Source organism: Poromitra crassiceps, assembly GCF_964638095.1.
Source record: "Poromitra crassiceps genome assembly, chromosome: 14".
NCBI classification, from domain to species: Eukaryota; Metazoa; Chordata; class Actinopteri; order Beryciformes; family Melamphaidae; genus Poromitra; species Poromitra crassiceps.
In genome coordinates this window covers 44,685,700-44,974,057 of record NC_139633.1, presented here as the reverse complement: position 1 = coordinate 44,974,057, position 288,358 = coordinate 44,685,700, and the positions used below count along the sequence as shown (strand labels likewise).

General features: G+C 45.3%; 2 protein-coding genes across 2 annotated transcripts; one reads left to right on the top strand and one right to left on the bottom strand.

Moving 5' to 3' along the window:
• Positions 1-53,346: 53,346 nt before the first annotated feature.
• LOC310789218 (E3 ubiquitin-protein ligase TRIM50-like) lies at positions 53,347-191,985 on the bottom strand (the record flags this gene model as incomplete). Its single annotated transcript, XM_083650806.1, has 9 exons — positions 53,347-53,769; positions 54,335-54,516; positions 67,959-68,089; positions 71,102-71,124; positions 91,928-92,158; positions 97,075-97,170; positions 139,585-139,755; positions 187,688-187,814; positions 191,876-191,985. 9 exons carry the CDS (start codon positions 191,983-191,985, stop codon positions 53,347-53,349), a joined length of 1,494 nt encoding a protein of 497 aa, XP_083506932.1.
• A 44,462-nt stretch (positions 191,986-236,447) lies between these two features.
• On the top strand, positions 236,448-238,606 carry LOC310788953 (uncharacterized protein). Its single transcript, XM_083650558.1, has 5 exons — positions 236,448-236,544; positions 236,726-236,847; positions 237,237-237,465; positions 237,818-237,964; positions 238,102-238,606. The coding sequence occupies exons 1-5, from the start codon at positions 236,487-236,489 to the stop codon at positions 238,353-238,355; spliced, it is 810 nt and encodes a 269-aa protein (XP_083506684.1). The 5' UTR covers positions 236,448-236,486; the 3' UTR covers positions 238,356-238,606.
• Positions 238,607-288,358: the final 49,752 nt, after the last annotated feature.

Genomic DNA, 288,358 nt, shown 5'->3' with positions numbered 1-288,358 from the left:
GACGCGCGCGGACACATAAACACACATAAGAGCAGTTTTGACAGCTATACACTATAATGAACACAGCACAGCATGACTACAGTATGAATAGGAGCAGTTAGTTACAGTAACATTTTGACAGCTTGGCACAAGTGATTCCAGATGACCTTACACAATAACATACATTATACAACAGTTAGTTCTGGCCGAGCAATTTGAGTGGACAAGAGGGATCCTAGCCGTGCTGAAATTTCATGATAACATCACGGGCTGAAATTTCATGATAACATCATGGGCACTTCACTGTGTGTATATCACTCCGCTTCACAGATGTTCGAAACATTTCCTTGATTAGGCTGCATTCAAACAGCGCTTGGACCCAGGGACAGCGATAAGGATTTAACCTTAATTATGAACGGTAAACTGAAATTGTCTGTGCTGACCTCAAAGTAGGGGCACGGTGGTGCAGTGGTAGCGCTGTCGCCTCACAGCTAGAAGGTCCTGGGTTCGATTCCCGCCTGGTACGCTGTGGTTTCTGTCTTCAGTGCCTACTGCCCAGGTGGGCTATCTCATCAAAAAGGCCTTTCTGTGTGGAGTTTGCATGTTCTCCCTCGGGTTCCTCCATATAACCCCCCACTAAAAACATGCAGAAGATTGTCGTCTGACCAGCATCGGTTGGAAGAGGTTGGAAGAAGTTGGTTCCCGGGCGCTTCACTGCAGCTGCCCACCACTCCTGGCCTGATCATGGAGGAGGACGAGCCAGGATGGGTCAAATGCGGAGGACAAATTTCACGCCGCCTCCAAAGCATGTGCGTGTATTGCCGTGCTGCCGTGTACATACCAATACATACGTACCAAAGGGTGTTTGTGACAAATAAAGACGGGGTTTGTCCGTCCGGTTTAATCTTAATCTAAAACCTTAATCTTACATTAGCTTAGCTAGCTTGCTATCGAGAAACTGCAGGCAGCAAGTTTAGCCTATCTGTTGTTGCTTGCTTGGCAACTCTTGGTAGTGCAACTACTGATCTCCTCATATTTTATATGAGGTGGATTCATCCAGATCGACTACCGACCTCCAGGTGCATATGAGCAAAGCCAGCAATAGAAAAACAGGGAAGGGTGATGTGATGATGTCACAATGCCCAAAAATGGCCTGCGAAGGCCTAAAAACAAAATATCGCTGTAGTACCTGCCGTGGGCGTTTTTTTCCTGGAGTATCTATACAACCAATATCTGTCATTGGGCCAAATTTCAGGTCTCTGCAATGTAACAACTAACGGGAATTTGCATCGCTGATGAGGAAAAAGAAAAATAATAATAATGAAAAATTAAAATCTGAGCAAAAACAATAGGGGTTAGGGTTCTTAGCTGTTTGGGAGGGAAGCACAGTGGTATTGTCAATGGAGATGGAGAGATCTGCGAGAGGGCAGTCTTTCCCTGGGAGGAAGAGTAGCTCTGTTTTTACCAAGATTGAGCTTGAGGTGGTGGGCAGACATCCAATGTCACCAATGTCTTTGAGGCATGCAGAGATGCGCGCCTCGGTTTGGGTGTCGGAGGGGGGGAAGGAAAGGAAAAGCTGGGTGTCATCAGCATAGCAGTCATAAGAAAAGCCATGAGATGAGATCACATGGGCAAGAGATCTGATATAGAGAGGGAAAAGTAAGGGGCCTCAGCAGAGCCAACTCTGATGTGAAGCAGTCCTGTTGCACCTTCTGAAGGAGTGAGTTTTCTGCTTCCTGGTACTCCTTGACAGGGACGGTTCCATCAGCCGCCCCATTCAGATCGCGAGCTTCCGCAAGGTCTCCAAGAGTTTTGAGTTTACTCAGGTCCAATCCCTGTGGGCCTTGACTTGTGGTCTTGAAGTTACAGGTGATTGGTTTGCTGAGCTCATCACTGTCGATCTGTCTTGAGGGCGGTTTCTCCGGCCACTGGTCTGGTGTGCTGTGGAGAAAGGATGGGCCCTGGTGGAGCACGACCTCCTGATCCTGATGAGATATGGTGCCAGCCTTTGGGTTGTGCCATGGCAGCACCTCCCTCTGCCACAGCCTTTCAACTTGGTTGTAGGGATCTCCCGGTGGAGACAGGCTAGACGTGAACAAACATTGCTGGGCGGAGAAGCGGTGCAGAATCCCTTGTGTTGGGCCCTGCAATGTCCATCCCAGGCGGGTCTTAATGGCTGCTGGGCCTCCTGGAGGGCCAAGGCGGACTGGTTCCACAGGTGTTATTAGGTGTGGATTGTCTCAGCCGATAAGCAGCACTGGGCAAACTTGGTCCAGATTCTGCAGCGGTAACCCCCGGAGGTGTCTGAACTTCCGTCGCAGAGTGCCGACAGGGTGCATGTGTTCCGCCAAACCCAGTCTCTTGGCAGTGAAGGCGCCCTGGATCTGGTAGACTTTCTTTGGCTGGGAGGCTGGGGAGAGCGTGAATGATACAGCCGCCCCGTGAAGAATGTGGAGCTCCTGCCTCACCGTGCGGAGGGGAAGGTCCTCTGGCTGACCCTCGAGGCCCAACTGCCGGGCTGCAGCGTGCAGAATGATCGTCCACTCCGACCCGTCATCCAGAATGGCGTAGCATTCAAGGGTCCGGTCTCCATTCTGTAGCAGAACTTTGCTGATCTTTAGTAGCACTTTACGCCTTTCCAGTGGTCGGTCAATGAAGTAAAGTACTTCCTCAGCGGTGCGTGCAAAACTGCTGTCCATGGAAGGTGCTCTCTCTTTGCTCTCCACTGCTTTGCTAGAAGCTCTATCGTTCACCTCATGTAGGACAAGCAGGTGTCGATTGTTGCACGTTTGGCAACACATCTTGAGGTTGAAATCTGAGGCGCGATGGGCCCGGCCACAGCGCCAACATGCATTATTGTCTTTAATCCAGCTGTGCTTCTGAGTCGTTGTCAGCTGCTTAAAGTTCGAGCAGGCATTCAGTGAGTGCAGGCTGTTGTCACAATAGGGGCAGTATTTTTTCACCTTTACCTTCGTGACGGGCGGTTGTTCCTCAGTTCCTAGGAAGATTGTTGTGGGCTTCCCAGAAGGCTTGGGATCCTTCCTCGGCTCTCTCTTTGGGACAGCAGACTCCTTCCATGAGCTGAATTGAGCTGTGTCGACTTGAACCTGCATCTCATATTCTAACCAGTCCGACAGGTCAAGAAGTGTGGGGATGAGGATGCGTTGAGGATGGATAAAACGTCGGAAACCGGACCTTAAAGTGTAACTAACCTCCAAAACACTTTTTTTCAGCTTTTAACCAATATATATGACTTTGGGGGTGATGTGTGAAGAATTCTGGTCAAAATTTCCACATTTGACACCAAACTGTTGCCATTTGACCATTTGTATCATTTTCAGCAGCATATCTGGCATAAGCGCCCTCTAAGGGTCGAACACTGCTTTTTTTTTTCTCAAATGAATGGGAGATTAGGAACACATTGACGTCACAGTGTTCCCAAAGACTATGGGATTTCAAGATAATTACTCCCCTACCCCCCCTGTACCCTTTCGGCTCCTCAGAACTCCAAGCCTATTTCTATTGAAGTTTGCTCTTAAAATACTGAACCAAACGTCGTCAAAGTTGGCACATGTCTTAATTATAGTTAGTTTCCCGCTGAATGTGTCATTACTTTATTGATATCTTACCTGGATAAGCTCGAATGATGATGTTTATATTATCAGTCCGAGTTGCAAGCACTGTCTCCAGCCCAGGCAGGCGGGAGAGAGTCGTACTGTAACATGGACGAGCCCCAAGCTCCGCGGGCGCGCGCAGCAGGCCAGCAGCAGCTGGGCTCTCTGTGCTCTGAGAGCAGTCTGATATTTCCGCAAACAAATATGGTCGCAGTTTAGCGCACATGTAAAATATAACGCTATACTACGACGTGACAACGTGACAAAGCTTCTCTAAACACATCGGCTACTATATTTCCCTGCATCCCTCCTACTGAGATTATATCGGTATTGATTTTGGACAGACTGAATGCGCGGAGGAGGAGGAGGAGAGATCTGCAGCTATGCCCTGAGTAGTTCAAGTTCAGTTCAAGTATATTTATTGTCATTGTTAAATTGCTCCAACAACGAGATATAGACAAGCATCTCCCTGAGACGTACAGTGCAACACCAGGTAAAGTGCATCGGCCCAAATAATAAATACATACAATAAATAATACATTATTCTATAAAGGCATCAGAGTTAGTGACTGTTCAGAAGTGCATGTAAACAGTGAGTCCAGAGTGTGTGTGAAACAGTCAGAGTTCATTGTTCGGGGGGGGGGGGGGGGGGGGGGGGGGGCTGTGTTGTGTTTCGAGGGGTAGTGTTCAGCAGGCTGACAGCTTGTGGGAAAAAGCTGTTAAGCATCCTGGAAGTTTTAGAGCGGATGGATCTGTATCTCCTACCTGAGGGCAGGAGGACGAACAGATGATGAGCCGGGTGAGATGAGTCCTTGATGATGCTGTGGGCACGGCGCAGGCAGCGAGAGGAGTAGAGGGAGTGGATGTCCGGGAGCGAAGTCCCAATGATTTTGCCCGCTGTTTTGATGACACGCTGGAGAGCGTGCTGGTCTGCTTTGGTGCAGCTGGAGAACCACACTGACAGACAGTATGTCAGCACGCTCTCGACGGCACATCGATAGAAATTTACTAGGAGCCTCTGTGGGAGGTTTTCACGCTGAGAGACACTCGCCTCGCTCCGACTACTGTGCCCGTCTGTGAAAAGCGTCCTGTCCAGTCGCACCTTCGCAAACAGATGCGGGATTCCCTCAATCCTGTACCCAATCTCAGACTGTATTCTCTAAATCGCACACCAGCTATTTCTGTCTGTGTTTGTTTGTTGCTCCGTGAGGTTACGAGCGCCCCATGCATGCAGCAGGCTGTTTCGCCAGCCTGGGTCTGGCAGGAGGGACGAGGCGCAGCCTGCCCTGCACTGCGCTGAGAGGAAAACTTTTGCACAACTTTTAACAAGAATCACGAAAAGCCCCCAAACTAAAATGAAAAAGGGACTATATGGCAACTTGGACGAGGGAATGACGTAGAGAAATCTCGCATTGTGTTACCCCAGAACGGGGGGTTTGTTGTATTGTGCGGTGTGCTGCTGTAACGAGCCCACGTCACTTTGCTCTCGTAACGTAGTTTTGACACACTGCCATAGAGATACATGCAGAAAAATAATTAAATTTCTAGTTCGCCACTGAATTACCAAATTGATATATTTTTCAACCATTTTCAGATTTTCTGTTTCCATACAGACCAACAGCGTTGGCTAGTTGTTGATATTTATAAAGATATGGCCCCTCTCAAATAAATTATTTTTGAGGCAGTAGGCAAACTGTAATGGCGTCGATTTCCGAAAAAGAATCTTGACTTCAACACAGCCAAAGAGTCCAGTATAGACAAGAGCATATGTCATTTCTTGTTTTTTTCCATAGGTATTTTCAAATCACTGTTCTAATACATATCTAGGGGGTTAGTCCCCCTTTAAGTCATGTGGTAACTTTCCGAGCAGTCTGGAGACATGTGACCCACACTCTAGCTCCACATTACCCTTCCTGCCCAGCTGCTCGAGCATACTCACGAGTGAGCGCACCTTTAAGGCGAACATCCGGAACGCCTTCACATCTCCGCTGGCCACATTGAGACTGTCCATTAGCTCTGCAATCCTCTGTAGGGCTACATCATGCGCGTAGCCACGGGTGCGCTAGGGTGTGCAAATGCCACCCAGACAGGCCACTGGCGCACCCAAAAAAATGGGGTAAAAAAAGTGTTTTGTTTTCTCTGCAAAACACATGTCAACGCTGTCATGCACTGTGTCCAACTGTCCGCCTGCAAGTAAATCCATAGAGAAAATAAGTAGCAAAGAGCGTTCCCATCTGCAACGAAAATCACTTCCTTGTTTGCCTGAGACGCATGTGTACCCATGCGTCTCAGGCAAACAAGGAAGTGATTTTCGTTGCAGAGAGGTAACCCTCTTGGAACCACTCTTGCTGGTTCCTCTCGCTATGGATTTACTTTGAAAATGACAGTTTCGCGTACTTTGGATTATTATTTGATGATCGCATGGTGAGTACACAAGTCACAACATGTATGTGATTGTTTCTAGCGCTGTTGTGTGTGCTTTTGGGGGAATGAACGGCGGTAGCATATTAGAGACTGCCACACTACTGTACTATCTAACTAGCGTTAACAGTACTAGCAGCCCCCATGTATCACTGTGAAACGCACTTTCTAATGCACGCCACGCACAGTGAAGATGTTGGCGGCGTGTCCCTTCGCATTTAACGTTAGCCAGGAGACTTTTCAGTCATGCATCTGCATGCGTCTCAGATTTCTAATAATATACGGGTCCACACGAACATGCCAACCAAATTTGCGTTCTTTCCCGACTAGAACACTCATTGGAGTGTAGGTGAGACTTTTTTGAGATACTAAACAAAGTGGTTTTACATGTTGCCAAAAAATACAATTTAATTGACTGCTTCTACCTGCTAATAATGAGTGCGAAAAGGAGCAAACAACACACAAATATTCCTCTAAATCTGGTTTGAAAAGACCCCAAAAAAAATTGGCGGCGGACTCGCGGCCGCCACCAAATGGTCCGCCCCCTGGCACACCCTGGCTTTCTGTGGCACACCCAATGAGCCGAGTCTGGCTACGCTACTGGGCTACATGAGAAAGAAACAATCTCAAGATTCAAGATTTTTATTGTCACTCCATGGTACAAGTATCACGTGTGAAATTCTTGTGCTGTGGACTCCGTTTACAACATAGTACAAATATAACAGGGCATATGAGTGCAAAAACAACAAGAGACACAACAAGCAATAAGGCAGTATAAGACAAGTCAGAAACAGTGGCATATTCACTGCACATAGGTGCACATGTCATGTGCATACTTTAGACGTGCTTAAACATTTTAAATTCGACGTATTTGACATACAGGTGCAAATAGCATATACCTTATTAAACATACAATTAAACATTAGACATACATAATGGTAGCCGCTACAGTACGGTACAGTACGGCTACTACACTATTTGTGTATGTTAAGGAGTCTCGTGGCCTGTGGGAAGAAACTGTTCCTCAAGCGATTTGTGCGTGCTTTTGGAACCCTGTATCTCCTCCCTGAGGGTAACAGGGAGAACAGGCTGTTGTGGGGATGGTTTGTGTCTTTGATGATCTTCAGGGACCTCCTGAGGCACCGCTGGTTATACAGTTCATGCAGTTCTGGCAACTCACATCCTGTTACGTGCTGGGCCGCGTGTCTCACTCTCCGTAGCGCCCTGCGGCCCATGGTGGTACAGTTCCCGTACCAGGTGGTGAAGCAGCCAGTCAGCAGGCTTTCAATGGTGCCTCTGTAGAAGTCCCTAAGGATTTCTGGCCTTAGCCTGAAAGTCTTGGACGACCTGAAAGTAGCCACCGACAAAAAATCCTTCTGTATAGCTTTATTCATTGATCTCACCAAGGCGTTCGATACAGTGGACCATCAGATTTTAATTAACATCTTATTAACTCATTCATGGCCAGTTTAGGACTGCCAATATTTAGCACAGGCCAAAGATTTTCATAATTGTTGGTCATCTTTCAAGACCCACAGTAAATTATCTATTAGCACCAAAGTGATTTGCAATACCTCAAAATGAAGATGTACGTCTCTGGGTTCACCAGGGGAAAAAAAGTGAGCTTTTAGCATGTTCTGTACTCTACTTATAGCCATTTATATACACCCTGTTTTCACCAAAAAGGTCTCTCTGAGAAGATAAATTGCAGAAAATGGCATTTTTTGTAAATCACACAATCTCAGGCAGAACTCGCTCTCAATTATTTTATTTTGAACTGTATTGACATCAGACATGTAAATATTATTCGTTATGACACAAATGAAAAAAAATATATATATATATATACATGAAGTGCCTTTTTTTACATTCAACAATACAGTTTACTCAGTGTGAGTGTGATCATAGAATAGAATGCAGAGATCAGTGTAGTCTCTCACACACACACACACACACACACACACACACACACACACACACTCCTTACCGTGAGATCATCCGGGTCCTGTCGCATTGGAGTCAGTCCAGTCTTCCTCGCCCTCGACAGGAAAGTGGCCGTGCTGCTTCACTCTGTGTGAAAGCCATTTCTGTGGCGAGGCTGCTGTTCTCCTCCAACTCACACAGTTGTGACTCCGTCTCGTCTCTTTCGGGCTGGGACACAGGAACGGGGTCGAGGGACCAGGATCGATCATGTTGGTCACGGGTTTGACTACCGCGAACGATCGATGTCCGCTGCCCTGCAACAAGCCGATCAGCTCGTGCAGCGCGCCGAGGGGCTTTTCAATGGCGTTTCTCCTCTCTGCACAACTTCACAAGGAAGCGCGTTTCTCTGTTTTTCCTCCTGCTCATTTCAAAACAACAGCTGCGGTATGTGTTTGATAACGTGCTGTCGGCTTGTCTTTGTGGCTAGGGACCTGATACCATGTCACAGGCTGGGGAAGTGTTTGAACTACGCGCTGCACTAATAAAAACAAAAACACGTCAAACACGTCTTTGGCGTGGATGGCTATTCCTGATAACACGTCAAAGACGTCTTTGGCGGTGAATGAGTTAAAAATCGGTGTTGGTCAAAAGGTAGTCGATTGGTTTTTAGATTATCTTTCAGATCGCACTCAGTGTGTGAGACTCGGCTCTGTCATCTCCGACTCCGTAGTCTTGGATAAAGGGGGCCCACAAGGCTCGGTCCTGGGGCCCCTCCTCTTTTTAATTTATGCGAATGGAATTTGTGACGGCCTAAAGCATTCTAAATATCATATGTATGCTGACGATACGGTTTTATATGCCTCCGCTCCTTCTCTAGAGACTGCAGTAAATTACCTCCAAGCCGATTTCTCCATCCTCCAGCATGCCTTAATTGACTCTAAGCTTCTCCTAAATGCGAGCAAAACCAAAGCCATGCTGTTCGCACATGGTAACACTGTGCCCTCCTCGCCTCCTCTATGTACACTTGATGGTGCACCCATTGAGTTCATTGAGTCTTATAAATACTTGGGCTTCTGGTTTGATAATCACCTTAACTTTAAATTGCATATTTCCACTTTGTCTAAGAAGCTTAAATTTACTCTCAGTTTCTTGTACAGGCTTAAAGCCTGTTTCTCCTTGTCTGCCCGTAAACGCCTGGTGGAAAGCCTTTTTATGTCTCAGCTAGACTATGGCGATGTTGTTTACAGTCTTTCTAGCCCTACTTCCTTGTCTAAACTGGACCCCCTCTACCATGCTGCTCTGAGATATATTACAAACTCAGGTTACAGGACACATCATTGCACCTTGTACGACCTGGTTGGATGGTCCTCCCTTGCCCTGCGCAGAATGCGACATTGGTACATGTTCATATACAAGGCCATCCTGGGCAAACTACCCTCATATATCTGCTCTACGTTTGTAGCGATAAACAACTCCCATAATTTAAGATCAAATAGCTGGTTGAAATTCAAAGTGCCAATTATGCAAACAGAATCTGGAAAAAAGAGTCTCTCTTACTTTTGTCCCTGGTCGTGGAACGACCTGCAGTCCCATTTAAAACTGGTCTCTTCCATTCCTCTGTCCAGTTTTAAACATGCTTTATCTGAAGTTCTTACCGCAAGCTGCTCCTGCAGTAATGTCTAGTTTACTTTGCCCTTTTTGACCTGTTATTCTTGTTTTTAGGCCATATGTTTTTACGTTCTTGATCTTGTGTTATTTATTACCCTTGGATGTGGTATTTTATGATGTATTTGGTTGTCCCTGCTTTTTGAAATGTTTCAGCTTTAGAGCCCTGTTATTATGTTTCCTTTTATTTACTGTAATTTATGTTGATTGTAACCTGGCTTGTAATTGCTGCCTTCTTGGCCAGATCACATTCGGAAAAGAGATCTTGTATCTCAAATGTCTTATCTGGTTAAATAAAGGTTAAATAAAATAAAAAAAGACCAAATTTCTTCAGGAGCACACGGTCAAAGTTAAGGCAATTTAATAAGTGCCTCTGTAGGGCTAATTGGTGTGGCTGCCCATACTGCTGGGTTAGGGCGTACATTGTGTCGGTGAAGGGGTAATGTGAGTTTGAGTAGGAGTCTGCCATTAATAAGGCTTCCTCTAGCTTGAGGTGATCCACCAATATCTGAAACTTGAACCTCTCGGTCGCGTTGGCTGAGAGGATATTGTCCAGGGCGATCTTTAGCCGTGAAAACTCCCTGGGGTTCGGGTGAATCAGATCAGGGATGGTGGGCGTAGGGCCTCTGTATGACCGCTCCTGACCACCTACTGGGCTCTGACTCCTGCGTGGACTCCCGTGTGCTTGACGGTGTGGTGAAGAGTGACTCCTGCGCCTGGAGTGATGGCGCTGTGAGGAGTAGCCATGTCTTGGTGGGGAATAATAACGCTCAGCTGGTCATGGACTGTGTGGTCTCGGAGTGCTGTAGTAGTCGGTAGAGTGTGCTGGCCGTCTCTCAGTCATGCGGCGATACTCGGGGGAGCGGGCTGGCCACTCAGGAGAGTAGTAGCGCTTCGGAGAGGGGGCGTGGTCACTCATCGAAGACCGACTGTGGACTCCATCATGACGGGCTGAGGGTCTCTGGTGCCTGTGGTGATGCTCAGGGGAGCGGGCGTACTGGCGCTCAGAGTGGTAACGCGTCGGAGAGGGGGTGCGCCTGTGCGAGTGGGCTTTCAGGTGGTCTGCAGAGGGACCGTGCTCCTTATGTGTAGCAGATCATGCTGACTCCGTTGATGTTCCCTTGTAGTCCGTTCAAACCGGTGTGAGGGGCTCTGAGGAGGAGTGTTTTGGTGGGAGTCAGGACCCTCCCATTCAGCTGCTCTTGTCTGCTGCTGGGCTGTTGGCTGTATTGCAGGTGCATGAGTAGTATGCAGTTGCTGGACGACGCTTCCCAGGTGCTGTATCTGCTCGCGAAGCTGCCGAGTCTCCTTAGTGGTGTGGCGACTAAGCTGCTCTAGCCTGTGCTCACTCTGGTGTGACTGGCGTTGTAGGTCCACATTCCGCCGCCACAGGTCCTCATTATGCAGCCGTAGGTCCTGCTTTGATGCCAGTAGTGCTTCCTGCTCCTGCCGGTATGCTCTGTTCTCCTGGTACAGCCTGTCCGTACTCCCTTGCTCTTCGTCTTGGATCTCCCATCCATCTTGGATCTCCATCCGTGGTGGGCTACCATGCTCCTGATTGACGGATGCTGATGAGAGCCTGCCAGGGCTGGCCTGGCGAATCTCCTCCGTCTCCGATCTTGGTGATGTTGGAGCGTGTGTTAACGTGGGCATTGATCTCCTCCTGAAGTCTCTAGTGAGGTCATACTCCCGAAGACGTACGGGGAGGGTTGTCTGTCTCCTCACCCGCACTGTAGGCTCCTCCCTGAGTTACATCGTTGACTGCAGTAGGCTTGGATCCGGCTTGAAGGACCATATAAAAACGGTGTGCTTAAGAAGGCTGCACTCGTTGTACTAATAGCTGACTGGTTGTTGTAAGACCCAAGTCCACTGCAGGGTGTCCAATCAGAACTGATCCGGATGCCGATTATTCCTCAGAGGACTTTATTAATGAATGCCACAGTTACACGCTCTTTCAGCTGTTACAGTCTGTGTGTGGTTCTGGAAAACAATAAACAACAGAATTGAATGTGTGTCACAATTATTTGTAAATGTATGTCCTAACGGACAACTATCAATGAAGATGCTGATTGGTTTCTACTGGGAAACTCAAATACAAAGGATTTCCCACAGCATATCCTTCCCTGAGGCGAATTTGGGCTTAAATGTTCCACAATCAACAAACCTTTCAAATACAAGTTATAATAATAGGTTTACAATATGTAGAGCATGTATAAAAGCAGGCCATACACAAATCTGGGATATTTCACATGTACATGTAAATTTGCTCTCACATTACGCTATTAGAAAAGGAGACATTTATGTTTATCATGTAAAGATGAAATATATATCAGATGGAATTAACGCTACTTAATAATACAGTATATGTGTCAGTCGTATATGTAACAGTAGGCCAATGATATAACTAATGATATTAAACATTCTACTTGGGCTATGAGATAAAGGCTGGACTAGTCTAACATTATCTAACTGTAACTCCACATACATCCAGCTTCACTTCAGTTGAAAATAAGAATGTCAAATGGCCCTGCCGCCATCTAGCAGAAATAGGAGGTAACTACAATAATAACAATCCTGGCCTGTGTCAGACCCATTTCACTGCGCATGCGCGAAAGCACGCATGGGAGAAAGGGCCGCTCCGCTGTGCATCAACATAATGGCGATAGCCCATCGATACCACATCAGACAGAGATATATTACTTGTAACAGTAAGACCATGAACGGTAAATGTTTAAGCCTAATTATAAACAGAATCAACCAAGATTACAAGATACATGATACATTGTACAATTATAGCAAGACATTGACGAACAACAAGTTAGTCTGCCACTTGTTGCAGGATAGTAACATGACATATCGGACTTCAATCAAATACCCATTCCCCCCTCCCAGTCTATTTCCACAGTCCGCCCGTTTCAATGTTTGGACTTACAATTAGCTGCACGCACACGAGGACTGATGAACGTTGCTGAAGTAATCCAGAGTTGGAAAAAGTCAGGGAAAAGTTTATATCCATGGGCATGTTGCATGTCACAACATGTCTGGGGAGGGCAGATGCAGACGTCATTTGTGATGTCATGTCGATAGTCCAAGTGGCGCCAGGCACTTAACGAGGGGGGAATAAAGGGTGAGTCCACTCAAATTATGTCCTTTTTTACAGCCGATGTGGGGAGAGCCGAGACTAGCACCATGCTTCCTCTGACAAAATGCAAAGTTGCCAGCCGCTTCTTTTCACTTGACAGGAGGAGCTTCACCAGCAGGACGTAGTGCGTGGGAGGATCACGTTATTCCCACCAGTTCCCTTCCACCCCGACTAGGCGCCCTGACCGATCAGAGGAGGCGCTAGTGCAGCGAACAGGACACGTACCCCCAATCCGGCTTCCCACCCGCATACACCAGCCAATCGTGCCTGTATGGATGCCCGACCAAGCCGCAGGTAACACGGGGGTGCGAACCTGCAACCCTTGTGTTGGTAGGCAGGGAATCTACCGCTATACTACCCGGACGCGCCGGTCAAAATGTCAACTTATGTAAAACAATACAGACCAAGCAATTAAACACAGCCTTCCTTAAAAGAGAACTTCACCGAAAAACAATGCCGATTTATTTTGACTTTGATTTACTGTGATCTCACACAGAGTTTGACAGTTATTGACAGTTGATTTGAGTCAAGTTGTGGACCAGTGATGTCATTTGTGCCATTTGTGTATGAATCACTGGTCCACAACTCAACTCAAATCAACTGTCAATAACTGTAAAACTAAATGAATGCAAAATGGTTTACAGTTTTGGATGTGTGAGATTATGTACAAAATAAATCATTGTTGATGATAGGTTCCGCCTGGGACAGTATGAAATCCATTACTGGGCTCAAGGTAGGTAGACAGAAGAACATCCAGCTAAATGGTTTTCAGTCTGATGCTGATCTGGCTCAGAGTTTTAATGACTTCTATGGTCGATTTGAGACTCGTGATTTTAGTGAGAAACACTCTGTGATGAGAGACAGTCTCCTTCTGGCCCCCCCTTTGAACTAGAGAGCTGCGCGGGCCTGAAATCTCGGCCCGAGCCCTCCCCGGCCCGTGACATGCAGGCCCGTGCCCGACCCGGCCCGGATGAGTCATGAAATTAATTGGCCCGAGCCCGTTGCGAGGCCCGACATCAATATCACGATATGACGACACATCTCTCTCTCCCTCTCTGTGCATGCTGCCGCGCCGCTGAACTCGTTAGTCCAAAACGTTGCTAGACTGTGTTGCCTATGAAGACAAACACTGCAGCTTTCTCTCTGTCTCTCTCTCCCCCTCTCACACATGCTACCGTGGCCTATCAAAATCCACACGTCTCGAGAAAGAGAACGTTAGATTGTTTAATTGCCAACAGCAACAATGCCCACAAACTGAAACATTATGTCACTCAAGCATATCGAAATTAAAACAGCAGACTTACCGTTTATAGCTGCATTGAATAACGTCACATTAGTGTCCTCACAATGTATGGTAGATGGGTTCATTTTGAACAGGTTGAAATGAGCTTTCCCTACTGCAGTGGGGACTGTTTAACTCTCCCCTCGCAAACTTTGTTTTATGTCCATCGATCTTATTTCTCTCTCACGACACGGACACGGACACACGCGGCTTGTTTTGTTGTTGTTTTTTACGCTGACGGAGTGGCAGACTAACGTCACGGTGAGGGTGTGTGTGTGTCTGTGTGTGTGTGGCTGTGGCTAGGCGAGTGTCTGTGCAGTGTGCGCTCCTCCTCTTTGTGTGACTGCTCTGCTGTGTAAAATCAAGCGAGTAATACAACGTTATTTTATTTAATTATTGAAAAACGGCCCGACCCCGGCCCGGCCCGGACCTATTAATTAAAAAAAAAGAAAAAACGAGCCCGGCCTTGGCCCGTATTGGCAGGCCCGAGGGGCCCGCGAGGGTACCCTCGGGTTTGCAGCTCTCTACTTTGAACCCCTTCTTCGACGAGCACAATGTAACAAGATGTCTCAAAGGGTGCAAACCTAAAAAAAAGCCCTGGCCCAGATAACTTAAGCGGGCATATTTTAAAGGTATGTGCTGAGCAATTAGGTCCCATTTTCAGCCATATTTTTAATCTGTCACTCCGCCAGCAGAGGGTGCCGTCCCTTTGGAAACAATCGATTGTGGTCCCTGTTGCCAAGTGCACCAATCCAAAATCACTTAATGACTTCCGGCCAGTGGCCCTAACCTCCATGGTCATGAAACAGTTTGAGAGGCTAGTGAAGGATGAGCTAGTAACAAAAACTGACTCTCTGCTCGATCCACTTCAGTTTGCCTATCGTGCTAATAGGCGTGCAGGATGCTACAGCCACCTTACTGAACCTCATATTCAAGCACCGAGAGGGCAGTAAGAATCACGTTAGACTGCTCTTTGCTGATTTCTCATCAGCATTTAACACCATCCAGCCGCACATTCTGGTCGAGAAATTAACCATCTTTTTCGGTCTGGATAAGTGTCTTGTTGGTTGGATTCTGGATTTCCTAACGAATAGATCTCAGCAGGTGAGGGTCAACGGGATACTGTCAACAACAGACTTCAGACTGTCAATCAGTGACCAAACATTTTTGTTCAGCAAGCAGCAATGCATGGAGGCTCACTATTCTTCATCGGACGGGTGTTCAGGCGTCCAAGCATGGCTTCCGCACCATGATCATCGCGTCCCCAGGCTTCTCCAGGCAAGCAGGCAGCACCAGGCCGTCCCATTCCACTTCGCCTGTGGTCAATTGTACTACAGGCGCGGATCCTCTGCTATCACCGGGCAGTTAAGTCTTTACTTAAACCGTAAATAAACGGGAGTTTGTGCGAGTTGAAAGATGTCATGTCGCTGCCTGATGACGTCATCACCGCACATTGTACATTTAATTCACAATTGACTTCATGTTGTTGCGATAATGTGATATGCGGTAAAAAATCACGCAATGGGTTATTCAAAACACCCTTGGCTCATGGAGCATGTCTGAGCAGCATTTTAGAAAGAGTGTTTACTGTATAACCTTCAGACCTAAGTCAGACGGCCCAGGGAATGTTGACGTTTTTTCCGTGTCAAGCTACCCAGTCTTAACACACCACTTCCTGTTCATAACGAATTTCAAAGTAAAATGCCTTTGGCGTTTGTTTTAACCATAAATAATACCAAAGCTAAAATAATTAATACAGTGTCATGCTAGTCATGTAACAAGAGGCTGCCAATCCCATCGTTATATGTTGGCCAACATATATCACTGCGAGTTGCAACTAGCAGTCTATGGTGCATTTGCAAGGCGGTGAAACCATTGTATTTCTTTTATTTGTTTATTAACCAATTTCTTTATATCTCATGCATTAAGCATTACATTTCAGCTCTATAGGGTTGCCGCCAGAATGAACCGTTTGCCCCATGGATCTTTCGGTGTGTCCAGAGTGCCCGAGATGCTATGGCACTTAAGCATCAGTGCTTCTCCAGGCCGGGTCCCGTCAATCACCGTGAATCTGCCCAGACTTCCCCATGGTCTGGCCTCAGCTGCGCCAGCAGGGCTATGAGCAGTCCGTAGTAGCAAACGGGCGTTTGTTGGGGGAAAAAGATGGTCGTTATCTGATGACATCATCACCGGCCATCACCGTATCTTTTTCATTCAAATAGCTACTAATAAGGCTTGCATTCCCATGAATTATTGGCTTGTTATTTTTGAAATAATTGTCCCTGAAAGGGCTGAAAGTGTTGAAGCTATTATCAATTCTGTCTGCCTCTCCAGCTAGCTATCCTGTCCATGTGTCATTGTTTATTTTCAGCTCATCAATCTCATCATGTGATGACTGCTGACCCATACAGCATTGCTGGCTAAGCCCAAAATCATCATTGTTCTCATCACCAGTCATGGTTTGGCTAAGCTGGAAATCTTAAAAAAAAAGCTTCTGATTTAAGCTGTATCCAGTCAGTTTGTTGATGTTGACTATGCCAAAATCAAGTCATTGTGTTGTCTAACTGAAAATCAAATTCATTGTGACCAATCAGCTGAATTCAAAGTCGTTGTTGATTATCCACTGCCATTCCTTTAAACCATTGCTGGCTATGCTCATGCAGGTCATTTGACCTTTTATCCACTGCCGTTCAAAGCCCTGCTAATGCAGGTCGTTGCTGATCTGGGTCAACTCAGTACTGACCTTAAATACAGGTCTTTGCTGACCTTCTATCTATTGCTGTCCAAAGCCCCAACAGCTGTCTAAAAAATGGACCGGGGGTCGAACCCTGGACCTTTTGTTGTGAGGCGGCACGGCTCACCACTTATCCACCGTGCTGTCCGTGTTGTGCATTTTATTTCTGCCTACTTGTTCAGGTATATTTTCCTTGCTTTATGAAGGTTCATTGCACTGGGTAATCTTGGCTGTCTCTCCTGCTAGTGATCCAGTCAAGGCATCATATCATTGTTTCAGCTCATCAACTCATCATCTGATCAATGCGGTCACTCCAGTCCGGACCATACAGCATTGCTGGCTAAGCTCAAAAATCATTGTCATCATTGTAATGTCATGGTTTGGCTAAATCCGACAGTCATAGTTGGTGGGCTAAGATGGAAATCATATAGCCATTGTTGGTGGCTAAACTGGGAATCAAATTATTCGTCACTGTTTAAGCTGAAATCATAGTCATTGTTGTTGACTATTCCGAAATCAAGTATCATGGTTTGGCTAAATCCGACAGTCTAGTTGGTGGGCTAAGATGGAAATCATATAGCCATTGTTGGTGGCTAAACTGGGAATCAAATTATTCGTCACTGTTTAAGCTGAAATCATAGTCATTGTTGTTGACTAATCCGAAATCAAGTATCCTCGTTCTAAGCTAAAAATCAAACATTGCAATCAAGATGAATTCAAAACCACTGTGACAGAATCCTTCAGAAGGAGGCGTCGGGATACACTCCCTGGGACCCTCATTCCTATGGGTTATTTCTTGTTTATTTTTATTTTCAGTCGCATTTTTGTTTTTATTTTTGTGAATCATCTATTATAATTGTTCCATATCTTAGATCTTATGGTAGGCGGCTTTACATTATGGCTCCCCTACCCAGGTTAGACCCGGGTGCCAGCCAGGTGTGTTCATCATGGTCATTGCTTGAGGAACTGCCAAACTCGATGAAGAGGGTGTTTGGTGCAAATCGCAAACCTGTGTCAATTTTAAAGTAATTGAGAGCACTGTCCTGATCTTTTTGTCTTAAGATCAAACTGATCCTGATCCTTCGCCCATTTATTGCAAGCCGATGCTGTCGGTCCCCTTGCCATAGCCATTGTTGGCTAAAACCCATCCATTGCAAGCAGGTCCTGCCCCCTCCCTTGCCATTGCTGGCTATCTCAAGTTTTAAATTCTCCAGTCATTGCCAACCATTGCTGGCTAAGCCCAAATATATCGGATTATTGCCATTAATCATTGCTCACTAAAGCTCATAAATCATGTCGATATAATGATTTATATACTATGTATTTTGATTTTGATATATATATATATATATATATATATATATATATATATATATAATTTTTGTTTCTCTCTTTGCCCTGCCTTCCAGCACCCTAGCCATTGTCAGGGTTGTTTTGTTCAGTTTGAACATAACTATTATTCGGCTGGGTCATTATTATTATCATTATTTAATTTGATCATTATTATTATTATTACTAGGAACTGTTTCAATTCTTTATTTTTCTATATGCCTTTGTTAAGTTTCGTAATTTTCATTTACCGGTATTTTATAATATATATATATATATATATATATATATATTTTTATGCAATTCTAGATTTCTTTGTCATGGTTCATAGATGGCAGTATATATCTGCGTAAGTCTCAGGTTCATGTTTAAATTAGTTTTTCTTTTTGGGGGGGTTTATTTCTCTTATCTGTATGGAATATCAGTTCATATCCCATATCTAACTGGCCTTCATCTACCAGTGTATATCTGACCTGTTCAAGCAGATTCACTATTGACCCAAGTCCTCTCCATTCATTGAATTACTATAATCAATGTCCCACAGAAACGGGAGGTCCTCCAAAATGTCGTTTTACCCCTTGACCGTCAATCGGTAAGTCATTCTTGCATATCTTTGGTGGTGTTCACGCTCAATCCCTTGGCAATGTCATGCCCCATTACCCCATTCACCCTGTTCGCTATTGTGCTACCGGATGGCTGAGGTCAATCGCGGGATAAGTCACAATATGAATATAAAGTACTGTCAGATGGCTGAGGTCAAGCCCGGGATAAGTCACAATATGAATACAAAGTGCTTTCGGTTGGCAGGTCAAGCCCGTTATAAGTCACAGTATGAATGTAAAGTGCTTTCGGTTGGCTGTTGGTCAAGCCCGTTATAAGTCACAGTATGAATATACAGTGCTTTCGGTTGGCAGGTCAAGCCCGTTATAAGTCACATTATGAATGTAAATGTAAAGTGCAACCGGAGGCCGAAGTCGAGCCCAGAATAAGTCTCAGTATGAATGTAAAGTGCTTTCGGTTGGCTGTCGGTCAAGCCCGTTATAAGTCACAGCGTGAACGAATTGAAGTGCATTCGGATGGCTGTTGGTCAAGCCGGGATAAGTCACAGATACATGTATGCAGGTATGCATGATTGCATGTATGTATTCCCTTTATGTATCCCCATTGCCAAATATCATGTTTCAATTAATCTAACCTGGGCCTAATTTAGGCTTAATGTTCTTTTCATGTATTTGTTTGAATTTGGCGAGCTCCATGATCCCCTCCAGGCATCTCATTTGTCCCATTTTCTTATATTCCTTTTGGGGTTCTCTATCCTATAAATCACTGACGACGTCCTCCTCTTGTCTCAGAGGAGCGTCATCATTCCATGGAGTCATTCGCCAAATCTAAGTGTTGTTTTATCATTAAAGTTTATCGTACTTTCCTTCTAGTCTCTCATGATTGAAATAATGTCTTAGACTGTTTTCAATAATGAAGACTACTTCACTAGTCAATGATTGTTTATCCATCCCATTCACTAATCCATGGTTCCTTTCCATTCATCTCTCTCTCCCCTGCAGCAACGCCCTCAGGTTACATCAGCCATTCATAAATATGCACGCCCTCTTTATCCCTGTCCAATCAATGTCTCCCACGCTTTCCCTCTCTTCGGCTGTTGCCAATCACCTAAATGAAGTTCTATTTAAGACTCTTGCAAGTTGTAACTCACCCTGTTTGTTCACCCATATAGCTGATGTTCCTGCGTAGCTGCTGCTTCGCCCCTCCTCCTCCCCTGAACACCACCAATGTCATGACTCCAGTAGAACTCCCTATGGGGGTTCTCTATCCTATAAATCACTGACGTCCTCCTCTTGTCTCAGAGGAGCGTCATCATTCCATGGAGTCATTCGCCAAATCTAAGTGTTGTTTTATCATTAAAGTTTATCGTACTTTCCTTCTAGTCTCTCATGATTGAAATAACAGGAGTGATTACAATAACTATAACATGTGTGATTAGCAACAGAGGAATGTTTGTGACAAGTGGAATGTAAAAATGTCACATTAGATTAAGAAGGATCCGCACACCAAGCAAGCTCTTCCTCAAGACACTTTAAGCAGAAAGTGCCTGAGGAAGAGCTTTGGCTCGAAAAGTCATGTAAAGCAAAATAAAAAGTCTGTAAACGGGAGCTACCTTTGTGTGCAGATCCTTCTTTTCAACTTGACATGGTATTTTTGATCCAGCACCCATCCCAGTGGGTTTTTGGATGCAAGTGTATTTTTTACTAGGTTACATTAGATTGGGCGCATAGAAACAAATATAATTTCAAAGTATAAAAATAAGAAACAATCAGCAGATATATCTGTGTGACATTTTAGGCTAGCCAGGACTGCATGGATATAAGGCTCTAAGTTAATAAATGGCCTGCATTTATATAGCACTTTTATCCGAAGCGCTTTACAGTCAGTAGGTACATTCACCCATTCACACACCGATGGCGGCAGGTTATCACGCAGGGTGCTGGCACACCAACGGGAGCAATTTGGGGTTCAGTGTCTTGCCCAAGGACACTTCGACATGCAGACTGGAGGAGCCGGGAATCGAACCACCGACCTCTTTTATCCAAAGCGATTAGTGGACGACCCGCTCTACCTCCTGAGCTACAGCTGCCCCAACTCACCTAATAAGCAACTCACCTTCAGGATTTGGGCCTTGGGGTAAAGAAACCTCCAGCACGCCAAGGTCTTGTCTCTTTACAAGAAATGCAATCACCTCCTCGTCAACTTCAGTCTTCGAATCATCATAGACTTTTAAGTCCAAGGTTGGAATGTCAAATTTCTTGGCAACTGTGAAGACAAAATAAGATTGCACAAGTGTATTGATGAATCGGTTGTGTATTTATAGAGAAACAAACAGAACAAGACTGAAATCAAGACATCATCTTTAACTGGACATTGTAACCCCAAAACCTTATTTTCAGTGGCTAAAATATGTTTTTTTGCTGGCCCCATCCACAGCAGTGGATTGGCTTCCATGCTAGGAATACTCTCTGCTTCCCTGGCATACTTAATTTAAGTATTTCATACAGCCCCAAATCAAATTATCCAAACTATCACAATGTTTTATTATTATTCCTCAATGTTCCTAATGTAGCTGAAGACATTCATGGGTTCACTCTATATCAGGGGTTCCGTTAGCCGGCATTTTGACTGGGCCAGTAAATATTCTATAAGTGTGCAAAGATCGGCGCGGCCTGGGGTCCTTCAGGCTAGAGCGAGGTGCTCGCCGCAGGTGAATGACGTGCAGCGCACAGGCCTTCTTGAGGCGTCCTCTCTGCCCATGGTAGGATTGCCTTTTACCCGGGAGGGTCTGGTGAGACGTAGGAGGAGCCCGGCCTGGAGTCACCCACACAGGGCCTAGACCCTCCATGCACCGAAGGGCCTTACAATACTGCGGTGTAGCACTAACTCTATTGCAGCGGATTGGGCGTGATCAACCCTTCCACAGGCAACATTGCAGACAGAGTAGGAAGGCTGATACGTGAGTGGCTGCTTCTGGGACACGGGTCGGGGTCTTAATCGGCCTTGGCTGGGTCTACTGGGTGAGGGTGTATGATGTTGAGAGACCCGAAACACCTTACAACCCCAGCTAACATCACTGATGACGCGTCCCAGCATATGCTGTAGCATGTATTTTAAATCTATAAGGCCGGAGTTGTTTAACGATACCAGCCAGAAAAAATCCTAGCGGGGGGGCAAGGTGGCTCAGTGGTAGAGCTGCCGCCTCACAGCTAGAAGGTCCTGGGTTCGATTCTGACCTGGGACGCTGTGAGCACTGAAGGAATGCATGTACTCGAGTGCCCACCGCCCGGGTGGGGTCGTCAAAAGGGGCTTTCTGTGTGAGTTTGCATATTCTCCCCATGCCCCCTGGGGGTTTCCTTCAGATAGGAACTCCTGACCAAAACATGCAATATCCTGGTTGCTAATGTGGTTCCTCCTCTGGTCGTTAAGGGCGCCTGTTCGGAGGGAGGGGAACTGGTTGGAATAGCGTGAACCTCCCACATGCTATGTCCTACCGGTGAAGCTTCCCCTGTCAGGTGAAAAGAAGCGGCTGGCTAACTGCCCATGTCTTGGAGGAAGCATGGAGCCAGTTTTGGCTCTCCCCAGATCGGCAGAGGGTGGAGTAGCAACCAGGATAAATAAATTAAATTAGCACTAATGGGGGATAAAAATGCGGGGGGGGGGGGGGGGGGTATTAAAAAAAAAATCCTAGCGGAATCCCTGCTCTATATCCTAAAGAAGATTGTATTACTGTACAGCTTCTGATAGACATGCAGGGAAAAGCCTCTTTCAGTTGTCCAAAGCATAAACTGACACCCAGTATGTTGTTTTGTTGCATAGGGAATTTGAAATGTTTTTCACTCACCACACTCCAAAAAGGATTTGAAGGTCAGTTGTCCCTCAAAACAAATGTACTTGTGGCGTTCTAGGAACTTCACTCGTACAGCTTGCATCCTTGATGGCAAATAAATTAATGAATAATAATTTCAATTGCATTATCACAAATATACACAGAAATTTAGTCATTTTAACAGCTACTAGTTAAGATATACAGTACAACTTGTGCATTATGAGGAGTGTTACAATTAGTATTACAAAAGCACTATCTCTAGTTCCACCTCCAATGCGTGTTGCTGTTGGGTGCGTTTCCATTCACATACCTATGGTGGAGCAACGCCAGCACACGTCTTTTACACAACTCTCTCTCTCTCTCTCTGTGTGTGTTGCTATTGAAATGTTAGAATGGGAACCAGTTTCATTTGAGTTCGCCACTGCCTCGCACACTAAAAATACGTTTGTTGTGCTACTGGTGAACGAGCGACAGTGAAAAGTTTCAGGGCGGAAACAAGCGCTTGTGAACTTGGTTCCGCAAGCATCAATACACACGCAAATCTGGGCATTAGTAAAATGTTAGTCAACCCAGTGCAGTGCAACGTTCAGAGTAAAAACACGTGTTGAACCGACCAGTGTGTCAAATTAACTTTTGCTGGTAAAACGGTCACCATACAGTCCTCTGTTTAGAGTAAACCACACGTGTCACAATGAAGGGCAAAACTGCACCGGAAGTCGCCTACCCAAGTCACTCTGTTCAGAGCAAAACACACGTGTGTCTCAAAGTCGGCTAACATAATAGCAAATACTGCTGATAATTTAATACTCGTGTTGCACCGACCCACCTGGCGTTAATAATTTACTGTCGATAAAACACACTAAAAAGTGTTTTAATTCAGTTATTATGCTCCAAAAGGATTAAATATGACTATTTGAGAGGAAAATAATAATTACTCTGGGAAAAATACTCTCCAGTTTTTCCTGTGTATGAAGAGAGTGAGGTGAGAATGACCAGTTTTATCTCTGTACCTGCAGTTTTTTTTTTGCCTGCAAAACATGAGAAAATGTTGCAAGCTGCTGAAAAATAGTAAAAACAAAAAATGTTAAGCCTTAAGTCCAAAAAGTCTGGAGGAAGTCGTTAAAAAATGCTTTTTGTAAGAAGTGTGTGGGGGCCCAAAAATAACACTTTTTGCAGTTGATAATGGTTCTTAATGGGAAAATGACCATGTTTTTCGTCCTAGCATGTTATGAGTGCAATTTGTATTTTCCCGTGGCCAGAAATGACTGGCATACTCAAGTGTGCAAATCCTTGATATAAGCCCCACCCCCCCACCCCCCAGCCAAGTTTCATAGCGTTTATGGCAGTTTATAACACATTTATAACAATGCGAACAAACCTACCTAGCCAAAAATGGCCTAACCCAGTAATGGGGGGAAATTTGCTTTGAATATGGAATTTGTGCTGTCTTGTAACCGTGATGCCTAAGTAGGTAAATCTCTCAGGTGAAATCTTGAATGGGAAGTGTTGTAGCCCATTAGGGACCGTTCGTTATTTAGGGAAGGGGCCACTGGAGGAAAATAGGGGAGGGTAATCTTGTTTTGAATTTAGTTTGAGGGAGGGTACATTCTCTTTAATTTGAGTCCAGGGGAGGGGTATACAATTTTTATTAGATAAAAATATATAAACTTTTTGTTTGTGTGTAATGTTTGCTTTTCGGACTTCAACAACTACTGAGTTGCTTAATTTACACCCCTCCTGTCCAAACTGTTTGGTATGTCCCGGTGCATTGTTTCTCTTTGGCGGTCTGATCTGTCGATCTTTGTGCTTGGCCTATCCAGACAGTAGGCGTGTACAGTATCTGGCCAATCAGTGGGCTCTGTTTGCCTCGACGGAGGGCTGGGGTCTTGTACGCACTGCTGGGGTAACCTATACGTTCATATCAGCGAGGCTGCGACAGGCTGGTGTGCTGTTGCTGCTTTCTTTCGGGAGCGCGAGTGGCTGACTCATTGTGATACTAATAGTTTGATTTGATTGTATAACTTAGTGTAAGACCACCATCCTGCGGGAGCCCTTACACGTAATTATTGTTGCTGCGTGCTATCATGACGTGGTGATATGTAACAAGTGTCAACCAACCTGTGCTGTGATGCTATGAGCTGTTTTAATTAAAACATATATATATATTTTTGTCGATAATAAAGATTCCTATTTTAATATTAAGCTGCTTCTTGGTGTGTGTGCCTTAACGGCGTTGGAGCCTGTGGCTGTGGTCTCTAGGTGCCACAATATGGAAGTAGGCTACATTTCCAGCACGAAAAGTCGAGCAAACAAACAGACATGGCATCACAAAATATATATGGGCTCTATCGTTACGCCAGATAAGTCTAGGAAGTCACAGTAGAACCGAGTTACGGCTCATTCATCTCCTAAATTACGTAAAGTCTACAAGGGATATTTATACCACCAGGATGACATATATGTTTCACATAGGGTTGTGTTTTGATTTCGAGATTTTATTTTGTCCAATATTGAAATGTTCGACAATTGCATGTTGTGTTAACATTATTTCTATCTACCTTTCTATCTATTTAGGCTAATTTGGATGCTATTTGTTATCGAAATGTACCTCAATGGATGCTGGGAGATTTTACATGTGTGGCTTTGTGCCTGTCTGCTGAGGGAGTGAGAGAGAGAAAGAGAGGGGGGACAGAGAGTGGAGAGTCCGCCACATAGAACCGGCTAACTTTTTTCCATCAGTCATTCACTGCTATTTAAACACAAATATTGATATACACAGACTGAAGATTGTTTCACAAGCGAAAATAGCATTATGTAGCGACCAGAGGAGGCGGTCGCTCTGATTGGTGACAGTTCTGCTCTTAAGAAGCGCAAAGGATTATGGGAGTTCATGTTCTTGTGGGAAGCTTCTTACTGTACAGTTAAAAACGTGGTTTAGTGATGTTGTGCATATGTTTTGATTGCATTATGTGGTATTATGGCAATGTTTGTGTGGCCAGGATATGTTTAGTTTTACTATCAATGTAGCCACCACGACTGAGACTGTTAGTGTGTTTGATCACCTCTGGCCGGAGTTTCTGGAAATGTTAGGTTAAAAGTAAGATATCTGTGTCAGTCTGCATTCTTCCACGCAAACTTGGCACAATATTGTTTGGGGAGGGTTAATTATAATTTTCAAATCGCTTCGGGAGGGTCAAGGAAAAATATATTTTGATCAGGGAAGGGGCACAGCTTTTTATTTCAGAGCACACCAAATTCCTCCAGTGACCCCCTTTCTAAATAACGAACGGTCCCTTAGGGTTTTTTAGCTCTTATCCCAGTTTATTCTGTATCCTGCAAAGGAACCTAATGGTTCACTACATCCATAATAGGATACTCTGCGGAGGGTGAGTAATAAACATTAAAATGTCATCAGCGTATAGAGAGATTTTATTTACACTTTTTTTGTGTTATAGCCCTGTATGAACTGTTCAAGAGGCTCTATGGCCAGAGCAAACAACAATGGCGATAGGACAAACCAGTCTCTGACCAAAAAGTGGAGGAAAGGGCATTTTTGTAAATTAAGTCATCTTCACGGCTCCTGACCCGAATAAATGCCTTTGATGGCGGATACTGGCAGTGTTACACTCAACTATGAACCCCATAATGATTTGGTTTCCCCTTCCGGTCAAACTCGCCCGTGGGCACAGCTTTTACCGTAACACCGGTGTGAGAAAGAGATTCACCCCACTTTTGAGAGAGGAGCCGGGGTGCGTGTTCATCTTGTGCGGGGGGGCGACTGTTTGTCTGTGTGGCCTACTGTATGTCAGGAGCAATCTACCAGCTGAAATGTACACGTTGTCAAGAGTTTAGGAATTGGATTACTAATTCCTGAGGACAAGTGATTTGTGGATGTGTTGTCAGTGCCTGCAGCGTGGTGAAAAGAAAGTCTTTCACGTTTGAGTGAGAGGCTGCACCCCCCCTCCCCACCCCCACATCAATAAAAGCTGCAGGATCACGCTTTGAGCAGTGCCATGGAGCTGTGTTATGGACCTTTTCTGACGGGAGATTGTTGCTTTTCCCTGCTTCCTGGTTTTGTTAGACAATCGTGGTCATTCCTGTACACCTTTAAATGTGCTGTAATGTTTCACAAGGTAAGTAAGAGAGCCATCTATCACATGACGGTGAAAACACTTATTGCCGTCCAGAGACGTCAATGGCGGGGAAGCATTGTCTGTTAAAAGATGTCAGTAGATGGCAATGGCAGGGAATGAGTTAAGGGGCACCAGCGTGGATATGGCCACGTGCCAGCCTATAACTTGTTTATGGCTAATAGACAAATCCAAACCAATCAAGATCAGTCTAAATTCTAGTTCCTCATTGCGCGAGATGCTGGCGGATTTTTTTTTTCTTTTTTTTTTTTCCTGCTCTCCCCAAAATTTCAATAAACGTTTATGGCATATTATTACAATACAACAATACTGGTGTTGACAGTAATAGAAGGTGCCAAATCATTCAAAACAATAAGCATTTTGCTTTTAGGAGTATTGTGCCAGCGTGCAGCGCTGTTTTAAAACGTGTCAACGTGTGTCGTTGCCTGGGAAACGCACATCCCATAATACAACTGTTCGCATCGCATCCCATAATAGTATGATGATACTTGGGATGCCATTGCGAATATAGATCTGAACAGGTTAGCTAAAACTTCAGCGTCGCCAGCCCACGGCCCCCACCGTTGCGGTCGGGGTACGTTTCGAAATCCCTCCAGGCCTGAAAGATTTTCTAGGGGAAACTGGTATATATATGTGTGTGTGTGTGTGTGTGTGTGTGTGTGTGTGTGTGTGTGTGTGTGTGTGTGTGTGTGTGTGTGTGTGTGTGTGTGTGTGGAAAACAATAAAACAAAAAAATGGTAGGCAGATGTGGTTGGGGTGGCTTTTGGTGTTTTGCTGTAAAAGTGGCTCTCCTATTGACTTTGTCCTGCCAGTGCGGCTCTCATCGAAGAAATAGTGAGGATCACTGAATAATGAATAATAATTGTATTTTGTACAAGTAGAAGGCTAAAGTCCGAACACTGAGCTTCACAGCCATTCACAGATAGTGTGTCTATATGCAGGAATAATCATTGGAGGTTTATAGAATATGTAACAAAAGTTTTATTCAACCACAACATACATTTTGATATCAAAATAATCAAACAATCAATCATCACACCTAACTGAACCCTACTCGTCTAAGTGCGATGCTGCCCAGTCTGATTTGAACGACTTTTTTGACCCTCTTGAAACACCCAAACTTAGTGACGCTGCCAGAGAGGACTGACTCACATTGGAAGAAATAACTTCCACTATTAAATCATTCCCATCAGGTAAAGCAGCTGGGCCGGATGGATTTGGTGCCAAATTTTACAAGAAGTTCTGTGACATTCTTGCCCCACTCCTCCTCAGAATGATAGCTAGCTCTAAGAAGGACAAAGTCTTGCCTAGAACACTGTATGAAGCTAACATCTCCCTTATTTTAAAAAAGGGGAAGGAGGAAGTAGATCCAGCCAGCTACAGACCCATAGCACTCCAGAATTTTGATAGAAAGGTAGTCACTAAAATGCTGGCTACCCGACTATATAGACATTTGTCATCCATCATTCATCCTGACCAGACAGGGTTCATCCTGAATAGGTTCTCTTTCTTCAATGTCGGACGCCTCCTCAACACCATATACACAGATCACAGTAAGACCAGTGGTGCAGCGATTATATCACTCAATGCACAGCAGGTTCAATCAGGTTGAGTGGCCTTATATGTTCGAGTCACTGCACAGATTCTGGTTTGGCGATTCATTCATATCTTGGGTAAAGCTTATAAGCTAGTCCGACATCACAAACGGCGATAAGTCAACTAGGTTTCCATTACTTTGCTTGGTCCAGCAAGGTTGCCCTCTCTCGCCGGCCCTCTTCGCCATTGCGCTCGAGTCCCTTGCCTTAAAAATACGTGGTCACCCAGATATTGCAAGCCTAAAGGTTGCAGGTGTCGAGACGCGTATCAGTTTGTATGCTGATGACGTGATATTATACCTACATAACTCAGAACAATCAATCCCCCCTCTCCTCGAATTAATCACCTCCTTCGGTAAGCTATCTGGATACACAATTAACTGGACAAAGTGTGACTTTATCCTCTCTCGAACATCTTCACTCCCGGTTTCCTGGAAAATCTCCCATTCAAATTAGCGAGGGACTGCCTCACCTATCTTGGCTTGACCATACCCAGAGATCATAAACTAATTTTAAGTTGAATTTTGGTGACTTTGTTTTAAGACTTAAACAATGTATAGAAAACTGGAAAATCCAGCCTTTGTCCATGATTGGCCGTATAAACTCAGTTAAGATGGTTTCACTTCCAAGGTTCCTCTATCTGTCAAAACATAACAAAAATAATTCTATATAATAATTAAATAATTCTAATAATAATAATTCGATCCTACCTCTGGAATTATAGGAATCATAGAATCTCAAAAATGCACTTGCAAAAACCCAAATCTGAAGGAGGGCTGGGCTTACTAGTGTTTAGGCACTACTAGCTGCCAATGTTAGGGCTCTAATGTTTTGGTGGCAAGGGACTCCTGGCAATTTAACTCTTGGAGCCCCCCTGTAGCTGAAAATGGAGGTCAACTCCTCTCTGCCAGCCATGTTATTTTCTAAGCTAGAGAGACCTGGGAGTCTACAAAATCTAAGTTTTATTGTGAAAAACTCTGACATTTCTGTCCATACACCGATTTGTTTTAATCACTCTTTTTTGGCTCCTTGGTCGGACAGAAACTATCACGCCTGGAGTGAGAAAGGCTGGTTTCCATCAAAGACCTATACATAGATGGTCATTTTACATCCTTTGATCTACTGAAGAGGAAGTTTGAGTTGCCTGGCACGCACTGGCTCAGATACCTGCAGGTCAGAAATTATGTTCAGTCCTAGCCTTTGAGGCACTCCCAAATGAACATGCTTTTTTCTATGTTTTGCTAAGCCCTCCTCACTCCAGGCATCTCATCTCCAGATTTGTATGTCTGTTTGACAACTGCACCATGGCCTCTACGGAGATTATTAGGGAAGTGTGGCAGGGGGAACTTGGTATTGATTTATCTGACATCTTAAGGGAAAGGAGTCTGTCTGTGCTACAGCTCTGCTCAGTCTTCTAAAGCCACCTATTTCTGAAGAAAATGGTGAAAACGACATACCCAAACTAAAATGCTTACTTTGGCTGAACCGCTAGCGTTACAGACAACTGCCTGACCTTTTCTGAATGATAAGACTTTGAAGTTTCTGTTCCAAGTGTCAGAATGACTCTATGTGTTACTGACCCTGAGTAACACCAGCTCAAACACAGTGGTTGATTCTCACCTAGAATAAAAAACACTTTTAGAGTGTAAACAGTTACCTGTGGTTGTTGTATTTATGGCTAGAAACCCAATGGAGACATAGCCACAGGCCTTACCACATCCCAACTCAAAGAAGATGAAAAAATACCAAAACATGAGTATTTGGCACTGGTTTATGTAGGGAGATACCTATAGGCGGATTTCCAAAAAGCCATTATAAAAAGCCATTTGAAAAAGCCAAATAATCTGAAATGTTGTCTTTGTCTTTGTACAAAGACAGCTATAACTTCTGCTGTGTTGATCTGATCTGAAAAAGGAAGACATGGTTCGATGCGCAAGATTCAGCCGGTTAATTTGGTATGTAGCATCAACAGCATTGTTCAGAATTAACTACCTAATTAATCACATAAATGACAGATGAACAGCAAAAAATCTTAAACATAACGCCGGGGTTACGGTGCCATGCAAGAGCGGACACCAGTTGATACAACCTCTTCAATACGAACGCCCCCTGTACAGGGGGCTGCGTGAGATGAGTGCACTTCAGCTCACGCTATGAGGGGGAGGGGCCCCCGCGTACCACCAGAGGTACCTGTACCACAGGTTGAGAAGAGAACCACTGTCTATTTATGTAGAAAAAGTTAGCCTCCGCTGTAAATAATTAAGCCCCCCCTTGGCTCCCCCAGCCACAATTGTCTGGAGCTACTGGGCTCTATCGTTGCATCGGCCTATAAACTGCGCCCAGCGCAGCGCAGATTAGTGGCCGTGGATCGGCCCACTCGATATTTTGGTGTCGGCGCTACACGAGGCTTTAAGCATTATAACCACGCCTTTTAAGCGTTAAATTATGCACTACCTGCTCATTGGAGAAGTGCAGTAAACGCATCACAAGCTTCCCTTTTAAGCTCCAATTCCACAGAGCGATCCAGTCCGGTCAGAAAAGCCGACCGAAGTGCTCTGAGCTCCCCCCTCCCTGTTTCATTCCCGTCTGTCTCATATATAATATGTGACCTGCTCTGACCAAATCAGTCGCTTGTCGCGCTGGCTGTTTGTCTAGAAAACGCGATTTTATCAGATAATATTTATTTCTGCTGTTTTGGGGTTTCATCAGATTATAGTAAAATAAAGCCTTGGCTTTCATTCTGTGTAAAGATTATTGTGAAATTCGACCGCTAAATATACTTTTGAAGCTCTTGAAGTTAGAGTGACAAAAGTGAAACTGCGCTGACAGCCTGTTCTCACTCTGCTCCCTGCTGCACGTGCAGCGCTCCTCTGCTCCTCACGTTGCCAGTTAAACGGGTTTGGAAGTACTTGCAAATGGTAGGCTATATTATAGACTACTCTACGATTTAAAACGCTGTTTCTAAAGTTTGTCAGGGTTGTATTGTGGAGTTGTGTTATTGCTTTGTTATTTTAGACTAGTTTAGGCTGTTTATGTAACGTTTTAACCTCTTAAAAATCTGCCTCTTCGGGGGTTATCAATAACGAACATGGCAACCCGTCTCTGCCGTCTCTCTCTCTCCCCCCCTCTCTCTCTCTCTCTCTCTCTCTCCCTCTCTCTCTCGTTGCAGCTGCGCAATTTCTGCATCCAGTGACAGTCTGTCTGTCTGTCTGCCTGTCTGTCTGTCTGTCTGTCTGTCAGATTGATAGACTAATCAATCACTAGTCAGTAATCTGCATGATAATGTTGCTTGATTTTTAAATTCAATTCACAGATGGCAGACTGAGCTAATTTAGAATTAGGCTATTTGAATCATAGCCTAGGTTACTTTCAGTCTGTCTCTCTGTCTACTCCAGAGCAGAAACGGGTCTGCTATAGATTCTTTGTTGCTGTTATTTGTAATAATTATTACAACAATTACAATTATTACTACATTAATGTACTATTAGCCTGCATTAATGTAACCCTAATTAAAAGAAATAATGTGGGTGGGGCGTCAGATGATCTTGGGTGTTACAGAACAGTTGGTATTGATGATAATAATAATAATAATAATAATAATAATAATAATAATAATAATAATAATAATAATAATAATAATAATTTATATGACTTATATACCGCTTTTCTACGTAGCCTACTCAAATATGCTTATACATGAATATTTCCCAGGGGTTAAAGGCTGCATTACAGTAAAGTGATGCCATTTTCTGAATTTACCAGACTGTTCTAGCTGGTCTATTAGTTGCCTTTACATAGGCTACTTTGTCATGATATCCACTGAGGTGTACTGAGATGTCATGTGTACCTGTTCAACCAACAAAAGTATCTATCTATCTGTATATTCGAATAGAAGACCAGGGGCCAAATGTATAGTGTTAATTTGGGCGTAGAGCTTTTTGGGCTAAGACAGATTTCTACACATACAGTACATGCACAGAGTTTTATACATTTGGCCCCAGAAGTGGTTGTGGTTGATAGGGAAAGTCCCATCAAATCTGTCAAATTTATTTTCTAATCTAATATTAGAAAATACATTTGCCAGATTTGATATGATGGCTCATTTGAAATGCTGTAAATGAAATAAATGAATTAAAAAGATAAACTTAATTTGAGATCTTAAATTCAGAAAGTCCAGTTTCAAGGATTTTCTAAGTGGTTTCCAGGACCTTATCATGACCTACCCCAGATCATAACACACCACCATGCACATTTACAGCCCACTCCAACCGGAGGTGGTTTCCAGACTTTACAAGTAGTTTCCAGGACATTCCAGGTGGTTTCCAGGACTTTCAAGGTGGGTTCCATGACCTTCTCATGACCTTACCCGCATCATAACACACTGCCATACAAATTTACAGCCAAATTGAACTTGGGGAAGTGCTTTCCAGGACTTTCCAGGTAGTTTCCAGGACTTTCCAGGTGGTTTCCAGGACTTTCAAGGTGGTTTCCATAACCTTCTCATGACCTTCCACAGATCATGACACACTGCCATACAAATTTACAGCCAAATCCAACCTGGGGAGGTGGTTTCCAAGACTTTCCAGTGCTTTCCAGGTAGTTTCCAGGACTTTCCAGGTGATTTCCAGGACTTTCCAGGTGGTTTCCATGACCTTGGCATGACCTTCCCAGGATCATAACACAGTACCATACAAAATTTCAGCCCAATCCCACCTGGTGTGTGGGCATGCACATGCAGACAACTTCAAGAAAATATGTTTATGTCTCAGAATTAACGTCAAACTTTGAGGCCATTTTTCTCAAAAACATAGTTTGGAAACAGTCGCGACATAAAGGGGTGTATCTCCATCAATTGTTGGACTACAAAGATAATTTTGATATCCCCAGAAAGCTGAGATTCTCCTCTTTCCAACAGTGTATGCAACTCAAAATGTGTTTTGGGGTCAATGTGACTGATTTTGTCAGAGCAGGTCACATATTACATATTATTATGCTTATTAAACCAATCTAACTGCAGTTTAAATACTGCAAGCATGTAAATACGCTACACTATAGCAAGATCAACGCCAGTTTAAGTGGATACTTATCAATGAATCACAAAACGCAACTGTGTGCAGCAGTAACTGTGTTTAGTGAATGAAAAAACGGAGGAGATACAGACAGGCAAAATGGCCGACACAACAACTCAGACACATGGTTACAGACCAATAGCATAACAGAAAGGCAATGACGTTCACATCACATGGTTGCCATAACAACCAACCACAACATTCCTGGCGCTACCCTCTTTTCTCCAAAATAAACTCCCCCTCCCCAACCCTTTAGCAAAACACACACAACGCCCAGGGCAATGCAATACCGTCCCACCACCAAACATCGGTCCAATAATGCACAATGTCCAACACATGTACGTCACCCCCACAAAACATCTGCCTAATAAAGTTCAAACTCCTCCAGTCTCTTTGGCAACTGCCGGTGCCGCCCTGAGCGCCAAGGAGTAGCAGGGGCAGGGACAAGCGAGCCGTGGGACTCTTTCCCCGGCCGAGCAGGAGGCACCGCCCAACTCGCCAGGTCCATATCAGCATAAGACGGGCTCGGCATCGGAGGTGGCTCACATATGGCTGGTGGTATGTCAGGGCCATGTGGACGAGAGTCGTCCGGGTCCTCATCAGACGCAAGGCAATCGTTGAGCGGATCCGAGCCAGCAGGGGGACCCTCCACCTTGTAGCAGTCACTCAATCTGACCCTGTAGGAGGTGCGACGAAGTTGAGTACCTGTGAACTTCCGGATATTGCACCAGGCTCCCTCGACAGCAGTGACCAAGTATCTGTCACAAGCTCTTGACTTGTTCCGGTCCCCATAAAGGTACACAAGGTCACCAGGGTGGATTCCTAACCTCAAATGATCTCCTAGATAAACTCCAATCAGGCTTTCGCCCCCATCACAGCACAGAAACCGCGCTTACTAAAGTCATAAATGACATCAGAATGAACACAGACTCAGGCAAAAATTCGATTCTAGTGCTTCGTGATCTTAGCGCTGCATTTGACACTGTTGACCACTCAATTTTATTGGACAGACTGGAAAACTGGGTTGGGCTATCGGGTACGGTCCTCCAGTGGTTCAAGTCCTAACTTCAAGACAGGAAGTACTTCGTCTCCATTGGCAATTACACATCTGACCTAACTAGGATGACTTGTGGGGTGCCTCAAGGATCCATTATGGGGCCCGTTCTCTTCAACCTTTATATGCTCCCTCTAGGCCTAATTATGCAAAAAAACAAAGTAGCCTATCATAACTACGCAGACGACACTCAGTTGTATATAACTCTTTCCTCAGCTGACTATGCCCCCATAGAATCATTGTGCCAGTGCATTGATCAAATAAATAACTGGATGTGCCAGAATTTCCTACAGCTAAACAAAGACAAAACAGAGGTGATCGTCTTTGGCCCCAAAGAACAAAGGCTTAAAATCACTGTACACCTTGAGTCTCGATCCCTGAAGCCTAAGGATCAAGTCAAAAATCTTGGCGTTATTATTGATTCCGATCTCAACTTTAACTCCCACATTAAGTCAATCAGAAAATCAGCTTTTTATCATCTTAAAAATATAACAAGAATTAGGGGATACATGTCCAGACAGGATCTAGAAAAACTAATTCACGCCTTCATTTATAGTAGGTTAGACTACTGCAATAGCCTTTTTTCTGGTCTCTCCAAAAAAGAACTTAGGCAACTTCAACTCATTCAGAATGCTGCTGCTAGAGTTCTAACGAAGACTAAGAAAGCTGATCATATCACTCCAGTTCTTAAGTCCTTACACTGGTTGCCAGTGTGTCATAGAATAGATTTTAAAATACTGTTATTAGTCTATAAATCACTTAATGGCCTAGGCCCAAAATACATAGCTGAATTGCTCCCACGCTACGAACCGTCTAGAACAGTGGTTCTCAACTGGTGTAGCCTCAGGACCCACTATTTTCCTTGTCATGAAGTCGCGACCCAAATTTCAGATTATTTTTTAAACCACTCAAATTTATTGCACAAAAAATAGCACATTAATTTAATACACAATGCCTTCATGCACTGTTATAAACCTCAAATGAACAAAAAAGTGCAACAGAAGTGCAACTAGGGCTAAAAACCAATTTAAATAAGGCAGACTTGAGTTACAGGCCTATATGTTTTTAAATTTAAACAAGTCAAACTGGTCATGCTCAGAAAGTCTTATTTGAACTGTATGAAATATGAAATAAAAGGCAGACTTGAATTACATGCCTATATGTTTTTAAACAAGTTAATAATAATAATAATCATAATAATAATCATAATAATAATAATCATAATAATAATAATAATAAAACAAGTTAACCTGGTCATGCTAATCCAGTTTCAATAGTCTGAATTTAACTAATATGAAATAAAAAGGCAGACTTTTCTTGAATCACAGGCAGGCTATATGCTTTTTAGTTAAACTGGTCATAACTTTTTATTAAACTGGGGCCATGCTAATCCAGTTTCAATCATCTGAATTGAACTAAAATTAAATATGAAATGAAAAGGCAGACTTCTCGGCAAAAACAGTGAGTGGCAAAACGCATTTTTGTGTCACATATATCCATATATATCCATTTTTTCCAGTACATTTCAAGTAGATAAGGTATTAGGTTGAAGAATACACACAAGTTGATGAATTGGAATGTAACTAAACGAGTAGGCTATGTTGATAGTGCAGGGGAAGACACTCTCGTTCCAGATGCAATAAAGTGTAATTTAACGCTATTTGACAACAGTTTCGGCCATAGACTTTGTCAAGTATCATACAAACAGTGCAAGACAGCCATTATAAAGACAGGTGGGCTGATTGAATGTGCATGAATGCATGCTTAACTCATGATGAATTAAGCCATTAATTGATGCTTACCGCATCATCAACTAATGAAAGGTATGTTTGATGAACACACTGAGTCATATATGAATTACTATTAATTAAGTAGGCTATGCCTATATCATCATAGTTAATTCCTCATCAACACATACATCAATACACTGTGTTCAATAATACCGTAATTCATGTGTTAATTACCACTATCGACATCCAGCTCCCTGCAACCGGAACTTTAGCATTACCAGACCGCAATGCCGATAGCCCACAATCAGAACCAGCTGAGCGAGGCGGTGTGCAGGGTGTCAGGGACCGGCTGGATCTAACCTCTCCCAGCCATTACCTCGTTCATCATGGGCATTCCTTCCTCTTCGAAGCTTGGTCCACTGCAGGGACACAGAACATGTGGCCGGTGTTTTGTGCCTATCTTACCGGGTGTCTAAATGCACGACCCAGCAGGCCAGCCACCCCCTACCACTACCCAGGCTAAGAGCCTCTCTCCCGGCCCGACACCCAGGGCAGCCCCCCTGCCACCACCCTAGCCTGGGTAAACCCAGCCCCCACATGACCTGCTCTCAGACCTGTTGACTAGTGAGCAGGGTCTGTCTGAGAGCAGGTCAGTGGGGGCTGGGTTTACCCAGGCTACCACCACCCAACCCCTACCCGCCCTGCCCCTCACCTTGCCTGGGTCCCACACCTCCGGCCGAGACCCCTTCATAACCTCTTAGCCGGGTACAGCTATTTCAGCAGCTGTAGCTATCATTCCGATGTTGCTGCTCTGATATAGGCTATGCATGTAGTAGCCCACCTTGGTAGCTCCTACTAGCCCCGAACCAGACCAACTCCAACACATTCTCTGACGTTGTATCCACTGTGCATCTCCAAGAGACATCAAACACTGGATGTATGTCTTGTAGGCTCTATATGCCAAGAACCACATATATATGTATGAGTTAAGTGTTGTGCCTCACAAGTGCCTATATCATTATGTATGAATTAATAGTTATGTGCCACAGATAGTAAAGTCACGACATACTTATGTATTAATTAATTGTTATGTGCCACAGATAGTAAAGTCACGACATACTTATGTATTAATTAATTGTTATGTGCCACAGATAGTAAAGTCACGACATACTTAGGTATTAATTAATAGTTTTGTGCCACATATTGTAAAGTCACGACATAATATCCTCACAAATCATTAGCTAATGGTGCAGATGCTGATCATGAAATCACTTTTATACAGTATAGCAACACAATTGCATGCATTCCAGTCATGAGAACAATTCAAAATATATAGGTAATCAGTGAAGACAAATCATTGGAGTTATAAAAGCACATTTATTTATCAAGTTTGTGAACATGTCCCCAAATTCTGCCCTGGAGCAAGGACTCGCTCTCCGGTGCCCATTTTGTCTGTCAGCTGGGGGGAAACAGTCTGGCCTCTCCCCTCTCCTCCCCACGGCCCGCGTTGCTCGATCTCTCCAGCAAGTCCACCTCCAACTTCCAGCTTTCGTCCTTTTCCACTTGTGTTGCTCTTCACTTCCCGAACCAACGTGACTGTAGCGACAGGTCTCCACCATGCACGCACACACAAACAAGCTAGCTAAGCCACAAGCTAGCTAAATTGCTAAAGCTAAATTGCTACGGCTAGCTACCTGAAACTCTAACAAACCCGCTCGTTCCTCTTGCGATTGGTATCCGTGCACCACCACTGTGACCGACTCTTTAGGCTTTGCAGTTTGTACTCTTCGTAGAATAAGAACACGGAGGCTGCTGTTGATATGGCAAACGACCACCACGTTGTTACAACCAGCTAGATGCTCGACCACGAGAATAAGTGTCAAGGAAGACATGGCACACAAACAATTACTTCCGTTGCCTCAGCCTGCCATCAAAAATAAAAGCATGCAGAGCTCAGTACTGCGTAGCTGGTTAGAACATGAATTTCAACTTTTATTCTGAAAGTCTTGGCCGGAAACAATATGTTTTCTCGTGGCTACCTTGACAGTGGCCCAGTAATAGCACACTCACTCAGTGCGCTTTTAGCCTATTTCGGATTACCAGGGGCAAGTCCCAAAGATACATGCAGCGGATGCCAGATTGGGTAAACCCATGGGCAAGCCTCTTTTAGGCTACTGTCAATTTGAGTTTACCCATGAGCACCAATCAGCAATCACTCGATCAGCCTGAGCCACGAGAGGAACCTCCATAAAATAGCGTAGGCTACACTACTACACTAGTAACAAGTAATCAGAATGATAGCCTACTGATATCATAGACTACAGCACAGCTGCTGAAATCGCCGTAGCCGGCCGGCCGGGGCGCGCACTGAACCCAGTTCGCCCATACACACACCCGCTTCCCAGTCATACATATAGCGTCAGTGTCCCCGCCAGGCCACCACCACTGACAAACTACCGTAAACAGCAGAGGCGACGCCGCTGCACCCTGAACGCCTCTCTTTACAGCCAGCTATGCACCGGTCAAACAAAGAGAACTCTCTTTCCCCGAAATCGAGTATGTTTCCCCTGAGCTGTCGCTCGGACATAGCCTGGTAAACCAGCCCGTCACGTGAACTCACATTTCATTTCCAAATGAAATGTGAGTTCACGTGACGGGCTGGTTTACCAGGCTAGCTCGGACAAGGAGGAGCGTGGCTAGCGCATCCCGTCTTCGTTATGCAACGGTGGAAACTCAATCGATTTCCCGGTTGCAGGCGACTGGAAGTTGATAGTGGTAATTAACACATGAATTACGGTATTATTGAACACAGTGTGTTGATGTATGTGTTGATGAGGAATTAAAGGATGGGTTTTCCGTGGGGAATATGAATATATATTAAATCTCACGCCCCTAAGGTTTTCGAATCCGTTGAAATTTTTGAAATTGGTTATTCACTGCCATGCCTATCAAGCATCTATCACATTATTTCCATGTCGCTCTGACGCAAAACGCGTCAGAGCGACAATCCCCGCCTTGCGGAAGTCGTGCACCTATGAACTACAACTGTTGTTGGCCATGGTCCCGCCTCTAGAGGTCCTCCACGCCCCTTCAGGGGCCTTGACCAAAAACAAAAAGGCAGCCATCTTTTTCAACCGCCTAGCCTGCTGTAGCTAATATTAGCTTTCCATAGTTCCTTGCAAAGAGACCAATCTCGGGAACGGAAGCACGTACCGACACGGGACTGGCGGCATTGGAAAGCTCGTCAAATTTTACATCTAGTAGTAGGCGGGTTGAAGTAACGATATCAACGCTGAGCAATGTACCCGTTTTTACACATTTTTACAGAAAATAGTTACAACATCAGATGCGCGTAACTCCTACGAAAATGCCTTAAAATGCATGAATTTTTTTTTATGAAGACATCTCCCGACATATATACTTCGGTTTAAATTTGGTGCAATTTGGAGGCAATTTTATTTTCGATTTATTTCTTCTTCTCGATATGTTTTATTGTCGAAGCCTTCTTCTTCTTCTTTGAGTTTTATGGTGGTTGGCAAACATATATATGCATTACCGCCACCTACTGGAGTTTGATATCAGCCAAATGCCTGAGGGGTGGGCATGAAAACGAAGGCCAGGCCCAGTGCATTGTGGGAAATGTAGTATTTCGAGTCCCCGCACCCGCACCTCCCCCCCACCACCCCCCCCCCCACACACACACACACAGAGTGGATTTCGGTTGATATCTCTGTGAGTAAACCTCCAATTTCAAAAATTTCAACGGATTCGAAAACCTTAGGGGCGTTAGATTTAATATATATTCATATTCCCCACGGAAAACCCATCCTTTAACTATGATGATATAGGCATAGCCTACTTAATTAATAGTAATTCATATATGACTCAGTGTGTTCATCAAACATACCTTTCATTAGTTGATGATGCGGTAAGCATCAATTAATGGCTTTATCATCATGAGTTAAGCATGCATTCATGCACATGTTTGCACCAGTATTGTAAAGTGTTACCAACTTCTCTTGAATTACAGGCAGAGCATATGCTTCAGCTTGTTAAACAAGTAAAACTGGTCAGGCTAATCCAGTTTCAATAATCTGAATTTAACTCAAATGAAATATGAAAAAAAAAAAAAAAAAAAAATTGCCAATGTCCGCGACCCAATCAAAACGGCGTCGCGACCCACCAGTTGAGAAACGCTGGTCTAGAACTCTTAGGTCAACAGGGTCCAGCTTATTAACTGTCCCTAGGATCAAATCAAATCATGGGAAGGCTGCATTTACCCACTATGCTTCTGCTAGCTGGAATAAATTGCCTGAAGACCTCAGATCTGCCCCAACCTTACTTACTTTTAAAAATAGACTAAATACTTTTATGTTTACCATCGCTTTTAACTGCTGATGCAAACCCAATGAGTCCTCTATAAGTTTGTAGCTCTTTTTGCAACTGCTGCGCCTGTTGCTTAATGCACTTTTCATACTCTTTTTTTTAAGTTTTGTTGTGATGCTTTTAAATGTCCATTTTATTCTCTTCTTTTCTTTTATTTTCCTGTCAACCATTTTATGTGAAGCACTTTGAATTGCCTCTGTGTATGAAATGTGCTATACAAATAAACTTGACTTGACTTGACTTGGAGGTCGGGTGGCATAGCTGCGCGACCAGAGGGCACCTTTGACCTTACACTGTGTGGGTGATTAGCGACACGTTGTGAGTGCTGCCTCATTATGAGATCTTGGTCGTCAACTACCTGTGGGAAAATTGGTCACGCTGAATCAGCATCTCACGGGCAGACAACCCACGTGACCTCACGCGGCTGTTCAAGCGGGCCGTGGCGACGGAGAGCAGCAGGGGGGTCACAGCTCTGCAATTCGGCTCGAGACGAAGCATCTCACTTTGCAGCTCCTGAACAGCCTTTTCAGCAACTGGGTTCTTATTGACATTTTTGGCATTCCCCACCTCGACAGCCAGCCTATGTCTCGTGAGGGCCTCATCCCCCGCCAGTGCAGCAAACCCGGGGGCTGGATCAGTCCTGATCACTGCAAACGGGCCGTTGAGGGGGCACAGGCCCAGGCATAGACGAATCAAAGTGTCTCTGAGTGTCTCACGGCGCTCGTCCTCGATGAGAGAAGACAGTGTGAATGACGTAACACACTCACGAACAACCAGGACGCACTGGCTGTCCCGCCTGAACACATCAGCGGCAAAAGCGGCCCCAACCACTTCCGGCGGATCGCCCGTAGACTGGTCACTCATGAACACAGGAGCCTTCCTCAAAGCTGCACACTGATGGCAGCCATTGGTGACACGCTGAATGGCAGCATCCATGTCTAGCGCATAGAAGTAGCGCTGCACAACAGTCAGTGGCCTTGTGGTTTGAGTGTCCGCCCTGAGACTGGGAGGTTGTGAGTTTGATCCCCGGCCGAGTCATACCAAAGACTATAAAAATGGGACCCATTGCCTCCCTGCTTGGCACTCAGCATCAAAGGGTTGGAATTGGGGGGTTAGATCACCAAATGATTCCCAAGCGCGGCACTGCTGCTGCTCACCGCTCCCGCTCACCGCTCCCATAGGGGATGGGTGAAATGCGGAGAACAAATTTCGCACACTCGGGTGTGTGACAATCGTTGGGACTTTACCTTTACCTTTTTTTTTCTTCAACTGGGTGGCAGTAGGATGGTCAAGTTTGATATGAAGGGAGGTGAGCAGGCCATCAAGGGAGAACCTAGGTACCACAATGCAGTCCGTTGAGGCTGCGAGCGGGGTGTGGCGACGCACGACCAGGAGGCCGTCCCTGGTCACCGTGGTGATGTTCAGGTAACGCTTCACATCACGAATGTTAGTCAGTCTTTTGGACGGGCGAGTGCCTTGGCGGAGATGAGCACAGGTCCGCCTGAGATCAGAGCACTCTGACTGTAGAGCCAGCCACGCAGCCCTGTTAGTGAAGGGCAACTTCTGGGCCCCAGACATAACATCCTCAGCAGTAACCTGGCGTACAACTGAATCAGCGGTGGTGCGGATGAAGGTACAGACCTGGCAGGTCGGGTTGTCGCACTCTGGTGCGTTGTGGCTAGCAAAGTCAGATGGCAGGATAGCCGCCCCCGCCACATGACGGATTAGCACCTGGAACCGGCTGGCTGTAGACAAGAAGGAGGTGACACGAGGGCTTGCTGAAAATTCTCCCTTGCACAGCTTCTCAAAGGCCTGGACGCAGGGCTTGCTGTCCGTCAAAACACAAGCCCTCTGAGAAGATTGGACTATGTAGGGAGCAAAGTGTTTCACTGCCGCTGCTATAGACAATGCCTCGACCTCACAGGGCAGCCATGAGTTCTGGTTCTTGCGCAACTTCGTGCTAAAGTAGCTAGCCACCTTCACTGTGTCCTTGCAGGTGATGTACAGTGTTGCTCCCAAGCCAGGCTCTCTGACTGCACCATCGGTAACAATCCACAGCTGGTCCGCAGGCCATGGCAAGGTGACAGCATTAGTTGATGACAAGGCCTTCTGAGCACAACTGAAGGCACCTAGTAGCTCATCTGACCACTGGATCATGTCCTTCGACTCGCGCCCAGCAACCACATCGTCAATCGGGGCAAGCATGGTAGCACAGTTCTTGAGTACATGAGCTAGCACCTTGTACGCACCGATGAATGAGCGCAGACCAGTCACAGTTTTCGGAGGGGGACATGCAGCCAGAAGAGAACAGTGAGGGCTGGCCTGGATGGTTGCCTGACGCCAGACCCAGCCCAATATAGAGGTCTGCACAGGAGCTATGGTGGTCTTTGTGGCAGAGAGGTTCAAGCTGCAGCGCTGTAGGGCAGACAGAACCCTCCTCCAGACAGCTAGCAGCTCCTCCAGAGTGTCAGCTCCGCAGTACAGATCGTCTGCTACCTTGGCCACATGGCCCTGCTCAAGAAGATCTCCAAACACCCTGCATGTCATCTCCTCCAATGCAGTCTCGGACCCCGGCATGCCCATAGCACTCCGCACGTACACACGAACACCCTTGAAAGGCGTGACAACCCCACAGTATTTCCATGAGTCTTTGGACAGGGGTATCTGGTAAAATAATAATAATAATAATAATAATGATTGGATTTATATAGCGCCTTTCCAAGTGCTCAAAGCGCTTCACAGAATCATTATTCGTTCACACCATTCGTACCGGTGGTTCGAAAGCGTGGCAGCCACACATCGGCGCTCAACGGCCCCTCCGACCACCATCATTCATGTCTAAAAGGCTTTGGTGAGGTCCGTAGCGACGACATATTTCCACTGAGCTATCAAGCGCAGGGTGGAGTCGACATCGGGCATCAGGGAGGGTTGAGGCTTACTATACCGGCCATCCGCAAACGCCGTGACAAGGCGGAAGCCACCTGTGGGCTTTTTTATAAGGAATGAAGGATTGACGTATTCCACTGAGACGCCTACATCCTCAGGCTTCCTGAAGACGCCCATCCCCTCCAAGATGTCTAACTGTGCCTGGAGTTCCTGTAACTGACCTCTGGAGTACTGTGGGACCCTGCCCTTTCGCTGTGGGGGTTGGACAGGCCCCATATTGACCTTGGCTTGAAATGGGCCCATAGCGCCATTATAACCCTTAAACTGGGGGTCAAACACCTCATCAAACTCCGTGTGCAGGGCACGAAACTTGTCCTTGATGTCAGATGGCATTATGTTGTCAGGGTCCAAGGTCTGAGGGAAGGGCAGACTTACTTGTAGGGGCAGGCTTGGGCGGATCTGCCGACAGTGTGTCGCCAGTGTGTGAGGGGACACGTGGCACGGACACGACACAAATGATGACTCTTCTGGACCAGTTGCGGCCCATCCGTAAGATTAGGAACACGGATCTTTCCTGCCACGCCCCGTAGCAAGGCCGGAGCAGGCCATTGGTGGGCGCCTGCCTGGTCATCAACATGTGGCTCAACGGCCAGCTCACTGTCCACTTCACACAGTTCTGGTGGCAAATCCAGCTCAATGTATTCTCCCGGCCACACAATAGATTTAGTTGGTGCACGAAGCACATGTGCACGTCGCACTGCATGTCTGTCCATAGGTGTGCAGTAGGTGCCGTAGCGGTAGACGTCATCCCCCAAGCAGACCTGGTGTTTGGCTGGCCTGACGGAGACGTCATTCTTTTCCATAAACGGAATCCCAGCGAGAATGTCAGAATCGAGATCCTCCACGACAAGCCCTTCAAAGTAGAGCTTGTGACCATCTCTTTGAAAATATGTCTGTGTCTCCCCCAATACCTTCAACAGGGATGAGATACCTTTTCTTCTCCAGTGCTGCAGATGATGCACATAAATATAGCCTACATTATGTAAAGTCATTGCATAAATGTGATTTTATTGTAAAAGTGGATGTGAAGTAAGCCAAGTCTTGTTGGAGTGGAGTACAGCCATCTTGCGGCTGTCTCTCATCTAATTCACGTTATATCTGCGTGGGATATACTGTATATACCACCTAGGTTACATATATGTTTCACATAGGGTTGTGTTTGGATGTCTATGTTTTATTTTGGCCAATATTGAACTGTTCGAGAATTGCATGTTGTGTGAACAGAAACATTATTACTATCTACCACTTTAGGCAATTTAGGCTGATTTGGTTTATATTTCTTCTCAAAATGTATTACCATCAATGCATGCTGGGAGATTTGAGGGAGAAAGAGAGAGAGGGGGAGAGAACAGCTTTTTTCCATCGGTCTTTGTGCTGCGCGAGAGAGGGAGTGGGAGAGAGAGAGGAGGGGAGAGAACAGCCTCTGAATGACAGGGGCTCAAAACTACGATATAACCACTTTTTTCCATTGGTCTTTGTGCCTGTCTGATGCGCGAGAGAGAAGGAGTGAGAGAGAGAGAGAGGGGGAGAGAGTGTGAGATGGCAGAGGAGAGCTCCGCGCAATTACAATATAACCGGCGCACTGAATAAGGCCTGGTTTTGAAAAGCGCTAAGCACTAAATTAACGCCAGAGGGGAAGATATCGTTAGGCCGGTATTTAAGGCCGAAATGCCCATTCTGGCACTGCACCACGCCTCTTCGGCGTAAAGTGCATTTTGGGGCCTAAAACCATGTTGCTATCTTCCTGAGGCAGGCGCAAGGCGCGTTTTTTTGCGTTTAATGCCAGTTTTTGCACCTAAGGCCACTGAAAAGATAGGGCCCACTGAGTATCTTGCCCAAGGACACTTTGACATGCAGACTGGAGGAGGCGGGAAGCGAACCGCCAACCTCTTTTATCCAAAGCAATTAGTGGATAACCTGCTCTACCTCCTGAGCTACAGCCGCCCCAAGTCCTGGTGACTTCCCAGTAGACATCTGTTGAATTGTTACAACTCTTACATTTTAAGCTCATCCTCCATAAATTGCTTGAATTCATCATCCATCATCTTGTTGAATGCCCTAATACTATTCTAAAACAAACAGCAATACTCTTTGGAAAAATTTGACTTAAACAAGCTGCTATTTACCTGGTGTTGCTTTTCTACAGTAACATAATTTACCACCAGCTTTTGAATTTTCCTTTTTGTTTGTCTCTGTTTTTCCAAACTAAAGAAATAAGTGAGTTCCCCCCCCCCCCCTTCCTTCCTCAATCCAACGAGCTCTCGTACATATAAATGCTCCCTTTGCTTTTCCCAAAAACATAGTCTAATTGGGATTGTAAATAGTTTAATTTAGCATTCTTCCAAGGATAATTCATCTTTATGACATAACATTGATTTCACTAGTAATATCTCACTGTTTCTGATTTTTTGTTTAGAAGATCATTTACTAATTCTGATTGCAAACTTGTCTGACTTAAACTTTTTTTTTTTATACTTTTATTTTTACATCATTTTTGCAAAGACATGTAACAGGAGGTCAGGAGAGTTCACAACATACACAGCACATCACTTTGTATCAGAATCAGAATCAGAATCAGAAAGACTTTAATGATCCCCGGGGGGAAATTGGGACAAGTTACAGTAGCTCGCTCACACACATAGCATAAAATAAAATACACAGTAGTAAATGCGATAGTAAAATAAGCAGAATAATAATAAGAAAGAACACAATATAGCATGGGGTAAACAGTATTAAATGCGATAGAAGCAAAATAGTGGAGTACGTCTAAGTAAGCAAATACGTAGAGTAAGTATACCTTACGTGCCAATTGTCTTTATTGCACACTGAACTTATATATTATTCGAATATTATTCGGCTTGCCCTATACATTACACGTGGCTCAGCCAGGCACTTTTTTTCAGTTAGCCTATCGGCTGGCTCAGTCACAGGGAGACTGAGCGTCTCCTAGGTGCTCTTTTAAGAGAGGCATTAAATAGACCAATGGCCACAGGCAGGAATGATTTCCTGTGCCTCTCCGTGTTGCACCTAGGTGGAATCAGTCTCTCACTGAATGTACTCCTGTGTTTGACTAGCACGCCGTGGAGTGGGTGTGAGTCATTGCTCATAATGGAGCGTAGCCTGGATAATGTTCTCTTCTCTGACACCGCAGTCAGAGATCCCAGATCCAGCCCCACAATGTCCCTGGCCTTACGGATCAATTTGTTGAGTCTGTTGGCATCCGCTGCCTTCAGCCTGCTGCCCCAGCACACAATAGCATAAAGGAAGGCACTAGCCACTACCGACTCATAGAACATCCTCAGAAAGTAGACGGCTTTGCCCCTTCTTGTAGAGTGCATCAGAGTTCTTAGCCCAGTCTAGTTTATTGTCAATGTACACTCGAAGGTACTTGTAATCCTCCACTATGTCAACACTGACCCCGTGGATTGAAACAGGGGTCACCGGAGCCTTGACCCTCCTCAGGTCCACCACTAGCTCCTTTGTCTTTGACACGTTGAGCTGCAGGTGGTTCTGCTCACACCATGTGACAAAGTTGGCCACCACATCCCGATACTCATCGTCGTCGCCATCTTTGATACATCCCACTATCGCAGAGTCGTCAGAGAACTTCTGAACGACTCTTCTGAACTTCTGAACAATACATTTTGACAAAAAGAAAAAAGTAAATGTAAAACGGGGTACTAGCAAGAGTCATTTCACTTAACAGGCATGTCCGACGTCTGGCCCAGGGGCCGGCAGGACGTCCCTGGCAACCCTTGTCTTAGAACAGTCCACAGACAGGCTCCAGGCAGAAACAGTGGAGAAGAGGCTGATGTTCCACATCGTCCGTTCTGTCCCCCACTCAAGAGGGCCCAGACATCTCCGTTCTATGAGTTAGGAAAACTGTCCATTTGTACCAGAGTGATTCCCCTTTTTCTTTTTGTAACCTCAGACTAAAAGTTAGTTGCTCCATTCTGTGCAGTTGTTCTACAATGTTTATAAACATATCCACCGGGGGGCGGTGCTTCTGAAGCCAGCATTTCGTGAGGGCCTTCTTGCTAGCTGCCAGAAATATCTTCAGGAGATATAGATAATTTCTTTCGGTATCCTCAGAAACTAGTCCGAGGTATAAGGTGGGAAAAGAAAAGCAAACATCATAGCCCAACGTTTCAGAGATTATCCTCGACACCTCCTTCCAGAATAGCCCAATGTCAGGACAAGACCAAAATATGTGGGCATGGTCCACCATTATTGCCCCACATCTCCAACAGGGCAGTGGAGTCCCCATTTGTCTAGATTTCTGTTTTGGAGTGATAAAAAAGCGTATTATATTCTTCCAACAAAAGTCTCTCCATGTTAAAGAGTTTGTGGAAGTGATTTGAATTTCCCAGACATTGCTCCACATGATTTCTGTTATATCTGTTTGCATTTCCCTTTCCCACCTTTGCTTTATGTACTCTGTAGAGTGTTTATTCAGAGACCGAATACCATGATATAATTTACTTATGATACCCTTACTACTCGCTGAGTTATAAGCATCCATGAATACTCTGGTTATCATTGACACTTCCCCGGTGTTTGCATCTTTAATGTTAGTCCAGAAGTAACTGCGAAGCTGAATGTATCTAAAAAAGTCTGATTTGGGGTCTAAGTCATCTTTCTGGTACAGGTTTTGGAAACTATCTATTTCCCCGTTCACCACTATTCCACAGAGGGCTGTTATTCCATTTTGAGACCATATTTTGTATCTGGAGTCCATAGAGGCTGGTGCAAAACCCGGGTCGTACGCTGGCCAGCTGAGTAACTTAATCTCTCTTTGAATCCGAAATCTCTTGACCACTTGCCTCCACACTTTAAGTGAGAGGTTAACCCATGGGTTTGAAGCCAGTGTCAATTCCCCTATCATGTTAGGGTGGCCAAGTAATGATTGAATTTGAGTCTCTACTAGAGAGGTTTCAATGTTTTTCCATTTTGCCACATATGTGGGATTGCACCAGCCTACTAAGGGTCTCAGCTGGGCTGATAGATAGTAGTCCATCAAACATGGAAGGGCAAGCCCCCCCCTCTCCTTTGGTAATTGAAGCGTCGTATATTTCACCCTAGGTTTCTTATTGTTCCAAATAAAACGTGATATACAGTATGTCTGTTCCATTCCCTAAATTGTTTGGGGGAAATCTCCACTGGAAGAGCCAGAAATAAGTAGTAGACGTGATAGGATATTCATCTTCACCGTTCTAATTCTGTTACCAAGTTCAAGTGGGAGGTGGTCCCATCTGTTGAGGTCATCATATATTTTTTTATTAATATAATTATAGTTAATGTCGTTTAGTGATGATAGTTCTTTTGGTATATGTACACCTAAATATTTTATATGTGGGGAGTGCCAATTAAAATTATATCTATCTTTAAGTTCTTGTGTGGGGGTATAATTAAATAACAGGGCCTGTGTTTTATGCATGTTAATGACATACCCAGAGTATTGTCCGTATGCTTTCAGGATGTTCATCAGCAGTGGTACACTGGAGCCAGGTTCCCTGACTGTGATCAGACTTAAACTTTTAACCACTCCCATTTATTCAAAGACATTTCCAATTCAACAATTTCATCACTCAGTTGTCTGACATATTTGCAAAAATCTTATTTTCCAAAAGTTAAATGTCAAGATAGTGTTAAGGATAGACTAATTTCTACACAATGAGAAGGACAACGATATCACACAATGATCAGTTAGAGGTGATGCAGAGATTTCACATCCAGAAACATAATTTACCAGATTATTTGAGATTAACCAATAGTCTATTCTAGAGCACTGGCCATTATTTGATGCCTTACAGATCAAGAAAAATGTCACTTCATATCAAAAAGGTTGCCGACCCCTAGCTTAGCAGGTAGTGATGGCTTCTCTCTCTCTTTAATCATACACCAATCTACGATCTATCACCGATCTATCTATGTGTGGAATGCACCCTCCCAGCGGACTTCAGAAACTAGTATAAACAGAACTCCAATGAGTCCATTGTGTCCACACCTGTCCACATGCTTCCCCTCCGGAGTATAACCAAGGCTTAAACAGTTAGGGTTGTCCTACAACCCAGGTTTTACGAGTGAGAACGAGGATTCTCACATATGCTGAAGCCCGCCCAAGCGGCGCTGAACTGAATGCCTTTCTTTTTTCTCTAAAAAAGACCTTTAAAACCACCCAGACGCTCCTCAAGGCATCCTGGCAAAACTCAGCCGGTGATTGGCGCAGCCACCCATGCAATAGCACCCATGACGCCACGACACCTCTTGTGGAGTGGGCCTTAACACCCTCCAGGAGGACTTTCCCCGCGGCAGAGTAGGCCAATGCAATGACCTCCACTATCCAGCGCGACAAGCGCTCTTTGGACAATGCCTTGCCAATGGCACGGGCCTCAAAACAAACCAGGAGTTGCTTTGAGGTGCGCAGCGCGCGCGTCCTGTCCACATACAGTAGGTCAGGAGCGCCTGCACAGCGCCCAGCATCTGCAACTGCCGCTCTTCCGTCAGGTTCGAAGGAGGAGGGCAAAAGGCTACCAGGTCTATGACCATAGACCTGAAGCTAGCATTGATATTTTTAGGCTGATAAGGAGCATTAGGCCGCAGCGTGACCCTGCGCCTGTCATCAGAGAACACCATACAGGACTGTTGCACCGAAAGCGCAATCAAGTCTAAAAAAACAATTTCAGACGGACAAGCCCGTCTTTTTATTATCACAGGAACACTTCAACACATGCATGCGGCCACAAACACACACTCATGCTGACGGTGGCCGGTGAAATTTGTCCTCTGCATTTGACCCATCCAGGCTTGTCCTTTCCTCCAGGGGGCAGGCCAGGAGCAGTGGTCGCTTTTTCTTTCCAGCGCCCGGGGACCAACTTCAGATGTTGTCGTCACTGATCGGATGACGATCTTCTGCATGTTTTTAGTGGGGGGTTATGTACAGAGGAACCCCCTGGGGAGCACATGGAGAACATGCAAACTCCACACAGAAAGGCCCTTTCCACGAGATAGCCCACCTGGGCAGTAGGCACTGAAGATATGGGGGGGTCACAACTCCAGCACCCACAGCGTCCCAGGCGAGAATCGAACTCAGGACCTTCTAGCTGTGAGGCGACAGCGCTACCGACTGCGCCACCGTACCCTCGTCGCCAACCCTTTTACAAGAAGACAGGGCTAAGAGCAATGCAGTCTTCAGGGATAGGTGTTTCAAGTCGATGGTATCGACGGGTTCGAATGGAGGGGCAGAGAGCCCTTCCAGCACCGTAACCAAGTCCCATTTGGGGAAAATGCTTCGCGTTGGCGGGCGTAACCTGCGAATGCCTTCATGAATCGAGAGATCAGGAAGAGGCTCCCTACCGGCCTGCCATCAACTTCCATGCGGCAGGCGGCTATCGCAGCCACGTAAACCTTGAGGGACTGAGGGTCCCCTCAGGCCCGCATCGTGCAGGCTCTGGAGGAAACAGAGAATGGGTTCAGCACCACAGTACACTGGATCAACTTCCCTTTCCGTGCACCAGCGCGCAAAGGCTTGCCACTATAGGCGTACTGAGAGCGAGTAGAGGTCGCTCTAGCGCTTTGAATGGTTTGTATCACATTCAACGGCAAGCCTTGAGCTAGCAAGCGGTCCCGCTCAGGGACCAAGCTGCCAGTTTCCACTTGTGAGGGGAAGGGTGGAGTATCTCCCCCTCCGCCTGGGACACGAGGTCCGGTCTGCGTGGCAGTAACCACGGTGACCTCTGTGCCAGCAAGACCAGGTCCGCGAACCATATCTGCGACGGCCATATTGGCGCTACCAAATGGTAAATGGACTGCATTTATATAGCACTTTTATCCAAAGCAATTTACAATGTACCTGCATTCACCCATTCACACACAGAAGGCGGCAAGCTGCCACGCAGGGTGCTGGCACAGCCATCAGGAGTAATTTGGGGTTCAGTGTCTTGTCAAAGGACACTTCGACATGTGGACTGGAGGAGCCGGGGATTGAACCACCAACCTTCTGAATAGTGGACGACCTGCTCTACCTCCTGAGCTACAGCCTCCCCAACGTGAGCTACCAGCGTGAGCTGCAGGCCCTGTTCCCTCACCCTGTCCAGTACCTGCGGGATCAGGGGAATGGGGGGGAAAGCATAGAGGCCTTATTTTGGCCACTCGTGCGCCAAAGCGTCGTGCCCCAGAGGGGGGCTGTCCCCGTGGATGGAGAACCACAGGGGACAATGCACCGCGCGCCACAATGCGAAGAGATCGACACCACTTGCGTGTGGTGACACCAGTCTGACATGCGGACGTTGCCGCACAACAGATCCGCGTCTGAGTTCAACTGGCCCTGTATGTGGGCCGCCGACAGAGACAACAGATAGGCGTGTGCCCACTGATGTATTTCTGTCGCCAACGGTTGAGACCGGACACCGCCCTGGCGATTGATGTAAGCAACCATGGCGGTGTTGTCTGAGCGTATCAGTACATGGTGACCGTGTATCTGATTATGGAAGTGGCGTAGAGCTAGGCGAACCGCCTCCAACTCTAGCACGTTTATGTGGCGAAGCTCTCGGGCTTCCCACTGGCCGTTTGCTGCGAGTCCCTGGAACACTGCACCCCATTCCCAGAGGGAGGCGTTGGTCCGGATGACGCGCCTGAGCGGGACTGGGCCCAATCGAGTGCCCGACGCGGCCAAAGCCTGGCGGGCAATGTCCGTCAGCGCCAGTTCGCAACGGCTATGCTTCACCGGGTCCAGGCGGTGACTGAGGAACCAGATCTGGAAGGGGCGCATGTGTAGCAGCCCAAGGGGGATGACAGCAGCTGCCGCGGCCATGAGCCCCAGCATCACTGAGCAATGATGCACCGAGACCGCGCGTGCCCGACGCAGGGTCCCCGCTGTTTCCAAAATGCGTTTCTGCCTCACTGCAGTGAGGCGTGCCCGCATGGACAGAGAGTTCAGTCCCAGGTAGGTTGCAACCTGCCCAGGGACAAGAGAGCTCTTCTGCCAGTTTATTAAGAAGCCCAGGGCCTGTAGATGATCCATCACCACTTTGGTGTGCGCGATGACAAGTTCCCTCGAGTCTGCCACTATGAGCGCGTCGTCGAGGTAAACATATATGCGTATCCCCCTCGAGCGGAGGGGGGCTAACGGCATGTTCACGCACGCCCAGGAAGGAAAACCGTAGGAACTTCCTGTGTCTCTCTACTATGGGAATATAAAAGAAGGCGTCTTTCAGGTCGACGGAAGTAAATAAGTCCCCAGGCCTGATCGCATTGAAAAGGCGAGGCAGGGTACGCATTTCCTCAGTGTCTTGTTCAGAGGCCTGAGGTCTAATATGGGCCGCATGGATCCGTCTTTCTTTGGCACAGCGAAATACCTGTGGTAAAACCACGAGTGCCTCGCTGCCTCTGGCACGAGGCGTATCGCCCCCTTGGCCAGTAGGGAGGAGACTTCCTCCCGTAAAATGGCCGTTGAACCCTCGTCCGCTCGCGAAACGGGGATTCCGTTGAAACTGCGGGGAGGGGGGGGGGCGACCAAACTGCAACGTGTAGCCTTTCTTCAGGGTACGCAAAATCCACAGACTTGCTTCCGAACAGGAAGTTTGCTCGACAATGACGGCTTTCTGCCGAAAGATGGAGGTGATACCGGTGACACGTGTCCGTAAAGGAGGACACGTGGGCTGGTGTGGGTGGCTGTGCCAATCACCGGCTGAGGTTTGCCAGGACGCCTTGAGGAGCGCCTGGGTGGTTTTAAAGGTCTTTTTAGAGAAAAAGAAAGGCATTCAGTTCACCGCCGCTTGGGCGGGCTTCAGCATATGTGAGAATCCGAGTTTGAAACAAAGTAAAACACCAATGATTTTGAAACACTGATTGATGTTTGCAACATTCCTCCAAAATGGAGATACTGTTTTGGAATAAAATAAATTCTCCTCATTGTAGCGAGAGGAGGTGCTTTTGTCATTTCTCCTCCTTGTGGGGCTGGGGGAGGGCCATGGGGTGCTTGTTGTCTTCTCTGTGTGGCTGGGCGAGGGCCAGGGGGTGCTTGTTGTCTCCTCTGTCATGCCAGCAGACGTCCAGCAGAGGGTAGACTTTCCCCTGGAGCTCCAGGCTAAAGCTATAGATGAGCCCCAGTTCGTCAGGACTGTTTGCGTTATAGAAGGTCAGTGCCCCTCCCTCGTAGTCCAGGAAGATGCCCACGCGACGAGGCGGGGCCGAGACCGGCAGGACCACCCGGGGGGAGGCGAAGGCTTCATAGACCCGCCCCTCCCTCAGTCCGATCAGCCACACGCCACTCTCCGGGTTCTTGGCCAGCTTTGCCTTCCGATTGGTTGTTCCTTTGATCAGACCCAGTCGCCATTTTGGTTTATCACCAACCTCCACCTGGGCAGCCAGAACCACTGTTAGTCTCCAAGTACATGAAAGCCCTGACACACAGTGGTCAAAGTATTCTCATGAAACGGTCGTATGATATCTCACGGAAAGTATTTTTCATGCATAATCCTACGAAACACCTGGTTAGGCAAGAAAAAAAACTTGGTTAGGGTTAGGGTCATGGTTAAATAATAAAATGCTAATTTAAAATTGTTTATGTGGCTTACGCTGGGAATCTAACTGAGGAGAAGAGGAATCATTGGCATTGAAGGCAAACGGAAATGCCCGTCCGCATCCCCCACCACAACACCCTTACTGACCACCGTTTTATTCAGACACCTGTACCTATATCACGCCCTCCTGTTTATCCACCTTCATACATTATGTGGGTTATATACGAATTATAGTGCATTACTTTCCAGGTATAAGTACGAACAGTGAATGAGAATAGCCAGCAGGGGTAACAGCAACACAATGTAAACATTTTGCACTTTTTCCACATAGATCTTTGCTCCTTCTTGAACATCCATTGCATCTGACACCATTTTTAGCATCCAGCTGTAGCACTACTGACCTCCCAGTAGTGTTTCCCAGAAGAGAAGCCTCGGTTGGCCAGGATGCAGTAGCTGTAACTGAACCTCTCTGGGTTGTTGGGGAGCCTCCGGAGCAAGACCCCACATCCCACCACCGTGTCCCCATGGCGGAGCTCCAGCATCGGGTGGGCGGTCAGCGGGTCCAGCCTCAGCAGCTCTGGAGCTGGAGAAGGAAGAAACACAATCACCATGCCCAGAAGCCACCACCAGACAGTTATGCAAGGCAAGGCAAGGCACGTTTATTTGTAGCACATTTCATACACCTGGTAATGGGACAGTACTGGGAAACTACCACCAGACACCAGTTAAGTACTGGGTTAGTACCAGGCTAGTCTTAGGGCTGGGCGATATGACTAAAATCTCATATCCCAATAGGTCATTACATATTCCGATAACGATATACATCAATTCCAAGATGGCGCTGCACTGGTGGCTGCCTGTTTCAGCAGCTCTGGTCAATGCTTAGTGTTTTTAGTCTATTGTATTCTTATTGCGTGTCTTTGCTTTTTCTTGTATAATAAGGTGTAGGAGCAGAGTATTCACGCAGAATGGATACTCTACTTTTGAAAGGACGTCTCGTTCTATTACTGGCACTTTTAACGTTCGTTGTGCCGGGTCACCATGCCAACGAGAGCGGAGGTAGGATTGTTTACCTCCGTGATCAGCTGCTTGCACTCTCCAAGCCGACACTGCTGCCCGGAGTGGACCACCAAATCCCAGACGAATTGAAGATGAGGCGTCGGGGGTGCAGAGCCGGTGCCGTGCGGAGAGCAAGGAGGAGGAAATACAAGCCGGTCCTTCCTTCCATCTTAATGGGGAATGTGAGGTCCCTAGCGAATAAGTTTGACAAGCTTGGTGCGCTGACGAGAACGCAGCGGGCGTATAGAGAATGTAGCTTCACGGAGACATGGTTACATGACGATATTCCGGACGCAAATACCACCGTCCCCGGCTTCCAGATAGTGAGGGCTGACAGAGACCGTGGGAAGAGCGGTAAGAAGAAGGGTGGGGGGATTGCAGTATTTGTGAATAACAAATGGTGGAACCCAGGACATGTTACTGTGAAGGAGTGTTTCTGCAGCCCGGACATTGAACTGCTAGCCGTGAGTTTCTGTCCTTATTATTTGCCGAGGGAGATCACATGCGCCATCTGTATAACTGTTTAGATTCCACCATCAGCTGCTGCCGACGCGGCTTGTGACGTCATCAGCTCAGTCACAGCCAAACTCTTAAATAAACACCCAAATGCAATTATAACGATTTCGGGAGATTTCAATCACACAAATCTCTCTAGTACACTACCTAACTTTAAGCAGTATGTTAATTGCCCCACCAGAGAAAATAAAACGCTGGATCTTTTATATGCAAATGTGAAGGATGTTTACAGCTCCACTGCACTTCCCTTCGGCAGATCAGATCACAACCTAGTTTTTCTCATCCCCACCTACAAGCCCATTGTTCAACAACACTCAGTAACCAAAAGGACTGTGGAGACGTGGTCACAAGAGACAGACTAGGCTCTACAGGGGTGCTTTGAGGCAACACAATGGGACGTGCTCTGTGAACCCCATGGAGAGGACATAAACTCCATGACTGACTGTGTTACAGAGTACATCAAATTCTGTGTTGGTAACATCATCCCCACTAAGACAGTGAAATGTTTCCCCAACAACAAACGCTGGATCACCAGCGACCTGAAGGAGCTCCTGAACAAAAAGAAGAGAGCATTCAGAGAGGGGGACAGGGAGTCACTGAGGAGCGTGCAGAAAGAACTGAAAGTGAGACTGAGAGAGGGCAGGGATGCATACAGGAAAAAACTGGAAAACAAGCTCGAGGAGAACAACACAAGGGAAGTGTGGGCCGGGATGAAAAAGATCACCGGCTTCAAGGCTAAGGGGGAACAGGCTGAGGGAAGCCTGGACAGAGCCAATGAGATGAACATCTTCTTCAATAGGTTCAGCACAGGATCCCCAGCTGCATCCCCCCCCGGTCCCCAGCCGCACTGACCCCCCACAGCTACCGCTTTTCACCTCCCCGGTGCCCAAAACCACAGCCCCCCCTCCCCCCACAATGGACTTCAGAAACTTAACACCTCCAACTGAGCCCCCCGCTTCCTCCACCAGCAGACAGGTCAAGAGGTAGTTGGAAAGGCTGAAACGGAACAAGGCTGCAGGTCCTGATGGTATCTGCCCCAGAGTACTGAAGACCTGCGCAGGACAGCTATGTGGGGTCCTACAGCACCTGTTCAACATCAGCCTGAGCCTAGAGAAGGTTCCGGTGCTGTGGAAGACCTCATGCCTTGTTCCGGTTCCTAAGAAGCCCTCTAAATTACTTTTGAACGGTGGCCTTGACATCACACATCATGAAGGTCCTGGAGAGACTGATGCTGGCTCATCTCAGACCCCAGGTGAACTCCTACCTAGACCCACTGCAGTCCGCGTACTGCCCCTGGGTTGGAGTCGACGATGCCATCATCTACCTGCTCCAGCGAGCCCACTCTCACCTTAACACAGCAGGCAGCACTGTGAGCATGATGTTCTTTGATTTCTCCAGTGCTTTCAACACCATCCAGCCTGCACGACTGCGTGAGAAGCTTCAAAGGATGCAGGTGGATGCCTCCACAACCTGGATTATCGACTACCTGACGGACAGACCACAGTTTGTGCGACTGAGGGGATGTGTGTCCGACCGGGTGGTCAGTAGCACAGGAGCGCCGCAGGGGACTGTTTTCTTCACCCTATACACCTCGGACTTCGAATACAACTCAGTATCCTGTCATCTGCAGAAATATTCAGATGACTCTGTAGTTGTGGGGTGTGTCAGGGATGGAGAGGAGGCAGAGTACAGGGAACTGGTGGGCCGCTTTGAGGACTGGTGCGGAGAAAACCACCTCCTCCTTAACGTGTCCAAAACCAGGGAGATGGTTGTGGACTTCAGGAGGACCAGCACGGAGCCGAACCCTATTTCCATCGGGGGTGAGGAGGTGGTGAGTGTGGACAGCTACAAATACCTGGGCGTTCACCTGGACAAAAAACTGGACTGGAGATGCAATACCGAGGCTGTCTACAAGAAGGGGCAGAGTAGCATAGGCTACCTCACCTGTGCGTAATGCTCTCTGCGTCACACAGCCTGCGCTTCATATCATCCTCACAACCAATTTATTATCCATCTGACTGATCATGATCTTCAATAACAGTCATAACAAATTATCAGGGTTCATTATCAGAGTCATGTTACTCTCACAGGCGGCAGCGGCACTAATAATGTTCCCTAAATGATCGATCACTGAGGGCATGGCTTCATGGTCTATGCTGGACAACGAGGATCGGCTGGGATTCACTAGAATGCCCCCCCTGGAGGAAGTGGTGGCGACTCATCTGGCCCCCACCGCCAGCAGGCTGACACTGCCTTCTAAGGCGTGCCAGTTAACGGCCAAGGTGGCAGAGAAGTCTTACATGGCAGCAGGTCATGGCCATCCTACAGGGTTACCAGGCCATCCTCCTGAGGGAGCTGCAGGGTAACCCATCGCCGGAGATGTACACCGAGCTCCGGATGGCCACGGACTACGCCCTCCGTATGGTGGACTGTGTGGCTCGGAACAGTGGTAAGGTCATGGCCTTCTCTGTTGTCACGCACCGCCACCTCTGGCTCAACCTCACGCAGTTGGCTGACCCGGAGAAGAGGAGGCTGCTTGGAGCCAGGATTTCTCCTGCGGGCCTTTTCGGGCCATCAGTGGAGAACATGGCCCAGCAGCTGGAGAGGCAGTAACATGACTCCACTGCGGTCAGGTCCCTCATGCTGCGACGGCAACGAGGGGACGGCCGCCGGATTCCAGGGGCAGAGCGTTCATGCAGCCGTCCTCCGGGGGACGGCGCTCCTCGAACCGCCCCACGCCAGCGGATGGGGGCCCCCCAGGGTCGTGCCCTCTCAATGGCTACACCCCACCCGGCCGCAGTGGGCCCGTCCTGCAGAGAGTTCCCCAAACTTTTGAGTAGCCAGATTTAAAAAGTAGCCGGATCATGTTCGCGGCATTTGTTCCAGTGGTCCTTTTCCTAATGAATAAACAAACCTCAAATATCTATCCATGAGTGTGACAATTTAAATAATACAAATAAACATTCTTATAAAGGCCCAATGCTCAATTTAATTATAAATAAAACAATATCCATATTGCAAAACACAAACAGGCAATGCATATTTTTAAGAACAAAGAAAATACTAATAACTATACGTTTCCCACAGGATTTGGAGAGATTGTGGTGGGTAGACTTTGCTTGGACCCTCTTGGGGGGTTCGGGGGGCCATGCCCCCTGTAAGAAAAATTTGTACATTTTAAACTAAAATGCATGAATCTGGTTAACTTTGAGAACCAATTTAAGAGGCTAGATCAGGGGTGGGCAATTATTGTTCATGGGGGGCCACATGAGAAACCCAGATTGTTGCCAGGGGCCAAACAAATATTGTCATGCCGTAACCCAGGAACTTTGATGATAGAGAGGACCACAAAAAAATGTCCTCGCCACCACAGGGCCAGATTTTGCTGAGGGTTGGGGGCCGACGGCGCTGGCGCAAAAATTTTTTGGGCATTTGAAGTCAGGTTTAGAGGAATAACTAATTTTAAATTAACCGTTGTGATGTCATTATTCAGTCTTAAACACCAATATTTGATCATTTTCTCATTCACTCCTATGTCACCACTTACTCTCCCTGCAGGGCTTGAAATTAGCTTTTTTGACCACCTGCCAATATGGCTGCTAGAAGTTACCAGCCAATTAGAATTTCCACTAGCCAAAATGTTTTTCTTGAAATAAACCAGAATATGAGTGGGTTAATTTAAGTATCAGTAAGTGGCCCAGGATTCTCAAAGCCTGTGTTGAGGGTCACACGAACAAAAATGCACTCTTGAAGCTAAATAAATCCAAAACCAACAAGTTAATTATAACGTTAATATTAACAGTCATTTCTTACACATGAGATTACTTTTAGCCTTTTAGTCATAAAGATTATTGAAAGATATTCCATATTCCAGACTGAAATGTTATAACAGAAGTGGAGTATTGGCCAGAATGACATGAACATTTGGACACTAATTCAGCGGGTATTGCCCTCTATTTTAAGTAACCGGTAGGCCAGAGGCCAGTAGGCGGAGAAATCGCCGGCTACCGGGGCTTGGGGAACTCCCTGCGTCCTGGGTCCCACCCACGGCCGACCAGGATGCGCGGCCCTTGCCCCCAGCAGCGTAAACCTGGCGCTGCGGGTGGGGCTGGTAAGCCGGCCGGCTCTCAGTCACCTTCTTTGGGGGATAGAGGGGGCTATGAGCCGGCCGTCGTTGGAGCTCAGCGCCCAACTTCGGCTCGGAGCTCAGCAGGGACCCGCTCAGTCCGCCCCTTGCTGGCGCTACGTGCCCGGCAGGGACGGCAGCTCGCCAAGGTCTGGGCTCAGGGCCAGCCTTTGGCTGGTAGCTTTGAGGACAAGCCTCGGTGCCCAGGGCCCAAGTTCGGTCGGGAGCTCTCCTTGGGTCTAATTCCATCATCAAGCCTCACCTTGGTCCATGGCCACGGCCTGGCCTCGGTTGGTAGCATCCAGGACAAGCCCACCATCAATAGCACCAATCAATGGTCGATCGGGAGCTCACCTGTGGACCACGCACCCGGACACATGGATATGGGCCCCTTCGGCGTAAGGGATTTTCCCCCGGCATGCCTAGCATCTGCGGAGCTGGCCATGTGGTGGGTGGGCGCAGCCTCTTACGCCCTGCTCCCCCCATTTTCTCCCCCCATCGGGACATCGGATCAGGTCCCGGTGCCCAATATACACATTACCAAAGGCGCGGTTTCCGCTCCTTCTTGCTACGAGAGACCATCATTGTCCGACAGGCTCAGCGCCTGGAAGCTCCTATGTTCTCCAACCCCATGGTTGTGGCTACGGTCTCCAGTTTGCCAGAACCTCCACCCACGTTTGACGGTCAAATGGTCACGTTTGACGGTCCCTGGACATACTCCGCAAGGAGGTTACTTCGCTGCTCGCCAAGGGGGCGATTCGCTCGGTCCCCAAGGCAGAGGAGCGCTCGGGGTTCTATCACAGGTACTTTGCCGTACCCAAGAAGGACGGTTCCATGCGTCCGATTCTGGACCGTCGGCGTTCCGAATGCTTTCTTTCCCCTGCCTTTTCAATGCATTGAGGCCGGGGGATTTCTTTACTTCATGTCCCCGTGGTTCAGAGGCACAGGAAATACCTGAGGTTCTCCTTCCTGGGAAAGGCTTACGAATTCTGTGTCCTGCCGTTCGGCATGTCCTTGAGCCCATGAACCTTCACTGTGTGCATGGAGACAGCCCTGGCTCCCCTCCGCGCAAGTGGGATCCGCGTCTTCCTCTAACTCGACAACGCTCTCATAGTGGCGGACTCGAGGGTCCGCGCCATGGAACACACCAAAATGGTGACAGATCATCTGCAGACCCTGGGGTTTTTGGTGAACTGGCAGAAGAGTTGCCTTGTCCCAGCGCAGGTGGCGACCTTCCTGGGGCTCGAGCTGGACTTTCGGGCCATGCTGGCTAGAGCGACAGGCGCGCACAGTGCGGACGGCAAAGATGTTAAGTCTGGGTCCCTCCGTGTCAGTGCACGGTCATGTCCCTCTGGGGATGTGTGCGGGCGCTTTTCGGTGAACGTGTTGGAGCTGGAGGCGATTCACCTGGCTCTGATTCACTTTTAGCGGCTCATACATGGGCGCCATGTTCTGATCCGCTCGGACAATACAGCTGCGATCGCCCACCTGAACAAACAGGGTGGTGTGCGGTCCGAGGCACTGAACCGGTTAGCGGTGGAGATTCACCTGTGGGCGTATCCCCGTTTCCTTTCACTGTCGGTGGTTCATGTGCCAGGCCGGCTGAATTTCGGGGCCGACGTGCTCTTTCAGGGCAACCCGCATCAGACAGAGTGGTGCCTCCACCCTCAAGTGGTGGAACAGATTTGGGCCAGGTTCGGCCGCGCCCACGTCGATCTCTTCGGATCGCGGCGCGCGACGCCCTGCCCACTGTGGTTCTCGATCCAAGAAAACAGCCCCCCGCTGGGACGGGCTCTATGCATTCACCCCGATCCCCCTGATTCGACAGGAACCAGGCTGCTATTTTGGTGCCCCCTTTTGGCCCAAGCAGATATGGTTTGCGAACCTGATCTCCTTGGCGCAGGGACCACCCTGGGCGTTGCCGTTGTGGGCGGATCTCCTATCCCAGGCGGAGGGGGAGGTACTCCACCCCTCCCCTAGCAGGTGGAAACTAGCAGCCTGGTTCCTGAATGGGACCATTTGCTAGCCCATGGCTTGCCCGAAAGTGTGGTGTGCACTATTCAGAGTGCTAGGGCTACTTCGACCCGCTCTCAGTACACGTACAAGTGGCGGGTCTTTTCGAGTTGGTGCGCGGACAAAGGTGTGGATCCAGTGAAATGTGGTGTGCGACCCGTTCTCTGTTTCCTTCAGAGCCTTCTTGATGCAGGCCAGTCCCTGTAAATCTTAAGGTGTACGTAGCCGCGATTTCTACTTGCCACATAGGATAGGCCCGTGGGGGGGGGGCTCCCTCTAGTCTCGCGCTTCATGAAGGTGGCGCGTAGGTTGCGCCCGCCGTCACGGTGTGTCTTTCCCAAATGGGACTTGGTCACGCTGCTGGACGGGCTCTCGGGCTGCTGCTGGCCTTGTCGTCAGGGAAGAGGGTTGGTGACCTGATTGCCCTCTCGGTATAGCAGTCCTGCATGTTGTTCGCGGATGATGGGCGCTGGGTCATGTTGCGACCTTACCCTGCGTATCAACCTAAGAATATTAATGCCAGCTTTAGGTCTATGGTCATAGATTTGTCAGCTTTCTGTCGCCCGCCTTTCAGTTCGGACGAGGAGCGACGTTTGCACATGCTGTGTCCCGTGAGGGCGCTCTCGGCCTACGTGGCCAGGACGCACTCGTTACGCACTTCAAACCAGTTGTTGGTCTGTTTCGGGCAGAGGGCCCAGGGCAGACTCCTTTCCAAGGATTGCTTATCGCACCGGATAGTGGAGGCGATTGCTTTGGCATACTTTGCCGCTGGTAAGGTACACCCGGAGGGTACCAAGGCGCATTCTACGCGAGGCATCGCGACGTCTTGCGCATTATGATTAGATTAGATTAGATTTAGATTAGATTTAGATTAGATTAGATTAGATTAGATTAGATTAGATTAGATTTATTTCGAACATGGTAAAAACAAAAAACAAAACAAAACAAAAAAATTAAATAAATATAGGTAACAAGTGCCAAACAATCATAGTCAATTGGAATTCACAGCATACAATAGACATCAAATTCACAATCAATTTACATTTGTTTATCATGCCCGAAAAGGAGTAGGAAGAAGTTAATACTTATCAAGTCCTACCCCTTGTTTTATATCTAAAGGCTTTTTATGACAGTATTATACTGTAATAACATGTTATACTTCTGTATTAATATATAAGAGATGTGTACATACTCACATTATTTCCATAATAATATCACACATACTTTAGAGTTGTTCCTAGTACATTTGTAGCACAGCATGTACACATGTTAAAACACTTGCGTGTTTATACGCTCACTCACACACACACTCACACGGACACCCACCCACCCCCCACCCCCTCACGCACTCCCACATACACATTTACAAACATTCACAATTGAATCGTACATAGTTACGTTATAGAATCCATTCTGTATCTATTTAATATCAAGTCTTTAAACCTCCGTTTGAATTGATTAAGTGATCTACATAACATTAATTCCTCACTACAGTTGTTCCACAGATTAACTCCTTTAACGCTGATACAGTGATTTTTTGTGTTTGTCCTGACTAGTTGTTTTTTGAACAAACAGGTTCCTCTTAAGTCATGATGACTTTCTCTCATTTGAAACAACTTTTGGATACTGTTAGGAAGTAATTGGTTTTTGGCTCTGTACATGATTTGTACCGTTCTGTAGGCAACCAGGTCTTTAAATTTTAGTGTTTTTAATTTGATGAAGTATGGATTTGTCGGTTCTCTATAAGTGGTTTTGTTTATAATTCTTATGGCTCTCTTTTGAAGGATGAAGATTGGAGTAGTGTTAGTTGTGTATGTATTTCCCCACACTTCCACACAGTAGGTGATGTATGGGAGTATAAAGGAACAGTAGAGTGTGAATAATGAATTTTGATTTAGCATATCTTTGACTTTGTATAATATTGCAATTGATTTTGATAGTTTAGCTTTTATATAATTTATGTGTGGTTTCCAGCACAGTTTATTATCTATTATAACACACAGAAATTTGATTTCAAATACTCTTTCAATTTCTACTTCGTTTATCATGAGTTTCTTGCTAGAGTTGATTGCACGATTGCCAAAGATTATGAATTTTGTTTTACTTAAGTTCAGTGTTAGTTTGTTGGAGTCAAACCATCTCTTTAGCTTAGTTAATTCAGTTTCCACAGTATCCAAAAGATGGTCAAGGTTCTTACCACAGCAAAGTAAATTAGTATCATCAGCAAATACAATTGTTTTTAGTAATTTAGACACTTCACAAATATTATTTATATATAAAATAAACAACAAAGGTCCCAAAACCGAGCCCTGGGGCACCCCACAGGTCACATTCAATACTTCAGAACTAGAGTTGAGAACTTGAACATATTGGTTCCGATTCTCCAGATAACTGCTTAGCCAAGCGTGTGCTACCCCTCTAATCCCATATTTATATAGTTTCCTCATTAATAAGATGTGGTCAACCGTGTCGAAAGCTTTTTTTAGGTCAAGGAAAACCCCTACTGCATATTCTTTATTTTCTATTGTTGTTGCTATTTCCTCCACAAACTCCGTGAGTGCGTATGCAGTTGTCCTATTGGTTCTGAACCCATATTGCTGATCACACAGTATGTTGTGTTTTGTAATGAATTCGTTTAGTCTAATGTAAAATATTTTTTCCAGTATTTTGGAGAATTGTGGCAGTAAGGAGACCGGTCTGTAATTTGAAGATATATGTCTATTTCCAGTTTTGTAAATTGGTATTACTTTTGCTTGGGAATACGCCAGATTGAAGAGACTGATTACAGATGTAAGTAAGAGGTTTCACCACACATTCAATGAGATTTTTAACAATGGCCATATCGAATCCATTTGAGTCGGTAGATTTTTTACTCTTGAATGATTTAACAATGTCAACAATTTCAAATTCATCCGTTCCCCTTATAAACATTGATTTTTTTTAATTTATGACTTTACTTTCCACATGATCACTACTACCGGTATCTGCCATCTCCTCCGCCAAACCAGGACCAACACCGACAAAAAAATAATTAAATTAATTTGCTATTAATTTCAAATCATTGATTGTTGTGTTATCCTTTGTCAGGAAGTGATTTGGGAATCCAGTTTTTCCAGACCCATTTTTAATTATATCATATAATATTTTCCATGTATTTTTAATATTGTTTTTATTATATTCTAGTAAATTATTATAATAATCAGTTTTACTAATTCTCATTATTCTTGTTAATTTATTTTTATATGTCTTGTAGGTGTATTCTGCTTCTTTGGTTCTTTTCTTTAAAAAATCTTTGTAGAGTGTTTGTTTCTTTCTGCAAGCATTTTGTATTCCTTTCGTTATCCACGGTTTATCCGCAACTTTCGGTTTACATTTTTTCTTTTGGAGAGGGCAATTCTTTTCATATAGGGTGATAATTGTGGATAGAAATGTCTCGTAGGCTTCGTTGACATCCTGCACATAAACATTCTTCCAGTTTTGTTTCATTAGGTCCTCTTTGAAAGATTTGATTGCACTTTGAGTTGTTCCTTGTAATATTGTATGCATTAATGTCTCTGTTGGTCCTGGTAAAGCCCTGAATGACTGCAAAGACCGGCAAATGGTCACTTGCATCATTAATAAGTATTCCACTTACTATTTTCCTATCTATAACATTTGTGAATATATTATCTATTAATGTAGCACTGTGGGTTGTAATTCTGGTTGGGCGTATTATTGAGGGATATAGGCTCAAACTGTAAATTTAATTAATGAACTCAGTAGTTGAATTATGATCAAGTGGATTTAGTAGGTCGATGTTGAAGTCCCCACATACAAATACCATTTTCTTGTTGGTTATGGGGTCAAACAGCCCAGTTACCTTGTCTCTGAATGTATCGATGCAAGATCCTGGCATTCTATATATACAGCTTATTATTATATTTTTTTCTCAATTTCGATTTCAACAGTGACACATTCCATGATATTATCTATGACCAAAGACATATTGCCAACAGATTTGCTTTTATAGTTGTTATCGATAAATAAGGCAACCCCCCCACCTTTTTTTGGGTTCTATTCATAAAAAATAGCTCATATCCCTCTATTCCGACCACAGCAGCTTGTTCATCATTTAGCCAAGTTTCAGAGATCGCTATTACAGTGAATTTCTTATCCAGATGTCTCAGACAATGTTTGATCTTTGTGAGATTTGAATTCAGGCTCCTACTATTGAAATGTATTATTGATATTGCTCCCTCTGTTTTTATATTGTTGGTAAATTGATCTTCGGTATAGTATTCACAGTGATTATTGGTACTGTTGTAGAAATTATTCTCAGGGTCAATGTCATTCTCCATGTTTTGTGGTTTATGTTCTGTGTATTCAAACGTTTTAAGTCCCAGTTTTTCATGATCCATTATCGTAGTTAATTGTTGATCACTATCTCCTGATGGAGATGATTGACTAGTGATGCTCATCATTTGTTGTCCATGACAGTCTCGCATATAGGCTCATTACGAGCTGGCCTGAGTTCAAGTTCAAATATAGTTTCAGTTGATGTTGATCTCCCAGGGGTTGTCAACCCCGATATTTATCCAGTTCGACAATATCCCTGATGACCATCACTTTCGCTTCCTCTGGTGTTCCCAGTAGCTTTATGAAGATTTTACAATTTGATGTCCACGTAGACTGGATCTTGTTTTGTTTCCTCAGGAGGCGTGCATTTCTGGCTATGTCCGCGTTTTTCTTCGTCAGATGTTCATTGACGTACACATTGGATCCCTTGAGTTTTCTCCCTTGCTTGAGCATTGCGATTTTCTGTTTTCTGTTCACAAATCGGATTACTATAGCTGGTGTCTCGCTTTTGTTTTATTGCGCTGTGTATCGGTGGAGGACATGTGCGCTGCAGCCTCATGGTCCACTCATCACATGTTTGTTAGGTACTACAGTCTTGACGTGTCCGGCTCGCTCTTTGCGCATGCGGTACTGTCAATGGCGAGAAGGTAGTGTCGTTGCCTCTCCAAATGCCACACGGTTGGGCATGAGCAATTCGCCATGCATCCGTTGTTCACCGATGCCTCTCGGGTCGGTCTGAGGGGTGCTCCCGGTAGCAAGGGCGGTTGAATTTGGCACTAGAGTAAGAGCTTGAGTTCGAAACAAAGTATAATGTTAGGGTTGTGCTACAACCCAGGTTTTACGAGTGAGAACGAGAGCTCTCACTACCCAGCTTTGATGCGTCAATGCGTTGTTGCACAGGTGGGCTGGAAGATGGAGTGGCGTCTTGGGGATCTGGGTGGACGTGACGTGTCACGGGGAAAGGAATGTGGGAGGCCGCTGCTGTATATACAGCACCGCCTCAGTCCCAAGATTACCACGCCACCTGTCGGAGGATGGTTGGTTATATAAAAAGGCAATTTTTGGAGCAAAATGATATTCTTCCAGTTGGCTGCAGTGCGCAGCGAGATGGCATGGAGTTCTCCTTCTCACTCATAAAACCTGGGTTGTAGCACAACCCTAACGTTTTACCTATACATCTATACAGTAAATGCCAGCTTTCTTGCTATAAATATGGTTTTACCTAACTGTATACAGTAAATGCAAGCTTTCTTGCTATAAATATGGTTTTACCTATAATGAGTCCATTTTGACAACTATAAAGGCTGGTATATTCGGCTCCACTTTAACAGAATTTGAGGCACCTAAGTCAGTCTATGTCCCGCTCTCAGTAAGTGAGTGACCTCTGTGCATATACTGTACTTCTATATTTCAAGGTTAAACTGATTAGTGTACAACCGTGAACTTTCCTGAATAACATGACCATGGCCAAAAAAAGGCTTTATAGGAGCATGACAGACATCCAAAAGAGGAATAAATCTGGAATTTATTTTATCTTTTTTTTCTCCATCCAACACTGAATCACACTTGCTGTGGGGCGACAGTGCTACCACTGCGCCACCGTGCCCCCCTATTCCCAATCATTTATACAACTCACCAGAGCCAACTTTGCCAACTTAGTGCTCACGTTGGCCCAACTCTGGCCCAACACTACGTCTTCAGCTGCAGACCGATGCCGACCATTGCCAATGTTGGGCCAACGGGTCATTGTTATCTGGGTCTTTGGTCAAATGTGTTTGCTTGCTCGAGACAGGTTATCCTATTAACCTTTATGGTCTGGTCATTGTTAGGGAAATGACTACCATACGCCACACAAATGCTGGTAAATGTTAGTCTGTGTCTCGTTAGTTAGTCTGCTTAACAGGTAACCAGCAGGCAGACATTCAGACAGACAGGCAGAGAGATAGACAGGCAGACAGATAGGCAGACAAATGTACCAGGAAAGACTTTGCGTTGTAGTCTCCTCCACACAGTGAGTTTGATGTCACTGTGGTTAAAACCTGGTTTGAAGTTCACAGAGCTGAAAATCCTCTCCTCCCTCTGCTGCAGCTCCTGGCTCTCTCTGAACCTTAGAGAGAGGGAGAGAGAGAGCCAGAGAGAGAAAGAGAGGACAAACACAGAACTAAACATCACTGAATGTGACAATATCTTGACACGCGCAAACACACACACACACACACACACACACACACACACACACACACACACATACACACACATGGATACATACTGGACATTTTGATAATTTGGACTGTATCTTAATATTGTATAATGTAATATTGTGTTATCACATTACTGTTTTGTGTATTGCTCTGTACTGTCACAAAGCTGATGGACAAATAATATAACATCACTCAATGTGACAAATAATTATCTTCACGCACACAACACATGTTCACTCACCCCCCCCACAGACTGGCCCCAGCAGCCAGGAGGTACCACATACCAGCTCTCCACAGACTGGCCCCAGCAGCCAGGAGGTACTGTACCACAGACCAGCCCTCCACAGACTGGCCCCAGCAGCCAGGAGGTACCACAGACCAGACGACCCAGCCATCCACAAGACAACACTGCCCCTCCAACCTTACACTCAGCCCCTTGCCCAGCCAGAGATGCATGTTTTACTGTGTGTTCTGCTACGTCTTTTACTTGTAAAGTCTTCTTCTCATCTTGACATTCGGATAAAAATCAAACATGTTTAATATTATTGTCAGTGTTTAGTCTTGGCTCATGCAAACAGTGTAGTTCAGTGACGTGAAAATTGCCAACAACGCTCTCTCCAGCACCAACTCAGAACACAAATAAATGCAGTTATACCATGTTGCGCTCCCAAGTGGAGCTGAACTCCCATAGTCTCCCAGTTCGTGCTTATCCTTGTTCTCAGTTGACGCTACTGCACCGGTCAAGATGCTGTACGCATCTGTACTATGTACTGTACTATGCTTTTCAAAATAAAATCACTTCCGTGTTCATGGGAGATAACAAAATAAAAGCGATATAACAAATACATTACAAACGAGCCTACACATGTGAACTGCACTATGGATTGGGATCATTACAATGCGGTTTGTTTACAATCTGTTAAAAATGAGAGGGTGTCAGACTTTAAATCTTTCAAAGTAGTTTCAAAGTCTTCTAGTCTATGGTAGGTGATCTTTTTTACAATCTTATAGCCTGTGACAAAAAACTCAGTGACTTGTGACTCGTTTTTAGATGTGAGCTGATGTAAGAGGGCGTCAAACTGTCTTTACAAAGTATTTTCAAAGTTTTCTTATACATGATAGGCATCAGGCTACCAATATTATATGTGACGCCTGCGGTCGGGAGGTACCGTAATTCGGCCGTGGCAGTTCTGTACAGCAGAGGATCAAAGTTATTTTTTGAAAAAATGTGGCTTTGCTTTTTTTACAATAGTACAAAATATATTATTTGAACTATCCATTCCATATAAAATGAAGACGTTTTGGGATCGTTAAATGCGTTAATCTTGTTAAATAAAAGACGACTAGTTTCATCTGCGGAGATTGGGAAACAAAAGGATTTGCATACCAATGTTGATTGGCTGCTCGTGTGGTGTCGGTCGGCCTTTGTTTGGTATCCGCCAATAAGCCCTTTTGTTTACATTCCTGGCAGTGAATTCACATGGAATGCCCCAGCTAACGTTACACTAACACCGTGTGCGTGTGATGGATTGGATTATAAGAAGATTCTTTAAACGTTATCTGCGAGTGCGGTCCGGCGCAGAACGCAGCACAACATACAACATTATGGGACTTACTTTTAGCCTAATGGCTGCAGCAGTGTGGGAGCTCTGGAAACATCCTCCTGGATTTTCCTCCTCGGTGAGTTTGTATTTTATCATGAGCCCTAACGTTACGTTTTGTTTCTGTTTTAGGACTGTGCGAACATATAGTTATGGATAGATGTGTGTTTTAGCCATAGACTGTATAATATAAATGTTTTAGCACGTTTTGACGTGTGGAGTAGTCGAAGAGTACACAAAGAAGCAAACAAAGAAGCAAGTGTTAGCTCAGCGCTGCCGCCATTTTGGCCCGAAAATCGTCTCCTTTTGCGTGGTGTCATCGTCATGGGTGTCTCCAAAATGGCGGGTTTCTTGTGTGCGATTGTCCCTCTTCAGCGCTTCTTATCAATAAGTTCTTTGGCGGGACATAAACCATAGATTACTCGCCTATTTTCAGATCAACTGTAACAATCAATGAGGGGAAACACGGGAAACACACACACCTCTTGTTGAGAACAAAGGAAAACTTTAGCGTGCTAGCGAGGCCTGCTAGCCACGGTGTGTGTGTGTGTGTGTGTGTGTGTGTGTGTGTGTTTTATTTTTGTTCAGCAGCTCCTGTCTCTTATCAAATCTTTATTCATATTATATAAATGAAACCTTTATTGCCCCTCAGAGAATTTTCTCTGCACAAGGAGCCCAAAAAGAACATAATAGGCACACATGTAATAATAATTACAATAATCCAGATGAGAAGTGATAAAAGCATGGATACCTCAAAATTAGACCGCGCGTACCCCATTTGATAAGATTTTTGCTTTCAGATGTAGCCTACTGTTTAGATCACCTAAACAGTAGGCTATTACATTCTATCATTGTCTTACTTGTGGCCTGTGTCCCAGTGTGTCAGAGTGACAGTGATCAGCTGTGGGGAGTGGTTAATGTAAATAAGGAGCCAATGTTCACTCCCCTTGGCTGGCTGTCCCAGGTGTGAAAAACTTCTCAAACTTTGAGAGCCGATTTCTCAGTTCCTGCTTCCCAGAGTGTGAACAATCAAATATGCATATCTCCTTCAATTTTTTTCAGATTACAATGTGTGACACATCATTTGAAAGCTTACAGTCTGCCATTTCAGAATCTGTAAAAATCAGAAAAATGCCCTCGGCCTAATTGAGGGTCAAAACGCCATATGGTGTCACATATGTGACATCGGACCCTTTTTGTTTAAATGTCTATGTCTATATACTGTATCTGTCCCTATTCAAATAAACATTAAATTAATTAATAAATGAATGAATGAATAAATAAATAAATAAATATAGGAGAATAGAGATATGTTACCTTGGAGCAATCAAGCCATACTTCTGGAGAGAGAGAGAGAGAGAGGGAGGGAGAGAGAAGGGGGGTATGATTACTTCATGGTTAGTTAACATCTGGCCTACCATGACTAATTAATTGAGGCAAAACTAGATCAGACTAATTTAAATTAGACTAAAATAAACCAAAAAACTAACAGATCAGCAACTTCCTAAACTAAAGCACATCAAGGTTTGGTTTACTGGAATAACTAGTCAGTTACTATGTAAATCATGGTTTATGTACAGTAGCTTGATATTTTTAAGTTTATTGGTAAAGTTGTATTTAATTTACATGGATATTGGATTAATAGAACATTGTTAGAAATGTATTTAAGAATGTTTTATCGCAATATTATTCCAGTGGCATCTATTATATGTACACAATTATACTCTGTATAATGATGACATCTCTTTAATGTTCTTACAATGTTACAACACACCATTGGAGTGAATTAACAGTGTGGTTAGAATTACTGTACTTCCTCTAATAGTGGTCGGTGGTCAATTAAAAGCCGATAATGGGTGTGGCCAACAAACAACGGTGGATACTGGTAAACTCAAGGGGCATCTGGCACAAAAAGTACAGTTCTCTTTCAATCTCTCCTTCGGTATCTCACTCTATGGGAAGCGCCCTCGGTGTGACCAATCATGGAAGCTCCAATAACACCATGTCTGCCAACTGGTAGACCAATCATCTTTCAGATGACCGGGACGGACCGTCCCCTAAGGGGCCGTAGGATCCCCTTTCCCTCATTCTCGCTTTCTTCCACGTGAAAATCATACCTGCTCCTTCAGCGCTTCCTTATCTGGATATTCATTTAACTGCTCACAGACAAGCCTTCAGGGTAGTCACCGAGCGTACATTTTCTGGATTGGATTAAGGCGCTGGGTTTATTTCCTACACCACAGAAAAAGCCATCGGGTAGGTCTTTGCCGACTAACCGACCGACCAACTAACATTACACAGTTAGCAACGTGTCAAGCGTGCTAACTGCTACTGCTTCTCCCCTAGCTGTCACAAGCTACACCCCCCGGCCTTCCGAACCGCCCACTGCTGGTCAGACCAATCAGAGGACATCCTGAGGGACTGCTTCGACCAAGTAGCATGGGAAGAGTTCAGGGCTGCAGGGGACCTGGACGATTATGCAGAAACGGTAACAGGCTTCATAAAAAAATGCACAGAGGATATAATCCCAACAAAAATAATCAAACTAATGCCAAACCAGAAACCCTGGATCAACAGTGATGTCCGGGCTGCACTTCACCCCAGGACCACCGCCTTCAACTCTGGAACACCAGAGGAATACAAGCAGACGAGATATGCCCTCCGAACCACTATAAAAAGAGCACGGAGAGAATATGGCTCCAAACTGGACTCTAACAACCCCAGGCATCTATGGAGAGGACTCCATGCTGCCACTGACTTCAAGGGGGAGAAACAGCAATCCCCCCACACATCACCCTCCCTGCCGGACGAACTCAACGCGTTCTACGCTAGGTTTGACCCCTCTGCCAGAGGGGAATTTGCATACCACCCCAACAGGAGCACAGCGGATGCAGTAGCACACGTGCTCCACATCGCCCTCTCCCACCTGGAGGGGAAGGACACCTATGCGAGAATGCTGTTCGTGGACTACAGCTCAGCATTCAACACCATAGTACCCTCCAGGCTGGTAAGCAAGCTCAAGGATCTGGGACTAAACACAGCAATGTGTGACTGCATCCTGGATTTCCTGACAGATCGCCGCCAGGTGGTGAGAGTGGGCAACCTCACCTCCTCCCCACTGACCATCAGCATAGGAGGGCCCCAGGGGTGCGTCTCCAGCCCCTTCTGGTACGACCTCTACACCCACGACTGCGTGGCGACTCAATCTTCGAACACCATCGTGAAGTTTGCAGACGACACAGCAGTCGTGGGGCTGATCTCCAGGAGCGACGAGACGGCCTACAGAGAGGAGGTGGGGGCCCTGGAACAATGGTGCCAGGACAACCACCTCTCTCTGAACGTCTCCAAGACCAAGGAGATCATTGTAGACTACAGGAGGGAGGGGGGGGGGGCGCACCCCCCCCAATCACCATCAACGGCACAGTGGTGGAAAGGGTGGACAGCTTCAAGTACCTGGGAGTCAACATCCACCAGGACCTGACATGGGCCGGTCACACCGCCACTGTTGTCAAAAAGGCCCAACAGCGACTACACGGACTCAGGCGCCTGAAGAAATTTGGGCTAAGGCCAGAAATCCTTAGGGACTTCTACAGAGGCACCATTGAAAGCCTGCTGACTGGCTGCTTCACCACCTAGTACGGGAACTGTACCACCATGGACCGCAGGGCGCTACAGTGTGAGGTGCGCGGCCCAGCACGTAACAGGATGTGAGCTGCCAGAACTGCAGGAACTGTATAACCAGTGGTGCCTCAGGAGGTCTGAAGATCATCAAAGACACACACCATCCCCACAACAGCATGTTCTCCCTGTTACCCTCAGGGAGGAGATACAGGGTCCCAAAAGCACGCACAAATCGCTTGAGGGACAGTTTCTTCCTGCAGGCCACGAGACTCCTTAACATACACAAATAGTGTCGTAGCTGTACTGTACCGTACTGTAGCTGCTACCATTATGTATGTCTAATGTTTAATTGTATGTTTAATTAGGTATATGCTATTTGCACCTGTGCAAACAGAACGTCGAATTTAAAATGTTTAAGTACGTCTAAAGTATGCACATGACATGTGCACCTAGGTGCAGTGAATATGCCACTTTTTTTTTCTTTTTCTTTTCTTAAATGTTTAAGTACGTCTAAAGTATGCACATGACATGTGCACCTATGTGCAGTGAATATGCCACTGTCTCTGACTTGTCTTATCACTCTACTGCCGTAGTGCTTGTTGTGTCTCTTGTTGTTTTTGCACTCATATGCCCTGTTATATTTATGTTGTAAACGGAGTCCACAGCACAAAAATTTCACACGTGATACTTGTACTACGGAGTGGCAATACAAATCTTGAATCTTGAATCTTGAAGCTAGCGGGTCGGCTTAAACTAACGTTACAGTTAGCATTGTGTCAAGTGTGCTAACTGCTAGCTTAAACTAACGTTACACAGTTGGCATTGAGTCAAGCGTGCTAACTACTATAGCTGCTTCCCCGATAGCAGTCACCAGCTAGTGGGGCCGACCCCAGTAGCTGTAAGGATTGTTCCGCATGATCACCCAAAAGGCTCACAGTGGCGCCTCAAGTAGCGGTGGCCTCGAAAACCACTCCGAGAGAGGAGGCGGCTTCCGGGCTCCCTATATGAGCTATTGATGCCCCGAACTAAGATGATTTTCTTGAGTCAGAGGAGGAATCCAATGACGAAGGCGAGGAGGGAGCTCAGTAATCAGTCTGACGATGATGACGCCCCCCCCCCCGACCCGCTCTCACGGCCGGACAGTGCTGCTAGTGGGGATACACAGCCACATGTCGCCCCACCTGACATTGTAATGCACGATGTGTGTAAGAGGGCAGCGACCAGGCTGAGGATTGCCTGGTCTACCCCGCCAGCAAACGAGAGCGAGTAGAAGGATATTTATGATGGAAAAATTTTGCCTTCTCACCGCTTCACTACAAAACAACTCTTGCCCGCTGTTCCGTCATGCATTAAGGAGGTCAAATGCTACTGGGATTAACCCCTGCATCATGGAGTGCCTGTCAAGGGTTACTCCAGCCTGGAAGTCGCTGATGGTGAAGCGCTGGGGCTGTCAGAGCCCCCGGTGGTGGAGAATGTTAGGATGATGTCATCATTCCTACTGTGATGTCATCATTCCTACTATGATGTTGTCGTTCCTACTATGATGTCATGGATCACTGATGATGTCGCAGACGGTGATGATGTCATGATTCATAGGTGTCTCAGTCATGCCTTTCGAATGGCCTCGCTGGTGATGTCATAACACAGGTGATGTCATGTTCGGGATCTATAAAGGTTAGTTTATGCAGGTCCTCAGCAGTTGTTCATAAACGAATCTCGCGACAACACTCTGCAACCGTTCCCAACTTCGAACCTTGCAGACCTAGCTATCAAGTTCCACAACTTCCCTACTTCTCGAGACTTCAGTTACCAAGTTTGCCTTGGCCATCAACTATCCGCGAATAGATCCACATGTCTAACACCTATCCTGACAGTATGAACAACTCAGCGGATACATCTCTGCCAATCAGGGAGGCCTTTCGAACAATAATTGAGCTGATTGCCCACCAGGAAGAAGCAATCCAGACTCTGGCTTCCAAGGCCGATGATCGGCACGCCCTCCTGGTTAGCACAATCCAGAATCTGGCTTCCATTGCCGAGGATCGGTACGCCCTCCTGGTTAACCGGCTAGATCGTCTCGACGGACTAAATCCCCCTGAGGGTGTCATTCCGCAGTCTTCCGCTCCTCCTGCCCCAGCTTCCGAGCGCACTGTCGTTCCGGAGGTTCCCAGACCGCGGCCGTTACTACTATCCCCGCTTCTCGGCCGCCGCCAGCTCCTAAGCGCATACTCTGAGGGGGAGTTCGCGTCATCCCAGAGCAGGGGCAGCCACATTTGAGTCCCAGCAGCCATCTGTACCGTGATCTGACCGGCAGGGTCGCATCACACCAGAGGAGAGGCAGCGCCGTTTGGACACCCGGAGCTGCCTGTACTGTGGTCGAGCCGGGCATTACCTCTCCTCCTGCCCCCGGCGTCCAGTAAGTGGGTCCACCACTCGCCGGCCTGTGAGATTCTCAGCGGGTCAAGGCTCTAAGAGTCCAGCCCCGAAACCCGTACGGTTGGGCAGCGTTCCCTGCAGGACCCAGGAGCGGCAGTGTGTCTCCAAGAGGGTTAAGGAGTTGGAGAGGACTGTCGATCGTCTCATTGAGAGGTTCGATCACTGCCTGCAGATCAGCCCCGTCCCCCCGCAGGGTCCCTCCGAGTCTGCTGGCCCTGAGGCACAACCTGTGGACCTTCCCCCCACGGAGTCTGAACCCGTACCTCAGCAGCAGCCAATTCCAGTTCTTGACCCACACGTAGGTTCCAGCTTGATGCTGGGAGGTCCCCGTAGTGTCGTCAGCCTTCGGTCAGGAGCAAAGAAGAAGCGTCCAAAGAAGGAGACGGTGGGTGTCCTGCCCAAACTACAGGTCGGGAGGGCAGGCCTCGCTGAGTCAGAGCCCCCTGTGGCTCTGCCTTCGGAGACGGCGGCATTGGTTGGGGCTCAGCCTTTAGATTGTGCGGAGACTTCTGGAGCTCCGCCCTCTGAGCTTGCGACACCCCCCCTGCAGTTCCTTTGGCTCCTTCTTCCAAGTTTGGAGCGTCCACTGAGACTCCACCTTCGGAGCCCGCAGAGTTTGAAGTGTTGCGTCAGAGGCACAGTTCTTGGTGGGGGCCACCGGACCGTGACATTGACCATTTTGATGGTCTCCAGTCTCCCATGTTTGGATCGTGCCCCGGGGGATGGCCGACTCCAGAGGATCCACCGGAGTCGGCAGACCGAGTCTGTCGGTCTATCTATGGCTTCGATATCCAGTATTAGGGAGGCGCTCCTCTTCTTCTTCTTCTTCTTCTTCTTCTTCTGTGGTGTTGCCTTTATGTTGCCTTACCACCTTCTTCTGGATTTATTCATCCACTGTTTCCCTACAAACAATTGCATTCCAAGCCCTCACCAAATATGTAATTGGGTGCCTGTGCCGGTCAGCTCACGGTTGCTTCCCCTGCGCCTGACCCGGGCAATACTTGAAGTGTGTACCCTTTCATACATGAGGTCTAACCACCTGCATCTAACCACCTGCTGAGGAGCCCCTCCACCAGAACCTGCAGATTTTCTGTTCGCCAGATGCCATCCTTGATGGCCTCATTGGACGCCAGGTGGCGTCCGTAGAGGGGAGGGTACTGTTAAGATGATGTCATCATTCCTACTGTGATGTCATCATTCCTACTATGATGTCGTCGTTGCTACTATGATGTCATGGATCACTGATGATGTCGCAGACGGTGATGATGTCATGATTCATAGGTGTCTCAGTCATGCCTTTCGAATGGCCTCGCTGGTGATGTCATAACACAGGTGATGTCATGTTCGGGATCTATAAAGGTTCGTTTCTGCAGGTCCTCAGCAGTTGTTCATAAACGAATCTTGCGACAACACTCTGCAACCGTTCCCAACTTCGAACCTTGCAGACCTTCCCTACTTCTCGAGACTTCAGTTACCAAGTTTGCCTTGGCCATCAACTATCCGCGAATAGATCCACATGTCTAACACCTATCCTGACAGAGAAGGCGGTGGCTCATCACATCAACCCCTTCCGGGCAACCTTGGCTAAGACGAGCCCAGTCCTCCCAGGCAAAGTGGATCACTTCACTGCTTCCATGTACCAGAAGGTATACAAGTCAGCCGCTCAGTCGGTCAAAAACTTAAATATTTTAAAGGACTACTGTTGCCAAAAAACTAATTCTGAAGGAATGGAAGTCTTCATCTTCACCTTTTCAATTGTGGTTGATGGACATGACTTCTGTTATACCGATGGAGAGACTTAGGTTCCTGAGGACCAACTCACTTAAGAAGTTTTCGGCTGTCTGGGATCCATTTCTGGCCTACCTTGAGGTTAGGGGCAACAGTTGACTTGCCTGGCTGGTATCTCATGGAACCATTGCGTGGGAGTCCATGCATGTTCCTTACAAGCACATAAACACTTTGGGGCCTATCGTCGCAATGGCGGTAATTTTGCGTCAATGCCCATTTTGCAGTGGAATAGCAAAGCCCTAATTGTGGACGTGTCGGGTCGCTGCGCTTCACGTCATCTCAGCGCACATCTCCGTATAGGCGTGTTTATGCCCAAAAGCATTGTGGAGGTGTGGTCATGCCCATAAAACCACAGCATCACGTCAGCAGCTTCCTCCTCACTGGGAGGGACTAGAGTGAGAGAAAGAGGGCGAGAGAGAAAAGATAGCCTAGATGGGGAGAGGGAGAGAGACAGAGAGATGTGAGCTTATCCCTTTTCGGGCTCTCTTCTCCTGCATCTCCGCTGCGGGGCTATACTGCATGCGTAATTATGCAGAGTACTGAGAGCCGCGATGAGTGATGCTGCTCTATTTCAAGTTGAATTTCGTTCCACCGTTTTCTATTTGTTTCTATTAATATATATACATCGAATCCCAACAATTTAGTCTGTCGTTTTCCCCTTAGCGCACATAAAGACACATCCTTCCGTCACTGTCTGCTTGATGGCGAGAGGGACTTAAGCTGTAGGCTACTCATGACAGAGACATCAAATTTTCAACAGTTAACTTTTGCAATAGCTATAGTGGTTTGCGCTAAGACCAGCTATTTGCTGGCGTTAAAATTGAGAGCACCCAAGGCCCCTTTCTCTAAGACATTGTACGGCAACGATTGCGCCGTACGATGATAGGGCCCTTTGTGTTAGTCACACCACGTTGTAATATCGAATGTCTAAATAATGTATCCATTGCTCTGATTTAGTTGTTGTCTTCTTTTCTGGTATCTGAGCCTGTTCTGTATTGGAAAAAAAAAAATTAAATGAAAAATTGGAAAAAAAAACTCAAATATTGGAGCGGTGCCTCGCCTCTTTATTTCTCGGCGCTCGCTGGACCCTGCCGACGCCTGGTTGGTACCTGTCGTCGGCTCGGATGAGGTGTTCCAGCCCCGCGGCCCCTGCTCGCCCCGTCCCCGCTGGCGCGGGGTGAATCTGCGAAGCCTACAGCCTCTGTGTCGGGCTCCCCAGGCAGCTGACATCTCGGACCCGCCGGCTCCTCCCAGGCTTGGCCTGGTAAACGCTAGATCGCTAGCAAACAAAAGTTTCATCTTAAAGTATTTCTTCACATCCCGGGGATTGGATTTCCTCTGCTTATTAAGCCCTCCACCGCTGCGCAGTTCTCTGCTGTTTTCAGTCAGAACTCTGTCATTCCTGAGTCGGAGGGCGATGATATAGAGGCTCTTAGCTCATCGTTTCTTCACACCTGTCAAACTGTTATAGATACCGTGGCCCCACCAGGCAGACCAAAGCTAAATCTGAACCCTGGCTGAACGACATGACCCGACAGCCACGTGGAGAAAGGACAAACTACATGTATCTTTTCAAATGTTAAGGGACTGCTGGCGTCATTATCAGTCAACTGTAAGGCTAGAAGAAAATATTTCTCAGATATTGTTTTGTCAAACTGTCACAAGCCCCGTGTGTTGTTTAAAACCATCAACGCTGTCCTAAATGCACCACAGATTGCCTGTATTGATGCCTCCCCTGCTGTCTGCGAAAACTTTCTTCACTTCTTCATCGATAAAGTCACTGCCACAGGGGCTCTTATTTCACCTCCTGCTCATGACCCCTCAGTCACTGTCCCCTGCTCTGCTGTCTTTGACATGTTTGTGCCTGTGACTCTGTTCTTTTTGCAGGAGATTGTTGATCATTTGAAGCCCTCAGGCTCGCCAAATGATGCTGTCCCTCCTCGACTTTTTAAATAAGTTTTCCTCGCTGTTGGACCAAAAAAGTCTGGTCTGGATCCCGCAGTGTTGACAAATTTCAAGCCTATTTCTAAACTGCCGTTTTTATCAAAAATCCTTGAGAAGATTGTTTACTGTCAGCTAATGGCCTTTTTAAAAGAACAAAATATCCTTGAGGTCTTCCAATCCGGGTTTAAAACCCTGCACAGCACTGAATCAGCACTTTTAAGAGTTTTTAACGACATCTTTCTAGCTACTGATTCTGGTGACTGTGTTATTCTGGTGCTTTTATATTTAACTGCTGCTTTTGACACGGTGGACCATGAAACCTTGATTGCCCATTTGGAGCAATGGGCGGCACTGGGCATCAAGGGCATAGCCCTGGAATGGTCCTACTTGACCGATCTTTCTGTGTTAGCCTTGGGGGTTCTGTGTCCTCCACTGCTCCTCTCTCGTATGGGGTCCCACAGGGCTCAATTCTTGGGGGGTCATCCCTATGTTCCCCGGGTTCTATATTCCCCGGGTTCTATATTCCCCGTTTTTCAGCAAAAGGGTTCTTTGTTCCCCAGGTTCTATGTTCCCCGTTTTTCAGAAAAAGGACTCTATGTTCCCCGCTTTCAGAAAAAGGGCTCTATGTTCCCCGCTTTTCACTAAGAGGGTTCTATGTTCCCCGCTTTTCACTAAGAGGGTTCTATGTTCCCCGCTTTTCACTAAGAGGGTTCTATGTTCCCCTCTATGTTCCCCGCTATGTTCCCGGGTCCGATCAATTTCAATATATTAGTTAAAATTTTAACTCTATCCATCTATATTGGGGGTTTTTACGTTTCGATAATCCACCCAGGTTGTGAACCTTGAAGGTCCTAGATATCGTTTTGAAAAACTGTCCATCAGAGTCAGGCTTAAGATTATAATTAGCATTATCATTAGCCTATTATGATGATGATGATGATGATGATTATTATTAGCCTATTATTATCATTATTATTATCATCAGCATATTATTGTTGTTGTTGTTGTTGTTGTTGTAGTTGTTACTAGGCTACTACAATTATTAATATTTGGCTATTATAGGCCTATAGCCTACTTCATTATGAGACTATAAAACAAGAAAACCAACACCATTTTATGACTTGAAACATTTATTTGTGAGGAGAGTAGCCTACATTTCTAACATTCAGAAAATAGCTGTCTGGTGAGCGTCGGAGTTTTGGAGCGGACGCGCGCAGCAGAGGTGGCTGCGAGCAGACGGGGAGAGGAGAAATAAGGAGGGAGGAGAGCGTCTGCTGTCCGCGGTTCAGAGACAGAGACTGATAACTTTTGGTTACTGTGTGCATGCGTCCCTGAGACATGTAAGTTGAAGTATTTAAGTTAATTTGTGTTGCACTCATTAAAACGTGTATAGTTTATATTAGGCTAGTTCATTTGGAGATTTGGGTAATAGACTCTGCTGCAAATACACGTGGCTGCTAATTGGATAATAATAAGGGGAAGCCGATCGTCACCGAAGGCATTTCGGGGGAAACATCGGACCCGGGAACATAGCGGGGAACATAGAGGGGAACATAGAACCCTCTTAGTGAAAAGCGGGGAACATAGAACCCTCTTAGTGAAAAGCGGGGAACATAGAACCTGGGGAACATAGAACCCTCTTAGTGAAAAGCGGGGAACATAGAACCTGGGGAACATAGAACCCTCTTAGTGAAAAACAGGGAATATAGAACCCGGGGAACATAGAGCCCGGGGAACATAGACATGATCCCATTCTTGGCACTGTTCTTTATTTATTACCTCTTGGTTCCATTCTTAAGAAGCATGATATCTCATTCCACTGTTATGCAGATGACAGTCAGATGTCCCTCTTAAAAAGTCTGAATCCTATTCTGTCCAACCTTTGGTCAAGTGACTTGAATTTTTATGAAAGAAAGACAGAAGTGATGGTTTTTGGTGGCACCTCTGTGACCCCACTGGTACATCTGGCTTCTCTGGTACAGTATCTCAAGCCTACCATCAAAACTCTGGGGGTTAAAGTTGATGCAGACCTTAAGCTTGACAGTCAGATCAAGGCTGTGGTTAAATCAAGGTTTTACTTCGTTTCAAACTCAAGCTCTCACTCTAGTGCCTAGTTCGCTGCACACGCAGCCCTATGGAAGACTGTCATTTTGCTCCGAAAAATTACTTTACATTAAAACCGACCACCCACCCGTAGGTGGCGTGGTGCCCCCCTGGGGCTGACGTGGCCACCACGTGACTACGTCACGTCCTGTCAGCCCAGGGGACGCCACTCTTCGCTTCTTCCAGCCAGTGAGAGGATGTGTCTTCTAAAGCTCCGTTGTTAGCTCAAAGTTAGCACTCTAACATAGCTCTAGAAAATAGGCTCGTTCCATCTAAACTGCCCACCTTGAGAGGTTTACGTGGACGAGGTAAAGCAGGCTTCAGGGACCCGAACCTGTTCTCTTCACCAGCGGCGTTGGATCAAGTCATCTAAAGCTAAGAGTGTCTTCTTACAGTTAACACCTGTTTTATAGCTACCGCCGTGTAGCTGTGTGAAACATTCCCCGGCTGGGGTAGCGTTTATCGGCTTGAGGGCTGACTAAGGTCCGCGCTCAAAACTGTTTAGGCTAGGTTGCATATGTGCGAATAGCTTGTTACTGTATAGCACTAGAACAATAGGCTAATTAGCAGGCTGCGTCCCCAGACAGGGTAACGCACCCAGTATTGTGGCAGATAGCTAGCGTGCACACGTGCAGTTAGTGTCTGTGTGCTAAGTACTTTAGGCGCCAGCTACCTCTGTGTAGGGCGTGCACGTTACTCCGGCTGGAGTAACGTTAAGCGAGAGTAGTAGCTAGAAGCCATGCTCTTCAGTTAGCTAGATAGCTAGCTTGCTCCCGTGCAGCCAGTATCTAGCGTTGTGTAGCACTCCAGATATCTTACCGTTGCAGGCTACTGATAGTTAGCTTACACGGTAACCCCGTTAATTCCTGTTAGCAGACGGAGGGGGGAACAGCTAGGTGCTGTGTTAGCTTGAGGCTACGCTGGCCGGTTACGACCGGCACAATGAAATGAATGTGTGCACTGCCTATGGGCATGAGCACGCTGCACAGGCGTTGCTGGGACCTACATACTGCTTGTAGTGTAGCTATTACTGGCGTCGGCCCCGAAGGGGGCACTCTGAGATATTAGCTGAGCGAATACGCTAGCTAGGTGAGCTCGCTCCACACGATTGTGTTGGCTGCTTCTCTCAGTACTTACGCCATCTTAGCCAGCTTGCTTGTCTGCTAAGTGTTGCTTGCCTCATGCAAATAGCATCTACTAGATTGTAACTCCCTCTGAGGAGTTTCTTCTGAGATTGACTAGCTTTGCGGGCCGCTGGCTTCAGCTTGCGGTCACGCTCGCTTTCCCGTGTTACTCAGGGTAGAGACTCGCTGCACTGGCTTGTGCGCAGGCTTGTGTTAGCGCACGCTTGTCTCTCAGTGCTTACGCTAGCTTAGCTAGTGGCTTGTTCACGCCTGTTCTCTCGGGTTAACTGGTTGTGGGTATTGTTGCCTTCCCTTCGGGCTGGGCTATTGCCGCTTACGTTACCGTTGCACGCGCATGTTCGCTAGCCTCCGGGTTGCTTACTGTCTAGCCTGTGCTTCTTGCTAGTTTGCTAGCTTGCTTAAACGGTACTCCCGCTAACAGGGTGCGGCCTGCGGGACCTTGCTATTTAGTGATTAGCTTCCTGCTTTCTCTTGCTACCGAGCAGGGAAAGTCAGCGAGGGGATGGGCCGTGTGTAAGACTACATTGGCCGAGTATGAACCGGCACGATAAGTGCGTGTTCAGCCTTGGGCATGAGCACGCTGCATAGGCGCTTTGAACCCTCGGTCTTGCAGCTGCTGGGCTATCTTCACGAGTGAGCCCTCCAAGGGAGCAGTTCGTGGGCCGATGCCCAGGGCTGCAGCTAAAGCTCTTGAGAGCGGACCAAGGTCCGCTCCCAAAAGAGTGTGAAAGCTAGCTTGCATACGTGCAGATACCATTAGTACTGTTTAGCACAGAATGATAGTATTGTTGCAGATAGCAGGTGTGCACCCGTGCAGTTAGTATCTGTGTGCTAAGTACATTGGGCACAAGCTACCTCCGCTGCAATAGACGTACCGCCCCTTGCTGGCGCTACGCGTCCAGCAGGGGTTACAGCTCGCCAAGGTCTGGGCTCAGTGCCAGCCTTTGGCTTGTAGCTCTAAGGACAAGCCCACCGCCCTTGGTGCCCAGGGCCCGGGGTGGTTGGGAGCTCTCCATGGGTCGCATTCCCTTTGTTGGGGCGTCCCCTGCAAGTGCAGGGAGCCTGACAGGGGGCACAGCGCACCTTGGTCCATGGCCACGGCCTGGCCTCGGTTGGCAGTGCTCAGGTCAAGCTCACCGGTTGGCTCACCAAGGCTGGGCTCAGTTCCAGCCTGCGGCTTGTAGCTTTAGGCCCACCGTCCTCGGTGCCCAAGGCCCGAGTTCGGTCGGGAGCTCCCCCAGGGTCTCATACCCGTCATCAAGGCTCGCCGTTGGTCCATGGCTACGGCCTGGCCTCGGCTAGAGGCTCCTAGGACAAGCCCACCATCAATGGCGCCGTGGGCCCATTGCTGGTCGGGAGCTCTCCTGGGGACCGCACTGCCGGACAAGTCCGCGTGCGGCCGGACTCGAAAGAGAACGTTACCTCCGCAGTCCCCCCCCCAGCCTGCGAAAGTCGCACGGGGGGGGGGGGGGGGTTACTTCGATACAATGCACCCACGGGGCGCGTCAGTAGGCGGAGCTTGCGTAAGAAATTCTCCCCCAGCATGCACAGCTTCTACGGAACTGACCATGCGGCAGGGGGGCGTAGCCTCTCACGTCCTGCCCCCCCATCAGGGTACCGGATCAGTCCTGGTGCCCAACAATATACTCAGGACGGGTTCCGCTCCTTGGCCACAAGAGACCATCTTTGTAAGCCAACAGGCTCGATGCCTGGGAGCATCTATGTTCCCCGTCCCCATTAAATGGCGCACCCTCCAGAAGGGATACGCTCTACAGTTGCTAGGCCCCCACCCACGTTCGACGGGACCCCCGATATGGCCGTGGAGGGGGAGTCCATGGACATACTCCACAAGGAGGTTATTCGTTCCTCGCCAAACGGCGATTCGCTCGGTTCCCAAGGCAGAGGTGCGCTTGGGTTCTACCACAGGTAATTTGTCGTGCCCAAGAAGGACGGCTCCATGCGTCCAGAATTGGACCTTCGGCGTCTCAACGAGGCGCTGAGGAAGTTCCCGTTCCGAATGCTCTCTTTCCCCGCCTGTTCAACGCGTTGAGACAGGGGGATTTCTTTACTTCCGTGGATCTGAAAGATGCATTCTTCCATGTCCACGTGGTCAGGATACACAGGAAATACCTGAGGTTCTCCTTCCTGGGGAAGGCTTACGAGTTCTGTGTCTTGCCATCCGGCATGTCTTAAGCCCGCGAACCTTCATGGTGGGCGTGGAGACAGCCTTGGCTCCCCTCCGCGCGAGGGGGATCCGCGTCTTCCTATATCTCGACGACGCTCTCATAGAGATGGCCGACTCGAGGGTCTGTGCCACGGAACATACCAAGGTGGTGACCGATCACCGGCAAACCTTAGGGTTTTTGGTGAACTGGCAGAAGAGTTGCCTCGTCCCAGCGCAGGCGGCGACCTTCCTGGGGCTCGAGCTAGACTCCCTGCGAGCCTTTCGCCAGAGCGACAGGCTCGCACGGTGCGGACAGCAAGCCAAGGACGTTAGGTCTGTGCCCTCGGTGTCAGTGCATCAGTGCACAGTGATGTTGGGCCTGATGGCATCAGCACTGCATGTGCTCCCACTGGGGAGGCTACACATGCGCCTGTAGTCCAAATCTGGTTCCTCAGGCTTCGCCTGGACCCGGCCGGGGACCGTCATCGCAGGGTTCCTCTGACAGGTCAGGCCCGGCAGGCGCTGGCCATATGGGCGGACCCCCGTTACCTCTCGAGAGGTACTCGGTTGGGCCCTGTCCTGCTCAGGATGGTGATTCGCACCGACGCCTCCTTCTGGGGGTCGGGTGCGATTTGCGGGCATTTTTCGGCGAACGGCCGGTGGGAGGCCCAGGAGCTTCGCCACATAAACGTGCTGGAGCTGAAGGCGATTCGCCTGGCTCTGCTTCAGGACAAGCCCACCATCAATGGCGCCATGGGCCCATTGTTGGTTGGGAGCTCTCCTGGGGACCGCACTGCCGGACAAGTCCGCGTGCGGCCAGACTCGAAAGAGAACGTTGCCTCCGCAGTCCCCCCAGCCTGAGGAGGTAACACTTCCAGCGGCTCACACATGGGCACCATGTGCTGATTCGCTCGGACAATATGGCCCACCTGAACAAACAGGGCGGTGTGCGGTCGGGGCCGCTGAACCATAGCGGGGATTCACCTGTGGGCGTATCCCCGTCTCCTTTCAGTGTCAGCGGTCTATCTGCCGGGATGGCTGAATTACGGGGCCGACCTGCTGTCTCGAGGCAATCCCCGTTATACGGAGTGGTGCCTCCACCCTCGGGTGATGGAACAGGTTTGGGCCAGGTTTGGTCGCGCCCGCGTCGATCTCTTCGCATCGCGGCGCGCGACACACTGCCCACTGTGGTTCTCGATTCAGGAGGACAGCCCCCGTTAGGTCACGACGCGCTAGCGCACGCGTGGCCGAGGGAGGGGCTCTATGCATTTCCCCCGACCCCCCTGATCCGTCAGGTGTTGGACAGGGTGAGGGAACAGCGCCTCCGGCTCGTTTTAGTCCATTTTGGCCCAGGCAGGCATGGTTTGCGGACCTGGTCTTCCTGGCGCAAGATCCGCCCTGGGCGTTGCCGCTACGGGCCGATCTCCTATCCCGGGCAGAGGGGGAGGTGTTCCACCCCTCCCCAGGCGGGTGGAAGCTAGCAGTCTGGCTCCTGAACGGGACCAGTTGCTAGCCCAGGGCTTGCCCGATAATGTGGTATGCACTATGCAGAGTGCTAGGGCTGCTTCGACCCGCACTCAGTACACGTACAAGTGGCCGGTCTTTTCGCGTTGGTGCGCGAGTAAGGGCGTGGATCCAGTGAACTGCTGTGTGCGACCAGTTCTCTGTTTCCTTCAGAGCCTACTTGACGCGGGTCAGTCCCCGCAGTCGCTTAAGGTGTACGTAGCTGCGATTTCTGCTTGCCACATGGGAATTGAAGGGAGCCCCGTGGGGGCGTGCCCTTTGGTCTCGCTCTTCATGAAGGGGTAAACTGCGCCCGCCGTCGCGATGCGTTTTTCCCAAATCGGACCTGGTTACACGATTAAAAAAAAAAAAACACGATTTCAGACGGACAAGCCCGTCTTTATTGTCACACGATTACAATCAACACATGCACGGAGGGCCACAACACACACATGCTGACGGTGGCCGGTGAAATTTGTCCTCTGCATTTAACCCATGGCTTTGTCCTTTCCTCCGGGGGGCAGGCCAGGAGCAGTTACGGTGCTGGACGGGCTAACGGGTCATCCGTTTGAGCCCTTGGACTCCGCCGATTTAAAGGTTCTGTCTTTAAAGACCGCGCTGCTGCTGGCCTTGTCGTCAGGAAAGTTAGTTGGTGACCTGATTGCCCTCTCGGTGCAGCAGGCCTGTGTATGGTTTTTGGGAATGATGGGCGCAGGGTTACGTTGCGACCTAACCCGGCTTACCAACCTAAGAACATTAATGCCAGCTTTAGGTCTATGGTCATAGACTTATCAGCATTCTGTCCCCCGCCGTTCAGTTCGGGTGAGGAGAGACGCTTGCACATGCTGTGCCCAGTAAGGGCGCTCTCGGCCTATGTGGCCAGGACGCATTCATTACGCACTCCAAACCAGTTGTTGGTCTGCTTTGAGCAGAAGGCCCAGCGTGGGCCCCTTTCCGAGGATCGCTTATCACACTGGATAGTGGAGGCGATCGCTTTGGCATACTCTGCCGTGGGTAAGATACCCCCGGAGGGTATCAAGGCGCATTCTACGTGGGGTGTTGCGACATCCTCTGCGTTGTTGCGTGGTGTTTCGGTGCAGGACATGTGTGCCGCGGCCTCATGGTCCTCTCATCACACGTTTGTTAGGTACTACAGTCTCGACGTGTCCGGTTCACGGTTCGCGCACGCGGTACTGTCGGTGGCAAGGAAGTAGTATCGTTGCCACTCTAATATGTCAGACGGTCAGGCATGAACGTTGCCATACGGCCATGGTTCACCAATGCCTTTCGGGTCGCCCTGTGGGGTGCTCCCGGCAGCAAGGGCGGTTGAATTTGGCACTAGAGTGAGAGCTTGAGTTCGAAACGAAGTAAAACGTTAGGGTTGTACTACAACCCGGGTTTTACGAGTGAGAACGAGACGCTAGATACTGGCTGCACGGGAGCAAGCTAGCTATCTAGCTAACTGAAGAGCATGGCTTCTAGCTACTACTCTCGCTTAACGTTACTCCAGCCGGAGTAACGTGCACGCCCTACACAGAGGTAGCTGGCGCCTAAAGTACTTAGCACACAGACACTAACTGCACGTGTGCACGCTAGCTATCTGCCACAATACTGGGTGCGTTACCCTGTCTGGGGACGCAGCCTGCTAATTAGCCTATTGTTCTAGTGCTATACAGTAACAAGCTATTCGCACATATGCAACCTAGCCTAAACAGTTTTGAGCGCGGACCTTAGTCAGCCCTCAAGCCGATAAACGCTACCCCAGCCGGGGAATGTTTCACACAGCTACACGGCGGTAGCTATAAAACAGGTGTTAACTGTAAGAAGACACTCTTAGCTTTAGATGACTTGATCCAACGCCGCTGGTGAAGAGAACAGGTTCGGGTCCCTGAAGCCTGCTTTACCTCGTCCACGTAAACCTCTCAAGGTGGGCAGTTTAGATGGAACGAGCCTATTTTCTAGAGCTATGTTAGAGTGCTAACTTTGAGCTAACAACGGAGCTTTAGAAGACACATCCTCTCACTGGCTGGAAGAAGCGAAGAGTGGCGTCCCCTGGGCTGACAGGACGTGACGTAGTCACGTGGTGGCCACGTCAGCCCCAGGGGGGCACCACGCCACCTACGGGTGGGTGGTCGGTTTTAATGTAAAGTAATTTTTCGGAGCAAAATGACAGTCTTCCATAGGGCTGCGTGTGCAGCGAACTAGGCACTAGAGTAAGAGCTCTCGTTCTCACTCGTAAAACCCGGGTTGTAGTACAACCCTAACGTTTTTTCAGTTGAGACAGCTGGTCAAAATTAAGCCAATTCTTCAGAGGCAGTACTTTGAAGCAGGAATCTATGCAGGAATCTATGCCTTTGTTACCACGCAGCTGGATGACTTTAATGCACTTTATATGGAGGTTAGTGGGTCCTCCGTTTGCTCGTCTGCAGCTGGTACAGAACGCTGCTGCACCTCTTTTAACTGACACACGTAAGCATGATCACATTTCACCCATTTTAGCCTCACTCCACTGGCTGCCTGTACATTTTAGGATTAATTTTAAAATTATTTTATTTGCTTTTAAAGCCCTAAACAGTCTTGGATAAGGACGTTGTGGGCCCTACAACCTGGAGGGAGCTACTGTATGTGTCATCACCAGGGCCAGCACGTGCCTTTATGCCGCTCTAGGCGAGAACAAATTATGCCGCCCCCTATTTGCAACACCATACCAGCATCAAAGTATGCATCAAACAATATGCGATGATGTCATCGCTGTGTGACATATAATAATAATATTTACGGTAGCTCCATGAAACCGGCTGGCCTGATTGGCCCTGGATCAGGCCCCTTGACACCTGACGGAACCTTTGTAACAGCCGTACCATGGAAAGGTGACTTCAGCATTCCTGAGGGACTGGAGGGCAAGGCCCCTAGACCCGTGCAAGGCCACACCCTATGGTAGGGCATCCATCGCTAAGGCCCAGGGATGCAAGCCCCAGCATTCAGGCGGCCGCCCCATATGGGCACACCGTTGTCATTGTTTGGGTCGGGCAGCTTGCCCTCTCGGACGTGTTCATTGTCGCGGCAGTCTGCTCAGACCCCCCACATGGCGCCCTGTCGGCTTGATGGAGTGGGGGATTATTGGTCTGCCAGTCTGCATTATCGTCAGCAGCGCACAATTACTTTGCACTAAGAGCTTTGAAAAGCACCTCTTAGCTGCGCTCCAGGCGCTAAAACACTCACTGCGCTTGATCGCACCATAATCTCCGCGCTGTGCAGCGCAGAAACGTCATTACGCACAGACGTGCTACCCCAGGACATCAAATTCTGCTGCTAAAATTGGGGAACCAGCAGATTATGCGGTGAGGCAATCAACTATAATTCACTGAGAAACGTTTATCACATCGCAAGGAGGGGTTATGGTAAATGAATTGAGAAAACTTGTACATTGTAGCCTACTTGCAATAGGCTATCCCATAACCCGGAGGGTCGTTGGCACCACAGCCGATCTTTCACAAGCTCTCTCCATCTCTCTTTGTCCTCGGCACGACTCACGAGTGAGTCCACTCTATTATGAATGGAGAGAATTACAGCATATTGCATGCCTCGCGCAAATGGCGATCGCGAGACGGGAATCTGATCGATTTTGATTGATGTAATGCTCAGCAATGCCTGGCCACACCTGTGAATAATTCTGGTAGTTAAGACTACCCAAATCCCGTTTGCGCAGGCCTTTTGGGGGCGCAGATGATTTGGCACGGCTCTAATTTGCGCCTGCGGCAGGTGAAGTGAACGTTTCCGTATCCCCGCCGAGAATTGCATCCCCACCATATTTCGGGGCTGTTTTAACTTAGAAAACAGGGAGGTCACGTCTACCCAGACATTTACAGTATATCACTTTTAAACAGTTAAATTTCTTTACAAATCATTACAATATGCTCCCATGAGGTGGGGATGTGTTTAGCTGCTGCCGGGCGGGGGTGCAAAACTCGGCATAACACATGGACACCTGCGCAAGGCAGACTGCTATCTTCCCTGCCTCAAGGCACGCGCAAACAGGTGCGCAAATAGGGGATATCGGCTGTACCAAGATAGGGCCCAACAGCTTTTAGCCATGTTTAATTCAAGGAAAATGACGCTGGTGTATGGAAGTGAATGGAGAGCTTTCCCCAATGATGGGGGTGGTCTATTTCATGCAGTGTCTCTATAGACCCTTTTACTGTTTGTAAACAGTGATGACGTATTTGGTGGGTGGAGCCGAACTCATTGCAGAAAGTTACAAATAGCGGTTCAACTGTCATAGAAATATGAAAGATCCTGATGCCTCCTCCACGTATTTTAAAGCTTTGCCAGCAACAGACAGGTTACCTTACACAAATAAGCTAACTCTTTCAATGGGGTGAGGTTTCTTGACCCGTACTCACTGTCAGGATGGGTCTAGGATCCAAACATCGCCAAAGTGTCGGACATCGTCATATTCGTAGTGGGCATGTCGAGCGCATGTCTATACGCATATGGCACAAGACGTCTTTTTCCTGTATTCCTGGGGTCTCTCTTGTTTTGGCTTGAGTTCCGCGGAGGTTTGCATACTGTGATGCGTGCACAACTAACCCTGTGACGTCCACCGTAAAAGGGTCTATAGAGCACCACAGGAATGAGTCTGGAAGTATACTTCCTGGTTCGCCAGAGGAAAAGTGAATGGGGTTTTAGAATGGGGATTTCACTTAAATGCATAAAATAAGGTCTGTGATTATCAAAAGTTTCTGGGAGCGCGAATTTGGGTTCAGCAGGATAATCTTCACAAACGTTAATAACTTTTATTACTTTTGGAAAGTAAATGTGTTTGTTTATGCGATTTTAATAATTGAATGAGTTCAATTGTTCAATTTTACTTTAATTTACAAAAACTCTGGGGGTGTGAGTTATTTGCATAGTTAATTCACGTGAGAGGCTCGTGCACGTGCGCTCAAATTCACATTGATTGGGATGTATATGAAGGAAAGGTGCACAGAACATGGTGTGACCTTTGATACATGTGGCGGTTTCTGTGCATACGTACTTTTCTAATTTTGTGAGTAAGCCAAATATCAGTATGAAAGCTGGGCAGTTTTTGATACATGAGGCCCCAGGTGCCTCTATATATTGTAACTGTAGTTTGTAGTAACATACAAGTGACACAAGATGGCAGTATACTATAAGATAGCTTGGCCGTCGGAAGTCTCTGGAGCATGCCGTTGTCGATTATCGTAATGATCGGTAATGCATTGCCCAATAGAAGCAAATAAAAAAACAAGAGGCTTCATAATGAAATATGAGCAAATATATTTATCAAACAGGAAAGTGGAAATAAAGGCATGTCTTTAATATAAGCCTGCTTCCAAAAAAGCCCTGGTACCCTGTTCAGTTCATGTAAATAAAGCCCCTGGCCAATATTAGGGGAAATATGGCAAGTGGAGATACCATGATGAAGTCGAGGTGGCCCTCGTTGCTGAGGTCATGCAGGGTGCTGTGAGCGTCCTGTAGGCGGGTGAGGTTCTGGTTCAGATGGTCGGTCTGGTTCTGGAGGGAGGAGATGAGGGCGGCGGCCGAACTCTCCACCCGCTGCATAAACCCTGCCTCCTCCAGCTCCAGGCAGCGCCGCAGATCACCAAATTCCTTACGCACCACCCACTTCAGCACGTCTGACTCGTTCTGATTAGACAGAGAGCAGCCTTGGTCTGAATCTGGCCAGCAACAGCATGAGGCTCACCCTGTCGCCCCCTACTCGCCGGATTCAAATGTCTGATTGACTGAGCCTCCCAACGGAGATGCCAGACTGCTGGACCAGTCCAACTTTGGTTCAGAAACTTTGAGATTCAACCCATCGGTGGTTTGCAGAAACCTAACATGCCAACATTTTATTCTGAAGACTGGGCTGCAAATACATTCATGAGATGGGATTTCTCCATGTAATAATATCAAATAATAATAATGGTAATAATTGTTGTTGTTAATAATAAGGCTAGGGGCCCTATCTTCGCAACGGCGGTAATTTTGCGTTTAGCGCCCGTTTTGCACTGGAATAGCGGCGCGCAAAGCCCTAATTGTGGGCGTGTTGGGCCGCTGCGCTTCACGTCATCTCGGCGCAAAGCTCCATAGGCGTGTTTATGCCCATAACAGGATTCACAAGGTGAGATCACTCCCCTTAAAAGCCACAGCTACGGCAACCATTTTAGGGCATCCTCCTCTGTCAGAGTATTGGCTATCATTCCTCAGTCTAAGCGTTGTCAGTTCTTGTGTCTCCTAGTAAACCATATCAAGTGTGCTCTGAAACACCTTCAGCCCTCACACGAAAACGCTGTCATTCTTCCTGCATTACTGTTTCACTCCTCACACGTCAGTCATCGCACAATACGGCGTCACTCGTCAGTCATCAGTCCTCAGTCATCAGTCCTCGCTCGTCAGTCATCAGTCCTCACTCGTCAGTCATCACTCGTCAGTCCTCACTCGTCAGTCATCACTCCTCACGTCTCACATGAAAACGTTGTCATTCCTCCTGCAACGTGCCTCACTTATCACTCAAACTAGCTGTCAGTCATCACTCCTCACGCCTCACACGAAAATGCTATCATTTCTCCTGCAACGTGCCTCACTTATCACTCAAACTAGCTGTCAGTCATCACTCCTCACGTCTCACACGAAAACGCTATCATTACTCCTGCAACATGCCTCAGTATACCGCAATATGGTATGTATATATATATAATTATATATATATATATATATATATATATATATATATATATATATATATATATATATATATATATATATATATGGTCTATTCTATTGTCATCAAACATTAAACTAGATGTTCCTCTTAGTGTTACTATGTTAATTCTGTTGGGTCTCATAGATTACTACTTAAATCTATATTGTAAATTAAAAAACTTGCGCCTTTATTTTGAAGGCAAAATCACTCAACCGGAAGTGAAGTTGTAAAAAATTGTTGCTCAATTCACGGAGGCGTTCTTGCGGTTTCCCCATCACACACGGAACAACAACAAAAAACAATGAATGACAGCGCTTTCATGTGAGATGTGAGGAGTGATGACTAGAGTTGCCACCCGTCCCTTAAAATACGGAATTGTCCCTTATCTGACAGTGAAATCATGCGTCCCGTTTTGAACCGATACGGGACGGGGTTTGTTCCGTATTTTCATCCCACCCGCATTGTGTGATGAAAACCCACCCTACTCTGCATCTGGTTGGCTAATACTGCTGCCTTTGTTGGTAGATTGGTTAGTTATAGGCATCAGTCACGGTCAGGCTGAGCCTCTGCTCGCTGATTGGCTTTGATCGGGTCTGAGCATCAGAGAACAGGGATGGGGCGGGTCTTCGCACAATGCTGGTGGGAAATGGCTGCCCCAACTCCACCACTTCCAATGAAAACTCTTCCAAGTTTCTGAAATACAGATGTGAATGGGAAGAAACACTTGGTTTGACAGGATTAGCGAAGATGAAAGAGTGCGTTCGTAAATACGGTAGTCAGTGCGTAGTAATGCTTCCAGATCGCAAAACGGCACAAACCCGAACTGAGCCAGGAGTGACAGGAGGCTGGTGAACAGAGGTGAGTTTAACACGTTGTTGAGCGCAGCTTAGAGCGTCAGATTTGACTTAGCCAACTGCAAAGCATGTGTTTTCTGTGGTGGTGCATGGTGGCCCCTGCAGACGTCACGTTAGACAGCAGCATGTCTCAGTCAGGAGAACAACATTCACGTCATGTCAGGAGGACACACTGCAGTGTCCCACAAGCAACTCCCGAGGCTGATACAGTAGTAATCACAGCTTTTTAATTCCTTCTGGACATCATGTGCTGATTGATCAGAATCTGATCAATTAGATTTCCCATCCAGTTGTATTTAGGCTACTAGGAAATAAATAGATGTACTGTCTGCTATCAATCTTGGCTGCTGAGGTGCTTCTCTAGGCTACATTATTATGATGTGATTTGGGAGTTTTACAGTCAAATACATACACATTAATCTACATTAATCAATATAGTGCACATGAGAGGAAAGTAAACAACTCTCATAGTATGCTCAACCAATCTGGAAAAATGCATTCTTCAATAGGCTACTAATGCATTAACAGACAAAAAGTTAACTAAAAAAGTGTTCGCAGAGAAAGTAAATATTTTTAACCAAATATATTTTTCTCAAATATAGGCTAACCATTTAGTTAGGAGTTTATAGCTGAAAAGCTATCTATTAGTTCATTGTTAATTAAGCACTACAAGCTTCAAGTATCAATCTAAATGCTTTTTTGAAACAATCTAAGTTATGATTTACTACCACTGGCGCCCCACCCCGCCCTCGGCCCTGGTGGTCGTGGCCCCGAGGAGCGGCGGGCCCCTGCTGCGGGGGGTGTCCCTTATTTTTCTACATGAAAGGTGGCAACCCTAGTGATGACTGACAGCTAGTTTGAGTGATAACTGAGGCATGTTGCAGGAGAAATGATAGCGTTTTCGTGTGAGACGTGAGGAGTGATGACTGACAGCTAGTTTGAGTGATAAGTGAGGCACGTTGCAGGATGAATGACAATGTTTTCGTGTGAGACTTGAGGAGTGATGACTGCCGAGTGAGGACTGACGAGTGAGGACTGATGACTGACGAGTGAGGACTGATGACTGACGAGTGAGGACTGATGACTGACGAGTGATGACTGACGAGTGAGGACTGATGACTGACTGCTGACTGACGAGTGATGACTGGCGAGTGAGGACTGATGACTGACAAGTGATGACTGATGAGTGAGGACTGATGACTGAGGACTGATGAGTGACGCCGTATTGTGCGATGACTGACGTGTGAGCAGTGCCGCGTCTATGTGGCGACAGGCCGCAGTGCCGACAGGTCGCAATGCCGATAGCCCACAAGCAGAACCAGCTGAACGAGGCGGCGTGCAGCGTGTCGGTGGAGCTAACCTCTCCCAGCCCCCACGCCAAACCTAACCTGCCCCCATGCCTAAACCTAACCTCCCCCAGACCCTAACCCCAAACCTAACCTCTCCCACCCCCCACGCCTAAACCTAACCTCCCCCAGACCCTAACCCAAAACCTAACCTCTCCCACCCCCCACGTCTAAACCTAAGGTCGGCATTGCAGGTGGTCGGCATAGCGGGTGGACACCGTGTGAGGAGTGAAACAGTAATGCAGGAAGAATGACAGCGTTTTCGTGTGAGGACTGAAGGTGTTTCAGAGCACACTTGATATGGTTTACTAGGAGACACAAGAACTGAAAACGCTTAGACTGAGGAATGATAGCCGATACTCTGACGGAGGAGGAGGCCCTAAAATGGTTGCCGTACACAGCGTCACCGCCATCACGTCTGTGACAGCAGCTTCTCTCTTGCTCAGTGCAAGCAGAGTGACAGAGTGAGAGAGAGAGAGAGAAAAGAGAGTGGGAGAGAGTCAGAGAGAGAGAGAGGGGGGAGAGAACAAGAGAGGGAGATAATTGGAGGATGAACCAGTTCGGATTCGTAACGAAAATTGATGCTTTTGTAATTAGTAGCCTATTAATTAGTCGTTTCGTATAAAATAGACATTTAAAAATATTATTTTCTTTAATAGGGTAGGGATGTGTGAGATTTTAATTCTAGACTATTTCAATAGCCTATACCAGAATTGTACACTCGGGTTAAGCTATTGTTGGATGGTGCAATTGCAGGGAGAGAGGTTACTGTATAGCCTACTGGCCGGTCGATCCGCGCGACCGTGCACAGCACTGCCTCAGTGCCTCTCTACCCACCCTGTGCACCGACCCACCCGGCCTGCCTACCCAGCTCACACCTTCTCCGGGGAGACCCCCCTCCAGGACCCGGCACACTAGCCGAACACTTAAAAGCACCCCTCCCCACGCTCCACACAGACTCTCGCCCCGCCAGACCCTCGTTCCCCTGGTAATCCAATTCAAACCGCAAATGACTTTTTTGGCACAAAACCATGACAAACAAATTCTAATTTTTAAATCAAGGTGTGTTTTTTTCTCCAGTGTAGGTTAGTTGAAAATCGAACTGGCATTCTGAGGAGGGAAGTGTATCCACGCGCGAGCCCTGCATAATGTAGGCCTATCCAAGCGAGGATTTCCTGCACTGCTCGGAGAATACTGTGTGCGCTCAGGCGTACGCCTGGCGTAGAGTTTTTTTTTGCGCTAAGACCATTTGGTGGTGTTAAAATTGAGGGCACCCAAGGCCTTTTTTTCTAACACATTGCGCTGGAACGCCTATTTTGGCACAGGGAACACCCAAACCTCTGTTTACCCTCAGAACATAGCGACAGTATCTTCGCCAGAGCGCAAAATGACACTTGCAGGAGGAAGAGATAGGCTAGAGGCCCACGGGCCTGGAACATGCCTACACCTGTCTCTGCGCTTAGATCCCAGCGCAAAACTGGATGGTGGAGGCAGACGATAGCTTAAGGCGCAGGGAAAATAGCAATAAGATGTGCGCAAACGGCAGCGCAAACGATAGTGCCGTACGAAGATAGGGCCGTATGTGATACATATGAGATACATTAGGTCTGTGACTGTGAGGGATTCAGGTTCCAGACTGAAGTTTAAGTCACCTACAGTGATCCTGGATTTGTTGTAGGCCATTTTGCAGATCTGCTCCTCCAGTTTACGTCTGTGGGTCTGGAACTCAGTCATCAGACAGGAGATATCCTCCTGAAGACAGACAGGCAGGCAGACAGCTTGAGGCAGGGCCATGGGAAGTGAGGGTGCTGCAGCACCCTCTGCTGTTTTGTATTGGAATTGCAGTGTCAATAAAAAAAAAAAAATAAAAAAAAAATATATATATATATATATATATATATATATATATATATATATGATTAAAATGTGTTTTTTGGGTTTAGTTGAAGAATATGAGCAAAGCAAAGAGGGTGGAGACGTTATTTTTTATGTTTGGTTTATAATAATAAGATAAAATATAATAATAAGTTCAGTGTTTCTGCCTTGCTGTCTGTTGTAGTGTAAAACGACCTAAAGGGAGAGAAGGTGGTGACATCAAAGTGAGTGAGAAAAGGAGAAAATACTGAATAATCACATCACAATAGTATAATCCTAATGTTAATTTAAAATGAGATATTCCTCTAAGTATGGATAAAAAACATCCAAACATAAAAAAATAAAAAAAAATTATCTGTGGCACCCGCAACCGTTTTGGTGCCACCAAAACTCCCTTGCTTGCAGCACCCCGTGCTTAAAATGACTTCCAGCGGCCCTGGCTTGAGGAATGTTCAGAGTGCATTCATTATTCAGTAAGTGATGTATTTCGCCGGGATTCTGCGAGTATGGCTGCCTGCCTGTGGCTTGATCAGTAGCCCATTGTTGTAGTCCAGGACGAGTGATATAGAATGGAATTTTCACCATTCCTCATCCCGCTATAATGATTCAAACAGTGTCTCTAGCTCTCTGGCCCCGCCCACTTCCATTTGGTCAACTCCAGTCCGTTTGGTCGACTTTGTACCGAAACGCCCCCGGAGGGCCCCGCCCACTTCTATTTGGTCAATTGAGCTGTCTGGGACAAAGTTGTCCAAATGGACTGGAGTTGACCAAACGGAAGTGGGCGGAGCCAGTGGGAGTCAACCCCTCCCCCAATGGAAGCCTTTCTAGACATAGTTGTCCAAACGGACTGGAGTTGACCAAATGGAAGTGTGTGTGTGTGGGGGGGGGGGGGGGGCGCATCCAAACTGTTGTATGTTATTCATGCAACAAAAGGCAACATGGAGATTGACAGTTGAGTGCAGTAGACATGAAAGGGAGACCCCAAAGAAGCAATAAATGCTTATGGTAGGGGACCCTGGATATCAGACAGCAAAGAGACTGCCAACTGCTCTCTTGATGGCAGCAAGCTCCCTTAATTAACGACTTCCTTAATTAACGACCGGTGGATTGGGCTCTCTTCTGTGCCAGGCAAGAGTCAAGACTATGTCTCTCTGCATGAAGATGCGCAACGGGTACACACAAATGGCACACAAGTTTCAAGGGTTTTTAATCACACATTAAACAATTTCAAAATATTTGTGCTGTACTTTATTGAAGCCATACAATGAGCTAAAAATCATTTACTTTATTTTGTAGACCAAATGGACTACAGTAGGCCCAGAGATGGGCAGTATTTGAAATACTTGTATTTGAAATACGTATTTCAACTACTTTTTTGTATTTTGTAATTTGTATTTGGCTGGGCAGAGAAAAATGAGATGTAATTTGTATCAAGATACTTTCAGATCTTGTATTTTGTGTATTTCAAATACATAAAATACATTTTTCTTTTTATTCTCAAATTGACACATGTAAACATTGACACAGGTTTAAACTAAAGATGGAGAAATTAGTTGTACTAAAAACAACTAAGTGAACTAAACTGAAACCTGATATGAATAAACAGAGAAATTACTTGTACTAAAAAACAACTAACTGGACTGAACTGAAACCTGATTTGAATAGGAGAAATTAGTTGTACTAAAAACAACTAAGTGAACTAAACTGAACTGAAAGCTGATATGAAAAGATGGAGAAATAAGGTGTATTGAAAAACAACTAACTGAACTGAAACCTGATGTGAAAAGATGGAGAAATTAGTTGTACTAAAAACAACTAAGTGAACTAAACTGAAACCTGATATGAATAGATGGAGAAATAAGTTGAAAAAACAACTAACTGAACTAAACTGAAACCTGATATGATTCAGAATAGATAGAGAAATAAGTTGTACTGAAAAACAACTAACTGAACTAAACTGAAAGCTGATATGATTCAGAATAGATTGAGAAAGAAGTTGTATTGAAAAACTAACTAACTGAACTAAACTGAAACCTGATGTGAATAGCTGAAGAAATAAGTTGTACTGGAAAAAAAAAACTAACTGAACTATACTAAAACCTGATATGAATAGATTGAGAAATAAGTTGTACTGAAAAAAACCTAACTGAACTAAACTGAAACCTGATTTGAATAGGAGAAATTAGTTGTACTGAAAAACAACTAACTGTCATAAACCTGATTTGAATAGATGGAGAAATTAGTTATACTGAAAAACTATAACTGAACACCAAAGTACCCTAATGAAAATCAAAAATGTCTTTCTGTTGCTACAAGGATGTCTGAGCTTCGCTGTGCATAATGATGGCTGTGCAGATTTTGACACTAGAATGGTGTTACCACTGCTGATAGTGGAAAGTTGTATTCAGTGAGTGATTGTTCTTTACTAATTATGTTCTAGATAGCCAGGTTGTTTTGGATTTTGTTTATGAAGCAGAAGGAGGGGAAGTCATTTTAAGGATGTAAGGATTTGAACAAGAGTCCAATTTCATGGAAGGCCTTTTTTGTTTGAGATGCAGTTTCTCATCGTTCCTCTCACCGATTCACAATTTCACAACCTTAGACAGGATGTGCATCAGGGCATTCAATTCCTGATATGTAACCTTTTCTAGTTGTATAAATATGTTTGCACGTTAAATAAATACTGTGACGACAAGTTACTGACATGGTGGTGAATGTGAAGTTGTTTAAAGGGGACCTACTATGCCTTTTACCTATTTCAGTTATTTATATATTGTGTTATGATGTCAGATATCTATGGCTAAACATAGTCAAAGTTCCAAAACTTGAGGTTAACATGCAGAAATGCTGCCTTTAAGTCAAAAGCCCTCACAGAAGGTGATTAACAGCTGAGCTGAAGGAGAAATTAGTTCTACTGAAAAACAACTAAAACTAAAATGGAAGAACTGCAGTGTGTTAGGGAGTACACATACTGTGACAGAGGACTAAAGAGAGGATTTACTGTCTAAGGAAACCAGAAAATTTCACTTTTGAATAGCTGAAATCAGAGAATTAGGACATTTTCCGTAAAGAAATGTCTCTAAATGATTAATAGATCATCAAAATAGGCAATTAATTTAATATTTGGCAATTCATCTATGAATTGACTAATTGTTGCAGCTCTTTATAAGTTTTTATAAAATGTATTTTCATGTATTTTCAAAATACAAAATACGTATTTGTAATACATTTTCAGACAGGTATTTTGTATTTGTATTGTGATACATTTTTTGAGCAAGTATTTGTAATTTGTATCAAAATACTTTATGATGTATTTTCGCCCATCTCTGAGTAGGCCAAATGGAACCAAGACAGGTTGGATGTTAAATTTGACTACATTCTAAATATATGAATAGAAATAGTGTGTTTTCTCAAGTTTCAAGTCATTTCCTCCATTTTTGGTTGAATGGCGGCCATTTCTCTTTGGCACAACTGTGTATGTTCCAGCGCCCACCATCTTGAAACGGTAAAAGCGATTGCCACCAAACAAGACAGATCTACTCATATGTGGGCCATATACAACATATTCCAAGATTGGAGCGCTACCATGTTCAGAAAAAGTTTTGCTGACATTGGACTAACATTCTCAGGTCCTCTGACGGGTATAGGGGCTGAGAGGAACCCGGAGCAGAGCTTGATCAAAGGAACATTGCACCAAATCAACCACATGTACTCGCATGGCCGCCACCTATAACATACTAGAAGATCAGAGCGCTGGCACGTTCAGAAGGAAGCTTTGATTAGATTGGACATAGCATTTGACCTTCGACCTTACAGCAAGCCTGTCTCCACGCCCTCAAATATGGTCAATTTGACAAATTTGAAGGTTACAGCCTTGTGTGAGCTGTCCTATGGATTCCTGCGTCTCCCAAGGGACCTCCAGGCAGTGAGGGTCCCAGCCTGGGTTTTGCAGCCAAGTGTGCTTAATAGTGATTCGCTCTTTGGCTGCCATTTTGAAACCCTGACTGGGATCTGCACCAAATCAACCACATGTACTCGCATGGCCTCCACCTATAACATACTAGAAGATGAGAGCGCTCACATTCAGCGTTTCAAAATGGCGGCCAAATAGTGTTGTTTCACTGAAGTCTGAAGGCCCGAAAACACATTTTTAACCATAACATTGGCCGCGCTGGATACAATGGCCAAACCTTTTGCACACGTGTTCAGGGGAATGTTCTCAACTAGTCTGGGGGATGTGGTGTCATATCGTGCAGCGAAACCAAAATGGACGGCAAATAGCTTTGCTTTTTTAAGATAACACGGGCTCACAATGCCCAGACGACTTCATCTTTTGCACATGTGTTGAGAATACACCTGTACACTAGTGTGTACAATGTGGTGTCATTAAGTTAAGCGATTCCAAAATGGCTGGCAAAAAGCATTGTTTTATCTGCCTATAACCAGGCTAAGGGGGCGGGCGACGCCTTCCTTGGCCCCGCCCCATGGCGGGTGATGTTGGCCCTTGGCACAATACAATAATAACCTTAAATGGAAATGGGCGAGGCCAAGGGGCGTCACCCCCCACCCTTCTGAGACCAATTTAGATAGTAAGTAAACCAAATGGTATATATTTTGCAAAAGTCGACCTGATGGCATGGTCCAAAATGGTTAATTGCTCATATCTCGCCATTGAAAAGCCGCATATACTTGAGACCACTTGCGTTGGATTCCTTGTCCAATTTCACATATGAATAAGTGTCTAACTCAACTTTTTCCCAACTTCCACAATCCCTTGGCTATCCTCTCAGGCTATACAACCCTAACAGCTTCCATCAGTTTGAAGTCCTCGCTATCAATTAACTCCCCCGGTGGGCGTGGCGCTCCAATTTCGGTTCCAGCTTGTAGCCCCCCTATAGGAGAGTACACCCTGTGAAAATGGGACCGGGGGTCCCCTCCCCCTAGGCAGGGGGGAGGAGCGATCTTTTAAAAACGTTGAAAAAACAATCGCTTATAACTCCTAGAACTTATAAACTCGCTTAGAAACTCCGTTTCGACCACTTCTGGTGCCCGGATCGACGCGGGAGTGGTCTCGTTGGATTTCTCGTCAAATTCTACACTAAATAGAGTGGTTACACATATACCCAAAAACACAAAAAAATTACAACTTTTTTTATTATGTCATAATAATCATCATAAAAAAAGGTATTCTGAACATAGTAGCGCTCCGCCCTTTTAATATGTTGTAGATGGGCACCATATGAGTAGATTTGTGTTGTTTGGTGCCAATCGCTTTTACCGTTTCAGAATGAAACAGTAAGACTTGGCCTTAGGGACAGGCCTGGATTTGCCTCTAGTTATCCAATTTCCACATTTTTCACTTGCTCCAGGCAGCCAACCTCAGCCACTCACCCAGCCTAGGGTGCCTCTCTCCTGGCCGCAGATACCCATGCCAGCCACCCCCTACCACCACCCATCCATTACCCAGGACAAGAGCCTCTCTCTGCCCAGACTTCGGTGCACCCCTGGCGGGCTGCAGTGATGTGTGATGTCATCATCAGTGATGTCATCAGTCCCCGCTGGTGGTGATGTCATCAGTGATGTCACTGGTGATGATGTCATGAGTCCCCAGACTGATGGGGGCCTGGGGGAGTCATCCCCAAGAAACCACTGCCATTTGGTCAACCGCAAACTGCCGGTCGTTCCATTTGGTCAACGGGGCATTTGGTGAAGTATGTTCAATTTGGTCAACTATCCCCGACGGAGGGCGGGGGACGACCCCCTCTTGCCCCGCCCACTTCCATTTGGTCAATTGAGCTGTCTGGGACAAAGTTGTCCAAACGGACTGGAGTTGACCAAACGGAAGTGAGCGGAGCCAGTGGGAGTCAACCCCCCCCCAATGGAAGCCTTTCTAGACATAGTTGTCCAAACGGACTGGAGTTGACCAAATTGAAGTGGGGGAAGTGGGGGAGGGGTAATCTTGTGATAGACGAGAGAGGCTAAAAGCTCTGGAACTTTGTGTGCTTTATGTTGGGGGATGGTAAACCTGCAATAGACCAGAGAGGCGGGGGATGTCGCCCTTGGCCCCACCCACATGCCCTGAGGGCTACTCCCTCAGGGCCATCACGTGACATCACGTCATCAGTGATGTCACTGGTGATGATGTCATGAGTCCCCAGACGGATGGGGGCCTGGGGGGCTCATCCCCAGGAAACCACTGCCATTTGGTCAACCGCAAACTGCCGGTCGTTCCATTTGGTCAACGGTCCATTTGGTGAAGTATGTTCAATTTGGTCAACTATGTTCCAATTAGCCTCATCAGTGATGTCATCAGTCCCCACTGGTGGTGATGTCATCAGTGATGTCACTGGTGATTATGTCATGAGTCCCCAGAAGGATGGGGGCCTTGGGGGCTAATCCCCAGGAAACCACTACCATTTGGTCACCCGCAAACTGCCGGTCATTCCATTTGGTCAACGGTCCATTTGGTGAAGTGTGTTCATTTGGCCAACCGCAAAGTTGACCAAACGGACCGAGGTTGACCGAATGGAAGGGGCGGGGCCGGGGCGGGTCACCGGGGGTCTCGTGGGGCGTGTGGGGACAAAGTTGACCAAACGGACCGAGGTTGACCAAATGGAAGGGGCGGGGCCAGGGGGGGGTCACCGGGGGTCTCGGGGGGCGTTTAGGCACAAAGTTGACCGGCCGGACCGAGGTCGACCAAACGGAAAAGGGGGCGGCACGGGGGGCCGGCGGCGACCGCTTGAGTGACGCGCCCTACGGTCTACTGTGCGGTTGACCAAAGGGAAGCGGGCCGGCGCTCGCCGTCGCCGCCTGGGGGACGAAGCCGGTACTCGGTTGACCAAATGGAAGCGGCCCCGATCCACCCTTGTTTCCCTACCTATCCACGAGGACAGCGGACGAGACTGCGGGACGTGTTTCCCCGACCCGGTTCTCTTCGCTATGGAACGGCGGGACCTGCTGCGAAAGCTAAGAGTATTTTTTCTCGTGGTTTGACTGCTAGCCGTAGCAGTTTGTGAGCTAGTCGGCTGCGTGGCTTGACTAGCTGGGTTGTTACGCTAGCCCTAGCTAGCTTGATTGCTGTCTCCCCAGCTGGGGAGTGTCACTGCTATTACCTAGTTTGCTAGCTTAGGCGAGGTTCACCTTTTATTATTAGCCTAGCTTCCCCTTGTTAGCAAGGTGTGTTGTTGCCGTAAATGTGCAGCCCTCATCATGACGACGTGCCACCACTGGGCCGCTGTCATCCGTGGGGAACTGCCTCCCAGCAGCCTGCCTGCCACGCCCCGGGCTTTCCCTCACGCCCCGGAGCATGCTGCCTCCCTCCCAGCGGGGCGTGGAGGCCGTCTCGCAAGGCTCATCGGAGTCCCGCCCACTACAGTGGGGCGACTCCCCGGTGCCAAAAGATGTGAATGAGGGCAGCCTGCAGTACGATCCGATTTATGATCAGGAAGACCTCGTCGTGCAGGTCCAGGTGAGTGACGACGAGGGGCAGGAGAGCATGTTTGTGAGTTTGAGAATCCGAAGTTCGAAACGAAGTAAAACGTAGGGGTTGTTCTACAACCCAGGTTTTACGAGTGAGAAAGAGGATTCTCACACACCCAGCCTTGCTGCCTTCATTATGGAGCAGCATGGTTGCTGGATGCTTGAGAGTGATTTGTATTGGCTATTGGCGCGGACATGACAGCAGTCACGGGGGAGGAGCAGGTGGCCGCATCATAGCCAGTGCCAAGACGCCTTCAGGCGTAATGGGTGGTTTTATAGTGGTCAATTATTTGAGAAAATTGACATTTATCCAGTAGGTTTGCTGCGAGAAGCAGTTTTACTGTTTTTACTTGCTGTATAATTTGACCCTCTATAAGTAAATTAATTTTAGGATTGTGTGATCATCTATAATTAGAACGGCAAATTGTGCATTGTTTTTTTTGTTTTGTTTTTGTATACCCCCCCCGATTTTTATCCCCATTAGTGCTAATTTTAATTTATTAAAATTGTGCACATTATTTTTTTATATAAGTATCGCTTCTGTCGGGTGGAAACCTTGTATCTCCAAATTTGGCAATTTTCTTTTTATTCCATAAATGGATTTAGGGGGTACAAAAAAATAACGTGTGAAAGTTTTAGGTACTTTGGACCAGTGAAAGATGTTATATTTAGGGATGTCCCGATCACCTTTTTTTGCCCCCAAGTCCGAGTCAGAGTCATATGATTTTGAGTATCTGCCGATACCGAGTCCCGATCCGATATTTCTGCAATGCATTGCAGAAATAGTTGGGACAACAAGTTGGGACAACTTGGATGCTTTTTCCCCCCGTTCTTCTAAGTCAGTGGTTCCCAACCTTTTTACACCAAGTACCACCTGAGAAAGTAGTTGGCTCTCCAAGTACCACCATATGACCGACGTTAAAATACAGTCTATTCAGCTATGCACAGTTCACGCAGGAGGCAAATTTATTCTAACCTGCAGCCTATGTGCAACCTGCAGCAGCTGCACTTGTGCTGGGTTGACTGCTGTCTTCACCTCCTTGTGCTTCATCGTTGCTGCTCTCCTCTACTACAGCTCTTTTACGATTCCCTCCCGTTTTGATCCACTTTAGCATCCCTCCTCGTCTTTGTTCACCACTTGTGTAACCATGCGGGGCGGGCAGGTAATTGTGCATGCGCAACAGGTATAGTGTCCGTCAGAAACAAATATTTGTTTCTAAATCTCAAGACAACAAAATAAACCTCAATTTCAATGATCACAAGTTTATTTTCATTCGTAGTATTATTTTGATAGATAAACATGTTTTACAATTGATTTTAAAGTTGGGTTTATTTCATAATTTAAACATTGGGATTCCAGGGATCAAGTACCACCAGCAGGGGGGGCGCAAGTACCACCTACCTTGAGAAACACTGCCAATAATATTAATAATTATTATTATTATTTAACTTTCACATGTTTGAAAACTACTACTAATGACCACCATGGATTTTGCACAAAAACTATATATATATTTTTTTTTTTTTCCCACAGAGCCTTCCAAGTACCACCAGCAGGGGGCGCAAGTACCACCTACGGTACGCGTACCGTAGGTTGGGAACCACTGTTCTAAGTGTTTAAGTGTTTTTATTTTAACCAACCAATATGACATCTTTGTACGGCTCTTTTATCACAACCACAACTCAGTTAGTGCAGCATTGGTTTTAAACCAAGTAAACAAAATAAAATATCTTTACAGCTTATGGTAAAGGGGGTACTTTGATTCAGAAATCAGGGAAAGGGGGTACTGAAGCCAGAAATGTTTGGGACCCACTGACTTCTCTGGCTATCTCTGGGCTGGTATTCATTTGCATGCGGCGTTTCACTGGCTGTCTGCTATTGTTTCGAGTTTCGGCCAATGAGCCACATCAATAGAATTAAGCATGCTAGCTAGATGGGGGCGGGGTGCAGCTCTGTTTACAAGTGAGACAACATCACTGAGGACAGTCTGCGTGGATTAAAATGATTGAAACTTTATCTGTGAGACGAGTGCAGTCCGGCCACTTCATCTGACAACATGGAGGAACGACAGATTTTATTCACAAGACAGACGGAATGCAGACAACAAAAAGACATGTTCATTATGGTAACTTTACTGATGCAGGCAGGCAGTGCAGAACACTTCTGGCTTTTCTTCCTAGTCCGACTCCTAGGTGAGTTTAATCATGATCCCTAACTAACGTTACGTCTTGTTTCTGTTTTAGCCACTGTGCGACCATCTAGTTATGGTTGGACATGTGTTTTTGTATGTTTTATCGCGTTCTGATGTGTCGCTAGTCGAACACTAAACAAAGAGTATGGAAGGAAAGAAGCGACAATTGACAATAGAACCGTGGCCATTTTGGCGCCGCAGACAACAGGACAATAGCACAGAGGTTTGTTGCGCCCCAAAATGGCCGATCTCTTGTGCGCTGTTGCAATAGATTAGTTGTCGCTTCTTATCAATGCTCACTCCCCACTACTAAAGTTAAAACTGTGTGTGTTGCTGCGCAAGAGGGCTCGTGTTTACGATGAATATGACAAATTGCAATGATAAAATAAATGACAGATTGTTTATTTGGATGACTGAAATGTGAGAATTGCCATATTTGTTTTGTGACGTTTTTATCATTGTTTTTATACATAAAAATCGGGACAACCCTAGTTATATTACTGGTTATTAATGTTGTTATTACTATTATACTGTATATTAAAATGTGAATGTTTTTTCTTCCTTGTGAAAAATAGCTTTTTTGGAGATACAAGGTTTCTGCACGACAGCAGCGGTATGTTTATTTGTCTCTATCCAATTGTATATAATCATAGGTGTAGTGCTGTGGGAATGTGGGGGAGCGGGGCGCTCCCACACTTCTCCAAGGAGTGTTTGTGTGTGTGTGTGTGTGTGTGTGTGTGTGTGTGACAGCAAACAGAGCAGGCTGTCGTCACTCGGCAGCAGAGGTTAGTTAGATAGCTATTTCATGTTCTCATAATTATATTAACAACCATAATGAACCGCGATGTGACAGAAAATGTGTTATTTACAGAGCGCATGCACCTTGCCCCGTTTGCTCCCATTATAGCCTGTTTGAGGATGCTACTCCGAGCTCAAAATCTTCTGTGGGCATCCGAATGAAACCAAACATATTTGGGTGAGTAAAACATCATATTTTAAGCTGGCAATGAGGACCGTGGTGTAAAAAAACGAAATTCTCCTTTAAGTGACAGGCTATGTAAGAGCAGCGTTTATAGGAAGCTAGCGTTAGCGTTACCTGTATCGTTCCAATTGTGTTCGGATGGTGACTTGCGTTACACACGGCTGTAGTAATGCAATAAAGCAGCAATAAAGTCCCCATGGTTTGTTTCTATCTCTACCGTCCACAGACGTGAAGGGAGCGAGACGGAGGATACGTCAGCAGCACAGGAGATGTGTGGATAGTTAGGAGAGACAGGTGAAACTTTCTGACAGCTCCTCACAGTAAAGTCTGTTCACCTCATTTTTTCTTTTGTTTATTATTACATGCATTAACGGCAGCATACAAACAACAACTCTGGGTTTTTTATTGCTGTCATCACTATCGCTATTCTGTAATGGAACAGAAACGACAATAAGGCTGTTACTATAGTTGTCAGCTGCAGGACAATATGTCAACAATATGGCGCTGTCCGGGGTTAGCGAATAAGGTCTATAGAGGACACAATAAGCTAGGGCATGTGTGTGTGGGGGGGTTTCCATCCTTATATAGGTGCGCTCCCCCACTTCTCCAGATAGCACTACACCTCTGTACATAATGTTCAGCTCGCTAGACAGAACCTGGTTGAGTTCTGTACATATGGGCGCCACATAATAAAGAGTTGAATCATCTGCATACATTGCCAACTTAGCCTTATTAATTGCATGTGGCATAACATTTGTAAAAATAGAGAACAGGACAACTCCCTTGCCGGACCTCGCAGTTCAGGGCCCTACTGCTCGATTGAGTGCCATTAAAATATACTCTCTGTGACCTGGCCGACAAGTAGATCTTGACCCAGTGAATAGCACAGGATTTTAAACCATAACACACAAGTTTATAGCTGCTAGTAGTAGCAGCATTGACGACGATAACGTAAAACAGAATGGGGGATGAGAGGAAATGGCGTCGAACCATGATGCAGAGTCAGAGAGCAAAATTGAAATAGAAGATTTGAGAGGGCTGGAGAATAAAAGAAAGAGTGTTTCTAGTGTATCGAGTGACAGTCGTAGTCAGATAGTAAAGAAAGTGAGGCAAGAGAAGTCGGGTTCCTTTTCTTGTGGGAAAGAGAGCGGTAATGAAGGACAACAGAGTTTTTTGTAACCCACACGACGTGGGAAAGTTTGTGAAAAAGAAAGTGGGAGCAGTCAAATCTGTGAGGGTAACTAGGAGTGGCATGGTAATTATTGATTGTGTGCTGAAGGCTCAGGGATTGAATGTTATTGATATAATTATGAATATTGTAAGGTGGAGTGTTTTGTTCTTGGAAGGGAGCCGATGAAAAAGGGAGTAGTAAGTGCATTGCCACTTGATGTAGATGAGGAGTTGTTTGAGGAGGAAGTTGAAGGTGTGTTTGAGGTAGTGCTGCACGATTAATCTAATCGCAATCGCAATCGCGATGTCAGCACGTGCGATTACATAACCGCAAAAGTGTGCGATTATTATAATTTTTTCACTCTTTTTGAGTGTGTGTGTGTGTGTGTGTGTGTCCTCTAATGTTACACGCGACGCAGCAAACACACGTTTCTCTACCATCACACTGTGGGCATCAACACTAGCAGGAGGCTTCTCCCATGCACTCCCGCAAATAAGTAATTTTATGCGCAGCAAAGTTACATCTTACCGAGAGGGAGAGAGAGAACATCCATGATCGCTAACAGCTAGCTATGCTAATAACTAGCTTGCCGTTCAGAAACGCATGTAAACAGCTGAGTGTTTAGTGAGAACGTCAGTAAAATAAGGAGAGAGCTGCAGGTGCTTATGCAGAACTAGTGCACGATTAAGTGCACAGTGGGTAATGACCCGCTGTGATGAAGAATATAGCGATTAACAAGGTTGATAGCAAAACACTGTCGCAGCTGCCATCAGCAGCACCTCCAGGCTTCAACTAGCGTTAGCCTGTCACATGACGCCTTCATGGTCCCTCGATAAAGTCTGCAGAAATATGCACGTTCCCTCACCTCTCTCTCAAGAAGCGTCACGTGAGTGTGGCGTTTACGGCCATCTGTCGCTACAAAATAAATAAACGGGGTGTATCATTGTATTACTCGACAGACATGTAACTAACTTTGCCAGTCTGAGCCATCTTCTATGTGCTGTAACACAGTGCAGTTTCTATTTTTCTGGTGTTTCTTTTTTACATGATTGGGACAGGCAAATGTCTCAAAATGTTTTATTTTTTTGTAAAGATAATTTTATTTCAAATTGTTTTATTTATTTAGTTTTAATATATTTTAAATTGTAACATATTTCATGTATTTTAGTCTGTGATACGTGAAACCGTGGTATTTTTGTCCAAGGTTATCATACCGTCAAAAACTCATGCCGGCACATCCCTAGATACCTCTTGTTTATTATATCGCAATCGCAATCACAATCGCAATCGCAATATTGTCCACCCTAATCGCTAATCGCACCTTTCCCCCAAATCGTGCAGCACTAGTTTGAGGCAAGAAGGTTAACAAGATATAGAGAAGGTAAGAAGGAGAAAAGCATGTCTGTGTGTTTGACCTTCAAAGCAGAGGTCCCTGATAGAGTGTTCTTAGATTGCGTGAGCTACAGGGTGAGGCCATTTGATAGGGTGCTTCTCAGGTGCTATTGTTGTCAACAATATGGCCATGTAGCTGCAGTATGCAGAGGGGATAGAAGATGCCGTCGGTGTGGGAAAGAGGATTGCAAAATTGAGGATTGTAAAGAGCAGGTTAAATGCCCGCATTGTGAGGGGTTGCATCACGCAGGATCAGCACAGTGTCCAAAAAGATTAGAGAGGTAGAAGTGAGTAAGGTAAGAGAAAAGAGACGAATATCTATGCTGACAGTGTTGTGAATAACGGCGTTATTAGTAACGGCGTTACTAACGGCGTTACTTTTCTCCAGTAACGGGTAATCTAACTAATTACTATTTCAAACGTTACAACGCCGTTACCGTTACCGACAGTGAAATGTGACACGTTACTATGCACTGATATGATATCTAGCTGTGTTATCTGAGCTGGCTCACTCAGCCAGGGAGCAGCAGGAGTTTTTTTCTTTGGTGAGGGGGAGGGGAGGGGTGACAGACGCGGCATAAGTAATGATGATTGGCTAAAGGTAGAGTCAATTTCATGGTAAGCCAATCAGTGCCAGAGTTCCGGTAGGTGGGTGTTGTTACATGCCTCAACACGCCACAAACAAACAGCCTCACGAGAGAGCTAAATGCAGCAATGTTGAGTCTGTGGATGTAAAACTGGCGTTTTCAGCATGGAAGTATAGGCAATACTTTAACCTCATTGATGTAAAAGGCAAGAACGTACGTGAAGTGCACATTATGTCCCAGCGCAAAGTCCACGTCCACGTCCGTTTCGAGTAATCTCACGAAACATCTCTCAACGGCACACGCTACTACAAATCTAGTGGCCAAAAACAAAGATGCTAGCGGTGTAGTTAACGTGAGCTCCAACAAGGAAGGACACGGAGACGGAGCTACGCCGTCCAAGCAACAAAAGCTGGATTTTTCTGCCCCGCAAAAACTTGTGACACAGACTGAACTGAATGCTCTGATAGGCAGGTATGTTTTTGAGAACATGCTCCCATTATCAACTGTTGACTTAGACTCCTTCAGAGCCCTCATCACTAAAATACCGGCGACAGGAAAGGCCGTTCCACTATGTAGACAGACATTTTCTAAATACATAGAAGCCGAGTACGTTAAAATGAATGCCGAGCTCAAAAAGAGTTTTGAAGCGTTAGAATATGTCTCTACTACTGCTGACATATGGACTGCACATAACATAAGCTATCTTGGTGTTACTGCACATTGGATAGATCCACCTAGCATGGAACGAAGGAAAGCAGCCCTGGCATGCAGACGTTTCAAGGGCCGTCATACTTATGATAGTATTGCAACTCAGCTTGACAACATCCACTCATCCTATGGCATATCCCACAAAATAACATCAACAGTCACAGACAATGGCTCCAATTTCGTCAAGGCCTTCAAAAGGTACCAGCCAGTGGAGGAGGATGACTCTGGGGATGATGACGAGGATGAGGTGACTTTTACGGACATTAATGATATTTTGCAAAACAGTGGTGAGGATGATGATGATGGCGTTGTGATTACTTTGCCGCCGCATCAGAGATGTGCATCGCACACATTAAACCTGATTTCGTGTACTGATGTTGACGAGTGGTTACTGTCAAGACCAGAAGCAAAAGCGATATACAGAAGTGATACAGCAAAATGCACAGCCTTATGGAACAAGGCTAGCCGCTCAAAAATGCTGCAGAGACCGTGGATGATGTCATCGCAAGGACGTTTCTAGTCCCTTGCACTACGAGATGGAATTCATTTTATGATGGCCTTGTCCGAATCTGTGAACTCCCTATCATCGAGCTGAACACCATCTCCTCCAGGTTTGGATTAAAAGCCTTAACAGAACGGGAGCATCAGTTCATCAGGGAGTATTGCATGGTGATGAAGCCTCTAACCTTAGGGTTAGACATCCTTCAGGGAGAGGACCACTGTTTCCACGGCACACTCATCCAACACTGGAGACACTAATACACAAGACCCTGGAACAGAAGAGTGGCCTGGAAATCCTTGTTGACCTTCCAGAGGCCATTGTCATGGTAAGAAATAAATACAGATACATAATGAGGAAAAAATATAGTAAAATTAAATATTTTTAAATATACTCATAATGTGTAGGCCTAATGATGTGCGTGTGTGTGTAGAGATGGTCAGTATTATATGTTCTTTGCATTATGCATCATTTCAGGCAGTCAAAAGCGAGGATGCCGTCTTGGCTGCTGTGACTCTGCCCAGGTTTAAACTACGCTGGCTGCGGACACAGGACAGGAAGGACAAGGCCAAGGCATGTCTGCTGTCAGAATGCAGGAAAGGTATCCAAGATGATGACCAGCAAACAGGTACCAGCACACCAACACCCCGCCTCAGCAGCACTGACTCAGCTATAGAGGATTAATTATTTTCCTTTGAGGATGAGGATGACACCTCTTCTACTGCTGAAAGTCAAATCACGGACTATTTCACATCAGGAGCACAAGGGATGGACAGTCTAAATGGATTTTTCACTGATAAAGAACATTTCACTCAAATACAATGCAGCCACTCCATCCAGTGCCCCTGTAGAGAGACTGTTTAGCCTGGGGAAGCTCGTCTTCACTCCAAAGAAGAACAGGCTGTCTGACCAGAAGTTTGAAAAGCTGCTGCTTTTAAGATACAATCACTGGTTTAATGGCTAGGATGAGTGTCAGGAAGGACACACACTGACTCACTCACTCTCTCCACATATTCTCTCTCTCTCTCTCTCTCTCTCTCTCTCTCTCTCTCTCTCTCCACACACACTCTTTTCTCTCTCACAGAGAGCTGGTGTTCTAAAGCTGCCTACAGATGATAAACAATTTTCTGTTCTGACAGCGCAAGGTAGAGCGATGTGGTGAGCAGAGCGCAATCCACGAGGTTACCTCTGATATGTGATTTATGATTGGTTGCGCTCATGAAAGGTCAGCAAAAAATAAGCAAGCATTGAGATATGTTGACCAGCACCAGCTGACAAAATCGAGCTGTTGCCGCCTAGTTGAGAGGCACCGCTCTCCTCCATAGGAAAACAACAGGACAGCAGGCGCTGATCGTGTGTAGGCAGCTTAAGTCAACAGAAGTTGAAGTTAACAGTGTTCAGAGTATATGGTATATAAGTTCTATTTTAAAAGCACTTAATTGTTAAACTGTTTACTTTTGTTTTGAAGAAAATACTTGAAGTAGGCCTACAGTATGTACCAGTTGTCGGTAGCTGTGTCATAGTTTGACTTATTTAATTTACAGCACAAAGAGTTTAAAGCACTTTATTGTTTAACTGTTATGGAGAATATTTTGTTCAAAAATACTTGGAAGTACAGTATGTACCAATTGTCTGGAAGTTGTATGACATATTTTTTTTATTTTACACTACAATGAGTTGGTTGCACTTCATATTGTTGAAACTTTTAGTAGTGAAGAAAATACTTGAAGTAGGGCCTACAGTATGTACCAGTATCTTGAGATTCAATAAACCTGCTCAAAAATCGGAATTCTCTGACATATTTGAACTTTTTTAGAAGAAGTAATGGAATAGTTACTTTCCTTGGTAATTAATTACTTTTATGAAGGAGTAATTCCACTACTAATTCAATTACTTTTTGGGGAAAGTAACTAGTAACTATAACTAATTATTTTTTTAAAGTAACGTTAACAACACTGTATGCTGAGGCAGTTAAAAGTATGGAGAAGAAACATGAGGTGGTGAAAGTGCAAAAGGAACCAGACAAGAAAGCCTTTTTGGCTTTCATTTTGATGGTGATAAGCTGCAGTGCTCTGGAGATCGAAAGCAAGTCAGAGAGGATTAAGATGGTGGTGGATGCTAGTTGAGTATGTGTGCCTGTTATGACTTAGAGATACATTTTCATACAGAGATAAGGGGTCCTTAGTGTCAAGAATATTCCACATAAACATACGAAGTGAGTAGAGTAGTCTATTTTTTACAAATGACCAAGCCAAGGAGCTGTGCATGGCTGACACATTTGTTTTATGATCACAACGAAGTGCAATCCTAGTTGCTTTATTTTGTACCATCTGCAGTCTCCTTAACTTGTTCATTGCAGCATTAGACCACACCACTGGACAATAATCAAGATACGACAAAATGATATAACTATATAACTATTATTCATCAAAAACCTGCAAATTAAAATATGCACGACACTGTCCTGTAAATGATCTCCCGACGCAATTAACTGTAGCCCCGGGTTAAATCCCCAGAGTTATAATGGGCATATGTTGAGAATATTGTCACTTTATAGTTTGGTAACACTGTCAAACAGCTCCACAAGTGGTGTGACAAACTAACTTGCTAGTATTGCTTATTAGTATCGTCTTTAACTGCTTCTGATTCTGATTCTAGAGGTAATCACGTTTCTCTAAAATGCTATTGGCTAATGGGGCGGCTGGGCAGGACTGTGTGTGGTGCCCCGTCTATGTGCCGACAGCCCGCCCCGCAGTGCCAACCCATTCTCACTCCGAGCGCGTAGCATATTGACGCTTTGTCCCGTCCCTTGTGCGTTGCTTGTTACTAACATGGTACCCTTGAGCGACCCATGAAACGACTTGGGCTTTCCGACTAAACTCAATGTAAACCCATGGAAGTCATCTTTGACGCTTATGGCAACTGCTCCCCCATTAGGAGCTAACCTCTCCCAGACCCTAACCCTAAACCGAACCTCTCCCACCCCCATGCCTAAACCTAACGTCGGCATTGCGGGCTGTCGGCACTGCGTGTGGTTGGCATAGGGGGTGGACGCCCTGAGGGTTGGGGTCTCCTCTGAGAGAGCCTGGTGACGAGAGGTTAGGTTTTGACAGTATGGTGACAGGAGTTTGTGTGTCAGTGTGTGCGCTGCTGTGCACTGATATAGCGCGTGTTTTACTAATACATCTAGTTTGAAAGAGCGAGTGGGCAATAGCTGTGTGACTGAACGGTGAGGCAGGCGAGGGAAAGAGAATTTCCGTGTTCGTCCTTTGGCGTGATGACGTATAATATCCCCGTCGACAGTGTAGTCTCATTTAGCTGTTTGCTAGCTAGCCACCCTTTTAACGGCACGTAAAAGCTTCAAAACTCATAAAAGTGGTCCTCATGTGTGAAGATGGCCTGCATTTATTGATTATATGAAGATTATCCTGCTAAACACAGGTCCATGTTTGAATAAGCTTGTGTTAACCACAGACCTTATTTAAAGCATCGCGCTAAAAACCCATTCAAAAATCCCATAGGCGGAAACAGTGAAGAATCCGGAAGTGATAGCATCCATGTTTTCCGGACTCATTCCTGCGGTTCCTGCGGTACAATAGCTAAAACTATTGTACTATAGTTTTAGCAATACAGTAGGTGGCAGTAATACACCATTTAAGGATGCCAACCGCCATAAAACCCAACAGAAGAAGAATAAAACGTAAAACAGCAGCCAGCAACCGGCCACAGGGTCCATTCCAAAATTAGCAAGCGGGTGGGTTTACTATGGAGTACACGTTACCGAGGAGAGGACATCAATTGTTTCAGATTTATTTTCAACACGGTTTTTAAGGTTAACTTTGAATCAAACATTAGCGTTAATCAGCCCATTGGGTTGCCCATGTAACTCAGTCCTCAACTCTCCACCGTGGCTGCCGTGCATCACCCAGGTGGGTGCTATACACATCGTTCCATCCCCCTCCTTCCCCTGATATGTGAAGCGCTTTGAGTGTCTAGAAAGGTGCTATATAAGTCCAATCAATTATTATTATTATTTATTAATTTGCATCGCCAGAATTCACCACAAAATGGAATAGTTACTAAAAACATTCGCCGCCGTCAAATGATGATCAATGCGTTGTGCACCCCGGTCTGTCCTGCTGAAGTGTGCACACTTGTGTGATGCTTGAGAGATTGTTTTTGCATGTGTGTGTGTGTGTGTGTGTGTGTGTGTGTGTGTGTGTGTGTGATAACTGACTCTGCTCTGCTGTTTGCTTGCTGCATTGCTTAGTTTCAGAGCTGTACATTTCATGGGCTACTTCTGCAGTGTCTTTAGAGCAGTGGTTCCCAACCTTTTTACACCAAGTACCACCTGAGAAAGTAGTTGGCTCTCCAAGTACCACCATATGACCGACGTTAAAATACAGTCTATTCAGCTATGCACAGTTCACGCAGGAGGCAAATTTATTCTAACCTGCAGCCTATGTGCAACCTGCAGCAGCTGGGTTGACTGCTGTCTTCACCTCCTTGTGCTTCATCGTTGCTGCTCTCCTCTACTACAGCTCTTTTACGATTCCCTCCCGTTTTGATCCACTTTAGCATCCCTCCTCGTCTTTGTTCACCACTTGTGTAACCATGCGGGGCGGGCAGGTAATTGTGCATGCGCAACAGGTATAGTGTCCGTCAGAAACAAATATTTGTTTCTAAATCTCAAGACAACAAAATAAACCTCAATTTCAATGATCACAAGTTTATTTTCATTCGTAGTATTATTTTGATAGATAAACATGTTTTACAATTGATTTTAAAGTTGGGTTTATTTCATAATTTAAACATTGGGATTCCAGGGATCAAGTACCACCAGCAGGGGGGGGCGCAAGTACCACCTACCTTGAGAAACACTGCCAATAATATTAATAATTATTATTATTATTTAACTTTCACATGTTTGAAAACTACTACTAATGACCACCATGGATTTTGCACAAAAACTTTTTTTTTTTTTTTTTTTTTTTCCCACAGAGCCTTCCAAGTACCACCAGCAGGGGGCGCAAGTACCACCTACGGTACGCGTACCGTAGGTTGGGAACCACTGCTTTAGAGGACACAATAAGCTAAGTCGTGTGCAGTGTTGGGCAAGTTACTTTCAAAATGTAATATACTACATATTACTAGTTACTTTCATTTGGAAGTAATACGTTACTTTACAATATTTCTTTCTGTGTAGAGTAACTCATTACTTATTACACTACTTTTGCATTACTTTGACCAAAACAACAGCAGCAGTAGAATGACATCGCCGCCCCGGAACATCCCGAAAAATAATTTCAACCACCTTGAAGTCAGTGTAAACAATCCAAAATTCTAAATGTTATTATTTTCCTTTGTTATTGTCATCTATAGTGGTTATTTGCATAAAAACACATAGTTTGATTGGAAATTATTGTATCTTTTTTAAATATGTGCTTTAATTTAATAAAATGTAACTCAATTTGTAACTTGAGTTACTTGACAAAGTAACTGGTATAATATTACTGAAATCCTATAAGTAATATTGCCTATTGTTAAACACCAAGAAAACGGTTTGCATGATGTTCACCAAACGTCCTCATGCAGCAACCCGCTCGAATGTTTTCTTCAATGATGTAGAACTGGAATTAGTATCAGAATTCAAATACCTAGGTGTGATATTAGACCCCACACTGACCTTTAAGAACCAGGTCAAAAAGGTAGCTAACTCGGTAAAATTCAACCTGCTCAACTTCAAACACATTAGACACAGCATGTCTGTAGGTTCTGCCAGGACATTCTTACATGCTATGATATTTTCTCACCTGGACTATACTGTGTGACCAGCTGGTCTCTCACATGCACATCCACACTCAAACCACTTGAGTCACTCTATAAGAGAGCACTAAAAGTATTTGATTAAAAAAACTGTTCCTACCACTATTGTAACATCCTGGTCAAACACAACTTACTAAGTTTCAATAACTTTATTTCCTTTAAATATGCATGCACTGTTTTCAAGGTACTAAATGGCCTTGCCCCTCCCCCGCTAAATGAGTACATCAATCAGAGACCTGTATCTGGATCCACAACCAGAACCACCAGAGCCTCAATTAGAGGGGATTGTGTTATCCCATACAGGCGCACCACCTTTGGCCAGACAGTTATGTCTGTCAAGGGTGGCAAACTGTGGAACACAATTCCGTCGGCCATAAGGGAATGCCCAACACTAGGCATGTTTAAGGGTCAAGTGAAGAGATGGCTGAAGTCCACTCAACTATGTACTCATCACTAGGGAATATAACAGTATGTTTATACTGTATGGATATGTGTGTTGTATCTCTGTATTTTTTTTATTCTCTTATATCTGTTTGAGTAAGTCTTCTTTGTAGATTTTACTTTTTAGCTGGATGTTGATCCCAAACTCAGGTTTTAGTAACATACTGTCAGAGCCAGATTAACACCCCCAGGGGCCCCGGGGCACTGAAGCTCCCAGGGGCCCCCCTACCCATCGTCCGGTTGTTTGGATGTTTTTTCGCCATATTTAGAGGAATATCTCATTTTAAATTAACATTAGTATTATACTGTTCTGGCATTATTCAGTTTCTGAGATTCTGTTTCTCACTCACTCATAGGCGATTCGAGGCTTTGCAAACAGGTAGCACCAGCAGGATAAAAATATTAGTCTGACTGGGTGGTTTCTAGGGGGGGCTGTGCCCCCCCTGGACAAAGAAATTTTGTACATTTTAAAGTAAAATGCATGAATCTGATGCACTCTGAGAGCAAAAGGAAGAGGCTAATCTTCACATTAATATCCTCTTCACTGTGCTGTGGCTTTACAATGATGAAAAAATAATTGACATTACATTTCCAATACAAAACAGCAGAGGGTGCCACAGCACCACAAGCACCCCCACTTCCCGCGCCCCTGGTCACCACTTGCCCACACAGGCATCCAATGAGACTAAATCATCAGACTTAATCTTCTTGGAAACACATTTTATTTTGTCCTGATTGGTCTTAGATTTGTGTCATAGTTATGTGGAGCCCAACATGAGCCCGACCAAAAAAAAAGAAAAAGAAAAAAAAAGAAAAAAAATGTTTGGAGGGCCCCTTCACCCCGAGGGCCCCGGGGCACCTGCCCGGTTGCCCTATCGTTAATCCGGCCTTGAATACTGTATATTCCTGTATATTTTGTACTTTGCACTTTGTACTTAGCTATGTAGAGCTCTAATCTCAGGTTCGCACTTTGCACTTTGCATTGTGTTTACATTTTAAATATATTTTTGTTGCACTATGTTACTTTTTACCCCTACCAGGACTCTAAGCCTGTATCATCTGGCAGGGGGACTAACAATGGAAATCAGTCCTGTGACTGCAATTGTCGTGCATTTACATTTTTTTAAATGTTCATTAATGTACACCTGTCCCCTATCGAACAAATAAATGAAATGAATTGAATTGAATTGAATTGAATTGAATAAGTTATATTACTGAGTTACTGCTAAAAGTAATACATTACATGTAATATGTTACTTTTGTAATGAGTGTTACCCCCAACACTGGTCGTGTGTGTCAGTGTGTGTGGGGGAGGGGGTGTTGTTGGGACCTGCGCGTGTGTGTGTTCCTCATATAGGTGCACTCCCCCACCTCCAGATAGTAGCACGTGCAAATGAGCAGGGAGACGCAGATAATCAATTAACGTTATGAATTGCGAATGCGCAAATATAAGCGCAAACCGTTTGACAATTGGTGCAAAGAATTAACTTGTTTGCTCTGCTGTCACACAACCAGCAGAGTTGTTTTTCCACGTGAGGTAGGCTCTGGCTGACCCAAACACATCGTCTGCTGCACATTGCACTCCCATGTCGTATCTGCCAGAACAAGTGATTGCCTGTAATCGCGCAGGTTATATAATGTTACATCCTAACATTACAGCTGCTCTTATCTGGTTACAATCATAACGTGCAGTGCATCACTTTATGACCGTGGTAACAGCAAAGGCATGTTGTTGTTGTTTACAGTTGTAGCATAATCAGGCATTAACCTTACATTTACATGATTATAGGAAAGTATTGTTTCCGATATGTTTATGTGTTTGGTATGTCTAATATCCTTGTTTAGGCCTGGATTTGGAAACTAGACTATAATAAACATTATTTACGGATGGCTTTTTAAAACAAAGAAAATATTTCGAAATTAGCCTTAACGGTATTTTCTACCTGCTCTGAGCCCCGTATTACCGTAAATGCTCTTAATATTGACCGGGGCCTTTATTTACTGAGCCGCAGAGTAGGGATGCAACAATTATACATGTTGATGTACAATTATAGTCTGAGAAAAAACACGATTATCACGGTTTCACGATTATTATTATAGACGTATAAAAATCACATGTGCTTTATTTAAAGTGATAATATAAATAAACGTCTGTTAAGTCACAATCTTTCTGATAGTGAGTTAACACAATGGTGATTGAGCCTATGGCCCATTGATGGAAGCCTTTGGAAGCCTTATATTAGAGGCATTTATTTCTTAAAATAAAACTCTCATGGTTATAATCCCTTTATTTCCTGATATTATCGATGGTGTACCAGAATTTTTTATTTTTTTATTTTGCCTTTATTTATACAGGGAAGAATGTCTGAATGTCTCTGGTCCCTAGATCTTTGTTACATCGAAGTAGGGTCACGAGCCAAAAAAGGTTGGGAACCCCTGCTTTAGGGGGTCTTTAAGAAAAAAGAAAATGTGAATAAATAATTTTCTTGAAATTAAAGTTCTCAAATTTGTTCTTGATTTTTTCCTTAACTTTAAGACAGACCTTCACCCATCTTAAAAACCTACAGTGAAAAGGTAAGTTTCTACACATATTTCCTGTACAGCTTCATTTGCTGCCGGGCCAAGTTGGCCTCTGTCTCATGTCTGTTGAAAATAAGATAACACATTTTAGTTACCAACAGCAACCAATGTTTAAATCTTTGATCTAGTAGGTTATTCCCATAATTGTTTTGTAGATGGAAGCACTTTGGGTGGTCTCTTAGCCTCGTCTCCTAGTTGGTAGTAAGCCTAAAGTTTATTAACCAGGATTATTTCAGGCTCTATATACTTACTATATTATAAGTAAATACTAGTTGAAAACATGTATCAATACACAGCACAATATATGATGTTAATATCCCTTTTGCCATAATTCATTCATAGAGGCCCAATTTGGAGATTTATAAACTATCAATGAGTACGATAGAAAAATCTACAGCACCATGAGACAGGCCGCAACATTCACCAGCTACCTACTCTAGTTTCAGGGTGAGTGTAGCAAAGAGAAACCAATATAAAACATACTTGACCCTTTGCAAAGACAGCAGAGAGGGTGGGAGAAAACTGCAGGATGGTCAAGAACCTGACTTTGATCTTGGGGAGTCAGATGACGAGAGAGATGAGCAGTTTGTTATAATGTTCCACTGTTGTTCATACAGAAAGTGGGAGGCAGGCCTCCCCAGGGGGGCATCAAGCAATTTCAGGGAATTCTCAGTGAATGAAAGTGAAAAAATGTTACATTCATTATCAAAAAGCGATCACATGAATGTGAATGTGTGTGATTTTTTTTTTTTTTAACACAGTGACGGACAAGCCCGTCTTTTATTGTCACACAGTCACACACCAACACATGTATGCGGCCACAAACACACTGATGCTGACAGTGGCCGGTGAAATTTGTCCTCTGCATTTGACCCATCCTGGCTTGTCCTTTCCTCCGGGGGCAGGCCAGGAGCAGTGGTCGCTTTTTCTTTCCAGCGCCTGGGGACCAACTTCGGATGTTGTCGTCACTGGTCGGATGACGATCTTCTGCATGTTTTTAGTGGGGGGTTACGTAGAGGAACCCCCTGGGGAGCACGGGGAGAACATGCAAACTCCACACAGAAAGGCCCTTTCGACGAGATAACCCACCTGGGCAGTAGGCACTGAAGATATGGGGGGGACACAACTCGAGCACCCACAGCGTCCCAGGCGAGAATCGAACTCAGGACCTTCTAGCTGTGAGGCGACAGCGCTACCGACTGCGCCACCGTGCCCCCACAATTTGGTTAAAGAGATAGTTCAGTGATTTAGTAGTTTTAGGGAATTGCTACTTCCCCAGAAACACATAAATGCCTTCAGATATACCTTTTCTAAGTAATTGTTGTAGTCTGAAGTATGTCAAACAGCAATATCAGGTTATCTTGGCACAATTGTTGAATGTCCGTGGGATCAAATAATATAATCATGATCCCATAGGCATCCAGGAATTAAGTGAGGGGTGCACCTTCTTCCAAGTTTGTCCGGGGGGAGGCCCACAGTCTCAGACTTTGAAAAACCCTGGTTTATAAGATTGAAGTAGTTCCCTCCCTGTATTTCCATTGTGTATTTAAACAAATGTATAAACTGGCTTTGGTCTATAGTTTCTTAGTAACAATACCCTTCTAATTTAATGATGAAATCACCTCACAATGAAATATTCTGGCTATATTATACATTTCCTGAATCCTTTGAGTGCTGTGAGCATTCCTGTTTTTGTGTTTTGTGTCTCTGATGTTCCTTGATGCCACAGAGCTAAAAGAAAGTGTATAATTTAGGCAAACATTTTGGAAAATATCATTGATGGTTTGAAGAGCTCAAGTGACCTCTATATTTGCCTTAAATGAAAGCTAAGAAGGCCCCCTTTGAAATAGGACCAAAAACAATAGTATAAAACATCGAAAAATGTCCTGACCATGAGCCTAAACCAGGATATGCACTAGTGTCTAAAATGCAAATTACTTGGGTGGTTAACTAAAAATATCATCTACAGACATGTATCTTATCAAAAATGATAAACAAGTTTTGCCACCTTGAGTAGTACGGACAAGTGCAATTTTGAACTCTGGCCCATGGACTATAAGCACTTCCTAAAATGTCTTCTCATGTAATTTATGAAGCTCTATCTTGAGAACACATTGGTGCATCTGTCTTCTGATGGAACCTCACTATCCTGCTTCTCTAACCTCTAGAACAGCAGTCGGTCTCTTGTTGTTTTGTTATTTATTTTTTTATTTTTTTTCCCCGATTTTTTATCCCATTTTTATCCCCCGTTTAGTGCTCATTTGAATTACTCAATCCTGGTTGCTACTCCATCCTCTGCCGATCTGGGGAGAGCCGAGACTGATTCCATGCATCCTCCGAGACATGGGCAGTCAAGTCAGCCGCTTCTTTTCACCTGCCAGAGGAAGCTTCACCGGTAGGACATAGCACGTGGGAGGTTCACGCTATTCCAACCAGTTCCCCTCCCTCTGAACAGGCGCCCTTAACGATCAGAGGAGGAACCATATAAGCAACCAGGATGTTGCATGTTTTTGTGAAGGGGGTTCCTATATGAAGGAGACCCCCGGGAGGCACGGGGAGAACATGCAAACTCCACACAGAAAGGCCATTTTGCCGACCCCCACCCGGGTGGTGGGCACTCGAGGACATGCGGACGGGCACGCATTCCTTCAGTGTTCACATCGGCCCAGGTGGGAATCGAACCCACGACCTTCGAGCTGTGAGGCGATAGTGCTTACCACTGCACCACCGTACCTCCTCTTGTTGTTTTGTTGATGGAAACTGGGGTGAAACCTTGTGCCTAACCAAGGTCGTTATCGCACTCGTGGCGGTTTGGTGATAAGATGTAAACTTTGTTAAGTGGTGGCTAGCCAGCTAACAGATCCTTATCTGCACTGTCAACAGTATGAAACTGCTCTCTGTTTACTCGGCCTGCAGCCGCGTCTGATCCGAGTCAACTGATGTGGTCAACAAGTAGAGTGAGGCTGTAACACCAGCAGGATCCCTCTCCCTCTATACTAAGCATATGGCAGGTTTTCTTATGGAGGAGATGAACTGTTAGGAGTGAAGGCCATGGGCACAATTCACCAATGTGTTCTTAAAGACCCTGGAAACCTGGAAAGATTAAGAAATGACAAAAGGAAATTCTATGTTCTTAAAGACCACGGGCCCTATCCTTATACAGGCGATATCCCCTATTAGCACTTGCGCACCTGTTTGCTCGTGCCTTAAAGCAGGGAAGATTGCAGTCCGCTGTCCAGGTGTTATGCCACGTTTTGCACCCCTGCCAGGCAGCAGTAAAACGCATCCCCACCTCACAGGGACATATTGTAATGATTTATACAGAAATGTAACTGTTTAAAAGTGATATAATTGTCTGGTAGACGTGACCTCCATGATTTCTAAGTCAAAACAGCCCCGAAATATGTTGGGGATGCAATTCTCGGCGGCGATGCGGAAACGTTCATGGCACGTGTCGCAGGCGGAAACTAGAGCCATGCCAAAATCATCTGCGCCCCAAAATGCCTGCGCAAACGGCAAACGGGATTTGGGTGGTCTTAACTACCAGAATTATTCACGGGTGTGGCCAGGCAATGCTGGGCTCCTCCCCCCAGACCCTAATGGGGGAGCAGTTGACTAATGGGGGAGCAGTTAGGCTAATGGGGGAGCAGTTGCCATAAGCGTCAAAGATGACTTCCATGGGTTTACATTGAGTTTAGTCGGAAAGCCCAAGTCGTTTCATGAGTCGCTCAAGGGTACCATGTTAGTAACAAGCGACGCACAAGGGACGGGACAAAGCGTCAATATGCTACGTGCTCGGAGTGAGAACGTGTTGCGATTTTCTGTGCCAAATCATGTTCAATGGAAATGGTGGCCAGTCCATTCAGTCTATCTTGTTTCATTGTGCTCCGAAGGTAATTCTTTATTTCAACTTGGAAAAACTGCGTTCTCCCGAGGCAACTGAAACGGGGAGGGTGAGAAGCACTCGTAATGCTATAAAAGCATTTGGAAAAACGGATGCCATGTCATTTTCACAGATGAACTTCAGTGCATCTAGTGGTTTAGTTCCAGCTGATAGACGTCTGCTCAAGCCTCTCAACTCCGCAAAAAGTTCCTGTCCGTCAATATCTGTGGAGTCGCTCGCTGTGTGTCAGGGCTTTTTCCAGTTTTGTGCGTTTTTGGAGAACATTTTTATCCTTGATGGATGCAATATGTTTAACTGGCGCTTTTTTCCGCTTTGTTGTTGTGGCGTTGTTGGGGTGAGGGCGGGCCACCGCGGGAGCAGGTAGGCGGGTGCTGCAGGTGCATGAAGTCCAGTCATTGATGCAGCGCCACATTGACCCATTCCTCAGCAAATTACTATAAGGCAGAAAATGTCATCAACCAACCAGCAACCACGAACCACCACAGCTATGTTGTTTATTTTATTTTGGTTTTATTGTGTGGGTTTGTTTGTTTTTTCTGCCTCATCTTGCCGCTCCCACAAGATAGCGCCATAGGCGGTCGCCTATGTCGCCTATATGCACGAACCAGCCCTGCCTCCGGGTTATGAAGGTAAATAGCCTATGTCCATTGTCAACACGTTCTCACTCCGAGCACGTAGCATATTGACGCTTTGTCCCGTCCCTTGTCCTATGTTCCCCATTTTTGTGGGACCGGGGAACATAGAAAAAGGGTCCTATGTTCCCCGCTTTTCCCAAATAGGGTTCTATGTTCCCCGCTATGTTCCCTGGTCCGATGTGTCTCCCGAAATGCCAAAAACAGCCTACCTCATATGATCGCGCAATTTGCATTGCGCATGGCGTTAAACTACCGCAAACGCTAAATTAGCGCTTTTGGGAAGATAGGGCCCCACATCAACCGGGTCTCAGAGAGGGTCGGTGACATATCAGACTGAAAACAGATATTGCCTGAGATGAAAGAGGGTTGAAAGGCGGGCCATAGCGTGTCGATGATTTGATAGTTATGTGGAATGGAGTTGGCAATGTTCTACCCCCAAATCAAGCGTGTTCTAGCGCTACGCGGGTGGGCTCCACAGAGAACCAGGGAACAGGCTGTCTCCACATGTACTGCTGTTTGAAAACCGAGGCAAATGTGCCACCATAAGACGTTAACGTTATTCTGGGAATGCGAGTTTAAAGAACCAGTTACATCAGTGATACTCAACTTGCAGCCCGGGGGCCAGGTGCGGCCCACGATGGGGTGCAGAGTGGCCCCCCGACCATTTTCTAATTCACAATGAAAACTATTGTGAAATACAGTTTGACTGAGCTGCAGCTAAATTGTCAAATACCGCTGTCTGCTCACCACCCAGGCACGTATATGTACTTAACTAACTTAAACTAACTATCTGTGTGCACAAAATTGTCAGACTAAACTCCGGCTGACACCCCAAAACCCTACAATCAGCTACAGAAAAAATGTATTCATGTTTGTTTATTACCTGGCCCCTGGCCTCCTATAATTTTACGAAAGTGGCCCCCGGGCAAAGCAAGTTAAATATCCCTGAGTTACATGTTCTATGCATTCTACATTAAATTAAGACATTACTGTTTGTTTTATTTTGTATTTTACATATTTATTGGCCAAGTAAATATGAACAATTATGGGCTTAGAATAGTCTGCTCATGTAGGCACTAGGCGGCCATCTTGCCTGCAGAATTTTCTCTCTTTTTTCTTTCTTTTTTATATTTCCCCCTCTATTTTTTATCCCATTTTTATCCCCCATTAGTTTATTTATCCTGGTTGCGGCACGCATTCCTTCAGCGTTCACAGCGTCCCAGGTGAGAATCGAACCCAGGACCTTCTAGCTGTGAGGCGACAGCTCTACCACTGAGCCACCATGCCCCCCCGCAGAAGTTTCTCTTATGAAAAAATGAAGACGGGGGAATTAAATTTAGTTTCTTCCCCCAATGTAATTTTTTATATTTGCTTCAACTGAAATATTTTATGGTCACTCATGATTCAAAACGATAATATGCTTTGAGTTGCGACCTGGAAATGAGGAATACAGGGCATGTACAAGTCCTGTACAAGGTGGGATTACACGGAGGCCATGGTCTCTATTGCCCCTCCCTCTGGCCGTGATGCCCTGAGATCCCTAAGGCCACCTTGGCAGTGCCTTGCTACCAGCCTGCTACTGGCAGTTGCTTTAAAAGCGTCAGTGGTCTCAGTTTAATGTAACCTGCCCTATACAAAGGATGGCTCATTTTAACACACATTTCATAAAAATCGCTCTTCAGGATGTCAATAGAGCAATGGCCTTTGTGCCCTGGTATGTGGCATTGCGCCCTAAAAAATATGCGATGCCAAAGGCCAAATGGTCTTGCCCCTAAAACGATGAAATTCCCACCTTGGTACTGTAACTAGCTTATTTTCGGACACACAGTGCCTCATAACATTCTATCATAGTGGCAATGAGAAAATGAACGATCTATTGGTGCAACGTGCTCAGCCTGGTGTGTTTGCTGTCCGTCACATTAGAGATAGTGGGCCCTATCTTCCCAAAAGTGGTAATTTAGCGTTTGCGCTCGTTGGTGCGCAATGCAAATTGGGGGCGGGCACAAGCGCATGCCTGTTATAATTGTTCTGGGTATAGGCGTGCCACATGCCAAAGCAGGCGTTTCAGCGCTAAAATGTGGGGATAGATGGCATTATCCTATCGTGAGCAGTGCGCAATTACTTTGCGCTAAGAGCTTTGAAAAGGAGCTCTTACACGCTAAATACCTCACTGAGCAGGAGCACGGTTACATGCCGCCACTCAGAAATCTCGCCACTCCGACATTCCGCCACTAAGAAATATTGCCACTCAGAAATCTCATCACTCCGATTTTCATAAGGTCCGCCACTCCGAATTTGATTTGACTTCCAGTTCACGTTCAGGCAGCTGTGCAGGGTGCTGAACCGGGTGTCAGATAAAGTACTCGGGCGAGTCGGGCGGAGCCGCAGCCTGCAGCTTGCACTCTGTGATTTCTTGTGTCTATATAATATATCTGGTGTGTCTAAATATTAACCAAACCTGAACTATGAACCAAACCGTGAAAGCTTTCCCAAAATCTACTTTGAATTATGGAATTGATTAGAATAGTTTTTGTCAATAAATATTTTCGTTTGGACTTTTAAACTTCTGTAGGCTGTGTGCCAATTCTCTCTCTCTCTTTCTCTTTCAATCTCTCTCTCTCAGATGCTGCTAAATGTGTTGCCTCGAATCCTCGAAATGATTGTGGAGCCCAGCAAAATTAAAATAAAGACGTGTTGTTCAAAGATGTTTGGCACATTTTAAATTGCAAAATGCAATTTAAAATTTGCCTTTTTTAATTCATTTTCATATTCTTGCTTATTCATTTTCATATTATTTGTCCTTTGCATAATTATTTTTCGCCTTTACTTTACCATTAGACAACTGTTTTACTTAAAGCACAAGCAGAATTGTGCCACACTGTATACAGGTTAATTAAGTAGGCTACTAACTTGCACAATAAATAATTAAATAAATAATTTGCTATAGACTACACAATGTCAAAAATATGCGTGTTCAGGGATGCATGAAGCTGGGGCGGGACGAGAACAATGATGCGATGAAGGTTGGAGTAGTAGTACCGGCCAATCCACTTTCACCCCTGGGTGAAAGGAAAACACTCTTAATAAAACGTCTCCCACATTTACACCTTGTTTACTGCTATAGCGAAATTATATGAAGACAGTGACATATAATAATAAAACAATGAGTTGAAACGTTTATTTCAAGCTGCAGGAATACAGGAAACTCTGAGAAATATGGACTTGAAAATCTATTTCGGAGTGGGGGGGTTTCGGAGTGGGGGGGTTAAATCAATTTAAATTTCGGAGTGGGGGGGTTTCTGAGTGGGGGTGTGTCGGAACGGTGGTGTTTCGGAATGGAAGGCGGTCCCCGACACGCAGTTCAGGGATTCCGTTAGCTGGTAATTGCAGCTTTTAGCCGGTATTTGTTGACATGGGCCAGCAAATTAAAAGGTCGCCGCTCAAGCACCAGGTTGGAAATGCCAAATAAATAAATTCATTATACTGATTGAACCAAAGTGATGTGTGTCTATCTCTCCCTCCATTCAATTTCAGCACCACGGACAGCAGGGATTCCGCTAGGATTTTCACTGGCCCCAATGCAACCGGTATCGTTCCAAAATTCTTTATAGATTCCTTATAGGATATTTACCAACCCAGTCAAAATGTAGCTATTGAAAAAAGATCAATTGAATCTTTTTTTACATAGCCTACATAACATATTTTTAGCAAACGAAATTTTCATTTTAAAATCATTTTTGTTTACGTTTGTTTCAAAATAATTATATGCACTGCCGGTCTGAGGTGCAAAGTTAGTGAGGAGAGCCTCACCACTCGTTAATTAATTAATTAATTCGGTTCAGGTTTGAATTTACGTTCAGAAATAACATTTAAACAGCAATAAAACTTTTATCGATATAGCCTAAGGGCGCCTCGACCTCTTCTTCTCAGGAGTAGCAGGAGCTTGATGCTTTCTGTCGTCTTTCTGGCCTCGGCTGAAGTAGCCACTTGCACCATCATTAGCTATAGCTATGTTTAAAAAATAACTTGCCCAGCTATGTCTGCTTTTCCATTTTGATCTCGTGTCGGCCGTCCGCGGGAATCGGGATGCTGCTGCTGTGTGCATATGTTTTTTTTGGCTGCTGGCTCGTTGGCTTTGGAGAGACAATGCACATTTGATTTAAATCGGCAAGCAGGTAGAAATTGAAACTGATGCGAGCCAGCAAGCAACATGTTATGGTTTTTTGTTCAATTAAAATTGGTTGTAATTCCATTTTGTTTGATCATGATGTTGCAGATGGACTTTGGCTGAAAGAGGATATCTTTAGATTTTCAGACTAAATCCTTCATCAAAACTATTGGAGAATGGGCTCCTCAATATAGGCTATGGGTTTCTCATTGGCCCATGCTACACCCTTCCACCAATTTTCATGAAAATCAGTAAAACGCGAAACCATAGCATGCTTTACACCGTCGGTAAGAATATTTCGGGCACTGCCCCCTAGTCCGACACCTCACAAGTCCGAAAAATGATGCACTGGACAGACATCTCATTAGTCCGACAGCTCGTTAACCCGACAACGAAAATCTCACTAATCCGACAATAATGTGCTTTGACTGCAGCGCAAACAGCACATTTCTCTGCTGGTTTTCTCTCCTTCTTTCTCTCTCACCCCCCTCTCTCTCATGAACATAATGTAGTAAACCTGCTGTGGGAGGAGACGTTTGCCGGGTGCACACACACACACACAGAGAGAGGGGGAGAGAGAGCGAGTGTGTGTATTAAATCACAAACTGGCAGCGCCCTGTCTCTCCACGCGCGCATCCAACAGCCATGCAGTTTCCAAGTTTCTACAGTGAAATCATCAGGAATACAGGATTTTTTTCAGTGATCGATCATTTAGGGAACAATATTAGCGCCGCTGCCGCCTGTGAGAGTAACATGACTCTCTGATAATGAACTCTGATCATTTGTTATGACTGTTTTTGAAGATCATGACCAGTCAGATGGATAATAGATAGTAGTTGGATAGATAGTTGGGAGGATGCTATGAAGCGCAGGCTGTGTGATGCAGGCAGCATTACGCACAGGTGAGGTAGCCTATGTTACAGGCATTTTTCAGCAGCTAAGATTGCTATAGGAGCACAAACATTTATTTTAGATCTATCACCAACAACTCCTACAGTAGCTGCACTATCCGTCATGTGGTTTAAAACAGGTTGCAGCAGTAAATTATGTTATTATTAAATTTTTTATTATACAATTTTTGCAGCGCTCCGAAAGACACAATAGGCCTATAGGCTACGACGTAACGTTCTTTTCCTTCCAGCCTGTTCCAGTGTGTTTCCATAGTATATCGTACAGTGTGGGGATATGAATAATAATGCACATCGGGCTATAGCATAGGCTATAGCCTAGCAGTGCAGTACCATGCAGCAGCCTATTGGAATTGTTGAATGATCAAAAACATTAGGATATGTTCATAATAGAGGGAGGGAGGGGTGAGAGAGAAGAAGAGAAAACCAGCGGAGAAATTTGCCGTTTTGTAGGCTTCAGTCTAGACTGAATGAGAAGAGTGACTTGCGCTGCTGTCAGAGCACATTATCTAACGAGCTGTCGGATTAGTGAGATTTTCGTTGTCGGGTTAATGAGCTGTCAAACTTATGAGACAGCTGTCCAATGCGTCATTTTTCGGGCTCGTTATGGCCCCTATCGTTGCATCAGCCTATAAACTGCGCTGAGCGCCCAGCGCAGCGCAGATCAGTGGGTGTGGACCAGCCCACTCGATATCTTGGTGTTGGCGCTACACGCAGCCTTTAAGCATTACAACCACGCCTTTTAAGTGTAAAATTATGCAATATCTGCTCATTGGGTAAGTGCAGTAAACGAATCACATGCTTCACTTTTCAGCTCCAATTCCACGGAGCGATCCAGTCCGGCTTCAGAAAAGCTGAGGGCTCTGATCTCCCCCCCTCCCTTTTATCCCCTCTTGTCTGTCTCCATATATAGGCTATTATTCCATATTATTCTCAAACCAATCTAACTGCAGTTTAAATACTGCAAGCATGTAAATACGCTACACTATAGCAAGAGCAAAGTGAAAAGAATGTTCTAAACGCATCAGCTAGAAAAATATAGCATATCCGTATGATGAGATTAATTAGATTGGTGAAAGTTTGTCCAGAATGATATTGTTTTGCTACCTTTTCTTCTCCCCTGCTGCACAGGTAGGATGATGCACATAAATATAGCCTACATTATGTAAAGTCATTGCATAAATGTGTTTTTATTGTAAAACTAAAATGTGAAGTAGAGCCAATTTATTGGAGCGGACATCACAGTAGAACCGCGTTACACTGTCACTCATCTAAATCACGTTAAATCTACAAGGGATATATATAGCCCCAATATGACATATATGTTTCACATAGGGTGGTGTTTTTCGATGTTTTATTTGGTCCAATATTGAAATGTTCTACAATTGCAGGTTGTGTTACCATTACACATTATTTAGATCTACCTTTATATCTATTTCGGCTTATTTGGTTGCTATTTATTAGCGAAATGGATTAGCCCAATGCATGCTGGGAGATTTCACATGCCAGGCAGTGAACTTACAACTTATTTTTTCTATCGGACGTGTGTTGTGTCTGTCTGAGCGAGGGAGTCAGAGAGAGAGAGAGTCGTATTGTGCCTGTCAGACTGATGAGCAAGAGAGAGGGAGTGACACAGAGATGGGTGACAGAGGAGAGGCAGAGGAGCGCTCCGCGCAACTGGCGCACTGAATAGGCCTGGTTTTCAAAAGCGCAAAGCGCTAAATTAACGCCAGGTAGGAAGATATCATTAGGCCGGTATTTAAGGCCGAAACGCCCATTCTCGCCCATTCTGGGACTGCGCTACGCCCATGTGCCATGGCACCAAATATTTCAGTGGTAGGCTACCATCATCTGCCATCATTGTCTATCAGTGTTAGGATTTCCCCCGGCCATGCTGACCCATTGACCATGCGTCTATATGAGGAGACACCACCTGAATGGCTCTGGCAAAGGCAACATGTAGAAAGGCATGTGAATAAAATGTTTATCTGCAAAGCAGGATTTAGATTTAGAGATTTGTTTTTATCAAGCTTCACAACAGGGTAAGTAAGTAAGTAAGTAAGTAACCTTTATTTATATAGCGCTCTTCGTAGCACGAGTGCATCACAGAGGACCACATACAGTTTAAAACAAGTAATACAATTAAAACATCTCATATAATTAAAGCATATCTAAGAAAATGCAAAATTAAGCTAGCAGAAAAATAAAGACAGACATTGCAAGCAGAAGAATGAAATAAATCAAAACAAATCAAAACAGTCGGTAAAATCTATGTATGGCCGAAAGCTTTTCTGAACAGGAAAGTTTTTAATTGCTTTTTGAACACAAGTTCAGAGGAAGAGACTCTCAGGTCTAGAGGGAGAGTATTCCAGAGCCTTGGGGGCACCACCGCAAAGGCTCTATCACCCTTAGTTTTTAATCTGGTCCAGGGCACCGCCAGTAACTCCTGGTCGGACGACCTCAGAGACCGACTGGCCGAGTATGAATGGAGAAGCTCGGAGATGTAAACCGGGGTTTGTCCATGGAGGGCTCTATAGGTTAAGACCAGGACTTTAAACTGAATTCTGAAATTCACTGGGAGCCAGTGGAGAGAGGCTAGGATAGGGGTGATGTGGCAGGACTTTTTTGACCTGGTGAGCAATCTTGCAGCGGCATTTTGGACAAGTTGGAGCTGGTTTATGGATGATTGGTTAAGGCAGGTGAAAAGTGAGTTACAATAATCGAGTCTTGAGGAAATGAAAGCATGTACAGCTATTTCCAGTTCAGCAGGTGATACAATGGACCGTAATTTGACAATATTTCTGAGGTGGTAGAAGCAGGAGCGGGTTAGGGAATTTACATGTTTATCCAAATGCATAGATTGCTCAAAGAAAACACCTAAATTTCTCAGAGAGGGGCGGATATTTCCCTTGAGGGATCCCATGTGGCTCGCCACTCTGGAGGCAATGCTGTCGCTAGCGATGATCAGCACTTCTGTCTTGGCAGCATTTAGTTGTAGGAAATTGCTCGCCATCCATTGCTCAATGGCGGCCAGACACTCATGAAGGATACTGAGACTCTCTAAGTTATCGGGTTTAAAAGAGAAATGGAGCTGGATGTCGTCTGCATAAAAATGATAAGAAATACCCTTAAAAGAACTGATTAAAAGGCCTAGGGGAAGCATGTACAGGCCGAAAAGATCTGGCGCCAGCACGGATCCCTGTGGCACACCGCACGAAAGGGGGGAGGAGTCAGATTTAAAAGGGCCAACGGCTACTGAGAAACTTCTCTCTGTTAGGTAAGAGGCAAACCAACTTAGTGCGCTCCCTGAGATACCCACCCAGTCCCTGAGCCTATCCAGCAAGATGCTGTGGTCAACCGTGTCAAATGCTGCACTGAGATCAAGTAAAACCAGGACACCCTGTGTCACACACACAGGGTGTGTGTGACATGGGCAGACCATGTCTGTGACAGCCTGTCGCTGTCCATCGACGGTGGTGTTGAAATGTTCATCAATCGATGCATAGTCTCGCTAGCCAGCCTCTCTTCCTTTCTGTCAGAGAGTCTGGCGTCGCAGGTTTCCATTGTGGGATTGCGAAAAAAATGCTCTGTTTGGGTTAACCAATCAGCTTCGTCTTGGGCGGTGCTTAACGTTAGTGCCCTTGGAAAATAGTTTCGGGGTGGAACTTGTGTCGGCGGAACATTTAGACGGGAGGAGAGCGCACAGGCATAAAGACAGACTGTTAGACTGTTAGACAGCAAATGTTCTAAACATATTCTCTGGATATCTTTACAACCATCCACCGAAAGTGCCGAGCAGGCCTTCTTTATTGCACAATCCATATCTTCTTCAAAACTTGCCATTTTCAGCATGTAGCAACGAGTTAGCCCATAGATTTCTGCCGTTAGCTTTCTACGCTAGCTAGTTAGCGTTGTTCGGCGGCCGGGAGCATTACAGCGACACACATGCCATGGGAGCGGAAGCCGCTCTGATTGACATATGGTCGGAGCCAATGACAGAGCGTGACAGAGCTTGCAAGCGGGGGAGCGGATATCCTGCTGCCACCGAAACAGCCGCTCGAATGGGAGAGCAGCTTTAGAGCAGGGGCGGGCTGATCCCCGTGCCTGTTTCCGCGACGCCAGACTCTCTGACAGAAAGCAAGAGAGGCTGGCTAGCGAGACTAATCGATGCATAGAGCGCATTGCGCTGTCCTCGGTGCTGAAACATCTGAAGCTTCACTGTCCGCTTTCTTAGACATAGCCTACTGTATCACTTGGCTCAATACGTGACAAATTGTTTATGGATATAACATACCTTTCTAGACATGAGGAGTCTTTGTTTTTTTGCCGAAGGTGAGTAGAGCGGGCGGGGGGAGCGCGGGGGCGGTGGGGAGGAGTGCGGTGCGGAGGAGAGCCTGAAGAACAGAATTGGGCAGCCAAAAAACCTCGTGCCTATCAGACAATTCCTAAACGCCTCTGCAATTCTCAATTCTTAATGGATTTCTGTTTTCTGTTTAAATGGCCCTGTAATCTATGAATTGAGGCAGTAAATTCGGCTATGTCAACCATGCGTCTATCACTTAGATCAAATTCAAACTTAGAAATGCAAGTGTCGGGTCTTACAGTCTATGCCCGCTGGTTTACCATAAAGAAAAGTGCCACAGCAAGCTAAGAGAGAAGGTGTAGCCTACCCGATCGGACTGTTGACAGACTGCACGTCTCATCTCTGGCTTGTTGCAGGTAGGCAACTTCTTAATTTAGATTATCTTTCAAGTTATTTAATTTCACATTCTTGGATGCAAAGAGACATTTAATGTAGGCCCGCCAGTGTCTTTCTTTAGGCTTAATTAAACAGGAATACATCATATTTACATCATAAATATGATGGGTTCGTTTAAACTAAACGAACCCATCATAGGCTATATTGTTTTCATTGTACCTTTCCTGTGTTCTTGGACTTAGCCTGTTGCTTTCTCCTCAAAACTGCATAATAATGTCAATGGAATGAAAAGAAAAAATCTAGGCTACAATAGGCTATCATAACATGTTGGTGTTATAGACACGATCGCGATGGGATGTGCCAAAATGCGACATTTACACTTCAAGTTGTACTCTTTGATTGAATGGTGTTAAGACCATATTTGACACACATAATTAGCGAGCAGATGACAGAGATTATGTGGGGAGGCTGTAGCTCAGGAGGTAGAGCGGGTCGTCACTAATCGCTTCGATTAGTGGATCGATTCGATTCCCGGCTCCTCCAGGCTGCATGTCGAAGTGTCTTTGGGCAAGATACTGAACCACAAATTGCTCCTGATGGTGTGCCAGCACCGCGCGTGGCAGCTTGCCACCATCGGTGTATGAATGAATGGGTGAATGGCTGGTATTGTGTAGGCTCATTTTATACCCGGGAGTTGTAACGTTATAAAACACATTTCCTGGCATACGCAGGCAGTTGGACAACCTGGTAAGTTCTGAAAATATGTGTCTGTTATTCCAGCTATCATTATCGGTTGTTAGATTGTTGGTAATGTTATGCCGACATTAAAGAATGAAGCTAAGCCGGCTAATGCTAGCTTGACACCGTTAAAACCATTGATGTATTAAAATAACCGATAACGTAGCTGGAGTAACTAATAAAACATATTTTTTGAACTTACTACTTCAGACCCCAAACAACGTTACTTCCTCGTGCACCTTTCTCAAAACAATGTCCTTTTTATCGGGGGTGAGGAGGTGGTGAGGGTGGACATCTACAAATACCTGGGCGTCCACCTGGACAAGAGACTGGACTGGAGCTGCAACACCGAGGCTGTACACAAGAAGGGGCAGAGCAGACTATATTTATTGAGGAAGCTCGGTTCCTTCAAGGTGTGCAGCAGGATGATGCAGACCTTCTACCAGTCTGTTGTGGCAAGTGCCATCCTCTTCGCAGCCATCAGTTGGGGCAGCAGTATCAGAGCCAGAGACTCCAAGAAACTGAACAAACTGATAAGCTGGCTCTGTGCTGGGAACTACTCTGGAGCCCCTGGAGGTGGTGGTGGAGAGGAGGATGCTGGAGAAAGTGCTCAAAATAATGGACAATGTGACACACCCCCTACACGACCTACTGACTGGACAACAGAGTGTGTTCAGTCAGAGGCTCCGGCAGCTCCCCTGCACTAAAGAGCGTTACAGGAGGTATTTTGTGCCCACTGCAATTAGCATATATAATAAGTTGTGTACATGCAGGGAGGGCAGACTCCTCCTTTCACTCCCTCTCCCTCTCTACTCCACACACCTCCCATAGATACGCTGGTGAACCCTCATTTCATCATTGCTGTTGCTGTATGTCACTTTATAATTATAATGATGTTGCACAATGTCCATTTTGGCCACATATAACATGTGTGCTTGCTACAGCTGTAAATTACAGGTGCAATTTATTTCCTTATCTTATTTTATTTAACGTTATTGTAGATAGGATAACTTAAATGCTGTGCTTTCTTGACATGTTTCTGACATGGTATCTATGTCTGACATATTTTTGACATTGGCTTTTATATGATTAATAAAGTACTCTATCTATCTATCTATCTTATTGCGGTCCATGATGTGGTGTTTGAAACCAAGTAGGCTAATGCTAAATATTGTGTGCACTGTGAGTAGAGCAGAGTGCTCTTAATTGGTTAATACTCAATTGGTGTAAGCTGATTGGCTGCGCCAAAGATCAGAGCTAGAGCAGCCTGATTCTGGAATGTTCTGTCCAGGTGCCTTCCAAACTGAGTAGACGTGTGTTTGGCTCTCTCGCTGAATAAAGCATTGTGAATTGATCTGCTGCGATCTAGTGTTGGTTTGTTCCCTTGAAACTAAACCTACAACATTCTGTTAAGACACAACAATCGATATACAGTCTGGTAGACAGATAAAGCATTGTCTTCCCTCTGTTTTACCCAACGTTAGCCCGGTGTGTTAGCCAGGCTGCCTGGTCTCTTCTCTGTATATCCTTACAACAGCTAAGAGAGGAGCTTGTGAAGAACGAACATCCCCACAGTCAAAGCACGACCCTGAGATATCTATATAAAAACGTTTATTGCTTTAATACCAAAAATAAAACCTCCAGTGTCAGTATAAGCTAAAGCTAACGCGTTAGCTATTAGCTAATGGCTGGTGGTTGTGTACACTTGTGTAGGCCCCATGTTATGGTTAGACCCGGGAGTTAACATTATAAAACACATTTCCTGGCATATGCAGGTAGTTGGAAAACCGGTAAGTTCTGAAAATATGTGTCTATTATTGTGTTATTCCAGCTATCGTTATCGGTTGTATAGTAATATTAAGCTGACAAAAACTGGCAAAACAGCCGGTTAACACAAGCGGGTAATGCTAGCCTACTTCCATTAAAACCATTGTGTATTAAAATAACTGATAACGTAGCTGGAGTAACTAATAAAACACATATTTTCTGAACTTACTTCAGTCCCCAATCAACGTTACTTCCTCGCGCACCTTTCTCAAAACAATGTCCTTTTTATTGCGGTCCATCGATATACAGTCTGGTAGACAGATCAAGCAGTGTCTTCCTTTTGTTTTACCCATGGTTTTACCAAGCAGTGTCTTCTCTATGTAAAATAGATCTATAAGGTGAAGAGCCTGTCCAGCCAATGACGGCTTGAGACTGGCTGCCACAGCTGTCAGTCATCCCTTTTTATATGTCAAATAACTACCGTACTTAAATACAAACTGATCAGAAAAATGACCACTTGCACATGCATTAGCATGATAAGAACTATCTAAAATGATACAACCCACCTTTGGAAAAAAATTATCTGACGTGTACTGTAATTATTTCGGTTGTGATTTCCCCATCCACTAACATGGGGAGGCGGCCCTTGTGACCTATACTGGCACCTGCCGCCAGAGCGGCGATCTAACATGCAGCGGCTACACTAAACGGGACCGATCCTCAGTCCATATTATAATATGTCCATGCATGGTCAGGTCACCATGACACACAGGAGGTGAGGTGCACAGATCCATCTCCCCTGGCATGGAAACGCTGTGTTGGGTGGGCAGATGCACACAGGATACGCCCTGGAACAACTGTGTGACCTCCAACTCATCTGTGTGTAGTGGTCTGCTCAAACAAAAACCATCGAGGCAGTAACTGCGGGACTGAACAGCAAGAACAGAGAGGCCCTGCATGTAAAACTGAAGAAAACAATAGTGTTGACTTAACTGCCACCAATTGGAAAGTATGTTGCCAGCATTTGAAGCGGTAGCGACTCGCATTGGTTTGTTTGCAATATTTGAATGAGTTCAATTTACAGAAATGCTGAATGCATGCATGCATGAAAGCACAGACACATTTGGAGAGGGAAGCACTGAAAACAGGGACATTCACCATCGTTTTTGAAAAGAAGGTGACACAGTCTTCTATGAAATTGTGCTGGCAACCTCCATGTGTGTTATATGGACACATTTCACCTGTGCTTCATTTGGCATGGGGGTGAGTACAAGATGGAAAAAAGTTTCATTTTTGGGTGAACTATTCTTTTAAGCTCTGGTTAATTTCCAGTTAGGCTTCAGTGTCATGACCTCTGACCCTCCCAGGGCAGCTCATCTCACATCATCCTCACTTCCTGCTGTTTAGTCAGCAGGGATCCATTAGATCAGTGTTATATGCTGTGAAACGAGCGGGTCCAAATGAGACCTCGTCAGCCATTTAACACTTACCTTTAGTAGTTTAGCTAATGCTCAGCAGTGGGTAGACTAAACAAAAATGGTACTCGAGTAAAAGTACAGTTACTTTATAATGATATTTACTCAAGTAGAAGTAAAAGTACACAGGGTGATCTTACCTTCATGCGGCTGTAGACCGAGCTGACGGGGGTGATTCTGTGACCGCGGTGCGCTCCGATGCTGCCGCAGAGACCACAGATCACCGTCCGCTCGTCCTCGCAGTACAGGCTGAGCGGGTTGTGGTGCTGAGGGCAGGACTCTGGCTGGGCCCGCCCCGAAACACTCACGTCCTGACGGGAGGTAATCAGCAATGTCAATCATCATTCAACAATACACACAATTGTAGTCTTTAAATCACTTCTTAAAACATGTTTCTTCACTTGTTTTAATTAAAGGGTATGATGTTTTGATTGAAGAGAATGACATTTGCTTCCATTTAAAGTCCCTGGAAACCAAACATAAATATGTGTTTTGAGTTTGTCACACCACATGAAAATGTGTAATTAACCACCCAGTCAAATTTGAACTGAATTGAATGTCGCCAAGTATATACAATTAGAAGCAGCAATTCTTCTTAACCCTTTGATGCACAACATGGGTCAAAAGTGACCCAACCGAGTTTTTATGATCTGTATCTTTGCAATAACTTAATTTAATCTTTCAGTATTCCAGGTATTCCTCAATTAACTTGTTTTTGGTCATTAAACATTGTTATTTTATTCTTTCTCTTCATACTTTTTGAATAAAAAAGATTTTTGTATTAGTACCCTTCCAATGCACAACATGGGTCAAAAAGGACCCACATCTATTTTCTATGTTATTTCATGTAAGCCTGAGCGTTGCTTTGCTATATATCTGAAATAAATGTATTTTATCATTTACTATCACATATATTCAGTAAATATCATGTTTTTATTCAGCACAAATCATACTTTTTATGTTTCCTTTCTTACTCTATGAACAAGCACAGCTTTTGTATTCACACATCAACTTCACACACATGGGTCAGAAATGACCCACCTGCATTCACTGTGGCATTTGGTAGGAACCTTTTGAGTTTGAGCATGTTTGCAATTAGGAATGTATTTGGTGCGGACAACTACTCACCTGACACACATTTGTCTACTCAGCACGGCTGCCTTTGAACATCTGATAAGTAAGTAAGTTGTTTTACAATTGTTCTACCTAAGAAAATATTTGATGCCTTGTGAAAGGGTTGGCATAATTTAATTTTTGTACATTACTTGTCAGAAAGGGAAATGTTTCCAATACTATTAGCTAGCTGTTGACATATTATATTCTTGTTAGCTAAATTAATCTTATAGCTGGGTCACCAACATAAAACTCAAGATAGAAATGTAAATTGATGTGCATTTGAAAGTATTGTACATTTGATTTGCTTTATCCAGAGTATGGCTGCTCACAGATTTACAGCTGAGATGGTTCTAAGGATGCTGGATGAAGAACCAGATGAGGAGGCGATTGGAAATGATTCTGAGTCTGAAATATCTGAGGATGATGACCCGGACTATGTGCCACAGGATCAAGCTGGAGATGTGGGTGTGTCTTCAAATCCAGCTCTCCTAGATGAAGAAGACATAGACATAGGTGACTCATCTGATGAGTCCTTAGAAGAGGAAACGCAGACCCAGTCCAATAGACTGAGTAAAAAGGGGTCTTACTGGAATGAGAATCCCCCCACTTCCAGCAGAACAAGAAGCCATAACATTCTGAGGCTCAGAAGCTGCCCAGGACCTACACCCGGATCAAGAGCTGTTTCACCGAAAGATGCATGGGATATGTTCATCAGTGACAATATCATTGAGGAGGTTCTAAAATGCACCAACTTAGAGTGACGAAGAGCAGCCGCAGCTAAAGGGAAAAAGTGGAGAAGCGTCGAGAAAGAGGAATTCATGGCCTTTATTGGTGTAACCCTCCTTTCTGGGGGGGACAAGAGCTGGGATGTGGCCTTGCGGGAGCTGTTTCTGGATCCGCTGCAAAATCCAATGTACAAGGCCACCATGGGGCTCAGGAGATATGAGGATATCCGCCGCTTCATATGGTTTGACGACAAGAGGACCAGGGCGTTACGTCTGGAAACAGACCACATGGCGGCGTTTAGATACGTGTGGGACTGTTTCCTGGATAATTGCAGAATACGGTTCATCCCTAGTGACTGTGTCACCATAGATGAACAGCTGGTGCCATTCCGGGGCAGGTGCAAGTTCTTGCAGTATATGCCCAGCAAGCCTGCGAAGTACGGGATAAAAATCTTCTGGATGTGTGATGCAAGGGTCCCTTATGCAATAGATGGAATTCTCTACACAGGGAGACAGCCAGGAGAGGAGGTGCAGAGGAACCTTGGGGAGAACATTGTCCTATTTAATGACCCTGGCATGTTGACTATTATTTTGTTTAGGTTTTGTTTATTTTTGTAGTCAACTACATTCTATCTTTCGTGATTGTGCATAGACTGTATGTTCAGACTCAGAGTGCAGACAGTTCCCGACATTTTGCATTGTGCAAGGACGCAGGTTTAATACTGCCTTCATTTCACCACTGCTGTGAAATAAATCTTTTACTTGATTTCGAAATAGTCTTTAGTTTCTTGTGTTGTTATTTAGCCTTTCAGATGCTATTGCATGGTTAAAAAGTGCAGAAATAGGCATGGCGGTATATAACCTAATGTTTTACTACAAAAAAAAATATCAGCCCCCTCCCCATAACTGCACCCTCAGTGATGTCATCGTCCCGCCGGCCCATAGGCTACTCCCGAGTGGAGGCATAATGTTAGATTACGTGGACAGCTGTGGAGTGGGGGGAGAGAGAGAGAGAGAGAGAGAGAGAGAAAGAGAGAGAGAAGAGGAAACTAAAGTATCCTAAAGCAGTAGCCTACAATAAAATATTAGTTTTTACAGTTGGTTTAGGCTACATTTCAGCACCCCTGCCGATGGACAGCGACATCAGCCTGCCTGGGGAAGGATGTTATTGAGTGCGACTCAGACATTGGTGAGAAATAGCCTTTATTTAGATGTGGGCTGCTTTTATTTAGATGTCGGCTGCCACGGACTCTTTTTTTTTTTTTTTTTTTTTTACAGTGTGACTATTTTATTAGATAATATGTATTTCTGATTGAATAAAAACTAAATGAAATTGATTGTGACAGACAAAGCACTACTCGGGGCGATTGTTTGCACTCTGTGTTGTTCAGAATCGCCCAGCCGCTGCTCAGGGACTGGGCACAGCTGTCCCGCTTGCTTTCTCCCCCACTCCACTGTGGGAGATCTCCCACAGAGCAAAATAAATAGGCTACACCTTGAGAACGCACACTCTAGTCTAAAGCGCGTATCGGCCCGGAGCAGCAAACATAGCCTATAGCCTGGCTAATTTGGCGATATTAGCATTTGAACCTATTAGATAAACAAAGAAATACTCATCTGAAATAACAGTCAATATTTCACCACATTTAGTGACTCAAGCAATTAACAGAAAAAGTAACAAATGGCCTAATAAATGTGCCATGTGACAGACAGACAAACAAACAAAACACACCATGAATGGGATGCTCTAGTATGGCAAAATACGTTTTAACAGGCATATGGCTGTTATTTCTTAGCTGGAAGGCATTAAGTCAGTACACAGAGACGGCTCTCAGATGCAGTGCATCCAAGCCAAGCAGTTTATAAGGAGTGCGCAATTCGGAAGGAGTAGCCTATATGTGACGCCTGCGGTCGGGAGGTACCGTAATTCGGCCGTGGCAGTTCTGTACAGCAGAGGATCAAAGTTATTTTTTGAAAAAATGTGGTTTTGCTTTTTTTACAATAGTACAAAATATATTATTTGAACTATCCATTCCATATAAAATGAAGACGTTTTGGGATCGTTAAATGCGTTAATCTTGTTAAATAAAAGACGACTAGTTTCATCTGCGGAGATTGGGAAACAAAAGGATTTGCATACCAATGTTGATTGGCTGCTCGTGTGGTGTCGGTCGGCCTTTGTTTGGTATCCGCCAATAAGCCCTTTTGTTTACATTCCTGGCAGTGAATTCACATGGAATGCCCAAGCTAACGTTACACTAACACCGTGTGCGTGTGATGGATTGGATTATAAGAAGATTCTTTAAACGTTATCTGCGAGTGCGGTCCAGCGCAGAACGCAGCACAACACACAACATTATGGGACTTACTTTTAGCCTAATGGCTGCAGCAGTGTGGGAGCTCTGGAAACATCCTCCTGGATTTTCCTCCTCGGTGAGTTTGTATTTAATCATGAGCCCTAACGTTACGTTTTGTTTCTGTTTTAGGACTGTGCGAACATATAGTTATGGATAGATGTGTGTTTTAGCCATAGACTGTATAATATAAATGTTTTAGCACGTTTTGACGTGTGGAGTAGTCGAAGAGTACACAAAGAAGCAAACAAAGAAGCGAGTGTTAGCTCAGCGCTGCCGCCATTTTGGCCCGAAAATCGTCTCCTTTTGCGTGGTGTCATCGTCATGGGTGTCTCCAAAATGGCAGGTTTCTTGTGTGCGATTGTCCCTCTTCAGCGCTTCTTATCAATAAGTTCTTTGGCGGGACATGAACCATAGATTACTCGCCTATTTTCAGATCAACTGTAACAATCATGGGGAAACACGGGAAACACACACATCTCTTGTTGAGAACAAAGGAAAACTTTAGCGTGCTAGCGAGGCCTGCTAGCCACGGTGTGTGTGTGTGTGTGTGTTTTATTTTTGTTCAGCAGCTCCTGTCTCTTATCAAATCTTTATTCATATTATATCCTATTATTATTATTATATAAATGAAACCTTTATTGCCCCTCAGGGAATTTTCTCTGCACAAGGAGCCCAAAAAGAACATAATAGGCACACATGTAATAATAATTACAATAATCCGGATGAGAAGTGATAAAAGCATGGATACCTCAAAATTAGACCGCGCGTACCCCATTTGATAAGATTTTTGCTTTCAGATGTAGCCTACTGTTTAGATCACCTAAACAGTAGGCTATTACATTCTATCATTGTCTTACTTGTGGCCTGTGTCCCAGTGTGTCAGAGTGACAGTGATCAGCTGTGGGGAGTGGTTAATGTAAATAAGGAGCCAATGTTCACTCCCCTTGGCTGGCTGTCCCAGGTGTGAAAAACTTCTCAAACTTTGAGAGCCGATTTCTCAGTTCCTGCTTCCCAGAGTGTGAACAATCAAATACGCATATCTCCTTCAATTTTTTTCAGATTACAATGTGTGACACATCATTTGAAAGCTTACAGTCTGCCATTTCAGAATCTGTAAAAATCAGAAAAATGCCCTCGGCCTAATTGAGGGTCAAAACGCCATATGGTGTCACATATAGGCTATGCACTGAGACGGCTGCGGGGAAGTTCAGTTCTGTTCCAGTTGCGTCTAAAAAACAGAGGGGGAGAGATGCGCAGTGAGCGCACTCACGCGCACATACACACACACGCAGAGGGGGAGAGAGAGAGAGAGAGAGAGGGAGAGAGAGTGTGTGTGTGTGTGTGTGTGTGTGTGTGTGTGTGTGTGTGTGTTTGTAGCTAGCCTATATCTTCATCATGGGAGCGGATCAGAATCCGACCGGCAAGGTCTGTGCCAGTGGCGCCGGAACGAGTTTGCAATAAGGGGGACACATTTTTTTGTTTTGTTTTTTTTTCTTTTTTGGCGCCCGAAGGGCGCCGTTTTATCGGCGCCCTTATGGGCGCCGACGAAAAATTGACGTTTCTATGGACGTTTGGATGATTTTTAGCCATATTTAGATGAATATCTCATTTTAAATTAATATTAGGATTATACTGTAGTGATGTAATTATTCAGTATTTTTCCTTTTCTCACTCACTTGGTGACCTGCTCTCCCTTTAGGTCATTTCATAATTACACTACAACAGAAACACTGAACTTATTATTATTATTATTATTATCACTTCGAAACACAGTGCAAAACTTGTCATCTCAACACAAAAATAAAATAACAATAACCGTATACGATTATAGCAGCAGCCAATGACAGTGAGTGCAGTACAGAGTCCAGGTCTGTCTGTCTCTCAGGTGTAATAATCCCACAATGATCACGGCTTTAACAAGTGTCACAGGCTGTGTAAACAGTGTAAAGTGGGCTCTCTGTAACTTGATCCCTGGGTCTGTCTGTCTCAGGTGTAATAATCCCACAATGATCACGGCTTTAACAAGCATCACAGGCTGTGTAAACAGTGTAAAGTGGCCTCTAAGCGTCAGGGGCAGTTGGCCCCTCAGATTTAAAAAAAAAAAAAAAAAAATTTTTTTTTTTTTTTAGGGGGACCAAATTTTAAGGGGGACAAAATGTCCCCATGTCCCCCTTGTTCCGGCGCCAGTGGTCTGTGCGCCCTGTCTCCATGCATGCGCGCATCCATCACTGTTGATCATGTGTTTTCAGGATCGACACGCATGATGCCTAATTAAACAGACCGCGACCCGCTGTAATACACACAATAGTAGGCATATAGGCTACGACGTTCATTCCAGCCTGTTCTGGAGTGCTGTTTCCATATTGTCATATCTAATAACGCACTCTGATCATAAATTATACCTCCATGTCATCAGGCCATAATAGCCATGCAGTGCTGGAACTATTGGATGATCAAAAACATAATTATGTTCATTAGGGAGAGGGGGGAGGAGAGGGAGGAGGAGGGAGGGGGTGAGAGAGAAAGGAGAGAAAACCAGCAGAACAATTTGCCCTTTTGTACATTCAGTCTCGACTGAATGAGAACTCATGCGCTGCAATCAGAGCGCATTATTTTCGGACTAACGAGCGGTCGGATTAGTGAGATTTTAGTTGTCGGGTTAACGAGCTATTGGACTAATGAGACGTCTGTCCAATGCCTCTTTTTTCGGACTCGTGAGGTATCGGACTAGTGCCATGGCACCGATTTCCCCAGGTAGCTGGTGCTATTGATGGGACACATATTAATATTAGAGCTCCTGCTGACACACCAACAGATTATTATAATAGAAAAGGCCATTATTCTATCATTTTGCAAGGAGTGGTGGACCACAAACTAAAGTTCTGGGACATAAATGTTGGCCGACCAGGTAGGATCCATGATGCCCGTGTTTTTGCCCTATCAGGATTGTACAGTATATGAGCGAGGTACCAGAGGCACACTCTTACCAAGAGTCACTGAACCGTTTGAACAGATTGATGTGCCACTTGTTATTTTGGGTGATGCAGCCTATCCCCTGCTGTCATGGGTTATGAAACCTTACCGTGAGGTTAGAGGAGTGACTCAAGAGCAAATAGATTTCAACCATCACCATAGTCAAGCTCGCATGACTGTAAAGTGTGCCTTTGGGCGCCTCAAAGGCCGATGGAGATGTCTGCTAAAGGTATGCGATGCCCACATCACCCTCGTCAGCCAAATCGTAACTGCATGTTGTGTCCTCCATAACTTCTGTGAAGTTCACAACGAACAGTACCTTCATGGAGACGATGTGATGGGAGAGGAAGATGAGGACAACGAAGTGGATGTGAGACAAAACCCACAGCAGGACAATGGAAGGGCACATGAGATTAGAGATGCACTTTGCAGATACTTTTCAAGAATGTAATGTCAATATTCCTATTTTTTTCATCATGAGTGTATAGGTGTTCTGAGGGTTAACCAACAAAACAAATGTTATACAATTGTTCACAAAAAATTTAAATACAAACTTTCTGTATTAAATGCTTTTATTTTTTTTACTGTATAACCAGCCAGTTATGAAAACTTAAACAATAGACTGGCTATTCTAAACACCTGTTTAGATGTGCTAATGTTCAAAGCAGCAGCAACAACGGTTTGAAAAAATAATTGGGTGGCACTGGTTACTTAGCAGCGATAGCCAACATGAATAGACAACGAAAAGAGCGCCACCCACAGAAACCAAATGTTACAGGTGTAGCAAAATCAGCAGAGAAGTGATCAGATCTGGGAGGTAGTAGGTACAGTGCAAAAACATAAATGATCCCTTAGCACCAAGTATGTTACCTCCTCCCTCCCCCCCTCCAGTGGTCGGGACTTGAGGAGCCTGGGGTCCACTGTATCCCCCCCTTTTCCCTCCCTCCCACCCAACCTCCCTCCCGCTGCTTGCCCCCCCCCCCATGTTTGTTTGAACATTATATATATATTTTTTTTTACAAAATCAAAACCAAGGATCTTGCACCGTATTTACATTAAACGATCACCCTGAGATACCTACAGTACAAGGAGAGGTGCCCATCACAAAAATAGTTGTGAAAGAATTGTAAACTGGTCTTACAAGTACAAAAATAAATATGTTGTTTTATAACTGTTTCAACATTTTCCTCTGAAAAATAAAGTGCAAAAGTATTTAGAAAAAGTGTCATCTCTTTACTTACAATCTGATTGAGTGATGTCATTAACCAGGAAATGTACTCGGATAGGTTCTCTACACAGCTCAGTAATCAGAAAAACATTTTAGAACAATATAGGTAAGAATCTGAACAACTTGGCTCTGTTTGAAATCATTCCCTATTACAGAAGTAGTGCACTAGCCTAGAAACTGTTTCACCTGAATTCTGTTGCTAGGGAACAGTTTGGACTCAAGTTTATTTCCTGTCAGTTATTGTTTGCTAACACAATAACTGACAGGAAATAAACTTGAGTCCAAAGTGTTCCCTAGCAACAGAATCCAGGTGAAACAGTTTCTAGGCTAGTACACTACTTCTGTAATAGGGAACAATTTCAAACAGTCCCCTTCTACAGGTTGAGGAATTCCTGAGCTGTGTTAACACTGTGCAAAACAGAGGAGACAGCAATGGACCGATCAGGCATCTGGGTTGGATGCCCTGCTGTGGCCGGTCTGTGGGCTGTGGAGCACGGGGGGGGTGGAGGGTAGAGCAGGTGCTGCTGGTGAGGGGCTTGCATCATTGGTGGTGGTCCAGGGGATGGATACTGCTGTGGTCCAGGTGGGTACTGCTGTGGAGGCACTGGCATCATTGGTGGTGGTCCAGGTGGAACGAGTGGAGGATTGAGGAATGTAGGAATGTGGTTGTGTGAGGAATGTTGCTGTGGATGCAAAACACTAACAAATGTTCCAATCAATTGCATGAACATTTGTTGGCTTGCCTGTTGTTGAGCCTGCATGGCATTAAATCTTCGGTCCTCAGCCTCCTGCTGCAGCCTCAGCATGTTCTCGAGGGCAGCAGTCTCTCGGGCTTGACGGGTGTCTTCTGCATCATTCATTTGCGCCAGCTGCCTTCTCTGTTCAGCCTGGTAATCATCAGCAAGAGAAGATTTGGCTTTCCGCTTCCTGGATTGAGACCCAGGAATGGGCAGTCGGGGTCTTGGATTTTGGCTTGTGCTTCCTGTAGGTGTTTGCTCTGTGTCAGTGGAGTCCTGTGTGGTCTCACTCTCCAGTGTTTCAGCATCCGCCCTGCCCGGTGGTTGGGCTGCAGCAGCATCCGTGCCTGTAAATTAAAGCAAGTAATTACTGACTGCAATATTGTCAAACAAACATGGTAGTAAGCAAACTAGTAGCCTTGGGTAGTTTGCAAGATAATTCCTGGAAGCATAATGTAGGCTAATATGCAATGCAATAGGAGAGAAATGTTATTGCTGTTTTTGTTTGAGTGCAACAGTGGCTGAACATGGTTTGCAACATAGTAATGCTCAGATAAAGTATTGCAGCTACTAGGCTATTTTGATAACAAATGATGATCATCATAACAAAATGTGATAGGCTATAACGTTACTTACCATTTCCATCATCTGTAACAACAGACTCTATGGAGCCATCAAGAGAAGAGCCAGGTGTAGCAGCCTCACTGTGACTGGACTCAACAATATCCACGGCTTGAACAACTGGTTTGGTGCCTAGAATGTCGTCCATTTGGTCGAACCAGGGGAATTTGTCCTTCTCGTCCCCGGAATTTCCACTTTTGGCAAGCTGGTCTCGTACCTCGATATACAGTTGTCGCAGTTTTTTGGCTTTTGAGCGACACTGATAAATAGAGCGTCAGAAGCCACTCTCACTCATTCGCTCACTCACTAGTTTGTACACCTCCGTATTTTTGTGAGTTGTGTCGAGCATTTGGCTAATGTGCTCATCTGCCCAAATTTCGATGAGGCATTTCACCTCCTCGTCGCTCCAGGTTTGTCCACGACTCATTTTTGATAACGTTAGCAGCTCAGCTAACGTTAGCAGCTTAGCTAACGTTACTAGCTTTCTCAACTTGTAAACAAGCGGCGAGTGAGTTCCTCTTTTCTATTTCCGGGTGGCAACCAGGCTCATTACCGCCACCTATTATTGGAGTGTAACCGCACAATATGAGCCAGTTATTCCGGTTGCTGAGTTGATTGCATTCTCACCGCAAGCGAACCGCTCCAGCGTTCGATTGGAAACAAGACGAGACCACCCTTTCTTGGCGATCTCGGCTCGCTTGTTTTGTCCCGCATCCGAGTGCGATTGCTGTGTTCACACCCTCCAAACGAACCGCACCAAGGGGGAAAATGCTCTCTGTTTCGGAACAACTGCTCCAAACGAGATAGGTGTGAATACACCCTTAGTCTGTTACTGAAGGGTGGAAGGGAACTGATGGGAATAGCGTGATCCTCCTACGTCCTACCTAACCTCGCGTCACCAGGCTCTTCTCGGCGAGAAAGAGCCTGGCCTCCGTTCACAATTGATTTTGTCACCCTGCCTGGTTCCGGCCTAGAGCCCGCCCTAGACAGGAAGTAACAGCGGATATAGCTCGTCAACTTTTATGTTAACTTGACAATTAGACACAACGTATCAGAAGAACGGCAAACAACAAAACAAAAGATGGACCTACCGAACAAAGTTTTTGAAGAAGTTCTTGTAGAAACATTGCGGATTCACAATCTCACATCTTTTAAGCCAATACAGAAGCTTTACATCAGAGAATTAATCGAGGAAAGAGACGTCAAGCTAAAGGCAACAAAGACGTTTTTTGGCGCACTTCCTTCCGGTGTTCATTCTGGTTCCGTGGTGTACGCCCCCATGACAAAAAGCGGGGTGAAGCTCCGGTGAAGCTCCCCCTGTCAGGTGAAAAGCAGCGGCTGGCAACTGCGCATGTGTCGGAGGAAGCATGTGTTGTGCTCAATAAACTTGCGGACCACAACGTAACTGTTAACATTTTATTCACATGCTGTTTAGTGTTTACAGGCTCCATCTTACATCAGGGACAGTAGGAGACTTTCCAGCAGCAGTCGTAAACCTGCCCGGCTGTTTTAAAGGCACAGCTACAACTGGTGTGACACATAAGCCTCTTCTAAACATGAAGTCTGGATCATGTCCGGCTAGCCAGAGCAGAATATTTTCCGGTTTTACCTTTCTAGACATGAGGGGTCTTTGTTTAGAAACAACTGGAAATGGTCCGTATTCTCTGCCGATGGTGAGTAGAGTTGGCGGGGGGCAGGGCTGGACTGCAATGTAATTCTACCGGTGCAATGGCCGGTGGGCCGCTGGCTAGTGGGCCGGTCAGGTTGGTGAAAAAGTATGTATTATGTATTTGATTGGGCCGGTAGCGGCCCATTCAGGCGGCAATAATGAATGATTCTGGAGTGAGACCGGCCCTCTAACCAATCAACGTTGGTCCACGTGGGTCTGGGCCGGCCGTCAGCGGCCCATTCAGTCAGGTCAAGTCAAGTCAAATTTATTTATATAGCACCTTTCACACACAAAGGCAATCCAAGGTGCTTTCAAAAAATCATTGAAAGACAAGCAGCAAAGCAATGCATTGCACACAAAGAGAAAAATAATAATAATAAGGTCAGGCGTCAATCATGAATGACTCTGGTCTCTGGAGTGAGACCGGCCCTCTAACCAATGAACGTTGGTCCACGTACAATTGGGCCAGCCCATTGCAACTGTCTGTCACTTCAATCACAAGCCACTTCTTAACATGCAGTGGAATCCGTATTATAACCTGCACCTAGCCGGTTGGCCTGCATGTTAAACAACAATTAGCCGGCCTACGCGCACTCCCGAGACTCCGTATCTTATCTACCTCGACCACCGGTATAAGATCCGCTTCCACGCAAGCGCTGGTCATGTTAAACAGTGGAACGATATGATCCGCATATGTCTGAGTGGGCGGGTGTGGCTCTTCGTGACTCACTTCACGTTCGCTAGTTTATTAATTAATGAATCGTTCGGGCAATCGCTTATATCAACGAGCAAACTCACGGTTTCCTCAAGTGCTGCAAAAACGGCTTGATTTGTTAAGTGGGCGCTAGAATGACCGTGCTTTCCGAGGTGAGGGCTGGCTTGACTGCAGAGAGGCAGCGGGGAAGGAAAGTGAAAAGTGGAGCAGAAACGCGCTCCTGAGAATACGAGGCAGCAGGATGACTGAAGCAAATGAAACAACTATCACAAAGAGCAGCCGACATTCTGACACTTTTTGCGCAATGCGTGCCGCTCTATCTGCCTGTTTGTCTCTCTGCCAGTGCCCGCATGTCTGTTTAGTGTGCGTGTGTGTGTGGCATGTCATTTTTAACGCTGTTCATAATGAGCAGAGCGTGTTTAGGCTATCGTATGGCTCCATCCCCAAATTAATTTTCATCGTCCCTGACGCTACTGTGCGCCCACACTGCGGAGTGGATAGGAGCTGACTGACTCTGACTGATAGGCTATCAAAGTTTTGTGGGGAGAAATACATTTCAAACTAGTCAGATATGACTTGAATGTCATAAAATAAATCACCCACAGTGATTGACGACAGTCCGACCACTATTTTGACTGCGCGGCTTTATGTAGCTTAACAAAGGCATTTTTGGCACATTGCCACCCCTCGTTGTCAATGGACTCCGTTAAAACATGTTTTTTGAAGTCTCCAGATTTGTCAGGCAGGCAGACTGTGCATCCACACTGTGGAGAGGATAGGAGCTGACTGACTGATAGGCTATCAAACTTTTGTGGGGAGAAATAAATTTAAAACAAGTCAGATATGACTTGATTTGTTTTTGTTTGGTTACAAATTCGCTAAAGCTGTTTCCTATCACATTTCTTGTTTTTGATAGATGCTACCGCGCCCCCCCCCACCCCCCCCACCGCCCACTGGCAGAAAAAACGGCTCATATCCAGTTGTTTCTTAACAAAGACCCCTCATGTTTAGAAAGGCAAAACCTGAAAATATCCTGTTCTCTCTAGCAGGACATGATCCAGATAACATGTTTAAAAGGCACTACACAGTGTTTGAAAAGTGGCGCTGCATTATGGCACCACGAAAAAGAAGAGACGCCTGAAAGAAGATGCTGCCAAATGTTTTAACATCGACGTCGTCGTCTGCGTCTCACTCGTTTGAGGTAAGTGTGGCAGCTATTTGAATTTGACCAAGCGATAGGATTCTGGCTTGTAGCCTTGATGCGGTACACGCCAAACTCTATTAGAAAATGTGGCAATTTAACACACTGCCTTCCTTGATATCGGCAATCGCACCTACCTGGTAGAAAACTACCTAAAGGCCTTCACAAATTCGTAGAGCCTGCTGGTAAATTTGGCGTACATATGATCGACCAAGCACTACTTAATTTCAACAAAATGACAACTTTTAGGATTGGTGCAGACTGCTAGGTAATCGATGAGTGAGCTAGCTAACGTAACGTTATTCATGGTGGTAGCCAGGTGGGTGAAACGGCAACAACGACATTATGATGTTCACGTTTTTATAACGTTTAGACTAATATCTAAACTGTGCTTATTAGAGTAACTTATAAACAATATTTAATTTCCAATGACTTGCTTGCTTGCTCCATCAAACACATGGCATGGAATGAGTTGAGTTGTAACAGACTATGGGGAAAGATAGCCTACATCAGACATACATATGGGAAATGTTTGTGTGGCTATATTATGTCCAAAGTAATCTACTCTATATTTTTGGTTTTGAGTATCTAAGTTTTAGTTAAGTTTAGTTTTATAGTTTCACCTATAACAATACTGATTCCTAGTGGTAGGGACGCCAACATGACAACAATCAATACACTTGTATTTGCGTTAAAAAAAAATCAGTGTTGTTATGTTTAGTACTGTACTTATGTCTATTTTAATAAGTAAACGTTGAGTTCTCACTGGGCACGTTTATTCATGCAATCATTACACCTAAAACCCCTAGACCGGGTCATAACATGTGGCTTTGTAAGTAAATCCCCAAGCCATGCGAGCGCGAGCGGGAAAAATTGGGCCGATTCGAAATTGTGGGCCTGTCTGAGCCACATGGCAGGTAGCTTTTTTGGTCCCAGTCCAGCCCTAGCGGGGGGAGCGCGGGGGCTTGTGGGGAGGAGTGGAGTGCGGTGCAGAGGAGAGCCTGAAGAACAGAATTGGGCAGTAATGCCCAAATGCACATGTCTCCATACGGTTACATGCCGCCATTCCGACGTGCTGCCACTCCGACGTTCCGCCACTCCGAAATATCGCCACTCAGAAATATTGCCACTCAGAAATCCCGCCACTCCGATTTTCATAAGGTCCGCCACTCCGAACTTGATTTGACTTCCAGTTCACGTTCAGGCAGCTGAACCTCGTTCAGATGGTTCAGACAGGCACCTGTTGGAATTAATCCAAGTTTCCTTAAAATCAAAGGTCAGCCTAGTAAGCTCCAATAATGTGTGGCCTCTGAGATGCTTGCTCAACTATACTAACGGAAGTTGGGCCCCAGACAGGAGTTTCAGTTCTAGGTGAAACTACACGTAATAATAGACTATTAAGGATGTGCACCTGTCTACAGGCTGGTTTCGTGTTCTTTGGATACTCTATGAAACAAACATGTTTTTCAGCTCGTCAAGTTGGAGTGCAGAAGAGCACGTGTAAATTTTAGAATACACCCCTAAGACCGTTAACAGTTGAAGGTGACACACCCAATGAGGGGGTGCATCTTGTAATCTGCCTCACAACACATGGGGTTCCTCTTTTAGACCCAGCCTCTCTTTGACAGTGTATATATATGAATGCTTCTTGAATAAACATCACTCTTTTTGACGGGATACACTGTTGTGTCGTGAATGAGTCCTGAGCTTCAATTGAACTTCAGTCCAAGACTTGGTGTCGTTTCTTCTCTTTCACTTTCACTCTCCACCAGAAATAACGAACACGGGAAATTGAGTCATCTTGATTTCAATCATCTTTATCATCCATTGATTGGACAAATAGCTAATTTCCAATACACCTCTCTCAGATGCTGCTAAATGGGTTGCCTCGAATCCTCGAAATGATTGTGGAGCCCAACAAAATTAAAATAAAGACGTGTTGTTCAAAGATGTTGTTGGTGCTCCCTCTAACCCCACAATGTGCAAGATAGTAATAGGCTATGTGTCTCTATAGGCAGGTGCACAATGCACACACCCTGCTTAGAGAGCAGCGCACACACATGCTGACACGCCCGCGGGAACATAGCCTAATTCTGTTCTCCCTCCATGCGCCCTACAGCTGTGTAAAATGTCATACGAAATAATTATAAATTCCAATAGGATAAGCTTGCCTGATTAACTGAAAACAATTAAACAATAACGAAAAAAATAATATCCTAACGAAAATAGAAGTCTAATCAAGTAAATAGCCTTCAGAAAGCATCAGTAAAAGCCATGTTCTAATACTGCTGCGCTGCTGAGACGCACAGTGTGCGACTGAAATGTCTGCACTTTTGTGCCATATTCCACAATATCCAAACTTCGGAATGGCGGATCCTTTAGAAAAAAGAGGAAGGGCCGACATTTCGAATAATGAAGGGAGGAATTTTCGTAATGGTGGGACCTATGAAAAAAAGGTGAAGGACCGCCAGTCCGAATAATGGAAGTTAACGTTCAGACTGGCAGGGTTTCGGAAAGGCAGACAGTTACCCTCCCATACACTGCATCCACAACATGAGATCTCTGCCAAACACTAGGGGTGGGCGGATCGATCCCAAAATATCGATACTCCCGATACCTGAGTCTCGTTTTGAAGATCGATCCTGACATCAAAAGATCGATACTTTACGATACTTTTCTTCGTCTTTTCTGCTAGCATAACCTCGCGTCACCAGGCTCTCAACGGGGAGAGAGTGCTCTGATTTGCTGTTGTCGTGTCATCACGTGTGCACTGGGCCAATACTAGCGCTTAAATGGCATGCAGGGCGGGTCTTGTCAGACAAACAGCTCAGCGGAGCAGAGCAGCGCGGCAGAGTGTGGAGGTTTAATCCGACCTGAACGCACACACAAGTTGACAGTGACACAACACATGATGGCGGAAAGAAAAAGAAGCATCGTGTGGGGGTATTTTACAAAAGTCGACACTAATGTTGCAAAGTGCGACGTGTGCGCAAAGCCTGTCCGCTACTGCGGCAACACCACAAACTTATACAAACACCTGCGAAACAACCATGAGAGAGAGAGCCGTGATCTCCAGAAAAGAAGGGAGGAGGAGGCGGAGGAGAGGAATGCCTCAGACAGACCCCCGACACGACAGCCTACACTGGCAGAGTCCTTTCAGAGAGGAAGACAATATCCAGGTATACACCGTATATGGGCTAGTAGTGAAATTAATATTATAGTCAAGTAAGGATCTTCAGCATTAGTTAATGTTACATTTTCAAACTGTAATAATAATGGTCATCATTTATAGCTATTAACTTATTAGTTATAGACTATTCAGCCATTCAAATTATATATTCAGTCCATTGAAACTTTATAGTTTATATATATATATATATATATAGATATATATATATAGATATATATAGCCTATATATATGGCCTATAAAGCTGAACTATGAAAATGTATTATATAATATTAAGTGTAACTATGAAAGTAGGCTATAGGAACTATGAAAATGTATGCATATAATATTAAGTGTAACTATGAAAGTAGGCTATAGGATTTTTATTTTTATCTCGTTTATAGGCTGGCTATAGACCTAATTATTTTGTTATTTCACCTAGGTGATTCCCCGAGAGCTCGGGAGATAACAAGAAGCCTGGCAGAAATGGTTGTTAAGGATATGCAACCTTTCTCTATGGTTGAAGATGTGGGTTTCAGGAGTTTCGTCAAGACCCTTGACCCACGCTACAACATTCCAAGTAGAAAAACATTAAAAGGGAAAATAGTACCGATATATGAAGAATGCCGCACAAAAGTCAACAAAGCTCTGGATGATGCAAGCAGTGTTGTCCTCACAACAGACATGTGGACGTCAAGAGCCACAGAGGCTTATTTAACTGTCACATGCCATGTTATTGATGAGAACTGGCAAATGCAAGGATATGTCCTAGAGACCAGCATGTTTGAGGGACCACACGACTCTGACAACATTTGCGCAGAATTGAAAAGGATCACGGATGAATGGGGCATTTCGGAGAAAGTGCATGCTGTAATCACAGATAATGGTGCTAATATAGTTGCTGCAGTACGCAAAGCAGGATGGGCACATTATCCATGTTTTGCACACACTTTAAATTTAGTGGTAAAAGATTCCATTAAGGCTCTCCCTAATCTGCTTGACATCCAGCAGAGATGCAGTGCTATAGTAGCATTCTTTCACCGCAGCACAAGAGCAACAGAGAAGCTAAAAGTCATCCAGGCACAGCAGCAAGCACAGCAGCAGGGACACAAACTGATCCAATCAGTGGAAACAAGGTGGAATTCTGTATTCTACATGATGGAGCGTCTGTTTGAGCAGAAGGAAGCTGTGACCACAGTCCTCTGTCTTCTTGGAAAGAGCCAAATGTGCTTAAGTGAGGAAGACTGGTCCATGATCAGTCTCTCCATTAATGCCCTGAGACCATTTGAAGAAGTCACAAGAGAGATATCAGCTGACAAACATGTTTCAGTGTCAAAGGTGATTCCCCTTGTGTCACTACTTATGAGAGCATCTGCATCCCACGAGCTCAATGGGAACACGCTAGCTGCTAAGCTGTCACACCAATGCCGTCATCGTTTCCAAAACGTTGAGAGGGTTTATGGTCTCAGTGTCAGCACCTTCCTGGACACAAGATTTAAAAACCTTGGGTTCCGTGACAAAGCAGCCATTGAAGCCATGAAAGTGCGACTCATCACTGAAATGCAGTCAGTGAACCAGACCTCAGCCACTTCAGTGTCAGCTCCTGTACCTGGATCAAGCTCTACCTCAAGTGCTGCCTCATGCTCTACCTCAGCAATGGCTCCTGCGACTACCTCAAGCTTCCCTGCAGATGCCGCTGCATCCCCATCCACAGCAAAAGGTGGGATATGGACAGAGTTTGACACTCAAGTGCTTGTATCGTGCCAACACTGATGTCTTGATTGAGATGCGCCGGTTCAAAGAAGAAAAGGTCATTCCACGGGCTCAAGACCCACTGCTTTGGTGGCAAAAGAATGAGCAAATGTTCCCCTCTCTAAGCAAGATTGCCAAGAAACACCTGGGAGTCATTGCATCATCTGTACCTTCAGAAAGGATTTTCTCAAAGGCAGGAGAGTTAGTAAGCCACAGAAGAAGTGCCATGAAAGCGAAAAATGTAAACATGTTATTGTTTCTGAACAAAAACCTCTAACTCATTGGTTCTCAATGGGGGCCAGGGGCAAAAAGGAGTCCCCTGGGAATATTTCTTTCAACATTGGAGGAGTAAAACAAAGAGAGAGGGGTGAAAACCATTGCTGTAACTGAAGGAAAGAAGATATTTGTGCTTTTGTAGTTATTTGCACTTTTTTTTACAAAAGTAATGAAAGCTTGAAAACATTCGTTCTTCTCCAGAACAAAGAAAGAAGATGTTTGTGTTTTTTTTTGTTATTTGCACATTGTTTTTTTTACAAAAGTAATGAAAGCTTGAAAACATTCGTTCTTCTCCAGAACAAAGAAAGAAGATGTTTGTGTTTTTTTTTGTTATTTGCACATTGTTTTTTTTACAAAAGAAATTAAAGCTTGAAAATATTCATTCTTCTCCAGAACAAAGAAAGAAGATGTTTGTGCCTTTTTTGTTATTTGCACATTGTTTTTTTTTTACAAAAGTAATGAAAGCTTGAAAATATTCATTCTTCTCTAGAACAAAGAAAGAAGTTTTTTTTGTTTTGTTATTTGCACATTGTTGTATTTTTTACAAAAGTAATGAAAGCTTGAAAATATTCATTCTTTTCCAGAACAAAGAAAGAAGATGTTTGTGCCTTTTTTTGTTATTTAGATATTGTTTTGTTTTTTTACAAAGTACTGAAAGCTTGAAAACATTCATTGTTCTCCAGAAATAATTGTGCACTTTTGTTTATTGAAAAAAACATTTCATGTTTGCACATTCAATTTATTATAATAAATATTTTTGTTATTGCCATGTCATGTTGTCATATTGTGATTAACTAATTAAGAGTGGGGGGAAAACATTCATTTATTTAGCACTTTTAAATGAATTCAGATTTAGCTTATTGATTATTCAAATATATATATCAATATTAAAAAAAATATCGGTATCGGTATCGATATCGGTAATTCTGGACCAGTATTACTTGGTATCGGATCGACACTACATTTTGCAGTATCGCCCACCCCTACCAAACACACTACTCCATAACGCACATGTCTCACTGTGAAGTTCCCGATGCATTCTGACGCATTCAGGCGATAGCGTGGGGTGGCAAAGTGCCAAAAAAAGTGAGCGCTTGCCTTTGTTACACCACCCAAAAGCCGCCAGTCAAAATAGTGGTCGCACTAACGTTAACCTGTGGATGATTTTACAAGTGGCATTCAAGTCATATCTGACTAGTTTTCAATTTATTTATCCCCACAAAAGTTATGTCTCGATTAGACTCAGCCCTCAGTCTTAATCCGTTTCACTCCTGTAAGACTGAGAATATTACTATTTAAATCTTTGCATAACGTTAGGTGGCGCTATTGGAAGCCTTGCATCGGAGAACCAATCATGAGTGTTGTGGGCGGGCCTGCTTTCTGGGGGCAGATCTCATGCAGAACCGGTGTCTCGCAAAACATCGTCGCATTTGCGGAGAAACATATTAATCACGTAGAAACAAACATAACCTGTTAACACATTGAATGCCAGCCATGTTTTCATTCCTGTAGGTAAGTTGTGCCAGGGGTGTTTTTGACGATTCTGGCTCATTTTAGAACAGCCGAGGATTCTTTTCTGTTAAGAATTCATGAACACCAATCATCTAAAAATAACTAATAGAATGTGTGCTTTCTCTGTCTAAAAGAGTTAGTTTGCAGAGTTAGCAGTTATGTAGATATTAGCCGTTGAGTACAGCATGGTTTCAGCGTCTGGAAATTTATTCAGAGATAAATGGCTTTTTGTGAAACAGTCACTTTAACCATTCATTTTTGGCATCAGTAAGACCGTCAGACATTCTAAACAATAGTTTTGAACAGTAATTTCCTCCATAACAACAGGAAACACCCCTCTCATTCAAACTCCTCCCTCCGTGTGTCTTCTCCTCCTTCCTCCTGGCTGTACAGCGGGCGTGTCAGAAGCGCTTTTGCTGCTGCCTGCCTGTGTGCCTGCCTGCCTGCTTGCCTGCGTGCGGACGCTCCTTGTGCGAGTCAAGATGGGCCGGGGAATGCGTGGGCGATGGGCAGATGTTGATTCTGGCCTTTCTGAGGTGTTTCAAAGTGTGTTTCACCTATGATCTATTTTGCAAATCGCTCTCCGCTCTCTGTGTGCTGCTGCCGGTGCGCGGCCGCTCTCAGGCAAGACAAGTCTTGAATGGATTACTGTAAAATCGCCACGGCATTTCCTTGAACGGCTTGGTCCCGCGGCAGTTTTTTCTTTGATTTCGGTCGTCTGGGGGAGCACTGTCAACACTTAGTGGGTCGGTAAAATAGATTATACACATTATCTTGCTCCAATAGTGATCTCGAAGATGTAAAAGTTGTTGATTGATGTCCCACCGTCAAAAAAAAAAAATGTTTATGTAAGACGAGTAAACTCGGCTCTGGCACTTAAGCGTTGGATTATGTAAGACGAATTATTTCGGCTATGGCACTTAAGGTGTTAATAGGACGTGTTTCATCCGGCCCCGGCGGCTAGAGGTCTTTCCCCCAGCGATAAACCCGACTCCCGAGGCTAACATTACAGAGCCTGCTGGCTGCTGATGACTTCACACAAGTTCACAGTATCAAGCGGACCACTTCCGGGTAGGAAAAACGATTGTAAAATAAACCACAGCTATAAATTTTGTTTGGAGCATATCAGCTTCATGCTCTGTGTTAGGACTATGATAAATGGCATTGCCGCTACCAAATAAAATTCTAATAATAAATGTAGGCGTGTCTGCTGCTGGCGGTTCTCGCCGGGCTCGGACAGACAGTTTCTGACAGTGAAATTCCCAGACGTTCACGAGCAGCGTCCGAACAACTTTCTCTCTATCTCTCCCAAAATGACCTCCTGGACCCTCTGCAGTCCGGTTTCAAGGCCTCTCACTCCACTGAGACAGCTCTTCTTGCTGTCACAGAGGCCCTTCACACTGCTAAGGCCTCATCCCTCTCTTCTGTTCTTGTCCTCCTTGACCTGTCTGCTGCCTTCGATACAGTCAACCACCAAATCCTTCTTTCCACTCTGTCCGACCTCGGCATTTCAGGCTCTGCACTCTCCTGGTTTGCTTCTTACCTCTCTAACCGCTCATACCAGGTCTCATGGAGAGGGTCCCTCTCCAGATCCTGTCCTCTTACCACCGGTGTCCCCCAGGGCTCAGTCCTGGGCCCCTTACTTTTCCTTCTCTATATCAGATCTCTTGCCTATGTGATCTCTTCTCATGGCTTTTCTTATCACTGCTATGCTGATGACACCCAGCTTTTCCTTTCTTTCCCCCCCTCTGACACTCAAATCGAGGCTCGCATCTCTGCATGCCTCAAAGACATTGGCGACTGGATGTCTGCCCACCACCTCAAGCTCAACCTTGGTAAGATCGAGCTACTCTTCCTCCCAGGAAAAGACTGCCCTCTTGCAGATCTCTCCATCTCCATTGACAACACCACTGTACTCCCCTCCCAAACAGCCAAGAACCTCGGGGTGATCCTTGACAACCAGCTGTCTTGCTCTGCCAACATAGCTGCTACAGCGCGCTCCTGTAGGTTCTCTCTCTACAACATCCGCAAAATCCGTCCCTTTCTCACAAGAGAAGCGACTCAACTCCTGGTCCAGTCTCTTGTCTCCTCCCGCCTGGACTACTGCAACGTGCTTCTGGCCGGCCTACCTGCCACCGACATCCGACCGCTTCAGCTCATTCAGAACGCTGCAGCTCGTCTGATATTCAACCAACCCAAATTCTCTCACGTCACTCCCCTCTTCCAGGAGCTCCACTGGCTTCCCATCTCGGCCCGCATCAAATTCAAGACACTGGTACTGGCCTACAGGGCAGTACACCAGACAGCTCCCCGGTACCTGCAATCCATGGTCAGGTTCCAAACCTCTCACCGCTCCCTTCGCTCCTCCACCAGTGCAGGTCGCCTCGCCCCTCCTTCGCTACGGGGGCTCAAAAGTCGCTCATCCCGATCTCGACTCTTCTCGTCCCTGGCACCTCAATGGTGGAACGAGCTTCCACCTTCGGTCAGGACTGCTGAATCACTGCCGATCTTTCGGAAAAGACTAAAGACACACCTTTTCAGGCTCCATCTGGGCCCTTCTTGATCTAACCTCGTCTCTCTCTTTCCTTATATTAAAAAAAAAAAAAAAAAAAAAAAAACTAACCAACCTTGTACCACTAACCTAAACTTGTACCACTGTTCCTTCAGAAGCTGTAGTTGTCATAGACTGTGCTCCATAGTTGATTGTTCTATTGCAGACAAAAAATGTGTTATTGTAAGTCGCTTTGGATAAAAGCGTCTGCCAAATGACGTAATGTAATGTAATGTAACGTTTGGTGGCGCAGCTCACCAAACGTCTGGGAGCCGAGACTATGTCTCGATATAGGCTGAGGCAACTATCACCCTCTTGCATTTTCACATAGCCTACACGACAGACAGGTCGGGAGGAAAATAAACCATTCAAGCCGTTTGCAGCACTTGAGGAAACCGTGAGTTTGCTCCTTTAATTCGTTGATATAAGCGATTGCCCGAACGATTAATTATTAATGAATAGGCTACGTGAACATTAGAGGGTACTGCAGTAGGTTATAGTAGTAGGCTAATGAAGAGGATAAACAAGACACACACATCCAAAAAACCCACTGGGTTGGGTGCTGGATCAAAATACCTGACAGTGAAAGAAGAAGTGATTTATTTCAGCATGTTTCGAGCCACACAGGCTTTAGCGGGTACTTTAGCCTATGCAGTAGGCTATCATCTCCTTGTTGCATTTTTAAACTGGCAGATGGGGGAGAAAGAAACGATTAAACTTTTACTTGTTTACTCACCTAATTTGGCTCTCTTCCAAATAATCCAGCCACGTAACTAACGCTACATCCATTCATGAAAATAATGATCACCGGGACATTAATGGTTTGTAAAGTGCCATTTAACCACCTGCCCACTCATGCCCCACATACATGATCCGGATCATGAGCTGCCAGTGTTAAACAACAGCCATTTTTCCAATAATGCGGATCTAATAATAAGGTCTCAGATGGTCATGATCCGCACTCGCGGGAGTGCGTGTAACCTGGGTAGTCAGACCAAGATCTGCATTATGTTACTGTCCCTTTAAATGAAGTTGTTGACACGTTCTGCACACTGAGTGATCACCTTTCTCTTGTTAGACGATCTTTGGTATGTTCTGCCTAGTGCGCAGAGAGCGCTACAGCGCTACAGAGTGGTCATCTTCGTTTAACATTCTTTCTTTACATCTCTTTTGTTAGAGAAGTCAGTGCTAACAGCTACGTTGGTGCTGGCTAACTGAACTGAACAGCCCGAAAAAAAGAGTTTAGAACTTGAAAAGAACTTGGAAAAGAACTTGAAAATCGATTTAATCTAAGTAACCTGAAGTTGACAAGGAGCTGCAACTTCGCCCAGGGATCATTAGGAACATAAACATTGGATATCCCGGTGAGTTGGGGTTGTAGCTCAATGTTCCTTAGCATGTTTAGGCCTTTAGTAGGCATGCAGATTAGAAAGTTGGACAGACTCTGTACTATACAAAAACAAGTCGGGATAACTTGAAAATGATGAGATGATTCATGAACATGTGAAAGTGTGCTATGAGTCTGTGCAATTGTCTGATGTACTGTGTGTGTTATGCTTGATGCCATTCAACTTGCAGCCTAGCTAGCTGCCACATGGTGTTGTTAATGTGTTCAGGCTAACATCACTTCTCATGCACTAGCTTCATGTCAAATATATACGGAGCCTGATAATATCTATATGTTGAACTGTATAATGATCTGCACTGAAGAATGTATATAATTATTTTTTTGAGATGTTTATATTGAATTCACATTTGTTCTACTGTGAGACTGAGTTTAATTGATACACTACAAGTTACAAGTTATTGGAAAAAGAGAAGACATTGTGGGAAAGATATTTTATTTAAATAGATTCAATGGACATTTGTGATGATGGACTGAATAGTAACTGTCCTGCACTTGTGTAGGCTGGTTTTTCTTGGAGAGCTATGTTGGAACTGTGAATCGCCATCTACCATCCCCATCCCCATCCCCTGTCCCACTGCCCCATCCACTATCCCATCCACCGCCAACCTCCACCCAAGTCACCTGTCTCGTTCGGCCTTGCGGTCATCGTCTTGGGACGTCTTCAGGGACAGTGATTATTGAGGACGGTTTGAGTGCACTCACTTTATTATTTTCCATTTTATTATTTTATTTTATTTACTTATGTTTGTTGTTTTCTGAGATCTCAGGGTTTATTTTGTTTGGTCCAGGAAAAAAGGAAAACGAACGAAAGGAAGAAAAAAGAGTTCAAAGCTCTGAAAAGGTCTTGTGAATACGAATTGTATTTTGCTCATTCTAATTTATTTTTCCTATTATTAACACGTTCACTGCCGTTGACGAGATATCTCATCTTAAAAAAAAAAACGGTTGACTGCCGTTGACGAGATATCTCGTCTTAACCCTAGAACACTAACGTCGGGTGATTTTCACCCGGACGGACAAATGAATTCACGTGATTTTCATTGTCTTGCTGCTGTCTGAAGTGGGCGGGTCCTTAGGTACCTTCAGGATGCTCACTGACGTCATTGAATGTAGGTTTGTTTCCCTGCTCCCATTCATGGTTTTTTCTACCGGCTATGTGTTCGGGTGATTTTCACCCGACGTTAGTGATAGAGGGTAAAATATCTTCGGGTTAGTTACAATGGTATTGTGGTGATTTTTTTTTTTTTTTACCACACAAGTCCCATGAATGGGTGGACCGAAGGAGAAGTTGGGAGCTCCTGTTTTTTGGGTTTTATTTTTATTTTTATAACGATTACCTCATTTTTCCCGAATTTGACATATTTTTTATAGTGTCCCCCATAATAAACTTTCTTGTGTTTTTTGTGATATTTCACATTTAAAAACAAAAGAAGAGTACCGTAAATTCCGGACTATAAGCCGCGGCTTTTTCCCCGTTTTTTGGCCCTGCGGCTTATATAACGGTGCGGGTTATCTATGGATTTTTTCAGAAAAAAAAAAAAAATACAAATAAAATCTCTCTTTTTTAGCACTCTTTCTAACTATAAATCCACTTCTGTTTTAATTTCCTCTCTTGCCCTCTTTTCACCACACCGCGGACACTGTGTGCACTGTAAAAATAAACAAAGGTGGTGTTGTGTTATGTTGTTTTGTTGAAATGTTACGGTAATACGGTAAATGGGAGCTTCCTCAAACAGCCATCTCTTTCCCGACAATCCCCTCTGTGCGTGAACCCTTACATATGGTAATTACGGTAAGCAAACGGCCACTCGGTGACCTCCAAAATCGATGGATTTTACAGGTTACACAGCTTCATCAGCACATTTTATGTGCATTGCTTTGCTGCTTGTTTTTTCGATTATTTTTTTGTAAAGCACCTTGAATTGCCTTTGTGTATGAAAGGTGCTATATAAATAAAATTTGACTTGACTTGACATCATTGGCGGAAATCAACCGGTTACTCCTACCGGTTCAAAGTTCATCAGCAGCCCGGAATCACAACAAGACGAGCAGTAGAAGCAACTCTCTCTCACTTACCATGGGGAAGGTACGCAGAAATTCACACGACGCAGCTTTCAAGTTGAAAGCAGTCAATCTCGCATTAAAAGAGGGAAATAGAGCAGCAGCGCGTAACCTGGGCATCAACGAGTCAATGGTGAGGCGTTGGAAGGTGCAGCAGGAGGAACTGTCTCAGTGCAAGAAGACCAAAAAGTCCTTCAAAGGTCATAAAAGCAGATGGCCCGAACTTGAAGATTCCCTTGAAGATTGGGTGTTGACCCAGAGAGCAGACGGCCGAGGCGTTTCCACGGTGCAGATCCGACTGAAGGCCAAAACAGTCGCCACCGAAATAAAAATTGAACATTTCATAGGTGGCCCATCTTGGTGCTTCCGATTCATGAGACGAAAGGGACTGTCCGCCCGGACTACTGTGTGCCAACAACTCCCTCCCGACTACCAGGAGAAAATCACAAACTTCGGCGAATTCACACAAAGGAAGATCACGGAATATTATAGGAGTGTGAAAACATCCACAATCACCAACGGGTTCCAAAAGGCTGGACTGCTGCTGGATGAAGAGGATGACGCCGCCACAGCTGGCGCTGAGGGCCGTCAGAGGCTTCAGAGGCTGTTCGATGCCGACACCGACAGTGACGAAGAGGAGTTCGTTGGTTTTGAGTGACAATGAAGGAGAGAGGAGAGTGGTTGACGAAGCCACCCTGAACCTGTTCGTTTCCGACACTGAAGATGAGGACTTTGGTGGTTTCAGTACGCAGGAAGAAGAGGAAGACGAGGATTAGTGACTTGACTTCTCTGGTTACAGCCGTTTGCTGCACCTTCACCTAAAAGATGAAGACAAGGATTAATGACTTTTCTGGTAGGCTCACTACTGTTGACTGATTGTTTTATTATTGTTTTACAGTTATTTTGTTTACAGCCGTGACTGCACCTTATCCTGTGTGATATAGCCTATTGTTGTGTGATTTTGTCTGGGGATTAGTGACCTGACTTTTGTTTTGTTTTGTTGAAATGTTAATAAATGGGAGCTTCCCCAAACAGCCATCTCTTTCCCGACAATCCCCTCTGTGCACGAACCCTTACATATGGTAATTAAACATCAAAACACCCGCGGCTTATAGTCCGGTGCGGCTTATATATGTAAAAAACAGTCAATTTTGCTGCTGCGGCTTATATACCGGTGCGCCTTATGGTCCGGAATTTACGGTACCTCAATTTGTCATGTATTGTTGTACTTTAAGATATTTTGATGAGAAGTATGTTTTATGGGGTATATTGCATCGGGTGAAAAACACCCGACGTTAGTGATGGTGTGACTTTAAATCACGTTAGTGTTCTAGGGTTAAATAAATTAATAATATATATATATAATCTATTTTACCGACCCACTAAGTGGCGACAGTGCTCTCCAGACGAGAGAAAGCCAAGCAAAAACAGCCGCGTGAGGAAGCCATTCTCATGAAAATGGATTGGCGAAAACGCTTTCGCTTTCGCGCAGGGAGCTGGCGGTGGGGGATTGCAAATTTGCATAATAGATTACGGGTGGAACACACTTTGAAACACGCAGCATAAATAAGACCAGAATCGCAAAAGCTTCATCAAAGCTCTCAACCGAAACCCCAAGAAACGAGCGAGCCCATCCAGACTCGCCCAAAGAGCGGCCGCCAGCACACAGGCAGCAGCAGCAGCAGCAACTCGCTTGTGACACGCCCGCTGCAGAGCCAGGGAGGCAGGAGGAGAACACACGGAGGGAGGAGTTTGAAGGAGAGGGGGGTTTCCTGCTGTTATGGAGGAAATTACTGTTCAAAACTATTGTTTAGATGTCTGACGTCTTACTGATGCCAAAAATGAATGGTTAAAGTGACTGTTCTATCGAATTTCACAAAAAGGCATTTATCTCAGCTTAAATTTTCAGACGCTGAAACCATGCTGTATTCAAGTGCTAATGCCTACATAAATACTAACTCTACAAACTAACTCTTTTAGACAGAGAAAGCACACATTCTATTAGTTCTTTTGAGATATTTTGTGTTCACAAAATCTTAGCAGAAAATAATCCTCGGCTGTTGAAAGATGAGCCAGAATCCTCAAAAAACCCATTGGCAGAAGCTACCTACAGTAAAAAAAAAACGGCTGGCAGTGAATGTGTTAATACACTTTCCCTATACCACATTATTGTATTCTATTTTGTGTTTTTATTTGGGGTGGTTTCTTTCTCATGTCTATTTAAGTGGCCAGACAAGGAATTTTCAACCAATCTCCTCAGAACCTAGATTAGAGGCCAACCCCTGGTTCTTAGATTGAGAGATTTGTCACTAGCATTAGTGACAGACCAGGGAGGGGTTACATGCGCATAAGGTGGCTAATTGTTTCTAAACATACAGGCCGACCGGCTAGCAGCTGGTTATAATCTGGATTTCACTGCATGTTTAGAAGGGGCTATACACACTAGTTCCACACCCCCACAGGGAACCCAGACGAACATACCAAACAACTTGAACGTGAACTGGGTAGACCGCCAGTCACAAGCATGTGGATTATTCTGCTACAGATTATGCTCTGAACATAATTTTTGAAGTCAACAGTTCGTGACAGTCCTTCAAGTATCCTGGTTTGACCTGGGCACAGACCGGACGAGCTTCTTGGTGAACTAGGGGTTCGGCCGGCTCAGACGGGCGCCCGGCTGGGGCCCATAGCTGACTGGCCAGTCCCTTCAGATCGGCTACGTAATGGTGGACAGACTCACCCACCTGCTGCTGACGTTGATGGAAAACAATTCGCCGGAGCATTACGTTCTGTGGAGCAGCAAAATGTCCAGACAGCAGTGTGACACAGTCCGCGTATGTAGGAGCAGGTCTGAGAGTCCGAAAAATCCGCTGTCCCTCGCTGCCCAGACTGTATCAGCAGGGCCCTCCTCCTTTCATCGTTGGCTTTAGCTAGCCCAACGGCTACTATGAACATTTCAAAGGATTCATGCAGAATCGGCGGCTCACCAGGCAGGGCGAGCAATGGGGAGAGAGGTGGGAGCCGAGAGTCCATTATCCTCGTCGTTCAATAAACTTGTGGACCATGACGTAACTGTTAACATTTTATTTACATGCTGTCACAGGCTCCATCTTACATCAATGACACTACAACATTTTCCGGCAGCTGTCGTAAAGCTGCCCGGCTGTCTTAAAGGGACAGCTACAACTGGTGTGACATATACACAACAGCATGGTTTATATACTTTGGTATTTTATTGTAAATGTTATTTCATCATCTCTGTAGAGATCAAATGCTTGTTTATTATTATATTTGTACTTCAGTACAAAGGTATTTTGTAATCTTGCTTGCAGTTCAGACTTTCTCCAGTGTTCATTTGAATACCTTTTCGGCTCTTCCCAGATCGACAGAGGGTGGGGCAGCGGCCGGGGCAGCATGGGGATAAATTGGCCAAGTATAATTTGGGAGAAAATGGGGAAATAATAATAATAAATCAAGCCTTAAGCAAATTAAACACCTAATAGTCCTTGAGGAAAATTTGTAGAGCACGTTCAGGTGAACATGTGGAAAAAAGTTGCTTGAAAATTGGAGAAACAGCCTGGGAGTTACAAACGGGTGTGAGTACAGCCTTTTTCGTGCTAGGCCACGGCCACTTTTTACATCTGCGGCACCCCCTTTGGGTCAAATCGTGAAATAGCATGTCAGAAAAGCCATTCCAGATGAGGCTGAGAAGTTGGCAGCCGATTATGCGAATGGACTTGATTTACCGCTGGTGACAAATGGTGACAAAACTTCTGATTTTGTCTAGGACATCCTCCTTGATATATCTGCCAGGTTTCGTGATCATTGGACAAACAGGTTACAGCCTTTTGTGTCTTAGGCCACACCCATTTCTGGCGTTTATGGTGCCCCCGTTTGGTCGAATTGCAGAAAATTTGACACACATGGTCTGGGATGGTCTCCGAAGATCTCCAGCAAGTTCCGTGAAGATTCCTTAATCGCTCATGAAGTTATGACAATTTAGCTGAGAGGCCACGCCCTCTCACAACTTTAACGATTAATATCTCCGGAAACAAAAGTAGATTTCCAAAATCCAAAAATCTGGATTGTAGAGCTTGCTCCATAGATGCTTCCTGGCGATGTTGGTGGAAATCGGTCAAACGGTCTAGGAGGAGATGTCAAAAATGTGTTTTCCAAACTTTTCCAAATATCTCAAAAACTTTCCAGACGGACCTTGAGGGTCCCTGAGGCAAATTTGTAGAGCAGGTTCACCTGAACATGTCCAAGAAAAAGTTTGAAAATCGGACAAACGGCGTGGAAGTTATGGCCTTTAATGTAAAACCTTCAATTATAGCGCCACCTTCAAGCCGATTCGAAAAATCTTTCTTGAGCAGAAACCAGCCAACAATATCTGTCATTGTGCCACATTTCAGGTCTCTACCATTTACCAACTCACGGGAATTTGCGTTGAGGCAGATGAACAATAACACGAATAATAAACAGGCACAAAAACAATAGGGTTTCAGCCCCTTCAGGGCTTGAACCCCTAATAATAATAATAATACGTTGCTGAACTGAATCGACAGTGGCATAGGACTAATGATGGAAAACATAAAGATTTCAATGAATCGACAGTGGCATACGACTAATGATGGAAAACATAAAGATTTCAATCACATCATACAGGCCAAAAGCAACACTGTTACAGCTGCAAAATGCAGGAGTTGCCTAGATATTAGGCTCGCTGGCCAGCCTCCTCTCCCTTCCATCCGAGGAGTCTGGCGCCGCAGGTCTCCATAGTGGGATTGCGATGGGCGGCACTTAGCAGCAGTGCCCTTGGAAAATAGTTTCCAACAATCCAATTTGCCGTTTTCAGCGAGTAGCAACGAGCTAGTGTGTAGGTTTCTGCCGTTAGCTTGCTAGCTAGTTAGCGTTGTTGTTTTCACTGTGGCGGCAGGGCACTATTTACAGCGACACACAGGGAGGAGGGAGCGGAAGCCGCTCTGATTGACATGGTCGGAGCCAATGACAGAGTTTGTAATAAGCCGGGAGCGGACATCCGGCTGCCACCGAAACAGTCGCTCCAATGGGAGAGCAACTGTAGAGCATGGGAGGGTTTATCCCTGTTGCCTGTTTCCGTGGCGTCAGACTCCTCGGACGGAAGGGAGAGGAGGCTGGCCAGCGAGACTACCTAGATATTAATTACATCCATAGGTGTAGTGCCGGTAGAACGCGGGGGAACGGCGTTCCCATACTTCTCCAAGCAGTGTTTTGTGTGTGTCACCGTGTGTGTGTATGGCGAGCCAATAAAACGAGTGAATCTGGACAAAGTTGTCATTCGTCTATATTTAAGGTGGGCTGAGTGGCTGTTCAACTGTAGTTCATATGTAGTTACATTGTAACGGACCTGTAAAATGGAGTGAGTCTGTTCAACTGTAGTTCATATGTAGTTACATGGTAACAGACCTGTAAAGTGGAGTGAGTCTATTCAACTGTAGTTAATATGTAGTTACATTGTAACGGACCTGTAAAGTGGAGTGAGTCTATTCAACTGTAGTTCATATAGTTACATGGTACCGGACCTGTAAAGTGGAGTGAGTCTATTCAACTGTAGTTCATATGTAGTTACATGGTAACGGACCTGTAAAGTGGAGTGAGTCTATTTAACTGAAGTTCATATGTAGTTACATGGCACCGGACCTGTAAAGAATCTCTGGGCTGGGACAGAGATTGCTAAAAGCCAGTGGTGGATTCGAACCACTGAACTTCAGATTGCAAAGCAGGTGGCTTAAACCACTCAGCCACGACGGCTTTCCAACTTTCTTAGTGGAGTTTGGGATAACTGTATGTCAGTCAGATGTGGTTGTCACTTCCTAGCTTTGTTATTATAAGCATAGACTTGGGGGAAAATGTTGATACTTTGTTAGTTGTAGCTTGAAAGACAGGCAATATTGATCAATCCCCCCCCCCCCCCCCCCCCCCAAATAGGGGGGAGTTCCCCCCTTATGCGGATTAGGGGATTTATAGACTTTGGGGGGGGGGGGGGTATAGACTTTGGGGAGAGATGATCTGGGGGTCTGGGGACTAAAGGGGTCTTTGAGGGGCTTCGACTGGGTCCCCAACAAATTGAGAAATTGGGAAATTGATGGGGAAATTACTCATTTCCAATAAGCTAACAATTAGAATGTAGAAGAATGGCTATTTTGATTATAGTTTCACTGTTACCTCTATATCTACAATACTTTTATTAGAATTTTCGTATGGGAATTCTGGACAAAATCATACCTACAACTAAATAAAGTATCAATATTTTCCCCCAAGTCTCTGTGTATAATAACAAAGCTATGAAGTGACAGCAACTACATCTGACTGACATACAGTTATCCTCTTAAACTCCACCATGAAATTTGGAAAGCCCTTGTGCCTGAGTGGTTAAAGCCGCCTGCTTTGCAATCAGAAGTTCAGTGGTTCGAATCCACCACTGGGTTTTAGCAATCTCTGTCCCAGCCGGGAGCTTCTTTACAGGTCCGGTACCATGTAACTACATATGACCTACAGTTGAAAAGACTCACTCCACTTTACAGGTCCGGTACCATGTAACTACATATGAACTACAGTTGAACAGACTCACTCCACTTTACAGGTCCGGTACCATGTAACTACATATGAACTACAGTTGAACGGTCTCACTCCACTTTAAAGGTCTGTTACAATGTAACTACATATGAACTACAGTTGAACAGACTCACTCCATTTTACAGGTCTGTTACAATGTAACTACATATGAACTACAGTTGAACAGACTCACTCCATTTTACAGGTCTGTTACAATGTAACTACATATGAACGTAATTTAGAACTATTGGTAATTACTGTGTAATTACATTTGGTGTTCATGTGTAATTACAAATAGTTCATATGTAACTAGGGTACCTGTAAAATAAAGGGTTACCCAATATCACAATTTGTCAACAGTACAGAAAACAACTATGCAACACAATCAATGACAGCTAAGATATTTTGATAGACTAGCACCATGTAGGAAGTAGTTAGAGAAGGAATAAGTAACTTAACTAACTTAATTAAAAGATGTTAGTTCAAGAAGGGCCCAGGTGTCACCTGAAAAGGTGAGTTTTTATTTTCCGCCGAAAGATTGGCAGTGATTCGGCCCTTCTGACCCAAGGGGGGAGCTCATTCCACCATTGCGGCGCCAGGAACGAGAAGAGTCTCGATCGGGACGAGTGACTTTTGAGCCCACGTAACGGTGGAGGAGCGAGGCGATCTGGACGGGTGGAGGAGCGGAGGGAGCGGTGCGAAGTTTGGAACTTGATTGGAGATACGAAGGGGCTGACATGTGGACTGCCCTGTAGGCAGATGAGTAAATAACTGTTGTAAAATTTTCATTTCGTTACATTTTTCTAATCAACTTGACCCTTTTCTGTCCTACAGGCTGTGCAGACTTGTAGCCTATCGTGTTGTGCTCGAATGGGCTCTGAGAGGATAATGCCTTGGACCTGGAAATAGGAGTCTTGCCTAGCTGCATTGTCACTGCCGTCAGAAGCAAGTACCCCTCTCCGTTGGATTCATTGAGGCAGAGGACATTTTCAACATCATTTGACATAAATCTGTACCCAAACATAGACTACAAGATTAAATAACTGTACCTTGCAAAGGACTAATGTTGCCATAACCCATTCTATACATCTATAGTACTTGATCAGACCCTTGCCACTATTATCATACTTTTTTTTTTACTGGCTGCCATTTCAAATCATATAATCCAATCACTAAAGTTTGATCCTAAACCCACAAAAACCCACAAAGAATGCAGTATATCAATGCCATTTTCTTGTTTATTACTAGCCTACATGTCTGCTGCTATTGGTACAGAGAACTGTACAATTTCAGTACTTCCACATATAAAAAATAATAGCACAAAGTGTTTGTTTATGTGTCTGTATTTCAAGTTACTATAGGCTCTACAAACATTGGTCAGAAAAATTAACATAAATTAAAAAAGATAGATAGAAGGCAATATGTGAATGATTCCCATGATAATCAAGTTGTCTGTAAGTGCAGATCCCGAAAATTTGCCAGCTAATAGGGGGGCATCTCTGTAAGAACGGCTGAACTGACTACTCCGTTGAACCAGTAAACTTGCAGTATCTGGTCTCGGGACCAGAGCTATGTTGTGAAGCATTCTTCGGCGAGGTGGTCTCTTCTCCTTACAAGGCTCGGTGTATTCCACTGTCGGATCATCCCTCATTGCCAGGACACGCTCCATGAGGTCTCGCCGGAAGGTCTGCGCTGTCCTTACATGGGCTTTGTCACCCATTCCTGTGACTGTCTGGAGAAGGGAAAACTCCAGCAGGGTGTCCCTAGAAAATAAATGAAAACAATTGGTTTGGAGTTGTAGTTCACCTTTTCGTTGACAAAGAATTTCACTATTTTTAGGTGAATGGGGTTGTTATGCCAATAAATACAGTAGAGCATAAATAAGGTATATAAAAAGATATATCAATATTGTCATTTCCTCTCACGTTTTTTTTTTTTTACCTTTATTTATACAGGGGGAGTCTCACTGAGATCAATGCTCTCTTTTTCAGGAGTGCCCTGTTCACATTCACACACACATTCATACCTGGAAGCTGACCAGTACAACCACAGTCTGAACTGCTGGCCACTGATCAGCTCCACTGGAGCGGTTGGGGATATAGGGCCTTGCTCAAGGGCACCTCAGTGGTGGTAATGAGGGAGGGGCAAGCGCTGCCTTTTCACTTTCCCCAACCAGATTTATCCTGCCGGTCCCGGGGATTGAACCGACGACCTTCCGGTCACAAGCTCGCTTCTCTAACCATTGGGCCACCACTGCCCGTTGGGTACGTTGTGATTGACTGGGTGTGTCTCCATCAAAAACAGCATCATGGCTGCTTCCAAAAACACCTTTCAGTAGTTATTTTGTCATTGCTCTTTTTTGACAAATAAAATAACTATGTAAATCTATGCTGGACAAATATATAGATATTTACAGGCCATCACATTTTTACCTTGCTTTGTTGTAGCCTGTGGTCTGCCAATATTTTCGTTATGGTCAATGATGGCCAGCTGTATACGTGCCCTCATTGAGTCATATCTGAAGTGCAGCCTCTTCGGAGCGTACTTCAGCACAACAGAGTGATACACCTCCAGATACCCTGTGTTGGTGAAATACAAACAACCAGAGTCTAAATTACATTTACATCTGATAGATTGAATAACAACTTTATTTGAAACATATTGAACTAGTTGAAAAATCTAACATTAGACATCGCTATCTGTGTTTTACGACAGCATCAGCCAATGTTATTGTGGTGTGGACTCCACAGGCAGCATTGGCGCAGTGCCAGTGTGCCACCTGTTGGCAACACAGGAAATAAATAGTAACTCAGATCCAAACAGTCCCAGGCCTCAGCAGCGGATTGGAACCCCCCCCCCCCCAAATATGTTGAAGTAGCGTTGAATTTGAAAGCTAAACAAATGTAAAAACTCTGTAAAAAGGACATACCAGTGTGCTTGAAGACTGCCATTTGCTTCAAATCTCGGTGGGGATTCTTGTCCATCACAATGTCTTTGAGGGCCTTGAAAGAAGGTGAATCAGCTTTGATCCACTTCTTCATCATCTGCTGTTCGGCTGTCAAGGCAGGGTGACGGCACACACCGTTGTCCTCCCATCTATGCACACCACAGATGTGATGCAGCACCGACGTTCAGCGACGGGCACATTCCTAAGCAAATGAGAAGGGACCCTCAGTGACATATTTTTCTGGGAGAATAAATATACAGTATATTACGGGACTGTGTTTACACTATCATACTGTAATATATACTATATGTATGCAGCAGATTAGGGCAGAATCTTTAGATTTTTTGAAATAACGTCAATCTTACCCCCTGATCACCTTTTGAAGACTCACAGGACCAATACAAGTGGTTGGTGACTGATTTCAGCCATGGCAGGAGTTATTTGCTGTCCTTATTAGATGCTGCCACAAGTTTCTTCTGCACCTTAGAGGAACCAAAAACAAAACAGACAAAAAAACAAAAAACAAAACAAAAACCATGAACTTGGATGATGATGTCTGTCTGTATCAGAGTCACTTATTTTTGCAAAGTATGTACTGATTGTAAGGAATTTTATTGTAAATTATTTTTCCTTTATCTAAATGACTAAGCATGTCTACAATGTCTGTGGGTTAGATAGTAAAATGTGTTGGTGTCATACAGTTACTTACCCTTGCTGACATGCCAGGGGTCAAATTCATGTTGGATTTGGGGGTAGTCCTCTCTCAAAAGTTTGTGGATGGATGGCGATCTGTCTGTGGTAATCACACCAACATCCACCCCACACTCCTGCAACTGGTTTATTTTATCTATTTATTTAATCAGGGACAGTACACATTAATCAACATCAATATCAATATCAATATAAATGTAAATGTAAATGTCCCAGGGTTAGCTTAAGAGCTAATTTGCACCTTTAGTCCCTGAGCAGGAGACAATCAAAAGGTACATTCCAAATAATCCATACAAAACACAAAATATCACAAATCATACAAACAATATTATACAAGTACAACTGGTGAAATCACATTGCATTATTAACATACAACCACCACAACTCCTGTTCAGGCCCCTCTGGAAACCCATCACCTCCATCGCTACGGAGCCTAGAGCATAACAAATGCCTTATCAGAAATTGTACATCCACAGGTTTTGAGAAATGGTGAAAGCCCCCTTCAAACAGATGGTGCATTTTATATTGGCATAGCTGAATTACCTCAACCAATTCAAAATGGACCATTTCCTTGGTAGCATCATCTTGGAAAGAGTACGTCGAGTATTTGGCACTGTAACCTTGGAAGAAAAACAGGGATGGTTCAAGTTTACCCAGAAAAATATAATTATGAACATTGACATTTTTCATTATATAAAATTATAATGTATATGTTTGGATAATAATGATAGTGATATAATATTTACCTGGGCTATCATCTCGCATCACCACAGAGTTCAGCCTTATTTCCGGATTGTGATGATTGAATGAGCCGGGCCATGATTTTCTCATGTTGATCTTGGTAAGCTAACTGTATGGCGGGTATGAGGTATGTCTTCTGTATGGAGTAAAACTGTGTTTTTTGTGGTAAGGGAACATTGAGTAGACCAGCCCAGGCTGCAATGTCTGTGTATGTTGCTCCGGTGAAAACTGTAGATGCACATACATGTATCTGCACATTGTTTCCTGCCATGCCTCTTCGGTCAGGACATGATTGAGTTCCCCATCGAAATGAAAGAGCAGCAAGTTGGATAACCAGGCAGTCAACTTGCTTGAGACAGTCACAGAGAGAGTCTTGGTGGATGGAGTGTATCACTATGCCACACCTCTTTTAAGGATACCAAACACACCTCCTTTGAAGGCTCCTCCCCAGGCCGTGATGGCTAGACTGCGTACTACTGAATCAAAGTTGGCCAATGATTCGAAGAAGGCAGCAGCATACAACACTGAGGTCTCTAAGCTGGAACAGGCAGGTCATGTGAAGGCTTACAGCAGAAGAAGTTGAAGCCTCTCCAGAGGCATGGTATATACCTCATCACATGGTAACTCATAATGCTAAGAATCGTCTTGTCTTTGATTGTTCATTTGAATACAAAGGCCAAAACCTGAATAAGACCTTACTACCTGGACCTACCTTGGGGCCTTCCCTTCTTGGAGTTTTACTCCGCTTTCGAGAGCACGCTGTCGCCATTAGTGGTGACATAAAGGCCATGTTTCATCAAGTTCGGCTCCTGAGCCAAGATAAGACTCTTTTGCGTTTTCTTTGGCGGGACATGATGAAAGACACTCCTCCATCTGTCTACGAATGGCAGGTCCTGCCTTTTGGGACTACCTGTAGCCCCTGCTGTGCTACCTTTGCCCTTCAAAGGCACACTGAAAATCATACTCAGCCAAGTGACCCAGTGCGCCATTCAGTGGAGAGAGGTTTCTATGTTGATAATTGCCTTCAAAGTTTCCCCACAGCTGCCATGGCCCGACAGACTCTCGATCAGCTGAGGTCCATTCTATCTTCTGGCGGCTTCAACATCCGTCAATGGGCCAGTAATGACCCAATCGTCATCAGTCACCTACCACCTGAAGCAAAATCTGAGAACAGTGAGTTCTGGCTCTCCAAAGACAGTATGCCCCCTACAGAATGTACCCTTGGGCTCCAGTGGAACTGTCAAACAGATTGCCTTGGCTACAGAGGTCAGGCAACAGCATCCTCCACCACAACCATGCGGTACATTTACCACGTCCTCGCCAGTCTTTATGACCCTGTGGGGTACCTCATCCCCTACACCACCAGAGCGAAGGTCTTGATTCAGCGGCTGTGGGACAAGCCAAGGGATTGGGATGATCCCCTACTACCCCCTGATCTACTCTGTGTATGGAACACCTGGAAGGACGAACTGTCAATTCTATCTACAGTAACTATGCCTCGATGCTACACGTCTACCAGCATTTCCCCCCCCTCTAAACAAGACCTCCACATATTCTGTGATGCATCAGAATCCGCTTATGGAGCAGTTGCATATCTTCGGTCAGAAAATGATGGGGAGCGAGTCCAAGTGTCCTTCCTGCTTGCCCGATCTCGCGTGGCACCAAAGAGACAGCAGTCAATTCCTAGACTCGAGCTTTGTGCTGCGTTAGTTGGTGCACGTCTCTGTGACCTCCTGAGAGCTGAACTAACACTTCCTATCAGAAATACAATCGTCTGGTCAGATTCAACCACTGTGCTTGCTTGGTTGCAGGCGGATTCATGTCGCTTTAAGGTCTTTGTTGGTACCAGAGTGTCCGAGATACAAGACCTTACTAACTGCCAAGACTGGACGTATGTCCACACAGTTCAAAACCCAGCAGATGATCTTACGAGGGGAAAAACCCTTGCAGAGCTCCAGCAGCCAAACCGGTGGAGCCAAGGCCCTCAGTTCCTTTACCACTCTTCTGACACCTGGCCCCAACCCCCAAATAGCTCCAACAATGATGCAGATCACCAGCAGCTTGAAATTAAGCCATCTTTTTGTGGAGAAGTTGCCATTGCCAGGCCTGTCCCTGATTTCAGCCCTTACACCACCTACCAAGCTCTCCTTGATGCTTCTGTCCACTCTAAACATTCCTTAGCTGCTCAAATAACTCCCACCGCAGCTGATTATCTCCAGGCCGAAATCGAAATTCTGAGACAGGCACAGATGGATAGCTTTGGGGAAGATCTTGCCCATCTCAAGGCCCAGAGACCCCTATCATCATCCAGTCGCCCACTCACCCTGGCCCCAGAAGTCTGCCCAGACACAGGTCTTATTCGTGTTGGAGGCAGGCTGCGGCATAGTGAACAGGAACCAGATGCAACTCACCCATTTGTCCTCGATCCAAAGCATCCAGTGTCTAAGCTGCTCATTCAGGAGTATGACGAACGGCTGAAACATCCTGGCCCGGAAAGAGTTTTCGCTGAGCTTCGCAGGCGATTCTGGATTTTGAGAGGGAGAGAGGCAATACGGAAGTACCAACGTGGTTGTGTTCATTGCCAACGGTGGCGTGCAAAGCCAGTTGTACCCAGGATGGCAGACCTTCCCATCGCTCGTCTCCAGTTGCACAAACCTGCATTTTATTCAACTGGAATGGACTGTTTTGGACCATATAGGATCAAACTTGGACGACGGACCGAGAAACGATGGGGCATTATATTCAAGTGTTTGACAACTCGCTGTGTGCACCTGGATCTCCTTTGTAGTCTTGACACAGACTCCTTTCTCATGGCCCTCCGTCGTTTCACCGCCCGTCGGGGTACTCCCTTTGAACTCTGGTCAGACCAGGGCACCAACTTCAAGGGAGGAGAGAGGGAACTTCGGGAGGCCCTAACATCAGTGAGTCCATCCCTCAAGGTTCAACTTGAGAAGCAAAGGATCCGCTTCCGTTTCAACCCCCCATATGCCCCTCACTTTGGCGGAATCTGGGAGCGGGAAATCCGTTCTGTGAAACAGGCCCTGCAAGGCTCCCTCGGCACCCAACTGGTCACGGCAGAAGTTCTTCACACTCTGTTGATAGAGGTTGAAAATATCCTCAACTCCAAGCCCCTTGGCTATGTCTCCTCGGATATTGCAGATCCTGACCCTGTGACTCCAAATCTTCTTCTCATGGGGCGGCGAGACTCCTCTATGCCTTTGGTCTCTTATCCAAGCTCCGAACTCCTCAGTCGCCGTCAGTGGCGTCATAGCCAAGTGTTGGCCGATCACTTCTGGTCCCATTTCATCAAGCGTTATCTTCCTCACCTTCAAGGCCGGCAGAAGTGGCAAACGGACAAGGAGGATATTCAAGTCGACACAGTTGTCATGATCATGGATCCGCAACTCCCAAGGGCCCTATGGCTAGTTGGTCGTATTACCAAAGTATTACCAAGCAAGGATGGCCGTGTCAGGACAGCCGAAGTGATGGTGGGGACCAAGTCCTATGTTCGTTCAGTTTCCCGACTGATTACACTTCCTGCAATTCCTGACGACCCCCCAGATCACTCTTCCTAGGATGACTCTTGGGAGTGCAAATCCCCATATGATTTGGGGGCGGCTGTAAAATAGAGTCATACTCTATGGTGACCTTTCACCTAATTCCATGTTTCTGCCACCTTCACCTGAGCTCACTCCCACCATCACACGTCTCCTCTCACCTGATTTCATTTCACTGTAATTAGTTCACTCCTCTTCACCATATATTCCTTCCTCACACCCTGTTCTGGCTGGCAACACTACAGCAGCACAGCCCATGAGGGCCCTCACGTTGAGATCCGGTTGTGCGTAATAAGTAAGTTTCTTTCTTTCTGTTGTTATTTTATGGTCATTTGGTAGGATATTATGTTGGCTTGCCTGTAATCTATGGAGGCATATGATGTGTAATCCGGAATGCACATGCTTATGTTTTGTAGTTTTATATGGAAATGCTGACCAATTCTATCAGACCAATGAACTCTAAATGTTCCATGTTAAATGTTTCACCTTTGTTAGAACACCAATTTCCATTAGTGGTAGGCCTACCTCCTCACTCCCCCTTTTCTGTTAGAGCACTTATGGTAAATGTTTGTTTGGTGTCTAATTGATTATTGTCTAATTGTGTTGTCATTAATTGAATTGTAACTTTGTCTGTTTCTCTGTTTTATCATTTAGAAAAACCACACGAAAACCGTGACGCCTCATAAAAGGATTGCTTGACTGTGTGCAGCAACAAAATAAATGGCTTACACGGAACACTCTCTGCATCTTTAATGCATGTACCATGGCGATGTTCATCCCCCCTATGAACCAACACACAACTATTCTACAATTGCCATGTGTGTCTGTCCAGGCAGGTCCAATGAATTTTTATTTGGCTGGCTTTGGTGGTGATAACTGTTCCTTCTATATGATTTTGGCACACTTGGGACAGTTTTTGAAAAGTTGGACAAGGTGTGACTCATTCACCAGCCACTTCTTTTCTGACCATCCTGCTGTGGTGTCTCCAGATGAGCTTCCAGAGGCAGATCGAGAAGTAGTTCCTGGGCTGGAAGGCGAGTCGGAACTGGGCAGAACAAAGCTGACATCTGCGGGATCCAGATCCAACTCCCCGAAACTCATGCTGAGATTGCCCACTTCCGGTTCTGCTACAACTTCCTGTTCACTCTGAAGACACAGGATGTGGAATTTATAAGTAACTGCACATATATATTTGCAAACTAATATCAACAATAGCAATTTGCAGATGATGAAATCTATTTGATGCAGACAAGTTTGTCTTTTACTAATCAAGAAAAGACTATCCTTTCAACTCACTTGCAATACTGGCGAAGATGTGTAGGCAGCCGGCTGTGGGACATTTGCAGGGGAGGTTGATGTGGATGGGGTCGGGTCCTTGTACAGACAAAAACAAAACACATTAATTGTGTCAGTGTAGTAATGGAGGGGCTGAATGGATAATATGATAATATTCAGAAAAGGTGTTGTCACTGCTGGGCTTACCACTGATAGTGACCAAGTAGGAGCCAGTGCCAGGTATGTTCCGGATAGGGATCGCCTGGTTCGTGGTGTAGTTTGAGGTGGACTAGTAAGAAGTAGAGTCAATGCAGAGGATAGTGGGACTGCAGCAAAGTCTGTATCAGTAGGAGAAACCTCACCACTGGCACTTCCCTAAAAAGTAAAAAAAATAATTAAAAAAGCCATGGTGACATTATTTTCTTTACAACTATGTTGGTAAGGTCTATTCATACAGTTAGGTAGACAACTCGAATTCAGCCATTGTTCTCTGGGGAATAATCAAAGAAGGCGCCCCTCCCCCAGCTGTGGTCACCATGGGCTTCTCAACAAACAATCTTTCTTATTTTACAAATTGTCTTAGCCATATAGTATTAACACAAGTAAAGTATGTTACATTCTAGTATAGTATTTCTGATGTAAACTTGTGATTTGCAATGCTGGAGAGAATTATTCAATTTGTGTTTCACTGTTGTGTTGATATTATTACAACGATCCGTGTGCACACGGTCTGTTACAATAAGATCATTCCAAAAAGCTTCAAGAAAAACCGCACACTATTATGTCGTAATACTGAAAACAGACAAACTACCCAAAACACTGTCCAAATAGATAACTTATTTGAATGATGTGATAATGTTACCTCCATTGTGTATGTAACATGGCTCTCCAACACTTTTTGGACAGCATTCTTCTTGACATGACGATCCTTCAGTCTTTGACGTTCCTTTTGATATTTGGGCTTGACGGGCATGCCATAGTCCTCTGGGGCAATGGCTCCTGTGCGCACGTAACTTGAGAGCAGGCGGTGTGGAAACTCGCAGGAGACTTGAACGGGACAAACAAGATTTGGATTCACAGACCCCAGATGAGGAGACAATAACAGCCTGGAGGGGTACAGACAGCCTCACGTGTATTTATGGATCATATAATGAGGATATGGACCGCGGCGTGACAGAAAAGGTGTTATTTACAGAGCACATTCCGTTTGCGCCTGTTTGAGGACTCTATTCCATTTCCTTTTTACATTTTTAACTTTCTTCCCTGATCTTAGGATCATTTAAAGACTACATTTTCGTATTCCTTTTGTTGGATTCCTATTTACATTTTCAATTTTCTGTTCTTTTGTAAATTTTATTTCTATAATCTGAAACTCTGTAAATGGTTTAGCCCGGCATCATCTCGGCCTATCCCGGAGGGGGGTCCCCAGATGGGGTCCATAGTTGGGCCCCTACAGTACATCGGCCCTCACAAGGTTCCTCCTCAGCCAACAAGTAACTGAGGCAATACATGTGGCGGAAAGGTTTCCTTGGGCGCACTGGGGGTGGAGGGGGCCCCCGCTGTGTCCCGGCCTGGCCTTCTCTCCCACGCCTTATGTGTGTGGGGGCTGGGGTGGGGGTCATCGGTGCTCTCCATCACTGGTCGAGGGATGCCGGTAGGTTAGAATATCTTAGGTTAGGCGATAGATTAGCTACAGCCTAACTGTAGGCTGTAGACCTGTTATAGCCTCCTGAGTCCCGACCCCATTAGCTGCATTGGATTTTTGATTTATCTTTGCTATTTGGTATTACTTCGGAAAACTAAGTACTAAAAAAAAAAGTAAGTAGAAAATAGTTAAAAATGATGTCCTCACATAAGGTCACTGGTGTAATCTTTTACAAGTCACCAACTTGTAATCAAGTATTTCTCTTTATTTGAATGCATATCATGGCTGTGCAAAAATAAAATGTCTACAGAAAAACATCCTCCAGCTCAGAGAGGTTGCCTGTTATCCAATTCAGCTGCTGTCAGATCAACATGCCCTGGAAACACACAAAAAACACGTAAAAATGTGTATGATTTATAGTATTTATTATTTATATTTATAATTTATATTTATTGTTTATATTTATATCTTATACCACACCCAATATCTATTTAGACTCTTGTCAACTATTATAGTGTCTTCCCTTATCTCCCCAAACAATGTTTTCTCACTTACATCTTCACCTCAGAAAACTGAAACATTAACCCACTGTCCTCAAGTTCAAGTTCAAGTAGTTTATTGTCATATGTATAATACAATGAAATTCTTTATGCTTTGAGCACCCTCAGCCTTACATACACAAGGACATGGTCACAAAGACCGACAGAAAAAGGGTGTAGACCTACATAACTATGTAGGCTACACGTGATACAGACATGTCTGTACACAGTACGTGTAGACATAACACAAACCACAATACAATACAGTACAGTAATGGTGCACAACAAAGTGACAGTGCGTTGCAGTGTGTGTGAGTCAACTGTTCAGCAGCCTGACTGCCTGAGGGAAAAAGCTGTTACTGAGACACAAGTGCTTCAACAACACTGTACTTTGTTACTAATGCATTTTTTTTTCAAACCTGCATGTCTTTACAAACTTCAAATGGTCCTAAGCATAAATCAACAAGTTTCATCCATACAATTTGATCAGGTTTATTACCTTGGCCACGTTTGTCTCGGGAGTGCTGGTAGAAGGATGTGGTTGATATGCTAGCCATCTTGTATTGACAGGAAGTAGATTTTTCTTCTTCTACTATGATAAAATTGTAGCTTAGTGAGGATGAGGTCTGAGTTCAGCAGAAATAAGTATTATAGTGTAGAAACGGCAACATGTGATGTCAGGAGGATAGTGTTCAGGCTAAAATCAGACTAGAGCAGAATAGGACAGGGCAGACTAGGCTGTAGATTAGGTAGATTCCCTGTGTTCTAGTTAGTTCCGGTTAATGGCTAGAGTAGTCAGATTGTCTGAATTGCTCCCCCCTTTCCCTGCTCTCTCCTCGCTCACATTCTAAAGCATGGCACTCATTCTACTCTAAAGCATCTATGGGTTTTAATGATGGATCACTCAAGTGGGTGACCTCATACTTTGAAAATCATACTCAAATGGTGATGTAAATGGGACATTGTCAAATGAAAGAGTCATGAGATGGGGGGTGCCTCAAGGAAGCATCCTCTGGCCTTTGTTCTTTTTATTGTTTATTAATGATTCCAATGCTGCTGTGTCCTGTAACCTGTTTCTGTATGCAGACGACTCCGTGTTAATGGTCTCACAAGAAACAAATGTGTGGTGGAGGACACTCTGGGTGCTGAGCTGGAGAGAGCCTGTTAATGGCTCTCGGCTAACAGACTGTCCCTCCACACAGATAAGTCTGAGGCCATCCTGTTTGGCAGCAAAATCAGACTAGCAAGGTCACTGGGTTTTGCTGTGAAAATAGGAGACTGTAGGCTACACTCAAGGGCACTGACGACATTAAATATCTTGGATGTATCTTGGATAACTGCTTATCTGGTGAAAAAATGGCATTGACTGCTCTAACAAAAATTCACCAACGAATAAAATTCCTAGCTAGAAAAGCGGTTTTCTTAGACATTCAGATAGTACACACTCTTGCCGGGGCACTAGTACAAAGCCACTTTGACTATGCTGCCACCTCATGGTACACCGGCCTAACACAACGATTGAAGGACAGGCTGCAGACAGCCCAAAATAAATTAATACTGAATACTGAAGTGCACCCCCGTACTCACCTTGATACCAAGCACTTTGAAAGTCTCCGATGGTTATCGGTTGAAAAATGCTGCTCACTTTTAAAATCACTTTACATGAGGTCCCGAGGTACCTACTAAACTACTTCTTACTTGTACGAGAAACACATCAGCACGCTACTCGAGGTAGGTCGACAGATTTTATACCCTGTCGCTTTAAAAGTCTGATGGGAAAAAATAGCTTCAGGTACAGTGCAGCAGTTCACTGGAACAATCTGCCGAGGGAAATAAAAGCAAGTACTACTGTGACCAGTTTTAAAAGAGCCCTAAAGTACTGGCTCCATAGAAATGCACTTTAAATTACTGGCTCCATGGCAATGCACTTTACATTTAGTTGCCCTGTATTTGTTTTATCTTGAGTTCCTTTAATGTAACCGCTCTCCGTTGTTTTATGTTTTTTAAGTGTTTTAAGTGTTTTATGTTTTATTATGCCTCGTCTTACTATATGTTTTATGTGAGGACCACAATGAAAATAAGCCTTCAGGCTTTTTTGTGTTTTTATCCTCGGTGATTGATATATTGTCTGTTCTTTTTTTACTATACAGTATGTACTGTTGTGTTCTTTTTTTATCACCAAATAAATTAATTCATTCATTCAGCATGGCATCCCCTACTTTCCCTGTTCTCTCCTCCCCCACAGTTAATCCTATCTGTTCAGTACACCCCCCCCCACATCCCCCTCTCCCTGCCCACCTCCTCCCCTTCCTGAACTCTCCTCCCCCACTATTCTAAAGCATGGCACCCATTATATTCTAAAGCATGGCACCCATTCTCTTTCCCCCTTCTCCTGCTCCTTCCCCACCTCTCCTTCCCTGCTCTCTCTTCGCCCACATTTCCCATTCCCTCCCCACCTCCTCCCTTTCCCTGCTCTCTCCTCCCCCACATCCCCCCGCTCTCCCTCCCTCCTTCCTTCTCCTGCTCTCTCATCTTTCCCCCTTCCCCTGCTTCTTCCCCACCTCATCCCCTTCCCTGATCTCTCCTCCCCCACATTTCCCATTCCCTCCCCACCTCCTCACTTTCCTGCTCTTTCCTCTCTCACATTCCCCCTGCTCTCCCTCCCCCGCTCATGTTACCTCATGTTCTTTCTTAAAGATAAAAATAAAATAAAAATGTTTTAATTAAACGACTAGTCGACTACTAAGCACAGTGTCGACTACTGGTTTTACTAGGCGACTAGTCTGTGAATGCCCATATATATATATATATATATATATATATATATATATATATATATATATATATATATATATATATATATATATATATATTCTATAAGATTTTGTTTAAATCGTTTACATATAGACATTTCTTTTTTTTTATCTGGCCACAAGGGGGTGCACGTGCATCCAGTGCACCAACGTAAAATCGCCATTGTGTGTGTGTGTGTGAGAGACACCCAAAGATATCGGTGACTGGCGTTACTGTGCTCTTATGTGAAAAAAGATTAATGCACCTTAATGCCAAAACAAGTTCCTATATGTTACATAACATAATGGTGAATAAATGATATCTGATTCTGATTCTGATTCTGATGTCTGCCCACCACCTCGAGCTCAATCTTGGTTAAGACAGAGCTACTCTTCCTCCCAGGGAAAGACTGTCCTCTCGCAGACCTCTCCATCTCAATACCACTGTGCTTCCCTTCCAAACAGCTAAGAACCTTGGGGTGATCATTGACAACCAGCTGTCTTGCTCGGCCTACATTGCTGCCACAGCATGCTCCTGTAGGTTCTCCTTGTACAACATTCGCCCGTTTCTCACCAGGGAAGCGACACAACTCCTGGTCCAGTCACTTATCTCCCGCCTGGACTACTGCAATGTGCTTCTGGCCGGCCGTCCTGCCGCTGACATCCGACCGCTTCAGCTCATTCAGAACGCTGCAGCCCGTCTGGTATTCAACCAACCCAAATTCTCTCACTCCCCTCTTCCGGGACCTTCACTGGCTTCCCATCTCGGCACGCATTAAATTCAAGACACTGGTTCTGGCCTACAGGGTAGTACACCAGCCCCTCTGTACCTACAATCTATGGTCAGGCTCCAAATCTCTCACCATTCCCTCCGCTCCTACACCAGTGCAGGACCCCTCGCCCCTCCTCCGCTATGGGGGCTCAAAAGTCGTTCATCCCATTCGCGACTCTTCTCGTCCCTGGCACCTCAATGGTGGACTGAGCTTCCACCTTCGGTCAGGACGGCCGAATCACTGCCGATCTTTCGGCAAAGACTAAAGACACACCTTTTCAGGCTCCATCTGGGCCCTTCTTGAACTAACATCTTTCTCTCTCTCTCTCAAAAAACAACAACTTTACCACTATTCCTTCAGAAGTTGTAGCCGTCATACATTGTGTTGCATAGTTGATTTATCTTTTGCTGTCAAAAATGTGTTTTTGGATAAAAGCGTCTGCCAAATGACGTAATGTAATGTAACATTTAATGTAATGTGTAGTAAATTAGGGGTCCTTGATATGAAAAAGTAGAGAATCACTGGTTTAGGAAGAACAGTTTAATGACCTGAGGTGGCTGTCATTGTGTCCACAGTGTGGTGACAGGTGTTTGGTTTTACCTGCAAAGCCTCTATGATACGAGCCAGGCTGACGTTAGGAGGAGGGCTGTCTCCGTCCACAGCACAGCGACACACCGGACACTGCAGCTGGCCCAGCAGGTCCATGGTCATGGAATGCACACAGCAACTGCACGGGATGATGTAACATTCACAAATATATATTTTTTACCAACTTTTTTACCAACTTTAAAATTTCACAGTATATAAAACATGTTCAGTTTGAAATGTGAATATATATATCAACAAACAACCCTAAAGTACAACACCCACCCCCACCCACATCCTCCCATCCAGGGTCCCACAACAAACTAAGGACTACAAACAAGACAAACAAATACAATAAAGTAAAAAAGAGAGAAAGGGAAAAAATTGCCAGCCTTGTCCCTTACACTTGATACATTAACAAACCAGTTGACATGATATAACAGTTACACATTATTCAGTCAAAGGATACAGTTTTAAAATAGTTAATAAAAGGAGACCAGGTTTCATCAAACCTTTGTTTGACCCGTGTATCTGACCTTCTCTAATTTCAGCATTGCCATCACTTCATGAGTCCACTGCTTAAATTATGGTGGGGTTTTTGCCTTCCAGTTAAACAGAATGAGTCGACGGGCCAGAAGAGAGGCAAATGCAATTGCATTTCTTAGGTGACTCTGGACGTTCTCTTCTGACTGGACTATACCGAAGATGGCAGTAAAAGGATTAGGAATTAGTGTTGTGTTAGAAAAAGATGAAAAAGATTGACAAATTGAGGACCAAAAGCTGTTTAGAGATTTTCAGGACCAGAACATATGTCCTAGAGAGGCCAGGGAATGCACCTTGGGCATTCTGGGCGGACAGACTGATAGATTTTGGACAACCTATCATTAGAGAAGTGCAAGCGATGAAATATTTAAAATTGCATCAGGTTGAGTCCAACACAGAAACCACCTAAGAGTGAATATGTGAAATAATGGTGTCCAGTAGTGGAGCGTACACCGGGGCAGAGGGTGCGCCAGCCACGGGCCCACTCGTCAGTTGGCCCCCATCCAAAAAAAAAAGTCCAGGCCAGGCCACCGGGCATCGGCCCGACGTGCCCGATTATGCAGTCCGCGCCTGTCTGTGTGTGAGAGAGAGAGGGAGACAGGGGCAGACAGGGTGCTGTCTGTGACAGCCTGTCGCTTGTCCATCTGCGGTGGTTCTGAACCGAGGGCTGTGCCTCGGTGCTGAAACATCTGAAGAGGCTTGGCTGGCAACCTGTGTTTTTCTTTTTCTTCTTCAGAAAAAGCTTGTCTGTAAAGTGGCTTCACTGTAGGCTTTCTTGGACATAATATTACTTGGCTCAATGAGTGACACATTGTGTTTTCGGATATAGGGGCTATCAGCTATTTTACAGTTGTGACTTAAAATGACTATTTAATAAAGTCAGTGGTGTGAGTGTGAGAGGAATTCAATCAATAGACAATAACATTGGTGTGTTTAAAATGAGATATTCCACTAAATATGGCTAAAACAGATTCAAACATGCAAAAAAGGCAAATTTTTCTTCCCACCGGCCTTAATTGAAAAACAAAAATGGATGTGGGGCCCCCTAGAGCGTCCCATAGCTCTTCAGAGAATTTCTCTCCTATGTCAAATTCCCAAGCAGCCCTTGTCTTATCCCATTGTAGGAGGGTGTATATTCTGTATCATTGTACACTTTGGAAATTAGTCCCTTGCTAAATGGATTAAGATTGAGGATATAGTATGTTGGATTCCTCTGGGGGGGATTCGGGTAGGATGAAAAATGTTTGAAAGCGAAGCTGCAAACCTGAAAGTATTGGAAATAGTCTCTTTGGAATGTCATTGTCCTGACATAGAGAACTGAATGATCTGAATGACTTATCATCAAAAACAAAATCCACACCTGTGCCATGCTTTATATCCCAGATCTAATTGTGAAGATGGAAAGAGGTGGTTGTATATTAACGGAGATAAGCCAATTGTTTTGTGTGAAACCAAAGTGTTTCCTAAATTGAGTCCAAATTTTAACTGAGTTTAGCACCACAGGATTTAAATTGTGCATTTTTGAATTTAAAGGTAATGGAGAAGCCAACCAAGAGATTGGAGAAACAAGATTAGTTTGTAGTTCCATGGTTGACCATAAAGGTCCCTCCTCCCCTAAAAATGTGTTGATCCAGTATGCCAGTTTAGAGATATTTGCCGACCAATAGTAGTATAAAAAGTTGGGTAGACCTAGCCCACCTTCAACTTTGGACCTTTCTAAACTTGCTTTTTTAATTCGAGGGCCAGATTTATTCCAAATAAAGGTAGAAATGAGACGATCTAATTGTATAAAAAAGGATTTCTGCAAAAAAAAATCATTTGAAATAGGTATAAATACTTGGGCAGTACTGACATTTTGATTGAATTTATACGGAAGGGATGCAAGGGAAATAGGAAATTTGACCAATGTTATAGGTCTCCTTTTGATAGAGAAAATTTACATCACATGCTAATGTGATGTAAATTTTCTCTATCACCTTTTGTGCGCTCCAATAACGGCTTAAAATTATGCTTAAAGAGTGCTTTCAATTAACTTGTGACATTTATTCCTAAGTATGTAAAATCTTATTTTATTATTATTAACAACTTTTATAATGCATTACAAGTTATCAATATGAAAACGCATGACATAGCACAGGACAAGAGGGAGAACTAGACATAAGCAAACAAACAGCAACAATAATAAAAGATGAGTCGCAGAGAAAAAGAAGGAAAAATCAAAACAGCAAAATGGGCACCTATTCCTTATTGTACTACACATAATGTTTAGTGTGTGTGTGTGTGTGTGTGTGTGTGTGTGTGTGTGTGTGTGTGTGTGTGTGTGTGTGTGTGTGTGTGTGTGTGCGTCTAGTAACCACAAATATCTGTGCCTAGTATTAGTAAATGGTTGGTGAAGATATCAATTAACATGTACACCATGAAGTTGAGGTTTGCTGGTTCCTTTATCTTCATTTCATTTTTTCATTTTATTCAGTTTATTTGGCAGGGACAGTGTGCATGTACATTAATCATTCTCAGTAAAGAACAAACAGATGCCTTGCACCAGATTATAGCTTCAGGCTAATTTACATCTGTAACACATGGATTCATGTGGCCCTAACCTATAAATTATTGTGCATAAACATTACTGGTAACCCTTTATTTTAGAGGTACCCTAGTTACATGAACTATTTGTAATTACTAGGGGTGTCACAATATATCGTCCCACGAAATTTCGCGATAGTAAAACGTCACGATATGTATCGTTGAGATGAAATCTCATATCGTGAAAAAAAAAAAAAAAAAAAAAAAAATTTTTTTTTCCCCCCCCCAAAAATAGACAAAGAAACGTCTTTGTTTGTTGAAGTTCAATGTGTGGAAAGTAGTTCAGTTGAACAAGTCTCTGAAGAGACACATGAGAAGTTATACAGGAGAGAAACCATTCAATTGAGTTTCTGGCAAAACTGTTTACTTGACAGGAAAATTTGAAGATGCATAAAAAATAGACTAAGAAAAGTCTTGTTGTTTGAGTTTGAAGAAAAACTGAAGATGCATAATGAGAATTTATACTGCTGAGAAACCTTTTAGTTCAAAGTAAATCTAAGTGACGGTGTAACTCATTCTATTTCAAGATAAGCCTTATCTCCAATCTCATGTTTTTTCTAGTTGTTATTGTAATAACAATTTCCCACAACAGCATGTTTTGTATTTGTGCATTTCAAATAAAATACTACTTTTCCAGTCATATATTGTCATTATTCAAGTTTAAAAAAATATTGTTAAAATCGTATCGTATCGTATCGTTATCGTGAACCCAGTATCGTGATACGTATCGTATCGTGAACTGAGTGTATCGTGACACCCCTAGTAATTACACATGAACACCAAATGTAATTACACAGTAATTACCAATAGTTATAAATGATGTTCATATGTAGTTACATTGTAATGGACCTGTAAAATGGAGTGAGTCTGTTCAACTGTAGTTCATATGTAGTTACATTGTAATGGACCTGTCTGCTCACATGACTTAGTTGTACATAAACAAAATGAAAATAGGGTCCAGGTTGAAAAATACCGAAATTATTCTTTAACATGAAATGTGGTGTGTTTAAAAAAAGGTTTTAATGACTTCAACCTAAGTGTATGTAAACTTCTGACTTCAACTTTATATGTAGGTACCTGCAGTAGGAGTGTCCACACTGTAACATCAGTGGCTCGGTGAAAGTGTCCAGGCAGACGGGACACCTGAGCTGCTCTTCCAGAGATTGCAGGCTCTGTCGACGCTCCATTTGCCCACACAGGACCAGCACCCAAAGGACCGGACCATCTGAAGACGGCACTCAAAGTTGATGTGACTTCAGTTTGCCTCTCAATACAGAGTTAGTAGAAACATAATTAGAGGTGATGGAAGATCATCAGGACTCAGAAGGCTGGCAAGCTGCTGTGACTGATAAGCCTGTAATGCAAGTTCAGCAGTAGCAGAGTGAGGGTTAGCAGTAGTAGTTCTAGCGGCAGTATTTCTGTAGCAGGCTTGTCAGTACACAGACTGCTGGGTCTCAGCCACTCAGGTGAACAGACGACAGAGTGGGCGGACTCAGTCCCTCAGGTGAACAGACGACAGAGTGGCGGAGTCAGCCCATGTCTGCAGAAAACCACCTTTGTAGTTTTGGTGTTTTTCTTTGTCTTCCTTGACTTTCAAGTTATGTTGAGTGACTTTGACAAAACTTGTTAAACCCACATTGTATCACTTTAGAAGCATATGGGTGCTAATTCTAAGTAGAACATAAACATTGTCTTTTTTGTAGCTAGATTAGTATGATTATAATTATGAATATGAGTATGATTATTATTACTACTACTGAGTCACCAGAAGTCATGATATGACCTCAGAACCGGTTCAGTCTCACCAGCAGAATGAGCAACTGATATATTTTTATCTGATTGCAGCGATAAGAGGAACCTAGAGTCGGAGGTCACCTTCAGCCTGAAACTCAAACTAGAGCTAGATCTAGGCCCTAGCCTAGGGCATAGAACTCCATGGGCCCTATTTATATGATCTCAAGATTCAAGATTCAAGATTTTTATTGTCACTCCGTAGTACAAGTATCACGTGTGAAATTCTTGTGCTGTGAACTCCGTTTACAACATAGTACAAATATAACAGGGCATATGAGTGCAAAAACAACAAGAGACACAACAAGCAATAAGGCAGTAGAGTGATAAGACAAGTCAGAGACAGTGGCATATTCACTGCACATAGGTGCACATGTCATGTGCATACTTTGGACGTACTTAAACATTTTAAATTCGACGTATTTGACGTACCTTGGACGTACTTAAACATTTTAAATTCGACGTATTTGACGTACAGGTGCAAATAGCATATACCTAATTAAACATACAATTAAACATTCGACATACATAATGGTAGCATCTACAGTGCGGTACAGTACAGCTACTACACTATTTGTGTATGTTAACTCATTGAGTGCCAGCCACTTTTGGAAAACGGATGCTCCCAGTGCCAGAGTTTCAGAGCGTTTTCAGTGATTTCTCGAGGCCCACAGAATATTGTGTGATATTACTATGTAAACACCGAACACGCCCAAAGAACGATGAGACTCTCTTCTATCATCAGCAAAAAAAAGTTTATTGATATCATTTTCCGTTCTTTAGTTATGAGCCGGAGAATATAGGTTGATTTCACCAAAAAGAGACGTTTCAAATTAGAAGCTGAGATAATTAGCCTTTTGTGAAATGAAGCATTTCAAGCACATGACTGACTCTGAAGCTAATATTTTCTGATGTGACACCTCAAAAATAATTTCCTTCAATAAAACAGTGAAAACAAAGGAATTTTGTTTGGCAAAATAATATTTTTTAGCTGCAACCAGCAGCGCTGGCCCCTGCGTGCGCTGCTGGTTGCAGCTTCTTGCTGGTCTTGATTTACTGCTGGTGGGCATCAGATATTCTAGCTTGCCAATCTGTCCATCGAGCCTGCTGTCTGGGTCTGTCTGGGTCGGTGTTGTATGCTGCCCTGCGTGCCGTGCCCCCCCCCCTCAACTGCAAACCCCTCCTCCGTGGGTGTGTCTCTGGTGGCTCTGTGCTGTGTTTGCTCTGCACTGAAAAGTGCGCTACATCCAGCTTTTTTACAGCGTTCCGCGTGTATTTGTCGCCCGCTCCCATCGCTTCCAGTTGAGAATAATAACAACTCCACAACTAATCATGCGGATGGGCTATCGCAGCGGACACAGAGGGGCTCAATTGTGGCAGCAGATTGGCTGCTGCAGGCACAGCTAACGTTATGCTTCATGCATATCGATGCATACCGATGCGATTTCCGTTTCCCCATGACTTCTTCTCTCTTTTTTCCTCGCCTTTCTCTAATCTGGAGAGCACTGTCGCCACCTAATGGGTCCGTAAAATAGCTTTTACACATTCAACATCCACCATACTTTCACAGGAGATGGATCTGGCTTTGATCCACGTCCCACCGTCAAAAAAACGCAATTGTATTTGAATTGACGACTATAGTCGTCATTGGCACTCAATGAGTTAAGGAGTCTCGTGGCCTGCGGGAAGAAACTGTCCCTCAAGCGATTTGTGCGTGCTTTTGGGACCCTGTCCATCTCCTCCCTGAGGGTAATAGGCTGTTGTGGGGATGGTTTGTGTCTTTGATGATCTTCAGGGACCTCCTGAGGCACCGCTGGTTACGCCTACATTCCACTAGGTCCGTGTTGGGTCCGTCTGCGCTGCGGTACGGCATCGGAGCCGATACGTTTCCACTCTAATCATTGTGTCAACTCCCACCTACTCCGCTGCGTTGCGTGTCTACTACGTCCCAGCTCCGACGATCCGGAGCTCTCCGAAAAAGATAAGCAAGGCTTCTATTTTTCACGGATGACGGAGCAAAGCCGCAGCAAGTTGGGCGGAGCCAGGCATGAAATCAACAGGTCAGAGGTGTTTACAGCATTCAATATCAAGCCAGAGGACAAACATGTATGAGGAAAAGTTCATAATTGAAGTGGAAAACCACAAAATAATATATGACACAACACATCCTTTTTACAAGGACAACACCAAGCAAGTCCACCCCTCCTCTGCTTCTCCAGTTGGGAACAATGATCTTCTGCCTGTTTGTTGTTGTATTTATCCAACATACAAATTGTCTCGCGCGATTTTACCGTGATAACCTGTGGGTCTCGTCACTCTAGCTGTCTGGCGGAGAGGAGCCGTGACGTGCTCTGCACGCAGCCGGTTAGTGTTGGCGGAGCACAGAGCACGGAGCAAAACCGGAGAACAGCTGCAATGCAACGCAAATGCAACCAGTGCAATCCTGCCGTTATATAGTTCCTGCAGTTCTGGCAGCTCACATCCTGTTACGTGCTGGGCCGCGCGTCTCACTCTTCATAGCGCCCTGCGGTCCATGGTGGTACAGTTCCCGTACCAGGTGGTGAAGCAGCCAGTCAGCAGGCTTTCAATGGTGCCTCTGTAGAAGTCCCTAAGGATTTCTGGCCTTAGCCCAAATTTCTTTAGTCGCCTGAGTCCGTGTAGTCACTGTTGGGCCTTTTTGACAACAGTGGCGGTGTGACCGGCCCATGTCAGGTCCTGGTGGATGTTGACTCCCAGGTACTTGAAGCTGTCCACCCTTTCCACCACTGTGCCGTTGATGGTGATTGGGGTGTGTGCGCCCCCCCCCGCCCCCCCCCCCCCCCTCCTGTAGTCCACAATGATCTCCTTGGTCTTGGAGACGTTCAGAGAGAGGTGGTTCTCCTGGCACCACTGTTCTAGGGCCTTCACCTCCTCTCTGTAGGCCGTCTCGTCGCACCTGGAGATCAGCCCCACGACTGCTGTGTCATCTGCAAACTTGACGATGGTGTTAGAGATTTGAGTCGCCACGCAGTCGTGGGTGTAGAGGTCGTACCAGAAGGGGCTGGAGACACGCATCCCTGGGGCGCTCCTATGCTGATGGTCAGTGGGGAGGAGGTGAGGTTGCCCACTCTCACCACCTGGCGGCGGTCTGTCAGAAAGTCCAGGATCCAGTCACACATTGCTGTGTTTAGTCCCAGGACCTTGAGCTTGCTTACCAGCCTGGAGGGTACTATGGTGTTGAATGCTGAGCTGTAGTCCACGAACAGCATTCTCACATTGGTGTCCTTCCCCTCCAGGTGTGAGAGGGCAGTGTGGAGTACGTGTGCTATTGCATCCGCCGTGCTCCTGTTGGGGCGGTATGCAAATTGGAGCGGGTCGTGGTCCGGGGGGAGTGTGGGGCGGATCTGTGATATGACCAGCTTTTCAAAGCACTTGCTGGCTATGGGCGTGAGGGCTATTGGGCGCCAGTCGTTTAGGCTGGTCACTTTCTGCTGTTTGGGGATGGGGATGATCGTTGCCGCTTTGAAGCAGGAGGGAACTTGCCGGAGGGAGAGGGACTGGTTGAAAATGTCTGTGTATACGCCTGCCAGCTGGTGGGCGCAGGCCTTAAGGACCCGCCCGGGGATGCCGTCCGGGCAACGACCGGCGCACCTCATCCTCAGTGATGATGAGAGGGTGGCCCGGATCTGCGGGGGGTGGGGATTGTGGCTGGGGGGGGGGTTGGAGGTTAGGTGGGAGTGGGGGGGGGGGGGGGGGGTTATGGGGGAGGAGAGGATATATAAAAGACATTGATATATACACTGGATATTTACAAGGCGAATAGACGCAACGAAATTATAAACAAAACGAAATTACTCTAAGAAAAAAGCCTATATCCTACGAAGTTTACGGAGCTCTGTAGCTGGTCTATACTAGCATTATGGTCTAAGGATGTAGAAAGAGCAACTACATCTGCTGTGGGCAGTGCGGCAGTATCACATATGGCATGGGGCTTTTCCATTGACACCTTTGGCCGCGCCAAGCCATGCCATACCGTGCCAATTTCGGGTTCCATTCAATTTTGTATGTGCCAAGCCATGCCGAGCCATGCTCGAGATGGACCTACTCCGGCGTGGGGTCAAAGCACACTGGATCTGCAGGCTACCCAACTGCAGCCCCATGAGTTTCCCTCCCTCTGTGGAATTATTATCCAATCTTTTATCAAGAGGTTGTTCAAGAAATTTGAGAGCATTATTTATCAATTTCACGTTCATATTTTCGACCCTTGGACTCAAAAGCCCCTGCGTGTGCTCAGATTTACTCTGCTTGTCCTCAAACTATACGCTCGCGCTCAAAACTTTACCCTTGCGCTCAAAACTTTTCTTTATGGACAGATTTCAGGCACTCACATTCAAATATCCCGTCCTCAAACTTCGATTTTGTCTGCTTGTGCTCAAAGTCTGTGCTTCCATTCAAACTGAGTGTGCTCTCTCTTTCTGTCTGCTCTTGGATTTTCAGTGAAACAACCCTGTAGACACTAAAGCCCTATACTTAAGCCCTACTGGCTGCTAATAGGCCTGATGGTTTAGACATGTACTCAATCAAAATTAATGTCCAGTCGTTTTCATACGTTTATAATGATGAATTTATTATCTTACCAATAGTGTTTCAAATTATCTCAGTGTCCATCACTTCCAATAAGTTTAAATGAAATAATAAACCAAAATACAGCCATTCTCTGTGTTGGACTGAGCACAGTCAAAAACTGTTTCCCTCCTCTCATTAGCAACACCTGTCCCCTGATTGGCATCCACTTAAATGACCTATGGCCAACTTAGGCCTTTTGGCTTAACACCCCTAGAGGCATGAAATAATATTATACAAAACACAAATCAAGTATGGCTCTTACACCCCAGCCCTTAATTGCGTCTGGCAGAAGACAAAGCAATTCTCAAACTATTTAAAGGAGCCATAAAAATGTAAAGCAAAACAAAAACTTATATCGTAACAGATACAAACTCTTACAAATGAGTATTTGTAATTAATAGAATGTTATTATTGCATAAACCATATGAATTGTCAATCTGTAGCTTCACATAGCAGACAGATTTTAGTTACAGGTCGTTCAATTACATTTGTCTTAGTTTGAAGACGAACAGATGAACAAGACCTGTCCTATTGGGAAAGGTTTGTAGGATTCTTCCTCGCACCCATGATCCACGTGGTGCTGTAGAATCCACGATGACGACAATGTCCCCTGTCACAAAACTTATCTGAGGCTTTATCCACTTATGTCGCTCTTGCAATAGCGGCAAGTACTCCCTGGTCCACCTCTTCCAGAACAGATCCGACAGGTACTGAACCTGTCTCCATCGTCTCCTGATGTACAGATCGTTTTCTTCGAAGACTCTGGGGGGAAGAATAGGTTTCCCTTTGAGCAAAATCATATGATTTGGAGTGAGAGCTTCTAAGTCATTGACATCATCAGAAACCTTGGTTATGGGATGGTCATTGAGGATGGCCTCGACTTCACACAGGACAGTATGAAGGCTTTCATCATCTAACGATTGTTGTTGTAGAACAGAAAACAAGATTTTTCTGACCATTCTGATGAGTCGCTCCCAGACACCGCCATGATGGAATACAGCAGGGGGGTTGAAAGTCCAGTTAATGCCCTTTTTCAGGAGAGCATTGTGAATCTTGCTGTGGTCTATGGCAGCCAAGGCCTCTCTTAACTCTTGCTCTGCCCCAACAAATGTTGTGCCATTGTCTGACCTCAAACGTTCCACTTGGCCTCTTCAGCACACAAATCTTCTTATGGCGTTGATACAAGAGTCGGTGTTCAGAGAATAGGCGATTTCCAAATGTACAGCTCTGCTAGCCATACAGGTAAAAATTACTCCATATATTTTGACCATAGCACGTCCTCTCCTGACCGCAATGGGCCCGAAATAGTCCACTCCCACGTTGGTGAAAGGAGGCACGTCTGGAGTAATCCTCTCTTTTGGCATGTTGGCCATTTTCTGCTCACTTGGCTGTCCTCTGTACCGTCGACAGACCACACAGTCAGATATGATCTTTCGGCAGGCGGAGTTGGCATTTGTGATCCAGTATTTTCGTCGCAAAGTTGAGAGCATTTGATTTCTCCCGGCGTGTCCAAGCTGTCGGTGAGTGTGCTGCAAAATGAGATTGGATACACCTTGACCCTTGGAGAGTATTACAGGATGCTTCAACTCCTCCGGTAAAGCTGCACGACCAAGTCGTCCACCCACTCTCAATACATCATCCTTCAACACAGGATCCAATCTCTATATATCACTGGTTTTCCTCACGCCAGATGCTCCTTTTGCCAATGAAGAGATTTCTTCCTTGAATGTTGCTTGTTGACTGAGGCGGATAATGGCAGGTTCTGCTCTGGAGAGGTCACTTACAGACAAGGATTGACCACCAAGTGCATCTCTGGCTTTTCTCATCTCCTCTTCAACCTTTTCTGGTCGTGTGGATGAGCCAGCGACTGTTGAAGCAGCAGCAACTTCCTTCCTCTTTCTACGTAGCTCCAGAAGAATACTTTTGAGCCTAAGGAACCAAGCAACTGAGGTATTGAGTTTAGTCCACTCAGAAAAGTAGTTCATGAGCTTGGTGGTTGCATCCTCAGAATGTATGATGGCATTTGCCATTAGGTCCCTTTTGACCTCTGGATATTCTGAGGAAACTCCTGTAACAACAGTTTGGCATGGAGTATCAGAAGTGCTAGGAATCCCAATGGATCGTAGACAGAACTGATTACGGACAACATGCCGCGTTTGGTGTGGGGCTGCTCCTTGACTTTCAATTTGAATTTGAAAGTGTCTGTCTCGATGCACCATTGCAGACCCAAAGCTCTTTCCATGGGCAGCTTATCTCTGTCCAGATCTAGCTCACTCAGGTTTTTGGATTTGTGCTCTTCTGGAATGCTTTGAAGCACCTCCCGGCTAGTACTAATCCATTTTGTGAGATTAAACCCTCCTCTGCTGCAAACGGTTATGAGGTTCTTAACCATGCTGACAGCATCCTTTTCAGAGGGCAGGCTTTTCAGAAGGTCATCCATATAGAAGTTTCTGTTGATGGTGTCGATCACTTCTACTAGAAAGCTGGTTTGATTATCCTCAGCAGTCTTTCTAAGAGCAAAGCATGCGCAGCTAGGTGAAGACACTGCTCCAAATAAATGGACAGTCATGCGATGCTCTACAAGATCTTGCTCCAGTTTACCTTCAGGCCACCACAAGAATCTCAAGAATTCCACATGTTATTCTGCAACCTTGACTTGGTGGAACATGGCTTGAATGTCAGCCATTATTGCCACAGGTTCGTGTCTAAACCGCAAAATGACTCCTACTACTCGAGCTGGTTAGGTTTGGACCTTGCAGAAGTTGACTGTTGAGTGACACTCCTTTGAACTCTGCTCCACAGTCGAACACAACTCATAGCTTTCCCTTTCTTGGATGGTGCACGCCATGGTGAGGTATATACCACCGCCTTTCCCTCACGTGGTTCCAACTGGTGTCGTGGCACTTGTTCAGCATAGCCGTTGCTAATGACATCACCAAGAAAGTTTGTGTACTCCTCGTGAAAGTGTACATCCTTCTCAGACCAAGAACACGTTGCCTGGCAATGCAGAAGTTGTTTGGCATGGTGACGTCTTCTTTTTTGAAAGGCAGTTTAAACGTATAGTGCCCTTTAACTCATTCATGGCCAGTTTAGGACTGCCAATATTTAGCACAGGCCAAAGATTTTCATAATTGTTGGTCATCTTTCAAGACCCACAGTAAATTATCTATTAGCACCAAAGTGATTTGCAATACCTCAAAATGAAGATGTACGTCTCTGGGTTCACCAGGAAAAAAAAGTGAGCTTTTAGCATGTTCTGTACTCTACTTATAGCCATTTATATACACCCTGTTTTCACCAAAAAGGTCTCTCTGAGAAGAGAAATTGCAGAAAATGGCATTTTTGTAAAGCACACAATCTCAGGCAGAACTCGCTCTCAATTCTTTTATTTTGAACTGTATTGACATCAGACATGTAAATATTATTTGTTATGACACAAATGACAAAAAAAAAAAAAATATATATATATATATATATATATACATGAAGTGCTTTTTTTACATTCAACAATACAGTTTACTCAGTGTGAGTGAGTGTGAATGTGTGTGTGTGTGTGCGCGGGGCCCATCTGTGTCTCTTTACATTACATTACATTTCGTCATTTAGCAGACCTAAATGACCGTCCTGACCGTCCTGACCTCATTCTGAGATGTGGGCTCACAATCGGCTCCTCATCTGAAATAAAAGCAACATATCCTCAGTAAACTATATAATCACATTTAGTACAGAGACAGTGTAGTGTACTAGTGTCTCAGTAAACTATGATCATAGAATGCAGAGATCAGTGTAGTCTCTCTCTCTCACACACACACACACACACACACACACACATTGGTGTAGAGGTTATCTCACTAAAGTCGTGTTTATATTCTATCCTGTCGACAATGGTTCTGTTAGCAGTAACTGTAGGACAGCTCCTCCCACTTTGCTTGTCATGGTTTCCTTGTAATGGACCATTAATTACCAACCCCAGTAAGGTTCTGACAGCATATGGTCCATCTTCGCGACTGTTAATCACCTCCCAAGGTTCCATCAACTTGGAGGCATTGGTGCCGATTAACAGGTCAACATCAGCTCTGATACGAGGAATTTGGATACCTTTGAGATGAGGCCACTTAGCCAGCTCCTCTTCTCTGATAATGTTGTCTATGGACACAGGCATCTCTTTTTGTGTAAACACATCAGGAAGCTCATAGAAGTTATTGCCAGACAACTCAGATATTTCCAACCCATTAATAATGCAGCTTGGCACTGCCTTATTATGACCCATAGAGACACTGCAAGAAATAGGCCACGCCCATCACGGGGGAAATCGGTCCGTTCACTCCCATTCACCAGCGTCATTTTCCTTGAATTAAAGATAGCTAAAAGCTGTTGTGTGGTGGGGCTGCGCACACAACAAATGTAAAAAATCGCCAGTTAAAGGTTTTTTGTACTCCCGAGCAAAACAAGGAAGCCATTGAGAATTGGCGAGAAGAAAATGTGGATTTAGCTGTCAAGGAAGTAAGTTTGAGTGTTCATCTTCTGTATATACGATCTTTGTTTGCAACACGCAACCATGCACGTGACATAGGGGAACGCCAGGATTGGAGGGGGGCTTTCTGTTTTCCCCCGTCTTGGGCGTGGTTTCTGAATGATGACGCGTTACGCAGTGTCTCTATGGTGTGTAGATGGATTTTCGCTCTTCGTCCTTCAGTGTTCAGCCTGTTCATCAGTTTTTCAGAACAGAAGGTACCTGTGCTTCCTGGATCCAGAAAAGCATATGTCTCAATCACCTTATTTCCCTTTGTGCACTTCACTTGTACAGGCAGGATGGGAAGAATGCCATTGTTGTAGCCAGCCCCTGTATGACCACAAGTTGATGTAGCTGAGAAACTCTCTGATCTTTCCTTTTGTCGGTCAGTATCTTCCTGAAAACCCTTTTCCTTTTTTCCAATATGCAAAATGGTGGGATGAGTTTGGTTCCATTGCTTGCAAGTTCGCCTGTTGCAATTATTGCTTAACCTCTTGCTGTTCATCTGTCATTAACGTGATGAATTAGGTGGTTAATTCTGAACAATGCTGTTCATGCTACATACCAAATTAATCGTCTGAATCTTGCGCATCGAACCAGGTCTTCCTTTTTCGGATCAGTCAACACAGCGGAAGTTATAGCCATCTTTGTACTAAGACAAAGACAACATTTCAGATTATTTGGTTTTTCAAATGGCTTTTTGGAAATCCGCCTAGGTATCTCCCTACAAAAACCACTGTCAAATACTCATGTTTTGGTATTTTTTCATCTTCTTTGAGTTGGGATGTGGTAAGTCCTGTGGCTATGTCTCCATTGGGTTTCTAGCCATAAATACAACAGCCACAGGTAACTGTTTACACTCTAAAAGTGTTTTTTATTCTAGGCGAGAATCAACCACTGTGTTTGAGCTGGTGTTGCTCAGGGTCAGTAACACATAGAGTCATTCTAACACTTGGAACAGACACTTCAAAGTCTTACCTTTCAGAAAAGGTCAGGCAGTTGTCTGTAACCCTAGCGGTTCAGCCACAGTAAGCATTTTAGTTTAGGTATGTCGTTTTCACCATTTTCTTCAGAAATAGGTGGCTTTAGAAGAGGTTAAGTGCCCTGTGCACAAGCAACAGAAACACACACCTTTGTCCTTTAAAAAGTTTAATTTGTCCCTGTGAGTCTTTTTTCCCAATTGTTGACACAGCTCCAATGCATGACCACGTGCACAATACAGACATGAAGTAGGGTTTGCTTTTGTACAGGAGATGACCTCGTTCCGAATTTTATCATTTTTGCGAGCCTCTGTTTTAAATTCATCTTCAATGGAGACATGAGTTGCAAAACTGTTCCTTCTGAATGGTGTTTTCACTTGAGCTTGGGACTTGTTCTTGATTCCTCCTTTAACAACCGAAGTGTCCTGTATGTCACCAAAGACGGAATCTGAAGCAATTCTCACCTGTTGCTCAATGAAGTTGACAATATCTGGGAAACAAGCTCTTTTATTGTTTCTGTCCAGAATGTCATGCCTTAGCTCTCCATTTTTCTCTGAGTTTATATGGAAGCTTCTGAATCAGAGTTTTCATATTTGTTAGCATGTTTAGCTCTTCCAAGTATTTTAGTTCCTCCATAGCATTGGAACATTCGCGTAGGAAAAATGCATATGCTTGTAGTCCTTTAACATCCTCAGACTTGAGACTTGGCCATCCAATTATTTTCTCCATTGTAAGCTGCTGTTACCTTTAGTCCATTTCCAAAATGCTGCTCGAGCAGATGCTTGGCAGCATCATGGCCTGTCTCTGGAGTCATATGAAGGCAGCTGCGGACAAGATCCCTTGGCTGTCAGCTGGTAAACTGCTCAAGGTAGTACAAACAGTCTCCTTTACTGTTAGTCTTTGCTTCCACGCAGTGCTCAAACGCCTTCATAAATGTTTTAAACTGCAGAGGATTGCCATCAAAAATTGGTATTTCCCTGTGCGGGAGAAACTGAGATGTTTGCATTTGAACAAGGAGTGATGTTATTTCATTTTGTCGATGCAGCAAACTGTAAAGGTCTCCCGATGTTTGATTATGGCTTTGAGAAGGTAGAGAGGTTTCAATGACTTGAGGCTGTATTTGACAATGTATGGGAACCAACGTTGAGTGTAAAGTTTGTGTATTTTGCTGTAGGGGAGCCAAAGTAGACTGTGAAGCTTGTGCTTTTTGTTGAGGGATAGCATCATCCTGCTTATCGTGAGCTGTGTCATTGCTGGTGTAGTAATGATCAGATGCACCTGCTCCTCTTCTCACCCATGACTGAGTATTACTTTGCACTGAAGGAAAATGCTGCTGTGAGGACTCCTCCTCCTGAGGCACATATTGTTTGGCAGGTGGATTGAGAGATGTATGCATGACCTTGGGTTTAGCACCTTTCCTCACATAAGACTCCCATCACAGGCCTCGAACGCTGTTAGCCTACCGTTCATGGCTGCTATTTAAGTGTCCAGTTCAAGCTGTTCCTTTTTCCTCCTTAAAATATCTTCCTGCTCTTCCAAGGCGTGCTTCTCCTTTATAGCTGCAGCACGAGCCATGAGTGCAGCCCTGTCCGCCTCCGCTTTAATGCATGCAGATGAAGTAGAGGATCATGTAGATGATGATTTACTGCATTTGTTTGATGCAACATTTGAAATGCTGTCATGAGCGTGGACCTCCACCTCTTTCTCTGTGTCAACATGGAGACTTTGAGGTTCCACATAAACCTCCTCTTTCTCAGTGTGAGCAGGGAAACTTTGAGGTTCAACATGATCTTTCTCAGTGTGAGCAGGGAAACTTTGAGGTTCAACATAAACCTCCACCTGTTTACCATTGTCACTGTGAACAACCTCAGGTCAAGTTTGAGTATCAGACAGCCATTTACCCACCTCAGCAACAAAATCATTCACATTCAACATTTTTGCTTGGTAGCATGTTTCCTGTTTAGTTTCTTCATCATCAGGTATCAACCCCAACAGGCTCACATGAATTTGTTTCGTTTCATCACACAACCCCAAATGTATATTTCACCTCATTTTCATTGTCTTTATCACTCATCAAGTGATCAATAGTGTCGTTCATTTTAGCCAATTTATTGAACTTAGCTTTTCTTTCCTTTTGTAAATTTTCTATTTTACCCAGCAATGCTTTGGGTGTTAATTTAACAGTACGTTTTTCCATAGTGTGTTCCATACTGTATACTATCATTGGTTACTGTACTGGCCGGTGTTGTGTCGTTAAGTGATTTGCTGCCAGAAACTGATTTAGATCCACGGGACCACGCACAGGGCTGCCTCGGTGCCTCGGCAGTGCCTCTACCCACCCTGTGCACCGTCCCCCCCGGCCTGCCTACCCGGCCCAGCTCACACCTTCTCCGGGGAACCCCCCTTCAGGACAAGGCACACTAGCCGAACACAAAGCACCCCTCCCCGCACTACACACAGACTCCCGCCCCACCAGACCCTCGTTCCCCTGGTAATCCAATTCAAAACGCAAATCACTTTTTCGCACAAAACCATGACAAACGAATTCTCATTGTTAAATCAAATGGTGTTTTTTTCTGCATTGTAGGTTAGTCGAAAATCAACGTGGCATTCTGAGGTAGTGTGTCCGCGCGCGAGCCGTGCATAATGAGCCTATCCAAGCGAGAATTTCCTGCACTGCGCCGGAGAATGCTGTCTGCGCTCAGGCATACGCCTGGCGTAGTGGGGTTGTTTGCGCTAAGACCGGCTATTTGCTGGCATTAAAATTGAGAGCACTAAGCCCCCTTTTTCAAACACATTGCGCTGGAACGCCTATTTTGGAATGGGCAATGCCCAAACCTCTCTTTGCGCTCGGCACATACCGACGGCATCTTCCCCAGAGCGCTAAATGACACTTGCGCGAGACACATTATCATGTGTCTCCGCAAGTGCAAGTGCAATGGCTAGAGGCCCACGGACACGCCTGGGCCACGCCTACACCTGTGTCATCCCAGCGCAAAACTGGACAGTGGAGGCAGACGATAGCTAAAGACGCTGGGAAGATAGCAATAAGAGGCGCGCAAACGCAGCGCAAACGATAGTGCCGTACGAAGATAGGGCCCAAAGTGTGCTTGGAAACAATCCCTGTTCCCTAATGTGAACCCACCCTAAAATAGATGTTGGTATGAATATAATAGAATCTAAATTCTGCTCATAGCCTCGGCCTCACGTGTCCTTTTGTCTTTTTCAAATGCTTGATATTTAATACTTTCTTATATTTTGCATGTTATTTCCATGTGTGATTTGTGGTGATATACTGTATCTCGTTTATTCTTGTTTTGACTTAATGCCCATGTTACGCCATGCTCCTTTTGTTCCTTTCTTTCCTGCCTACTGTTCATGCCTACTGTTGTTTATTTTTTTTAATGACTGGATAGTTAGATACAGCTTTTATGTTTAACCTCCTTTATTTTTATTTTATTTGTTTTTCTTTCTCTTTATATAACTTGACAACATTCAGGTTGTACAGTAAATTCTCTTACCAGATTAGTGTATGTTATTATTTGTTTTTATGTTCTTTGGATATGAATAACTCATCATGTGAGAATTTGTACTGTATATGACTTGAGCTTGAAACAAAACTGTTTTTGAAGAAAAAAATATATAATTTCCATTTGAGAAACATTTCTTTAATATTAATTAATATTCTAATCCATTCTAAATAGATATTATGAAAATAATAAAAGATTGATTCATTTTGAAGAAATTAACATCTTTCTATTACAGTATTCAGTACAGAAAATCAAATGACGTGTGAGGAATGGGAGGAGTGTGTGTGTGTGTGTGTGTGTGTGTGTGTGTGTGTGTGTTCTTGTGTGTGTGTGCGTGCATGGAAAAGTACCTGTGTGCCTGAAGCGTTGTTTCAATCAGTCATGAATAACAACAGGCAACCGAGCGTAACAGTTGTGAAGCGGTTGAACTTGCTGTTAGGCACCCGGGAGATGTTGTCATCATAAACCTGCCAATTTACTTTTGACCTATAGGGGGCCAGCTGGGAAGCAAAGGCAGCTAAGTGTTTTCAACACAATGATGACATCTGAGCCTGGGGCTGTGACAGGCTTGTCAGGTGTTGTGTATGAAATTAATTAATCTTGTTCAATTAAATTAATTGAGTTCAATGGCAGGGGATCTTGCACTTTGAAAACATGCTGACATTAATTGTCAACACATTGGGCAGGGTCATTATTCACCACATACCAAGTTTGAAAAAAATAATTACATCAAATTAACATATGGGAATAAGCAGAGTTTCAGTGACCAAATGCGGCAAAACACAATTCAGATACCTCTCTGAAAGAATGTCTTATTGTGATAAAATGAAATTTTTTAATAGGTTAAACCTGACACATTCTCAACTTCCATATAACTGTTCCACACTCAGTTTAGTCAAATCTTACATGTAGACTGCAGTACAACATGAGGTTTGACTACTCAACTGCCAAAATAACAGTTCTGTATAGGCTAGTAGCTACTGGGATTTATTTTGGCTTGTACCGAAGGGCGCGTTTGTCTTTTAATAAGCCTTTTTGTATAACCATGACCAAAGCTTACAATAGTATATAACAAACATTACAATTAACTGCAACGTCTACAACATCATCACCATCTGCCAAATCAACTGCTGTAATGTTTGTAATGAAAACCTGCAGACTCTTAAGGCTTTTGCACACCAAGTCCGTATTTTTCGTCCAAAATTGTCACACGTTTTAAAATAAATGCAACCTCATGTTGTGTCACTCACGTTTAAACACTGACTCCGAAACTTTCGTCCGTCATTAAAGTTTTCGAAAAAGATTGGATTTTCTGCATTTTTTGCTTCAGTCAATAGCTTTTTGTGAGCTGCGACCCATCTGTGTTTTCAGACGATGGATAAAAAAAATGCATACGAAAACAAACGTGTGTGAAGACGTTTAGGGACTGTTGGTTATTTATAGGGCTGGGATGGATCACGGATAATCCGTGACCCGTACGGATCAGCCCCCACGGTTCGGAACGCGGTTCGGAATGTCAATTGTCCGCGGACCCGCCCCCCTTCGTTTAATTTAACGTTTAACGTTAGTGTATGAGAACGCCTGCAGCGCAGCCAGACACAGACAGGCATAATCATGGCAAGCACAAGTGAGCTTCCTCATCCCTTGTCGCTGCTGTAAAGTCTCTCTGAAGGCTGTGGCTAGTGGCTACTAAAGACAGCGTCACACAAACTTATTTCAACACCTCTGAAAAAGCACAGGAATGCGATCAGCGTGTTGCGGGCTGCACAATATAACGAGAGCCACAACACACGCGCACACGTTTCACAAACACATTATCACCGGACGGTGAAATGTTGCCTTAGGGACAGTCCGTTATTTATGAGAGGGGGGGGTATGGTGCAGGGGCGACTTTGTTTTCGTTTTTTTCCTGCACCCTCCCCAGATCTCTAAATATTTTTCCATGTCCCTCCCTGAGTGACTGGAGATAAATGCATGACCATCCCTCCACCATAAATAACCACACTTTATCATATTCACACCAAAGGTAGGCTATAGAAAATATGACATTTTCCGATGATTTGGCTATGTTTGATAGCGTTCTAAGACATCGGGGGAGAGAGGGGGCGGGGGGCATATAACGTTTAGTACCCAGCCCATAAACGCCTCATCTCCTAGTTATAAAGCCGATCACCTGCTCAGTACCGCTCAGTCCCGCTCCAGTTTCAATCACAACATGTTCGAAACAGAATGCATGGGTGCGTGGCTAATTGAGCCACATGTGAAATCTCCCACTCCCAGCATGCATTGAGGGTAATACATTGACAAGAAATAGCAACCAAATCAGCCTAAATAGGCTAAGTGGTAGATATAAATAATGTTTATGTTAGCACAACATGCAATTGTAGAACATTTCAATATTGGACAAAATAAAACAATAAAAATCAAAACACAACCCTATATGAAACATGTATGTAATCCAGGTGCTATATATATCCCTTGCAGAGTTAACGTTATTTGGATGAGTGACACTGATGCACTGTGATGTCTGCTCCAGCCTCCAATAAGACTTGGCCTACTTCATGTGCACGCCCACTATTTTCTTGCCAGCTGCTGCGAGAGAGAAGGAAGACGAGCATGCAGCCGCTGCTGAGCTCATGTTATTTGTAGTGAGCAATGCCCATTGCCCAGGCATTTAAACGCAAATTAAAACACCCTGGCCTTTTTATCTCTTTTATTCTTTTGAGCGGAGTGGTGAGTGCAAGCGGGTGAAATCTGTATCGAGCGGCGAGCGGTCTGGAGCGGAGTCCAGTCACCATACAGGTAAACCATAGATATAAATAGGGGACTAAACACAAATTTTGGAACGAAAAAACGCATTTAAAAATATATACAAAATACAAAAAATTAAAGTTGTATAACCCTCCCTAAAGCCAAAATAAAAAACACAAGTCCATCCCCAGTACTCAAAAAAATATTTGATACCCCTCCCCCTTTCTGCACCATACCCCCCCTCTCATAAATAACGAACAGTCCCTTAGGACACCTAACAACAAAACAACACGTGGGGCCACTGAGTAGCTTAACGTAGCATCAACGTTATATTTCCAGACTGACCTGGTCTGGTCTGTAGGTCTGTACCCGTGTCATGTGACTGGTGCAAGCAACAGCCACGAAGTTAGGCATAGCAGTGCCACCTAAAACAGGAAGTTGAGTTGTTGTGCCTTCAGAGTAAAAGCATACATTGTGTCACTTATGAGAAAAAAATATTTTTTGAGCTGTGCAGGGCAACAAATGGTTAGATAATTATAATAGTATTAAAAAAATCTAATCGAAAATCTAATTTTGAGAGAAAAAATCTGATATATATATTTTTTTGCTGATCCGAAAAATCCGTGATCCGTGGCTCAAAATCCGTCACGCGATCCGATCCGTGGGTTTTCTGATCCGTGCCAGCCCTAGTTATTTATGAGAGGGGGGGGTATGGTGCAGGGGCGACTTTGTTTTCGTTTTTTTCCTTCACCCTCCCCAGATCTATAAATATTTTTCCATGTCCCTCCCTGAGTGACTGGAGATAAATGCATGACCACCATAAATAACCACACTTTATCATATTCACACCAAAGGTAGTATTGATGAAAATATGACATTTTCCGATGATTTGGCTACGTTTGATAGCGCCCTATGACATCGGGGGAGAGAGGGGGCGGGGGGCATATAACGTTTAGTAGCCTACCCAGCCCAATAACTGCCTCATCTCCTAGCTATAAAGCCTACAGTAGCCTAGCCAGGGCCGGCGCGTGCCATTCTGCCGCTCTAGGCGAGAACAAATTATGCCGCCCCCAATTGGCAACACCATACCAGCATCAAAGTATGCATGACGCAATATGCAGGCATTTTGCACATCCATATAGCCTACCTACAAAAATAACGCGCCACAGGTCTGCACAGGTCTGCATAATAACTCCAATAACCACAGCAGTCATGATACACCACAGATATTTTCCAAATAATCACATTTTTCAGACCCTCAAACTATGCAAATCTCTCTTATCTACCACTTTCTCATGTGCATAAAACACGGAATGTGCGCACGGCGGCGCAACCACAGTAATAGAAGACTCACAATGTATTTAGCCTATAGCCTATATCATCAGCAGATTCACAACTTAACAAAGGCGAGTTGTTGTTACGAGCTGTTGGCAAATAAAGCTTGTTTACCTTTCAGAAGTGGACACCAGCGGGGGCTGCATCAGCAAAGGTCTTTAAATAAATCCAATCATCCTCTATTAGGATTCTCTCTGCCAGTTCATTTTATATGGAGATTGTTGCCAGTCCATTAAGTCTGTCTTGTTTCATTGTAGGCTACTACTGCAGAGGTAGTTTCAACTTTGAGAAACTTCAGATATTGTATCTTGGAATTTTGGTCTCTCCAATGAATGGGCAGGCAAAGTGCGCACTGCGCACCGCACAGGGAAACAGATTGTTTTGGAACCCAGAAACGTTAGAAATATCACGCTAATTGACTGATTACACTAATACTGGTACACACATATGAGCACATGGCCTAGGCTACCTTAACCCAAAGTTAATGATGTAAATTAGTCTACTTGTAGGCTATGTCCCTTTTCCTCATTCAAGCGGGATGGAGAAGACATGATGACCCGCCCTCCTCTGCCTCTGATTGGCTAGTAGTAGTGCTTGTTTAGGCATGAGGAGTGATGATTGGTTGGGTTAGGGTAAGAATATCAGGGTAGGCCAATCAGAGGCATAGTAGGGCGGGCGGTTCGTGCCGCGGACAGCGGCGAGAGAATGGATCTAGCGGGGAAGAGCATGAGAGGCAGAGCGCTGGAGAATATTTGGAGAGCTGCAAAGTGAAGGCGCACAATTTGTCGCCCCTTCAAGTGCCGCCCTAGGCGGTCGCCTATGTCGCCTATATGTTCGAACCGGCCCTGAGCCTAGCCAACTGCATATGTGTCAACAATTCCAGCTCTGAAACAATATAAAGCGATGATAAACGTTTCCAGTCAATGCACCAAGCAAACAGCAGGACCGAGTGAGGGCCTGTACACAGTGCATAGGAGCAGCGGTTTACGTGAACGGAAGGAATGGGAGATACCAAGTCCAGTCACCATACAGGTAAACCATAGATATAAATAGGGGAGTAAACACGAATTTTGGAACGAAAAAATGCATTTAAAATATATACAAAATACAAAAAATTAATGTTGTATAGCCCTCCCTAAAGCCAAAATAAAAAACACAAGTCCCTCCCCAGTACTCAAAAAAATATTTGATATCCCTCCCCCTTTCTGCACCATACCCCCCCTCTCATAAATAACGAACAGTCCCTTAGGCCTCATGGCACGGCTGAAAACCACGGAAACAGTATCATCACCTATTCACCTTATGTAGCCCCACCCACTTGACCCTTTGTGTTACGACTTCCTGTTCACACGACGCCAGGGGCGGTTCTAGGCCGTTTTTGGGTGGGCTTAGCCCACCCAAAAATAGTCTCAGCCCACCCAAAAAAATAGAGGCAAAAAAAAAGTTTTTTTTTTTTTTTTTTTTTCCCTCTCCAAATCCATGGTGGTCATTAGTAGCAGTTTCTGACTACACTCAATGCGCTGTGTGCGTGTCCCCCCCCCCCCCCCTCTATGTTCTTAGGGTGGGCTGAGACAAACATTTAGGGGGGTTCAGCCCACCCGAAAAGTTGCTAGAACCGCGGCTGCGCAGGCGCTCCCTCCTCCATCTATCTGCCTAATCCCACATCACTTCACACAGGTCACACACAGTACAGCAGCGAAGTGGTCCTCCACAGTCCACACAATCGTTCTCCCCACTCATGATCAATGAAACTGTGAGGTGAGCATTGAGCAGTCAGAGTCGTTAGTAGTTACTTAATTAGCGCATATTGAGATGCAAATTAGCGCGTAACGTTGTTTCGTAGGCTAAACAAAAGAACTTGTGGCTGTGCCTGCCAGACAAACAGGTGGACTGGAGGAAGGTAGGTAGGCTACCATGGCACCAGCCAGCCATGTCATGCTAGCTTGCAGTAAAGTGGGTGTAAATGGATGCAATGTTTTTTGAGAAACATATGGGCATAAGTGACAAACATATTTTCAAACGGGTCCCTTGTTATCTGAATGAAATTAAGCCCTTCAGAATCGCAAGTGGCTGCTTTACACAGCCTGTCTGATGTGATGATGATGATAGCTTAACATGCGTGCATGGCATGCTATTCCCTTTTCTTTCCTTCTTTCCCTATTTTTGCACGCTGTGGTGGTAGCCTACCAACTTCCAACCAGTCAGATCTTGTTTTTTCCCACAATAATTTCATAATACCATTTGTAATGCCACCGTTGTAGTGCTGTTGTTCAAAATTAAAGTACATTTTCTCAGATTTATTGGTGTCTTTCTAGTCACACAATTTAATAGTCAGTGTTTCCCATACACTGATCTATTTGTGGTGGTACACCCTACATAGATTTTGACCCCCACAAATACTGCCACATATTAATTTCAACTAGTTGACTGCAAACTCCTGCTTTAGTGCTTACAGTATATTATTATCTTGTCGGAATATTATTCCAGCCAATAAGTTAGGAAGTTCCCTTTTGATATAATTTTACTTTTGTTTTGCCTACAAAGCAAAATGTTACTTTACTTGAAACTCCCCTTAAGTGATTTTGGTATTATTTATGCAAGCATAATTCTACCATATAGAACCTGTATGCAGAATATATATAGTATATATAGGGAAACAATTATTTTTTCATCGCTGTAAAACCACAGAACGGTAAAGAAGATATTGATGTGTGTAGTTCTTCATAGATCTAGTCTCTTCATTTTGATCTCAAAGTGCGCCAGTTTGATCCATTTTTACTTGAAACTGTACAAAATTTTCTTCCGGGGGGGCATGCCGCCGGACCCCCCTAGGGGTTCAGCGGTCCATGACCTTTGGGTGGGCTGAGCCCACCCAAAGCTCTGATGCTAAAACCGCCCCTGCACGACGCTGTTTTACCTGCTCAAACTAACCTGGTCAAATCTAGTATGACTCACATATGTCAGACTAGGTTTATGAGTCACAGGAAGTGTAAACACAATCAGAACTTCTGATTGTATTTACACTTCCTGTTAGTCCCTCAAGCCAGACTGTCGCTTCTACATAAGGTTAATATCTATTTGCAAGTTGCTTCTTGCAATGTAATTAGCTTCATTAAAAGGACCTTTAGGGATTTAATGTTTGGGTTGTTGGACACCATGCTGGACTGACCAGCAAATTGGAAGACTAATGTTTAGACAGCTTCCCACAAATAAAGCTATTTTCATATGTTTCTAGTTTGCTGTCAAAGTGAAAATCAAAGAATTCCTTATTTTTTAACTCATTCCTGCCATTTACGTGTTTTTACGTCAATCCGTGTTTTCACCACCATGTGATAGATATATTTTTTTTCCTGAGGGCCATACTGACTTACATCAAGTAAGCGAAGGGCCACACATTGGAGATTATACCTGCCAACACTCCTGATTTTCGCGGGGGTCTCCCTATTTTTAACTCTCTCTCCCGTTGTGATTGGTAATTTCTTGTTCATCTCCTGATATGATACAAATCCAATGGCTGTAGATGAGATTCATTAACATAATTCAGGCTTTTATTGAGTTTTTGGGGGTCATTTTGTTTTACTTTGAGTCCGGCCCTGGGGCCGCATTTTGCCCCAGGCCCGCAAGAATTGACTGTAGGACAGTCATTTCTTACACATGAGATTACTTTTAGCCTTTTAGTCGTAAAGATTATTGAAAGATAGCCTATTCCATATTCCAGACTGAAATGTTATAACAGAAGTGGAGTATTGGCCAGAATGACATGAACATTTGGACACTTATTCAGCAGGTATCTTGCATGTTGTGTTCAGGTGCACTGTAAAAAAAACAAAAAGATTTTGCAATTTCACCGCGGGCCGCATTTTGCCCATGTGTGTGATAGATGATGTTCTTGGCCACCTTATGAAGTGCTACTTCACTCCTAAAGTTGCCCAGAAGCCAGATCCCACAAAACCAGCAAGCGGGGGGGGGGGGGGGGGGGGGGGAATCTTCCTTCAGGAGGAAGTTCGTAAAACACCTCCAGCCTGGTGCCTCAAAGCGCTGCAATGAAGAGCTTTCCCTCGAGCTTCACGTGCTGTCAAACAGACTTGCGACAGTCACTCAAAGCCATAGGTTTTTTTTTCACCAGACCCTCGTAAACGCACAGAAATCACGTCTCTTTTCAGGTAGATTAGTAGCCTAATCCTCTGTGTGAACCCTCACATCGTGTTAAATTTCAGGAGTCAAATATGCCCGCACTTCCACACATCAAGCTACAGGAAGCACCAGCCCCCCGGGCAAGAAGAGAGTGTGACCCACCATGTCCACTCTCTGAGTGCGGGGTGAATCTCTCACTCGCTCTGCTGCACAAAAATACATTTTTCTCAGCTTTCTGGGGACAGACGGCCGTTTTCAGTAAAAATGACCTACATTCAAGTGTCACTAACCAAAGGCAGAAACAAACTTTTTTCCCATGAAAATAGAGGCCCTCTTCTTTCTTTTGAGATATTCAATGTTTACATCGTCACAGAAGAACACATTCTGTGGGTCCCAGAAGATCACTGAAAATGGTCAGAAACCCGGTTACACCCTGCCTTTTCGAAACCCCCTCACTCCGAAGATCGACCTCCATTCTTCGTGGGGTTCCTTTGCCTTTCCGACATGCTGCCACTCCGAACGTTAACTTCCATTATTCGGACTGGCGGTCGTTCACCTTAGAAGCTGTAATGCCGACCTTAGGTTTAGGCGTGGGGGTGGGAGAGGTTAGGTTTTGGGTTAGGGTCTGGGGGAGGTTAGGTTTAGGCATGGGGGGAGGTTAGGTTTGGCGTGGGGGCTGGGAGAGGTTAGTGAAAAACGGGGAATATAGACCCCCTTTCGGAGTGCCGATATTTCGGAGTGGCAGAACGTCGGAGTGGCAGCACGTCGGAGTGGCAGCATGTAACCATTCTTCGTAATGGAGGGGTTTCCCATTTTTTTTAAAGGCACCGCTATTCAGAATGGGGACATCCCCTCCATTTCGAAACCCCCCCACTTGGAAATTGATTTTCAAGTCCATATTTCTCTGAGTTTCCTGCATCAAACACTGCAACTCATTGTTTTTTTATTCTAAATATGCATAGGCGGCGCTAGACCATCGGGAATGGGGAAGCTAATTTCCTCAGATTTTCATAAAACAAAATCAGTTCAACCCGACTGGCATTCACGAAGAACGTCCTCATCTTGCTAATATATGACTCAATGAACCTTATTCAACTGTGAGCATTTGACTCAAAATTACAATTAATTTTTTTCAAACACTTTTCACCGTATGGATGTGGGCGTGTGTAACAGCTCACCTTTAGATGTGTAGAAAACATCATTTATGATTAGATCCTGTCGGCGTGTCAGGAGATATAAATAATCCATTGAATATGCTGCTGTGCAACACATCCTTGCGCTCTCGGATTACGCAACAAATTTAACAAACTGTGTGGCAAGACAACATAAATGAACAATGTTTAGTGATTCATGAGAGAGAGAGGTGCCGGGAGAGGGCGACCCGCTGAGAGCTCCGTAACTTCTTAGACAAATAGGCTTTTTATTTTAGTGTAAACGCGTTTTGTTTTAACTCATTGAGTGCCAGCCACTTTTGGAGAACGGACGCTCCCAGTGCCAGAGTTTCAGAGCGTTTTCAGTGAATTCTAATGTAAACACCGAACACGCACAAAGAACGATGAGACTCTCTTCTATCATCTGCAAAAAAAAGTTTATTGATACCATTTTCCGTTCTTTAGTTATGAGCCGGAGAAGAGCAAATGATGAGCAAAAAGACACGTTTCAAATTAGAAGCTGAGATATTCCGCCTTTTGTGAAATGAAGCATTTCAAGCACATTCACTGAGTCTGAAGCTAATATTTTCTGATGTAGTGATGTGGTGTAGTTGTGTGGTGCCCTGCGTGCCCCACCCCCCTCTCCCCCCCCTCAGCTGCAAACTCCTCCCCACACTAACACACAGCCTAACACGCACCCAGTCTATTTTCGGAGCGCTCCGTTTTTGTGCGCCGGCTCCCAGCGCGACACGGAAGAGCCAAACCGGACTGCTGAGAATGGTTTGGCCCTTCGGCGTCGGGTGCTGCCTTTCTGGCGGCTAATCGTGTGGAGAAACTATGCAGACAGACAGACAGAGGCAGAGGGGCTCAGTTGTGGGCGCGGATTGACGCCTCCATTCTACTCGTACCCAGGTACCAACAAAAACTGAAAAAACAGCCCCCAGCATTCCGAACCGCCCACTGCTGGTCAGACCAATCAGACGACATCCTGAGGGACTGCTTTGACCAAGTAGTATGGGAGGAGTTCAAAGCTGCCGGAGACCTGGGCGAGTATGCAGAGACGGTGTCATGCTTCATAAAGAAGTGTACCGATGACATAGTCCCCACAAAGAGAGTCAAAATAATGCCAAATCAAAAGCTCTGCGTCAACAGCGACGTCAGGGCTGCCCTTCACGCCAGGACCACCGCCTTCAGTTCTGGCACACCAGAACAATACAAGCAGGCACAATATGCCCTCCGGACCGCTATAAAAAAAGCACGGAGAGATTATGGAAGGCAGCTGGAGTCAAAATTGGACACTAACAACCCCAGACACCTGTGGAGAGGACTCCATGCTGCCACAGACTTCAAAGAGGTGAAACGACAGAACCCCAGCACGTCACCCACCCTACCGGACGAACTCAACGCGTTCTACGCTAGGTTCCACCCCTCTGCCAGAGCGCCTCCCCTCCTCTCCCACCCCTCCCCCCATCACCCCCCCTCTCTCCTCCCCCCCACCACCCCTCCCCTCCTCTCCTCCATCCCCTGCCACCTCCCCCCCCCATCACCCCTCCCCCTCTCCGCCCCCCACCACCCCTCCTCCTCCCCCCCCCCCCGACCACCTCCCCTCCTCCCCCCCACCCCTCAGCACCCCCACCCCCTCCCATTCCCACCTAACCACCAACACCCCCCACCTCCCACCCCCCACAGATCCAGACCGCCCTCTCACCATCACTGAGGATGAAGTGTGCCGGTCGTTCCTGCGTATCAACCAACGCAAGGCGGCCGGCCCGGACGGCATCCCCGGGCGGGTCCTCAAGGCCTGCGCCCACCAGCTGGCAGGCGTATTCACAGACATTTTCAACCAGACTCTCTCCCTCCGACGAGTTCCCTCCTGCTTCAAAGCAGCGACAATCATCCCCATTCCCAAGCAGCAAAAAGTGACCAGCCTCAATGACTGGCATCCAATAGCCGTCACGCCAATAGCCAGAAAGTGCTTTGAAAAGCTGGTCATATCAAAGATCCGCCCCACACTCCCCCCGGACCACGACCCGCTACAATTTGCATACCGCCCCAACAGGAGCACAGCGGATGCAGTAGCACACGTGCTCCACACCGCCCTGTCCCACCTGGAGGGGAAGGACACCTATGTAAGAATGCTGTTTGTGGACTACAGCACAGCATTCAACACCATAGTACCCTCCAGGCTGGTACGCAAGCTCAAGGATCTGGGACTAAACACAGCAATGTGCGACTGGATCCTGGATTTCCTGACAGACCGCCACAAGGTGGTGAGGGTGGGCAACCTCACCTCCTCACCACTGACCATCAGCATAGGAGCGCCCCAGGGGTGCGTCTCCAGCCCCTTCTGGTACGACCTCTACACCCACGACTGCGTGGCGACTCAAACTTCGAATACCATCGTGAAAGTTTGCAGACGACACAGCGGTCGTGGGGCTGATCTCGGGGGGCGACGAGACGGCCTACAGAGAGGAGGTGGGGGCCCTGGAACAATGGTGCCAGGACAACCACCTCTCTCTGAACGTCTCAAAGACCAAGGAGATCATTGTAGACTACAGGAGAGGGGGGAGCACACACCCCCCAATCACCATCAACCATCAAGTGGTGGAAAGGGTGGACAGCTTCAAGTACCTGGGAGTCAACATCCACCAGGACCTGACTTGGGCCGGCCACACCGCCACTGTTGTCAAAAAGGCCCAACAGTGACTACACGGACTCAGGCGCCTGAAGAAATTTGGGCTAAGGCCAGAAATCCTTACGGACTTCTACAGAGGCACCATTGAAAGCCTGCTGACTGGCTGCTTCACCACCTGGTATGGGAACTGTACCACCATGGACCGCAGGGCGCTACGGAGAGTGAGACGCACGGCCCAGCACGTAACAGGATGTGAGTTGCCAGAACTGCATGAACTGTATAAACAGCGGTGCCTCAGGAGGTCCCTGAAGATCATCAAAGACACAAACCATCCCCACAACAGCCTGTTCTCCCTGTTACCCTCAGGGAGAAGATACAGGGTTCCAAAAGCACGCACAAATCGCTTGAGGAACAGTTTCTTCCCGCAGGCCACGAGACTCCTTAACATACACAAATAGTGTAGTAGCCGTATGTACCGTACTGTAGCTGCTACCATTACGTATGTCTAATGTTTAATTGAATGTTTAATAAGGAATATGCTATTTGCACCTGTATGTCAAATACGTCGAATTTAAAACGCTGAGTTTAATTGTATGTTTAATAAGGAATATGCTATTTGCACCTGTATGTCAAATACGCCGAATTTAAAATGTTTAAGCACGTCTAAAGTAGTGTTGTCACGGTACCAATAATTCAGTAGTCGGTACCGGTACTAGTGAATTTCCACGGTACTCGGTACCAATTTCGGTACCACGGTAAAAAAACCAGACTGATATTTCTTGAACATATTCTCCTTTATTAAAGTATGCAACCATTTCCAATGAACAAATGGCATGTAGCCTTCAACTTTAAAACAAAACAATGTGCTTCTGCTTACTTCTTACATTCAACTCTGTATGGCAGTGAGTACAGACAGTGCAACACCAGTGGCATGTAGCCCTCAAGTATTTAATTTTATTATTATATTAAATATTATAATTTAATTTATTTCACAGAATTGCTGGAATCCTTTTTTTTCTCAACGGTGTATATTGGTATTTGATCGATGCATAGGAATTCTGCCAATGCCCTATCACACTTTCTTGCTTCATGTGAGTTCTTGTCATATTTCCTCTGCTTTTCAAAAACATCAGGAATTGTCTGCTGGGTGGTCTTTTGGGCTCCGCGACTTGTGCCTTCCTCTTCATCTTCATCTCTCGCATACTGTTAAATGGAAAGTAACGTCAGTGAGATTTACTAAAATAAAGAGATGATAGAGACAACTGTAGAGACACATGTTGAACTAAGGCTAAGTTCGGCTATTAGCCGTGTCCCATAATGTTTCCATTACAAACATTGCATTGCACACGCGTTACACTATGCTAGCTAACGCTGTACCAGGTATTAGCCGGGTCCCACAATGATTCCATTACAAAACACGTTAACGTTACGTTAACGTTAGCGCAAACGTTTTTTGGTTACACAATGCATTGCCAGCTATCTCAAAAACGAATGTGACAGGATAAGGTCTGTTTGATATGTTGTTAAACGTGTTATTTTACACCGTTTGAAAGAAGTAACCCACCTTGAATTATTTGAACAGGTCTGGGTGCCTGTCTTTCAGCTGCTTGGCGAGATTGTTTGGTTTGGAACTCCCTTTCACACTTTTTGCAGATGGGGCTTTGGGGAATGATATTTCCAAATGCGACTCTTTGCATTCTTCTTCTCAACAAGTTGAGTTGTTGGAATAGGAGCAGCCGCTCCTGCTGCAGCCGTAGCCATTCTCTTCGCCGGCCGCCTGTGCGCACTGCTTGTGTCAACATACAAGCTGTGAATGACTGTTCGCGATTACGTGTGGACGTTCGGGGACACCGTAGTCCCGGAAGTGCGCGGGGCTGTATGCGCAGTATGTATGTGTGTTGCTCAGGCAGACAGGCTAACGTTAGCTGGCGGCTGGGTCCATGAAGCCAAGCCATGGTGGCAAACTAAATAGTAAATTCGGTACCCTCGGTACCATGAAAAACAGGTACCGTTCAGTACCGTAGCAATGTAGTACCGTCCAAGTACCGAAGTACCGAGTACCGTGACAACACTAGTCTAAAGTATGCACTGACTTGTCTTATCACTACTGCCTTATTGCTTGTTGTGTCTCTTGTTGTTTTTGCACTCATATGCCCTGTTACATTTGTACTATGTTGTAAACGGAGTCCACAGCACAAGAATTTCACATGTGATACTTCTACCATGGAGTGACAATAAAAATCTTGAATCTTGATTAGAAATCTCTGTGCACCTGCAGAAAACGAAAACTGCGAGCCAGAGTGGAAAGTCTGTGTGCCTAAAAATAGAAACACTGCTCCGGGCCCGATACGCGCTTAACTAGAGTGTGCGTTGTCAAGATGTAGCCTATTTCTTTGCGGAGTGGGGGAGCAAGCAAGCGGGACAGCTGTGGCCAGTCCCTGCAGCGGCTCGCGCGATTCTGAACAACACAGAGTGCAAACATGTCGGTAACACTTTACAATACTGGTGCAAACATGTGCATGAATGCATGCTTAACTCATGATGAATTAAGCCATTAATTGATGCTTACCGCATCATCAACTAATGAAAGGTATGTTTGATGAACACACCGAGTCATATATGAATTACTATTAATTAAGTAGGCTATGCCTATATCATCATAGTTAATTCCTCATCAACACATACATTAACACACTGTGTTCAATAATACCGTAATTCATGTGTTAATTACCACTATCGACATCTGGCTCCCTGCAACCGGAACTTTAGCGTTACCAGACCGCAATGCCGATAGCCCACAATCCGAACCAGCTGAGCGAGGCGGTGTGCAGCGTGTCAGGGACCGGCTGGATCTAACCTCTCCCAGCCATTTTACCTCGTTCATCATGGGCATTCCTTCCTCTTCGAAGCTTGGTCCACAGAACATGTGGCCGGTGTTTTGTGCCTATCTTACCGGGTGTCTAAATGCACGACCCAGCAGGCCAGCCACCCCCAGGCTAAGAGCCTCTCTCCCGGCCCGACACCCAGGGCAGCCCAGGGTCTGTCTGAGAGCAGGTCGAGGTCACTGGGGGCTGGGTTTACCCAGGCTACCACCACCCAACCCCTACCCGCCCTGCCCCTCACCTTGCCTGGGTCCCACACCTCCGGCCAAGACCCCTTCAGAACCTCTTAGCCGGGTACGGCTATTTCAGCAGCTGTAGTAGCTATCATTCCGATGTTGCTGCTCTGATATAGGCTATGCGTGTAGTAGCCCCGAACCAGACCAACTCCAACACATTCTCTGACGTTGTATCCACTGTGCATCTCCAACAGACATCAAACACTGGATGTATGTCTTGTAGGCTCTATATGCCAAGAACCACATATATATGTATGAGTTAAGTGTTGTGCCTCACAAGTGCCTATATCATTATGTATGAATTAATAGTTATGTGCCACATATAGTAAAGTCACGATATACTTATGTATTAATTAATTGTTATGTGCCACAAATAGTAAAGTCACGACATACTTATGTATTAATTAATAGTTTTGTGCCACATATTGTAAAGTCACGACATAATGATATCCTCACAAATCATTAGCTGATGCTGATCATGAAATCACTTTTATACAGTATAGTCATGAGAACAATTCAAAATATATAGGTAATCAGTGAAGACCATCATTGGAGTTATAAAAGCACATTTATTTATCAAGTTTGTGAACATGTCCCCCCAAAGTCTGCCCTGGAGCAAGGACTCGCTCTCCAGTGCCCCTTGTCTGTATCAGCTGGGGGAAACAGTCTGGCCTCTCCCCTCTCCTCCCCACGGCCCGCGTTGCTCGATCTCTCCGGCGGGTCCAGCTCTCGTCCTTTTTCACTTGTGTTGCTCTTCACTTCCCGAACCAACGTGACTGTAGCGACAGGTCTCAACCATGCACGCACACACAACAAACAAGCTAGCCACAAGCTAGCTAAATTGCTACGGCTAGCTACCTGAAACGCTAACAAACCCGCTCGTTCCTCTTGCGATTGGTATCCATTCGACACTGCCACCACCACTGTGACCGACTCTTAGGCTTTGCAGTTTGTACTCTTTGTAGAATAAGAACACGGAGGCAGCTGTTGATATTTGCAAAATGAACACCACCTTGTGCAACCCAGCTAGTTGCTCTCGACCACGAGGATAAGTGTCAAGAAAGACATGGCACACAAACAATTACTTCCGTTGCCTCAGCCTGCCATCAAAAATAAAAGCACGCAGAGCTCAGTACTGCGTAGCTGGTTACAACATGAATTTCGACTTTTATTCTGAAAGTCTTGGCCGGAAACTATATGTTTTCTCGTGGTTACCTTGACAGCTACAATGGTGTCTGATATGAGAACATGTTGCAGGTCAGGATGTCAAACAAATAGCACGCTCACAGTGCGCTTTTAGCCTATTTCGGATTACCAGGGGCAAATCCCAAAGATACATGCAGCGGATGACAGATTGGGTAAACACATGGGCTCTTTTAGGCTACTGTCAATTTGAGTTTACCCGTGAGCACCGCCACCAAGCATCAATCACTCGATCAGCCTGAGCCACGAGAGGAACCTCCATAAAATAGCGTAGCCTACACTACTACACTAGTAACAAGTAATCAGAATGATAGCCTACTGATAGTACCATAGACTACAGCACAGTTCGCCCATAAACACACGCTTCCCAGTCATACATATAGCGCCAGTGTCTCCGCCAGGCCACCACCACTGACAAACTACCGTAAACAGCAGAGGCGACTCCGCTGCACCCCGAACGCCTCTCTTTCCAGCCAGCTAGGCACCGGTCAAACAAAGAGAACTCTCTTTCCCCGAAGTCGAGTATGTTTTCCCTGAGATGTCGCTCGGACATAGCCTGGTAAACCAGCCCGTCACGTGAACTCACATTTCATTTGGTTTACCAGGCTAGCTCGGACAAGGAGGAGCGTGGCTAGCGCATCCCGTCTTCGTTATGCAACGGGGGAAACTCAATCGATTTCCCGGGTGCAGGCGACTGGATGGGTGGTGGTAGTAGGGGGGCTGCCCTGGGTGTCGGGCCGGGAGAGAGGCTCTTAGCCTGGGTAGTGGTAGAGGGTGGCTGGCCTGCTGGGTCGTGCATGGCCCATTTCCACCGCTGGTATCAACGCGGTAGACACCCGGTAAGATAGGCACAAAACACCGGCCACATGTTCTGCGTCCCTGCAGTGGACCAAGCTTCGAAGAGGAAGGAATGCCCATGATGAACAAGCTAATGGCTGGGAGAGGTTAGATCCAGCCGGTCCCTGACACGCTGCACACCGCCTCGCTCAGCTGGTTCTGATGTGGGCTATCGGCATTGCGGTCTGGTAACGCTAAAGTTCCGGTTGCAGGGAGCTGGATGTCGATAGTAATAATAATAATACATTTTATTTGGAGGCGCCTTTCAGAACACCCAAGGTCGCCTTACAGTGCATATAAAAACAGTTTCACGTAATAAGAACATATATTAAAAACGGCAAATTACAGCAGGAATAAAACATAGCTAAGAAGGAAGGAAAATGCAGATTGGTTGGGGAAAAGTGACATTAATAGTGGTAATTAACACATGAATTACGGTATTATTGAACACAGTGTGTTGATGTATGTGTTGATGAGGAATTAACTATGATGATATAGGCATAGCCTACTTAATTAATAGTAATTCATATATGACTCGGTGTGTTCATCAAACATACCTTTCATTAGTTGATGATGCGGTAAGCATCAATTAATGGCTTAATTCATCATGAGTTAAGCATGCATTCATGCACATGTTTGCACCAGTATTGTAAAGCGTTACCAACATGTCTGTGATGGTGATCCACAGCTGATTTTAGGATGTATCCAACGTTCACATTCCTATAGCCTATCTATCTGAATGCAGCAGGCTCGTGTTTACTGCTATAGCGAAATTATATGAAGACAGTGACATATAATAAAAAAAACAATGAGTTGAAACGTTTATTTCAAGCTGCAGGAATGCAGGAAACTCCATTTCGGAGTGGGGGGGTTTCGGAGTGGGGGTGTTAAATCAATTTCAATTTCGGAGTGGGGGGGTTTCTGAATGGGGGGGTTTCTGAGTGGGGGTGTGTCGGAACGGTGGTGTTTCGGAATGGAAGGCGGTCCCCCAGAAACCCTGGCGGGGAATGAGGTGTGTGTGTGTGTGTGTGTGTGTGTCAGAGGAGGTTTTTCTAGGCACAGGGTCCTCTATTTTTTTAGAAGAGATTGGGGATTTTAGAGCAAGATTTTCGATTGTTATTAAACAGTATAATTACAATATTGATGCATCACATCTTACCTATAATAGTAGCTGAAACCAAAGCCGTGTGAATCGGAGATTGCTCTCTTGATGATTATAGAGTCTGTGTCTGTCTAACCTCGCGTCACCAGGGGGCTCTCTCTCTCTATCTGCCTACCGGCAGACCGGATAAACCCGCAAGTGAAACCCGGAAGTGAAACGCAGCTGCCTGCCTTCCGCTGTTTCGCTCTGCCTGCTCTGACTAATCCTATGGGTCTAATGCGCAATAGCACATATTTGTAGCATAAAATTAAATGATCTCTGTCAATTTAAAATAAAGTGCAATTTAAAATAAATAAAAATAAATAACAGTCTTTCTTTACAGACTACTGTACGCCTAGTTTTGCGTTCACCTTCAGGAATACAAGCTTGGACAAAGTTGCAAAGTGAATTCGGGGTTCCTCTGCCTTTCCGACGCCCTGCCACTCCGAACGTTAACTTCCATTATTCGGACTGGCGGTCGTTCACCTTAGAAGCCGCAATGTCGACCTTAGGTTTAGGCGTGGGGGTGGGAGAGGTTAGGTTTTGGGTTAGGGTCTGGGGGAGGTTAGGTTTAGGCATGGGGGGAGGTTAGGTTTGGCGTGGGGGCTGGCAGAGGTTAGTGAAAAACGGGGAATATAGACTGCCGAGTGCCGATATTTCGGAGTGGCAGAACGTCGGAGTGGCAGCACGTCGGAGTGGCAGCATGTAACCAGTGAATTCATTCAACCCACCTGTTTCCATGAAGTCCATCCATTGCTGGCTGCCCGCGTGTGTTTCTTTCTATTCCGTTCTCTCTATTAACATTAACCAGTAATTCTGCCCGTTTTATGCCAGATAGTTTAATTCAAAACATACGTTGTTGGTCAGGATCTATTCTGTATGAAACGTTAACGTTGCTTTGTGCCTTTCAATATTGCTGGTATGTTTGTGAATGCATTCGCAGCGGTGCGAATGCATTAAAATTTACCAGCAGATATTGCTGTGTAAAATAAATAGACTACAAAACGAATTATGCAATTATCTTAAATAAACGAATTAAGCATGTATCGAACTTCAGTCAGGCCTAATCGCCTGTAGTATTTCTCTCAGTCAGGCGGGCGGCCGTGCTGCTGCTCCCCGACGAGAACCCGACAGGCTCTGTGCACGCTGGTGTGCCTGGGCCATTAAATCTTCTCCTTAAGGTTAAACCTTTTAAGGAAAACATAAGCATAAGATTTAAGGGTGTTTTGTGCAGCCGATTCAATTTTAAGGACACCTTAACTCTGACTCTAAGGGAAATCCGTCATAAGATTTAATCGAATCACACACGCATGCACACACGCGCGCGCGCACGCACACACACACACACACACACACACACTGACACACACACAGTAGCATAACATTAAATGATCTCTGCAATGAAGAAACTCTGTTATATGCATCAATAACAGGCCTAAATAGCCTAAATAAAAATGAAATAAATAGTCTACTCTATATAGGCTACAAAACACAAGTTATCCGAGTTTTAAAACTAAATTAAACTAGGCCAAGGCGCAAGGACTAATCCTATGGGTCTAATGTGCAATAGCACATATTTGTAGCATAAAATTAAATGATCTCTGTCAATTTAAAATAAAGTGCAATTTAAAATAAATAAAAATAAATAACAGTCTTTCTTTACAGACTGCTACGCCTAGTTTTGCGTTCACCTTCAGGAATACAAGCTTGGACAAAGTTGCAAAGTGAATTCATTCAACCCACCTGTTTCCATGAAGTCCATCCATTGCTGGCTGCCCGCGTGTGTTTATTTCTATTCCGTTCTCTCTATTAACTCATTGAGTGCCAAGGACGAGTATGTTCGTCAATTGCGTTTTTTGATGGTGGGACGTGCATCAAAGCCAGATCCATCTCCTGTGAAAGTATGGTGACTGTTGAATGTGTAAAAGCTATTTTAGGGACCCATTAGGTGGCGACAGTGCTCTCCAGATTACAGAAAGGCGAGGAAAAAACAGAGAAGTCGTTGGGGAAACGGAAATCGCATCGCATCCGTATGCATCGATATGCATGAAGCATAACGTTAGCTGTGCCTGCAGCAGCCATTCTGCTGCCACAATCGAGCACCTCCGTGTCCGCTGCGATAGCCCATCCGCATGATTTTGTTATTAGTTGTTATTATTCTCAACTGGAAGCATGGGAGCCGGTGACAAATACACGCGGAACGCTGTAAAAAAGCTGGATGTAGCGGACTTTTCAGTGCAGAGCAAACGCAGCAGAAAGCCCCAGAGACACTCCCACACGGAGGAGGAGTGTGCAGTTGAGGGGGGGGGGGGGGGGGCACGCAGAGCAGCATACAACACTGACCCAGACAGACCCAGACAGCAGGACAGGATTGGCAAACGCAAGCTAGAATATCTGATGCCCACCAGCAGTAAATCAAGACCAGCAAGAAGCTGCAACCAGCAACGCACGCAGGGGCCAGCGCTGCTGGTTGCAGCTAAAAAATATTGTTTTGCCAAACAAAATTCCTTGGTTTTTGCTGTTCTATTGAAGGAAATTATTTTTGAGGTGTGACTACATCAGAAAATATTAGCTTCAGTCAGTGATGTACATGAAATGTTTAATTTCACAAAAGGCTCATTATCTCAGCTTCTAGAAAAAAACGTCTGTTTTTGGTTAAATCAAGCTATCTTCTCCGGCTGATAACTAAAGAACGGAAAATGATATCAATAAACCTGTTTTTGCTGATGATAGAAGAGAGTCTCATCGTTCTTTTTGCGTGTTCGGTGTTTACATAGTAATATCACACAATATTCTGTGGGCCTCGAGAAATCACTGAAAACGCTCTGAAACTCTGGCACTGGGAGCGTCCGTTCTCCAAAAGTGGCTGGCACTCAATGAGTTAACATTAACCAGTAATTCTGCCCGTTTTATGCCAGATAGTTAAATTCAAAACATACGTTGTTGGTCAGGATCTATTCTGTATGAAACGTTAACGTTGCTTTGTGCCTTTCAATATTGCTGGTATGTTTGTGAATGCATTCGCAGCGGTGCCGGGCCGGGCAGCCAAACAGCACCGCAACGACTTCATAAAATTTAATCAACCCCCCCTCCTAATAATAGCCATATAAGACAAATAAAAAGAAGAAAAGAAACAAGGTGTTTCCGTACAAGAACACTTTTTATTTGCAAAAACACAACCCTATCGAACTTCAGTCAGGCCTAATCGCCTGTAGTATTTCTCTCAGTCAGGATGCTCTCAAGGATGCTCACAGATGACACCTGGTGGTCAACGGTGCAACTACACCTCAATTAGTTTTAATGCCGCCGCGTGTCAATACACAGCTTGCGGTAAGGCATGCTTATTGATCCGTCTACCACTGTAGCAACAGATCATAAACAAGGAGAAACGCCATGCAGGGGCTTGCTATTGTCGCAAACATCTCTCGTTATATTCCAACAGGTTTTTTGGAAGTTATTTTGTGGTTATGGCCGAAGTGGCTGCTGCAAACCGTTTCATTTCACTTCCTGATCTGCTAGCCAGAGACAGACTAACACTGGCCGATTCACTCGGGGTTCAAGCGAGACTACTCTGCGTTGGTATCGTCTACTATTACAGGTAAGATGTGATGCATCGATATTAAATTTAGACTGTTTAATAACAATCGAAAATCTTGCTCGTAGCTGCTTTAAATAAAATATCAATCAAATGTGTTTTTTCTGATGTGCGGACGCTAATTTTTTCATTCATTATATTCTTTTTTTTTCTTTTTTTCTTTTTCTTTTTTTTATACACAGACAAGTAAACAAGGTAAAATAAAGTAAAGGGAGAGGGAGGAGAGGTAAAGGAGGGGGGTTGTACAATGGAAATTACAAACATGATGTGGTTTATCGTACACAGGTATACAGTGGCAACACAACACATAACACAACACATAACACTTAGAACATGGTTATACAGTTATAGTGCTGATCAAGAGGAGGGTCTACAGTAGCATATTGGTATAGTGTCTGTCTTTATCAAAAAATGCACGTGCAATGTCCCAGTGGCCCTGCATGCCCCTGTCAAAGTTGAGGAACAAGTTAGACACTCTTTCCATGCTTAGAAGATCAAGATAATCTTTAAACCACTTACATAAAGCAAAGCACGAGGGCTTATGTACCTTCCAGTTTAGAAGGATCATTCTCTTTACAGACAAGAAACCAAGGTTTAAAAGAAGCTGTACAGACCTGGATTTTATATTGTCAGGTTTTAGCCCGAGAAGGCAGATAATAGGACAGGTAGGAACTTGTACATCCAGCATATCTGTTAGAACCCCCATGACCCCAGACCAGAAAGCCTTGACTGCAGGGCAGTCCCACAGAAGGTGTAAGAGAGAGCCATGTTCTCCACAGTTGTGCCAACATTGGTTTGACATTTCACTGTTAATTTTAGCAATACGAGAAGGGGTCATGTAGGCTCTACATAACATCTTAAATTGAATCACTCTGTATCGCACAGACCTGGATGAGGAGGTACCCTTCCGCCAGATGTCGCTCCACTGTTCTAAAGTGAGTGATTTGCCAAGGTCCTTTTCCCATGCCTGTTGCGTGGGTATGAATGGATTGGATAAAGCAAATGATAACAGGCTGTAGATGTTAGAGACGGTGCCTCTTTTTGTAGCAGCTAACATTAGACTGTGGTCTAGTTCTGGTTTGAAAGCAGGGGAGGATATATTCTCACCTGTCCCTTTACTGATAATTGATTTAATCTGGAAATAAGACAGAAATGATGATTGAGGTAAGTTGTATTCAGCTTTCACCTCATTGAAGGGACGGAAGCCATTCTCATTAAACAGCTGTCCAATGGAAATGAGACCTTGCTGTTGCCATAGTTTGTTTATCAATGGTTTCCCTCCTGCAGTCAATAAACTATTAGACCAAATAGGACAGGAAGGTAGCATTAATCCATTCATACCCAGTTTTCTATGAAGCACCTTGGAGATGGAACAAGAGAAGTCTATTATGATGTTGGTAGGGGCTGTTGGGGGCTTAGTAGAGTACCATAGAGAAGTTGGTGTGGTGATACTAGCACTACTAGAGATGGTCCTCCCCTCCAACCACTCCCAACTGCCCTCTATTGGATTGCCTTTGTATGCCCAGGCAAGGGGGTATCTTGCATTAAATGATAAATAGTAACGGTATACATCCGGTACCCCCAAACCACCCTGTGATCTTGGTACCGAGAGTTTTTTATAGGCTATTCTTGGTTTTTTATAATTCCAAATAAACTGGGTAAACAGTGAGTCGATTTGTCTGAACCATGTTAAAGGAATTTGGAGAGGGATGGCTGAAATAATATATGTGAGCCTGGGTAATACATTCATTTTAAGTATTTCAACCCTTCCCCATATTGATATTGGTAAAGCAGTCCATCTTTTCAAGTCATCTTTGATTTTAACTAGCAGCTTAGGGCCATTCAAGTTAAATATTTGGGTAATTGGGGAGATAATATTGATACCTAGATATTTCATGCCCTTGTTTTCCCAAACAAAGGGCGTTCCTGCTAAGTCTGTTTGAGACGTATATTGGTTCAGAGGCATCGCCTCACTTTTACTCCAGTTTATTTTATACCCTAAAACATAACTAAAAGATTCAACAAGTTCGAGAAGTACAGGTAAAGAGGCTGAGGGTTCACCTAGAGTGACAAGGATATCGTCTGCATATAAACTCAGTTTGAAATTGTAGTTATGCTCAGAAATCCCTATAATATCTTTGTTGTTACGTATCGCACAGGCAAGTGGTTCCAGGGCGAGGACAAAGAGCAATGGGGACACAGGGCATCCTTGATGGACACCACGATGTCGGGTGAATGGGCTAGATATCAGACCGTTCTGTCAATAATGTTCTGAGTAAACTGGCGGGACATTAAGATATAGTCAATTCTCGAGTAAGAGTTGTGTACATTAGAGTAGTATGTGTATTCTCGCGCACCCTGGTTCACTAGTCGCCAGATGTCAGAAAGTGCATTCATTATATTCTTAAAATGCTTCAACAACAGTGACACCTGTAGGGCACTGATGGCACCGTACCCCCTCAGGGGGTATGGTACAAAAACATTACCCCTGAGGGCGTTTATATCTTTGGTAATTTATCTAATGCAAATATATTATTGGTTGAAAAACACTTGCAATTCACAGGGAACAGTGCATTATGTGTTTTTCAAACAATCATATTTAGCTGAAGCCTAAACCGCCCTTACCAATCAATACCAATCAATTAATTTATTCAACCAAATTGGCTGTTGATTGGATAGATCTGTAAGATTGACATTGTATTGCCCAATGTTGAATGATTCTCTCAACGCTGAATCCAGTTCACTACGAGGAAGTGATGACATCAAAATTCCACTTTGCTGTGATGAGCTGACAGGAATATGTGACACCAGCTGGCCTTTTGACCCTCAATTAGGCCGAGGGCATTTTTCTGATTTTTACAGATTCTGAAATGGCAGACTGTAAGCTTTCAAATGATGTGTCACACATTGTAATCTGAAAAAAATGAAGGAGATATGCTTATTTGATTGTTCACACTCTGGGAAGCAGGAACTGAGAAATCGGCTCTCAAAGTTTCAGAAGTCTTTCACACCTGGGACAGCCAGCCAAGGGGGGAGTGAACAATGCCTCCTCATTTAAATTAACCACTCCCCACAGCTGATCACTGTCACTCTGACACACTGGGACACTGGCCACAAGTAAGACAATGATAGAATGTAATAGCCTACTGTTTAGGTGATGGGTTTCATAAACTTTCTGTAATAAAACATCTGAAAGCAAAAATCTTATCAAATGGGGTACGCACGGTCTAATTTTGAGGTATCCATGCTTTTATCACTTCTCATCTGGATTATTGTAATTATTATTACATGTGTGCCTATTATGTTCTTTTTGGGCTCCTTGTGCAGAGAAAATTCCCTGAGGGGCAATAAAGGTTTCATTTATATAATAATAATAATAGGATATAATATGAATAAAGATTTGATAAGAGACAGGAGCTGCTGAACAAAAATAAAACACACACACACACACCGTGGCTAGCAGGCCTCGCTAGCATGCTAAAGTTTGCCTTTTTTCTCAACAAGAGATGTGTGTGTTTCCCCTCATTGATTGTGTTGACCTGAAAATAGGCGAATCTATGGTTTATGTCCCGCCAAAGAACTTATTGATAAGAAACGCAGGAGAGGGACAATCGCACACAAGAAACCCGCCATTTTGGAGACACCCATGGCGATGACACCACGCAAAAGGAGACGATTTTCGGGCCAAAATGGCGGCAGCGCTGAGCTAAACCTCGCTTCTTTCTTTGTGTACTCTTCGACTACTCCACACGTCAAAACGTGCTAAAACATTTATACAGTCTATGGCTAAAACACACATCTATCCATAACTATATGTTCGCACAGTCCTAAAACAGAAACAAAACGTAACGTTAGGGCTCATGATTAAATACAAACTCACCGAGGAGGAAAATCCAGGAAGATTTTCCAGGTTTCCAGAGCTCCCACACTGCTGCATGTAGCCATTAGGCTACATGCAGCAATAGCCATTAGGCTATTAGTAAAAGTCCCATAATGTTGTGTGTTGTGCTGCGTTCTGCACCGGACCACACTCGCAGATAACGTTTAAAGAATCTTCTTATAATCCAATCCATCAGCGTAACGCCAGCTCAAACTTTCCCCTAATCTCAGACTTGTAAACAGAGCTTTGCACCCCGCCCCCATGTACACGCTGAATTCTATTGATGTGGCCTCATTGGCCGAAACTCGGAACAATAGCAGACTGCAGCCAGTGAAACGCTGCATGCAAATTAATGAAAAAAAAACCTCAGCTATGCGACTCAAGCCTGAAATCTTGATTTTTTTAAATCGCTAAATATACCTATTTACTGATTCTAAAACGACTCCATTTTATGTGGAATGGATAGTTCAAATAATATATTTTGTACTATTGAAAAAAAAGCAAAACCACATTTTTTCAAGAAAATACTTTTGAGCTCTGCTGCACAGATCTCCCTCGGCCGAATTACGGTACCTTCCGACCGCCGGTGTCACATATATAGATTTACACGACACTGACGACAGTAGCAGCATATTATATTTCCCCCTTATTTTTATTTACTTTTTATCAAACAGTAAGTTAGTTCACAAGCCAGACAGTCATTGCATTGGATTACGAGCCAAAACGAGTTTCGAGTTGCGGGCCGCGGTACGGAGTGAGTGGAGACCGAGAAAACTGCGATATTTGCAACGTCTCGGCAGCATGCGGTTACACTAGATGGATAGGCAAGTAAGTCAATTAATTTCAAGTTATCCGGGCCTTCTATTAAATTCGGCGTGCAAATGCTCCACCAAGCAGTGCTATTTTTTTCATATTTATGTTTCATGCTGTCATTTTTCCTAATAAAAACCGCAACCTTAAAGGGATAGTGCGGATTATTGGACATAATGTTGTATGAACTTCATCCCAGCTGTAGAGTGCCTGGGGAGCTCACTTCCTGATCCATGAGTCCCGTGGGCGGAGCTATAACTTGATCTGAGTGGAGAAAAACTAGTCCCGACAGACACTACAGGGTCACGGAGTTATCAAGTTGTACCCCTAAAGAACGCATGCATGTGTTATGACATCTCATTTCAACAATAAAACCGCAGGCTCGTAGTTGCTCAGACCGGCGCTATTTATTGGCACTATTTTCTGGCTAGTATCACTCCGCGCACTGTAGCCGCGGAAGCCATTACCGGTGTGTTCAGGTGTTCAGACAGCGCGGGCTGTAAACAGCGAGTACGAGAGAGGAGTAGGCTACGGTAGGAGGCACGTTGACAAAATGGTTTGCTCTTGTGATTTTCCTGGCTGTAACAATGCAAACATTAGTAACAGTGTATTCCATCGTTTCCCTGTCACGGACCGTGCCCTTAGACAACTTTGGCTTGTTGCGATAGGCTTGAGGTTTGAGACAAAGCCAGCGAGGATCAAAAAACTTCGTGTTTGCGGCGCTCATTTCACCAAAAATGAGTACCTCCCTCCACGTCCAGGACAGAAGAAGGCCCATGTACTGAAGAGCAGTGCTGTTCCAAAACCCATGGTAAGAGAGATTACAGTACCTAAATATAACAATGTTGTCAGTAAAAAAAGGAAATAGTCTATCCAGTATCCACCTTATTTTTGGCGGCCATGATCCTTCTGCTGTCCCCTTCCCTCGTTACGTCTAGCTTGACACAGCCCGTCTAATATAGCCTACCAGTCTGTAAGCGTTGCAGCTGAGCTGAAAAATGCCGACTTATTCAACGAGCAACAGGTTAGCGGATGTGATAGAAAACATGATTAGTCTACATAACCTAAACTAGTGTTATTTTGTAACGAGCAAACTTTTAATGTCGGAGTTCGACAAGGAAATGCGATGCAGTGTACTATCCAGGCAACGTCAAGCTAGCGTAAACACACAGCTGCTCACGTTCTAGATTGGATATTGCTCCCAGAATTATTTTACAGCGGAGCCTCACAAAAATAAGATGGATAGCCTATATCGGTTGTGGGATTCAGCTAGAGCCTCTAGCCTGGTAGTAAGCCATCAAACTACTAGTACTACTAGTACTACTAGTTTGATGGCTTACTACCAGGCAAATTCTACCTGGTTAGCATTGCAACTCACACTTTGGTGTGATTATCATAAATTTGCAGCTAAATAACACCGTCTGCTGCTCACATCATTGTATTTCCATCCATAATTGTAATTATTTTAGCATTAGGCCTATACCTGTTTTAGCCATCATACACATGCAGCGATTTGGCACAGCTGAGAGCCCATGTCCAATCAAGTGTGTGTGTGTGTGTGTGTTGAAGTCAAATTATGACCAAGTGTGATTCAATCACATCTAATGATAACAATAGCTTTTAAAATGTAACTTGTAGGCTATCTATGGCAGAGGGGAATTCAACATTTGACCCATTCTAACCCTTAGGATGCAGCCACCTCTACTCGTGCTCAGGGGGCACGTAGGGGTTCTTCCTCAGGGATGACACCTGCGCCCCTTCCACTCCAGGCATGCATTCCTGTTCTGACGGCTGATGAGGATGGGATCGTGTTTTCTGGAGTCCAACCATCTACGCCTGTGCAGCACTCTACCACAATTGGTGCATACATGCAGCTTGTTCTCAACAGCCCTGCCCAAGCTGTTCCAAGTGGAAACCTTTCATCATCTGGGACGTACCTTTGCCTCCCTCCCACATGGACACAGTCACAGGTAAGCTGATATATTCTCAAAACGAGCAGCCCATTCTTCATAAGGTACCGTTCCAAAGATAGGGTCCGGTGAATGTATCAACCATGAACATAACGCATAATGGCCATAATGTAACTTACTTTTAGATGTGTGAATACATCTAGTCAATCACTTCACTCATTGCTATTTCTTTCTTTAGAAGTCAGAGTTCCAAAGCTCAACAGTTGCATCTGAAGCAATGGATACAAGCCAGAGTACGAGCCAGACTTCGAGCCAGAGTTCTATGGGAGACAGCACATTTGTTCCAGACGACAGCACTTCCATACTAACGTCTTGCTCAGATGTCAGCATTGATGGAACAGAAGAACATAGAGACTGGTCTGAAAGAAAGTGGCTTGTAAATGAATCATCCCTTATGGAACTGTTCAAAACATGCCACACATGTGGCGTTTTCCTTGAAGACAATCAAAAAACCATGAATGGATCCATGATAAAAATCAATTGGACATGCACAAATGGCCATCATGGTTCGTGGCAGTCTTGTCCTTATGTCAAGGGAATGCCTGAGAACAACCTGGTATCTTCAGCCGCCATCCTTTTCACTGGGACAACGCAGAATGAAATTGGAGAGTGGGCTAAACTTGTCAACTTACAGCTGCCACAGAAGTCTGCTTATTATTCATCTCAGTCAACTGAACTTATACCAGTGGTTCAAGAAGCATACACTGACATGCAGGAAGAAATTCTGTCTGAACTCAAGGAAAAAACTGCTGCAGGTGGCCACATAGACGTTGGTGGTGATGCTAGGTGTGTATTGGAGTTATCGAGCATACATGTACTAAGTTGTATTCGTGTGTGTGTGTGGCCATGATGATATAAATGTAATCAGGTAATCGTGCCCATACCACGCCCTACAATTGTATATGTTCTTTTCTCCTTTTTATATCTACAGATCAGATTCCCCAGGTTACAGTGCCAAGTACACTACCTACAGCTTTTTAGATGACGCAACCAAGAAGATTATCATGTCTGATTTAATTCAGGTAAAATTTTAATCTTTTATACTGTAGTGGGAAACATGATTTAGTGATTTAGTGTACCTTTGGAACACTGGAAGAATAGTTTATTATGGAAAATATATAGGGTCAATGTGTGGCAGGAAAGGTTTTGGGTGTGTGGAGTCTAAGGTTTCCCTTGAGCTTTATCTGTGTGACTCCCCAAACAATTATCTACTGTAATACATGTAATGTCCTTGTGAGAGGAATAGAGAGAATAAATGTGTAGGATGTTGAAGTTGAATGGGGTCATATAGCATGGATGCTGCTGTGCTAACAGGTGAGTATTGACATTTGGAGAGCCAATGCTGTCGCATATCAATGTTATGCATCACTGTTATGTATAGGATCAACCTACTGACCCTTGCTGACCCTATTGGCCTTTCCTCTGGCGCCACCCTCAGACCAAAATATAAACTTGGCAGACTATATCTGAAACTAATAGGCAGATTGCAGAATGAAGCCTTGTGTTTTTGGTGATCCCTTGTACTGTACTGGTATGTTTTTTTTTATTATACTGTTCTTTTGCCATACATGATACAACAGGTGTCTGAAACCACAAGTTCACCAGCGATGGAGAATGTTGGTTTCCGGAGGGGCCTTGATCGTCTGTTGGATTCTGCAGTAGGAGTTGATGTCGTCACCACGGACCGTCACCCATCCATCAGGAAGACAATGAGGGAGTCCTACCCCCAACTAAAGCATCAGTTTGATCCTTGGCATGTCGCAAAAGGTTATTTATTTTCTCTCTTATCTGTTACCTTGTGTAATGTGTGAAATAACACACCAGTTTTGCGTATGCAAACTGAAATCATTATTTGTGACTGCAGGCTTTTGTGTCATTTGTAAAAGGACTATTGTCTGGGTTATTCTACATGTTCTGCTTTCCCTTTTCCTCTCTTTACATTATTTAGGTGTGAAGAAGAAGGCAACTGCAGCAGCCAAGAAGAAAGATAACCGAGATTTGCAGCCATGGATCAAGTCCTTGGGCAATCACTTCTGGTGGTCCTGCAGCTCTTGTGGTGGGGATGAAATGGTGAGGCTTATTTTATTTGTAATTTATTTTATCTTTTGTCATAGACCTTTTCATGCTTGAAACATAAGTCATGTAAATGGGCCAAACTTTATTTCCTGTTGCAGTGTTTGATAAGACACTAGCTGACGGGAAGTAATTGTAAATGTTATTCCATATAAAAAGGGCTATACAAAATGACATGGTTCTATGGGTGTTCATATTATTTGATGGTAGATAACTTGGTCCTAAACAGGTGATGGGAATCAAATTACAGGTGATTATCATTATGACAATCCTATCCAATGAGCACCAAATTGCATGGTGAAGCATGTCAAGAGAAACTTTGAATTCATAGCCACTTACATTTTCAAATGAGCTAACTACACTATTAAAAATGTTTCAAACTACAGGATTTGAGACGCCGGTGGACCTCTATCCTGCTTCATGTCTGTGGCATCCACAGGTGGGAAGAAGATGGGATCGAATACAAGTGTTACCATGGTGACCTCGACGAAGACCAACAGCGAAGGAAGAAATGGCTGGGGAAGGGCAGTGCAGCATACAACGCTCTCAAGGCTATTGTGCTGGATAAAAACCTCTTGAGAGACCTGCCTCAAATGACCTTGTTCAAGCACACTGGTAAGTTGAAATAAGCGTATCATTAGGACTAGTCATAGTGTGATGCTGTGTTATCGAAATGCAAGGGGATAAATGTCTGAATGCAGAAGAAAGAATTCCCGCACACTATCCAGTTACTGACAAACTATATTACAACGTTTCTGTCACTCAGACCTTCATCAGGTAAAATAACCTGATGAAGGTCTGAGTGACAGAAACGTTGTAATATAGTTTGTCAGTAACTGGATAGTGTGCGGGAATTCTTTCTTCTGCTTATGGACTCTCTCCTCCGACGCACCTATCCATAAGATTGTGAGGGTGTGCATCGGCTCTTCTTTCAAGATAAATGTCTGAATAAAATCTGTTGTTTCAGGACATCTCGAGGTTTTCCACAGTTCTATGTTGAAGTATGCCGAGAAGAGGAGGCACTTCAAATACCCGACCATGCTGGCACGAACCCAACTGAGTATCATTGACCACAACCACAATGTTGGCCGTCAACATGATACTACTCTGTCTGGTAAGCATGAAAGAATAAGCTAGAATATGACAGCACATTGTCTGCAATGCTGTGTGAGAGGCACAAGAAAATCACATTTTCACATAACTGTACATAGTCCTGTTGTACTAACATGCAACTCAATATTACTCCCCCAGGAAAAGAGAAATACAATGTATTTCACTCCAGGCAATCAAACCAATGGGTTGCCAGGAAGATCTATGAGCCAACCAACCAGGACTTCAGGAAGGACTTGGTGCAGCGTGTCATTCAACGGCGACTGGACAGAAAGCCTGGAGATGAGGGGTCCCACATCCATCCTGCAGTCGACCTCCCGGCCAATATAGCTCCTACCCCAAAGCCGGACAAAGCTGTTGTGGTGGCAAAAATGTCCACACGTTTTCAAAGCTAAAATGTTGTATGGACAAACCAAAATGTTGTTTGGTCACAGAGCCTTATCACTTCAGTTATAGGTTGTTAGCTAACTGAGTGCTGCTAATACAATTTTGCTTGGTTTATGTATATAATAATTGCATCGTGACTGGTGTATTTATTACTCAAAGTATTTAGTTTTATTTTTTGGTACATGTTTATATTTTTTGCACTTTATCCAAAAACACAATGACATGGAACAATTGGAAACATATATGTGCATTTCTTTTACAAAACAATGTTGAGAAATATTTTCAAGGAAAAGGGAACACTATCGTTTCAAGTGTAACACACAAATGTTGAAAATAAACGTTCACAATGTGACTTCAAAAGACCTAAAACAAATCCATTGATTCCTCAGACTCCTTGAATCCCACATATTGTCCATTTGGTGATGGATATTCCTTGCGGATCCTATCCACCACACATGAGGGAAGAACTCTCCTATTGCCTTTCCCAAGCTGTTCTCCATTTAGGGCCCATTCCAGTACCATCCGGTAGCCAATCAGCCTGTACTGACTGAAACAATACAACATGTTCATTATATGCATACTGTAATGTGCAAATCAAGACAATTCATGAACATTTCTGTATGGTTGACTGGTTGATATGGTAGAGTAGGCTATATGATGCTATACACCTTGGCTGTTATTTATGTATGACAGAACTATTCTATTCCTCCCCCCATCCTTGCTTGTGTGCTGTCTCTGTCTACTGTCTTGTCTCACCACTATCGCCCCCCCCCCACATAGTAGGCCTACTCAGTGTTTAGTGTCATCTCTGTCGTTATATGTTCACTAACGTCACCCCCCCCCCCCCCCCCCCCAAGTGTTTAGTTTTTGTGTAGGCTACTGTAAAGCGTCTTTGAGCTATGGAAAAGCGCTATATAAGCCCCAATTATTATTATTATTGATGTATTCTGACAGAACAAGAAGTGAAATTATAGGATATAGCCTACACAACTGTAATATTACAGATCAGTAAGGTTATAAAGTAGCATCCTAGTGAATACTTTAGCCACCACTCAAATACAACTGCTAAATAATTACTATTATTAGAGCCATAGCACTTACTTTACAGACAGCTGGCCATTGGGTCCAGCTGGCCTGGGACGCTTCTTCCAGTTTATTTTGGGGACGTTGAAAAACGTCCTCAAGACGCCAGCATTCAGGATGGCAGGGAAGTCTGGATGGTTGGTGATGCAGGCAGAAGCAGATGCGTTGGTGTCCTCTGAGATGAGATCTTGCATCTGTGGCACGACTAGATCCCACTCCCGGCAGCAGTAGCTCTCCAACTCCGTTGGCATCGGCTGGCACTTATGACAAGTGCACCACCATTGTTCATTCACCCTCTCTCTCCTCTCTGCAGCCGCGGGCCCATCTGCGTCTCCTTGCTCAGCCTCCGCTTCTCTCTCTCTCCTCTCTCTCTCTGCCCGTTCGAGGTCGATCTGACAAAGTTCCTCATCGGTGTATTCAGGTTCATAAAGATAACCCCTCGAATCTTCTGTCAACAGCATATCATCGTCATCGCTCGAATAGTCAGACATGTTTAACTTTTTTTAGACAGCCCGCGCTGTCTGAAACACCTGAACACACCGGTAATGGCTTCCGCGGCTGCAGTGCGCGGAGTGATACTAGCCAGAAAATAGTGCCAATAAATAGCGCCGGTCTGAGCAACTACGAGCCTGCGGTTTTATTGTTGAAATGAGATGTCATAACACATGCATGCGTTCTTTAGGGGTACAACTTGATAACTCCGTGACCCTGTAGTGTCTGTCGGGACTAGTTTTTCTCCACTCAGATCAAGTTATAGTTCCGCCCACGGGACTCATGGATCAGGAAGTGAGCTCCCCAGGCACTCTACAGCTGGGATGAAGTTCATACAACATTATGTCCAATAATCCGCACTATCCCTTTAAACTCCCACATTTTTTAACTGAATTTGGCCCGTGATAGAGAAAATTTACATCACATTAGCCTTTATTTGGACAATCACTAGTTATTAATATATTCATATACATTTCCAATTTTAGTTACATATAGTTATGACACAGACATACTTCATATTTAGATGACCTGTGTACATACACAGATAGACATCATATTTGGATAACCTGTGTACATACACAGACAGACGTATTTAGATAACTTGTACCATACATTTGCAGCTCCTCTCTATCGCAAACTGTGCCCTGTCACCGCCGTGCCACGTATGAATATATTAATAACTAGTGATTGTCCAAATAAAGGCTAATGTGATGTAAATTTTCTCTATCAGCCCGTAAATCCATGACTGACTGCGAGCTCGTTTTTAAAGCGTGAGTGGTAATCTTTATACCATATGAAAGAAGAAGAAATAAGGAATCGATTGGGACCAAGCATGTCAACCTAGCATGTTAGGAAGGGGGGGTAAATAACGCTCCAACGTTGATTAATTGTAATGTAACTAAACGAGTATGTTGATAGTGTAGGCAGGGGAAGGCACACTCTGGTTCCAGATGCAAGAAAGTGTAATTTAACGCTAACAGTTTCGGCCGTAGCCTTTGTCAAGTCTCATACAAACACAGTGCAAGACAGCCATTATAAAGACAGGTGGGCTGATTGAACACCTGCCCTGTGAAAGCACACCTGAGTGTGATTACAATGACATCATAGGATCAGTCATGCAGTATAGGCTACATTTAGACAGATTAATCAAAACATTGATGTCACAGGTACGCTGTATACCATAATATATCATGAATCTATGTGAATAAATAGATTTATATAAATAGTAATCACAGCCTAATGCATAGAGATAAATCCTGAAACCTTCTCGCAACAGTTCTAGCCTAAGCCAGTGGTTTTCAAAGTGGGGTCCCCAGCAAAAAGGGGGGATAATCTATTTTCACTATAATTCCATGCCATCCATAAGTAACACAATCTAAGATAGTGTAGAAGTGAGTAACTAGGCTAATTATAACCATAACAGCACAAATAATTGACAAAAATCTTGAAATAAATATACAGTATTTACTCTGAGAAATGAAATAATGAGAAAAGGAACAATTATTGATGGTTAAAACTGAATAATGACATCACAACAGTCTAATCCTAATGCTAATTTAAAATTAGATTTGGGCGTTTTGGGCAAATGACATCACATCCGTTTTGTTAGCGTTCCATTTGCAGAAAACTTGAGCTGGGAAGTTCACTGTTCATTGGTCAGATCCAGTCGCTAGCCAGGCTAGCCATTGTTAGCAATAACAATTGACAACATGGCATTTCGCGGCATTTTGCGCATACAAACACTGCAGCCTCATGTCCACACAGATAGAAGTTAGGCAGTGCTGTGTGTACAGCTGATTTAATGAGACACAAACAAAACAGAAGTGCTAAACAATATTACTACGATTACTACTACTGTTGTTGCGCGGCGCAGCCATCTTGGATTTTTGAGGTTGGGGCTGCTGAGACTCCTACGAGTTTGGTATTGGGAAATACCAGCTCTGATGATGTCACCGCCCAGCTCATGACCTTTGAAGTTGTAAGATTACCAGTCCCCAGTTATAAATGCTAGCACGATTAGGCTAGAACTGTTGCGAGAAGGTTTCAGGATTTATCTCTATGCATTAGACTGTGATTACTATTTATATAAATCTATTTATTCACATAGATTCATGATATATTATGGTATACAGCGTACCTGTGACATCAATGTTTTGATTAATCTGTCTAAATGTAGCCTATACTGCATGACTGATCCTATGATGTCATTGTAATCACACTCAGGTGTGCTTTCACAGGACAGGTGTTCAATCAGCCCACCTGTCTTTATAATGGCTGTCTTGCACTGTGTTTGTATGAGACTTGACAAAGGCTACGGCCGAAACTGTTGTCATAAAGGAACGCACCATAAGCCAAACCATTGACAAAAATCTCGAAATAAATATACAGTATTTACTCTGAGAAATGAAATAATGAGAAAAGGAACAATTAAAACTGAATAATGACATCACAACAGTCTAATCCTAATGCTAATTTAAAATGAGATTTGGGCGTTTTGGGCAAAAGAGAAAAAAAAAACGCCCAATTTTTTTTCTACCTCCCCTGTTTCCAATCTCACCAGCCGCCACTGGTATGTATTGTTACAGATCGCGCCCAGTCATTTCTCAATAGTCAATTCAGGATCATCTTCTATCGTGTCTAGGTGTTGACTGGCATTATGATCCAATAACATGAGAAAAGAAAATAATTAATCTGGCTGTTTATCGATTGAGGCAGGCCACTCACCAGGCTGGGAATTCCGTCATTTTAGGGGCAAGGCCACCTGGCCTTCGGCATCGCAATTAAAGTAAAAATGTATCAATCTGGTGCACTTTAAAAGCAAAATGGAGAGGCTAGATCTCTGAAGAACTACACACATCACATTAATATCCTCTTTACTGTTCTGTTGCTTTACAATGATGATGAAAAAATAATAGTCTTGCTATATATATTCTGCATACAGGTAGAATGGTAGGTAGAATACTGCTTGTGGCCCATCTATACCAAAATCACTTCCAGGGAAGAACTCAAGTATAAGTAACATTTGCTTTGTAGGCATACCAAAAGTAAAATAGTAAAATAACAAAAGGCGAATTTCCTAAGTTTGTTTGGAATGATGTTCAGGATGTGATTATCCTAGAGCTCACAATAGGTCATTTTATACAGTATAAGGTCAATTAAAAAAAATCATTTTGAAATGGTTACTATGAGGCCATATTGCATCACACATTAATGTGAGTGGGCTCTTTGAAATCACAGGAGTCTCAGCTTTGTAGCCATACCCAAATTATACAATTTACTTATATTGAATTTAATTATACAATTGACAATGACTGTTTTGACATTACAGTGTGCAGAAATAGGGAAACAAAAAAGGCAAGAATAACATATTTTCCCTGCAGTAAGGTTACAGTAAGGTTACATGATGTAACCATGCTTATCTGAGTAGAGGGGTTTACCCTCCAATACAGAGATATGAATATATCTTGTATGGGAAACCTGATTATTGGAATCAGGTGACGTGAATAATTACTTTAAGACAATCCACCTGTGGACGTGGTTCCAGCCAAGCTGATATAACCACCTATTAACGACGCCCAACTCGACTAAAGTTTCGATTGAACGAATCCCTGAGCGGCCTCGAGCTGGAGGGTAAACCCCTCTACTCAGATAACCCTGGTTACATCATGTAACCTTACGTTCTCGATCGTCTATCGGGGTTTACCCTCCAATACAGAGATATGAATATATCTTGTATGGGAAGTGCTGTAAGACACACCGCGAGGGAATAGAGCAGCACCAGCCCCCCCAGGAGGCTGAATCGGGAGCTTCAAATGAGACGTCACCGCCACCAAAACTGCTCTACAAAATCAACAAGTGCATCAACAACTACAGTATATACAAATGTACACCATCAGCATGACTAAAGTTCTTTGTGCTTTGAAAAGCTGGTTATATCACAGATCCCCCCCACACTCCCCCCGGACCACGACCCGCTACAATTTGCATCCCGCCCCAACAGGAGCACAGCGGATGCAGTAGCACACGTGCTCCACACTGCCCTGTCCCACCTGGAGGGGAAGGACACCTATGTAAGAATGCTGTTCGTGGACTACACCTCAGCATTCAACACCATAGTACCCTCCAGGCTGGTACGCAAGCTCAAGGATATGGGACTAAACACAGCAATGTGCGACTGGATCCTGGATTTCCTGACAGATCGCCGCCAGGTGGTGAGGGTGGGCAACCTCACCTCCTCCCCACTGACCATCAGCATAGGAGCACCCCAGGGGTGCGTCTCCAGCCCCTTCTGGTACGACCTCTACACCCACGATTGCGTGGCGACTCAAACTTCGAACACCATCGTGAAGTTTGCAGACGACACAGCAGTCGTGGGGCTGATCTCGGGGGGTGACGAGACGGCCTACAGACAGGAGGTGGGGGCCCTGGAACAATGGTGCCAGGACAACCACCTCTCTCTGAACGTCTCCAAGACCAAGGAGATCATTGTAGACTACAGGAGGGGGGGGGGTGCACACCCCCCAATCACCATCAACGGCACAGTGGTGGAAAGGGTGGACAGCTTCAAGTACCTGGGAGTCAACATCCACCAGGACCTGACTTGGGCCGGTCACACCGCCACTGTTGTCAAAAAGGCCCAACAGTGACTACACGGACTCAGGCGCCTGAAGAAATTTGGGCTAAGGTCAGAAATCCTTAGGGACTTCTACAGAGGCACCATTGAAAGCCTGCTGACTGGCTGCTTCACCACCTGGTACGGGAACTGTACCACCATGGACCGCAGGGCGCTACGAAGAGTGAGATGCGCGGCCCAGCACGTAACAGGATGTGAGTTGCCAGAACTGCAGGAACTGTATAACCAGCGGTGCCTCAGGAGGTCCCTGAAGATCATCAAAGACACAAACCATCCCCACAACAGCCTGTTCTCCCTGTTACCCTCATGGAGGAGATACAGGGTCCCAAAAGCACGCACAAATCGCTTGAGGGACAGTTTCTTCCCGCAGGCCACGAGACTCCTTAACATACACAAATAGTGTAGTAGCTGTACTGTACCGTACTGTAGCTGCTACCATTATGTATGTCTAATGTTTAATTGTATGTTTAATTAGGTGCTTTTTGCACCTGTACGTCAAATACGTCGAATTTAAAATGTTTAACCACGTCGAAAGTATGCACATGACATGTGCACCTTTGTGCAGTGAATATGCCACTGTCTCTGACTTGTCTTATCACTCTACTGCCTTATTGCTTGTTGTGTCTCTTATATTTGTACTATGTTGTAAACGGAGTCCACAGCACAAGAATTTCACGTGATACTTGTACCACGGAGGGACAATAAAAAGCTTGAATATTGAATGAGTGTGTGTTTGTGGCCGCATGCATGTGTTGGTGTGTTCATGTGACAATAAAAGACAGGCTTGTCCGTCTACTAACTGTTAACTGTTAAACTGCTCCCTGCACCAGGCCGCAAAGGCCCTCCATCTGAAAGCGTAGAGTGCTCTCGTCGATGGTGCCCGAGCCTCTTGCAGTGTACCGACCACTGAACCACCTTGTGCCTGGGACAGCAAGTCCCGCCGCACTGGAAGCTCCCATGGGCTCCCGTCCAGCAGTGGCGGATGTCTAAGAACCAGGTCATGTGTGGCCAACACGGGGCCACCATGACCAGCCTCATCACCTCCAACTATACCCTCTGTAGGAGGACCGGGAGGAGAACAAATGGGGGGAAAGTGTACAGCAGGACGCATGGCCAAGGATGAGCCAAGGCGTCCACTCCGAGGGGAGGATTGTCCTTCCCTAGCGAGAAGAACAGGGGACAGTGGGTGGATTCCTGTGATGCAAACAGGTCGACCTCTGCTCGTCCATAGCGGAGCCAAATCTCCACGACCACCTGGGGGTGCAGCCACCACCCCCCTGGGTCCGGACCCCCCCTGGACAGCTGTTCCGCTGCACAATTGTCCAGCCCTGGCACATGGACTGCCCTCAGGGAGAGAACCCTGGGGTATGCCCAAAGCCAAAGCCAACGTGCCAGCTCACAAAGGCAAGGGGAAACCAAACCCCCTTGCCTGTTGATGTAAGCAGCCGCTGCCACACTGTCTGTCTTCACCAACACGTGTTGGCCTTGAAGAAATGGCAAAAAATGGCGAAGGGCCAGATGGACCGCTGTCAGCTCTAGCATGTTGATGTGCTGGGTGGTGTGAGGCCCGCTCCAGCACCCGCTGGCACCGTTTCCTCTGAACACAGCACCCCAGCCCGTCAGTGAAGCATCTGTCAATACCAGTTGACGATGTGTCACTGGGCCGAGCACACTCCCCCTGCTGAGATTCCCGTCATCCTCCCACCAATGGAGGGCCGCCCGCAACCGCCTGGTGACGAGCACAGTGGAACTTAGGTGACTCCTGGGGCTCAAGCCCAGACCCAGGAGGCACCTTTGTACCAACCGCATGTGTAGGAGGGCCAACGGGACCGAAGACGCCATCAGGCCCAAGAGGCGGAGACACAGCCTCCATGTGACTCCGGTCCCCAGCCTGAATTGGGAGAGGCAAGCCCTGAGGGATAAGTTAAGTTAAGTGAAGTTAAGTTATCCTTTATTTATCCCCTTGGGGAAATTCATCCTCTGCATTTGACCCATCCTCTATTAGGAACCTTCCTAGAACTAGGAGCAGTGGGCAGCCACTGTGCAGCGCCCGGGGACCAACTCCAGTTATTTTTGCCAGTACCTTGGTCAGGGGCACTGACAGGAGTATTAACCCTAACATACATGTCTTTCTTTGATGGTGGGAGGAAACCGGAGCACCCGGAGAAAACCCACACGGACACGGGGAGAACATGCAAACTCCACACAGAAAGGACCTGGGACGGACCGGGGTTCGAACCCGGGACCTTCTTGCGGTGAGGCAACAGTGTTAACCACTGAGCCACCATGCCGATAGCTGCCTCTCCTGCGTCAGTGACAACAGGCAACAGAACTGCGTCCATGCACCTGGTAAAGGTGCGGGGAGCTAGGGAGATCCCAAACGGCAGGACCCGGAACCCGTACTCCTTGCCGTCGAAAACGAACCTGAGGAACCGCCAATGCCCTTCCCAGATCAGAACTTGGAAGTAGTATCCAAAATCCGAAGAGGTATCCTTCAAATCAAAGGGACAAACCAGTCCCCTCTGTTGATGGACTGTCGCACCCTTGGGATTGTCAGCATCTTGCAAGGCAGACGCCTGAGATGTCTGTTGAGACCCCTGAGATCTAAAATGGGGCGTAGTCTCCCATCCTTCTTGGGGATGAGAAAATACCGGGATTAAAAACCAGCCTGTTTGTTGCACTGAGGCACCTCCCTGATGGCTCCCTTCTCCAACAGGGTAGAAACCTCGGCCTGGAGCACTGCCTTGTGCTCCGCGCCCACCACCGTGAAAACCGTTGGGGTCCTCGAGGTCTGAGGATGACGAGCAAACTGAATACGATACCCCGGGGTCATGGTCGAAACCACCCAGGGGCTCGCCTGCAGTGACCTCCAAGCCACAAGACCCACCCGGGCTTGCTGGAGGCAGGCTGGACGTAAACTGGCATAAACTGGGCCCTGACCACCCTTCTGACTGCACCGCCGCCTCAGCCCGACCTCTGTGTCTGTGCGGGGGCTTCCTTCCTCCTGCCCCCCGACTGTCTGGACCATCTGGGGGTCAGTGCATCAGAAACCTCCTTAGCACAACGACGTGCCTCCTGTGACTGCTGCAACAAACCAGTGGCACCAGGACCAAACATGGCTGATGGCGCGACCGGCAGCCTCAAGAGGGCCCTCTGGTCCTCTGATCGCAACTTGGACTGGGACAGCCACAGTTGGCGCCTAGCAACCCAGAGTGCTGACACACCCTTACCAGCAGTCGACACCTGCTCCTTCATCAGCTGTGATAAGACCGATGAAACCAGTTGTATCTCAGCAATGAGATGAGCATCGAACCCGGTGCTCAGCTCGCGAACCAGCTTCCTCTGATACAATGCTAGTATGGACCCAGTATTAGCCAACCGTGCCTGAACTGCTACAGGGCTATGCACTTTAGCCAGTGCGGCATCAAGCATTTTACAGTCCCCCATTGGAGTAGCCGGCCCCAGCACTGGGCTGGCCGGGAACAAAAGAGCTGATATGGCCTGGTCCAGCTGAGACAATGGGCCACAGCCCACCTTACCCCTATCCTGCATGGCAGACAGCCGTCTGTTGGTAGAGGTAAAGGAGAGTGCAGCCATGGGTGTTGCAAACCCCGCCTGCATTAGGTTCTCCACTTCTGGGAGGAGAGGCACCTCAAATGGCACCTCCGGACCTGACGCGTCCTCATCATCGAAGCGCAAGGGAGGAGGGGCTTGGCCTGCGACGGGCTCAAGTCCCAAAGCTTGGGAAGCCCTTACCATCAGACCCTGGAATCGCTTGCGTTCACTGGTCTGTTCGTCCTCTGCAACGAACCCCTCAGTGAGGCCCCCCTCATCTGATAACCCCTCTATGTCGACACCCCCCCTTGATCACCAGCCTCAATCCTGATGCTGTCATCAGGTAAAAATGTCCTAAGTAAGGGAAATGGGCAGGGATCCACTGAGGAACCACCCCCACTCCCCACTGCTTTAAGGCGCTTAACCTGCTGGGGCGAAGCAGACTGTGCTAGAGCAACCCGCCTGCGCTTAACGCCAAACACACAAAGCTGAGCCTCCAGGGATCATGCTGCCAAAATAAAGCAATCCATACAGGAGGAGGGATTAACAACCACTTCAGAGGCATGTTCCTCTCCGAGACAACGCACACTAGAGATGCACGGATGAGCTTTTATGCCATCCTAATCCGTGTGTATGCATGAACTGTCCACCCGCCATAAATCTGCGCTAATTATTTCATACTATTTATAGATCTGCGCCCGCCATGCACCCCTGACGCTATAAACGATATAAAACGCTATAAAAGGAGCAAACTTACGGTTTCTGCTGCCGTTGATGCGATCGCTGCAGTCCAAGACTCCAAATAAACGTCCATGCTGTATGCTTATGTCCAGTCCACCACTTGCCCTCATGTAGTTTACTCGGCTAACCCTATAGCTTTACGTTTAGTTTACTTGATTCCCTCATTGTATGGGAAAAATCGAACACGTTTTCTCTTCAAACACGTCTTCAGCGGAGACTCCTTTTTGAGGGTGACGTCATTGACCATATATGGACGAAAAGTGGAGAGCACATGGCTGAATTGTTTGGTTTACGGCCGTGGGTCCTTTGGGGGATCTACAATAGGCGACTAAGAATGTGCCTGACGAAAAATGTAGCTTAAAATACGTTCATAGACTAGAGAAAGTAATTAATATTATTTTTCCTCATTAATGATACATCGTTTCAACCGCCCGCAACCCATCCGCTATTAATCAGAATGTTTATTTTTATGATCTGGCCAGCCCGCGGGGCGGGATATCCGCGGTCAGTGTGGTTATAACTGCGGCCCGCGCATCACTAATGCACACACACATCATGCCCATCTTCAGTGGGCAGCTGCACTCCACACACCACACAGATATGGATGCCATAGCTTCCTTTCCTTTTATAATGATTTTATTTTGAAGGAAGAGAGGAAGTGCTAAACCAGTGTAACTGCGCTTGCTGCCAACTTGACAGACATGCACAGTCCACCAAACCTTGCGATAGGCCCCGCCCTCGCGAGACTACAACACGGAAGAGCTCTAAAAATTTAAGCTCCAGTATTCGTTTGTTTGTTTGTGTAACGTTGCCCGGGCTATTGTTCGCCAGACAGAAGCCGCGGTCAGAGAGAGAGAGAAAGCTGACAACGAACCCGCGGACCTGCTGTCGTTGTCCGATTAGGGAGCCAAGAGAGGACCCAGCGCCCCAGGACACGGAAGCCTCCAGAAACCTGAAGACAATATGTCAGCGCCGAGGAAGTTGTGTTTAGCGTTATATAGGAGACGGACAACACACTCGCGGACCTGCTCTCTCTCCAGTTACGGAGCCGAGAAACAAGACCTAGCGCCCCAAGACATGGAAGCCTCCAGAAACCTGGAGACAATATGTCAGCGCTGAGAAGTTTGTGACACACTGCTTCAGCCTTCAGACTGTACATACGTGTACAAGCTGTGCTCCGCTGCTATCGCTTGCCTGCTTTTGCTATCTCCCAGCCTGCGGCCTCTATCTACCAGCCTGCCTGGTGTGGATTTGGGACCCTGTGTTACCTAAAGGCATGTCGCCCTGTAAAGGATGTACTGGCCACCTTAAAAAAATTGCAATACTGGAAACTACCATCTATTGTTTGAAAGACACTGGGATTACCTCTACACAGCCTCAGAGCTCCCTTTCCAATGGATTCACAGAAGCTACGATGCCGAATGCTAACTTAGCGTTAGCTACTCCCTCATCGGGTAATGTACATGCATCTTCCATCACAGATACCACGAATGCTAACAGTCTGCTAGCTCCCCCATCCTTGGGTAAACTGCCCACGCATGTCCCCAAAAACATTGCCTCGCAAGCCTGTGCTATCTCGGGGAAACAAACTGATACTGTCTCTGGAATGTCCAGGGAGCAAAGCCGAAAAGATTAGTGATCCCTGGACCCACAGAGACTGCCTCTTATCACCCGGAAATTAGCTCAGCCACGGGCTGGCCTGCATTAGCTAGTATACCCCCTGTTAGCACTAGCACTGATCAACCATGGATTGTTGTGAGAGGTGGAAAGAAGAGTTTTGCTCCTCCACCACTGATGTCCCTACAGCTGGTAAACAGATTTCAACCGCTATTGGGTAGCCCTGTATCGACTGCCGATATGGATATTGGACCGGCCCATCGGCTATCCGACAACCTAGGTAGCCCCAAAGCTAGGAGGCTATCAAGAGCTAGCAGGCCACAGCCTCAAAGGCTATCAAGAGCTAGCAGGCCGCAGCCCCCTATAACATCCTTGCTCATCGGAGACTCGGATATTAAACACATTGGGATTAAAAACAATACCGCTACACTCTGTTTCCCTGATGAGATGTTCTGTGACATAACAGAGAAAATTCCTGAAATCCTGTCTACTCACAGCTCCCTAAACAAGATTACCCTGCATATAGGAGCCAACGACATTCTGAAACAGCAATCAGAAACACTAAAACGTGACTTCCTGGACCTACTGAAGCTCCTAGCCTCACTCGATATTGAAGCATTTATCAGTGGCCCCCTGCCCCCCAATGGATACAAAGTCAATACGTTCACCAGGTCCCTAAGCTTAAGCACGTGGCTTTCAACTGTCTGCCCTCAGTATAATGTGAATTATATTGACAACTTCAATCTCTTCTGGGATCGAAGCCATCTCTACAATCGTAATGGTCGACTCAACAGAGATGGCACAAGGCTGTTTACTGCCAACCTTATCTACAACATCAATCACCCAACATCTGATAACTCCACGGCCAGGAATGAGCCCCCCCCCCCCCCCCTCCACTATCTCCAACCCTCGCCGCGAGGTCACACTGCCAGTCGACACGTCTCATCAACAACAATCCCTGTTGCCACAACTCGAGGCCAGCCGACTAGACGAAATATCCTCTGCCATGCAGGCGATATCAGCCCCCCCCCCCCCCCCCCTTTGCGGCCCCTACACCCCTCCGCGATCTCCCAGTTCATCAACTACCAACCATGACGTCTTCCTTACAGGAAGCGGAGGACGCTGCCCCCTCCCCCTCCTCTCCTCCTCTCTGCTTCCAGGATGAAGGTCCTCCACCTCTCCCCACCCCCCTCCCCCATTCCATTCTCCAGCAGGATGAACGAACTGATAAGCTTTGGACTGTCTATGATCCCCCAGTCCCCCTGTCCATCTAAGCCCCCCCGACCTACCCCCGATCCACCACTCCTGACCCCGAACCTGGCCCCCCCACAGCCCCCTTCCTTACATCCCCCTCAACCTACCTGCTCCCCGCCCCCCCCCCCACCCTCTCTCTGCCATCCCCCACACCCCCTCGACCCACCCCCGACCCACCACTGCCGACCCCGAACCTGGCCCCCCGACCGTCCCCTCCCTCACATGCCCTCCAGCCCTCTCCCATACTGCCATGCCCCATGCCCCCCCGACCCAGCACTCCCGACCCCGAACCTGGTCCCCCTACAGTCCCCTCCCTCACATCCCCCTCAACCTACCTGCTCCCCGCCCCCCCCCACCCACCCTCTCTCCACCATCCCCCACACCCCCTCGACCCACCCCCGACCCACCGACCCCGAGTCGGCAGAGTCGGCTGTGGTTGCAGTCCCCCAAGAGTCGACACGCCCCACCCCCGCCCGTCCAAGACCCCCCCCAATCTGCCCCCCCCTCTGTGGTCCAAGTCCCCAAGCGTCGACCAGCCCGACGCCAGACCCCTCCATCCCGGCCTGTCCCCATAGAAACAAGGTCCCACAGCCTTATAAAGGAACTGCGCCAGCACACACTAGAAGTGGAACTGGCTGCGATAAACCACTATTGGTCTATCAATCCAATGCTTCGATACCAGTCTTGATTTCATACAGACGTAATACTTTCCCCCCAACACGATCTGTTTCTAAATCAGACTTAATCTCCATTCCCCTTGTGAAGCAAACGATACAAGTTCCAGGCTCTAAAAATATTAAAGCCGCACTCCTTAACTCATTCTCTGCCAGGGTCATTTCGGTCTGTGTGCTCCCAGTGCCAGGATTTTGAGCATATTTCCTGATCTTCCAGGACCCACAGAATATTCTGTGCTAGGAATAAAATTACACAACATATCTCACAATAAAGCAGAGACTCTCTTCTTACCCCTTGTAAAAAACTGAAACTCTCCCATGTTTCCTTGTTTAGTTACAAGCAGTGGAAGTTAGCTTGTTTTCACTAAAAATGCCCTCCTTTGGACAGAAATATGAGAAAAAGAGGTTTTTAGTGAAGGACACCGTTTCAAGCAGAACTCTCTTTTGAGCCTTTTATTTTTTGCCTCAGTGACACATCAGACATATACAGTATTTGTTTTCCCAAATAAATAAATAAAAAATAAAAAATAAGAGAATGTATTTTACAGTTGCCATGTGGATTTTTAGCTTAGCTTGATAAAAGCATAAACAAATGGAACGAACCCTTATGTGGTCACACTCACACACTCTCTCTCTCTCTCACACACACACACACACACACACACACACACACACACACACACAGGAATAACGAGTGCTGTAACGTTACCTGCTGTCACGTTACCTCTCATAACTAACGTTAGCACAGAAGATCACACAATAGCTACGTTAGTGCTGTAAACTTTGAAATGTTTATGTGACACATGTTTCGCCTTGGTTGCTGGGGACGGGTGTGTGACGCGGTTTGACGCGTTTGACGTATCCATGTGATTCCCCCTCCCTTGAGTGTGATAGAGCTCTCCCTTGAGAGGGAGAGCTGGCAAGAGGAAACGTGAAGCGAGTCATGCCGGCGGCATAAGTTATAAACAATGCGTGACAATTATACTCGAATGTTGTGTGTGTGATCATTTCATCTCAAACGCGATACAAAAAATAGGCTACTTTTTACCATCGTCATCGCTCTCTCCAAGTGGCACCCATTTCTCCTCCTCCGATTCATCTGTCAGAACGCTGTGAAGGGGAGCCTTCGTCGCCATGGCGCTCCGTCGTGGAGCAATAACAAAAACGCTGGCGTCTTCCTCGCCATCGTCTCCAGCCGAGAACTCTGGATCGGACTCTGTTTCGACCACAGGCTCCACCCATAAATACTAAACTAGCGGGTTCCTTTTATCAGTTTGACTTGAAACAATGTCACAGGCTGGGAAAGTGTCTGATGTAATGTAAACAGCCAAAACATGAAAGTACGTCCGAGTACGTCTTTGGCACAGAACGCCATTGTTAAAAGTACGTCCGGGTACGTCTTTGGCAGAGAATGAGTTAATGTTAGGTCGCTGTCAAATAAATCTCTCCTCATCAGTGATCTGATTACCAGTCATAATCTGGATTTAATGTTCCTCACCGAAACCTGGCTCGATATGAAAAACAGAGTGGCTGTTCTGTCCGAATCAGCACCGCCTAATTATAGCTTCATTGACACTCCCAGAGCTGATAAGAGGGGGGGGAGTAGCGATTGTCTTTTCTGATATGTTTCAATGTAAGCAGGTAACATTTGGAGACTTTCCATCGTTTGAATACCTTGCTGCTATTCTGAAATGCTCAACCACTGTGTTACTGCTGAATATCTATAGACCACCAAAATACTCAGCCAGCTTTCTCGTTGAATTTGCTGATCTACTCTCCTTAATTTTCATGGAACATGACTGTATATCTATTGCTGGGGATTTCAATATTCATATTGATAACCCGATGGATAATTTTGCCAAAGAACTGAATATCTTACTTGATACTTTTGATCTGTCTCAACATGTTTCAGGGCCTACTCACAACCGAGGCCATACCCTGGATTTAGTTATTACTAGGGGCTTCAAGTCCTCTTCTGTGTCGACTATTGATGTTGCGTTGTCTGACCATCTTTGCATCTTTTTTGAAATGGAAATCTCCCCTGAGATCATTAATAGGTCACGAACCGTTAAAAGACGAGACATTAATGCAGGCACCAGCGCGCTGTTTATGGAGACATTTTCTTTATCTCCTCCCACATCAGCTTCTGTCAATGAGATTCTTGATAACTTCAATTCAACAATTCTGAATACTATTGATAGTGTGGCGCCTGTTAGGTTAAAATTGCTGTCTGGCAAAATTAAAGCACCCTGGCGAAATTCTGCATCCGTTAGATGCAAAAAGAAAGATTGCAGGAAAGCTGAGCGTAAATGGCGGAAAACTAATCTTGACAAAGCGAAAAATGAGCTGCTTAGAGTTTAAAGGTAAATAAATTTAATAAGAAGTAATTTGTACCTGCGTACTTCACAGTTAACAAACAGTGTACATCTTCATATAGGTGATACGGGCAAGACACAAAACGCAATGCGTTTCAACCGTTGGTTTTCATCAGGCTGTATGGGAGGGCGTCGGCCACCGCACCAGGTTAAATAGAGAACATAGCCTACGTGGCACAGGTAGTGTGGAGTGACGTGAAGGGGGCAGAGCCCTGACGTCAGAGGAAATGGTCTGCTCTACTAGGATAGACAGAACTAGCAGAGATCCATACATGATGATATATTACAAAAATAATGCAAAAATAGGCTACATGTCACATCAATAATGCTGTAGGAAAATACAGGTCCTATCATGTTGATGTTAATGCAAAACATATCAGCAAAATCACACAAGGATATGATGTAAGAATCACACAGAGCAATGCATATAATTAATGAAGAATATAAATATAACATAACAGTAGGCATTCCAGTACTAGACTTCAAGATCTAACTAAATAAAGCATGCAAGGTCCAGCTCCTCATTAAGTCCGTTAGGAGCGGAGGTATCCAACCTGTGGATCCAGTGCGCTTCACGCTGGAGAAGCGTCCTGTCAAGGTCGCCACCCCTCGGGTGGGGTTTGACAATGTCTATGGCCCAGAAGCGGAGGTCTGAGACACTATGGTCGTGTCGAATAAAGTGATCAACGATAGGGGCCTTGGTGAAAACTAATCTTCACATTCACTATGATATTTACAAAGAAAGCCTTCACTCCTACAACCTCGAACTGAAAAGGTCGAGACAATCGTTCTTTTCCGAGATAATTAACAAAAATGTGAACAATGCACGCACTCTATTTGCCACAGTTGATAGACTGACTAATCCGCCTCTCTGTGTAGCACCTGAATTCCTCTCTACTGTCAAATGTAATGAGTTTCCTGCCTTTTTTACGGATAAAATTATTAATATCAGGCAGGCTATTAGTGACTCCACACCAAGAAATGCTGTGACATCATCCTACCCGCAGATCCCTAGTTCGATAAATTTGTCCCAGTTCAGCGTTATCGACCACGACATCTTAGAGGAAACTGTGCAAGGCCTTAAATCATCTTCGTGCTGTCTCGATACCCTTCCAACAAGCTTTTTTAAAAGCATTTATAACTGTCTGTCGTCGGACCTATTGCAAATAGTTAATAGATCCCTTATGACCGGCACTTTTCCTGAGTCCCTGAAAACTGCAGTTATTAAACCCCTACTAAAAAAGCGTAGCCTTGATGCATCGGTAATCAGTAACTACAGATGTTGGGAAGCTTGTGGGCTTGCCTCGTGAAGTGTGCTGGATCGTAGATGAGGGCTCACGGGCCGTGGTCGATCAGAACCACAGAGATGTCGGTCCTCGGACGCGGTTGAAGGAATACCACTCGTGACCTGGCTGGTTGTAAGGCAGTCGGTCACCAGGGCCTGGCTGGTTGTAAGACAGCCAGGATTCAGCTCGGGTTCGGATTTGGTCGTGGCAAGGGTAGACATTATGAAGTAGAATAGAGAGAAGAAGAATACCGGATACAGCGTCACAGAGCACCTTGTATATATATGTTATGTCTGACTTCGCCGATGACCTCACAGGTGAACTCTATGCTATGACATCATCGGTGACCCCGTAAAGTCCCGTCTGCCATCACAGTCAGCCTAGACCGCCTGACGTCGCCGATGACCTCACAGGTGAACAGGTGAGGTCTACACGTTGTTGTCCAGTCCCGTACATCACAAGAGCCAAGATTTGGTGACTGTCCTCGTTGGCCAGGATGTGTGTGGGAGCTGGGGGTCTACCCAGCAACTGCTGTAGTGAGCTGTAGTGGCCTCTGGGGGCTTGAGTTTCCAGTTGAGGAAACTCAGCGGCGTGAGGTCAGCGCGGGAGCCGCTCAGGAGCCGGGGGTCTACCCAGCTACTGCGGTAGTGAGGAGCCTCTGGTTCTGGTGGCTTGAGTTTCCAGTTGAGGAACTTCAGCGGCGTGAGGTCAGCGCGGGAGCCGCTCAGGAGCCGGGGGTCTACCCAGCTACTGCGGTAGTGAGGAGCCTCTGGTTCTGGTGGCTTGAGTTTCCAGTTGAGGAACCTCAGTGGCGTAGGGTCGGTGAGGAAGCAGTTTGTCTGCCCTCGTTGGAGGGAGGCCTCTGCCCCTAGTGCCTCGTTGGCCGCCCCGTGGAGCGCCGCCGGTGTGGCATCCTCACTGAGGGCACCGAAGGTCGTACACTCCTCCGGCATGGGGGGAGCCGACCTGAGGCCACCGTAACTTGGCTTCAACTCCTCGCTCTTATCCGCGGTCGTGTGGAGTCGGGTTTCTCTAGCCAGCGATCTGGGCTGAGAAGAGGGAAGGGGGATCGGCAACCCCGACTGCTGGTGGTGAGTGCGGGAAGGGGCCTTCCCCGCGCAATGTCGACCACAACAGCTACCTTTGATTGCGGTGGCTCGTCCTCCCACTCTTCCCAGGCCTGCAGCAGTGTCTCAGGTAGGACTGGATCATCCCGGCCTGGTTCCCTTTTCCATAGGTGCTGTATGAGCAGGACAAGATGGATCCTCCCGAACTGATGGAGGGGCAAGTTCCTCGGGCGGGATTCCTGCTGCAGGGCGGTGACGGGGTAAGGTTGCTCGCCTAGACCAAGGTTCGGTTCCGTAAAGGCTCTCTTGGTGCAGTAGGTCTGCTCTGGGTGAATTGCCGGCGAGACGATGAGGGAGACGGCCGCCCCGTGGAGCATCTGGGGCTCCTGCCTCACCGTCCGCAAAGGCATGTCCACTTGCTCCACCTGCCCGGACCTCTTGGCCTCCCTGGAGGCCCTGGCTGGAGTTGTCTCCACGAGCCCGGGCAGGGTCAGGAGGTGAATTCTGGGAATAGGTAATGATGGCTGGTCCCGCCCTCTGGGGGGGTCCCAGCTCTCGACCCCGGCTGTCTTGTGGGAATGATTGGCGCCGGCCTGCTGACTGTGCCCCAGGCTGTTGGTCTCAGCGTTCGCCATGCCTCCCTGAGTCTGGGGTATCCCAGTGGCGGGGTCGGCCGCCCCGTTGCGCTCTATTGCATGCTCAGGGTCGGCGACCTCTGTCCTAGGTGGGAGTGTTGGTGGCATTGGCACTGGAACAGTGGGTTCCATAGTTTGGGTCGTTGGCTCTGGAGCCGCCGTGCTGACCTGACCCTGGTCGTGGGAGGTACGATTTTAGGTGTTCCAGTGCTGGAGCCCTAATTAGTTAGTTGGTTGCACCTGTGTATACTCTGTCTTCTAGACACAAATGGCCGTTGTGAAAAAGGCCCATGGCGTTTTTCTCATCAAAATGCAGACTTTGCGTGCGAATGTGTGAACTAGGTCTATTATGTGCCGTTCCATTTAAACTAATCGCTTTGCCAGAGCACAGCTTCCTACAGAGATGCTTGATGAAGAGCACACCTGGCTCAAAGTGATGACTGATGTTGCGCAGGCGTCGACCAGACAGGTCGCTTGTCGCAGTTCGCTCGTTCATTTTCCGTGCTCTTTGTATATTACTATTATTAGCGCTTTTTTCTAACAACTATCGAGTGTATATTTAGTGTAAATAGTGTATCCGTCAGTAACCATGAGGTTCAGAGGAATTTTTAATCTATTTTTGACCAGTTTACTGCTCCTACAATGTCTCGCCTGGGGACAAAGGCTGGAGCCAGCACAGGCGGCTATTGTTTACAGCAGAGAACAGCTGATGCAGCTCCGCTTACCGGCCGGCGTAGCTGCCCCGGCGCCGCTGATTCCAGAGGAATTGGTAAGGAATACACGGCAAGGAAGAAGAGGCAGAGGAAGAAGGGCGAGACAAAGAAAGAACGAAGCCAGAAGAGAACGTCGGAGATTCAAGCCAAATCTCCCCTCGCTGATAATGGGCAACGTAAGATCGATATCGAATAAAATGGAGGAATTAACAGGTCTGGCGAGGACTCAGAGGGAATTTCGCGAGTGCAGCCTAATGTGCTTCACGGAATCCTGGCTAAATAAGGACATTCCGGACTGCAACGCATCAATTGATGGCTTCCAGACTATACGGGCAGACCGTGATAGCACCTCGAGCGGTAAAAGTAAGGGAGGTGGCCTTGCCATTCTTGTTAACAATAAATGGTGTAATCCGGCTCATATCAGCATTAAAGAACGCTCGTGCTCACCTGACACGGAGCTTTTAGCTGTGGGATTACAGCCATACTACGTACCTAGGGAATTCTCTCATGTGATTGTTGTGGCGATCTACATCCCACCTTCCGCTAATCCGATATCAGGGTGTGACATTATCCACAACGCCATTGCGGGACTCCAGTCTAAGCACTCGAGTGCATTGATACTGATATCAGGAGATTTTAATCACGTGACTATGTCAAAGACACTGCCCAACTTTAAACAGTACGTGAGCTGTAACACTAGGGGCGATAGAACTATTGACTTGATGTACGCGAACGTGAAGGATGCTGCCTACTCTTCGTCACCCCTCCCCCCGCTTGGCCGAGCCGATCACAACCTAGTCTACCTCAGATCTAGATATACCCCGATGGTAAAAAAGCTGCCTGTAACCTCCAGGACAGTGAGGGTATGGTCAGAGGAGGGAACTGAGGCTCTTAGAGCCTGTTTTGAGGTAACGGACTGGCAGGCACTCTGTGACCCACATGGCGAGGATATTGACGGGATCACAGAGTGCATTACGGACTACATAAACTTTTGTGTGGACTGCAACATACCCACAAAGGAAATAAAATGTTTTCCGAACAACAAAGCTTGGGTAACTAAAGACATTAAGGCCATCCTGAACGCAAAGAAAAGTGCATTTAGGTCGGGGGACAGAGACAGGATCAGAGCCATCCAGGGAGAACTGAAAGCGAGCATTAGAGTAGCTAAAGAGTGCTATAGGGCAAAGCTGGAGGCAAAGCTTCAGCAGAACAATATGAGAGAGGTCTGGAGAGGTGTGAGAGCCATCACGGGCTTTAACAATGCAGGGGGGCGGGGGGGTGGAGGGGGGGGTTGATCGGGCCAATGAATTGAATCTGTTTTTCAATAGATTTGATGCATTCCAACAGCAGCCCCCGCCATACGGCTCTCCCCCCCCCCCCCCCCCCCCCCCGCCCTCTCTCTGGCTCCGGCTGATGGCCCACCTGATGGCCCACCTTCCCCCCTCCCTCATACCCCGTCACCCAGAGACGAGGTCACATCCCCCCCCCCTCCTCCTCCCCCCCCCCCCCCCGAGGGGCTTCAGAGCTGAGGATGCCACTCCCCCCCCACCCACGCTGACCATCACAGCGGACCAGGTGAAGAATCAGCTGAGGAGACTAAACACGAGAAAAGCAGCTGGCCCGGATGGCGTCAGCCCCATGGTGCTCAAAGCCTGTGCCCCCCAGCTGTGTGATGTGCTACAGCTGATCTTCAACAAGAGCCTGAGTCTCCAAAAGGTCCCCGTGATGTGGAAAACGTCCTGTATCGTTCCTGTACCGAAAAAGCCAAGACCCAGCGGCTCCAATGACTACAGGCCGGTAGCTTTGACGTCCCACATCATGAAGACCCTGGAGAAACTCGTCCTGCAGCAGCTCAGGCCTATGGTCAAACCATCCCTTGACCCCCTCCAGTTCGCCTACCAGCCCCGACTGGGAGTGGAGGACGCGGTCATCTACCTGACCAACCGCGCCTACGCTCACCTGGACAACCCAGCCAGCACTGTGAGAGTCATGTTCTTTGACTTCTCCAGTGCGTTCAACACCATCAGGCCGGCTCTACTGGGTGAGAAGCTGACGGCGATGCGAGTGGATGCCCCCCTGGTGGCCTGGATTGTGGATTACCTGTCTGGCAGACCACAGTATGTGCACCTACAGAACTGTGTGTCAGACAGAGTGGTCAGCAATACGGGAGCTCCACAGGAGACGGTCTTCTCTCCCTTCTTCTTCACCATCTACACCACAGACTTCACCTACCTGACTGAGTCTTGCCACCTTCAGAAGTTCTCTGACGACTCTGCGATAGTGGGATGTATCAAAGATTTCAAGATTCAAGTTCAAGATTCAAGTTTATTATTTGTCCCCGAAGGGCAATTTGTGTGCAGCAGACATAAAAAGCATAGCGAATACATGAAAAAACAGAACATGAACAAATTAAAACAAACAACATCTTTTTTTGTGTCACAAATAATGTTAGCTCTGCAACATTAACATTAACAATAATAACAGCAATGTTTGATGTCCACCAGCTTGTGAGTTTTTACGTTATCTCTGTATTTGAACAGTTTTCCGGTTTCTGTTGTGCTGTCCTCTCGTCTCGTAACGTTAACGTTAGGAAGTTTGAGCTCGTGTTTTTCACAGTGGAAAGAGTGTTAGTAGCCTACCTGTCCTGGTCTGGACACCGTTTACATTTGACTTTGATGTTCGTGTCACCTTTCTTCCCGACAAAAACAAAGTCATGGGAATATATTCAGCCACGGATTTTCCTCCTTGGCTCAGCAAGGCAGAGAGGGTGCTCTGAATGTGCTCTGCGGTGACGTCACCTTGTTTTGGGAGCATTAAAGCCATGCTGCTTGTGATCAGTGAATGCCGACTGCGTGTCGTTTTGCAGCGCAGCTGCATCACAGAATGGACTCAACAAAAGATGTAACGACTAACGTAACAAGCTCGTTTATCTTGAAGTAACTGTAATATTATTACTTATATTCTATAGTAATTCGTTACACTACTCGTTACTTGGAAAAAGTAATATTATTACAGTAACGAGTAACTAGTAACTCGTTACTTCCCAACAATGATAACTATGCAGACGACACTCAGTTGTATATAACTCTTTCCTCAGCTGACTATGCCCCCATAGAATCATTGTGCCAGTGCATTGATCAAATAAATAACTGGATGTGCCAGAATTTCCTACAGCTAAACAAAGACAAAACTGAGGTGATCATGTTTGGCCCCAAAGAACAAAGGCTTAAAATCACTGTACGCCTTGAGTCTCTATCCCTGAAGCCTAAGGATCAAGTCAAAAATCTTGGAGTTATTATTGATTCCGATCTCAACTTTAACTCCCACATTAAGTCAATTAGAAAATCTGCTTTTTATCATCTTAAAAATATAGCAAGAATTAGGGGATACATGTCCAGACAGGATCTAGAAAAACTAATTCACGCCTTCATAGGTTAGACTACTGCAATAGCCTTTTTTCTGGTCTCTCCAAAAAAGAACTTAGGCAACTTCAACTCATTCAGAATGCTGCTGCTAGAGTTCTAACGAAGACTAAGAAAGCTGATCATATCACTCCAGTTCTTAAGTCCTTACACTGGTTGCCAGTGTGTCAGAGAATAGATTTTAAAATACTGTTATTAGTCTATAAATCACTTAATGGCCTAGGCCCAAAATACATAGCTGAATTGCTCCCACGCTACGAACCGTCTAGAACTCTTAGGTCAACAGGGTCCAGCTTATTAACTGTCCCTAGGATCAAATCAAATCACAGGAAGGCTGCATTTACCCACTATGCTTCTGCTAGCTGGAACAAATTGCCTGAAGACCTCAGATCTGCCCCAACCTTACTTACTTTTAAAAGTAGACTAAAGACTTTTATGTTTACCGTCGCTTTTAACTGCTGACAGCTACTATGCAAACCCAATGAGTCCTCTATAAGTTTTAGCTCTTTCTGCAACTGCTGCGCCTGTTGCTTATTGCACTTTTTAAACTCTTTTTTTTAAGTTTTGTTGTGATGCTTTTAAATGTCCATTTTATTTCTTCTTTTCGTTTATTTTCCTATCAACCATTTTATGTGCTTAATGAAGTTTCTTAATGCACTTTTTATACTCTTTTTTTTTTTAAGTTTTGTTGTGATGCTTTTAAATGTCCATTTTACTCTCTTCTTTTATTTTCTTTTCCTGTCAACCATTTTATGTGAAGCACTTTGAATTGCCTCTCTGTATGAAATGTGCTATACAAATAAACTTGACTTGACTTGACTTGACTTACCCAGACAACAGCCACCACGAGAGGCAATCGTCCTCTCTCCCACCGAAGGTAAGAGGCAAGGCTGTTAACGAGAGAGTCAGGATAGAATTAGATTAGATTTTTGATTGTCTCAGACAGAGCGACCACACGTCACACTGCTCCAGTGAAATCGAAAATGTTGAGTTGGGCGTGGTCAATAGGTGGTTATATCAGCTCGGCTGGAACTATGTCCACAGGTGGATTGTCTTAAAGTAATTATTCACGTCACCTGATTCAAATAATCAGGTTTCCCATACAAGATATATTCATATCTCTGTATTGGAGGGTAAACCCCGATAGACGATAGAGAAACAATCTTTAGGACCCTGGAGCTCATATGTGACACCATATGTCGTTTTGACCCTCAACTAGGCCAAGGGCATTTTTCTGATTTTTACAGATTCTGAAATGGCAGACTGTAAGCTTTCAAATGATGTGTCACACATTGTAATCTGAAAAAAATTGAAGGAGATATGCTTATTTGATTGTTCACACTCTGGGAAGCAGGAACTGAGAAATCGGCTCTCAAAGTTTCAGAAGTCTTTCACACCTGGGACAGCCAGGCAAGGGGGAGTGAACAATGGCTCCTCATTTACATTAACCACTCCCCACAGCTGATCACTGTCACTCTGACACACTGGGACACAGGCCACAAGTAAGACAATGATAGAATGTAATAGCCTACTGTTTAGGTGATGGGTTTCATAAACTTTCTGTAATAAAACATCTGAAAGCAAAAATCTTATCAAATGGGGTACGCGCGGTCTAATTTTGAGGTATCCATGCTTTTATCACATCTCATCTGGATTATTGTAATTATTATTACATGTGTGCCTATTATGTTCTTTTTGGGCTATTTGTGCAGAGAAAATTCTCTGAGGGGCAATAAAGGTTTCATTTGTATAATAATAATAATAATAATAGGATATAATATGAATAAAGATTTGATAAGAGACAGGAGCTGCTGAACAAAAATAAAACACACACACACACACACACACCGTGGCTAGCAGGCCTCGCTAGCACGCTAAAGTTTTCTTTTGTTCTCAACAAGAGATGTGTGTGTTTCCCGTGTTTCCCCTCATTGATTGTTACAGTTGATCTGAAAATAGACGAGTAATCTATGGTTTATGTACCGCCAAAGAACTTATTGATAAGAAGTGCTGGAGAGGGACAATCGCACACAAGAGACCCGCCATTTTGGAGACACCCATGACGATGACACCACGCAAAAGGAGACGATTTTCGGGCCAAAATGGTGGCAGCGCTGCCCTAACTCTCGCTTCTTTCTTTGTTTCTTTGTGTACTCTTCGACTACTCCACACGTCAAAACGTGCTAAAACATTTATATTATACAGTCTATGGCTAAAACACACATCTATCCATAACTATATGTTCGCACAGTCCTAAAACAGAAACAAAACGTAACTTTAGGGCTCATGATTAAATACAAACTCACAGAGGAGGAAAATCCAGGATTTTCCAGGAGCTCCCACACTGCTGCAGCCATTAGGCTAAGTAAGTCCCATAATGTTGTGTGTTGTGCTGCGTTCTGCGCCGGACCGCACTCGCAGATAACGTTTAAAGAATCTTCTTATAATCCAATCCATCAACACGCACACGGTGTTAGTGTAACGTTACAACTAAACTGGAGCATTCCATGTGAATTCACTGCCAGGAATGTAAACAAAAGGGCTTATTGGCGGATACCAAACAAAGGCCGGCCGACACCACACGAGCAGCCAATCAACATTGATATGCAAATCCTTTTGTTTCCCAATCTCCGCAGATGAAACTAGTCGACTTTTATTTAACAAGATTAACGCATTTAATGATCCCAAAACGTCTTCATTTTATATGGAATGGATAGTTCAAATAATATATTTTGTACTATTGTAAAAAAAAAAGCAAAACCACATTTTTTCAAGAAATAACTTTGATCCTCTGCAGTGAAGAACTGATACGGCCGAATTGCGGAACCAGGCGCCAGGTCTAGGTATGGTAATGACAAATATGGAATATCACCCAAGGAAATACCATGGTTTAATGCCAACAGATAAACCATACAGATTTTTTTAAATTGTAAACACAAATAAGCGAGCAGAGACATGGTTTTCAAGTATAACACAATGTACAACTTGTATTCAAAGACAGCCTGGACAGGATTGAAAAATATAGTTCACTTGCATTCACCTCAGAGAAGCCTGGACACTACTTTAAATTCTGAAATTTACCTAGATTTGCTAGAAAAATTGACATTTCAGCTTGTCACCTGATGTCATTATTAATGGACAGTACAATAGTAAGGATTTTGAACGTTTTGATGAATCAATCCAAGTCAGAAACAACATGTGCTGTGAGCCTTTTAGAATTCGAAAACCTTACTTCCAACAATTAACTAGCCTGCACTAACTACTGCACAGCAGCGTCTAAAAATATTGAATGCAACAGTCTCGTTCTGGTGGGAACCCCTCAGCTGAATTCACGTTGGATGATATCAAGCCTTGATACTTTTTATTTTACTCCTTAGCAGTGTGGATCTTGGCCCCTATCGTTGCATCGGCGCAGTTTCTAGGCCGAGCGGCAGGCGCAGATCAAAGCAGTGGGCGTGGAAAGGCGCACTTGATATCGTCGTGCTGGCGCTAGATGCAGCCCAAAGCATTACAACCACGCCTTTTAGGCGTAAAATTATGCACCGTCATGCTCATTGGATAAGTGCAATAAACGAATCGCACGCTTGCCTTTTTAGCTCCAATTCCAGTGATCCCGCAAAACCAGACGAAAGCCAAACGCTCTGCCCCCCCCCCCCCCTCCCTTCATCCAGCCTGTCTGTCTGCATTATAGGCTATTATTCCATATTATTATGCTTCTCAAACCAATCTAACTGCAGTTTCAATACTGCAAGCATGTAAATACGCTACACTATAGCAAGATCAAAGTGAAAATAATGTTCTATGCATCAGCTAGAAAAATATAGCCTATTAGATTGGTGAAAGTTTGTCCAGAAAGATATCATTTTCTCTCGCCTGCTGCAGGAAGGATGATGCACATAAATATACCCTACATTATGTCAAGTCATTGCATAAATGTGTTTTTATTGTAAAACTAAATGTGAAATAGGGCCAAGTTATTGGACGGACATCACAGTATAGCAGATGCCATTAGAAGCGCGTTCCGAAGCGCGTTCCGCTGTTACTTCTCTAAATCACGTTAACTCGACAAGGGGTATATATATGCCCAGGAGGACATATATGTTTCACATAGGGTGGTGTTTTCATTTCGAGGTTTTATTTGGTCCAATATTGAAATGTTGACAATGGCAGGCTGTGTTACCATTACACATTAATTTAGAACTACCTTTTATATCTATTTTGGCTCATTTGGTGGCTATTTAGTAGCGAAATGAAGAAACACAATGCATGCTGGGAACTCAGAGAGAGAGAGAGAGAAGGGTGACAGAGAAGAAGCAGTGAAGGCAAAGAATAGGCCTGCTTTTGAAAAGCGCAAAGCGCTAAATGTAGGCCAGCTCCCAAGATATGACTAGGCTGGTATTTAGCGCCGACACGCCCACTTTGGGACTGCGCCACGCCCATTCGGCCTAAAGCGCATTTGGCAGCCTAAAGCCTATTGCTATCTTGCCGAAACAGGCGCAAGGCACGTTTTTTTGCGGTTAAGGCCCGTAATAGCGCCGATGGCCTGTGGGAGAATAGGGCCCCTTATGTCTAGTCTAGCTACAGGTTACATTCTGGAATATGATATCAAGGCGTAACGTCACGTCTCAGTCTCAATCAGTCAGTTTCTGAAGTGCAAAAACGTTAACGTTAATCGTAGAATGCCTGTTATAGTAATATTATAATAAAAATATATAATACTACATTAACGGTATAGCCTCCAAACAGCTAGCTAAATAGGTTACATCTGGAACCACGCTAAAATGCTAGCTAAATAGGTTACATCTGGAACCACGCTAAAATGTGAGTGCATTAACGTTAATATTTATATTAGGTCAAACACACCTTAACGTTATGAGTGCGGCCGTTTTTGATTAACATTAAGTCCATGATCAAGTCTCAGTATATTCAGTGTGTGTGAAAATGATAATGTTATGCTCGCATTATTAGCACAGATGGCTATGTAAAACACTATTTACAGTCCATGCTAAAATGAACGTTAGCAGTGACCACCAACAGCTTCATTCACTCACCGAAAAAAGTGGAAACCACCTTTCTTTGAGGTACGGTTAATACAACCAACTGCATCGCAAGAAGGCATATTTACTAGTGTCCAATATTGACAAAAAACACCACAAACGTGACCGCCAGGTCAGCCACTTTGAGCTAACGTAGGCAGGCTGGCAGCCTCAACAGGCTGCTGTGGCCTCAGCAGAGCAGCGCCCCTCACTCACAGTCGGTTCGTTTTTCTAACTAACGTTATCCAGCTGCCTGTCTCTTCTGTATCCTTATACAACAGCTACGAGGAGAGGAGCATGCAAACATCCCCATAGTAAAAGCACTTCCCAGAGATATCCATATAGGCTCTCCTCGTGCTTCACCCCAAATAAAACCTCTAGTGTACGGTGGTGCAGTGGTAAGCGCTGTCGCCTCACAGCTCGAAGGTCCTGGGTTCGATTCTCACCTGGGACGCTGTGGGCGCTGGAGTTGTGACCCCCCCATATCTTCAGTGCCTACTGCCCAGGTGGGCTATCTCGTCAAAAGGGCCTTTCTGTGTGGAGTTTGCATGTTCTCCCCGTACCCCCCAGGGGCTTCCTCCGTACATAACCCCCCACTAAAAACATGCAGAAGATCGTCATCCGACCAGTGACGACAACATCTGAAGTTGGTTCAATGATGGTCCCCGGGCGCTGGAAAGAAATAGCGACCACTGCTCCTGGCCTGCCCCCTGGAGGAAAGGACAAGCCTGGATGGGTCAAATGCAGAGGACATATTTCACCGGCATGAGTGTGTGTAGTGGCCGCATGCATGTGTTGTAGTGTGTTCGTGTGACAATAAAGACGGGCTGCCGTCTGAAATCGTGTTTTTAGTGTCTGTTTGCTACAGGCTAACCCGTTAGCTATTAGCTAATGGCTGGTATTGTATAGGCCTCATTTTATACCCGGGAGTTGTAACGTTATAAAACAGATTTCCTGGCATACGCAGTCAGTTGGACAACCTGGTAAGTTCTGAAAATATGTGTCTATTGTGTTATTCCAGCTATTGTTATCGGTTGTTAGGTTATAGTAATATTAAGCCGACAAATAATGCAAAACAGCCGTCTAACACAAGCGGCTAATGCTAGCCTGCATCCGTGAAAACCATTGTGTATTAAAATAACGGATAATGTAGCTGGAGCAGGCACGTGCACACATAGACATGAAAGTGGGCTTGAGCCCCTGCCTTTTTTTTCAGTCTGTAAAAAGTTTTTTTTCCTTTTTTTTTTCTTCTTTTTTTCTATAATACATTTTTCATTTTCATTCCAACAACACATGAACAAAACAAACAGCTCAGACACATGAAAAAATAAAATAAAAAGCGCCCTTTCCTGACCATGAATGCATTTCTAATGGTGCTTTGTATGGAAATTGCCCTTTCCATGCCGTCACTGAAGGCAGCATTCAAAGAGAAATGCCTTTTCCGAGCTCTCTTGGCCTTGAATGCACCATTTGTAATAGGCCTCTGCATGGAGCAGTGTTTTTCTAAACCGCCCCTGAAGGCACCAACCCAAAAACGCACGTGGCCCGTCCCCACTCCAGCAGTGCGCACTCCACTCAGCCAGAGCAACCACATGCAGACGGACAGCAGCAGCACAGGCGCACACAGTCTGACAGATATATCAGTCAGTCAACTTGAATCAGGTATGTATGTTTGTCAAAACAAAGAATTATACAGAGAGCCCCCCCCCCCCCCCCCCCATTTCAGTTTCATGTTGAAATTTCGCCGGTGCAGAGGCTGCTGCATGCCTGTCTGAGACAGGCATGCAGCAGCCTGTAATGCTGTTTTACACCCCGCCAGCACAGAGATGTCGAGATGACCTCTACCTGGATGTTGATTACCAAACTCAGCCTTCATGTGCTAGGAGAGAGCCCCCAAAACATGGAAGTCACCTCAATGCTTTTTTATGCTTTTGAAGTCTGTGTCTATGTGCCAGGGCACTGAGGGCAGGCCTCTGGTCTGGAGGGGATGCAAATCACATCTTATGGTGGTCTATGTAGCAAAAACGGAGTTAAATAACTGCAACTGTAATTGGCTTTGTCTGATATCGATATGTATTCCGTAGCCACTAGCCAGTGATGACTGAGTGAGCCTCATTTATGGCTACTGGCCTGGGTAGTTGTTGTGGCTCTTGTTCGACTTAAATGAATGAATGAATGAATGAATAAATAAATACATAAATAAATAAACCACCCAATAAATAAATAACCAAAATATAGGGAACTCATCCTAAAATGAGATATTCCTCTAAATCTGGTTAAAATTGGAATATTTAAAATGAGTTATACCCCTAAATTGGCCTTCAAATTGCCTCTAATTTCTGTAGTGCCCTTTTATGAATTTGAGCCCCTGCCCCTCTAATGTTCTCTGCACGTCCCTGAGCTGGAGTGACTCCTTTCCTTCACCTTTCTCAAAACAATGTCCTTTTATTTGCGGTCCATCGATATGTCTGGTAGATAACAGATCAAGCAGTGTTTTACCAAGCAGTACTGTGTCTTGTCTATGTAAAACTAACGCTAGATGTATAATATGAAGAGCCTGTCCAGTCAATGACGGCTTGAGACTGACTGCCACAGCTGTCAATCATCCTTTTTTATATGTCAAATAACTAATTAAAAACAAACTGATCAGAAAAATTACCACTTGCACAGGCATTAGCGGGATAATAACTATCTAAAATGATACAAACCACCTTTGGGGAAGAATTATCTGACGTGTACTGTGATTGTTTCGGTTGTCCATTTCCCCATCCACTAACATGGGGAGGCGGGCCTTGTGACCTATACTGGTACCTGCCGCCAGAGCGGCGTCTAATACTGTATGCAGCGGCTTCACTGAACGCGACCAGACCAGACGTGCATCTTTTCTATGTCGCTGGGTGGGATGTGTGCCCGTGCAGACAGGATGTGGTTGTGCTGGTGGATGACGAGCAGGAGCTCCTTCAGATAGTGTAGGCGCTCACCTTGAGAAAAGATACACAGAGGGAAAAATAAGTCCAAGTTAAATTAAATATGACTATTTCACCTTGTTGGCCAAGGAGGCATGGGTGGGTGAAGGTGAGGTCATACCTGAAGCCCTGCTTGGAGTAGAAGATCACCTTGCTCCATCTTGCTGTGATACTTCAGTAATCCCTGAGCTGTGCAGATACCTGGCTGTGGCAGTCTGAAACACACAATGCACATACATTGACTGGACTCACATACATGTACCATCACATACTGTACCTGATGTTACAGTGTATTGTGTTAGGGTCATGTTGTTAACTTGAACATGGATAAGCCATATAATCTTACCTTATAAAGGTCATGCCATATCTTTTTTTGGGGGGGCAAGGAGCAGGCCTGTTTCCCTCACTGGATGGCCATGCCAGACGCCCCGGTAGAGAGCCACTCTGTCACCTGCCATAGCCTTGTTTTTTTGTAATGCCATGTGAAATTATGTAGGCTACAGTAGACTATATTATACTTACTGTACTGTCCTCTATATACGTCCTCTGTATACTTCAACAGTCAGCTAAACACTGTGCCATAATGAGAGTATAATGTCCCCTTTGTCATCTAGGCCAGGTTTGAAAAGAATAGGTGTAATGGTCTGTGAGTTGGACGTGGTTTTGTGTGGTCTAGATGCTCCAAATCAGCTGAAAACTGCAATCATAGCATTTTCACAAATCAGCGATATGTTTCACAAATCAGACACTGTGCCATAATGAGAGTCTAATGTCCCCTTTGTCATCTAGGCCAGGTTTGAAAAGAATATGTGTAATGGTCTGTGAGTTGGACGTGGTTTTGTGTGGTCTAGATGCTCCAAATCAGCTGAAAACTGCAATCATAGCATTTTCACAAATCAGCGATATGTTTCACAAATCAGACACTGTGCCATAATGAGAGTCTAATGTCCCCTTTGTCATCTAGGCCAGGTTTGAAAAGAATACGTGTAATGGTCTGTGAGTTGGACGTGGTTTTGTGTGGTCTAGATGCTCCAAATCAGCTGAAAACTGCAATCATAGCATTTTCACAAATCAGCGATATGTTTCACAAATCAGACACTGTGCCACAATGAGAGTCTAATGTCCCCTTTGTCATCTAGGCCAGGTTTGAAAAGAATACGTGTAATGGTCTGTGAGTTGGACGTGGTTTTGTGTGGTCTAGATGCTCCAATTCAGCTGAAAACTGCAATCATAGCCTTTTCACAAATCAGCGATATGTTTCACAAATCAGACACTGTGCCATAATGAGAGTCTAATGTCCCCTTTATAATCTAGGCCAGGTTTGAAAAGAATACGTGTAATGGTCTGTGAGTTGGATGTGGTTTTGTGTGGTCTAGATGCTCCAAATCAGCTGAAAACTGCAATCATAGCATTTTCACAAATCAGCGATATGTTTCACAAATCAGACACTGTGCCATAATGAGAGTCTAATGTCCCCTTTATAATCTAGGCCAGATTTGAAAAGAATAAGTGTAATGGTCTGTGAGTTGGACGTGGTTTTATGCAGTCTAGATGGGCAAAAGCTGTGAAATCAACTCTTTTTTCCAGCTGTTTACACCAATAGGAGAACCTTTTTGAGGTCAATAAGAATTGCATGCAACATTAAAAACGAACAAAATGCAGGATTCATTCTATAATGTATTCTCATTACATATCCCCCCCTATATATGTTTTCCAGTTCATGAACTCGCTTGAAAATGGTCGAACCACGCCATCTAGAGGCGTTATTCCACTTTTTAAGGTGGACTGGAAAATTCGAATCGGGAGCTGCGAATCGGATGCCAACTTCAGCGTCGTACAATTTACGCACACTTCACACACACTTCACGCAGTAAAATAAGTACTCTTAGGAATACATCTATACAATTATATCAATTCCCTGGGACCCTCTGTATGTAGATTTGACACCCTTAAATTATAATGTTCAATGATTCTCACAACACACGGTTGAAAACGAAACCAGGTTTATTTGAACAAAAAATATAGCAGTGGGATGTCACATGCTGGGTTCTCCTGTATCCGCATTACCTGCAACGAATGGAGGTTGATTAACAGATTAAACAATGACACAAGCTCAAGGAGGTCCCCTCATGAAGAACACCATCTCCTGCTGGAGTGCAGTAGACTTCGCTGCAGGTGGTGATGGAGGGCCGCAGAGTAGCTACGGCCACCCCGCATGCGGACGGATGTCACCTAGCAGTAGCGCTGTGTGTCTCCACACATCCACACATCCACACACATACGTCACCTTAATATTTGTATTATGTATTATGTATAATGGATGTCATGCCGAGTTTTGCACCCCCGCCGATAATTGCATCCCCACCTTCCGGGAGCATATTGTAATGATTTATATGGAAACTTAACTGCTTAAAAATGATATAATTGTCTTGGTAGACGTGATCTCCAAGCCAGGGGGTCTGTCCTGAGTCATGGAGACCGACTTTGATGCATTAGATCCGCCCGGAGGTGACTTCCATGCTTGGGGCTCTCTTCTGGCTCATGGAAGCCGACTTTGGTGCTTAAAATAATAATAATAATAATAATAATGCATTTTATTTAAAAGCGCCTTTCAGGTCACTCAAGGACACTTTACAGGGTAAAATCAACAAGTAAGCAAACAGTATAAAATACAAGTAAGCAAACAGTATAAAATATAAAAGAGTGGAAGGGAAATAAGATAGAACAAAAACACAGAAACTAAACAGTAAACAAAGAAAACACCAAGGAAATTACAGGGAATATGCTACTTTGAAGAGATGAGTTTTGAGGCTGGATTTGAACAGGGGGAGGGTGTCAATGTTACGAATGTCAGAAGGGAGTGAGTTCCAGAGTTTGGGAGCAGAGCGGCTGAAAGCTCTGCTCCCCATGGTGGTGAGCCGGGCAGAAGGGACAGAGAGATGGATGGAGGAGGAGGATCTGAGGGAGCGGGTAGAGGTGGCAGTGAGGAGGAGGTCAGAAAGATAAGGAGGGGCAAGGTTGTGGATGGCTTTGAATGTGTGAAGGAGGATTTTAAAGTCTATGCGAAATTTAACTGGGAGCCAATGAAGTTGCTGTAGGACAGGGGTAATGTGATGGAAGGAGGGGGTTATGGAGATGATGCGGGCGGCTGAGTTCTGGACCAGTTGGAGCTTATGGAGGGATTTCTGAGGGAGACCAAAGAGGAGGGAGTTAGTAGTCGATGCGGGAAGTGACAAGGCTGTGCACAAGAATAGCGGTGGTGTGGGGGGTGAGGGAAGGGCAGAGACGATTGATGTTGCGTAGGTGGAAATAGGCAGACCGGGTGATATTATTGATGTGAGATTTGAAGGAGAGTGAGCTATCGAGGATGACACCCAGCCTCTTGACCTGAGGGGAGGGGGAAACTAAGGAACTGTCAATTGTGAGGGAAAAACTGTCAGCTTTGGAAAGTGTGGATTTGGTACCAATTAAAAGGATTTCCGTTTTATCACTGTTTAATTTGAGGAAGTTTGAGGTGAACCAGGATTTTATTTCAGAGAGGCAATTGGTGAGGGAGGAGGGAGGGAGGGTGGAATTTGGTTTAGTGGAAAGGTAGAGCTGGGTGTCATCCGCGAAGCAGTGAAAAAGGATGTTAAATTTACGGAAGATGAAGCCAAGGGGGAGGAGGTAGGTGATGAAGAGAAATGGCCCCAGGACAGAGCCCTGGGGCACACCAGAGGAGACGGGGGAAGGTTGGGATCTGAATGATTTGAGTTGGATGAACTGAGTGCGGCCTGAGAGATAGGAGTGAAACCAGTCAAGGGGAGTGCCAGTGATGCCGATGGAGGATAATCTATTGAGAGGGATGGTGTCGGAGATTGTGTCAAAGGCCGCACTCAGGTCAAGGAGGATGAGGATGGAGAGTAAACCAGAGTCAGCTGCAATGAGGAGGTCGTTAGTGATTTTTAGGAGGGCCGTTTCTGTGCTATGGCGGGGGCGGAAACCAGATTGAAATTCTTCATAGAGGCTATTGTGTGATAAGTGGGAGTGGAGTTGAGATGCGACAATTTTTTCTAGGATTTTGGAGATGAAGGGTAGGTTGGAAATGGGGCGGAGGTTGTTGAAGTTGTTGGGATCAGAGCCGGGTTTTTTCAGGATTGGGGAGACAGCTGCAGTTTTGAAGAGTGAAGGAACAGACCCAGTGGTGAGTGAGGAGTGGATGATGGCAGTTATGAGAGGGAGTAGTGAGGAGAAGCAGGATATGACCAAGGCTGTAGGGAGGGGATCTAGCTGGCATGTGGATGGCTTGGATTTAAGAATGAGGTCATAGATTGCAGAGGGATCAGGAAGTTGGAAAGAGGAAAATGGCAGACTGCAGGGGGGAGGTTCAGAGGAGGGGGGTGAGGGAATAGGACTCAAATGCTGGTGGATTTGCTCGATTTTCTCATTGAAAAACAGAAGAAGGGAGTTACAGGTGTCCGTTGAGTAGAGGTGGGGGGGTAGGGAATCTGGGGGTTGGAGGATTCTGTTAAGGAGGGAAAAGAGTGTCTTGGAGTTGCCGTGGTTGGAAGAGATGAGACCAGAGTAGTAAGTGGATTTGGAATGTGCAATGGAGTCCTTATATTGAGAAATGTGAGTTTTGTACATGTCGTGGTGGATGGTGAGACCAGTCTTTTTATGGAGTCGCTCGAGTTGCCGACCTTTGGTTTTCATGGAGCGGAGTTCAGGGGTAAACCAGGGGGCAGAATGGGAGAAGGAAACAGACCGGGTTTTAACAGGAGCGAGGGAGTTGAGAATGTTAGTTAGGGAGTTGTTGTAGTGGGTAACCAGTTCATCGGGGGAGGATGAGTAGTCCAGGTCCGGGATAGTGGCAATGGTGGAGGAGAGGGTGTCCGTATTGATGTCCTTGATATTCCGGAATGAGATGAGACGTGGTGGCTTGGTTATGGAAAGGCGGAGTGTGATATTGAATGAGAGGAGGAAGTGGTCAGTTATGGGGAGTTGGTCAGCTGTGCAATTGGAGGGGGTGAGACCAGAGCAACAGATTAAGTCCAGAGTATGACCTTTAATATGGGTGGGAAAATCAGTGAAAAGTTGAAAACCAGAGCTCTCAAGGCATGATGAGAAGTCACGGGTGAGTGGAAGATTGATGTTGTCCATGTGAATGTTGAAGTCACCCAGCAGTATTACATTAGGTGAGAGAGTGGAAAGATGGGTGAGAAAAGCAGCAAAATCATTTAAAAACTCAGTGTGAGGCTTGGGAGGACGGTAGATAGTAGCCAGAATGGTGGGAGTGGGGCCAGGCAGTTTACACACAATGGATTCGAATGAGTTGAATGCAGGGACAGACACAGGCAAAATCCGGGTACAGAGTACCTCGAGACCTGGGGATCTCTCCTGGCTTTATGGAGGGGGGTGCAAATCTCGGCAGTTTGTACCTGCCGAGATTTGCATCCCTGTTTTTAAGTTAAAACAGCCCCAAAATATGGTGGGGGTGCAATTCTCGGCGGGGGTGCAAAACTCGGCATGACACCGGTATGTGTGCATATTTTCATAGTTTGTACCAGCTGTTTTGTCTGATTGATATAATTCATAAACCTGCTTATTAGTGCAAAATGGCCAAGCTAAATGAACTTCAGACTGAGTAGGCTATATGTTTTTTGGAGGCGGAGGATACTGTTTTACAAGTCAGGGGGATACAATGTGGTCTTATAGATACATACAGGTCAGCAAATTAATTTGTCCTGTCGTCTAATCTTTCACATTTTTGTTTGAATATAATAGGCTACATTTCCTTGTTTTCGTTGTGAAAAAGGTAATTCACAAATATACACATACACACGAGCAGCAGCGGGGAATTAGTGCATTAGGTAGCCGTGCATGTGCATTATGCACTGATTAAACTGTGGGTGATCGATTTTCCCAGCATCGATTGATTTGATTTCAGCACCACGGTGGCGGACAGCTCCCGTTAATGGAGTGAATCGGCCGAGCCAGATCTGGTGGCTATCCGTGGTGCTGATCTTTGTGTGTCAGAAATGATTAAACTGTGGGTGATCGATTTTCCCAGCATCGGTTGATTTGATTTCAGCACCATGGTGGCAGACAGCTCCCGTTAATGGAGTGAATCGGCCGAGCCAGATCTGGTGGCTATCCGTGGTGCTGATCTTTGTGTGTCAGAAATGTAATCGTTTTATAAGGCTATGTTTTTGTTGTTCTTGTGGTTTGTTGGATTTTATGTCATGTTATAAACATTATTATTCTAAAAAATAGTATTTTTCTCCTCTTACATGTGTTAATGCTTGTAAGCCCCACTGTTGCGGGCATGTAGGCTATGTTGGCGAACCTAAACTGTCGGAATGGCGGTACTAAAATGTGTCGTAATAGGGGCACGTCGGGCATGTCGTAATAGAGGCATGTCTTAATAGGGGGATGTCGTAATAGAGGATTGTCGTAATAGGGGTATGTCGGAATGGAGGTTGCCTCCCGAAAGGGTTAGAAAGAAGTTAGTTCAAGAGGGGCCCAGATGGAGCCTGAAAAGGTGTGTCTTTAGTCTTTTCCGAAAGATCAGCAGTGATTCAGCTGTCCTGACCGAAGGTGGAAGCTCGTTCCACCATTGAGGTGCCAGGGACAAGAAGAGTCGAGATCGGGATGAGTGACTTTTGAGCCCCCGTAGCGAAGGAGGGGCGAGGCGTCCTGCACTGGTGGAGGAGCGAAGGGAGCGCTGAGAGGTTTGGAACCTGACCATAGATTCCAGGTACAGGGGAGCTGACTGGTGTACTGCCCCGTAGGCCAGTACCAGTGTCTTGAATTTGATGCGTGCCGAGATGGTAAGCCAGTGGAGGTCCTGGAAGAGGGGCGTGACATGAGAGAATTTGGGTTGGTTGAATACCAGACGGGCTACGATCTACTCAAACAGGAGAACAATAAAAACAAATTAAAATCTAAAAAGTGCCAAAACATCAGTGCGGAAAGTACTAAAAGACACAACTGAGAGTAACAAACTATGCATCATGGCAGGAGCAGCTAGTGGTGAGTATGCATCAGCTAAGCAGTCAGCTGATGTGGGCTGGGTTTTGAGATCAGCTCCTAAACAGCTGTGGGCTGGGTTTAAGCTGGGCTTGACATTCGTGGCCTGCCTGAGCTACTGCTGTCCTCGATTTATCAAATTAAAGCAAATCAGACTTTATAATATTGAATGGAAAAACACCACAATTGCATGTGACTGAATAGGCTACTACTCATAAGCAAGGTGGGAATTAAACGGCGGGCACAGCTGCCATGCCGTTGCCCCTCCCTCTAGCCGCACTGCCCTGCGATTCCTACGACCAACTTGGCAGCTGTGCCCTGCCCTCGAAGTTGCTTTAAAAAGCAAGCATCCGTGTGGCTCGCTCTCTCACCTCGCGTCACCAAGCTCTCTCTAAAAGGAGGGGGTTGGTTACGCGTGTGACACCCATAAAAGCAGTCACATTTTGTTTTATGGTATAGGCTAAATTAATTTAATTTTACACCTATGTAGTTGCTTTGAACACTTGGGTTAATACAGTGTTTCTAGTTTACACCACAGGGAGGCGCTGTCGCGTCCACAGCGTGATGTAGGAAACGGAACCTGACGTCACCTCAGACTTGACTGAGCAGACTCAGAGGACAACATCAGCTCATCTCCCTGTCTCGTGTTTCCCCCCGTTTTCCCTGTTAAATACAGGTCACCCTACACAACATATTATCTGAATACAGAGCCCAATGCCTTGGGACTTGTAACAGATTTTTGGAGGCACCGCTAGGGATTGGTGACTGCAGCCTGAAGTGCCAATCCCGAAGATCAACAACCCAGGCGACGTGTGCTTTGATGCCAGTGATGACGTCAGCTACAGTGACCACAAGCCAGTGATGACGTCAGCTTCAGCGACCACATGCCAGTGATGACGTCAGCTTCAGCGACCACATGCCAGTGATGACTTCAGCTTCAGCGACCACATGCCAGTGATGACTTCAGCTTCAGCGACCACATGCCAGTGATGACTTCAGCTTCAGCGACCACATGCCAGTGATGACTTCAGCTTCAGTGACCATGCCAGTGATGACGTCAGCCTGAGTAACAGTTCCAGTGACACTTGGAGCAGGTGTCTGCAGGATCAGTGACGGTAACATAGAGTGGCGTGTGTCTTTCCTGACTCCAGAACCGGAAGAGTAATAGAACAGTTTGCAATTAGTGAACCACAATATGGCAGACAGAAAGGCACTGATATGGGAAATAAAGAAGAAGCTATACACCTTAACACCAGATGAACTGTTCAAAGTCGCGCAGGGCATCGCCCTGTTGCCCGGTCTGGATTCTTCTGCGGTAACTAGAGGTAATGAGGAAAGTTGCATAGAATACATCTGTTCATTTATGCTCTGCAAAGACATGCTTAATCGAGAAGATGAGGGGTTTTCAGAGTTATTCGCATTGAAAGATGGTATTATTGACCTTGAAACGCACCGCGAAATTGCCACAGAGAATCCACCTGAAACTGAGGTGGGGGTTAGCATGTCGACAGAGACACACACATCAGTATCTAACATGGGTCCGTCATACACTGGTAATCTACCAACTGATACAGTCCACCATAACACGGGCCAGTGGCCAATTAGTGCAACCAGTGAAACAGGTGCGGCTAATTTTAGTGTTGAAATACAAGCACTTGAATACCAAAAGTTACTGTCAAATTATGAAGAACTGGGCAAGAAGCTCGCAACATGTCAGATATCACCTGCTTCAACCACACATGACAAACCCTTTTCCACAGTACATAACATAACGCCTACTCACCATAATGTGACACATACTCACCACTCTGAAAGTGCACCACACAATAGAGGTGAGACAATGTACTCCTTAAGAGATTTGTCATTTCTGCAACGCAGAGAGTTTAAAATACACGGGGGTCAGGTAGGTGACCATTCCTCTGACATCAGCTACAGCAACCTGTGCAAGCAGATTGAAGAAGGACAGAAGAACAACCACACTGACAGTGAAATTATCCAAGGGGTCTTCCGAATCATAAAGCCGGGGCAGTTCAAAGACATGCTCATCAACATGGATGAGATGACTGTGACTGAACTGAAAAGCTTCATCCAATCCCACTTGAGCGAGAAGACCAGCACAGAGCTTTTTCAGGAGCTGATGAGCACCCGACAACATGAAAATTAAACACCTCAGCAGTTCCTGTATAGACTCATCGGACTTAAACAAAAAGTGATGTTCGCGTCAAGGCACGCTGCTGCTGCTGATATTGAGTATGACCCACGTAACGTCCAAAATGTCTTCCTACGAACTCTCCACCAGGGCATCGCTCCAAAGTATAGTGATGTCAGAAACGAACTGAAACCACTACTCGCTGATCACAGTGTATCAGATGAAGCACTGCTCAGGCAGGTGATCAAAGTCATGAGCGATGAAAACGAAAGACAACGCAGATTGGGTCAAAACTCACGTCAAAAGGTAACATTAGTCCGGAGTGCTCAGCTTGAATCTGCACGGGAGGCCAAACAAGAGACGATTCCTGATAAGAACAAAAATAAGACCAAGACGGTACAAGAGCTCACAGCTCAGGTCGAGGCCCTCACCAACGCCATTGAGGCCCTGAAACAATCAAAACAAACAGAACGCTTGTGCAGACAATAGACCATCATTCCGGAGAGAAGTGAGACCACGCGGATGTCCAAGGTGTGTCGAGCAGGGCATTCCCAACTGTCCGCGCTGTTATGGCTGTGGAGAAGTGGGACACTTTTAAGTTGAGTGGAGAAGTGGGACACAGAGTTGTAGGATGCCTGAGGAGGCAAAGGCAAGGAGATAGCCTCCGGCCGTCAACAGAGCGACGCCAAGCAACTAATCCTCACAGACAGCCCACGAATGATGCAAGGCAACCGGAGATCCACAACGTGAGCGCCAGCTACACAGCTACATACCAGCTGCCCGGTGAGACCCAGCCGACACATGTAAAAGTAGCAGCACTAGTGGGGAATAAATGCCTACTCAAGTGCTACATGAATGGATATGCTACTACGGCACTCTTTGATACAGGCTCCCAAGTCAGCATTGTGGATCATGAGTGGAGACAGACATACATACCTGGCCATCGACTCCGACCCCTGGATGAATTGATGGGAAACAAACCCCTCAACATATTTGCTGTGACTGGAAACCCTGTGCCTTATGATGGATGGGTCGAAGTGACAGTGAACCTCCCCGGCAACAGTGACCCCAACCTATCAATCCAGGTACCATTTCTGGTAGGAAATGTGTCCCTTGAGCAGCCGCTCTTGGGGTTCAACGTAGTTGAGCAGATCGCCAAAGGACGGAAAGATGGGCCAGGGATTGTGCCCACCCTGGTAAGCCTACTCTGTAGTGCAATGGAAATTGAGGAAGATAAGGCCACCACAATCGTAAACTTCATCCAGACCCAGACAGTCAATGCTGTTGATGAAGCAATGGTCAAAGTGGGTCTACATGATATTGTGATCCGAGCAGGCCAAGTCGCACATGTTAAATGTAAAATGCCAGCTAACCTTCACTTCGCAGATCCTGTTGTCCTGTTCGAGCCCAGCGAAGACATACAACTCCAACAACTGGATGTAGGAGATGGTTTGATTGAGGTCTGTAAGACAGGAAACACTTTTGTCAAATTTCCCATTGGGAATAACACCAACAAAGATGTGGTTCTGCGTCGTAAAACTGTCCTTGGAAGCATCCAACCAATAGTAAAGATAATAGAAACAGACCAGCCCGAACAGCCTACACAACCAAACAGCGCAACAGTCAACAGTGTCAGCTCACACCCTGACCTGAACCATAACAAAAATTATGCAGCTGTAAAATGGGATCCTCCAGTTGACATAAGCCATCTTGACAAGACACAGCAAGACATTGTGAAGAAGATGCTGTTCGAGGAGTCACTGGCGTTTGCTCGCGATGACAATGACATGGGATCTATACCAAGCCTACAAATGCCCATAACACTGAAGGATGATATTCCAGTCCAGAAATCATACACCTCAGTGCCCAAGCCTCTGTATCAGGAAGTCAAGGAATATATCCAAGATCTCCTGGTCAAGGGCTGGGTTGTAAAATCAAAATCGCCATACTACCGGCTCTTAAATCAGAAAACCGTACCAGACAGGCACCCCCTGCCCCGGATCCAGGACCTCATGGACACCCTGGGTGGCTACAGCTGGTTCTCCATCTTGGACCAGGGAAAGGCGTACCACCAGGGCTTCATAGCCGAAGGTTCACGTCATCTTACAGCATTCATCATGCCTTGGGGACTCTACGAGTGGGTCCGAATCCCCTTCGGCCTGACCAACGCCCCCGCTGCATTTCAACGGAGTATGGAGGAAATGCTGGACTCTCTGCGGGATCAGTGCTGCATTCCATACTTGGATGATGTCCTCTGCTACGCTCGAACCTTTGAGGACCATGTTGCCGGGCTCAGGAAAGTCCTTCAGGCTCTACAACGCCATGGCGTCAAGCTAAGACCAACCAAGTGCGAGCTGTTCAAAGCAGAGGTGCGCTATGTGGGTCGGCTGGTGTCTGCTGCTGGTGTCCGGATTGATCCTAAAGACTTGGACGCCGTACATGTACTGAAAGTCAAGACACCTGCAACCGTTGGAGACGTCCGTCGAGTGCTGGGGTTCTTGAGCTACTACCGAGCCTACGTTAAAGATTTCTCTAGGATCGCCAAGCCAAGCTATGAGTTACTGCAAATGAAAGATGGCATAGCCAATGTCCAGCAAAACAAACTCAAGAGAGGAAAGAGCAAATGTGGCCAGTTACCATCAAAAACTCAGGTGGTATGGTCTGATGAACATCAAGAAGTCCTCTGATCGACACATTGACAAGCCCTCCTGTCCTCGCCTACCCAGACTTCGAAATGCCCTTCACCCTGCACACAGACGCCTCCAAACAGGGACTTGGAGCCGTTTTATACCAACGACAGGACGGGAAAATGAGAGTCATTGGGTACGGTTCAAGAACCCTCACCACAGCTGAGAGAAATTACAGACTCCATTCCGGGAAACTGGAATTCCTTGCCCTCAAATGGTCCATCTGCGAGAAATTCAGGGATTATTTGTTTTATGCACCACACTTCACGGTGTATACAGACTATAATCCCCTGATTTATGTGCTTAGCACTGCCAAACTGAAGGCTGTGGGTCACAGGTGGGTGGGGGAGCTGTCTGATTTCAGGTTCAATGTAAAGTACAGGCCGGTGAAAAGCAACATAGATGCTGACACACTCTCTCGCTGTCCCCTTGATGTTGACACGTACCTGGTGGAATGTACAGAGGAGCTGCCCCGGGAGGTTGTCAGTGCCATGTGGGAGGGGACCAGAGCAGCGAAGATGCAAGAGGTTGCCTGGGTGGCAGCTCTGAGCATGACGCGGAATGGAGCGTCTGAATGCAGCATCTCAGATTGCATACCGGATGTGACACAATATGGATCATCTGGGGACGGCGTCCCAGACCCCATATCAGCAATTGACCATAATGAATTGGCTAAAGCCCAAAGATCTGATCCAGCCATTGGAAAGATAATGGAACTCAAAGAAACCAACAGGATACTCACCAACGAAATGAGACAAGGCGTGAGCGAGACAGTAAAAAAACTGATGCATGAGTGGGGGAAGCTCCACATGGAAGATGGACTATTATACCAAAGAACCAGCCAAAGGCGTCAGTTTGTCCTACCAGCTCAATATAAGTCAATGGTCCTCCATCAACTACACAATGACATGGGCCATGTTGGAGTGGAAAGAGTTCTCAACTTGGCCAGGGAGCGTTTTTACTGGCCGTATATGAAGCGGGAAGTGGATACATATGTGACCAAACGCTGTCCATGTATTAAACAGAAGAAACCGGTTGTGCATGTAAGGGCTCTGATGGGCAGCATCACCACTACCTCACCTCTCGAGTTGGTTTCCATCGACTACTTACACCTGGAAGCCAGTAAAGGTGGCTACGAGTACATCCTTGTGGTAATTGACCATTTCACAAGATTTGCCCAAGCCTATGCGACTCGGAACAAGTCAGGCAAGACCACTGCAGAGAGGATATTCAGTGATTTCGTTCCCCGGTTTGGATATCCTGGCAAGTTACACCATGACCAAGGCAGAGAGTCCGAAAATGAACTGTTCACTACCCTGCAGAACTTGAGTGGAGTTGGGCACTCCAGAACAACGCCGTATCATCCCCAGGGCAATCCCGCCGAACGCTTCAATAGAACATTGCTGCAGATGCTGAAGACCCTGGCGGAGAAGGAGAAAGAAAGATGGAAGGAGCACCTCCCTCAAATAGTCCACGCGTATAATTGCACGTGTCATGAATCGTGTTCAGATTGAACGTCAACGAAGAAGCTCAGACTCCTAGAGGCTACGCCGAGAAATGGGCCAAGACGATGACTGAAGCCTACAGGATTGCGGCTGAGAACTCCAAACAGTCCAGCGCCAGAGGGAAGAAGTATTATGACCAGCATACAAGAGGAGTCATCCTGAAGCCAGGCGACAGAGTGCTTGTACGAAACTTGGGGGAGAGAGGTGGGCCTGGGAAGCTAAGGGCTTACTGGGAGAAGACCATCTATGTGGTAAAAGAACAAGTTCGCGACAGCCCTGTGTACAAGGTGGTGTCAGAAGCCGATGGTTTCAAGACACGCATCCTACATCGGAACCTGTTGCACGTGGTCAATGACCTACCGGCAGACTTACCCCCTCCAACAGTAAACCCCTCTGCACCTAAGAAAAGGAAGGGAAAGAAAAGAGCAGTAGCAGCCGAGGATGAAACGCCACCTGCTCCACTACAAACAAGCGACACAAACTCTGATGATGATGAAAACCCTAAATACCAGTACTGGCTGAGAACACGTAAAAGAAGTGACCACCAAACCACTGACCAAGTACCTACCTCTGATCCTCGCCGACGCCCCTCTGACAAAGCACTTACCTGTGATCCTCGCCGACATCCTGCTGAAGAGGTACCTACCTGGAATCCGCCGCAAAGTCGTCTTCATGCCGAACCTGAAAGAGAAAAAGAAGTTAGGATTGAGACATCTGGAAGAGGAATGGGAGGGACAAGGCAGCAAGAGGAAAGGATGGAGGAAGAGGACCTACCTGAAGAGGTTGAAATGTCAGAGGCTGGAAGTGAACAGGATGGGTACGAACTCCCAGCACCTGAAGATAGTCCACGCCGACCCCCAGCACCTGAAGATAGTCCACTCCGACCGACCCTGATCCCCTCGACTGATACTCACCCAGATACAATTAGAAGGTCCACCAGAGAAAGAAAACCCACACAAACATTTACCTACCAGCACTTAGGTCAACCTTCATTCCAGCCCCACACTGCAGTCAATACACTAGCAGTTCACAATATACCTCCTATGTTTATGGGGGGGCACTCCACTTTATTATCTCCCACCACCACCCCAGACATTACCCTACCCCTTGATAATGCCTTACAGCATTCCGATGTATGGGTACTAAAATAATAGGAGCTCAACGAGTTGGAAAGGCCGGAGCCTATTTCTTTTTGTTGGGGAGCGTGTGACACCCATAAAAGCAGTCACATTTTGTTTTATGGTATAGGCTAAATTAATTTAATTTTACACCTATGTAGTTGCTTTGAACACTTGGGTTAATACAGTGTTTCTAGTTTACAACACAGGGAGGCGCTGTCGCGTCCACAGTGTGATGTAGGAAACGGAACCTGACATCACCTCAGACTTGACTGAGCAGACTCAGAGGACAACATCACCTCATCTCCCTGTCTCGTGTTTCCCCCCGTTTTCCCTGTTAAATACAGGTTAGTATCAAAACACTGCTAGATAACGAATCTAAGGTGTCATATAACATGTAAAATGCGTGGGTTAAAAAGAAGTAACAATTAGTTTACAAGTTACGTTTGGTAGCTAAAGGCTAACATAGCTGGCTAACAAAGCTAACAGCTTTATAATGGTGGCGCATGGGACAAGATGGCCGACCGCATTTATTTAACATTATTTTCGTTGCTTTAGTGAACTGAATTTTGTCCTATTGTGTTTGGGGGATTGTAATTGTCATTGTGGGGTGGGGGGAAGGAGCTAAGTGAAGGTGTAAACTATAGTCCGTGTTACCAAGTGTCAAGTCGTTTTGGGAATGGGTGAATGCTAATGAAGCCATTGATGATGTGCTAAGAGTTAGCCTGTTAAGCTAATAGCCTACTGGTGCATGTGCTATGTGAACATATAGTTGTATGAATGTTGAACAGTTTATAAGGTTAAGATGATTTATAAATAAGGTTTTCTCGAATATGGCAAGTCACTCAGAGTACTCAGATGTTTATTTTGACGTTTTAGTTTAATGCATTTTATGTCTAAAGCCAATGGTGTTTACTGTAATTCACACAGTGACTGCTGGTTGCAACACTGATTGTGTGCAATGTAATTTACTGATAAAGTAAACCCACTGAACTATATTTGAAATATAGCTGTGAAAAGAAATGGGAAAATGGAAACCAATGTTGGTGACTGGAATATTGCTTATTTTTTTATATGAAGAAGATTGTGAAAATAAAGACTTGACTGAGCAGACTCAGAGGACAATATCACCTCATCTCCCTGTCTCGTGTTTCCCCCCGTTTTCCCTGTTAAATACAGGTCACCCTACACAACATATTATCTGAATACAGAGCCCAATGCCTTGGGACTTGTAACAGGCGCATGCGGATTGCGGCTGACACATCAAAGCTGCTAGGCTAGCAGCAGCCTGGAGCCTCATCCTTCATTCATTCACAAACAACTAGTTCAACACAGAAAACCGAATGGAGTGGGACCTGGGACGTTAACTTTATACAGGTAAGCATAAGCTAGCGATAGAGATACTTGACTTAGTTTACTGAATCAAACCTCTCTGTAACACAACGTAACGTGATTTCCACCAACGTTAACGCTAGCTTGCCGGTTCATTCATGTTAGCATTAGCTACTTAGCCAGGTGTAGATTTTTTTTTCCAATATTTTATTTTCAGTTTTCAAAACATCAACAAAAACAAACAAACTCAGGCACACGGAAAGAAAGGGAGAGAGGGGGGAAAAAATCTACATTTCAATATTACAACATGCACCATGTTGTAACATTGAAATGTAGATTTCAGCTGGTAGATTTTACCAGCTGCTACAGGTGTCCATGTGCTTCCAAGAGATGTCATATATGGGATCCCACGTACGGGGTTAATGAAAAACCAGCTGGACGAGTCTCAGCGGGCGCCCCTAACCTCATCAAGGTAGGCCAAAAACGGGTCCCAGATAACCGAAAACTTTTTAAGTGAGTTGGTCCGTAGGAACCGGAGTCTCTCCATTCGTATAATATAGATCATGTCCACCAACCATGGCTCAAAAGAAGGAGGAGAGGGGGACTTCCATTCCTGCAGAATTAGTTTCTTGGCGACAATAGTCCCCTGTGTCAGAGACTGTTGCACAGCTGTAGGAAAGTTCAAAGAGGACTCTGAGCAACCAAAGATGGCGATGTCTGCCTCCGGCTAAAGGGTTATTTTGTAGGCTTTAGAATACCAGTCAAATATTTTGGCCCAGAAACCCGCCAATGAAGGGCAGAACCAGAAGGCATGAGACAGAGTACCCTCTGACACCTGTCACACAGTGGTGAGATAGACGGGTAAATCCTGTGCAATTTATGTTTAGAATAGTGAAGACGGTGAGTGACTTTAACCTGGATCAGTTGGTGTCTACTATTAACTGAGCAGAATTGCACCACGGACTTACTCCTGTCCCATATAATGTCAGATAAGTCAATGCCAAGTTGCCCCTGCCATTCAGCCAGGTGTAGATTATCTCGCTTTGTAACAACTGTACTATCGTCTTTCCAGAACAATGCCACGACGTAAGAGAGTGCCGCAAATGAAAGAAATACGTTTACAAGCGTCGGCAGCAAAGTGCATGCGGCTTATATATATATGGTTCAATTAACATGGGGCAATGTTAAAGCAGCTACGAGCAAGATTTTAGATTGTTATTAAACAGTCTAAATTTAATATCAATGCATCACATCTTACCTCTAATAGTAGACGAGACCAACGCAGAGTAGTCTCGCTTGAACCCCGAGTGAATCGGCCAGTGTCTCTCTGTGGCCAGGGCAGATCAGGAAGTGAAATGAAACGGTTTGCAGCAGCCACTTCGGCCATAACCACAAAATAACTTCCAAAAAACCTGTTAGAATATAACGAGAGATGTTCGCGAGAGTATGCATGGCGTTCTCCTTGTTTATGGTATGTTGCTAGGCAGCGCGAACGGGGGAAGGCAGGCAGCTGCGTTTCACTTCCGGGTTTCACCTCCGGGTTTATCCGGTCCGGCGGTAAGGAGAGAGAGAGAGAGAGAGCCCCGTGTTGACGCGAGTTTAGACAGACACAGACTTAAGAGAGCAATCTCCGATTCACACGGCTTTGGTCTCAGCTACTATTATAGGTAAGATGTGATGCATCAATATTGTAATTATACTGTTTAATAACAATCAAAAATCTTGCTCGTAGCTGCTTTAACAGTACATTTGTCATCTCAGGTCGCCCCACACCCATCCATTTCCACTAACGTTAAACTGTGACCTATTGTATCTGTTGAACAGCAATGTTGGAACATGCATTTCTAGCTACATTATTATATTCTTGCAGATAGTTTGCAGCTATCGTTTGCATCATTAGCATAGCCTGCAAATTGCCTAGCATGTTCGTGTGCGTGTGACCCTCAACACAGGCTTTGAGAATCCCGGGCCGATACTTATGCTTAAATTAACCCACTCATATTCTGGTTTATTTCAAGAAAAACATTCCAGCTAGTGGAAATTCTAATTGGCTGGTAACTTTAAAATCTAGTAGCCATATTGGCAGGTGGTCAAAAATGTTAATTTCAAGCGCTGCAGGGAGAGCAGGTGGTGACATAGGAGTGAGTGAGAAAAGGATCAAATATTGGTGGTTAAGACTGAATAATGACATCACAACTGTTAATTTAAAATGAGTTATTCCTTTAAACCTGGCTTCAAATGCCCAAAATTTTTCACGCTGGCGCCATTCGGCCCCCAGCAAAATCTGGTAGCGAGGACATTTTTTTGTGGCCCTCTCTATCATCAAAGTTGCCCATCCATCAGGGCCGGCCCACTCTATACGCAAACTAAGCGGCTGCCTAGAGCCCGGGGAGTTTTTATAAACATAGGCAATAATATTATAGGCTGTGTGTGGTAGTTAAAATATAGTTTCAAGTTGACGTTTTTTTATGTTTGTAGTTTGAACAAAAACATAAATACTGTAGGCTACATACAGTACAACACAAAAGGCTGTTATTTACCCTTTGTCACCACCTGGTGAGTAAATATATATGTAACTAAAATCATTAAAATTGACAACCGGTCCGCGACTTTTTTTCCCATGTATCTACCAGTCCTTGGAACAAAAAAGGTTGGGAAACCCT

Coding starts and splice junctions, on each gene's coding strand:
- LOC310788953 (XM_083650558.1), top strand. CDS start 236,487: ATGAGGGAGTCCTACCCCCAACTAAAGCATCAGTTTGATCCTTGGCAT. Junction 236,848..237,236: donor CTTGTGGTGGGGATGAAATG/GTGAGGCTTATT, acceptor TTCAAACTACAG/GATTTGAGACGCCGGTGGAC. Junction 237,965..238,101: donor ACATGATACTACTCTGTCTG/GTAAGCATGAAA, acceptor TTACTCCCCCAG/GAAAAGAGAAATACAATGTA.